Source organism: Molothrus aeneus, chromosome 5, assembly GCF_037042795.1.
Source record: "Molothrus aeneus isolate 106 chromosome 5, BPBGC_Maene_1.0, whole genome shotgun sequence".
In the NCBI taxonomy this organism is placed as follows: domain Eukaryota; kingdom Metazoa; phylum Chordata; class Aves; order Passeriformes; family Icteridae; genus Molothrus; species Molothrus aeneus.
Genome location: NC_089650.1, coordinates 22,613,294 through 22,884,702, shown reverse-complemented (window position 1 = coordinate 22,884,702; position 271,409 = coordinate 22,613,294). Strand labels below are relative to the sequence as shown.

General features: G+C 46.2%; 51 protein-coding genes and 1 long non-coding RNA gene across 54 annotated transcripts in view; 29 read left to right on the top strand and 23 right to left on the bottom strand.

The window, feature by feature from the left end:
- Window positions 1–16,453: 16,453 nt before the first annotated feature.
- Window positions 16,454–17,808, bottom strand: PDE6H (phosphodiesterase 6H). The gene is made up of 3 exons (XM_066550627.1): window positions 17,669–17,808; window positions 17,398–17,438; window positions 16,454–16,530 (listed from the first exon to the last, which is right to left on the bottom strand). Exons 1-3 carry the CDS (start codon window positions 17,806–17,808, stop codon window positions 16,454–16,456), a joined length of 258 nt encoding a protein of 85 aa, XP_066406724.1.
- Window positions 17,809–34,065: 16,257 nt separating this feature from the next.
- On the top strand, window positions 34,066–42,414 carry ARHGDIB (Rho GDP dissociation inhibitor beta). Its single transcript, XM_066550280.1, has 6 exons — window positions 34,066–34,199; window positions 37,363–37,550; window positions 38,118–38,201; window positions 39,061–39,137; window positions 40,740–40,803; window positions 41,752–42,414. Exons 2-6 carry the CDS (start codon window positions 37,373–37,375, stop codon window positions 41,949–41,951), a joined length of 603 nt encoding a protein of 200 aa, XP_066406377.1. The 5' UTR covers window positions 34,066–34,199; window positions 37,363–37,372; the 3' UTR covers window positions 41,952–42,414.
- A 695-nt stretch (window positions 42,415–43,109) lies between these two features.
- On the top strand, window positions 43,110–60,424 carry ERP27 (endoplasmic reticulum protein 27). The gene is made up of 7 exons (XM_066550934.1): window positions 43,110–43,230; window positions 43,441–43,541; window positions 46,056–46,193; window positions 49,529–49,642; window positions 52,575–52,700; window positions 59,399–59,596; window positions 60,285–60,424. The coding sequence occupies exons 1-7, from the start codon at window positions 43,110–43,112 to the stop codon at window positions 60,327–60,329; spliced, it is 843 nt and encodes a 280-aa protein (XP_066407031.1). The 3' UTR covers window positions 60,330–60,424.
- Window positions 60,425–75,659: 15,235 nt separating this feature from the next.
- On the top strand, window positions 75,660–82,255 carry MGP (matrix Gla protein). The gene is made up of 5 exons (XM_066550356.1): window positions 75,660–75,743; window positions 78,381–78,531; window positions 79,309–79,344; window positions 80,507–80,582; window positions 81,877–82,255. The coding sequence occupies exons 2-5, from the start codon at window positions 78,471–78,473 to the stop codon at window positions 82,016–82,018; spliced, it is 315 nt and encodes a 104-aa protein (XP_066406453.1). The 5' UTR covers window positions 75,660–75,743; window positions 78,381–78,470; the 3' UTR covers window positions 82,019–82,255.
- A 3,295-nt stretch (window positions 82,256–85,550) lies between these two features.
- On the top strand, window positions 85,551–89,286 carry LOC136557320 (osteocalcin-like). Its single transcript, XM_066551051.1, has 4 exons — window positions 85,551–85,617; window positions 86,095–86,130; window positions 87,841–87,910; window positions 89,157–89,286. Exons 1-4 carry the CDS (start codon window positions 85,551–85,553, stop codon window positions 89,284–89,286), a joined length of 303 nt encoding a protein of 100 aa, XP_066407148.1.
- Window positions 89,287–92,925: 3,639 nt separating this feature from the next.
- Window positions 92,926–95,208, top strand: ART4 (ADP-ribosyltransferase 4 (inactive) (Dombrock blood group)). The gene is made up of 3 exons (XM_066550900.1): window positions 92,926–93,018; window positions 93,542–94,259; window positions 95,114–95,208. The coding sequence occupies exons 1-3, from the start codon at window positions 92,926–92,928 to the stop codon at window positions 95,206–95,208; spliced, it is 906 nt and encodes a 301-aa protein (XP_066406997.1).
- A 2,870-nt stretch (window positions 95,209–98,078) lies between these two features.
- On the top strand, window positions 98,079–101,677 carry SMCO3 (single-pass membrane protein with coiled-coil domains 3). Of its 2 annotated transcripts, none has more exons than XM_066550482.1 (3): window positions 98,079–98,138; window positions 98,725–98,775; window positions 100,097–101,677. In XM_066550482.1, exon 3 carries the CDS (start codon window positions 100,114–100,116, stop codon window positions 100,789–100,791), a length of 678 nt encoding a protein of 225 aa, XP_066406579.1. In that variant the 5' UTR covers window positions 98,079–98,138; window positions 98,725–98,775; window positions 100,097–100,113; the 3' UTR covers window positions 100,792–101,677. The 2 variants fall into 2 exon arrangements, with proteins under 2 accessions (XP_066406579.1, XP_066406580.1); XM_066550483.1 differs by having other exon boundaries at window positions 98,086–98,138; window positions 100,100–101,677.
- Window positions 101,678–104,593: 2,916 nt separating this feature from the next.
- On the top strand, window positions 104,594–115,270 carry WBP11 (WW domain binding protein 11). Its single transcript, XM_066550378.1, has 12 exons — window positions 104,594–104,691; window positions 105,707–105,824; window positions 106,640–106,671; window positions 107,284–107,377; window positions 107,774–107,970; window positions 108,794–108,927; window positions 109,681–109,880; window positions 110,691–110,885; window positions 111,370–111,471; window positions 112,373–112,687; window positions 113,300–113,482; window positions 114,179–115,270. The coding sequence occupies exons 2-12, from the start codon at window positions 105,761–105,763 to the stop codon at window positions 114,610–114,612; spliced, it is 1,950 nt and encodes a 649-aa protein (XP_066406475.1). The 5' UTR covers window positions 104,594–104,691; window positions 105,707–105,760; the 3' UTR covers window positions 114,613–115,270.
- Window positions 115,271–116,635: 1,365 nt separating this feature from the next.
- LOC136556895 (histone H2A) lies at window positions 116,636–117,150 on the top strand. Its single transcript, XM_066550323.1, has one exon. The coding sequence runs from the start codon at window positions 116,638–116,640 to the stop codon at window positions 117,025–117,027; it is 390 nt and encodes a 129-aa protein (XP_066406420.1). The 5' UTR covers window positions 116,636–116,637; the 3' UTR covers window positions 117,028–117,150.
- A 2,038-nt stretch (window positions 117,151–119,188) lies between these two features.
- Window positions 119,189–119,877, top strand: LOC136556893 (histone H1). The gene has a single exon (XM_066550321.1). It carries the CDS (start codon window positions 119,189–119,191, stop codon window positions 119,843–119,845), a length of 657 nt encoding a protein of 218 aa, XP_066406418.1. The 3' UTR covers window positions 119,846–119,877.
- Window positions 119,878–120,908: 1,031 nt separating this feature from the next.
- On the bottom strand, window positions 120,909–121,561 carry LOC136556695 (histone H2B 1/2/3/4/6). Its single transcript, XM_066550057.1, has one exon. It carries the CDS (start codon window positions 121,473–121,475, stop codon window positions 121,095–121,097), a length of 381 nt encoding a protein of 126 aa, XP_066406154.1. The 5' UTR covers window positions 121,476–121,561; the 3' UTR covers window positions 120,909–121,094.
- Window positions 121,562–124,187: 2,626 nt separating this feature from the next.
- Window positions 124,188–124,559, top strand: LOC136557176 (histone H4). The gene has a single exon (XM_066550782.1). The coding sequence runs from the start codon at window positions 124,191–124,193 to the stop codon at window positions 124,500–124,502; it is 312 nt and encodes a 103-aa protein (XP_066406879.1). The 5' UTR covers window positions 124,188–124,190; the 3' UTR covers window positions 124,503–124,559.
- Window positions 124,560–124,945: 386 nt separating this feature from the next.
- LOC136556894 (histone H2B 7) lies at window positions 124,946–125,363 on the top strand. The gene has a single exon (XM_066550322.1). The coding sequence runs from the start codon at window positions 124,983–124,985 to the stop codon at window positions 125,361–125,363; it is 381 nt and encodes a 126-aa protein (XP_066406419.1). The 5' UTR covers window positions 124,946–124,982.
- A 93-nt stretch (window positions 125,364–125,456) lies between these two features.
- Window positions 125,457–126,030, bottom strand: LOC136556914 (histone H4). Its single transcript, XM_066550351.1, has one exon. The coding sequence runs from the start codon at window positions 125,946–125,948 to the stop codon at window positions 125,637–125,639; it is 312 nt and encodes a 103-aa protein (XP_066406448.1). The 5' UTR covers window positions 125,949–126,030; the 3' UTR covers window positions 125,457–125,636.
- Window positions 126,031–133,985: 7,955 nt separating this feature from the next.
- On the bottom strand, window positions 133,986–134,424 carry LOC136556841 (histone H3). Its single transcript, XM_066550243.1, has one exon. It carries the CDS (start codon window positions 134,422–134,424, stop codon window positions 134,014–134,016), a length of 411 nt encoding a protein of 136 aa, XP_066406340.1. The 3' UTR covers window positions 133,986–134,013.
- A 318-nt stretch (window positions 134,425–134,742) lies between these two features.
- On the top strand, window positions 134,743–137,046 carry LOC136556842 (histone H2A-IV). Its single transcript, XM_066550244.1, has 2 exons — window positions 134,743–134,879; window positions 136,336–137,046. Exon 2 carries the CDS (start codon window positions 136,347–136,349, stop codon window positions 136,734–136,736), a length of 390 nt encoding a protein of 129 aa, XP_066406341.1. The 5' UTR covers window positions 134,743–134,879; window positions 136,336–136,346; the 3' UTR covers window positions 136,737–137,046.
- LOC136556843 (histone H2B 8) lies at window positions 135,288–135,998 on the bottom strand. Its single transcript, XM_066550246.1, has one exon. It carries the CDS (start codon window positions 135,972–135,974, stop codon window positions 135,594–135,596), a length of 381 nt encoding a protein of 126 aa, XP_066406343.1. The 5' UTR covers window positions 135,975–135,998; the 3' UTR covers window positions 135,288–135,593.
- Window positions 137,047–149,200: 12,154 nt separating the features above from the next.
- LOC136556960 (histone H4) lies at window positions 149,201–149,566 on the top strand. The gene has a single exon (XM_066550413.1). It carries the CDS (start codon window positions 149,205–149,207, stop codon window positions 149,514–149,516), a length of 312 nt encoding a protein of 103 aa, XP_066406510.1. The 5' UTR covers window positions 149,201–149,204; the 3' UTR covers window positions 149,517–149,566.
- A 912-nt stretch (window positions 149,567–150,478) lies between these two features.
- On the bottom strand, window positions 150,479–150,938 carry LOC136556905 (histone H3). Its single transcript, XM_066550338.1, has one exon. The coding sequence runs from the start codon at window positions 150,936–150,938 to the stop codon at window positions 150,528–150,530; it is 411 nt and encodes a 136-aa protein (XP_066406435.1). The 3' UTR covers window positions 150,479–150,527.
- Window positions 150,939–151,882: 944 nt separating this feature from the next.
- LOC136556908 (histone H3) lies at window positions 151,883–152,342 on the top strand. Its single transcript, XM_066550342.1, has one exon. It carries the CDS (start codon window positions 151,883–151,885, stop codon window positions 152,291–152,293), a length of 411 nt encoding a protein of 136 aa, XP_066406439.1. The 3' UTR covers window positions 152,294–152,342.
- An 864-nt stretch (window positions 152,343–153,206) lies between these two features.
- LOC136556983 (histone H4) lies at window positions 153,207–153,619 on the bottom strand. The gene has a single exon (XM_066550480.1). It carries the CDS (start codon window positions 153,614–153,616, stop codon window positions 153,305–153,307), a length of 312 nt encoding a protein of 103 aa, XP_066406577.1. The 5' UTR covers window positions 153,617–153,619; the 3' UTR covers window positions 153,207–153,304.
- A 4,281-nt stretch (window positions 153,620–157,900) lies between these two features.
- LOC136557012 (histone H2A.J) lies at window positions 157,901–159,823 on the bottom strand. The gene has a single exon (XM_066550517.1). The coding sequence runs from the start codon at window positions 159,666–159,668 to the stop codon at window positions 159,279–159,281; it is 390 nt and encodes a 129-aa protein (XP_066406614.1). The 5' UTR covers window positions 159,669–159,823; the 3' UTR covers window positions 157,901–159,278.
- A 161-nt stretch (window positions 159,824–159,984) lies between these two features.
- LOC136556735 (histone H2B 1/2/3/4/6) lies at window positions 159,985–160,646 on the top strand. The gene has a single exon (XM_066550106.1). It carries the CDS (start codon window positions 159,993–159,995, stop codon window positions 160,371–160,373), a length of 381 nt encoding a protein of 126 aa, XP_066406203.1. The 5' UTR covers window positions 159,985–159,992; the 3' UTR covers window positions 160,374–160,646.
- A 981-nt stretch (window positions 160,647–161,627) lies between these two features.
- LOC136556483 (histone H1.10) lies at window positions 161,628–162,570 on the bottom strand. The gene has a single exon (XM_066549723.1). The coding sequence runs from the start codon at window positions 162,522–162,524 to the stop codon at window positions 161,859–161,861; it is 666 nt and encodes a 221-aa protein (XP_066405820.1). The 5' UTR covers window positions 162,525–162,570; the 3' UTR covers window positions 161,628–161,858.
- A 12,175-nt stretch (window positions 162,571–174,745) lies between these two features.
- On the top strand, window positions 174,746–175,138 carry LOC136556988 (histone H4). Its single transcript, XM_066550486.1, has one exon. The coding sequence runs from the start codon at window positions 174,771–174,773 to the stop codon at window positions 175,080–175,082; it is 312 nt and encodes a 103-aa protein (XP_066406583.1). The 5' UTR covers window positions 174,746–174,770; the 3' UTR covers window positions 175,083–175,138.
- A 1,301-nt stretch (window positions 175,139–176,439) lies between these two features.
- On the top strand, window positions 176,440–176,855 carry LOC136556900 (histone H3). The gene has a single exon (XM_066550325.1). The coding sequence runs from the start codon at window positions 176,440–176,442 to the stop codon at window positions 176,848–176,850; it is 411 nt and encodes a 136-aa protein (XP_066406422.1). The 3' UTR covers window positions 176,851–176,855.
- A 4,052-nt stretch (window positions 176,856–180,907) lies between these two features.
- On the bottom strand, window positions 180,908–181,318 carry LOC136556973 (histone H3). Its single transcript, XM_066550450.1, has one exon. The coding sequence runs from the start codon at window positions 181,316–181,318 to the stop codon at window positions 180,908–180,910; it is 411 nt and encodes a 136-aa protein (XP_066406547.1).
- Window positions 181,319–182,400: 1,082 nt separating this feature from the next.
- Window positions 182,401–183,187, bottom strand: LOC136556974 (histone H4). The gene has a single exon (XM_066550451.1). It carries the CDS (start codon window positions 183,162–183,164, stop codon window positions 182,853–182,855), a length of 312 nt encoding a protein of 103 aa, XP_066406548.1. The 5' UTR covers window positions 183,165–183,187; the 3' UTR covers window positions 182,401–182,852.
- A 118-nt stretch (window positions 183,188–183,305) lies between these two features.
- LOC136556975 (uncharacterized) lies at window positions 183,306–186,754 on the top strand. 2 transcript variants are annotated; one of them, XR_010783723.1, is made up of 4 exons: window positions 183,306–183,405; window positions 184,571–184,697; window positions 186,194–186,276; window positions 186,533–186,754. It is a non-coding gene; the product is annotated as an uncharacterized lncRNA (long non-coding RNA). The 2 variants fall into 2 exon arrangements; XR_010783722.1 differs by having other exon boundaries at window positions 186,460–186,754.
- Window positions 186,755–190,897: 4,143 nt separating this feature from the next.
- LOC136556972 (histone H1.03) lies at window positions 190,898–191,578 on the bottom strand. The gene has a single exon (XM_066550449.1). The coding sequence runs from the start codon at window positions 191,576–191,578 to the stop codon at window positions 190,898–190,900; it is 681 nt and encodes a 226-aa protein (XP_066406546.1).
- A 6,193-nt stretch (window positions 191,579–197,771) lies between these two features.
- Window positions 197,772–198,278, top strand: LOC136556941 (histone H4). The gene has a single exon (XM_066550390.1). The coding sequence runs from the start codon at window positions 197,796–197,798 to the stop codon at window positions 198,105–198,107; it is 312 nt and encodes a 103-aa protein (XP_066406487.1). The 5' UTR covers window positions 197,772–197,795; the 3' UTR covers window positions 198,108–198,278.
- A 645-nt stretch (window positions 198,279–198,923) lies between these two features.
- LOC136556725 (histone H2A type 2-C) lies at window positions 198,924–199,326 on the bottom strand. Its single transcript, XM_066550093.1, has one exon. It carries the CDS (start codon window positions 199,324–199,326, stop codon window positions 198,937–198,939), a length of 390 nt encoding a protein of 129 aa, XP_066406190.1. The 3' UTR covers window positions 198,924–198,936.
- A 1,287-nt stretch (window positions 199,327–200,613) lies between these two features.
- On the top strand, window positions 200,614–201,024 carry LOC136556916 (histone H3). The gene has a single exon (XM_066550353.1). The coding sequence runs from the start codon at window positions 200,614–200,616 to the stop codon at window positions 201,022–201,024; it is 411 nt and encodes a 136-aa protein (XP_066406450.1).
- An 874-nt stretch (window positions 201,025–201,898) lies between these two features.
- LOC136556723 (histone H2A type 2-C) lies at window positions 201,899–202,301 on the top strand. Its single transcript, XM_066550092.1, has one exon. The coding sequence runs from the start codon at window positions 201,899–201,901 to the stop codon at window positions 202,286–202,288; it is 390 nt and encodes a 129-aa protein (XP_066406189.1). The 3' UTR covers window positions 202,289–202,301.
- Window positions 202,302–202,948: 647 nt separating this feature from the next.
- Window positions 202,949–203,449, bottom strand: LOC136556909 (histone H4). The gene has a single exon (XM_066550343.1). It carries the CDS (start codon window positions 203,427–203,429, stop codon window positions 203,118–203,120), a length of 312 nt encoding a protein of 103 aa, XP_066406440.1. The 5' UTR covers window positions 203,430–203,449; the 3' UTR covers window positions 202,949–203,117.
- Window positions 203,450–211,934: 8,485 nt separating this feature from the next.
- On the top strand, window positions 211,935–213,468 carry LOC136556602 (histone H1.01). Its single transcript, XM_066549913.1, has one exon. The coding sequence runs from the start codon at window positions 211,954–211,956 to the stop codon at window positions 212,611–212,613; it is 660 nt and encodes a 219-aa protein (XP_066406010.1). The 5' UTR covers window positions 211,935–211,953; the 3' UTR covers window positions 212,614–213,468.
- On the bottom strand, window positions 213,392–213,982 carry LOC136556603 (histone H2A-IV). Its single transcript, XM_066549914.1, has one exon. The coding sequence runs from the start codon at window positions 213,962–213,964 to the stop codon at window positions 213,575–213,577; it is 390 nt and encodes a 129-aa protein (XP_066406011.1). The 5' UTR covers window positions 213,965–213,982; the 3' UTR covers window positions 213,392–213,574.
- On the top strand, window positions 213,539–214,775 carry LOC136556604 (histone H2B 1/2/3/4/6). The gene has a single exon (XM_066549916.1). It carries the CDS (start codon window positions 214,305–214,307, stop codon window positions 214,683–214,685), a length of 381 nt encoding a protein of 126 aa, XP_066406013.1. The 5' UTR covers window positions 213,539–214,304; the 3' UTR covers window positions 214,686–214,775.
- An 8,133-nt stretch (window positions 214,776–222,908) lies between these two features.
- LOC136556702 (histone H2A-IV) lies at window positions 222,909–223,298 on the bottom strand. The gene has a single exon (XM_066550068.1). The coding sequence runs from the start codon at window positions 223,296–223,298 to the stop codon at window positions 222,909–222,911; it is 390 nt and encodes a 129-aa protein (XP_066406165.1).
- Window positions 223,299–223,600: 302 nt separating this feature from the next.
- Window positions 223,601–224,094, top strand: LOC136556746 (histone H2B 1/2/3/4/6). Its single transcript, XM_066550122.1, has one exon. It carries the CDS (start codon window positions 223,629–223,631, stop codon window positions 224,007–224,009), a length of 381 nt encoding a protein of 126 aa, XP_066406219.1. The 5' UTR covers window positions 223,601–223,628; the 3' UTR covers window positions 224,010–224,094.
- Window positions 224,095–225,720: 1,626 nt separating this feature from the next.
- LOC136556617 (histone H3) lies at window positions 225,721–226,163 on the bottom strand. The gene has a single exon (XM_066549935.1). It carries the CDS (start codon window positions 226,161–226,163, stop codon window positions 225,753–225,755), a length of 411 nt encoding a protein of 136 aa, XP_066406032.1. The 3' UTR covers window positions 225,721–225,752.
- A 1,183-nt stretch (window positions 226,164–227,346) lies between these two features.
- On the bottom strand, window positions 227,347–227,935 carry LOC136556618 (histone H2B 1/2/3/4/6). The gene has a single exon (XM_066549937.1). The coding sequence runs from the start codon at window positions 227,904–227,906 to the stop codon at window positions 227,526–227,528; it is 381 nt and encodes a 126-aa protein (XP_066406034.1). The 5' UTR covers window positions 227,907–227,935; the 3' UTR covers window positions 227,347–227,525.
- Window positions 227,936–228,236: 301 nt separating this feature from the next.
- On the top strand, window positions 228,237–228,626 carry LOC136556707 (histone H2A-IV). The gene has a single exon (XM_066550072.1). The coding sequence runs from the start codon at window positions 228,237–228,239 to the stop codon at window positions 228,624–228,626; it is 390 nt and encodes a 129-aa protein (XP_066406169.1).
- Window positions 228,627–236,860: 8,234 nt separating this feature from the next.
- LOC136556752 (histone H2B 1/2/3/4/6) lies at window positions 236,861–237,290 on the bottom strand. Its single transcript, XM_066550130.1, has one exon. It carries the CDS (start codon window positions 237,253–237,255, stop codon window positions 236,875–236,877), a length of 381 nt encoding a protein of 126 aa, XP_066406227.1. The 5' UTR covers window positions 237,256–237,290; the 3' UTR covers window positions 236,861–236,874.
- A 295-nt stretch (window positions 237,291–237,585) lies between these two features.
- LOC136556696 (histone H2A-IV) lies at window positions 237,586–237,975 on the top strand. Its single transcript, XM_066550058.1, has one exon. It carries the CDS (start codon window positions 237,586–237,588, stop codon window positions 237,973–237,975), a length of 390 nt encoding a protein of 129 aa, XP_066406155.1.
- A 402-nt stretch (window positions 237,976–238,377) lies between these two features.
- LOC136556764 (histone H1.11L-like) lies at window positions 238,378–239,144 on the bottom strand. Its single transcript, XM_066550142.1, has one exon. It carries the CDS (start codon window positions 239,142–239,144, stop codon window positions 238,470–238,472), a length of 675 nt encoding a protein of 224 aa, XP_066406239.1. The 3' UTR covers window positions 238,378–238,469.
- Window positions 239,145–251,388: 12,244 nt separating this feature from the next.
- On the top strand, window positions 251,389–251,827 carry LOC136556907 (histone H3). The gene has a single exon (XM_066550341.1). It carries the CDS (start codon window positions 251,389–251,391, stop codon window positions 251,797–251,799), a length of 411 nt encoding a protein of 136 aa, XP_066406438.1. The 3' UTR covers window positions 251,800–251,827.
- A 294-nt stretch (window positions 251,828–252,121) lies between these two features.
- LOC136556899 (histone H3) lies at window positions 252,122–252,678 on the bottom strand. The gene has a single exon (XM_066550324.1). The coding sequence runs from the start codon at window positions 252,676–252,678 to the stop codon at window positions 252,268–252,270; it is 411 nt and encodes a 136-aa protein (XP_066406421.1). The 3' UTR covers window positions 252,122–252,267.
- A 1,447-nt stretch (window positions 252,679–254,125) lies between these two features.
- Window positions 254,126–254,590, bottom strand: LOC136556772 (histone H2B 5). Its single transcript, XM_066550154.1, has one exon. The coding sequence runs from the start codon at window positions 254,560–254,562 to the stop codon at window positions 254,182–254,184; it is 381 nt and encodes a 126-aa protein (XP_066406251.1). The 5' UTR covers window positions 254,563–254,590; the 3' UTR covers window positions 254,126–254,181.
- A 305-nt stretch (window positions 254,591–254,895) lies between these two features.
- On the top strand, window positions 254,896–255,285 carry LOC136556732 (histone H2A-IV). Its single transcript, XM_066550104.1, has one exon. The coding sequence runs from the start codon at window positions 254,896–254,898 to the stop codon at window positions 255,283–255,285; it is 390 nt and encodes a 129-aa protein (XP_066406201.1).
- Window positions 255,286–255,601: 316 nt separating this feature from the next.
- Window positions 255,602–257,516, bottom strand: LOC136557101 (histone H1.10-like). Its single transcript, XM_066550698.1, is given in 3 exon segments — window positions 255,602–256,031; window positions 256,033–256,378; window positions 257,498–257,516. Coding segments are annotated over 3 exon segments (795 nt in total).
- Window positions 257,517–267,553: 10,037 nt separating this feature from the next.
- Window positions 267,554–271,409, top strand: part of APOLD1 (apolipoprotein L domain containing 1) — a 4,648-nt gene continuing 792 nt past the window's right edge. Inside the window, exons 1-2 of the mRNA XM_066550210.1 lie at window positions 267,554–267,597; window positions 269,769–271,409. The exon at window positions 269,769–271,409 is cut by the window's right edge and continues 792 nt beyond it. Coding sequence (XP_066406307.1) covers window positions 269,774–270,514 — 741 coding nt within the window. The 5' untranslated portion in view covers window positions 267,554–267,597; window positions 269,769–269,773 and the 3' untranslated portion in view covers window positions 270,515–271,409. The remainder of the gene's footprint in view (window positions 267,598–269,768) is intronic.

Genomic DNA, 271,409 nt, shown 5'->3' with positions numbered 1-271,409 from the left:
GCAGTTTAAATATTTCAAAGCCAGCAAAACGGTATCAGTGTTTGCATTGAACCAACTTTCATGACCATTTGCTTCCTGAGAGCTGTAACCAACACTCTGAGCAGCCTTTTCCTCTGGGAAGTCCAAGTTTTGTGTAAGTTTTTCTCCTCAGTGCTAATGATTTAAATACCTACTCATTACTCAGTAAGACTCTGTCCCTGGAGGCAAAGGAGGAGCCTAAATGTCACTTCATGTCCCAAAAATGAAGACTTGGTTTGCCTGAGGTGCCTTAACCCAGTGCAAACATGCACACATGCTTTAGATTTCTCCCAGTCTCCATAGCACTATTCTTAGCAGCACAGTGAAATGTGGTTGTGTTAAGCATGCTACAGAGAAGGTTCAAAATAAATCATGTCTCAAATTGACCTGATTCTCTTCTTTGCTGCTTTCTTTTGGCTATAATGTAGCTCACAAAAGGATAAAATGCTGTACTGAAAGTAACAGTTTAGTTTGTTTCTCTCTGATGCAACTGTTGACACATTTTTCTATTTCTGACTTAATTTCCATGCTTTCCTTTGATTGCACAATTCTCAAAGGTGCATCCTCCATTTTACAGAAAGCAAATGGTTTTAAGAATATATATATATATTCCAGAAACTTCTAGCTAAATAAAAATAATCTACTCTCTGGATACATACACAACTGGCTCACTTATGGGATTTGGTAAATATCTATGAATTTCTACAGGTATTTGAGAAGCTCCAAGTCAAGCAAGCTCCTTTAAATCCAGTTATTTCTGCCTTGTTCTTTTCTGTTCTTCACAGACATTTTGTTCTCTCAGGCCATGTCACAGCATCACATCCCTAGCAGCCAATACTGATTCTTGTGTCCATGCTTAGGTTTTTTTTTTTTTTTTTTTTTTTTTTTTCCAGTTCCATCTTTAATAAGCCTCCTGGGCTTTCTTTGAACATTTCATTTGCAACTGCAAAGAAACCCTTGTGTATTCCAAGTCTTCTATGTGGATTAAAAATGTTTTAAAAGACTTTATTTCAAAGACTGGACATAAGAGTTCTTGAAGATACATGTAGATGGGTACTTGACACACACCTGAACTCAAGCCTGGTACACAGAAAAAGTAAAAATGTGTAAAGTATTTTTGTGCTTTCTTTAACACATTGCTTTGAGCCTGTAGTAATGTTTAAATTCCTTCCTGTGTTTACTGAGATATAAAGGAGGTCTGTAAATATGTTTCTTTCCTATTTTCCTCCAAATGTTCTGGTTCTTGTATATAAACAGAAGTTTCTTCACATACTTGGGGAATAATTTGAATATTTTTCTTTGTAACTTCAATCTGTTTTAAAGTCTTGGCTGAAGTTTTTGAGACCTGTGGAAACAACCTGAGATCACCCAAAAGGAAATCTGAAATGTCATGGTACAAACCTGGCCTTGCAATGTCAGAAAGTTTGAAAGCAACAGTATATCCCTTTTTCTGAGGCAGAGCTGTTTTAACACAAGTGCTTGCCCAAATCATGTTACTGTGTTCCAGCACAATCCCTTGAGAGAAATGGGCAATGCTGAGAAACTTTTGGAAATGGTTGGGGAAAAAAAGAGTCACAGCAAATGCGTGATGACCACACATGGATCTTCCTGCTCCTGTGATGATCTCAAGAGGTCAGGAGGGTCTTTTAATTATATGGTTGAGCAGTGCTTGGCACATCAAAGCTTTGAACCCTGCTAAAGGTTTTTGGATGTTATGGGAATGCCAGTAAATACTGTGCTATTTAACCAACGGTTATTGTAGTGCTTTCAAAATTTGTTTTGTTCCCACAGGTTTTATTTTTATCCACATTCCTCAGCTATGTGTTGGTGTGACTATGACTGCCATTGTTTTGCCAGGAATGGCCCTCACTGCATTCTAGTCTACTTTATTTTTGGGTTCTGAGTATGGCACTGACCTCTAACCAAATGCAATGTCCCTGTCTGAGCTTGGCACCTTAGGGTTTTCCCTTGCTTGTGAAGAGTTAATCCTGTAGCTGAGACTGGAGCACAGCTCATGCCATGCTGGAGCAGATGCTGTGCTTGGTTAGGTGAATCCATCCTTCAGCTCCAGCACTTTTATTGACTCGATCCCCCTTGGCAGTCCTGCCATAGATGCCTAAAGCCAGGAGAGGTGAAACCATCCTTGGGGACCTGCACCATGCTGCCTGTGTAACCAAGCATGGGAACTGCTGTGTGGAGGGGGCTTAACCCAATCCCCACCAGAGGGCTGGGGGCTGCAGGGGCTGTGCCCCTGCCCACAAAAGGGCTCCTCTCAATTTTCCCTGTTCTGTGAATCTGTCATAGCCATGTCCACAGAGCTGGCCACATCTAGGGCAGAACACGAGCTCCAGATAACAGTTTCTCTCCCTTTCTCCCTCTGTCACACCTTCCCTCCCTGCTGCTGTTCCCAGTGCTATCCTGGTGCCCAGAGCCACCTGGGGTGATTAGGGCTGGTGGCAGACCAGGGGTAGCAGGGCTGATGAATTTCAGTGTTGGTACAGAGTCTGAGTTTGTGACTTGCAGTAAAGATTGCCTCTGATTTGCCTCTGACGGGGATGCCCTGAGATAACCAGGCTTGTGTCTTAGAAAGACCTCTATAAGATACAGTGCAGCCAGAAGTCCTCTTTAGGTCAGAGATTACACCCCAAAATTGTAGAATGCAGGCTGATTGTGAGCAGCAATATGACACCAGTGCTGGGAGGAGCAGTGGCCAGCTTTCTAGAATGGCACAGAAATGAGGGGGATGTGAGAAAGCTGATGGGGAAGATGCTTTAGGGTGTGAAAAGTTTTGTTTCACAAAAGGGAAGGTGAGCAGAGAGTATGTTGTATGCTACTGATAGCAGCTCTGATCCTGTGGCACTGTATCAATAAGCAGAAGCATTTGGAGACCAGGTGTCCTACTTGTGTAGCCTGTTAAACACCATGAACCTGGATTAACATTCCCACAGCACAAGAGATGGAAGAATGTTTTGTTATTTTCTCATTTACTTCTTTGTGGAAAGATGTTGTCTAGAGCTGAAGTGATCTGTGTGAAATACTCCACGTGCCTTCAGTGATTTTGGGGCCAGCCCATGGGGGTCCTGTCTGCATTTCATGGCTCAGAGGTCCTGGGCTAGCTCCAGTTAGAGCTGCCATACCTGAGCAGTGCTGTGCTGAGACAGCAGCCTGAACCCAGAGAGCAGCACAGCAGTTCCACTGGTGATCCATTTCCCTGCAGGAGAATTAGCTGACCAGGCTGCTGTGCTGAGGTGTCAGGCTGCTTCCCAAGGCAGAACTATTTTGCTGGGCAGTAACTCTGCAACCTTTGCAGCAGGCTCTGCTGCCTGTTTCTGCACCACACAGAGCTGTGATGTAAGAGACAACATGACAAATACTAACACAGCTGAGCTTATTTTAGTCTCTCTTGCAAGAGAGCTGTACCCAGATTAGGACAATATGGAGTAGATCTGGTGATGCTTAATAAGTCAAAAAGATCTGGGGCTGGTTGTGTAAATCAGCATAGCAGATCTATAATGCAAAAAAACTCCAAAAATTCAATAATGTTCCTACTTTTAAGATAAGAGCAAAGCCTCTTGGCTCACTGAAATGACAACAGCTCAAATAAAGTAGCACTGAAAAGGTAATGAAACCACTGCACTAACTTTAAGCTGGCATGGATGCTGCTGAGAAAATTGGTGCAGCAGCAAGAATTCTGCATGGACTGCAAAATGCTGCTGAGAAGCTATAAAAAAACACCATAGCTTCACGTTTCAGCCAGTTGAAACTCTTACAATCCAGAAACTAGTATGTATGAAACAAGCTCCTGCTCTTCTTGGACTTTTCTAGACTGCCTCCAACCTTGGATGATTTCTTCTATCTTTTCCCTAAACATTTAAAAATATTTTTTCTAATGGACTGACCATGAAATCAAAGCATAGTGGCAAGCATCTTGCTTGCTTTGATTGTTTGTCCTGGATTCTTCAGAAATAGCTCACGAAGTCCCTGCAGACTGTAGACCACAGACTGAAAATCATTTAATAATTCTCTTTGCATGTGCCTTGCAGATTCCTGGGACACAGCCTGCCCTTCTGCAGAAAAATCAGGGTGATGCCTCACAAATGCTTTAATAGGTTATTTGAGACAGAAGGTGTGTTTTTTAGGTCAAGACAGAGGAGTATGTATGGCAAAAAGAACCTGATAGACAGCAAAGGGCTAAGCAACATTTAGGGTATGATAATGAATGATGTTCTTAATTTCTTTTTGCATTCAAATATTTTCTTTATGAGGTGAGAGGTAAGTGAGTTTGTGGAGTAGAAAACGCTGGTTAGAGTTCCTCTGCTGTGGCTAGGCTGGGGTTTTTAATGTTAAATTTGGGTTAGGAACAGTGTGTGGCTGTTACTTTCTTCTTCAGTTATATTTTTAACTTTTGGCAAAGTTCCATAGTCTTGAAGATGTTTATTTTTATGGATTTCAAAAAACAAAATAAATAAAAACAAGCCATTTGGATCTCTGTGCTTGTATAATTCAATGTCACGACTACGACTTTTTCTGGTCAAAACCAGGACCCAGCAGCTGTTTTCTTCTGCAGCTGTGGAGAACTCAAATAATATCTGATAGTGTTAAAGGTACAAAATATTTTTTAAAAAAAACCCCAACCATTGTCTTTGCTTCCAGTAAGAGAAAGTTATTTATGCAACAGCTGCCAAAAGATGAAACTCATGTTATAACACTGCGTTTTTCCAAGCAAGGCCATCCCAGCAGCTGGGGAGGGGCTTACCACTGATTTTTCTACTCTAGGAAATATTTCCATGTAGGGAGAATTTATCCTGAGACACAAAGACATCGTTGAGGATGAGCATCTTGGACACCCCTGTGCTGCTCCTGGCCCCAGTACTATGGAACTGCTCCCCTCCTGCATGACAGGGTGGTTGTGGGAGGCAGCTGGACCCCTAATGCTCTGCAGGTGCTACTGATCCTAAGGTTCCTCCTCCATCAGCTTTGGAAAAGCTTATAAATGTTTCTATGGATGGGGAACTTCCATGTGTTTCACAGTCAGAAATGGGAAGCTCAGAAGGGTCTTCACTTGGCACAGCCTCACTCAGAATGATTTTGCCTCAAGGCCTGAGAAGCATGAGCTAGTAGGGCAGAGGTTTTAGGGCTCAGTTTTTGCAGAGACTCTTAAAGAATGCCATTGTCATTAAAGGAGCTGTCTGATATTTCTGGCTCTAAAAAGTCCAATAAAAATTTAAGTGGGAAAACATACCAAAGTCACCCTTATTTTCTGTATTTATAGCTCCAGTTCTCACAATACACCACAGACTTTACTAACCATACAAGGCTGCATCCTCAATAAGGACAATCTGTGCTGGCATCTCCTGAAGTCTGGCATGGCCAGGAGCTGAGTGCCCAGCACTGTGCAGAAGGGAAGGCAGGCACAGGAACCCTTGGAGGAGCAGCAGGCAGAGCCAGTACAAGCACACCATGAGAGCAGGACATGCTTGGCAGCCACTGCCACCATCCTCCAAAGGGAGCTTAAAGGAGGCAGCTGAGTACAGGGCATGGGGAGGAGGACTGGGGAGGGTGCCCCCTCCCACACCTGCAGCCTTGCCAACTCTAGCACTGGAACAGGAGCTCTTGCCACAGTCTGTGCATGCTACTACTGACTGCAAATCCAAAACATGGCCTTCCTTCTGCAGATGGACTTTGCTCTGAGGCAACAGGGGTGTCCTGGATACCCTCTTGTTAGGGAAACCTTATTTACTATGAATAAATTAGCAACATCTCTCTGTTTTGAATCCCTTGGGAATCTATAGTATTCCCTCTGCTTCTGCTATATCAAGTGTGGACCCTACCTGCTGGGTGATCACCCAGTTTCTGTCCTAGGTGTGTCCTGCCAGCTTTCCTGAGGCAACAATTCCCCACCTTAACTTTGCTATGAGTAACCCAAAAGACGCAATATGCTCAGTTGAGGTATTAGTGAGCACGAGGCAGTCTCCTCTGGTTTGCCATAGATAGCTAAAATATTAAACCAACAACTACCTCATCTTCTCTAAAATATTCCTTCTTGCTAATTATTTAATGAAGGCTAAGAACTTTATGTCTCTTTTCACAGTAAAGCCCTCATCCCCATTGCTTCAATGAGCCTAGATGAATTTTACTGCTGGGATCAGCTGCCAACCCTCTGGAGAAGCAGGAGGTTGACACTTGGAATGGTGATACCTCAAAAACAAAATGTTTTTTTGTGGAAAGAGGTACTTGCTGGAAGAAAACACAGTTCCTTGAAACAGTGCACACAAGACCACCTGAGCTTCTCCCAAGGACCCAGAAAGCTGGCCTTGTGACCAGCTGCAGTAAATGTGTGGTGGCTTATGGGAACAAGGTCAATTTTCAGCAGCTATGGTTCTGACACTGTGTGTAGACAATGGCTGTGAAGTATATTTTTTTAATCTTGAAACTTCTGCTAGAACACAGCAATTGTAAAGATTATTTTATCTGCCCAACAGGAAATTTACTTAACCAACTTCCAGTAGCTTCCACTTTTCTTCACCGTGTCCTATCTTAATTCTTTAAATGGTGCTCCTAAGTAACACTGACTTAAAAGAAAAAAACTGTCTTTAAATACAGGTGGTGTCCTAACCTCTCTAGGTAAGAAATAACATGGACTTTTAATAGTTTTCAAGTAACAATATTCTAAATTGGAACCCAGCAATTGCAGTTGATTACCACTGGCCAAAAAATGAATGACCACAACACCCTCTTCCTGGGAGCACCAAAATTAATAAGGAATAGGTTACTTTTGTCAATATAGTACTCTTGTCTCTTCCAGGGGAAGCACTGAGGAAACTTGCAGGTAGCATCAAGTAAAACAAGTTGGGGGTTTTTATGCATTCTGAGAGAAAAAGGCCACAGATCTATTAATTTATTTTCTTAGGTATGAGAGTTTATTGTGTGAACTCCTTAACTAAGGGTACCATAGATAGTAAAAGTTTCTATAGGTTCAGAAAGTGTCTCTACTGCATCATGAAGTGCTATTTACCAAGTGCTATTGTACACAAAGACATCATCTCTGGCGCAGGATGTCCTTGAGTGCAAATCACTGGAAGCTACTAGATATGTTAGTGACATCCTGTTATATATGTAATTTGTATCTTGTCCTTTGCTACAGCTGGAGACAAAGTAATGGTCTGAAGGACTTTTTTTCTGATTTGGTAGAGACTTTTGATTCTTGTGCTTTTCTGCACATTTCTTATTTAAATTAGACACACAGCAGGCAGCAATGAAGACCTATCTGCCTGCTCTATAGCAATAGGCTAGAAAATTTGCAGTGCCTGTGCCAGGCTCGGTGGCATTGGTTTAACATACATGCCAATCTCCATTCTTCCAATACAGGTTATTGCATTCAAACCCAGTTCTTGCTCATGGAATCCCACCTGTGCACCAGTGGGTAAGCATGGGTATTAGCCTGTCAAACACAGCTGGCATCATCCTAGTGACATCCTGTACAGTTCTGCCTTGAAAGCTTCTCCAGTGGTTCTGCACAAGAGCTCTGAAATGCTTGAGCCACAGATGTTACCCTCAGCATATCTATCTCCCTTCCTGTCACACACTCTTGGTTTGAAGATCTACAGGGCACAGATCATGTGGAAAATTGTTTCTGAGTTTCATTATTGCCTCTGTGAGAAATTAGCAATGGGTTCTTATCTGAATTTGCCAAACCAGCCACCAGATATGATTTTACTTTTCTGCTGCATATAAGAAAGACTCATCTCCTATCAGAAGCAGTTCCCATGAAGACATTTCTGGGTCTGATCAAATGGCCTTTTGACCATCTCTTTAGTAAACTAAAGAGGGTTTAAGGACCTTTGATGAAAAATAACGGAACTGTTTTGGTTACTGAGTACTGCTCAGCAGCTGAGCTGCAGCAATGAGTTGCTCTTGTGCTCTGAGCTTGCTGCATGCAGAGATATGTGCAAGCCTAAGTCACTGTGAACTGTATGTTATTTGACAATTGGAGCAGCCAAAGAGGTCACCTTCTCAAACCCAGTCAGTGAGCAGCAACCCCCTTGGACTTGGATTTGTGTCCAAGCTTTGGACTGATTTATCCTCTCTGTGTACATTCAGTGCCTTGCCACAAAGCTCAAGGGACTGAAGTGCCTATGATACAGATTTTTAAGTAAAGTCAAACTGAAGACATGGGAAGGGCAGAGAATGGATTTTGCACTGTTATGTAGCTCCCAGCCACAATTACAGTTTGAAAACAAGCCAGAGGATTTGTACTATTGGGAATACTTGGGACATTTATTTGAGACTCAGAGAGAAATTCCAGGTGGCTCCCACAGTATGATTTTTCTCAGACCTTTGAAAGAGATGATTTAAAATTTCCTCTGTAACTAAATAATTATAACTAGCAACAGCTTCCTCCTGTTTGCAATTTAGTTAATATTAAATTTGTCTCTATCATTTTTGTCTGAAGGAACTTGGGAATCCAGTTCTTTTAGAGAGATCAAGAAATAATGTTCTTCTGAGAGTAGGCACCCAAAGGCTTCAAGACTCTCATGTTCTATCACCCTATCAGCCCAGGGCTGGGATATGAGGGTAAGGAAATATTTCTTCCTGAAGAGTTTATCAATAGCATCTTGTCAACAGGGTAGCTAATTATTCTGGTTAAATGCTGCTGAAGTTCTAGAGTTCTTATGAGTGCAGATTTTATACACATACAAAAGCTACTGTAAGAGAATATAAGATCACAAAGCCTTTTCAATTAGGCAGTTCACTGGTTTGCAGCAGGTTGGAGGATTTTTTTGCAGGTTGATCTGATCCAAAGCTTATGGAAGTCAGTGCAAAAACTCCAAAGAGAATCCTGGCTTTAATTCAAGGAATTAAGTTGTATGCCTTAATGCCATAGGATATTATTGCACTAAAGAGCTTATTAAGATTAAAATGGGATTAGGCATTACCATGAATGAATGCAAAAAGTTTACATGGCTGGGATAAAGATTTAAAGCTTTATTCCACATTTCAGGGAAATGGTTCTAGACTGAAGCAAAGACAAATATATTGCATATCATAGCACTACACACAGCACAGTGCATGTTGTGCTTTCCAAAGTGAGAAACCTGGCACTGATGGTAGGATGGAGAATGAAAATCTTACTGAATTTTCCAAAGAAGCAGTTCTCACTGAAGAGTGAAATGAAAATGTCTCGTGTGCTTCCATGTTCTCTGTTTTGAGCTCGAGATTTTCGCTGTTTTTTTTTTTATTTTTCAGCAGCTGAAAACGCAACATCTCACTTTGTCTTGTTATCAGAAGCTTACAGATGGCTGCTAAACAGAGCTTCCTATGTATTTAGCTTTGATATTATAACGGCTGAGCAAGAGTTTCATATGAAAAGCAAACTTTCTATACATCACTAGAGTACAGTTTGAGAGACAGCAGCAATGGAGATGGCCTGGTGTGACTGCCCTGGCTCCTGCAGGAACTATGCCTGTTCTGTACCAGATGTTCTCTGCAGGGGATTCTTGGATGCTTTCTACAACACAGTCACAAATGTACTGACTATCAGAGCCCTCCCAGTTCCCATGGGGCCCATGTTTTCCCAAGGAAGGTATTTGTCAGGATTTCTTGATAACAGCTACTTAATATTTTGATGTTATTTTCAGACAGTTCTTCCTTGTTTCATCCTCGCTAATATTTATCCTGCTTTGTTATCTATACCCTACAGCTACCTCCAGGTGGGAATCATAACTCCATTTGACTCTTTCAGGAGGCTGTGCATGCTGGAGCAACTTCCCTGATGCCTGTGGAGTCCCTACTCCTCCTTTCTTCATTTTTGTTTACTCTTCATTCCCCTTCTACATGAGTTCAAAATACAGAACAGTTTATCGGCTTCTGTCCTCAAAATCCTAGAACAGAATGGAGCTTTGTGGGTGGGGATGCAATGGTGTTAAGATCCTCTCAGATTTATCATAATATAGCTTCTTGTGGTACTCTTTCTGTACAGGCAGCTTTAGTTCAAAATTGCCTCCTTTGCTGACAATATTTCATTCCAATGTAATTGATGACTTGCTTTCCCTTTGCTCTTGTCTGAGACTGGTGCTTACCAGATCATCCAGCCTCAGGTTTGTGTTTGAAAGGACTTTCCCCAGTGCCTCCATCTGCGTGTTCCTCATCCCAGCTGTCTGTAGGTGACCTGGCCAGGTACTGGCATTTTCAAGACTGACTGTGCTGCATCTTTGCAGTGGCCCCCTATTAGTGAAGTTCAGCATCCTCAGGCTGGAGTAATGCCCTTGCTTGGAGACCAGGGTTATAACTAATTCATTAGTTCACAGTGATGTACTTACAAAGTGCCTAGCATGGAAAGACCTTGGTCCCAGGGAATGTTTCTGGTAAAACTGCAGTTCCTAAAGCCAGATCTAACACAACTTGTTGTTTTCCACATGTTTGGCCTTCTGTTATTTTTCTTCCCTTACTTTCAGAACTGCAGCCAGTTCCCTGGTGCAGACAGATGCAGGATTGCTATGCCCATGCCAGCAGCTGTCTGGGTGATAAAGATTTGAGCTGGCTTGAATCCAGATAGCTCTTGTGAGATGAGCAAATGCATTTGCCTTCTCCCTGTGCCTAGAAAAACCAATGTGGTGTTTTGATTGAGCAACAGGAGTTTGTGCCTCAGGTCACTGGTGGGGCAGAAACCTATGTATGGCTGAGGAATTGGCCTTGCCTTCCATGTGCCTATAGCCTGTTTGCCCCTCTACAGCCCTGTAAACCTGCCTAGGTCATACTTCCAGCCCCTGTAAACCTGTCTAGGTCTCATACTTCCAAGAGATGTGTTCCAGCAGCCCTCAGTGGTGGGGGTTTTAATGATCCTGGGATTTCTATCTGTTGCTCCTTTTGGTGTCCTGTCCAGAGATGAGGAGAGGTAAAACATGGGTTTATCAAGTTCTCCTAAGAGCACAAGACATAGATTTTCCCACTGATGTTATTCCTGCTCCCCTACTCTGTCACCCACGATCACAGGGTCACTGTGGTGGTAGTCTTGAGCTCCCAGGCTTTGATGTGTTTTTCTCCAAGCCCTCTTCCTTCCTGGGTGGTTGTGCAGCCACTGCCTCCCAGAGAGAGCGAGGGACCAAGTTCAGCTTGCTCAGTGCTTTATAAATTATTTGTGCCTTGTGTGGATGCTCTACTTCAGCGTTGTAACAGGCTCAGAACTCCTGCAAGTGCTCCTTGGCCAGCTGCTACACCCTCCCTGTGTGGCACAGAGCACAGGGCAAAGCCCAATGTGCAGCTGTGGCAAGCAGCTTTCTGGGGCTTCACTACATTCCTTCTCTGGGTTCTCCATGTTTTTGAAGGTATCCTTCCTTCCTGTGGACTTTTTCTGTGCTGACCACTGTCCTGACCAAGATCTCAGGGTACCAAAAGCATTCTCCATTCCCAGTGCCCCCCTGTCTAAAGTCCTACTCTTCACAGGGTAGTGTAGTTCATCTATTTCTGTCACATCCCTGGTCTGCTCTGACATCTGGGCAGTCTGTTGTGTGTGGAGTGTGTGCCGGTGGTTGCTATGCTCAGCCACTTCATTTACAGCCTCAGGAATGTGAGAGGCCCTCAGAAAAATGCCAGAGGCAAGAACGTGTTTGAAAATTCCTGAAGGCTTTGATAGAGAAGGTATTCTTTTAACCCAGCAGGAGCAGCAACACCAGAATTCTCACCATAGTTATGCTAAACTTCAAGAAGAGGAACAACATAAAATGTGACAGCACATGCTAAAAGTGAGTTGAAAGTGACAGGATTCGATCCAATTGTAATGTAGCTCCAGCACAGAGGCTTCAGCCACCCCACTCCCTCCAGGTGGATCACAGTTGGTGTGGAAAAGGCTCAGAGCCATAAATGCTCCCTGCCTTGGGCTGTCAGGACAAACTTTGGAGGTGCAGGTGCCTAACATTAGGCATTACTGAGCTGATCCTAGCTCCCTGGCAGCTCTGTGGGGACTGGGAATAAGGCTTCAAAGTTAAGCAGTCTGGTATGAGGAAATTCCAGAGTTGAGAACATTTATAAGCATGTGATATGATCTTTTATTTTAATTGCATAATCTTATGTTCTTTTTTTTTTTTTTTTTTTTTTTTTCCAAATCTATCTAGATTTGCATCACAGTGGTGTGGTGATGCTGAAACAGACTGCTGGCTGGAATAACCTGCCCACCCGATGGAGCATTACATAAATGCTCTCAAAAATAGACTTCTTGTTCCTCAGATCTCCAAGCTGAGGCCCTGGATCTTACTGTCTGAGTGAGATCTGACTCAGAGAAAATAAGACTCACTAATGAGTACTTACAGCTGCAACCACAACTAATGACAGCTGCATTTTAAACTTCAAGATAAAATGTTAAGTACTCTGGAAAATCAAGTATTGAAGGCCGAAAGGTGGTGGGTACTCTCAATTTACCTAACTCTCAAAATCCCATTTATAAAATAGAAAAGTGCCCCACAAAACACAGAGTGATATTTCCAGGGCACATTTGTTAGCCTACACCTTGTTGATGAATGCCATAGGAAAATGTGACAGTGGCTTGATACTGAGTGAGATGCTGATTTGAAAACTGTTGGAGGATGGTAATTTTGCACTAGTGCTCTTCAGGTCTCCTGAAGAATCCAACTTACACTGAGGTGTTTTTGTTTTTTTGGTTTTTTTTTACTTTTTTAAATTTTATTTTTATTTATTTTTAACTGAGACTCTTGAGGCAATTTAGATGGGGGGGTGGTGGGGGGAGGGGCAGAAGGAAGCAAGTCAAGTGCTTCTCACTTCTCCTAAGGTTCATTCTTCTTTTCTTGCAGAGATTTGGGTTTAATTCACTTTTTCACTAGTCAGAAACTGGGGTCAGTGAGGATGGGACTCAAAATTTGGTTATGGCTTTAAGTAGATATAAATACATGAGAAGATGTTTTTCTGGCTTTCAAAATGTGGTTGGGAAAGGTTTTGTAAAAAGCTCTCACAAAGGGAGTCCTGGACAACTCATATTTGTATCTCACAGGATAGAGAACATTCAAAGACAAAAGACCTTCAATTGGACACCCAGTAACGAGTTGCAAGAAAAAAATTCCAAAGATGGCATGAGAGAAAACACTTCCAAGGCTGAGATTTGACAGCATAACACAGGAAGGCAATTGCACTTGACCAACTTGAAACCCCTATGGACACCTGGAAAGTTCAGCAACAGAAAGAAACAAGAGGAGATGAGTGTTTGCAGCTCTGTCTTGCAGTCACGGCAGTGAGAAGGAACTAAGTGATATTCACACCTCAGCAATTCTTTGCTATAAGGGTAGAAAACATGCTGACATTCATTGGCACTGAGTCCTAGAAGATGTAGCTGGCCAAAAGATCTCAGCCTGAAGGAAACCATGTGCAACACTTTTGGGAGAATATACCAGTCATCACTCAGGAAAAAACTGCTTCTCAGATGATATCACAGTCAGTCTTTATTGCCTATTGTTCAGAGATAAATAGCTGTCTTTCTATTATGAGAAGTGATAAGTGACTTTCAGGGCTTTCCCCATAAGGGAAAGGATTTCAGAGGGAAAAGCTAAGTCATCTGCCTTTCCCTGGCTATATTTTGTAAGCAAGTCAGACTACATTCTTAAGATTTTTAAAACATTTTTTATTAATTTTTATTCCTTTTGACATATTTTTATAGTAAAAGAACAGAGAATAATGTATTACAATGCATATATAGAGTGAAATCCTTCAACAAGCTGCTTTAATACATTTGCTTTCTTGCACCATAGCCATCTCTCACTGAAAAATGGAAGTTTCAGGAATTATGGCTCATTAGAAAAAACTCAGAACCTCAGAAAAAGCAACCACAAGTGTGTTTTAAGACTCTTCTTCTAAGCCTCAAAATTCCTTACAAGTAAAGGAATGAATGTGATTCTTATTAATGAATAGAAATTATTTTTAAAATAACTAACAAACTGTGTTGGCTCAAAACACCCATCTTCTGATACAGCTCATCAGCTAGGTATGAGAACTGGGTTATGTGTGCACTCCTGCTGGACTCCTCTAGGAAGGAGAATGGGGAAGTTCTCTGATGGGAACTGGGGCTATGGCAATCAGATGGGGAACTACACCAGGACCATCTGATTTGCTAAAACTTCAGTGCCTGGACTAAGGAGAATTTTGCTTTTACCCCAGTATTTTCTGACAAAGTATCTCACTGTCTGTGGACTGTTTTCCAAGGTCTTGGATGAAAAGGGAGCAAAATGATGAATTAAAATTTCCTTCTCTTGTTTTTGTCACGCTTAAAAAGCTTAAAAAAGGGAAAACTCAACTAAAATAGAAGCAGCCAGCTAGAAGGATTCAAAACTGGATCTAATGGGTCTTTTCCCAGAGAGAAGAGGACACACTGAGAAGGTGGAAAAAGGATCATATGTAACAGGATGGCATAATGGGAGGGAGAGCATGAGAGTACTGCCATACGAACATTCACATTTAACTGCAGAAGGACAGGGCTAGTACATGAGCTTGAAAGAAAAAGAAATCAGTTCCCTATAGTAAAAGTTAAATAAAAGGTCATTTATATAAAGAACACTTAGGGAAAGAAGAAAAGCATTAAAAGGTGAGAAAGGCAGGAGAAGCTGGAAGTAAGTGGAAAGGACAGAGTGCCTCTGGCCAAGGAAATGGCTGAGGGCTGCAATTAGCTAAATGGTACACGGCTCCTGCGCTGCCATGGTGCTGCGGTTCTGAACCGCTCCACGGCTCACTGCTGTGTCTAATGGCAGCAGGGCTGGATAATAAAAGCTGTTCTCTGGACTGCCAACAGGAATTCATTTCCTTTAGCTTTTGGTGCCCCAGCTATATTTTAACTGAAAACTGTGAGCTTTTATTTCTGGAATAACAGTAGCAGATAACTACGGCACCGCCATGGATTTATAGCAATGCTTTTTGCGTGGGGATCAATCGTTTAGACAGGATTTGCTCTCCTCTCCACAATCACTCCTTGCTCCCATTAATATGTTCAGCCTAGGAAAGATATGATAGGGGGAGGCAGTTCTTATGCAATGAGGCTTCTTAAGCTAAAAGCAATGACTAAAAATTCCACCTCCTCTTATGAATACTATGTAGCTACAACAAACTTGCTCCTTGCCTGCAAACAAGCCAAAAGCCCTTCCCTAATGCCAGGGAATCTCGGTGCCTTCCCTGAACATTTAAGTGGTTGTGGGTGCCTCACCACTTGGCAGCACTCACTGCCAGAGAGCAGCAGACACAGATCGATGGGGTTAAGTGGATTCGCTCTGTGCTTGCCTGCATGTACACATCCCTCCCTTCCCCTGCCTCCCCGCTTGCTCTGCTCTTACTTCTCTCTGGGGACACCGTTTCCCTGCTTGTCCAAACAAGCTCCAGAGCCTGAAATTGCCAAGAGAGTGAAGAGAGAAAAGCCTTCCTACTTACGAGGGGCAGGGTGAAGGGAGACTTGTCCTATGCTAAATACAGGGAAGAGGGAGCAATTACTGCAATATCATTTTCTGCTGCATGTGGCAGGACCGCTGGCACAGTCTGGTGACAGATCATAAGGATTCTCTGTCTTAATAAGCAGCAAGCATGTCCTGCGGAGCAAATGTCTCATGTAAATATGTATTGGCATGGGGACAGGTGTCACACAGGGCTTCCCATCAAAAGAGAGGAAATGCAGCATCATTTGGAGGGCTGCTTCTTTGGAAGTGCAACCACAAAGGAATGAATAATAGGATTAATTCACTTAGCTATTGATCTCAGATGCACACATTTTCATTTAACATTATGAGAACAGCCAGACTCTCATGGTTCATAGCCTGTGGGCAGTACAGCAGAGACAGCATTTGCAAGCCCTTTTCCCCATTTGCTGATGAGGTAAATCTTAGCAGCACGTTCCTTATGGGAGCTGCTGGGGAAGGATCTCCTATGGAAAACAGCCTAATGTCTGGACTGGTGTGACTCTAATGCTGCTCTCTACAGATGTACTCTGAGCAAATAATTGGTGGCCAAATAACATGGGGACCTACCCATAGAAGTTCTATATAGAAAGCTGAAGAAAGGAGGGAAGGAAGAAAACAGAATAGGCTGATTTAATTATGTCTGGACATACATGCACACAATATCTCAGCTAATCAGGGAAGAAGTTCAGATACAGCCTCCCCATATTGCCATAAACATTGAAGATCTATGACAGTGAGAGAAGAAAGACTATGGTGCAGGGAGACATTAAGACATTTTTCAGTAGTTTCATCACATGGAACATGAGGTCTGCTCAGGGTCCCAAATAACTTCTTTGCCAAATTAATCTGCAAAGTTAAGTTTCTCATAACTAGCTCTTACAAAACCACCCTGCCCATAAGCAAGCAGATGCAAGGGCCAAAAGTAAGTGTCAAAGGTGGTAAAGACCATGCTGGGATCTGTGGAGTCACCAGGTGACACCAGCAGAGATGCTGACACCTTAGATGATCCCGAACTGGGCCAGCTCGTGCAGTTCCAGATGGCTGAAAGCTTCCCATGGGCAAATCACGGTGATATCTGCAAAAGAGGGAAAATGACAAATGTGTTCTCATAGCCCAATGCACTCCTTGGATTTATTTTTTATTAATGGAAAGGCTGATTTACTCAGGAAACATTAATAAGAATGAGATTCTGTTTGAAGGTTAAATGGGCAGATGAGCATTTCCAATCTGGTACTACCTGTCAGACCAAACCAAATCAGTGTACTTTCTCTCTGTGAACAAAAGCAAGCCAGCAGTTCCTAGTCTCTTCAGTGACTATGTAAACTGGTGTACTAGTTAATTCCAGTTATGTGGTTTCTCCTGTTCTTATAAATTACCTGTAGTCAAACTGTGATCTTCTTGAAGACGTGTGCAGATTAAGATCAGATGCTGAATAATTTGGCCTACAATATTCAGGATCTGTAACTCTCTCTTCATCAATACTTCAAAGATCTGACTGGCTACAGCTCATCCAATGCATTTTTCTCAATCCCAGATGGGTACAGAAAATTCTTAAAATTAGGATTCTGATGACAACACAAATACTTGACCATCTGGGATTTAGTTTCTGTGATTTTTTGGTATTAATAGCTTAGCATTTAGCATTTATTTGAGAATCTCATGCTGCTGAAATTCTTAGCCACAGTATTAGCAGAAAACAAACAAGCACTTCTGCAGCCCAATGTAGGTAGTCTGAAGCTGAAACATACATAAATAGTCTTTTCTTCACATAGTGTATAAGCATGAACGTGGCAGCTTGGGGAGGCAGAACTAGTCTTCTCTGGTGACCCTGAGAGCTGCAGACAGGCCAGGGGAACAGAGGCCACCCCAGAATCCTTTCCCATGGTCAAGTTTGTCTATGCTAGTGCTAAAGCAGGGCACGACAACATCCTGCAGAGCTTACCTGTGCCCAGCCCCTCCATGCCTGGGATGTCATCTCCAAACCTAGGAGAGAAAAGAGCAGGTAAGGAGTGAGTTTGGGGCAGCAGCAAGGAAAGGGGAGATGCCCTAAGCCCCAGCCAAGGAAGAAGAATTGTGGGCAGGGAGCAGAAGCTGAGAGGGGGCAGGGGGAAGCCTTCTGGATCCTTGCCCAAGGAAGATGCACAGAAGCACGACGTAGCAGTGGGGGGGCGACTCAACTAGCACGGTTTCTTTTCTTTCCACAATTTCCTTACCCTCTTACTCCTTTTTTGGGGGGCTTGCTCTTGAACTGCCTTGTCTGTCTCTGCTTGAACTTGGGGGGTCCCTTGCGCGGTGTGGTGGGGCCGGTTGGAGCATCCCCGGTGTTGAGGTTGGCGGCCGGGGTCTCGCTCATCGCTGGGCTGTGGGCAGCTGGCACGGGCCTCTCTCAGATCCCTCTGTCTGCAAGATAACAGCAAGGACTGGCACAACGCTCTGCTTATCTGTTCTAGGCATCAGTAGTCAGATGACAGAAGTATGGAAAATATAATTGTGACAGGATTAAAGATAATGGTATTATAGATAAAGAAAGATTGTAATGAGTACAAATTAAGCAGGGTAGTGCTGCCTTTCATCTGGCATGCTGGAATTAAGATGCCAAACAAAGAGCACTTGAGCTAAGGCCAAAAAGACATTTACTCTACAGTGCAATGTCTTGCCGAGTCATGGAGACTAACACCTCCTTTTGTCTCAAACACAATTGCACTCTTGGAGACAACTTGCTGCAGAAACCTGCCCCACAATTTAGATAAAACAGGAAGTTTAACACCAATGCTGGGTTTTTTTTCTAGCTAGCTTTGGAGTAGCGTTGCTGAGGTTTTTGCTTACTGCTTCAGGACCTGACTACAGGAGCCACGAAGACACATGTATGGCTTAGAGAAATATCCTGTCCTTGGGAATCACCATGATACACCACTTGTTCTCATACTTCTGCCTAAGCATTACCTTTATAACAATGATGGACATGGGACGCTGGGCTGGATGGGTCCTTTGTCTGGGTGGAGCTGCAATTAGGGCCCAATGTTTGTCAATTAGAAACTCATGGGAAATATAAGTTTTAAAATATAACTCATGGGAAATAGCACAAGATCATTGCAAGATTATGCAGAAGGCTGAGGCAACACCCTAGAGACTATCTTTTAGGCAGAAGTTTATTTCACAAATTTCTCAGGATTCACAGGAGTAAAGCCTGCAATTTTCCCCAGGGTGTGCCCACTTTGGTATTTTTGAGCATTGTATTACATGTGCTGACCCCTCCTCACCACACTGTACATGAGCCAAACTCCACAGGAGATAAATAGTTATCAGGGTGCAATTTCTGTTTGGGAGACATGTCTCCTGTCTTAGACAGCAGAACTGCTGCACTCTGAGCCTTTTGCTTCCTTCCCAGAGAGGATAGCTATAACTCTCACCAGTGCCCAAAGGGAAGCAACCAGCCCTTCATTGAAGTTTGTGCTAATTAGTATGCTTTTAGTAATATAATGGTCTGGACAAGTGCATTTATGGATAAAAATAAATGCAACTTCTTTCTTTCTTCCTTGAAGTCATGTTTTCCCCATGACTGTTATATATCTCCTATCTCCAGGTGATGTAATCGCTGATGGAATTAACTTCAGGATTTGTTTCTAAAGACTAATCTCATTAGGTCACCATAGTACTCTGGCTTAATCCCCACCATCACCTGCCGTGACACTCTGGACTTCTAATCTCAGAACTATAAATGTCATCAAAGATTTCTTTCCTTAGTCTAAAGAGAGTTCATTCCTTTATCCTGAAATAGCCAGAGCATTGGAAAGCAAATCCTTATATACAAGGAGAAAGATCATCTGAGCAATCCTCCTGTGTCACTTCCACATCCATGCAAGGTGAAGAGCCATATTTCTGTATCTGTGGCAGTCTGGAAATACTTCATCCAGAGCATCTTTCCATCTGTGGTGGCAGTAGGATGGTTCCAAATGATAGCACCTAGAGGCAGGCTAGTTCTTGTGTCGCTTGTGGTCAGGCTTCTGTCTCAGCTGTAATATCCCAAGCAGGAGACTGGACAGGTTCCAGCAGCCCCAAATGGAGGAGCAGATGGTTGTGTCTGAAGCTGCAGTATGCACAGATGCTATTCCCCCGCGTGTAACACAACGCTTCCTAAGCACACTCTGTGCCCACAAACACAAGGATCAGCTCAAACCCTGGAAGTTACTTATTTGGCTGCCATCTCTGCAGTGCCTGAACAGTTGCCCAGTATTTACAGCTTTTTCTTTTTCCTCACAGCATGGTGGCAGGACAGGCAAACACTGTCACCTTCTTCTTTTACAGAATGAGAATGGAAGTGCAGTGATAGGTATGACCTGGACTGCACTGCTGGGAGGAGAGATGAAATCTTTTGACTCACAGATTTTTAGGGCCAAACTGAGAGATGAAGGCATTTGCCTCCAAAACAAAGACAGAATTTTGTCCCTCTCTGTTACTCAGGTGGGAAGAATTCAGATGATACTGCCCTACAACAAAATGCTTTGCACCAGAAAGCTGCTCCATAGCATGTCTGCTAACGTGCCAAAGTCTATTACTATGTCTCTTTCTCAGATGCAATTCTTACCAGTAGGTCTCTGTCTCAGTGCTAGACCCCACTCCTGAACTAAGAGACATGCATCCACTTCTAAGCACCATGTTACTTGGCACCCTTCTCAAGGGCTACTCCCAAAAGTACAAAGGAAAAAACAAACCAGCTAACAGATTTCCATCCCTTAGGACTGACATCCAAAACTTGAAAGATGTATTTGTGCTCCATCTCCTGCTGAATTCCTGTTCTGCTTCAATAACCTCTGCTGTGCACTGGCATGTTACCTTAACCACAAATATGTCTTTGACAGTCAAAACCTCTTAAATCCTTGAGTCCACATTTTGTCCCCAATTTCACTCAGTAGAGGAATAGCTAATGGGAAGATTCAGCCCTTGAAGTTTCTTTTTGCCCCAACAACTGAAGTAGTTGTATCCATTTACCAGATATTCAATAACCTAGGATTTGGTAGGAAAATGCCCAAATCACACTTCATCCACTCACCCCTGCATGCATTCAATAAAGAGCACTCAACGAAACTTTTAGCTAGGGACATTTCTAACATTAGGGACAATTCTAACTTCTTCCTTACTAATCTCCCTCTACTTCTAATTCTCTCCATGCATCACTAAAAAATGACAGAGGATGGAAAGAACCTTAATGCCACATAACATCTTTCCTCTTGCCAAAGGAAAAGTTGCCTTTCCACCATGGAGCTGGTGGGACTTGCTTGCCATCATTAGAGTCAAAGAATTCTCCATTCATGCTGGAGTGGGTCCTGCCCCACAGCATGGAAACTGCCCCAGTTCCCACACCTTGGGAACAAACTGCCCCCACACACAGCCAGACAAGCAACCCAGGATCACAGGCATGATAGAAATGCCAGTAGCAGCTTCTTCCCATGGGAATTTCACAGCCTTTTGTCTTACCATACCTGGTTACTTGGATAGTCCTTGGTACCAGATCAAACAGGTGGCTTGACAAACTTTCTGAGTCTCCTCTAGATCTCTGCAAGTGCTATGCTGCCTTCTTCCAGTGTTTCCTGGTCTGCCAGAGCTCTTTTGCTCCTGCCAGCACCAGCACACAGCTCCAGGGCAAGGGCTGATGGCTGTGGATGCAAAGACTGTTGAGGCATAAGATCCTCTGCCATGCACTTCCTCTGCTCCCTCCTCTGATGAGGTGTTACCTAATTGCCCCTGACAGCATTTCTGCTCAGTCTAGGGCTTAATCCTCTAGGTAAGAGCTTTGCTTGCATCTGAATGCTAATTATACCTAATACACATTAATGGGCTTATCTCAGTTGCGTCAGAAATCCCACCTCGGGGTTGTTGGCCAGGTTAATCATCCTTCTTTTAGTTTTATTTGAATTTAAAGGGGCTTGAATACTATGACAAATGCTGACTCTTTAATCTGCTCCATCCTTAATCTCTGACTCTCTGTGGAAAATGTCCCTGGCAGATAATGTAGATGCATCACTTGATCTTCTTTTCTCTTTTCAGACTGTTTTGGTGTAGGAACTCATCTTCCCCCATCCAAAGCTTTCAAAAATACAGATTCCTCCATGTGCGCTTGTCTTACACTCCTCAGGGTGTCAGACACAGAACCCTCATGAGCCATGGCCCTCCATGCAGATACTCTTCTGTGAGCAGAGAGGAACCAGGGGGAAACATCCTTGTGCTCACGTTCTCTTTATGTGTTTCTTGCATGCTCAGGCCTTGGCCTCGGGAGAGCCACTAGCATCATCCTTTCAGGCTTTTGTCGGGGAGTATCAAATCCAGGGCCTTTGAGGAGTCTCACAGCTCCAGTCTTAATTGCTTGAGGTGGCTAATCATAGTGATGGGAAGAAGTCCATGCAGGTCCAGCCCTTTCTGCTCCTGTGTCTTACACAGGATTTCAAATCCTTCATTCTGGCAGCAGTTTTAACACCAAGAACAGGTGAAAGAGGATGCACTCTAAGAGACAGAAACTCATTTCCAGTAGAACTATATTCCCAAGTGGGGATCACTGGAAAGACTATCCCAGTTGAAAGAAGGGATTCAGTGAGAGCAGAGGTACAGCACCATGTCATGAACTCCTCATTGCTGTGCCCTGCAGGTATGGCTGGGTGCTGCGGCAGGAAACACCAGCTGCCTGTCCCAGCTGCTCCCTGGCAGCCCCCCAGTGCTGGTCTCAGCAGGCTCAGCCAGCTGAGGACACAAACCAGGGGGGTTCCAGGGAGCCCCAGCAGAGGGATGCCCACCCCAGGGGTTCCTCAGCATGAGGAACTGAGCAGCCCCTGCTTGTACAGCCAGGTTTGAGACAAACCCCTGCAGCAGCACCTGCCCTAATGATAGAGGAAACAAAGAACCCACGCAAGAATCACAACTCCCTCTCCCAGCTACTGGATCTGTTCACACTCTCCAAGCACCAACATCCAAACTTTTCCCCCATGGAGTTTTATCTGGACTTTTCTCTCCCCTGGGTTTGTTTTTCAGCCAGTTCCTTTTCCATCCCCCTGCCCCTCCTTGCTATTGCTTTGAGCTCCCAGGGAACACTTACAGTGCCAAGGGCTCCTCTTGCAAATCATTCAACTCCCGTCCTCCAGCCTGGGTAGGAAGAGTCTCGAGGTGTCCCTTGTCCTCCAGATATACCCTGCCACCAGGTGACATCAGGCCATCCCTCGTGGGCGGTGTCTGCACGGCAGGGCTGGGAGGGGGGAGCACTGTGGGACCAGAGCTGGGCGGGCAGAGCTCCAGCAAGGTCTGGGGGAGCAGCAGAGCCTCAGCACATTCCCGAGGGGTGATGTGCCCCTTTCTGCAAGAAGGTTGTGGCTTCTCTGGAGCTTCTGGGGGACATCTCTGGAGAAGCAAAGGGAAGTAAAGAAATAACCTGGCCTTTGAGGGGTGCTGCTTCTTGGAAACACACGTGTCTGCACATGCCAGGGAAGGGAGGATTCCCTATCCCTCTCCTGTGCTGGTGAATGCCTGGAGGGGTTTCCAGTGAACCTCTCAGAGGTGCTGCTGTGTGAAGACACACCTTACAGAGCCATGCATGCAGCTAGCCCAGTGCCAGCAGGGCTGAGTCCACTCAAGGGAGTCCTAGGGAATGCTGCTGAGGTGCTGCAGGGCTCTAGGGAAGCAGATGGGAAGGCAGGGGGAGAATGGGAACCTTTGTGTTCCACGTGGGTGGCCAACCAGTCACTCCTGAGACCCACGGTGTTGGGCTGAGGGAGCAGCCAAGTCTCATCTGGGTACCAGCACCATTGTCACTGGGAGGGGCCCTCAGAGGCAGAGCTCAGGCCACCCTCCAGCCCACCAAAACTCCACGTGTGGCAATGCACACTGTTTTATACCCAGTCCTTGGAATCTCCCATGTGCTCTAATAGCCTGCTGTAACTGCCTGGAAGATCAGTGTCAGAGATGGGGAAAGAGTTGGTGGAGTCTCAGGGTGAAAAGAGAAGGTCCAGAGTCCTGCACAAAGGTGCTGGGAGATCATCCTCATCCTCAGCTGCGGCAGTGCCTCAGCCATGGCCTGTAACTGTCTGGCTGGAGGTAAAACCACAAGGTTAACAATCTTCAGGGGCTCTTGGGCCTGGTGAAGCGCTTCACGCTTACCCTTGTTGAGCATCCTCCTCACTGCACAAGATCAGGCCTGGCACGACTGAAAATAATCCCAGTAAATGGAGCAGCAGCAGGGGAATCAGAGCAACATGAGGGCAGAAGGAAACCAAAGTGTGGGGTTGTTGATGATGGATGGGATTTGTCTTTGGGTGAGGCTGGAGGAGGAGATTTTGGAGCAGCCAAGCCAGCCAGGGGTGTGACTGTGCATGGCCACGAAGGGACAGTCTCTCACTGGTGTGACAGGCCCTGGCAGGGAACACCAGTGCAGCACTGCACTGGTGCTGAGCAGGAGTCCCATAGCTGGGGCCTCTGACCCTTCAGATGCTGAAGTTAGACAGGATAAATCCTTCAGCGAGACTCTTAGCTTACATTAAAACAAATCAATAAGGTCCTAGCCCTTGAGTGGGCACTGAAAAGCTGGGAAGTAAATCCTAGATGCAGCTGAGAGGCTTTCAATCTAGCAGAGAAGGAGCAAACACACGTTCCCACACATTTCAGACAATCACACAGCTTTTAGAGGATGGTGCAGTAATTTCTGGGCACAGGAAAGAGAACAGGGGTAGCATCTTGTTGGCATCTTCTCTTTCCCTGTGATGACTAGAGCTTGTATACAAATGTGTGGAGATTGATTGCACTCATCCTCTTCTGACAGCAGAAGTGATTACTGTGGGCAGGGACCTGCTTGTGTGGATATAAAGAGGTGCAGCCTGCTGGCAGCAGACTCCCTCCCATCCCTGCTGCTCATTCCCATGCCTCCATCTGCTGCAGACAGGTTTCCAGGGGCTCCCCCTCCCCTTCTGCCTTCTTCTATGTAGGTAAAGTTGCTGGGGAAATCAGCTGTACAGCCCTCTACTGCTCTTTCCTGAGGCTTCAAAATTTACATATGTTCAGGCTGTTTGTTTTCAAAATACTCCCTTTGTTTTCCTGTTTTCCCAATGAAATCTGTCTCGTTTCCCTTTAACAAGAAGTGGACTGTGGGAAAAAAAAATCCATGGTGTGACATGAAGATATTTTTTTTACCACTGACAAAACATGACAGAAACTCCCTAAAGGGCCCCACTTCTCATGTTCTTTCTTTATCTCCCAGGATTATCAGTCCTCTCTCGCCATCCATACTCTCTCTCCCTTCCTGTCACAAAGTGGGTAGCATTTACTTTGCAGAGTTGTGGGTGCACAGCTTCCTTCAAGAGCAAGAGGCACCTGCTTCGTGTTTGTGCCCGGCTGCTGCCCCAGATGGGTGACAAGTCCTGCCCAGGGACTGAGAACCCAATCCCTGTTCCTCCCTACCCAGGCTTTTCTTCCCCAGGAAGGCCAGTGCCATCTTTTCTGGCCACAACAGTTGCCATTGGATCCAGAGCAGAGGTGCACTGGAAACCATGGTGTCCAGGTGGTAACAGGAGTGCAGTCCTCGTGGCCTCAAAGGAAAACTCAGGAGCTTCATCACCTCCAGCCAGATTATATTCTGTTCCAAGGAATCACTTAAAAAAACATCTCCAAGGTTTCTGACCCTATTTATGAGCTGGTGTAGCCATGGAAACAGTAGTTATGCCAGAAATAGCAGCTCACTTGAATGACAAAGAAAACACAAGTTTACAAGACAGTGATTTTTCCAGAGGCTGACTGAGCTCATGGGACTGTGGGAGGAAATCCCAGCTGAGGCACAGACTCAGGGATGCAGCTGATAAGGGCTGTGGCTGGCGTGGGGCACAAGAACTTTTGAAATGTATCTCTACAAGCTTGTGCCACATACTTGGGAGACTTTGTGCATTATTGATAGAGATTTATCACTTGCCACAAAGATATACCCAACTGGAAGTGAGCAGGGAAATAAGCAGGCAGTAAAATGTTTGTTTCCCTCCTGAAGACAGGCAGCCTACCAAGTGCCTCTGGATCCCAGAGGTGAGGGAACCATGGTAGGACCTGGATTTAGAAAGGGACTGTCTGTTGGTCTCATAGAAGATCAGTGAGGTTGTCATGTCAACAGTGTTTTGGTGAGAAGCTCAGTGCAGTAAGGTGCCTGCAAATGAGGACTCACAGGCTGTAATCCTGCCCCTGCAGGGCTCACCATGCTCCTAAGCCTCGTGTCATTTATGCTAGTGTAGAAAAGAAGCACAGATACAGGGTACTTGGCTTTCCCTGCACAGATATTTGGTTGTTTGACTGCATGCAAATCAGTCCATTAAAAATGCAGAGAAGAAGGCATGGTCCTGGGGAGTTTTATCATTTTTCCTTCAGGAAATCTCCCACAGTTATTTTGGTGTTGGGATGAAACATCCATAACAGACTGCAATAAACAGGGTGTGCTGACTTTGGGAATCTGTGCCTGCTGCTGGATACAAAAGTTATGTTCAGTGTCCCTGAGCTCAGCTTGCAGAAGAGCCTGATCTTGATACTCCCACTCATACCCTATTCTCTGGCAATAGGGCAGAGAGGAAAGAGGCTGTTTTTCCACTGCCAGGGCTCGAGAGGGAGATTTCCATGACCAACCTATAGAAAAGGGTCCTTTGAGGAAATATGAATTAAGTGATAAGGTTTTTCTGAACCATCAGCAATGGCCCTGTCTGTGCTACAAACTGGGTATTGGGGACATAACAAGTCCTCAAGCCAAATGGCTATTGCAAAAGCTTCTGCAGGAAAAATGAAGTCCCTGCTTTTCTTATTTGGTCAAGGGTGCTCTACTTGCACATGTTAGAACATCATTAGAGGCCCCAGGCTTCCAGGCACAAATGCTTTAGGACATTCTGGGGCTTTTTATAGCAGATGATATAAAACCATGTAGTCTGTCCTACACTTCATTAGTTACCAGAGTTATATTTTCTTCTCAGCAGTGAGTCTGGCCTTTCTTGGAACAGATAGCCAAGTCTTAGCATCTCACACTCACAAGACTGCTGATAGCATGATTTTAGTAACTTACAGAAACTTTTCCTTGATTGGCATAAATAAAAGGAAAACCAAAAGAAATCCCCTCCCCCTCTTTTTTTTTTTTTTTTTTTGAGATAGCCCTTTTTACCATCAGATCTCAGGAGACAGAACTACATTTTTATCATTCTTATTTGTAAATATGGAAGAGGTGGTGGAGAGAAAGTTCATGGACCTGCAGATAAGACTCAGCCATGCAGGCATCTGCTGAGGAGACTGATGTTCTTGGCCATGCAGCACAAAAAGCTCAGTGTTTCTAACTGCTTTGTGATTCATTGTTTAAGAGCATCCCCATGCTCATTGCAAAGCTGTCCCAAGAGAAAGCAATATCATTAGTGAGCATCATTTCTGTGCACTCACTTTGCTTAATGTCTGCATCCAGGCTGTTGGTAATGACACAATAGGACTGACTTTGTTAGATTGTTTTATAAAGCATCCTTTCTTTCTCATTTTCACTCTACCCACAATTAAAATATCTGCTTTTTTCATTTATAAGATTATTTTTCTCCCGAATGACATGTACAGAACAAGCTCAACATTAATATATTGAAGAAACACTTTGCATTTTTTCCTTTTTTATCAAGCCGAGGTAGTTAATCTGGTTATCTATGTGACTGCTATAAATCAGAGCTTGTGATTGCCCTTAAAAAAATCACAGAGTTTGCATAGTATTGTCTCAAGAGCCTTTTTCAGATTTTTCTTTTCTCATAATTGATTCCTTCTGTGTGAATTACATGCCATGTACCTGTGAACAGTGATTAAATGGTACACTAGCACTCTCTAAAATCATGCATTGAACTAAACAGAGAAGTAATACTGCCTTGTTAAAAAAAAGAAGTGTGTTTTTATTTAAATAGAAATCAGAAAATCATATTGTTCCAGAGCTTTGTTCACTTTAAAACAGTGTAGCAAATGATTCAGTGTCACTGGGCTAAGAAGCAGAAACTGCACACAAGTCACCTCCAGATGTCTCCTTTCCTGACAGCTCTTTTTCTCTTTTTTTTTTTCCTTCTTCTTTTTGAATGATTGATTCTTTCTCCCTGGAAACCAGCAGCCCAATAAAGGAAGGCTTTTCCTAAACATTTTGGTAAAATGTTTCTTCCTTCTTCTTAAGGGGGCACATATCTTCCCATGGCTTTCACACCACGCAAGAGGCATTCTTCCTTCTTCCTCCTACCACATAAAAGCACTGCTGTGCAATCTCATTCAGTTCAGCCCTTTGCCACCATTATTATGATTTTCTTCATGTAGCAGTTGAGGCTTTCAGAAAGAAATGATTGCTTCTGGGGAGCATCTCACACTCTCCTTGGGAACATTTGACTAATGGGCAGAGGAGGCAGCTCTTCTGCTCCATTATCTTGTCTCTTGGGGTGCTGCTCACCTCCCAGACACATGGATGCTAAATGCTCTAGCTGCCATGTGATAGCAGATCCCTGGTGGATATAACTGTGGAAGGGGATCAAAATCTGAATAAATTAAAAAAAAATTCTTTTTATTGCTTAGGTGTACTGCTAGTACAAAGCCTTCTGTTTTCCCCCAAGGATCTTGCACAACTGTAGAGCTTAATGTTGTAATGTTTGTTTGTTCATTTTTTTTTGTTTTTGATGGCCTTCCACTGTCAGATTCCAACCTTTTTTTTTCTTAATTTAGGTCCTCTACCCTCTTGTTTCCCACTGGAGGCACACACCTACAAATTGCTTTGAAGCTTCTTACTGGGAGGCTGCTAAGGATATTTCTGTGCCAAGGACCTGGAATTGCAGCTTGCTTTCTGGTCCAGTCAAGCATCATAAACACAGCATAGAAGAAGTGAATTGTTTAGTAGCCATCATTGCATGGGGAGCATGCACATGTTGCACAAAGGATGTTCTGACAGTTTTGCATCCATGAAGATTTATTTGTGGGACACTGACAGCTGATGGTGTACTTTGACTGTAATGCTGAAAGTTATTTCTGGAAAGAAAAAGAAAATAAAGGAAAAGAAGAGAGGGAAAAAGGGGAATTTTTCCCTACTGGCCAGCTGTAAAGGGCAATGATGGGGTCCCACAGGAACATCCTCCTCTGAGGACTCTCTCTGATGCTGCAGATGATGACAGTGAAAGTGACCAGTAGCAGGATTTCTTGCCATGCTTTCCCTTGGTATGGTACAATTTTCATCAAGACCCACTTAAAACTCCTATGGATTATTTCTGGGTCTGTTTCTGTTGGATCTGGGAGGAGAACGTTCATCATGTACAAATGTTGCACATTCATTGCTTGTTAATCTTCTGTGAATATACAAAGCTGGATAATATTTACTGAGAATTTCAATAGCTACTGACTCTTCTGTTGAACACCACATTTGTTTTTCTCCTTCATACACTGAAGTCTGCAATATCAAAGAAAAAGAAGGAGTGGGAGGAACAGCAATTCTCACAGCAGTTCTTGCACGAGAATCCACAATAATAACACTGTGGGGGTTTATGGAGGCAGGACTGTGAGAACGATAATATGTGAACAGCACAAGTGCAATAAAGGAAAAACATTGCCACAGAGAGGCTGGTAATTATTGTCTCATGGCTTTGAGAGATGCTATATAGCTGCAAGCAGCATGCCCTGAGCTACAGGGTATATAAGGCACCTAAGAGCTAGCCAGAGGCTGGACACAAACTGACTAGAAGCCATAAATTCTGGCACACAATCAAGCTCCTTGTTGAGAGTACTGTTTAGCACAGGAATGTCAGGGTGCAGCTGGCAAGGCAGATTTCCCAAGGTCAGCAGAGGAGGAGAGGATGCCACAGCTTCTCCTAATTTAGTCCCAGCTTCAGCTCTGGCTGTTTCAGAAGAAAGTCACAACACAGGGAAGAATGCTTGAATAAATAACTCCTAACACCCTGCTTGGTGATCAGCTTAGAACTGAGATTTGATTACACTTGCTAAGATTTGACCTTACATAACCACCTGTTTTCTGAGAGGCCCTAAAATAATCCAGTCCCCTTTTAAATCCAGCTCTGGTGGGTGACTTCCCTCGGACACCTTCACCTGCAGAACACTGACTTCTGCCCTGGCACCAAGTAAGGGATGGAGAGCAAAAGCCGCTTTCCTGCATGCTAGGCTCTGGAGAGCAGGGGATGCAGAGAAGACACCTCTGCTCCCCCATGACAAGCACCATCATCTTCCTTCACCAACCCCTGTGCTCTCACTCACCCCCTTCCACCAACTTAGCTCTCCTTCTCTCTCCTCACTGAGCTGCTCTGTCCATCCTCAGCCTTCCTCAGGCTAGACTCTGAAGGAAAATGGCTCAGTTTTGCCCCTACACTCTCATCCCCCACAAAATCCTTTTCCTTCCTCTGTCTTCCTGTTTCCCTTGCTTCCTCAGGGGATTGTGAAGTGACATGTGAAGTCTTTGCACACCTCCAGGCTTGTGACAGGGGTTATGGGATTAGCACTTTAACAAGCCTGAAAGCTGCTTAGACAAGTATTAAATCTCCAATCTCTCCATCTTTCAAAGAAATCACTTCTGGAGGAGCTGAAGAGGTGGAACACACACTCATGTCTTCAGGGGTCAGCTCTTCATGCAGCTGAGAGCCCTCAAGTCCAGTGGCTAGGTGGTTTGAAAGGATTCTCATGGGACTTGGGGCTGGAAAACCCAGTTAAACCTTTACCAGGGGCTTTGTGTTGGCACCCCAAAGTGCCTTCTCTCTCCTTGCCCTCCATGATGCCTCCCTTGCCTGACATTTTATCTAGCCTCCATATCTTCCTTCCCTTCCCACCCCAAGGGCAGCAAAAGTCCTTTGCAGCATCTTAAAAGTGGTGAGTAGCACCAGGGAAGAAGAAATTAGGCACCACCTCTCCTAGGCCCACCAGGATCAACCTTACAATGCTGACTTCTAAAGCCAGTCCTGGGGCAATTTGTGCCTGTGTTTTATTCAGAGATGAATTCATGCTTCATTGGCGGTATCGCTCTGTTTATCCCACTTAACTGAGAGTCAGAGAAGGCAGTGCTGGGATTACCAGAGCTGGGTGGCACCTCGTGGTGCAGTGAATGCTCCCCCACAAGGCAGGGAAAGCTCCTGTCTGAGCTCCTGGACCTGTCACCTTGCCCATTCCCATCCCCTCGTGACGGCCTCAGGAGCGGATTACCTCCTCCCATCTCTGCAGGGAAGAGATCTCTGCCTGTAGAGAGGGACACCATCTGGGGACACCATCTGGGGACACCATCTAGGGGGCACCCACGGCCAGAACTGACACTTACCTTGCTGCACCTGCTGATGCGAACTTGCTGAACTGTGAGGTCGTCATCCCAGTGTGTCACCTGTAGCCTTCCTGGGACTGTAAAAAGCTTGAGGAGGAGGCAAAACTCATGACAGTGACAGCATTCAGCAATATTATTCACTAGATAGAAATCATAGTTAGTAACTGTGTACTGAGTTCAGTGAAAATACAAATTAGTAGTTCCAAAACAAATCATTTTACAAGAGCAGCATTAAAGGTATTACTCTGTTGAGACTCTTAAAATTTCAAACATGGATTCCCTACCTGGACTGAAATTTCTTTTTATTTTTCCCCTCAGAGCTTCCAGCCTGGTAAATTTCAGCTCCAAATTAGACAGTTTTTGAAATTACAAGTAGGTGAAAATAAGAGATTGTAACAGGTAAAATTTTACTGGATTAGTCACGTCTAAAGGTCATAAAGTAGTTCTGTTCCTCAAATGCAGTGAGCAACCTGTTCCACAGAAGATGGAGATGACATTTAGCAGCACAAAGCTGCAATGCACCACCACTGCAAAAAGTTCAAATCTAGAAATACTGGATACCTAATGGCAATAATCCAAATTCAAACAGGAAAAAAATGCCTAATTTTTTAAATCTTACTGTTTTTAAAAAAGTCAAGGTTTATTGTTTCCAATAGGGTGCTACAGACACATATGACTGTTGGGAGTACAGGCTGTGTAGTTGAAGGATATGCATTTAAAATTTTGCATAAACTTTTTGAAATAAACTTAAGGCACATGAGGTTGATCACACCTATTATTGTGGTCTACTAATTGTACAATCAGTTGTTATCAATGGGGTAAAACGAAATAAGACCTAATCATAATATTTTAAGTAAAAAAATATTATTTTCCAGCTAAGAACACATTTAAAATTCTACCATGTTTTTTTGCAATAAAGCAGGCACACTTTAGCTGTTGTCCCTGCCTCCTTCTGTCACAGACAAAAGAACTGGCTGGGGTTGGGCAATGTCTGCCAAGAGATGATCTTCATGGCATGGCATCAGTTTGTCACAGGTGAAATACTCAGTGGCAGAGATTTGCTGTCAATGATGTCCTGCTCCGTTGTGGTTCAAACCTTTCCTTCCTTCCAGCAGAGCAGTGACGTGGTTCCCCAGCAGGATGCTGGATATGCTGACCCAAAGGATCATGCCTGACTTCTAGGTTCCCATCTGCTTGGCATGGTGTGATTCCAATGTCTACAGCTCCTTCTCACACTGCTTATGAACAGGAAGAGGACGCACAGAGCAATTACATGATGTCCCCATGATTACATGCTGACTAATTTCTAATTTAGGAGTAAAATCTGTTTCCCCTGCATGCTAGGCAGATGAAGCCATGTAGGTTGAGTGCACATACATATGGTGGCACACAGTTACACATCGCTATACCTTTATGCATATTTGTGAATAAACTGATCTTAATTTATGCTCACATGTGTTAAGAAATAGCATGTAAATGCCTATACCTTTATGCATATTTGTGAATAAACTGATCTTAATTTATGCTCACATGTGTTAAGAAATAGCATGTAAATAGCTACACAAAGGCATGTGTGGTCTGGTGTTTAACTAAAAAGAAGCCCACAAAAGAGACCAAGCTAATCTCAACTGTTCTTCAGCAAGAATGATTGCAATAACACTACTTACAGTTGCACTGTACACAGTGGCTAAAACCAAGTGAATTTCAAACCAAGCCATGAGTGAACAGGAACCTCAACCCACACCTCCTCCCAGCTACACTGTGTTCAGTTTCTAAACTGAAATCTGAGACTTAGACAGCAGAGAAACCAAGACAAGAAGCTGTTGTACAAGACACAGGGGCTTCCTCAAATCTTTCCATAGTTAACACATCCTACTCTTCACAGCTTTCCCAGGCCAGGACTGCTTACATGAACAATATGAGCTGCCATAAAGTGGCATTGTAGTTGAAAGAATTTGCTCTGTTCTTTCCTCATTCTCATCCCCATCCCACTCAGCCACTGGTCCTGGCATAAAGGTTTAGTCCCATTTGTCCATTATAAACAAGTATAAGGAAACCTATATGGGTTGAAAATTCACCAATGTATGCTCACACATTTGCTTACATGTTTTTTCCCTGGTGCCATTTGAACTCATCTAACTACTGTATTCAAGTCAGGTCCCTTGTGTTGGCCCAAGAGAAGGGTTAGTGTAGAAGTGAAAAGCAGTGGCAGAGAATGAAATAATTTTTCTTGATGGTGAAACTAATTAATGGAAGCTTGAAATGTTTCTGAGGCTATAGCCCCTGATAAATGGGAATCCATTGTCAGACAGATACATGCTCTGTTTTTCCCTTGAAATTCATGAGACAAGGATCATTGTGCCACCCATAACCTAAATGAAACCAATATCTGGCTAGAAAAATCAATCCCCCCTCTTCTGAAATCTGTTAATCCCCAAAGAAGATCCCTTTTGCCTCAGTTGTTTGCAACCTTTAAAAATTTGTGTACAATAAACACTTTTAATGGATATGTGGATCTGGGGCAGTGAATGTAAGCCCATTGGCAATAGATATGCTTTGCTTATTTTGCTGCTGTAAATGCATTAAGAGCAGTCTATCAGTCATTGCAGGCCCAGATTTGTTGTTTGCAAACCAATGATCTAATTTGTTGTGCACTGAGGACTATGTACATGAAGGATTTATGTCACTGATGAACTAAGCGGGCACTCCATGAGGGGCAAAGAAAGAGGAAATCTGCTGATATTTCACAAAGTAAAGGATGTGAAATCTTTTTGATCGTTTAATCAACCCTGGGAAATGAGAGCTTTTTCTTCCTGAGGTAGCTGATCTTGGAAACTGCTTCTGTGAGAAGGGCTGGGAGTTGGGAACAATAAGCTGATTAAGTGCAGCAGGTAGCAGGAAAAATGAGGTTCATTTTTTTTTCATTTGCAATACTGCTTATCTTCCCACGTACGCAGGAATACACAACCCGATTCTCCGCATATTTTAATCGGTATAAATCAGCGCCACTTTTTGAAACAGACCATAATTACACCAGGAAAATAAACAAAATAAAAGCCTGGGGAGGAAAACAAAGCCATCACCCCCTCGCTCCCGGGCACAGCAGCCCGAAGCGGCGCACGGCGAGCACTCCCGCGTCCCCGGCCGGGCTCAGCTCCGCAGACAAAGCCCTGCGCACCTCTGCGCAAAAGGAGCGGGCGCAGACAAAGCGGGGCAGGCGGCGGAGCGCCGCAGCATGCGGGGCCGCCAGGGCTTCCTCTGCTGCGGGTGGGCTGCTGCTGCTGCTGCCGCTGCCGCCGCTCTTGGGTTTTTTTTTTTTTTTCGCTGCGTGTGAGGGTTATTTTTTTTTTTTCCTCTCTTCACCAACTTCCTTCCTGCTCCAACTGCCAAAGCTCGAGGCTGAGCGCTGACAGCAGAGGAGGACCCCGGCCGCAGGCGCCGCTCCGCCGGTGAGTGCGAGGGGCGGGCGGGGGCAGCGGGCACGGACGGCGCGGCCCCGGCTCGCTCCCCGCGCAGCTCCGCGCCCTCGCTCCGGGGCTGGCGCCGGTGCCCGCTCCTGCCCGGGGAGGCAGGCAGAGCCCTGCCCGACCCGAGGGGAAGCCAGGCTGCGCGCTGCCATGGGGCAGGGCAAGGAAGGGAAGGGGCCCCCGCGATCCCGGGCTGGTGCCCGGCGCTCCCTGGGCAATGGGCTCCCTTCTGCACCCCGGGGCTGGGGATGGGGAGGCCGGGGCTGGGGGCGCTGCTGAGTCCGGTGCGCTTCTCCCCCATCGCGGAAAATTACTTCCTCCCTGCTAAACCCTCTTCCTGGAGATTAGCCATCGGCCAGGGGGTGGTTTGGAGAAGTGATGAGCAGACGGAGGGCAAGTGAAATGCTGTCCCTCTGACAGCCCTTTTTGTGCCCCGTGGAGGCATGGGGGGGCCGAGGAGGTGCCCACCCTCCACCTTGTGACTGCCTCTCCTGCTGCAGGTGCGAGGGCAGCTCTCTGTCCACGGCACAGGCAGAGCCCAGCTGCGAGACTCTCGCACCTCTCGCCAAGGCGTGATTCCGCCTTTGCCTCCTGCAGCCATCTCTCTCTAACAGGGATCCCTAACCTTGCCCTTGCCTCCTCCCTGCTGTTTCACGGGTGCTGCCAGGGGTGCAGGTGATGCAGGACTGTGGGCTGGAGCTGCAGAAAGGCAAGAAAAATGTGGCAGGGCAAGACACCAAGCACACAGATTTCTCCTTGCATATAACAGTGTAGGGTTAATTTTCTCAATTTAGTGAGGCTCTTGGTCTGAATGGGGGCTCCGTATTAGGCTGGGCAGTGGCACAGAAACTCAGGAACCCCGACAGCAACATGATGTCTCTGGTGCCTGAGCTCAGGAATGTGTCTCAGCTTGCAGAGGGCACCAGCAAGTAGGGGCAGGAGCTGCTGGGATGGGAGCTTTCCTCTTGGTCACTGCCTGCCTTGGAGTTTGGCAGGAAGGCAGCATCAGGTCCATGGCTTGGGGAAAAATGCCAGAACTTGGTCTGATCGGTGCCATCCTGAGGCGCCTGTGAGCCAGAGGTTGTTCATCCCAGACAGTCTGGCTGGTCCTGTTCCCTGCAGGATCTTGCTCTTGGCATGGCAGATTGTCTGTGCACCTTTCTGGGAGGTTCAGAACCTAAAAGCATTCCCCCTCAAGTGAGCCACCCCTGGGGGCTAGCAGGGACAGTCTCTGTGGCATGTGTGGTGCAAAGGGAAGGTCTGAGCGATGAGGAGCAGCCAGTCCAGTCTGACTCTGGTGCAGTCCTGACTCTGCCTTTTCTCTGCATGAGGGCAGAGATGCCTCTTTCCATCCCCTGTGATAAACTACAGGAGGTGGACATGGGAGGATGGGGGCAGGCAGGCACCCATGCTCTGTGCTTGTGTTGGTGGCAGATGCAGCCTGGTATTGTGGAGAGCTTGGGTCAGTGCTCAGACCTGCAGCTGGAGCCCAAGTGGAAGGCAAGGCTTGGCACTGGCTGTCATGACTAACCACAGCCTCCTCCTGTGCTGAACGTGGAATGGCACTGAGGGGATTGTGAGGCTTTCTAAGGTGACTCTGCTGGGGCCACAGAGTGCTGGGGCATGTGTAATTGCTGCTTTAGGGAGGGAGCTTTTGGTTTCCTTTCTCATGAGGACAAGCTCAGGGGCCTTTCCTATGGTATTTGGGTATTTCACACTCCTAGGTCTGGGCATGAACTGAACCAGGGTTATGCAGCTGCTGGGACCTGTTTTTTTTTTCCTGTTTGTTTGGGTTGAGATTCCCTTTTATTTCCCATGTGCCCATTCTGTACTAGTTCCTCATTCACCACAAAATTGCAAAGTCGTCTTGCAATGGCCATTTCCAATTAAAATACCTGACTGAATCTTCTTGTTTGTGTGCTGGTCAGTTCTTTTCTGTCCCTTTGCAACATGCCAATGTACCAGTCCTTGATTATTTTTCTTCCCTGCACTGGAATTGCTCTGAGAGGTCTGCATACTACTCAGAGTTGCCTGGCACCACTTGATGATTCACCTTAAACAGTTGTTTTTCCCTTTTTTTTGTTCTTTTGTGTGTGTGTTTCTTTTCTATTTTAATAAATGAAAAAACTATCGCATTAGCTCCCAGTTTAACTTTTGGGAGCAGGGGCAAATATTAAGGCTGCAGCTGCAGAGAAGGACAAATGATTTGTTTGGAAAATTGCAAATAAGGAAGCAAAAGGGGACTTTTTAGGAGGGACAGTCTCAAAGAAGCCTAAGTGGAAGTGAACTGAATGATCTGTGTAGCTTGACCAAATCCTCTTGCTGCCAAAGAACAAGGAATGGCTTGGTCATGTGTGAAAACTGTACCAGGGCACTGCTTTGTTTTTCAGCCTTTCTCCCAAGAGTGGGAAGTGACTGCGGCTCAGCTCTCCTGCCTCTCACTGCCAGGGCACCGCTGGAGCAGCACGGCTGTGCCTGGCTCCTCTGGGCTTCCCACCGTGCTTCCCTGCTCAGTGGGAAGGACTCCCGGTGGGTGCCTGGAGCGAGCTGTTAGTGGGAGCACAGGCAATGCCAGCAGATAGACTTCGCTGCCCGCTTCCTTGAGAGCTTCAGCTGACTTGCTAATCTAAAAAGTGGCTGTCAGATATCCGACCTTTCTGTGAAATGTGGGTTTTAACCCGGTATGGGAGGGTGAACGAAACATCAGTCCTTGGCTTTATTCGTGTTTCTCTGTGTTCCAGTGTGTGGCAGTGGCTCTTTGTGCGAGCCCTGTACTAGGGCTTGTAATTGCAGGGTTGCCGGCCACAACTGTGCTGCAGAGTGGCTGTAAATCACTCTGGTTTCAGCCTCTGCTCCCGCACCTCCTCCCTGGGAGCGAATAATGGTGTAGGTCTGCGTGTGCGCGTGGTGCCTGCAGGGAGAGGAGCGGGGGTAGGGGGGAATTGTGTTTGAGCCAGAATATCAGCACAGCAGTGTCTGGATTGCAGCCGATCGCCGTCGCCATTTGCCTGTAGGAATCCCGCTGCCTTCAGCACTGGGTGGGTGCCTGCCTGTCAGGGACTGAGCCACACTGTGCCCACAGTGAGTGCCCCCATACTCCCAAGCCACAGCAATCTCACTGACTGACCCCTCCTCTGTCACCCAGCCAAGTCACCATGACTGAGAAGACACAAGAGCCTCATGTGGAGGATGATGATGATGAGCTGGATGGGAAACTCAATTACAAACCTCCTCCCCAGAAAACACTGCAGGAGCTGCAGGAGTTGGACAAGGATGATGAAAGCCTCGCTAAGTACAAGAAGTCCCTGCTGGGAGATGGACCTGTGGTAGTAGGTAGGCTGGGGCACACTGACAGGGAGGGAATGGGGAGATGTACTGCAGCAGTGTGCTGTTGCTTCAAAGAAGAGGGATCTTGTTTGCCCAGGGACATGCACTGCTTGTGCTGGAGGACTGGGGATGGGCAGGTGGAAAGTTGCACATAAAGGAAGCACGGAGGATGCTCAGAGTGTTAGGAGTTAGGAGGATTACTGGGGAGTGCTGGCATCAGAAAAGGACTTGTGGTGGGAGATGTGTGGGTCTCAGAGGACTTTTGGGGGTTTTGAAGGGGTCAGCCTATGCTGAAATGTGGTCTTGTTGCTCAGAATGATCCTAAGAAGGAAATTTTCTGTGGTGGAAAGACCACCTCTAGGTATTGTGATGGAGGCCAGAGGGATCCATGTGGAAGGACTGGGTAGACATGTGGTCCTATTGTGCTAAGGAAGCCTGGCATTACTGGGCGTTTCATGAAATGCAGTTTCTGTGTAGCAAGGCATCCCTGTTTCTTCAGTGTCATTCCCCTCCCCTCTGATTGCATCTAATTTTGCAAGCTGACAGCTTCCCCCTGACTTTTCCTACCTGCAGACCCAACAGCTCCCAATGTGGTGGTCACCCGACTCACTCTGGTTTGTGACTCTGCTCCAGGACCCATCACCATGGACCTTACAGGTAGGCACAGGCTCTGCCCTTGGTCACAGAGGGGAACAACCAAAGGCCCTGGCATGCTGCAAGTTAAAAGAGCGTTTGTCCTTGGGATGCCACAGTGGGTTTTAGAGGAGCTCTGAAGTCATCTTAGCCCTTGTTTCTTATTTTAAGGTATACACATATAAATAAAAAAGAAGCTGATGTAACAGAGGAAAATATTGAGGTATTTTCCTTCATCTAGACTGCTGTAGGAGCTCCTGGGTTTCTCTTGCCATCTCTGCTTGCTTCCTTTCAATGACACTTCATGAGCACAAGGGATGTGCATGCATTTGGGTAGCAGGCTGTATTGAAACTTTAGAATCGAGCAATACTGCAGTTCCGGCTCCTGGGGGCATGGGGAGAGAGCCTTATATGGGCTTTTCTGCAGAGAGAGGAAGCTGGGCCTGGAGAGGCAGAGAGGCTTCCTGTTCACCCAAAACCACCCAAAACCCCTGTGGGGCCCAGGCAGCCTTCCAAGCTGGGCAGGAGCTGTGGAACACGCTCCTCTCACCAAGCCAGGCTGGGCATGGATGGAGCATACACACCCTGCTGCATCTGCTCTGCAACAAGTCTGTGCATAAACATCTTTGTGTACATGTGCTCAGACCTGTGTGTGTTCAGACATTATCTTCTGTGGGCACAGATACATACGAGCACCCAGGAATTTCTGTGTATTTGGTCACACAACACAATCTCACAAGGATGTCTGCATGCTCATTTTACAGGTGTCATCCTTTGAAGGGATGCTCACCTCTGACAGCAACCCTATGCCCATCTTCCCCCCTGTGCCTGGTCTCTCCTTGCTGTGACATCTCTAGCTGACAGCTTGATTCTCTTCTTGCAGGTGACCTCGAAGCACTCAAGAAAGAGACCTTCGTATTAAAGGAAGGGGTGGAATACAGAGTTAAGATCCACTTCAGAGTGAGTTGTTTTCCTTCCAGTTGCTTCTTCTCAGTTGCTAAGGCCAGTCAGTGGCAGTCTATCAGATAACTAGAGCCAGGCAGAATGCCTGCCCAAAAGCTCCCCTAGCTTCAGGTGCTGTTCTACCCAACAAGGGATGAGGTATTTCCAGGAAATCACTTCTGCTTGCTCACCCCTTGGAGGAAGTTGGTTTCTGTTTGCTCACACTGATAAATGAGTGGGTTAAAAGCCAGATGGGTAGTTTTGGCTGAGTTTGGTTTTGCTTTTTAGCCACTAGAAAATCTTTACTCCACACTAAGTGGAAATGAACAGGGAGGAGAGAGAAGAGAAGAGAAGAGAAGAGAAGAGAAGAGAAGAGAAGAGAAGAGAAGAGAAGAGAAGAGAAGAGAAGAGAAGAGAAGAGAAGAGAAGAGAAGAGAAGAGAAGAGAAGAGAAGAGAAGAGAAGAGAAGAGAAGAGAAGAGAGAATGGCTGTTCATGAAGTACTGATTCAGTCAGTAATACTGGACTTCATGTACACATTTAGAAGATGTAATATTGTAGCATTTGGCTGAAGATACCTGAATTCTTCAGGTTGTGATATACCTAAATGGTCTTATTTCACCCTCACTCCCATTAATCAGTGTATCAGCCATTTCTTCTGTTTACAGCTGAAAATTAAACTTGGCCACGCTGCAGTGTGGCATCCAGCACTGAACTGATCATCTCTGCAAGTGCTTGCTTCAAAGATGGGCTTGGAAGAGAATGCAAAAATAGAAGAAAGATAATTATCCTGAGACAGATGAGGGAAGGTGTTAATACTGTGGCTTCTGTAGGGCAGATTTCCCTTTTTCTCTGAGGTTTGCTGTCTCAGAGATGAATGTCCCTCAATGCTCTCCTCTGAGACACCTCCAGCTCTCTTTTGTGCTGTGAAATATTTCCATCTGTATCTGTGCCTTGTTGACTGGAGACACCTGAAGCCAGACAGGTTATTCTAATTCCCTCCCTCAGTTCCATGGCTGGTAAGGGCTGGTACTGTGGGAATTCTGCCCTGGAATGTAAAAGGATCTTTCCATCTCGTTTTCAGACTGAGTAGTGTACACTGTGGGAAGGCAGTACATGCTGGAGGGGAGGAGCAGCACTGGATACACCCAAGCTATCCGTGGGAGATTTGAGAAAAGATTTATGAAAACTGTCCCTCTCTCTTTTGAGAAGAAACTTGCCAGCTCCCCATGGAGCTTAGAGGGCCCCTGGTAGCTGCCCACCCATTGGGGCTGAAGGGATGACTCTAGTTACCCATGGATGGCTTCCAATATGAAAATTATTAAACAGGAACTCCCTGCTTCACTTTTCTTTGTCCTCATCAGCATGTCTTGAGAACCTTACTGATGTGCTCCAGTCAGCTTCAAAGTTGGGCCAAGGATAGGGAAGTACAGAGTTGCACAGAGGATGCTAAAGGTCTCCAGGTACCTATGGAGAAGTTGTTTTAGGGACCTGTACAATGTGCCCTGTGCTGAGGCTCCCTTGTGTAGGGAGCCAAGATGGGTATGTCCTTCAGGAGGGGAAAAATCATCAGGTACAGAACCAAAACTCCTCTCCTGACACTTCTGGTTACTTCCTGCAGGTAAACAGGGACATTGTGTCGGGACTGAAATATGTGCAGCACACCTACCGGACAGGGGTGAAGGGTGAGTAAGAGCCCTGCATGCCCTGCACGGCACTGCTCCTGCCTCTGTGTTCCCTCTTCTGGAACAAGGTTCTGCAGCTCTGGGCTGGGACAGAGGCCCCCTTGGTCCCAAGTCCCACCCTGTGCTAACACTCAGGAGGTGACTTCTCAGCAGAGTGCATAAGCCTGCTTCACCCAGGACAGCAGTTCCTTGTTTTGTGCACACTCAGTGTGAGCCAGCTCTGGGGTCTGTATGCTACACCCCTGTCTGCAGCAGCAAAGTCCACAGACACTCTGCTTGGACAGTGCTTGCCACACGTTGCCTTTCCATACAGAGCTCTTCTCGTCCCCTCCGCTCCCTGTGCAGTGGTTCAGCCTGTGTAGAGCTTCCCACCCTCTGAAAGCTCTTCAGAAGCCCTTGGTAAAATTCAGACCTGCTCTGTGAAACTTCCCATTGTGTGCAGGGCCCTGTATTTGCCGTGGGTTCTCCTCAGTGCTGCTCTGCTTGGACAAGGCAGAGGAAAGCCCCATTTTGCACACAGAGCCCCCACGTGCATTTTTGTGCAACCACCTCTAAGGCTTCAGCATCCTGTTCAGCGCACATAACTGGTGTCTTCTCACCAGTAGAGAGAAGTAGTGGGAAATCAAGGTAGATCTTGAGCCATATGCTGGGTGTACTCACAGTCAGAATATTCAGCTTTCTCCCAAATTAGTCTCAAATGAGGACAAGTACATCCATGTGAGAGTGCACAAACTGAGTTGCCTGTTCACCTGCCCATCCATCCGTGTTCTCCTTCCAGCTGTCCTTATGCTTCACTAACCCACTTTTCCCACTGATTTTGCTCTCCTTTGCTGCCATGGGCTGTTCCTTTCTCCCCCATCTCCTTCCTGCTCTTTTGCTCATGGCTTCCTCTCTCCCTCATCATTCCCCATGTGAGAGGCTTATTCCCTGTGGATTGTTTTCTCCTAGTGGACAAAGCCACGTTCATGGTTGGCAGCTACGGGCCACGGCCAGAGGAGTACGAGTTCCTGACGCCCGTTGAGGAGGCTCCTAAGGGTATGCTGGCTCGAGGCACCTACCACAACAAATCCTTCTTCACGGATGATGACAAGCACGACCATCTCACCTGGGAGTGGAACCTGTCCATCAAGAAGGAATGGACAGAATGAGTTCACCCAGTTTGCCTTCCCCCTTCCCATCCCCTTGCCTCCTGCACCAGTCTCCAGGCCTTTGCTGCTTCTTCTGATACACTGAGAACAACCCAGCCACCACCCCATCATGACCATAATGGGTTAAATTGGGAAGCACCTCCCTCCCTCTCCCCCAGTACTTCCTCCTGTTGTCTCCATCTCTCCCATACCAACTCCAGTCCTGGAAGTGCCTTTTCGAGGAAACAAGATCACCTGGCAGGGGTGGACTGGTCCCTGGAAAATCCCTATCTTGAGTTACACTTGCCATGTGCTCTGACTCATTGTAAAGGGTCACTTACCTCCCGTGATGGTCTCCTGGTCTGTATCTGGTGCCCTACCCTGTTAAAATCCATCCTTGTGCAGGCAAAGCCAGTCAGGGGGAATGCAGCTAGATGCCGTAACAAGACTTCAGTGTCTGAGAATAAAACCAGTTTCTTTCTTCTTTTCTGCATGAGTGTCACATTCTTTTCTAGAGCATGTTTCTCAGTGATGTGTGTGTGGAGAATGCAGTATAGGAAGGCTTAAGAGCATATTTCAGCAGGGAAATAGCCCTCCTCCTTCAAAGCAGCAGCCTTACTCTATAAGCAAATTATTTCAGAACAGTTTCCTTCAGGGATTTCATTAATTCTTTGAAGCCAAAGTCTGGGCTGTGATGGGGGTAGACTCCAGGGGTGGACAGCCCCCACCTCTCATCCCAGATGGCTGCTGAATGAGCCAGGGAGCTGTAACATACCCTTCTCATGTTTAGCACTTACCGTAGCAGCTGTTCCCCGGAGCTAATGCAAGAGTTGCACATCCTCGTGGCCAGCCTGCTGGCCAAGCACAAGGGAACATCAGCCTCTGGGATCCAGCACCTGGAGAGGGCTGTTCTTGACCCAGCTGGGGTGTCTGCTCACAAGGGTGCAGGGCAGCTGCCAAGTGCAGTGCCGTGGGTGAGGTGACACTGCAGTGTTGGTGCAGCTCTCCAAGGCTGATTCCTGCACTGCAGGGAGGGGCTTTCTCCAGCCAGGTACTTATCTCAGAAGCTGGAGGCTTTGCCCTGGGCCAGCTGCTCCTTTCCCACCGCCCCAGGGGGGTTGTGGGTCCCCAGGGCAGCTGACGTGTCTCTCACTGAGGAGAGCACCGGAGCAGGGTGGCATGGCGAGGAGAAGGCGAGCTGGTGCCATGGGCACATCCATCTTCCCGTGCCTCTTTGGCATCCTGCTTACCAGGTGCTTCCCAGCAGGGTGTGCTGGGGGGAGTGACTCTGCATCCCACAGTAAGTGAGCTTTCTTCCTGCCTTGGGGAAAGTCTGGGTCTGCTTCAGGGAGTCCTCCTTGTCCAAGGTATGCTGCACAAACGTGTTGAGCTTGCAAGAGAGGTGTGTGGGTGGGCTTGTAAGGTTGGGATGCTTGTGTGTGTGTTGGGGGGATCCTCTTTGAGCTGCTCCTTGTGTACACTCTGCCCAACCCTGACTTTTGCTCTGCAGGCACAGCCACCACCACAGACAAACCCATCCTGTTAGACAACGTCCCAGATGCCGAAGCCTTCATCAGTGGTGCAGAGGTGGCAGTCATTGGATTCTTCCAGGTGTGTTCACAGCACCTCCCCTCTGCCAGTTGTGAGCTCTATCCCACCCTGATGAGGGCGTGAAGGTGGATGTGGTGTAAACACCTGCCAAAGCAGCTGTTGTCCCAAGAAGTGCCCACAGTGCTGGGGCTGTGACAGGCATGTGGAGGGATTAGGTGATGGGTGACAGAGAGAGCACAGGGAATTTGGTCTGTGCATGGAAAAGGAGATGGAGCAAGGGAGGAAGATGAAGGAGGTTGAGGAGTCCTGAAGCAGGAGAGAGGTAAATGCTGCAGGGGAAGGAACAAAGAAATGTACATGGTAGAGAAACAGTGTTGGTGAGGGGTGCATGGGAATGTCAGTTATTTGCTGTAGTCAGCAAAGGCAGAGGCACACACTGCCTGTGTGATGGGAATGAGGAAGCCAAATCTCAGGGAGAAGTGATAGTGCAGGCCCACTGAAGTCTGAGAGAGTTTGGGCTCAGGCTGAAGCCTCCTCGTGGGGAGGATGCAGGCATGGTCTCTGTTTCACTTCTTTGTTCCCCAGAGTAGGAATAGATACCCTTGAGACCTGTCTCTTTTTATCTAAATTCCACTGAATTCAAAGGTGAGTGACAGCTATGAGCCCCTTGCCCCCTCAAATGGCATGAGTATTTTTCCTCAGAAAATAAAAGGAAAGCATTTATTGAGCTACAGCACTGTAAAACAGAGACCCCTTTAATCGGATCCTTATCACTTTCAAGTCCCCAAGTTGCACCTTTTTCCAGGTTTTCTTTGAGCTCTGTTGTGCTCTTCTGCTGTCCACACACTGCCTCATGTCAGAGAAGGCTTCAGACTTTCGAAACCAGATCCTTTTGCAAGCACCTTCCTCCTCCTGCCCTGTGCCTGGGGCTGGAGGGCAGTCGAGGGAGGGCATCGTGCTCTTGCTACAGGGCAGTGGCATCTCCCAGCCCAGCACAGAGTGAGTGAGGACCGATGTGGAGGAGCGATGGTGCTGCCTGTGCAGTGCGGCAGCCGCAAGTCCGTGAGCTGTGAGTGCAGGAGGCTTATGCCCCAGGGCCTTGTAAGCACTGATCACAGAGCACCAGCCGCCTCCACTTCGGTGCCTGCAGGCCATTGGAGCTCCTTGGGGGTTGCTCTTGCAGCTCTAAAGCTGCAGTGCAAAGCAGCCAGGCAATCTGCACACGCAGAACGAAAGTGCCGAGCCCGTCCTTCCCCGAGGGCAGCTGCTGGGCTTGCGGCAGAGCTGTACCCAGAGCCTCCTCCTGAGCTGCAGCAGGGACACGGCTCCTTCTGTCCTGTGCCACAGTGGCCTCCCTCTGCAGGACTGCATTCTTCAGAGGCAGACGGGAGCTGCAGCCCCAGTGCCAGGAGCACGGGGCAGCCACATGTCGGGCATTCGGTGCCTGAAGCACGGCCGGGCTGCATTTGAGCAGCAGATAAAGATGTATGTGTGCCATGAAGGCCTGGCTCTCGGCCTGAAAGTATATTCATCCAAATAAAGCCCATGTTCTCCACTCACCATGAATTACTTCTCTGCTGCAGCCTTTCAGTTCACTGCAGTGTGTGGCTCGGCAAGCTTCCCGTATAATGAGCACGGCCTCCCTGACTGGGAACAGCATGCCGTGATGGAAACACAGCACACTGCTCCAGAAACCCCGCGTGTCTCTGAGAAAGGGCCGTGCTCAGCCTGATTAAACCCAAGGTTTCCCAGGAATGCTGAAAACTCAGCGAGATTATACCCACCCTCGGCTTTAGCACTCTCACCAGAGCAGTTGATGCATTGGCATTTCCAAAACAGGTCATGACAGATGTTTTTCTTTGGAACGAACAAAGAATTTTGTTTTCCTTTTTCTCTGGGCTCACAAACAGCTGAGCTGACAGTTCAAACTAAAAAGAAAAACAAACCAATTTCCAAGCAGAGACCATGTCTTGAGAATTTATATCCAATAAATAGAAGTATCAAAAATACATCATTAAAAAGTTGGGAATGGGAACAGCAAGGAAGGCTTTAATACAGGCAAAGGAGAGCTGTAGTTAATGGTGTCTGCAAGAAAGAGAAGGGACCTCAAAATACTGAGAAATCGCACATTTCTATCCTTTGATGTACCTGAATTAGCTACTTTTACAGGATGTATCTCAGATGTCCTTTTAAAAGGAACCATGATACTGATAAGGCAAAGTGTTCAAAATTGACTCTGGAATCAAGGTTAGCATAAAAATGGCGATGTTTTTATATATGTATATATTTTGGAAACGCACACTTATATACACATGCACATATATATTTTTCGGTTTTATTTTTTTTTTAACGAGCTACACCTATGTTCTGACGAGTTCCCAAGGACTCAGCACCATCCTGGCGGGCTCCTGCATCCCGGAGCATCCCGCCCGCGCAGGAGGTGGCGGCGGCGGCCGCTCCCGCGGGGACCGAGCGGCCGGCAGGTGTCGCGCTCGGTCCGCCCGCGGCCGGTGCCGGTGCCGGTGCCGGTGCCGGTTCTGGCTCGGCCCCTCACCGTCCCTGCTGTGCCCGCAGGACCCGCAGAGCCCCGGAGCGGAGCAGTTTCGCCGGGCGGCCGGACAGATCGCGGAGGTGCCGTTCGGGCTCAGCAGCAGCGCGGCCGTGCTGTCGCACTACGGCGCCGCGGAGAACACCGTGGTGCTGTTCCGCACGGTGCGTGGGACCGCGGCGGGGCCGGGGGGCATCACGGGCCGCTCCCTCCCTGAACACTCTGCCAGGCAAAAACCTGCATCTCCAGCATAAGGGTCTGGCTCCGGGTCCCCCAGCGCGCTGGTGTGGGTGGGACGAGCGCATAGAGCGGTAAAAAGCACAAAACTCATCTCTCCTTAGGGCAAGCCAAAAATAGGGTTGTCATTGGCAGTCAGGCTGCCTGCCCACCTCAAAGTACATCCCTCTTCTTGCCCAAAAGAGGGCTTTTGCTTTTCAACTGCAGAGTGCCTGTCACTGAGACATGGAGAGTTAATTACACCTGGTAAGACTCTCCTATTTAGGTGTTTCCCTACGGATCTGGGTCAGCACCCAGAGCTCTGCAAAGAGCAATGCCTGTGTTTCTACATGACCTGCCCAGAGCTTGGTATTAACTTGGATGGGGTTTCTGTGGTTTTGGAAGGGGTCCTGAGACACATGAAAAGTGTCTAGAGTCATGTCACAATGGATCAACACAGCAGGCTTGATACCAAAACTTGGCAAGTGTCACTTCAGGCAGGCAAAGCTGTCTCCTAGGGTACAAAACTTTTCCAATGAGACAGAAAACACATCCAGACGAGGTCTCTGCAGTTAAGAGATGCTGTACCACCCTACACTGTGGTTTGCAGACTCATTTCCTAAACAAATTTAGGCATTAGAAATCTTGCTTTGGAGTTTCTTAGGGATGGATGCTGTGCTAGATCATATCTCTGTTGACTCCAGCTCTAAGTGCAGGTAGCTCAGTGTAGCCTCAATATAGCTATATTTGCTGAAATTTAAGGAGATGATACTGGGAAGAGCCATGTACTTGCTGCAAAAGTACCAAGAAGAGCTAAGAGCAAGTATTCTACTGGTTACATCAATTTCCCCACATTGCTCCTTCTTGCACAAGCATGGCAATTGAAAACTGCAGAAGTGGGTGTGTCTGAAGAGAAATGGGGCCCCAGGCAGCACAAGATGTCCTAAAAGCCAGTGAAGTGTTGTGAGACACCAGACCTCTAAGTGCTTGAGGTGGGGAGAAATGGGTACACATCACATGTTCTAGGGAAACTAAATATGGCAGCTTGGCCAAGTTCTAGATGCAGCTTGTACAAAGACTGGACAGTTTGTTCTCTTTTTCCCCCTCATCATTTCCTGCACCATGTTTACCACTGATATTATCCAAATAATTAAAAAAGAATGATCTAAGAGTGAGCAATAGTTAGGCAGATCCTTTTATTTAACCTTTTATTTGCTAGATGTTGCAATTTTCAACAACACCCATTTCAATTTTGGTTCTTAGTCATTGTGGTGTTCTTCCAAAAATGTTGAAAAGATCCTTTGTTTTTGCACTGTGCAGATAGTGATGATGGCTGCCCTGGGAGAGAGTTTGATAAAATAAATTGTTTGGATTGTTGGAATTTCTATCATATTGAATATTCTTTGTTCAGAGTCAAGTTTTTGCAACTGAACTCTTCTTTAATATGGAAAAAAAAACAGCCAAGAAAATAATGCACTAGTCAGGTTCAAATATGGTTGACAATTCACTTGTCTGATTGTCAGTTTTTCTTAAATTATCAGACACATTATTTTTTCTTTTATCCTGTGATGAATAATGTGTAGGAGTAAGAGGTCAGAGATAAAAAGGAATTTTAAAAGAACGGATACAGGAATTTGGAATCAAATACTCATTTGAAGGATACAAGGATGCGTCACCAGGATAGAAGTGAATCAGAGGCATAAATTAATTTTTTTCTTTGCCTTTGCAGTGTATGAAACACTTACAATGCTTAGAAGTTTAAACCATAATTACAGTAGTAGGAGGGACTGTGTCAAATGGTGAGACTTCTTTGTAAATAGGGGAAAGAAACAGATTTATTCTAGTAAGAAATCCTGATAGACCTAAAAAGAACATAGTTAACAGATGCTAACCACCTAATTATATGGAGTGATAAAGACATTTTGACTAGAGCTTCAACTATTAAATGCAGGCTATTTTCCAGCCTTATTTTCTTAAAAACATAAATGTTGAGTGCTGATTCAAGATGTTATTATCCCCAAATGGAAGTCAGAGGTTTCCAGAAGCCCATAGAAGCCAAGAGAAGACTTTCTGTAGAGTCCAAGCTGCTTTAGATTGGTTCTCAAGGCCTGTTTGATCTCACCCGCCCAGGTGTTGCACTGTCCTGATCTTATTTACTTGAGCAGAGCTGCCCTTTCATGTTATGCAGGAGGAAAACCTGTGAGAGGAATCAGACCACACTGTCTGAAAATCACCAGCTTGTGTTGTCAGACAGGGCGGGTGACTGGTATCAAAGACCTTGCCAATGACCACAGAACAGCAAAAATTACTTTAGATGTCTGCACACCACTGGAAAAACTAACACAACAACTTTCAGAGGTTGTCCACATGCAGAGAATAAAATCTGAGGTGTGCATGTAGACTGCTTCTCAGCCCCAAGAACCTCATTCAGCATGTATCAATGGCTTTCAAATCCCAACCTTTGGGATGACTCTACTTCATGTCAGACTCTACTTCATGTCAGAGACCACTGCTCCCATGGCTTAGCTCCATCACATCCTGTGGTGGTACTACACAGGAACCCTGCCCTTAAACTCTAGTGTATTGCTATCGGTCAGTGGTTGCCTGCTTTTTTCTGTTTATCAGCTCATGAAAATCTCAATAAAATCACATCATTTTGAGAGGATGAAGTGTGGGGAGATGTGTGGCAGAATGAATTTTCCTCTAAAGCTGAAATATGTTTGGCTTAATATTTTTTTTTCTTTCCTTCTGTACTGGAAGAAAAATCCTCTTTTTATTGGAGAGATTTCCTGCTTGCACAATGTTTCCAGGAATTCCATACCGGGCGATGCCAATGTTTATTACTTGTAGAAGAAACAGAATAAGCAGATGAAGATGTTTAAAGGGACATAAAGCCAGTATTAATGTGAGGAGTTAGACTATTTAATGTCCTCTCTCCACAATGCCTAGAATAGTTTGTAGCTAATTCTCCCTGTCTCCAGCACATTGAGAGCTGGTGGTGTAGGTCTGTCTGGAGCCCTCAGAGATTTCTATTATACCATGAGCTTGTCCTTGGGAGGCTGGAGAAGGCTGGGAGACCCTTATCTCAAAGAGCAGGCTCGTTCCTGTAGGTTCTAGACCTCCAGAATGGTGATGGGAAGAGGTGGGGATTGTGCAGTGGGGGAGAGAGGATGGTGGTGTCCCAGGGGTGGGTGTCTCTGTGAGTGAGTGCAATCAGTGCCTCTGGAGGAGGTGCTGGGAGGAGAGGACAGCTGTGACTGTAGGTGTCTTTGCCTGACTCCAGGTAGACAATGACCGTCGGGATCTGGACATGAGCAGCGGAGAGGTCGATGCCAAGAAGCTGACCCGCTTCGTTCGCATGAACGAGCTCCGCCTGGTGACAGAGTACAACCCTGTGGTAAACACCAGCTCCCTGCATCCTCACCCTCTGCTTGGCCTTCCTCTCATGGTACCCTCTGGCCCCAGTTTGCATATCCAGATGGATGTGAGGGTTGGAGTGATGGTGTAGATGGGACTGGGGAAGCCACACAGCTCTTCACTGCTGCTCCACGTGTGGACTGGAAGCAGATTTGCTGGGGCATGAGTGTGGTGGGAGAGAAAGGGACTCATCACAGTTCCTTTGGCTTCCCAGTAAATTTGGGATGTTGAGGGGCAGAGAACTCCATTTCTTACTACTCTGCAGGCAGTGCTGCTTTCTCCCATGGACATTTGTCATGTTGTGCCATGCCTGCAGAGCCAGCTCAGCCAGAATGCCCTCTCTTTGACAAGCCTTGAGAAACATGGAAGCTCAAATGACCTGCTCTCAGAAGGCAGGATTTATGCATCACTCAGCACATAGGGCTTAATGTAAGCCCAGATATTTGAATGCATATTCAAGAATGGGTTGGGAACTTCCCAAGCAAAATCTTTCCCATCCTTTCCATTGTTCCTCCAGAATTCATCAGTTCAACAACCACTACCACCACCAAAACAAACAAACAAACAAACAAACCAGACACAAAATCAGGCTTAGAATGCTTCCATGTTGGCCATCTTCACTAGCTCACCCATCTGACTGGCAGTGGCAGGGTCCCAGCACCCCTCCCTGTTGCAGAGGTTGACCAAGGATTTAGGTTCTCCTGAAATCTTAGCGGTTCCTTGGTCTCATTGCTGTGGAGTCAATAGGTATTAGAAGCCCCAGTTGCTGCAAGCCTGAGATTTTATCTTTGCTGATGGGGTGTTTTGTGGCCTTCTGGATAGCTATAACAGTGCTGACCAGGCTCAGCTTGTATTAGAGAAGAATGCCCCAACCTATTGCAGAGCTATACCTTTTCAAGATAAACTCAAGGATCATTTCAGAGAACCCAATGCATTCAGTCAGTTCAGTTGCAACCCACCAGTAGGAGAGTATTTTGTTTTGAAATGTAACATTTTTTACATTTTTACCCAGTGAAATACGGTAGGAGTTTGGTTTTTTTCTGTAGTAAAAAAAACCCCTGTTTTTTCATCTTCAAAAGGGAAAATTACATTTTGAAATCACAAAATATTTCTGGGGACTGCTATATCCTGCTCCACTGGCCTAACAGCCTTTTTAGAATACCCAAGTCACATCAACAGGGATGATGTTCTCATCTTTGTAATTTCCCAGACCTTCTGAAACCTTGAAGCCCCTATTAGATCCTTTTGCAATTCATGGGACAATGTCTCTTTCTTGATGCATTTCTATTGATGCTTTGGGCTCTCACTGCATGGTGTCCTCTTTGGCACCAGGCTGTCTCCCTGACTGAGAATTCATCAGCTGTTCAGCTGGTCCCCTCCACCCTGATGTCAATACAGATGTTATTGCAGTTTCTTTCCCAGATGCTCTGGAGCTCTATCAAGGTGTTGCAATTAACAGTGCCTCTGGCAGTCCCTGGCCCAAAGCCCTCCCAGCTTCCCTAAGGTAGCTTGGTTTTTCATAAATATTTATTCCCAGTGCATATGCTGTTTGCATCCAAAAATGCTGCAGGTCAGCAGATAATGGGGTCATATGGCTCATACCAAGTGCTGCCAAGAGTTCCTCTCCCCATCCTGGGGCCCTTACTGTTTCTCCTACACACTTTAAGAATTTTTAGGCATAGTTTACCCTGTGGGCTTTTCAGGAGAGTCAGATGTGATGCAGCCCTGCTGATGAGCTCTGCTGATTGCTCTCGCACAAGGTTGTGTGGACAAGCACACCTTTGTGTGGAGCTGCTGGAGGAACTGCTGCTCCCTCCTTGTCTGCTCTCACCCCAGCCTTGTCAAGGGGCTTGCTGCTGGCTGGCTTTATCCTCACCTTCAGCCTCATCCTCTCCCATGAGGTCCTCTAACGCTTCCCAGCTTAGCTTGCAACCCCTCCACTGTTCCCCACCTCAGCTGCACGCTATCAAGAGAGTGAAGGGATACAAAATATCTGATAAATATTAAGCAAACAGCAGAGTCCCGTCTGACAAAGTCTAGAAGCTCTGTTATTCATGGCTCTTGCCAGCATGCACTCCCTGACCCTTTCCTTGTTACTCCTGGAGCGTGTGGAAACTTTCTGCTGCCACTGGCGGGGAGCTGCACAGGCTGTGCCTCTGTGGTTTCGGTGGCACTAGGGAGGCAGCAGGTCTGGCCCCACTCCTGTTTAATTTGAGGGAGAGGCTGCAGGCCAGCAGGAAGCAGACAGAAGTGAGATGAGGAGTGAGAGAGTTCATGGAGATGGTGCCGTGGCTTCTTGGGCAGTGCCAGCCCTGGCTCCTCACAGAGGGCCAATGTGCAGTGCCCACCTGGCCCTTGCCCAGGGTCTTCTCTCACTGTGGGACAGCAGAGACAATTTTAACCCTCAGCACTCAGGAATGTCCAGGCCCTCAGGCTGCTGAAACTGTGAACTCATCCCCATCCTACATACAGTGTAACACCAAAGAAAGAAAATAAGGACAAACATCAACCTTGACACAACAAATCCTTCCCACTTGCTATATTTCAGACAAGTGCTGGACCTCAGTGATTTAGGACACCCTTATATTCAGTGTTTGCTGGCCTTGCTCTTCACATCTTTAGTCTTCAGCTTCCTGTATTCTGCCCTACTCCTACTCCTCTTGCCTAGTCACTAACTAGTGATGGACCTTTGGGGTCTTCAGACTCTTGTCTGGAGAATAAGCAAAGCCAGGGGGCTAAGAGCTTCTGCAAAGAACCCAATCTGGATCCCCCCCTGCTTTACAGAAATCTGTCCTGCTTTTGATGCTGATTTGCAAAGAAGCCACAGCTGAGCCATGTCCCACAGACACTGCATCCAATGCCAACTGAGTGTTCTCAGTGTCCTTGCCTGTGTTTCTCTCTGTGCTGGGCAGACAGCAATAGGTGTGATGCAGAGCTCTCTGCAGTTTAACCTCCTCCTGATCACGGACAAGATGTCTCCAAAGCACCCCGAGCGAATGCGCAAGTTCCGGGCGGCAGCAGAGCTCTACAAGGGCAAGGTGAGTCCAAACAGAGAGAAACAGGAGCTGTTGGGAGGAAAAAAACCAGTGATTTCTGCCATGAATGGGGAGGGCATAATCTCCTCTGTGAATTATGAGAGCAAAGGTCAAGTAGCAGGAGAAGAGGATTATCTGGATAATTAAATGGACGGGCTGGTTCTGTTCACCTTTTCCAAATTTGCCACCTCATGGGGTAAATCCCCTTTGTATCCTGCTCTCTGCTCTCCTGGTGAAACATCGGGGGCTTTGTGGCTTTTAGCCCAGTTTTGTTCCCTTGTACTGGGAGAGGACACACAGCTGCTGCTCTTCAGTCTGGCAACAGTTGTGCTCTACTGATGTGAGAGGTGAATTTCTATCTACAGCCTGCAGGACGCCAAGGCAGCTTATATAAGTAACCAGATAGCAAATAATGTCAGTGCTTCTTAACCCTTTCACTTCTGGAAATGGCTATTTTAAAGGAGCTGCAAATGTTTGATTTCCCACACTAAGGTGATGAGATAGACGAGGTGTTTCAGAGAAATTTTGCCTGAATCTCATCCCTCTGGGAACAGAGCTCCCCAAACAGTAAATCATCCGATGTCTGCATCTCAGCCAGCAGCTGGATTACAGTGGAATTTGTGTACAAGGAACAGAGGAATGAACTTGCAAGGAAAGGAGGTTTGGGAGAAACAGGAGGCGTTTGTGGCAAGGGAGAACAGCAGATGGAAGGGGGCAGAATGTCAGAGAAGTGGGGAAGGATGAGCTGAGAGGCACCAAGAGGTCTTCCTCTGGGAAGTGTGAAGCTGGAAAGATTTGGGATCTGAGAACTAGAATGTCTGTATGCATCTGGTTTTGGTATTGAAGGAACAGATTATAAATCAAGCATACCCTCACCTTTGAATTCAGGGACCACCTCAGATCCATGCAGTCTCAGAAGTCTTGAGACTGGCTTATGGCAGGACTGCTTTGGAACCTTTACATCTTTCCTAGCCATTGCAAGAGACTAGGCAGAAACTACGCATTAAAATCAAAAGGTCTCTTCAAAAATGTTTTACTTTGATGAATATGTAGCTATAAAAGAAAACTAATTTATCTGTAAAGTTCCATTGTGAGATGGGTGTTAAAGTGACACAGTTAACACTGTTCTCCATGAGAAGCAGAGTCTAATACAGGTCTCCACCTAGCAGCTATTTCTTCCAACACAATGCTGTTTAGCATCCTTTGCTATCCTTTGCTGATGCAGCTGCATCTAGTTTTCATATGACTTGCCTAGATCTGAGTAAATAGCTATAATTTTCCTAGAAATACTTCACAAAACATTGGATAAAATGTTGAACTGAGGTTCAGACAATTTATGAATTCTCAGCAAGCCAAATCTAGGGGTTTTTTTATTTGTTCAGGCACATTTCCAACTGAATCAGTCAATAAGTTTGCCAGAGTAAAGTACAAACATTAAAGATGTGGGGATTTGACTAATTATTTCCACTTTATTGCTGTGGTACTTGAGGACACAGAAATGAAGTGACCTAGAGTCTAATAAGTTATTTTTCCCAAAGGAGTGGCACTCTGAGGAGCAAACTGTGTTTTGGACTGCCCTCCTAGAAAGGAGTGAGAGAGAGCTAAGATCCCTCTGCTTGGGTTTTAGGTCTGGATAGTAAGCAGAGTGAAATGCCTACTTAGGTTTGTCCCCATTGCTCTGTCATATAGAAAGACCTGACACCTAGTTTGGGTGTCAGTGGCAGCCACTGCACAATGCCATGAAGATCCCTGCTGGCTAATTTTCCTTGGAGAAGTTATGTGTTGTTGGAGCTACCAAGTTAATTGAGGTTTGCTTCAAAAAAAGTATTGATTAGATTTTGCCTTTCAGTGGCTTGGAGATTGTCTGAGAACAAATGCAAGATTCTTGACTTGAATTTTGCTCAGGATTTCCAGTGAATAATTCCTGTCCTGTGGGATAGTGGTGAAAGGTTTGTTTGTGCTGAGGGGTCAGTGCTACCAGTGGTTTGAGCAAGGAATCATTGCTGTGCAGTGGAGAGATGTTCAGGCTCCTGTGAGCACGTTCCACTGCATCCAGCACTGCTCTAAGTGGCTGCAGAGTGCCAGAACAGACTGGGGGTACTTGGTGTGTGTTGCAGCATTTCTACAAGGCAGAGCAGAACACAAACAGAGCCTCAAAAGGGATCCCAAGCAGGAGAAGGGGTACTGATCCTGTCATACATCTCTGCTGCACACTGATGGAAGAGCAGTCCTTGTCACTGTTATCATCAGGGGGAGGGAAAAGAGAAACTTGTCGCATGGACAGAGAGATGAAGAGGAGCTGCTGCTGAGGGACTGACCCCAAAGAGTGAAGAAAAGCCATTGTGAAATAACTGAGGTTGTAAAACATCTCTAAGATTGAGTCCAACTGTTAATGGATCATGAGGAGGTCATTCACCTGCCAATTTCTGGATTATGGTCCTTTCACCTCTGGTTTATGATATTTTCACTTCTGCTTGAGGGACAGCTGAAATTTTCAGCTGGAGGATCCATGAGACAGGATGGTGAGGACTTTCATTTGAAAACAGTCTGAACTGCACCTGCAGCAACAGTGAGGGCCTGGAGGCAGTCTAAATTTTCTAGATTTTTTTATGGAACCTGAGCCCTGTAAAATGTTGGAGATGAAAATGCAAATGATAGGTGATGTTAAACCAGCAGAAACTGACCACAATAAGAAGAAATATGGTAGTTTTCTAGCACTTCTGAAGAAACAATTGTGGGTGGATAACAGCTAACAGAGTTGGGAACACTGCAGCTGCGGGAATAAATCCACCAACCTTCTGTATCTTCAGTCAAATATGTGCTTATTTGAGAAAGTACTGCCAAGAGTCCAGGCAAGGAAAGGAAATGCACTGGAAAGGAGATGTCAGGGTTTGCATTGCTGAGCCCAATTAGAATACTTATATTCAGTTTTCTTTCCACAGTATCAGAGTATAACATGGTAATTACAGCTGGTGTAACTCATGGGCGTTTGCAGAAGTCTCAACAAGGTGATGTTGGGAATAACAAAAGCAGCTTTTGTTGCAGCTGACACAATTGGTTTCCAATGTCAAAATGATTTGGGTAGGGATGTTTGCAAACTCCCTTTTAATTTAGATGTAGGTCCATTTAGAAATGCATTTTGAGAAACTCCTGGTGTCCTTCAGGAATTCTTCCATGGAAATGAAAAGATGATCCCCTTTCTCTTGCAGACAGTTATTCATACAACTTTTATTCTTCTTGTCAGACACTGATGGATCCAGAACTGAGAGAGATAATATTTAGAGATGCCTTTTTTAGCCATAAACAGAGAAGTCTGTAAATACAGACTTTTAATCTCACTTAATAGATATCTGCAGTAAAGATGTTTTTATAGCTGTCTTTTTTTTTAATTCATGACTGATGTTTTTGTTTTGCATTGATGCACTATGATGTAAGAAATTACTCGGACATCAGAATTTGATCTTTTTGCTTATACAAAACAGTGAACTTCAGCTCTCTCTCTGAAGTTCAAAGTCAAACACTAGATATAAGATTTGACCATCCTTTCTGTTTGTCTTTGTTGGAGAAAAACTAAGCAATGGCAAATTGGTTTCTATCATTGTCATGCTATTTTCAATTATCTTTAATTCCCTGGGCAATAACATCATTCCATATCTTAGTATCTACCGCCAACTTGATGTTCTAAAAGCACTGGGCTAGGAATCAAGCTGTTAAGACACCAAGACAGCACCAGAGTACAAAATTTATGAAAGGTGGTTTATTGCAAGTGACAATGCTCAGAAAATACCATGTGTGAAGGGGACATTTTGTGTCAGGGGTTTCTCATTAATGCAGGATATCCTTCACTGCCTGAAGCACCAGATCTCTGAACACAGGCAGGAAGATTGCTACAAAATGAAAAAAATCATGGAAATAATCTCAGAATTTAATCCTGTTCAACCAGCTGTTGTACAGGATGGCATGAAATGGAAAGTGAACTTTCTGTTTGGGATGGAACTAACATCTCTAGCAGTGACACTAAAGTTGTCATTATAAGAGGGATTTGTTTTTGGTGAATTCTAGCTTTGGTAATTCTAGCTTTACTCATTTGAGTAAATGTTTTAGGCTCTTTTCAGCACTGAGAGAGAAGGACAGGCATATGCTTCCTTCCCCTCTAAAATGGGTGGAATAAAGTGCCTGTCACTGTTTATTGTAGAGGTTATGCAGATGACTGGCTGAGACAAGACTAGGATCTGGATGGCAGAGGTCAGGCCATGTGAATCCTGCCTCATGGTCAATGTAATTTTACATGGTTACTGTGTTCATTCTTTATGATTGGAGCTGACGGGAAATCTCAGGACAAAATTCCTCATGAGAAAATGCCAGTTCCATGAGATGGCATCTTGTCATGGAAATGTGACAACTGAGAAATTTTCTTGGTTTTCAGCTGCTGTGGAGCTCAGGCTTCCAGTGCTTGTGGCCTCTGGGCCAGCACATCCTCCCTTCTGCCCCACAGGTGTGACCCTGGGACCAGTCTAGCAGGACTCCTGGAGCACAACCAGCAGAGGTGGGCCCTTCTCCTGAAGGAGGACCCATCCCACATCACAGACCTCCCAGGAATGCACCATTCTCTTAGGCATTAAGGCGTCTTCTTCTGAGCTACAGACAGTGGCCAAATGCAATTGCTCTCTTTCCTGTATTTTTGAAGGTAGGCCGAGAAGGAAACTTTGCTGCACTTTGGCACACTGTAGCTCTGTGAGCCAAATGGGAGTCATTAGAGAGACCCAAGTCAGTGACTCTGAATGACAATGATATCTCAGCCTCTCTAGCTGAGGGGCCAGTTTGTGTGTTTCTGTTTGCTCCTGTGAGGAAGAAGGCATTCGGAGTTCTAAACCTCAACCTTTTTGCTCTTTTATTCTTACTCTATTCTTGGTATTCATGGATAAAGTATGCACATATATTTAGTTTTGGGTGTTTTAGCAAATTCTGGAAGCTTGCAAATTCTGGAAGCTTGATGAAGTGAAGAATATTGACTAACATTTATTCATGTTATTATTTTAAAATACTATTCATCTGTTTAAAGGTGGTGGAGATTTTGTATAGAAAGTGAGGTAACAATATTTTTTTTTAATTTTAATGACTTCTTTAACATTTGATTAAAAAAATATTGTTGTCTAGTCAATGTCTTTTAGAGAAACCCAAAAGCTGTTGAATGCACCATGAAAACGGAGTACCATTTACTGTACTGACACTCTGAAAGTGCTTGCCTCCAACACTGGCCTCTGTTTCCAGCTTTCTAGTTGAAAAGAGAGCCCTAAAACATTGCATTCTGCTGTTCCATCTGAAAGCCCCTTAGATCATATCCCTAGACCTGTGGACCTTAAATATGTGAGCCTTTTCTAGCTTGGTGTTTTATCCTGCAAAAAGATGAATTAAGTGAAGAAATACCCCACCACCTGTCTGCTCACCAGCTTTTTGCTCTTGGGGCACAGTTGACTTTTGGAAGAAAAATTACAAATGGTGAATATCACATATCCAGTGAAAGTGCTGTTCCTGTTTCTGTATTTCACTAAAAAACCAAAGCAGCCTGAATATTCCTCCTTCCCAATAGGCTGTTGCCTAGGAAAGTTTTCAGATATATTTGTTTTTTATAGAACATAAATTTGATAAGTAAAGAATTTAGTATTTATGAAGTTTATTTTTAGGGAAGAAAACAAGTTTGGAACTAACTTGGGTGTTCTTCATTGAAAAGAAAGAAAAACATGAGTCACAGCCTGGGAACTGGGCACATAATCTTCACATTACATTGCTTCTTTTTTTTTTAAGCTCTTATTTTCTTGTGTAAGTGAAGCCACAGCCTTGTCCATAGGTACACTAAGTATGCTAGGCCTGGTAGACTGCACAGGGTAAAAGGAAGATAAAATTACACACGCTACTGGATGTTTTTTTCATTGAGGTGGATCTCATCTGCTTAGGGATTCTATTTAATCAGGTCACTGATTAAACTCTTTAACTGCTATGTTTATTTTCTTTTATAAATTTTATGATAATTACTGTAGGTCATTCTCATGCTGGTTTATTCATGTTGAGCTTCTCTCCTCAGGTCTGAATGCTCTGCTGAGCTGGGCTGTATGGACATCAGTGTCTTGCAAAAACTTCTGTTTCCCAAATCCTTGCATCCTCATTTCTGCTCACTTCAATATGTCCTTTACTTCTCTCATGTTCTTATCCTTGCAGGTTCCTGATGCCCTGTACTTCATTCTCACATTCTTGCAATTGAATTTGATTCTTCCCACACCAAAACCCCTTTTTACACTGGGTCTGGCAAGGATGTGAGCATCTTATCCAAATAACATGCAAGTAAAGGATTCAGCTTCTTTGACATTTGCTGTTAAGATAAAACACATTTTGTTTCCTTATCTATTAAGAGAATACAAGTGGAGACTGCCTTCCTGTTGTTCTGTAGATATATTTTTAAAGAAGGTGAAAGAAGACATTTTGTTTTGTAGTGTAAGTCTGGACTTGATAAAATACAGACAAATGTACTGCATGGAGCTGGTAGATAGTGGCCAAGGAAAGCATTGTCCTAACAGAGTATGGATGGTTTTCTCAAAATCTTTCTAAAAATATCACTGTTAATCTTCATATGATCACTGTTTGGGGATCTGTTCTCTGTCTCAGCTTCTGTTTTTCTCACGTTTTCTTTCCTATTTCCATCACAGATCCTCTTTATCCTGTTGGACAGCAATTTGCAGAGCAATGAACGAGTACTGTCGTACTTCCAGCTGAAGAAGTCCCAGCTGCCAGCTCTGGCTATATTCCACACCCCGGATGATGAGCACGAAGTGGTGGCTGTGGATGACATCTCCATTGAGCGTGTACAGGACTTCTGTAACCGTTTCCTACAAAGAATGCCAAAGGTAAAGGGGGTCCTGATGCTGTTGTTTACCAGGCTCTTGGAGAAGATTACTTCAGTTCCTTGAACTCCTCCCCGTCCCTGTCACTTTCTCTTTCATCACTTTCTCGTTTCCACCTGAATATCGGAGAAACATTAGATTTCAGGCAGAGCAGAGGTGGATGTCTTTGCAGAGTCTCTTTCTTCATTGACCTCTGCCTTCCAGTCTACAGCAAGAAGAATTCACTGATCTCTGCAGCTGTATGAAGGTCTCTGTGAAGCATCTATCATCTATCTTTTGGGAACAGTTAGGGAGACAAAGTGAAGGGTGCTTTTGGATGCTGAGAGGGGAGGTGGTGGATGGCAGCATATGAGAGCAGCTGGACAAAATTCCAGACCAGTGGCATGGATAGCAATTAAATCTACCAAGAAGACTACAGAACAGAGTGTACAGATAGGGCTTTAGGACTCTACCAGTGGTCTCTGCTGGGAGAGGCACAATTAAATCTTCATGTTCATGCAGTGTTATAAGTTCTCTCTCTGTCAAAATTCATCCTCCTGTAGCACAGGGTCTTTGTGTTGTGTGACAGAAATGAGATAGGGCAGTGGCACAGACAACAGAGGGAGGCATTTGAGTTATTTTGTTTTCTTTATCCCTATGCTGAGAAACCAAGTAATGTCAAATCTGATTTCATCCCTCTAATGTGTTTTAGAAAGAAGACAAATCTGAGGAGAAGCCCCTCAATGAAGAACTCTGATTGTTTCTCAGCCAAGAGGATGACTGTAGCCAGAGTCTGCTTCTGGTCTGTGAAGAGTTCACTCAGCCCTACAGCTCAGCAATTCCTCAGCCAAGTCAGTCATGGATTCCCATCATCATTCCATATACATACATGCTGTCTGTCCTCTCCAGGAATCTCTTCTCTTTTATCTCTTCTCATTTGTTGGCTCCAGAGCTCTTTTTTTCAGTACTTCAGGACCTCTGGTATTGTCCTACAACACGTCTTTCTGTGTCACTGTTGAAGCAGAGGATGGCACAGTGAAATGACAGTATCAGAAGTAAAGCTAATATTTCCAGGGATCTGTTTCCCTCATTCTTTTGGGTTTTGGTGCCATGCTGGGATCCACTGTCAGCCTTGCCTGATATTACAAACAGGTTTGTTGCTTGGTATCACATGAAATTTTCCATTTATTTTACTAAATAAAGCAATAAGTGAATGGCCTGAATTTTTATGCAAATGTTATTTCCCACTCCCCTTGTCTTTCACTTAAGGACAAAGTCTCTATTTATGAGTGGATATTTATGAGTGGATAAAAAACTTCCTTTGTCTGAGTTTAACCAATGCAACGCCTACCCAGTCAGGTTGGTTGCTAAGAGTAATCCCCTATGGAAATGGACCCATTGTCAATAGATATTTCTACCAGGACAGGAGATATCTGAAGTTTTGGGACCAGAACAGCACTAGGTAAGCAGGTCTGAGATGGTGCAGCAAAAATGAATGAGCCTAAGACATTGCAGTCAGTAATCTTACCCAGGAGAGGCTGTTGTGGATCAGAGCAAGGCATGCTCTCACCATCTGTATGGCCAGGGAAGAAAACTGTCTGCACCAGGTGACCTTTTGAATGACTGTGTGTACAGGGGTAAAATATAAAAAAAATATGTCTGAATTCTGCTGGATGCCCTTGTGGCTTTTTGTGCATTGAAAAAAGACTATAAAAGTACAGTATAGATGTTAAGAGTTGAAGGCTGTGCCCCAGAGAGAGGGGAAGGGTCTAAGGTGTCAGAATACCTTGCTGCTTTTGCCCTGGGAATGGGCAGAGCTGTATCTCCTGCCAAGAGCCTGCTCACTTTCCCTCAATTGGAAAACTGCTCCTTTTTACAGCAATAGCTTGCTCCTCCCTAGGAAGGGTTTATTCCTTCTGCAGTCTGACAGAGAGGGAGAGGTCTTCTGGGGAGACATCTGTGAGCAGTCTTAGCATTGTAGGTGTTTCCAGCACCATGCACATCTGTCTGTGGTCCAGATCAAAGAGTGTGGGGGCCCTGACCTGCTGCATGAGCACCTGAAGTCTGTCTTGGCCAGCTGCAGAAACTGGGCACAGCGACGTGACTCTTTCTCAGTGCTGCAGGGAAACAAAATAGGACATGAATGAAGTTCTGGTTCTGCAAACAAGCCTGAGAGTAGAAGCAGTGTCCCCAGTGACTGTGCTCACTGTGTACACAGCTAATTATAGGGATAACTTTTCAGGAGCTTATGTACACTGGGGAGTTTAATTCCCCCTGCACCTTACAGGGCTCTGCCTCTAACCAACAAACTTGGGAGCCGCAAGCAAGGCACAGGAAAAGCCTCCTCCTCCTCCTTCTCCTCCTCCAGCAGCTCTGCAGTACTTTTCAGGACTTACACAGCACAGACAGCCCTGGGGTGCTGTACACAGGATGCCCTGTGCACAGATGTGGTGGCAGTGGAATAAGGGGGTCTGCCTTAATCCCTGTGCTCAAAGGCTTCTGCAGTGCAGCTTTGGTGGGCTTAGCCACTGCCATAGGGCTTTGGAGGCAGAAACCAGGGCCAGAATCATGTGCATGGGTCTTGTGCCTTGTTGTGTGACCTCTGACCTGAACTTGTGATGGATGTGGCCCAGATGTTTTGAGCTGTCTGGGGAGGCTGGTTTGGTTTGCAAATGGAGGAAGTGCTAGATGCAAATTGACAGAGGGCAGGATGAAGGGGCTCCCTTTCACCTCAGCACTGCAGACATACTGTGGTATGAGAACCCCTGCTCTGCAGCAGCATCTGAACTCAAAGGACATTCAAAATATCTTAGATGAAAGCTCAGTTTGCCTAACAGGAAAGTGGGGCTGCAGAGGCATGTCAGAGCTGCTGTCTTTACCCCAGGGAAGAGGGAATTGGGTTGTGTTGTGTAAGATGCAATTTCATATCCATCTTTGGTGGGAAAGGATTTGAACATCTCCAGAAGCACAATATTACAGGAGGTTCAGCAAGGGGACTAACATTTTTTTATTTTATTCCCCTCAACCATTGTGTGTGACATTTAACGATGAAGTGTTGTTTAGAGATGAACTATCCCCCATCTGCTGCAGGTTGAACCAAGATTTTGCATATGAAAATCTGTGCCTCAGCTTTGTCACTTCAGTCCCACTGCACACAGAGTTATGGGTCTGGCTGTGGGGGTCTGCTGAGCTGCAGAGAATCTGCCTGCAGAAGGACTGAACAACCTTTGCACCTACCCTGAAGAAGAGGAGCAGGCACTGCATGGGAATCTGCCTTGTCTCCATTGCTCCTGCTCTTGGCAGTGCCTGGGAGGTGCTGAGAGGACTCTGACAGCCAGCACAAAGGGAAGAGGCATCTCCCAGGCCATGCAGCCCTGGTGCCTTATGCATGGAGAGGTCAACCACCAGCACAGCAAGGCAGGACTGAACTTCTTCCTTCTAGGGATCCTGCAGGCTTTGAATAATTTTTTTTTTAATCTTTCAGCTATTTCCCAGAATAGGTTTCACAGGATGAACTTTATGGTGCCTAAGTCAGATCCCATCTCATGCACAGAAGTCCAGCACTGAGCTGGGCCTGAGTTCCCAGCACAAGGAGAAGACAGTGATGATTTAGAACAACATACGGCAGGAACAATTGTCCTCCTTATCATAAACAAACGAAGGGCATGGCTGTCTGACACCTCTGTTGACAGAATCACAGAATGGGTCTGGTGGAAGGGACCACAGTGGGGTCATCTGGTCCAAGCTCCCTGTTCTAGCAGGCTCATCCCAGAGCACATGGCACAGGACTGTGTCCAGATGGTTCTTGAATATCTCCAGTGAGGGAGAGTCCACAGCCTGTCTGGGCAATCTGCTCCAGTGCTCAGTCACCCACACCATAAAGAACTTCTTCCTTATCTTCAGATAAAACTTCCTGTGCATGAGTTTCTGCCCATTGCCTCTTGTTCTGTTGCTTGGCACCACTGAGAAGAACCCCTCCTCCTGACACACCCCTTTCAGATTACAAACATTGATGAGGTCCTCTTTCAGTCATCTCTGCTGGAGCCTGAACAGGCCCTGCTCCCTCAGCCTTTCCTCATAAGTGAGATACTCCAGCCCCTTCATCATCTTTGTTGTCCTCTGCTGGACTCACTCCAGGAACTCCATGTCTCTCTTGTGCTGAGGGGCCAAGGGGAGTTCATCTGAAAGGAGGCTAAACTAACACATCTGGGCAGAAATATTAGAAGCAAACCCTCTCTTGCTGGTGGACAGCTCACAGGACTCAGTCACTCTTAATCACCTCCACACAGGATGGCTTCCTCTCAGTACCACAAGTGGCAGCCCACAGGACGGCACAGACGTGGGGACAGTTGACACAGGAGGGGAAATATTGTCTGAAGGATACAGCTGGGACAGTGGCTGCAGGACCATGAAAGAGGAGGGCAAAGAAGAGCCAAAGGCTGTTTTGAGAGGAGAGAACTTGCCCAAGGAGTGATGTGGCCAGCAGTGGGTAAGGGTCAGTGAGGGAAGGTGCTGGGTGGATACCACAGAGAGCTGATAATGGTGGAGAAGTGAACACACAAGTGTTTTTTCTAAGGCTGTGAATCAAATACTTCTTTGACCCATTTTGGCTTACTCACTAAGGAAACTTCAGAGGAATATTTTCAGTGGAAAAACCTGAAAAACCACAAGATGCACATTGAATAAGAGCGTACTTGTTCTCTCATTTGAATTTCTCCTTTCTCTGCTGAAGTGCCTGCAAATCCATACAGGCAGGCAGGCTAGTTGCATGATCTGTAAAGCAGCAATTCTGTCTGGGTTAGAGGAAAGGCCCATGGATAACTGCATCCCTGCCTGCACCAGGCCTCCATGTATGGCAGCTACGCAGAGCGGCCCTCTGCATCCCAGCTGCAAACAGTGCTGTGTCCTCCTCCCCTTGAGCTCACCAGGGCTCATTGGATATCCATGGATCACAACAGCCCCTGGAGAGCCCCACAGGGTGTCCACATACAGGCTGAAATGCCAGCCCCATCAGTCTCCAGCCTGAGCACATGGACTGTGTGAGCACTCCAGGTTTCTCCCTGTCCCTGTGTTATGAGTATCAGATATTCTTTGTGTCTTCCACCTTCCTCTCTTCCTAGGCCAGAGCCCACATCTCATCATCTTGTTAGGGACTAGTGTAATTCTATGCCAGCCATGTCATGTGTTCTGTCTGTCTACATCACCAGCATTATTTCTTGCCTTTTACCTCGTAGATGAGGCATTGCTACCTGTAGCTTTCTCAGTCCAGCTTAGTACAGCACATCATTACTTCCACAGGCCCCAGAAGACATGGCATGGGTGCAGTCCAATTCTAGTTCCTTTATTTGTGTGGGCAACTGCAGACAAATATCAAGTCTTTGGGTATTCTAATCAGGTGTCAGAAGAGCAGGATGGGAACTTGCAGTTTTCCTGCTTTCTTGCTCTGTTAGTTGCTGGAAGGAATAGAATAATCACCTCAAGAAAAAATGTTCAGCTGTTTTCTTCTCCACTAAAGGAGAGGGAGATAGAGGAAGAAGAGAGGGCTGTATGCCTGAAAGATTGCATTTTAAAATACAGAGGTGATGTTTTCAACATAAATCTGTTGTGCTCAGAGTATTCTTTGGCATCTTGGAATTCAATGTGGGTGTTGATCCTGGATATATCATGACTTCCCATCGCAATCAAGACTTTATTTTCCTTGGCCAATTTTTTCTGTTCTTTGGCTGAGAAACAGAAAAGACAGACAGTAACTTACCCCAGGCTGTTGATGAAGCCTGTAGGCAGAGCTGGAGACAGAGCCCAGATCTTCTGCATGCAGATCTGAATGTAAGCCATATGGCCACACTTTCTCTTCACCTTCCCTCTCCCTGTGACTCCCAATGGCTATTTGCTGAAGTTGAAATGGCAGTATTTCACCATGAGTAAAAGGCTGTCTTGTTTGGTTGCTTGTTTGGCACAGCTGAAGCTGAACAGATCTGGATCGTTGTTTTCCCTCCATCTCTCACTCCTTGCCAGTGAGACCTTTCCTCCTGGATGGACTTCTTTATTCTTTTGGGGTCTGATGGTGAATGGGCTTCCTTGCTGCATTGCTTTCTCCAAGCAGTTGCCATGCTTTCTTGGATCCCTGGGCATCCTGGGTTTCAGACCCCATCTCGTGGCGATGTTTTCAGATTTTTTGCTCTGTTGAGATGCCAGCAGTAGAGAAAATATTATGTTAAGCAGATATTGAGAAGATATTTGTGTCATCAATGTTTTAATGTTATTTTGTATAATTAGCAAATATTTGAATATTATTGTGTTTAAAATATTTTATTACAAAGATATTAAGAAGATATATTTGCATAATCAAGAAGTACAGGTGGCAGGTGAGAAGAAAATGTGAATGAATCCTGGCTTGCTACATTTTAGTCATGGCAATACAGCAGCAGAAAGGAAGGTATTGATAAAGTGAAAGGCAGTTTCTCATGCTTTTACTGAGGTAGTAATGCTTATATCAAATGATCAACAGTCTTTAAATGTTCATCAATCTTCTTTCCACAGACCTGTTCTGTCATCCAGGAGTCTGGATACTGCCATGCTTAATGGGGCTTTCAGGTGCTTCCATCTTGCAGGTCTCTAGCATGGGAACAGCACATCTTTGGTGTCTCTGCTGTGACCAGGTTGCTCACAGAGACATGAACCACTCTGGAGAGATGCACTGCTCCCACAGAGCAGCAGGCAGAGGCAGGGTGTCCTGAGAATCACCTTGGTAAGGTTGTTCTCAGGATCCCAAACCAGGGTCTCTTTCTCTTCTTTCTGCCTTGTTATCTGCAAGCAGCATGGAGACTTGAGCATACAAGGCACTCCACAGGTTCCCTCTCAGTCTCCAGGACAGGGCTGGCTCTCGCTGCACCCTCCTCCTCCCTGCTGGCTCCCTTCTCTGTGTGAGTGACAGGTCCTCTGACCCTGGTACGATTTTATTTCTCCTTTTGCCCATACCCATGCCCTTGAGGCAGCTCTGCCTCAAGCATAACACTGCTGCTCCCAGGGAAAAGTGCCTGTCTTATCGCTTGTGCCCCAGGCACTCCCTTTAAAAAAGAACAAATATCCTATGCAAAAGGAGAACACTGAGAACCCACCAGGCACCCCCTGTCAGAGTGCTGATGAAGAAAGACTTAAGCAACACAAGCTAATGGATTAGCACTTTGCCTGGGGCCCTGTTCAAAGGTTTCTGAGAGTGGTATTTCAGTGGACTCCTTCTTGGCAAGTCTGGCTTTGTGATTTAGGACAATAAAACCCTTCTTCTTTTAACAATAAAGATAACTGCACCCAGAACATTTCAAACTCAAGAAACTGCTTTACCAGCATTTTACAAATAGGGTGGGATTCTTTCTTCGGCTATTCCTATGGAAATGACGTGATCTGTGTGTCTGCTTGTCCTGTCCCCACTTTCAATGATCAGACACACCTGAGAGTAGGGCAGTGGTCCCTGAGGTATTACAGTGCTACTGGTTTAGTGAGACTATGTGTCGGGCAGAAGTGGAAAGTCTCAGAACTGCATGATTAGGTTTTTCTTGTCAGGGGCACTGTAGTCTTGCTCATAACATACCCTCACATCCTTGCTGGGACCCTCAAGTCCCCCAGGATGAGCTGCCTGGGAGCTGCTCCTTGCCCATTGCCTTCAATGGTACCAATGTTCTCCAACTCACTCAGTGCCACCTTCCTGAACATTCATGCAGGATTGTTTACTTCAGTTTGGGCTGGGTTTATGTGAATGTCTGTCCTTATGCTGGGAATCCATCAAACATGCAAACCCAAAGCTCCTGAAGTAGTTGGCTTCTATTTCTAGCCATGACAATCAGCCAAAGACTTGGCACTGCTTTACTTCTGTTTGTTATATTAAATCTGTCTGTGAATTTCTCTGTGAGAGACAGAGATGTCACAGATGGGCAACATATGTGGGAGGGCACTCTGTTTCTGGACAAGCACCATCCTTCTCTGCTTCTCACCAAACTCCACCACCCACTTAGAGAAATCCCAGGGAGCCCATTCCCCAGATCACTGACAAAAGCAGCACAAGCTCCCACTAAGAGCAAGGACAATGGATGTTCCTGGGGCCCAGGAGCTTTTCAGGGAGCTCACACAATTTGGCAGAATGAAGCCACCAGGCAGGCAGGGATAGGTAGGAAAAAGCTTCAGCAGAAAGACATCAGGAATCTTTTTCTCTAGAGCAGCTTAAGGTAAACTTTGTGCCTCAGTGCTAAGTTTTGCATGGAGGAGGCAGAAACCTGATCTGAGATTTCAGGTGCTTGCTGACAGGCAGGAGAACAGGAGCTAAGCCAAGCTCTTAGCTGTCATGCCAGCCTTGCAGATCTCTCTTCAGTGGCAGCACAGAGCTCCTCATAGCACTCCTGCTGCGGTTTCACTGATGGTGTCCCCTTCAGGAAGTGCAAACTCAGTGTGATAAATTATTTTCTTATGTCCTACTTACTCAAGATCTTCCCAGATAAGGTAATGACAGAGATTTCTATTTAGCAATCAATCCAGTGCCTGCAATAGAGGATTGGGGCAGTAACAGATCATTCTTAGAGTGATAGCACAGAGAGCCCAGAGAGATCAGACAATGCAGAAGAGCTCCAGGGGCTGAAGAAGAGAGGGAACTTGGGATGCCTGTGTGTCATTTGTCACCACCAAGCCCCATGCTTGGGAAGGCCAGGCAGTGATAAAAGGGCCCTTGGCTGAGGGAGGTGCTCCTGCCAGACCTCTGCTCCTGTGGAGGGCTGAGGACAGGCACATACCCACAGGTCTCTCCCTCCTGCAGCTTGTGCAGCACTTGGCACAAACAGGACCTTAATCCTAATGAGATCCCTGGGCAGCTCTAATGAAATGCCTGTCCTGACTGCAGTCCTTACTGCTTATTTCAGTTCCACACTCAGGTCTCAAAATAGACAAGGATCTTCTTAGGAGTCAGTGAGTACATCTTATTTATTGTGTAGTGCTGCCATTCTATTTAATGGCTCCTCCAGTAGGTTTGTTGGTTCCTCCTCCAGTTCACGAGTGAAATGACCATCAAGGAAGACAATCACCTGCCTCAGAGAGATGAAGTGACAGACAGATGCTTGGCCAAGTAACACGGGGGAAGGTGTGTTCTACAGATGTGTACAGATGTTTGGTATATATGCACAGCAGAGATTCTCATTCAGTGTCTGCTGTATGAAAATGTATGGTAGCAAACAACATTGTCACTAGTCTTAGCCAGCCAGCAGGGTTGTAACTGCTTGTGTACCCAATATGTGACTCATCAAGTGTATTTTCCTGATAAATGTACAGTAATATTTTCCAGTGGCTGTAGGTGGGAGACAGTGGAAAGAAATCCCAAATAATACAATCCAGTTGGTGCCAGGAAGTATTGTAAGCAGATTCTATTACTGGAACAGAGGGGAAGAAAACATTGGTTAAAGACCAAGAAGGACAAAAGTGTCTTTGTTGGCAAAAGTCTTTAAAGGAAGATTCTGCTGTGGAAAATAGCAGAATGCAACTTCTATGAATGACACATGTTGTAAGTCATATGTGTGTTTTTATGTGATTTTTGACATCTGTATTGAATCTTAAAATTACATCCTTCATCAGGTAGGTAGACAAAAAAAGGACAGACAATTTCAGCAGAAGAGACCCTAGTCACCTTTTTCTGGGGAAATGAGGAAGAATGTTGAATCCAGAACTGTCACCTCATGCCTGCAGCACTGGAGTCTTGCTCTTTTTCTTGTACACCTGTCCTGGTTTTCCTCACAGTGCCTGGCTAAAAGGATTATGAGACAAAATGGAAAGAGCTCTGTAAGAAACCTATTACTGAGCATATGACATCCAAAACTGCAGAACCACTTGAGATGGGTTTGGATAAAGAATTTTCCATACTGAGGACATCATAAGAGGTCTTTATACTGCCTTCTGATACTTCATTTTGTAGTGATTATTGTTCCAATATTGAAGTAATAGAGGGCAATGCAAGACACTATAGAAAGCAAAGGTTATTTTGTTTCAAACCACACTGATTTCACTCACTCAGAGTAACATCCTAATAACCACATATTCATAGGCAACAGAAGGCATTTGTTCATGCTATTCCATTTTCTTGCAATCACATAGAAGGTTTAATTCATGGGCTGTGGAGTTTTATTAGGTCTCTGGTGTTTCTCTTAGCTTGGCCACCATATGCTCATTTTAGATGCATCCTGCAGGAGTTGGCAGTAACTGTTGTCTATTTTGTCTCATCCTTTCCCACCTCTGAGTATCATTAGAACTCATCCTCCTTTGTCTCCTCATCTATAGATACCTTAGAGCTCAATCTTGTTCTTCATCCAAGCACCATCATCTCCAGGCATCTGATTTTTTTTCTTTTAAAATCTTAGGTGTACTCTGCCTTTTGTTTTAGGACTTACCTGGTTTTAAACTGTGATTTATTTTTTCCTCCCCATCTGGATATCCAGAGGATCTGTGTTAATATGCTGGGATTTTAATGATCTGGTAATCCAGCTTCCATCAATATGGGCTGTTCTTGTAGCCCTTCTTATGCCTTTCTTCCCAGTGCTTCTGCACCCAGACCTCTTCTTTGTTCTCCATTTCTATTATTTTATTGTTTCTTTTTTAATTTGAAGAAAATTTGGACCACTAATGACAAAGACACCTCTCACAGAGTGGTGGGTTTTTGGAGTCCAGTGCCATTTTAGGAAGAAGGAAAAACTAATCTAAAAGATCTGATTTATCACAGAATCAATGAATATACTTAGTCAGAAGGGACCCATCAGGATCATTGAGTCCAACTCATGGCCCTGAGCAGAAAACCCCGGGAATCACACCCTAAGCCTGAGAACATTGTCCAAATCTTTCTTGCATTCCTTTTATCTTTCCTTCTCCTTTTAAAATTCTTTCCTGCTTTATGTGAACACAACATTTCTTAATAAAAATACCCAGCTGCCAAGTTTAATGCAAATAAAATAAATATGTATCAAAGAAGCATACAAACAGTACGAAATTAATATTAAGGAAGGTCATCAAGTCAAATGATTTGACTACCATGTGATGTTAGGAACATTAATATAATTTGTAGTTATGCACAAGAAGATAAGAGTAATCAGATTTCATGCTTCAATAAATAAGAATGCCTTTCTTCTTTTCACAAACAGCATTTCACAATTAGCTGTGTATTGTGTATTTCCCTCCACTCCCTAGCATTCCTTTGTACTCTATCTGATATTAACAACAGAGGCCAAGACCAGGGGCTTGATGTGCCATAGAAAAAGTTATTTGCTTATTTGCAAGTTGTTGCTCAAGACAACATTTATGATCCTTTAGATACTGAACTGAGATAGAACAAAGAAATGGATATAATACTACAGGGATGCTTGTAAATACTTCAGTGGCCTCCTGCATTCAAGACAGACAGAACATAAATGTTTCAATCCAGTCTTGGCTTCACAAGGGCTGGCAGATTTGGGATCCAAGATGCTATCCTAAGTATGTTGTTAAAAAAAAAAAGAAGAAGCATTATTGTTTGTTTTTTTTTTTTATTTACCAGATGGATGAGAAGAGTGAAACCACAGCTGCTCTTATCTCTTCCCATGTCTGTACAGGAAATAAGGCAGCTAAATCTCATCTGATCCCAAAGAATTAAGCAGGTCAGGACATTTTTGTGTTCATGTGGTGAAGCAAGGGGGATGGGTGTGGAAAAAGAAGAGAGATTTCTGTTCCCTTTTCCCATAAGTGAAACCCAGAAGCATGCCTTGTTTATATAGACAAAGTTTGAACATTTTGCTTGCCCTGTTTTTCATAGGATTCTTCAAGTACAAGAAATGCAATTTTCTTATATGGGTTATTTAATCTCTGTGCAAGAACGTCTGCCAACTTTTTCAACATCCAAGTAATATTAATATTATCCTGTCTCTTCCTTCTTTCCCGGATTGAAGGAGAAATATGCTGATCAGTGGATGTGGACATGTGTGGGTGGGTGGGGGTGAAGCCAAAGGAAGCAACAGAGTTAGCTCTTAGCCCTGAAATGTTTTGGTTGCTTTATTCAGTGAACTGAATAACCTTGGTCTGACTTCTGTGAAATTTTAGTCTTCTCTGCTCATGAACTTCCTATTACCAGCCAAACACAGCTGTTCTGGCAAGTCCTGGCCAAACAGAGATAGTCAGTCTTTGAGGTAACTCAGTGATATCCCATGGAGGGTACTGAGCTTTGAACTTGAAGACTTGAGCCAGGCTCACTTTTTTCCAACAAGCAGAACTGGAGAGCAGTGAGTTCCCAACAGGCTGTACTGCTGACTCCAAATGCTCCTGTATTCATAGCCAGACTGAGATTTTTCTAGGACACTGGGCTTTGTTTTGAAGCTTGATGGATTACAGGGAGTAACTTTGAGGATCACAGCTGCATAGAGGTTGTGTCTGGACACTAGTCTCTGAATTTCAGTAGAGTACATGAAATTTAATTTTCCACTAACTAATTTGCCACCACTAACATATTGCAGTGTTATAAGCCTCCCCAGTTTACCAACCAACCAACCAACCAACCAACCAACCAACCAACCAACCAACCAGCCAACCAACCAGCTAACCTCCACAGCTCACCAACTTTAAACTTCTCCTTGTGGTCATGATTAATGTGGAGACAAGCCTGAATTCTCTAAGTCAGAGCAAGTGGAAGAAGTGTTATCCTCTCACCCTCTGAATTTGTTCAGGGATCTGGGCCTTTAAATGGTGTTTATTTTCAGTCCTGGTCCTCAGCCCTGGGATACTGAGCAATCATTTGTCCCAGAGCCCAGAGTGACATCCTTCAGGTTGGACTTGCAGGTGTGCTCCACATCCATGGGCAGGAGAAAGTTACTGGAGTTATTATGTAAGATGGAAAGGGAAGCTTCTAAACTGCCCAAAATGTTGGAAGAAGCATGAAAGAAAAGAACTGTAAGATGATGTGGGAACCTTCCCACTCACAGAAGACTGACACTGTCTGTGAGCTTCAGACAGTGGTTTTTAGAACAGTCCTAAGACTACACATAGATCCACATTGTTAGAATCAATATGTATTTTCACACTGGAAACTTTTATTTTTGCAGAAAGTTGTAATGCTGGGGGAAAAAAATTCCACAGGGAAAAACTCAAGACAGGTCAAAGATATGTGTTTAAATATTTTTGAAGAAAAAAACCCCATCACTTACTTGTTATGAAATTACTCTTTTTTCCCCATTCCATCATGGAAGTGGAAATTAGTCATGCAGTTTTTTTGAAAAAAAAAGTTTGATTGATATGAAACTAGATTTTCCTGTTTATGTCCTCCCCCATTCTTTTAATCTTTTCAAATTTTTAAATTTATTTTTTAAATTTTTTTCCCAGGTTTAACTAGCATTTGAAGTAGTTTTTAATGTTGAGTAGCTGAATGAGTTTGCTGCCAGAGCTAACACACATTCAGATATGTATGTCAAGTTCTTTAAATATCTGAAATGTGTTCTATTTATTTTTATTTCATAGTTTTTTGACTAGCTTCTGTGTTTAAAAAACATCTCCCTTTCTAAAGCTTAGTGTCAGTATGCTAGTTTTCAGCACGATTTATTCCATGAGGTTGTTGACTTTAATTATATTGTGGATAGTCAAACACTCTTACTTAGTGGCTCAATTATTCTTGCTTCTTGGACCAGTTCCTAGGTATTACTTAGGACTAAATGGAAAAGTAAAAATAAAGTCTTGTTTTCTCATGTGCTGTAGAACTAGTTGTTCTAAGAAGCACTTGTTTATCAGGTTGAGAAATCTCTCAGTAAGCCATAGACCATGTGGTGGCTGACTAACTTACATCCTGGAACACAGAAGCAAATTTGGAAAGGACTGTCCAGATTGGTAAGTCCAGTTACTGGACACTCAGGGTAACCTGGGTTGGAAACCTTGCTCAGCTGCAGAGCTGATAGGGTTTATTCCCTTACTGGAGTGCTCAGCAACTCTGCTGAAGCCTTCCTAGCATCAGCTGGGCACTCAGTGAGGGAGACATTGATGTGGATCGTGGCTAAAGACAGAGGCTGGAGATGGGACTTCTTTTAATCACAAGAGCTGTGGGCTGTGACACAGCCCCTGGGGGGTACTGGAAACAAGACCTGACTGCTCATCCATTGTCCTGCTGGAAAAGTCTTGAGGTCAATGCAGGGATGGAGAGGCTTAGCAACTCCCACAGGCTATGGTGAAAAGGTCTGTCATTTTGGGTGTGAGTGCAAATCATATTTTAGTCCTCATCTATAGCACTTCCCACCACAATTACTCCATGAAGGGGGTGACCTGGGCCATGCAGAGGAATCCTGCTGAGATCTCCCTGGTAACTTATCCAGCAGCACCGACAGATGCCCATATCTGCTGGCACATTCTCAGTAGACATCTCAGAATCAGTGTTCTGTCCTTGCCTTTATGGTTGTTGGTTCATAGCTCTTCTTGGGTATTAGGAAAAAATTTTTCACCAAAAGAATAATAAAGTACTGGAATGCTCTTCCCAGGGAGGTGGTAGAATCACCATCTCTGTATGTGTTTAAAAAAAGACTGGACATGGCACTTGGTGCTATAGTCCAGTTGAGGTGTTAGGGCATAGGTTGGACTTGATGATCTTAGAGGTCTCTTCCAATCTCATTATTCTGTGAGTCTGTGTGATTTTTGTTACCCAATTACTTCTAGTTCATGAGCTTTTAATTTACAGCAGGATTCTTACTGCTAATGCCGACGGCAGACATTGCCCTTGCCCTATTGCAAATTATTCTGTTCCTGTTAATGAAGATTTAAAGGTCATATTTTTCATCCTGTAGGAGGTCTCAGACTTCCTTTTCACTGCTGTTGCCCTCTTGCTTTGTGTTATTGACAAAATTCCTCAACAAGCATTCATTTTTAAAGCCCGTCATTAAGAAAAGTAGTGTAAATCTAGTCCTAAGAGAAATTAAATTTGCAATTTCTCATAATTTCTCCTTTTCACTGCCTAAATTTTTGCCCCATTTGTCCAGTTCCCTACTATCTTGCCATTTTGGATTTAATGCCCATTTTCTTCCACTTAACTAAGAGTTTGCCAGGTGGCACTGAGGCCAATGATTTACCAGTGTCTAGGCAGATGAGGGTGACCAGATCTTCTGAGTCCTGACTTCTTTCAGGGTTCAGCATGTTATAGGGTTGAAACTTAGATGACCCCAAAGGGTGGTAGACAAGGGCAAGAAATGTCCTCCTGTTTGCACTACTTTCCAAAGGTGGTTCCTGATCATGTGCCCTTTGCCTTGAGGACAGTTAAAGATTGCTGTTCTCAGGCTCTGAGGACCAGCAGCTGCCTGTACAAGGACAAAAATAACATGGTATCTCATTGCCACAGTGAAGTCTGAACCTTCCCCAAACTGATAGAGGACTGTAGGAGCTAAAGATAAATCCCTTGGACAGGAGCTGCTCACTGTTCTCTGTCCAAACAGTGGTGGTTCTTTATCTCCGTGGATGAGCTATCATTCTCCTGTTGGCCAGAAGCCCAAAGCCCAGCCCAGCAGTCAGAGGTCCTGGGCTGCCCAGCACTGCTGTGAGTCCCATGTGAGCAGAGGATGCACCTCAGGGGTTTGGGTTTGTGTGGAGCTCTGTCACTTTTGGGGGTTTTGGAGCTTACACCTTTGCCATGTGAATTTTCAGTCTGATATTAGCCTGCCATTAAGAGGGGGATCAGTTTTAAAAGCAGCATGAAATGAGATGGGAGAAGGCTCCTGGCCTACTGTTCCCTGTGGAAGAGCAGGTGCCCTGGCTGGCACTGTAGCTTGAGACAGAGCACAGCCAGAAAAGGAGGGGGTGAAAGGCAGGGGGTTTCTTGCAACAAAGAAGGAGACTGGAGCTTGTTCTCATATCTCTGTCCACTCACTGCTCCCAGGCACAGAAAAGCAGCCTGGACGTGGCTGTGTCCCCTCTAGCCGCTGCGTGTGCTCTGGCTCCGTCCCCTCCGGCTCAGCTGTTGGATGTCGCTGGCTTCCCGGCTGTGGGCAGAAGGTGGTTCTGATGGTAGCCTGGGGGTGGATCGAGAGTGGGAGAGGGGAGGAGTCACTGATCGATGCTAATGAATAAAAGGTCCCTCTTCTTCGGTCCAGGGTGCAAGACGCCAGGAGAGCTGCCCCCTGAGACAAGAGCTGCAGACTAGCAGGGAAGCAACAGCTTAGTGAGTATTCAGGGACTGCCTTGCTTTTCCTGGACAGCTGCTTATTATCATTGCCTTGCTGGTGCTTCACCGCTGTAAAGTGCTAGGAGTGATTGCTACAGCGTGTGTAGTGTTGTGATTTTCCACTCCAGCAGCAGACACATCAGGGCTGCTTTTCTGATCCCTCCTTTATTTGTGAGTCTACAGAGATTTCCCTGGCATGTGCAGATTTGTCTTAGCTCCTTTCTGTATTTCTAACCAGTGGATGCTGAAAGAAAGCAGAGGGATTGGGTTCACTGTGCTGCATGGTATGTTACCCCCAGGGCAGCCCACTGCTGCTGAGTAGGGGGAGATGTGTGCTGGGAAAGTATGGAGTGCAGGGAGAGCAGAAAGGAGTTCTTTTGCAAGAGGAAGAATTCCCCGAAGGAGATTTGTTGGAATAGGGCTGTGAAGCTGGCATGTTCATTCATCCCTTGAAAAATGTATTGCTTCTGTGGTAACAAATGAAACATTGGGGTTAAAGTAGTGTTTGTGGCTGTTCTCCTGTGGTTGATGGCAGGGTATGCTCCAGGCATTCTGGGATCAGAGTCCTCTGAAATGGGAGCAGAGTCTCCTAGGGAGCAGAAAGCTCTGCCCTGAGTGAGGACAAATAAAGAGGGTTTGGCTCAAAAGTGTGTTGGAGTTTCTCACTGGGCAGCTTCACTTTCTTTCCAAAGTACACCCAGCATCTTCCTCTCTGTGCCCCACTGCTTTCCCACTGGAGTCTGTCCTCCAGCCTCTCCCTTGTGGTTTCCTTTCTTAGCAGCTACTGTACAAGGCATTTGGGAAACCTATAAAATTCTCATTCAACAATAATTTGTCCAAAATTTCTAAGTTCTAAGAAATGAAAAGGATCCCAGAGCAGAGAATTTCCTTAAAGAGACTGGAGTGGCAGGGCACAAAGCAGCAGCAGCAAAGTCTCAGTTCCTGTTTCACCTTGTGTCTATAGCAAACTTATGGCTTTTTCCCAAGTTTTCCTCCTCATTTCAGGCTAAGCTCTGAACAGGCAAGAAGTGGATGTGTATGGGGGGGGCTTGATGGTGTAGGACTGAGCTGCTCTCCACATGGGGTGGGATAACATGCATAAAGAGCAATTCTTTCTCTTTGGGCTGAAGTTGAATTCCCTGGTCAGTTTTTCTTCCTGAGACAGGGGGCTTCAGTTAAGGATCATGAGTTAGACATTGAAAGAGTAAATTGCAAAGCCCCGAGAAATCTTTTTTCAATGGATTTCACTCCTCACTGATTAAGTGTTAGGCTCTGGCTAAGTGCTCCTGTAGTTCTTGCCTGTGTTACCTTCAGTGTGGCTTCATGGATTGGCCTCTGAAGGTGACAGCAGTGACAACAGCACAGCGGTTTGGGAAAAATAGTCTGCAGCCAGGGTGCCTTCACTTTGCATCCTGTCAGTCAGGAATCCTGATACCTGCATATACACAAAGACAAAACAGGCAGTAGTCACAGCTTGGGTGAGACATAAGAATGGTTCCTGTGGCTTAGGTTCATCCCCAGGCAGTGTCTGGGGTCCCAGCCCCATCAGTGCCACTGGGAGGGCTGGCAGGCAGTGGGTGCCCACCCCTCTCCCTACCTTGCCTATAGCAAACTCCTTCCTTCTCACCCAGCAGGGATAGCCATCTCTGTAACTCCTTTTCTCTTCCACTGCTTTCTGCTGTTCCAAGAGTTGGAGAGTGGAACATCCCATGTTTTGTCCATCTCTGCTGCCCATGATATCGGATCTGGTCAAATTCTTTTAGGTGTTAAAGGCAAGGTAATTCTCCCCGAGAGTGCTGGCCTTGAAGATTCATCCCACATGAAAAGCCTTATGTTGGCTTGTGACTTCAGTACCCATGAGGCAAGGACTGCTAGTGCTAGACCAGAGAGGGAAATGTTTGCCTCTGACTCCACCAAGATGTTGTCCTTTGGGCTGCGAGAGGAGTCTGGGGTCAGCCCCACAGTGAGAGCCTTCAAAGATAGAGTTCTGGGTGCTGCTGTCATCTCAATGCAAAAATCATGATAACACCAGCAGAGGGATTCTTTCAGGTTGCTTCTTGTCACTCCTGAAGCAATAAAGTAGGAGATGAAAAGGGGCAGCAGGGTTGTATTCCTCCTCTGATAGCTGGCAGGCTGACATTGCAGCAGAGGGCAGCTGGAGAGAGGGGACTGAGTGGGACAGGAATGTTTGAAGCCTCATGCTCCATGTCTCCATCAGCAAAGCTGACAGAAGAGTTGGGCTGGTTGTATCCAGACAGAGTATGGTGAGGGCAAAGAGAGCAGATCAGAGGAAAAATCAGAAAAACAAACATTTATATTTGGGATCAACACACACCTCTGCCTTCGGGGCCCTGGCAGCCTGTGAAATTCCTTCCACTTGCCTAGGCCAGCTTTTCTGAGTGTGGAGTGCCAGTGACATGTTTGCCTCTGGATCATGTCCTCCAGCCCTAAGCTATGAGAGGAAGGGGGCATGCCCCTTCCTTCCCAAAACCTAATCCAGTCTGTTAATAGAGGATGTTTTGTAACAGCTCCAAGAAGAGTGTGTACCAGCTAGCTGTTACCTTGCCCAGGATCTTTCATGGGCTCCCTCCTCACTCTGTTTTCATAATAAACATTCCACTGCTAATTTTGCAGTCAGCCCAGGATCTCCAGCTACCCTCAGTGAGAAGAGAGCAGAGCCCAGTGAGAAGGACAGAGTGAGAGATTGGTCCCTGCCCTGGCACAATGCGCGCTCTCATTGTCCTTGCGCTCCTGGCTGTCCTGGTGCTGGCTGCCACTTCCTATGGTAGGTGACCTTCATTACTGGGTAGAATGAAAACTCCAAACCTGCAGATGTTTATGGGTCTGTTCAGATGTTTGTTATTTAACTTTGTGACTTGTTTGCCCTTAACTTGATCTCTTGCCTGCTTTCCTGCCCTTGTGTCAGATCCTCCTAGCCCTGATCCAGAGCTGTTACCTCCAGCCACTGGAATTCACAGTCCAGGATGCTTCAACCTCTTCCTCTCTGTTCCAGCTCACCTCACAGACTGCTCCTCTTTTTGCCCCTTTGTTGTCTGAACTATGATAAGAGTGCTAATTCTTAATTATTCCTTGCTAATTGGAAGATTTTCCTTTTTTCTTTTGTAATATCATCCCCTTTTCCTGGTGAGGCACACAGTTCCATATTGGTGGAATTAAGATGCTGCTTCATGCAGCAAGAATCAAGTGCATTTCACTGTGCTAATCCATCCTCTAAGAACACATGCAAGCTTTGAAGGCAAACTGGTATCCTATCACTGTAGTGTCAGGAGCAGAAGGTGAGGAACTATGCTGGACAATCAGGCTGGATGACTGAATGTGAGTCTGGAAGCACCAGGTAGCTCTGTATTAAACTCCTGAGCACTTTAAACTCCTCATATAAATTCGAGGTCCCACCACTGATCCCTTTCTCTTCCTTTTAAACACATGCCTTAAAGCCTGGCTTCTCTGATTTCTGTGTGTGTTGTATTGATTTGTGGTATGTGGAATACTGAATCCCATCAATACAGTGTCATAATACATGTTTCATTCTTTCTTTCCACAGAGTCCCATGAGAGCATGGAGTCCCATGAGTATCTCAGTAAGAGACTGCTTTACTATTTTATTGAATTTGAAAAGTGCTACAGACATGTCCAAGATAATTTACTTGTACTCCTACTAGGGATAAAATAGATAGAACAACTGAGCCCAGGGAAATTGAATTTACTGAGTGATGGAGTTTCAGAATGAAAAGGGAGAGAGTTAAAAGAAGACTTCACATGTTTTGGCACACACCAATACCACTATTTTGCACAGAATATAATGAGAATTGGAAAAAAAAAATTGAGAACAGAGCTCAGGTCTCTGTTACATGTACCAAAACCAGGTTAACTGACACTAAAAAAGGGCATTGCTCAAAAAGCTCTGGGATGAGCATGGAAAGAGCCACTCTAGAAGCCACACACAGAATTTGTTCTCCCCCAAGGACAAGAAGAACCTTACTCTAAGCACCTTGGAAGCAGGCAGGGTGTGTGAATAGGGGGGGATCCTCTGGCTGGAAGAGGGAGAGGAGAGTGTCACAGAAAAAGCATGAAAAGGGTGAAGAGTCTCACTTTGGAACAAGCAATATCCTGGAGAGGTTAGAGAACAGAAACTAAAAAGAAATTAGGACATTAGGGCATCTGGAAGAAGGACTTCACAAAGCAGATAGTCAGCAATACAAAGGCACATGTGGAAGCCAAATGACATCCACAGACTCCTGAACTCTGCAACAGGACTGCGATGTTTCTCAAAAACGTCAGAAGGAACTTTCAGGCCCCCCAGTCCAAAACTGCCACACAAACTTCTCAATGACTGTCTAACTTGGAGGCAGAGAGATTTACTCAGGCCCTTCCTGTGCACAATTTCACAGTTCTTGTAGTTCTTCTGAGGGTGCTCAGATGTCCCATGGTCTGTGTAGCGTGGTGCCTAACTCTTCTGGGCCAAGCTCCACTCAATCAGAGGGGCTGTGGCAGCAGAATCACTGTAACATTCCTCTGGGTGGTCTGAATAAGAGCAGCATGGGCACTTCTGTACAAGCTGCACTGGCTGCTGACAGAGCCTATACATGAACCAGCCAGGGGACAGGAGGGAATATTAAAAGGTCCTGGATTTAATTGTATACAGGAGGGCAGACAAGGAGGCTGTTCTAAAGGAGGAAGCCAGCTTTTGTTGAAATCTGGCATTGACAAAGTGCCAGTCTGAATAACCCCTTGCTTTTTCAGATCCCTTCCTCAACAGGAGAAGGGCCAGTGACTTCATACAGTCTGACTCCAGACTCAGAGGCATCAATCAGGAGAGGTATGTCATGGCCTCAGGAGGCTGTGCTTGGGAGTGGGAAGAGATTCCTCCTAGCCAAGACAGGCTGTTAGCAGGGGTGGCAGCCATGGTGACTGGTGAGAAGCCTCAGTCCCTCTTTTAATGTGAGGTACTGTTTAAGTCCCCAAGCCCAGGAAAAGCAAGAATTCAGATAACAGAGAGCAGGTCCTTTGATTTGGAGACATGTCACAGTGTGCTGAGAAGACTGATGAATTTTTTTGAAGGAAGCACCAACAGAAGGAGAGAGAATGAATGTGTGATGGTCCAAAAGAAAGCTCAGATTGAGATCTTTTTCTAGTCCTCAGATCTCATGCAGAACTTGCATGACCTTTTCTAAATCAAAGGGCCATCTGAGGGCCTCCTTGCCTCATTTATAAAAGACAGGTATAACCAATTACATGCCTTATTCAAGGCTTGTGAAAATAAAGATTGAAGCACAGAAATCATCTCTTAGCAATGCATAAGGCAAACCTTCTCCTCAGTACTAGGTGATCCCTTTGCAGAATATTTCAGGTCTTTTTTCTATGTATATGTTTGGGAAAGAGCTGAAGAGATCAGGCTGGGGAAGGCTGCAAAGGGAGGACCTTTCCTCAACTTGAGGCAGGAGCCATTCCCCTCTCCCCACCATCTCACTTTGCCCCTAAATAAAAGGTTGCCTGAGGAGGCAGAACATTCCTGCTATAGTCCCTGGGTGTGGTGAACACAGAAGCTGGTGTGCTAAGAGCTCTGTGGCTGGATGATGGACTCTGATGGTGGATCCTTGTGGAATTTTTTGTCACTCGGGGTCACCAGTTGTGGTGGTGTTCACAGGGGTCCCAGGATGAGGGAAGAGATGAGAATCTTGACTCCACGTTTCAGAAGGCTGATTTATTATTTTTTGATATATATTATATTAAAACTATACTAAAAGAATAGAAGAAAGGATTTCATCAGAAGGCTAGCAAGGAATAGAAAAGAAACGGAATGATAATAAAGTCTTGTGACTGACCAGAGAGTCTGAGACAGCTGGACTGTGATTGGACATTAATTAAAAGCAACCGCATGAGACCAATCAAAGATGCACCTGTTGCATTCCACAGCAGCAGATAATCATTGCTTACATTTCATTTCTGAGGCCTCTCAGCTTCTCAGGAGAAAAGATCCTAACAAAAGGATTATTCATAAAATGTGTCTGTGACAGATCCTTAATCCAAGTGGGGAGTTTCAGGACAGGAAAGCGCTGTAAAGAGATATTTAAGATGACAGCACTTACCCCTCTTCTCTCCTACCTTTCCAGGATGAGGGAGCGTAGTAAGGCACACTACGAGCACCAGAGGGAGCTCTGCGAGGACTACTCCCCGTGTGAAATGTACGCTTTCCGCCACGGCTACCCTGCTGCCTACAAGCACTACTTTGGGGGCAGGAGGAGGACTAAGTAAAGGATGACCTGTCCCCACCCTGGGGCCTGGAGTCCAGGGTACCCTCCCCAAAATTGCAATGGCTCTGAAACATACTCAGTTGCTTGTATCCCTGTATGTTATCCTGCCTGCTGCTTGTCTCCCATGTAGCCATGGATTCCTACACTGTGTTAATTAGCGCTGAGCTGATGTAGCAGAGATCACAGAGAGTTCAGGATGTGGGTGTTTACTACAAAATAAACCGCTGGTTTGATAGTATCTTCTCATGACTCACAGTATTTTGGAAGGGGGGGTATGCAATTTTCCATGAAGGAGCTGAATTTGTGTATCATACATACTGTTGCAGATTATGGGGAAAAACATCATTACCTTGCAAGCATATGGCTTTGGAATAACCTATAATGTTCTGGTTCCCAGTTCTACAAATAACTTCTTTCAGAGGTCACTAGACAGTTTCAGCTCCCAGTCTTAGTCTAAAAACAGTAGGGTGTTCAGTATGCAGATGCACTTTTTGAAAATCAAATCTTTCTTGAGTTGGGGAAACAAAATCCAGAAGGCACCTATTTAATCTTAAAACTAAGTGAGGGTGAGAGTTGGTGACAGAAAAATCCTGTAAATTGCCTCTTGTTTATCCAGCTACCATCGGGTCTTGATGTTAGGTGCTCTTTCAGAAAGGAGTGTGTTGTCCAGACTTAACTTGTATTTCCTTTAGCAATCCCCTTTCAAAACCTTTCCATTTGAAACTACTCTGGTAGCACTTGAAAGCTGCAGCAATCAAAGCTGGAGAAGGTCTCCTGGTGATTGGAGAAAGAAGAAAAAAATAAAGAAATAATAAATAATAAGAAAATAAATAAATAATAATAAATAGAAAGAAAAAAGAATCCATTGTTTGGGGTCAGGCCCAACTTTGTTCACATAGAACAATTTCATTTGACTGTTCACAAATGATTTGAAATCATGATGTGGCTTGACCCTGTGCACAAGTTACTGAGCCCCTCCTGCACCTCTGAGAAGTGAGCATGGCTGCATTCTGCTCAGCATCACCAGGGCCTGTCCTCAGGCCAAAAGGCACCAGTGCTGGCATGTCCAAGAATTCCATGCTGCTCTGGGCTTGACAGCAGCCACAACAGCTGGGACACGCCTTGGTGAGATTTGTGTAGGAAACATAACCTCCATCTCAGCTCAACACAGATGGTTTCAGCATTCACATCTCCAGGCTTACACAGGCACCTGCAAATTATAGAAGCTGGAAAGATTCATGGCATGCAATCAAAGTCTGTGGTGTATAAAGTATCCCATTGTTGACTAATCTGTGAAATTAAGTCTGGAGCCAAATCTACCTGGCTCATTAGAAACATGCATCTCCTTCCAAAACATGCTTCAAGGCTTGCCAGCTTTGAAACTGAATTTGGGAAAGAAATGTGATTTATTTATTGAAAACACTTCTGATAGGAAACTCCACCCCAACAGTTGCTAGAGTTTTGTCCAGAGGAAAAAGTGAGAGAGAAATAATTTTAAGGAAAAAAAAAACTGTACAGATTAGGTATATTCACACACACTTGCTCTCTATGTGCTCAAGTAGGTGAATCTTGTCATCACCAACTGGAGCAATCTCACATATGCTAAAATCAACAAGTCTGCAGTGTCTGGGTTTGACTTGACACTGCAGTGACACCACCACAACAGAAAGCACAAGGTCTAGTGCTGTCTGGGTCTGTGTCCAGAAATATCCAGTGATTCCAATCCCCAGTTAACCAGTATAAATAATGAATAACACCAGAGATTTCTGTGGGATTTCATTAGCATAGGCAACAACCAAACAGATTTAAGAGACTACATGCTGGTTAGAAAGCTTGGGAAAAGATGGGAGGATAAATAAAGCTGTTTGGATTACTAGAATTTTACATTTATATATTTATATTATTTCAAGTATTCATCTGGAAGCATAACTTTCCTAGAATACCTATTATTTTTAGATGTTTATTTACTTTTTAACTGTTGCTCTTTTGCTGGAATAATATATATACATGACCTTTTGCTGGACATCATTACTATATATATTCAGCTTTCCTGGACTGTAGAAAAGTTAACAGGGACAAAAGTTAGGGTTTATTTTAATCCTGAAAATTCTCTAAGCTAAAAGACAGTGTTTCTAAGAATTGGAAAAATCCCTAATGGCTCTGATTTTCCTTGGGAGCCTCCTAAACTTTACTTCTATAACCCTGCACATGGATCTGAAGAGAACTGGATATGAAGTGGAGGAAGATTATATCTCTGCTACCAGAAAGAATGAGCACACTTGATTTAAAAAAAAACACAAACCAACAACCCAAACTTGGTCACCTGGTCTGTTCAGCCATGAGGAGACCTCATTGCAGTGTTCAACATCCTCCTAAGGGGCAGCGGAGGGGCAGCACGGATCTCTGCTCTCTGGTGAGCAGTGATAGAACCCAAGGGAACAGCTGGAACTGTGTCAGGGGAGGTTTAGTTTGGATATCAAGAAAAGGTTCTTCACCCAGAGGGTGTTTGGGCTCTGGAACAGGCTCTCCAGGGAAGTGGTCACAGCACCAGCCTGACAGAGCTCAAGAAGAGTTTGAACAATGCCCTCAGGCATAGGGTGTGACTCTTGGGTGTCCTGTGCAGGGCCAGGAGCTGGACTTGATGATCCTTGTGAGTCTCTTCCAACTCAGCTTATTCTGTGATTCTGTGGTTCTCATCCTGTTTGGGGGATATGGCTTTGGTAACTTCGGTGGTGAGTTTGGGGAGTGTGGGGTTATTGACACATAGCCCATGCAAAGCTCTTGTTGCACCAAGTAACTTTAGCACTCAGGTTCTGAAGAATAAAACACTTTTGGAGTCTAAATGTCTATTTGACTATTAGACAAGAGAAGCCAGGATAAAGCTTCTAAATTATGAAGATTTCCAGGAGAAAAATAGAAAGACCTTCCCTCAAACTAACTTCTGGATTTCCTAAAAGTAAAAAAATCTCATCTCTCTGAAGTGATTTGGTGAAATCCTGAAACTGTCTGAAAAACTACTGTGTTAGCCCTATGCAAACTGATTTACAGGTTTCTTTACCCTCAGGGTAATGAGTCAAGGTAGGGTGGAGGAAAAAGTCACGATTGTGTTCAGACTCATTTGAGAAACTCCACATGAGAGAGCCCCATCACGTGAAAAGAATTGCTTTACTTCAGTGTATGCTGGTCTCTCCCTTGGCTTTCCAGCATGACAGAATGACTTTCAAGTTTGTAAGAAAAATGATTTTTTAAAATCCAGTTGTTTTTCTTCAACAGCCCCATTCAAAACCTCAGATAAAATCTTCTGGAAATGCCCCGAGTCATGAGATGGATGCCAAAATGACTGCCAGGACCCAGTATCTCCCAGCCCAAAGGACAGGCTTTGTTTTGGAGCACACACAGGAACAAAAGCCAGATCCCTGATCTCTCCAAGAAATCACAGCATATAAACTGCCGCCCAAAAGCAAGCCTCGGAGAACTTCAATAATCTCCAGGAAAGCTCTGAGGTTAGGGAGACTAGCACAGCCAAAGAAGACATGAGGAGTCTGCTGGCATTGCTGATCCTGACTGTGGCCCTGGCAGCACTCTGCTGTTGTGAGAAAGGTAAGGGGACATCTTCCCAGGAAGGCTCTCAGAGCTGCTGAGCCCTGCAGCTTGCTGTCAGCCTCCCTCCAGTCTGGGAGAGACACAGAGCTCTGGGGGGGAGGAGATCACCACCAGTCATTGCACAGCTTCAGGTCTCTGCTGGAGAGTCACGGATGGCAGAGGGCTTGGGAACAGAGACCCCCATCTTTTGCTGGGCTTTTTCTTCCACTGGTCAACACCCACTCACTCCCACCTCAGCTGCATATTGAATTGCAGCAGAGAATTTGAACATTTTAAGATTTCAACGGGTTTATCATTTAGTCTCTGTCTAAATGATGGGTGTTAATAAAACCATTTTAGGAGAAACAGAGCTTCTGTGTAAGGGTGGGGGGAGCTGGATCAGGAGTGGTGGGATTCAGTTACAGACGAGGATGACTCACAAGCATAGAAGGATTCACGAGCAGACTCCTTTCTGTCTGTCTGTCTGTCTTCCAGATCCCAAAGAACCCTCAGGATCTCTCAGTGCTGACAGTGAGTATATCATTCTGCCTGATGCTCAGCTCCATTCTCCTGCATCTGCCTTCTTTCTTCCCTTTGACAGGTTCAAGGGCAGGACAAGAACCATGCTGAGTCCCTCTCTAACTCCTCCCTTTTTGCTCCCTAACTCAGCAGTCCCTGAGGGACAGGAGCATGGGCAGCAAAAGGAGCCCCTCCCGTGTGGGCAGGTGACAGGAGGGCAGCCAGTGTCCCTGCAGCAGCAAGGCCAGCACTGCTCGTGGTGTGGAGGTGGTTGGCAGAGCCTCCCTGCTCTGACCTGCCTTCAGAGACCTGCCCAGAGTGACTGCTCATCCCCAGGCTGCTCTGAGAGCAGAAGCTGCCCACATCAATGGGCTCTGACATCCCTGCCAAATCCTGCAACAAGGAAACCCTGAAAGAGGGGGGCTTTCTTGGCTGCTCCTGAGTCCCTCCTGTCAGGTCACCTGGGATGCTGGGAATTGCATGCCTTGGGTTGTTCACAACTTTTGCAGCAAGCTGATCCTGGCAGAAATCTGTATGGAAAATCCTTTTGTTCTCTCATGTCTCTCCTTTCTCACACTTTAAAGGATAACATTGCTGCTGAGAAGCATGAAAGCTGGTATTTTTCCAGTGAGCCAATACAAACACAGATTGGGAAAGAGAAAAAAAGATGTAAAGACTATTCAGGGAAAGGTGGTAGTTTCTGACAATTCATTAACTGGCAGTTTCTGTGTAGTCAGTATTTGGATCCAGACTAAACCTCAGTTTGCTAGAGATGGGATGCCTCTCACCTCCAAAGAGAAACACAGCCAAATACTCCATGATGATGAGGGAAGGGACAAACCCCACCATCTCCCCACAGGCAGAGATCTTAGAATCTTTTTTCCCCCAGAGACAGCAACAATTTGGCAGTTTCCATGCTGAAATGTGTATTGGTGTGCTGCTGCCTTTGTTGCTGCTGTGGCAGCACCTGTGCCCACCTCTGCTGTTGTGGGACCATCCCATGGAGCGAGGCTGGGCTGTGCTGAGTCCTGGCTGGGGCTGGGAAGTGGCTGTGCCTGGTGTTTGTGGGATCCTTCCATGGTGTTGGCACAATGACAAATCAAGGCAGCAAAGAAAAAATTTGCAGACATGGCGTGCTAGTGGAGAGCAGGGACAAATGCTCTCATGGGTGAAACACCTCTCATGTTCTCCAAGTCCTGAATGCTGGGATCTTTGCACATCTTGGGTGAATTTCTCGCTGGGTGATGTTTACTGTCACTATTTTATACTCTTCACCTTTCATGGAACTCTGTACATGTGAGCACTGGTATTTCTGTGCGCTGCCTGCTGCTCATTGAAGGTGCTTTAAGGTCTTCTTGTTGGTATCCCACATCATTCTCAGTCCGAGTCCAGACACAGAAAGGAAGCCAAGACTCTAAAATTAACTAGGCCAGGGAGAGAGGGTGCCATTCTCCTAATTTTCTTCTTATTCATATTTTATGCCTTCTGCACATTTGCTGCAGACTCGGATTATGCTGTGTGATAAGGAAGTGGAGTTTATGACAGAAAAAGCCCTTGCTTCATGGAGATGTGAAGGCTGCAGTGAGGAGGGAGCTTTGAGAGGACAGTGGGATGGTTTGTGGCAGTCATTCGTTGTGTACAAAGTAGATTCTGCTTTTCAGAGGTTGGACTGGTCTGTGTTTCAGTGCTGCATCTCTAACCTGCTGTGCTCTCTCTTGGCAGGCATCAAGATTAAAAAAGAAGTTGCCAATGCCTTTGTGAAGAGGAAGAAGAGAGCCAGCCCTTATGAATGGTAACAGCTCAGGAGCTGGGCTGAGAGCTGGACTCTGGACCTGCTCTGAAGAGGGGGTGGGAAGGCCATAGGGTGTGACAAGGCATTATTTTGTTGTACATCTATATTATTACCTTCATGTGTTGAAGGAAAAAGACTATAGGAGACATTCAGTAATGGAAAAATTGTTCTTTTTTCATTAAAACCCATTTGAAGGTTCATAGCTGGACTCTAGTATTCCTCCCAGGGAGAATGACAGCACTACTGTGCTAGCCATGGAGACAGTGGGATACAAGTTAGAAGCTGCTCCAACCTACAGGGTCATCAGAACCAATTTTTAGGATAATGAGAATCACAGAGCCTTGGTCCTTGCCTCTGGTTTCCCACAAAGGAACAGCTTTTCCCACAACAGCTTTGTTGCAGGAATAAGGCTAGATCAGATTGGCTGTTCTTTCTGAAGCTGTAGAACATATATTTACTTGTGCCAAAAAGTAGGCACAAAGATTTGGAGAATCCCAGCTATTTGAGAAATTTCAGGTAATGCAAGGAAGTTCTTCATACATTTCTTGGAAGAGGTTGTTAAGCTACTCTTTCAATACAGAAATAAAGTAAAAATTCATGAGGTACTGGTGGGATTTCTGTGGTGGTGTATACAGTCCTCAGGAAAGATTAACCAAACATAGAAGAGGAATTGAGAATGACATCCAAAGTGTACAGCTGAGACTGTACACTATGGATGTACAGTAAAAAAAATTTGGACTTTCTTAACCTGGCAAAAAAGAAAAGAAAAAAACTACATGGAGATAATGCTCCTGTCTAAAACAGAAGTGAGGATTGCTAGAGAGAAGTGTTTAAGCTAAAAGAAAATAATGGCTGTGGGCAAAAATGGTAAGCAGGAAATAATAAAATAAATATATAATTAAATAAATAACAAAAGAAAAAAAATTCCTGCGTAGGTGGGGAATGAGATTGAAGACAAAAAAAAAAGCCAAATCCTTACAGCTTCTGTGGTATCCTTTGCTGATAAAACCTCAAGAGCAATTGATTTAAGTTGGGTTCAATCCCACATTTTCCAGCATCGATCAAGCAGCCTAACCTTGTGTAAGCAGATGTTTAACTCAGCATGACCAGTCCTCTGCTGGGTCTGCCTGGAGGACTGCAAGGAGCATTGCTCCAGAGGATCACGTCTTTCCTGTCAGTGTCAGGTGTATGAACAGTCCCCAGTGCCTGGGCTGAACCTGCAGAGTGGTGTCTGTGTCTCCTGCAGGTACTTGGAGTACTACAAAAGCCCGATGGAGCAGATGCACGAGCGCTGTGAGAACTACCCCCCCTGTGACTATCTCTCTGACCAAGTGGGGTTTGCCCTGGCCTACAACCGCTTCTTTGGCAGGTACTGACCATGGGAAGGTCCCTCTGCTCATTTGCCTTGGAACACTCCAAACCCCGCAGGAGAAAGAAGCTGTGCTTGGGAAGGAGGGAAGGAAAGCATCTGGACTGGCATCTTCTTCTGTTGTGTCCCAACCAGCTGGAATACCAAGGCAGGGATTATCCCACTTGTTGAGCTTCCATTAGCTTTCTTCCTTTCATCAATAAAGTCTCTCTTCAGACATCTTTTGTGGTATTTTGAGCTTCACCAGAGGACTCGGTCTTATTTCCTTCCACCTGAATCCCCAGCACACAGCATGTGGAAAATAGGGATTAATTTCAAGAAAACCACTGCATGCCTTAGAAACATCACTAGATCTCTTGTCCACTTCTGCAAAATACAGCAGGATTATGGAAGAAGAATGTCACAGTGTGTGTAAATGTGATGGATCTGATCCTGGGATGCTCGCTCTGAAGAAGGAAGAACACCTGCCTCCTGTTCCAATTAGTGGGAAAGTTCAGTATTTTCATGTAGTATAATCACATTAAATATGCATCACAGTAGGATCATTTGTAAAGATAGAAGTGTGCAAATACTCTTGCATAGATAGCAATCAGCTTCTGGTACACTCTTCTGATTACTCTGTCATAAAATTTGCTGTATAGCAACAATAAATAAATCCCAAAAGGTGTGTTTAAGGAGTCCTTTTAGATGATCCCAGCATTTGTGTACTGCTTTTCATGACTGTAAAAAAAAGACCTCGAATTCTCTTGGTTTTTCTGGTTTTTTTTTGTTTTGGTTTTGTTTCTTTTTTCCCAACCAGCTCCTAGTGAAACTAAAAATACCCAGCAGAACAAAAAAAACCCCAAAAAACCAAACGCTCTTCTCCTCTGTTGCTCTTGCATTTATGCTTGAAGTACCTAGACAGCTAAAAAAAATTAAAAAAAAAGAAAAAAGAAAAGAAGGCTATAAACATTATTAAATTTAAAAAAAAGAAAATTTGTTCAAGGATGGATTGAAATTGGGGCAGTATTTTGTTTATTCAAGACAATTGGTAGCTAAATATATATATATATATATATAATGTACATGTATTTTTTATCCACATATTGTCTTCCATCTGTACTACTTCATTCTGTCCTCTGGCATTAATATTATACCTTAGCAACTTTCTGCATAACCTTCCTAATATACTCTGTCAGCTTTCCTCCCCTGAGGGGTGGACAGCAGATCACACCTCCAAGGACAGGGACTGCAGATGCTCAGGAAACTGGCAGAGACCAAATCTCTGGTTACATGCGAGCTGGTGCAACCATCCTCAGCTGCTCACTGCAACAAATACTGCTATGTAAAGCAGGTTGGTGTGCTGCTTCTTTCTGTTCCCCTGTACAACCTCTACCTGAGGTAAAAGAGATGCCTGGAAGACACAGCCTGTTTTTGTGAACCCGAGGAGCAGGAACCCAGTGCATGAGGCTTCCTTCTCCTCTCCCATGCCCCAGAGTGAATTAGAAATGATGACATTGAAATTTAGGTCATAGGTTCAGCACTCTGTGACACCGAGGGAGAGGAGGGCCAGGCTTTGCCTGACTCACCGTGTACCCAGATCAGCATTTCTCTGAGAAGCCTTGTCCTGCAGTAAGGACACAGGAGAAGTCTGCAGAGGTGGCTGCCAGTGTGAGCCTTGCTTGGCAAGCTGCTGTGGCTTGCACTGCTGACACTGATCTTGGCCAGGGAGAAGACAATAAATGTCTTCTCCACATGTCTTGGTCCAAGGCCTGTGACTGGTTCCTCTATTGACATAAACTAATGGGGCTTCTCTGCTCACAGTAAAATTCTCCTCTGAACGCCATCTAGTAAAAATTAACAGAGTGCTTCATTGAAAACAGTGAAATTTTTGCTTGGAAAAATACCAGAGAGATTAGCAAAATCCTAATATCGAGTGTACTAATGCAATAGGGGTGTTTTGGTTGTTGTATGGTTTTGTCAGCACAAAAAGTTTCCTGTCTCTATTTGCATCTTTCTGTTAGTTTTATATTTTTTCTCTCCCTTTCAGTAAATATTTTTTTTCAGGCAAAAAGAATTACACCCGGAGGCCTCCATTATGTCATCTGCTCTGTGTCATCAGATCTCTTCATGGGCTGAAGTCATTATGACCTTTGGGGATCTGAGCACTCAGATCACGTTACAAATTTACTGCTGAAATGGAGGAATTCGATTGTCGCTCGGTCAATGCAGCGCTAAGCACCGCCACAAATCCTCTGCTGCCATCTTTCGGCCTTTGTATTTGTTGTCGTTGATAATAACTTGCATTGCTTCTGAAGCGTTTGGAAATGCTAATTCCTGTCCTCCTGATTCCCTTCATATGAAACATTCACTTACAGGTCAGAGGGGAAAACCAGGGACATAATTTACAAATGGATTATATGCAGCTGAACTGACATTTTAGTGGGGGTGTTTATCATGACTGCCAAGCTCCCAAGGGAGCCTGTCCCAGTTTAGGTCTGTTTTATCTCTACACAAACAGAGGTGGAGTTGCCTCTGAATAAATTCGTGAGCCCTCCTGTGGACTCACTTTTAGCAGTCAAACAACCACTTTCTGAAATACAGCCCAAGACAACAGAGACATTCCAGGATGGAGAACTAGGTAGTCTGCATCCATCACTTCATGGCACTTCATGGTATCACCTCATGTCACCAGCAGCAACTGCTTTGAAAGGAGCCCAGTATGAGACCTTTATGTCACCCCCCACCCTATCTCAGCAATATTTTGCAGATGCTCTGTCCACAGAATCCTAGCAGCTTCACAAACCTCCCTTATCTCAGGGAATCACTCCATGTCTGGAGGTGCTCCCCTCACCCAAGCTATCATTATCAGGCCATGGAAAATGGGCTTCACTTTTCTGTAGTCAGAACAAAAGCCTTGACACTTTTCTTGGCCCTTTTTCCATACAGAAGAGTTGTAAGAGGCCATGGGGCTCTGTGGGTGAATAACTCACTGCCAGTATTTGGAAGGGTGTCCAGAAAGCAGCTGCTAGAGAAAGGTTTGTCTCAGCACGGGATCTGCATTTACACACTCATTTTGCCTGTGCCAGTGCAAACAGTCCAGCAAAGTGCCACTCTGCAGTGCTGTAGGAGGAGGATTGGCAACCCAGGAGTAGAAAGCAGGGGGTGATAAGGAGGAGGAGGAGGAGAGTTAGGTTATCACTGCTACCAGATGGGACCCCAACCTACCATGCATTTCTGTGTTGGCTTTATCAGAGTCAACTTCTTTAAAAGGGCTTTTAAACTCTTAACCAGGGAGCAGTCACCCTGACACATCACTCCTCAGGAGAAGTGCCTTATACTTCTCCAAGCCATAGTTTTCTTCCTTTTTGCAAGAACAACACCAAATACCTTGGAATCAAAAGAACTGTCAAGGTGATGGACACTCGTGCCAGCTGAAGTTGGTGCAACCAGACACTTCCCTATGGATTTTGGGCACATTTCTACCAGTAAATGGTCTGCTTGGATGGATTAATGACTTCTGAATTGCAGTGAGAATTTGGCAAATGATCTATCTCTGGTTGAAGAATAGCCACCAAAACCTGAGCGCAAATTACAAACTGCAGACTTTTCCAGTTCAAAGAAAAACAGAAAGAAACAGGTGCAAATTACATTTCCTTTAAAAAAAATGTTCTTTACAGAGTCTTGGGTGGACTCTGGGAAACTGGTGACACTGGGCAGCCTCCTGTTGCTGATCTTCTCACAAATACTGGTAAAAGAGGTAAATATTGCTCTTTATTTGAAATAATGAAATTGCTTATACCACAGAAATATTTTTTCCATTTGAAATATGTTCTTTGAGGAGTTTTGGGTTCAACTTTAACTTTTCTGCTTTCAGTTCCTCTGTTCCATTTCTTACCTGTCTTAATTTGTTTTAGTTACTTGGTTGGAATTTTCCTCTTGTTTGCAGCCAGATGATTTCATTGAGTGTTTGTGAGTAAATCTCATGGAATCTTTCCTCTCCTTTTCCAGCCTGTCTAAATTGACCAATGCTCCTGGGAGATTCTAACATAGCACATCCACATCAAATAAGAACTCTGTCATCCTGACCTGTGGTGGTGTATAGACAACAACCTGAGGTTGCTCAGGAGGGTTTTGCTAAAGATTTGTTACCTGCCTTGCTTGTTCTGCCAATAATGTCAAAGAGGCAATGAAAGGGTAGAGAAAAACTTGGCTTGCATCCACAAAGATAAACAAGAAATTCACACTTCTGATGCTTATCTTCATTTGCTTTTGTTTTGCAGGCTGTGTCCCCCATCCTGATGGATATGGCTCCACAATCCTTTGATGACCAGTATCTGGGGTGCAGAGAGGAGATGATGGAAGAACTGGAGCAAGGAGACTATTTCCAAAAGGAAATAGCTGCTAACAAGGACTACCTGCGTCTCTGGAAGAAGGCTCAGGAGGCTTTGCTGAAGAGCCCTGTAGGTCTGCTGAGGGAAATGCGTGACAGCCATGCCACAGCTCTCATGGCTTACACCATGAACTCCTCCCTGCACTCCCAGCTGAACTGGGCCACATCCACAGCAGGAATCTCTCCAGAGCACTACAGACACAACTTCAGCTTTAAATATTTTCACTTCTATCTAACAACTGCTATCCAGATATTGAAGGAATGGCAGAGCAGCATGGGGAAACATAAGTGCTATCAGGTGCACAGGGGTGTAAAGGATTTATATATCGAGGCCAAGGAAGGCAGCAGGGTGCGATTTGGCCGTTTCACTTCTACCTCTCACCTCAGGAGTGAAGCTCAGAAGTTTGGGAATGAAACTTTGCTCACAGTGACCACTTGCCTGGGAGCAGCTATGCAAGGCTTTTCTTACCACACATCTGAGAAGGAAGTCCTCATTCCCCCTTATGAGATATTTCTTGTCAAAAGCTTCCTTCAAACCCAGCAGGGTAACCGGCTGCATCTGCATTCTGTGGGGAACTACAGCAAGTACCAGTGCCAGCTGGTGGAAGGTATTGTACACAGGCTCTCATGCAAGGGGGCACAGGACGGGCTGCTCTCCACTGCCCCAGGCAGCCCTCACCAGCTGCACCCACATGGGGCCACACTCGAGGCCAAACCTGTAGCTCACCTCTGTGTTTGCCTACGAGAGCCACAAGACCCAGCTTTTACCCTGTTTCACAGTTTGCTGTGAAACCTGGGACAATCCCAGAGCTCACTAAAGATGAATCAACAGCAGGTCTCAAGGTTCTTTGCAGCCCCCATTTATCCCAAGTGTCACTGCAAGGATGTTGTAGGACTCATGGCTTTGGGTCCCCAGCATTGTTATTGCAAGAGTGGGTGAGATTTGCTTGAACCAAGTAATCTATGCTGGTGTCTTGCAATGCTGCTACACTTCATGTTTCAGGACTATTCTAGGCTTTGGTCCACTACTACTCTCGCAAGCTAATACTTCCACACTTATCTCTGGCAAGCTGAGAGAAGTGTAAACAAAGCTACTGTCATTTTAGCAGTGACCTGTCTCCTAGCAGGGAGAAAAGGTATCCTTTGACAAAGAACACACTGAGTTTCCTGGTTATAGAGAGACCTCTATGCTGGAATACCTCATGGGGCCTGTTTCACATCCCTACCTTTCTGTGAGTCTACCACCAGTCCAGGACTCTTGCTTTTGTCTCTTTGTTCAGCAGTGTGTCAATGCGATCTTTGAGCTCAAAACAATCATTTAGGAATGAGGGTTTGTGCCTCCAAAGCCAAAATAATAGAGTTGAGAAAATGGCCTTTGTGGGCAAAGGTTGTGTTAGCAAAACCAAAAAGCTTTAGGCAGTGAATAGAGGTCTAAATGACTGCTCTCTTTATTTTCTTTCAGCTTCAAGAAGCAAGAACAGTGGTTATACTGCACTTGCCTCTGCCATTCTCCCTAGTGTGCTTGGAGTTTCCCTGTGCTTGGCCCACAGTCTCTGATTCTCTGGCTACATCCAGATATGTACAAGAAGCCTCTGGAGTTCCTGCTGCTACAGAAGGTTCAATCTTCCCTTTGCTTTCAGCTGCAACTTTGCAGTCGAGACTGGAACATTCAGCCTGGTTCATCAAAACAGACATTCCCTGGACCATTCAGGTAGGAGGAAGGTTATCTATGGCCTTTCTGAAGACTAAATCAGGGATAACCTTCACTGGAGACAGCTTTTTCTTGAGGCATTCAGGAAAGACACACAGGGACTTTGGACTCCTTACAGATCTCTTAATAGCTTTATTTTTAGTGAGAAAGAATCAGTCTGTGGAATGTGGAAGGCACAATGGCAGTAAATTCAAGTGGTTAACTGGGCAGCTGTGCACATCTCCTTTGAGAGCAGGGAAAGGCGGTGCCAAGATGTGCTTGAGGAGTTGGATTATTGTGTTGGCTGAAGAGACAGAGAAGTGCATTAAGTTGTGCAGATTCTGGCAGACCCTGAACAGCTTTTCTTTGCCACTCTTAAAAAAAAGATGAACTAACATTTCTGGAGTGGTGTCTGACTCTGAAAAGCAAACAGAGGAAATCCAGAAGGTGTTATTACAGGGGAATTACAGAGGAATAAAGGTGGATATATTTTTGGCTAGATTGTTACACTTCTGAAATCAATTATCCAAACTGCTAACCCAGCTGATCCATTCTTCCCCAAGATATTAGTTGGAAGAAAACATAGGAAAAGTTCTTGACAGCCTTTTCTGGGACCTTACCAAGCAGCCAGCAAAATATGGTGTAAACAGCTGCAAGTATTGTTACTCTGCTGACTGCAGGAAGTATGACTTTGACTTGCATTCTCCAAAGTAAGGGAAGTGCAGTAAATGAATTATTCTTACATTTTGGTGTTTTTTGGTAGATTTGTATAAGTCATAGAAAACAACTACTTTGCATCATCCTCAGAACTATAATCCTTCAGTTTGTAAGTACTAGTGGGTCTATACAGAACTGAACAGTCATTTTTGGGTGGGGGGAATAGACACAGCAAAATCAAACTCATGGCATCTACATTTAAGGAACAAAGCAATTGAAGACTGAGTAATGCCACATTTTGTCAGGCTACAGTTCCCTTAAAAGTGATTTCTATTTGTCAGTTAATACACTGACTAGATGGTGCAAGCATCCCTTGGTAAGTGGAAGCACAAAATATTGTCCTTGCTTGGGTGCTCATCATGATACCATTTTGACTGCTAAGAAAGTTATGTCCTTCTGCTTGCACCTCTGAGTTCTCCCGAGGCCAACTAGAGATACAGTCCTGGGATAGTGTGCAGCTCAGAGACTGCTCCTGATGTTGCCTTTGCTTGTGCCAGAGCCCTGTAAAGCTGGGCTGGTTGCAGCAGACATTTCATCAGCTATTGCTGTGGTTAGATGTGTAGTCAGAAGTGTTCAAGCAATTGCAACTTCCTGTCCCACTGTATACTTTCAAAATCTTATTTTCAGAACTCAGTTCAACCATCTGCCTTTTCCTCCATTTCTTTCCCATGGCAAAAGGGGTCTGAAATTGCATGAAATGGCAAAATTGATTTTAGTCTTCACTGCTGTTCAGAGCTGAGTCTGGGCCTCCACAGCACCTCTACTCTCATGGCATCAGAGACCTGGCAAACTGCAGCAAGGAAGGATGACTGACACCCCAAATCAAGTACTTTCCTCCAACTTTATAGGCCTGCAATAATAGCTATTAATCCTCCCAAAAGATCCAGAGTAAAGCAGGAACAAAACTGTCTTCATATTGTTCAAATTATTTTCTGTCTTGTTCCAAATGATGAGGGCTCTAAAAGAAAAGAATTTGTATCCACTGCAAGCACAGAAGACCTGAAATCAGTTTCCAGAATGTGACACACAGGCAGTTGCCAGCCTGATCAATTCAATTCAGTTCAATATTGCACCAAGTATTTCAGGACTACATGGCATTCTCAGTGGAAAATACTCAGCAGTCACAACTAATTGATATTTCCAGAACTATAGCAGTTAAATCATTTAGTGTTCTCTTGCAGCTTATGTTCTCATGCCCACAGCTCTGACAACAAGAGAGTTTGGCACTCTGTGTTCATTAGAGTTGAACACAGCAGCTCAGCTTTCAGATGAAAACACATTAACAATTGCAAAGTGCACATTTTATGCTTCATCTTGTATTTTCATCTGAGAACTCAGCCTTCCTCTAGAGTGGAAGCAGTGTTCCTAGTGAGAACCCTGTGGGCTGCAGGTCCACCTTTCTAAGGACAAGAGCATGAAAGATGTCTATCTTGATTGAAGGCATATGTACAAGCTTGTCTTAGTGGAACAGACAAAGCCTGTTTCCACTCTCTGTGGTGTCTATTCTTCTGTTTATGTGGGACTACTAAATTTTTCTTCTGTAATTTGCAGGTGTACAAAAGCAGTCATTGCAAAAATTCATTATTTCAAGGCATAGGTGCAAGCATTAGTGTTTATATTTATAAACAATGGAAACCAGTAAAAAACATAATCTTGTGCTGTCCTACACCTTTTATGTTTTGAGGACAGCAAGTAACACCATCCCCTTTCAGCCATGGCTGCAGCTGCCTGTGATGGCACCTCTGCTGCAGGCAGGAGGGATTTGTGCTGTACCCATTCTCTCCAGGAACAGAAGGCCTTTGGATGATCTAGTAATTGGGAACTAGCATTGAGTTAATAATTAATTAAACTGAATTCTCTTACAATTGGAGGGAAGGGGAGACGAGGAAGAAAATGAGATGGATCTGGGTAAACATCACACAATAGAATTAATGACAGGCACATTAGGATGCAGCAGAAGCCCAGCCTCCAGATCCCTAATTCATCACATGCTGCTGGAAAACACCAGGCGAGCAGAGGGGAAAGAGGCTGAAGTTACTATCCCATACACATTTCAACAGGAGCATTCAGACCAAATCAGGTAGGCAGTGTAAATGTTTAATTAGAAAAGTTTCTGTGGTAAATCTCCACAGAGAAATCTCTGGAGAAATAGAAATACAGAAATATATAAGGCCTGTATAATTCTAAAAGGAAAATATAAAACCTAATGAAAGTGCTAAGAAATAGAAATACAGAAATATATGTGGCTTGCCTAATTCTAAAAGGAAAATGTAAAAGCTAATGAAAGTGCTAATGTGAAAAGTAAGAAGTAATTTTAGCATTAGGAGATATAAAATCTAGAGCAGCTGTAAGAAGCTGAAGTAATCATATGTAATGAACAGATTCTAAAAGACTTTTCCACACCTGTCAAGTATGTAAAATGTTTGTTGAAGTGCTATTCCATCTAAAACAATTTGTCTTCTCAGTTTCTACCAATAAGGGAAAACAAATGACCTTACAATAAAACAGCACTGGAGTGGAAAGGTTTTAGTATCACATTGAGTCAGAAAGCAAGCCAGCAACATCCCTGAGGCAGGACTGATATGAAACCATAGCCTGCATTATCATGGCTTTATGTTTCCAGAAAATCACAAACCTTTACTGTATATGTATTTGGCTCCCTGCAGCTTGTATAAGAAGATGTGTTAAGCAGTTTATTCTCTTGGCAGAGATTCAAGGTAAGTGGCAGAAAGAAATATACAGTACTGTGCAAAATATTGGGGGAGAAAACCTCTTTTCAGACTGGCTTGTGTTTCAGCACTGAGATTAAAAGTTGGCAGGGGATTGTGGAAATCATTCTGGTTTTCAATGATGACCTTGTGGGGGAGGGTGTGTTTAGTAAAATACAGCTGGGTCAGTGTCAGATGATTTGCAGCTAACAGATAGTGCAAGAACTACAAAGGACCAAAATGGCACAAAGGTATCTTTTTCAGAAGAAAAATCTGGGTAGTCCCCTACATATAACTATTTGTAGCTGTAACTGTGATATGTAGGCACTCACAGCAAGAAGAGAAACATCTTAGAAAAATGCAAAGCACTGCACAAAAGTGGCCCAGATTTGCAATAAGAGGGCTGAGACCATGAAAAGTACCAACAAAGAAATGAGTCATCCTACTCATTCATAGTTTTCCCCTGTAGCAAAGATGCTTGCATTTAAGATGAAATCATGTTAAAGCATTTTCACTTTGCAGCTGGTGAAAGGTTAAAGGAAGTGACAGTGTTGATTACAGAATCTTAGTGATGAGGAATTACTCCATGATCACTGTTGACTCAGTCTCTTTGGACTCTATGTTGGCATGCAGTTTATGAAGAAATCAGAGAAGGAAATACAGTGAGAGATGTATGTAAGGTGATATAGGTTAGGATGGGGTTATTGTAGACAATTTTACTATTCATTATGAATTCAGAGGGTAAGCTTCTTAGTATAAGCACAGAAGGCTTATATAGTATCATTTTCTCTTGAATGTTAGAAGAAAAAGGCTATACTGGCATAAAATACCTTTATTGTGGCACAAACCATATCCACCAATCATCATGGTTGCTGAAAAATTGAATGCCACTAAATGGATAAAATAGGCTGATACAAAAGAGTGCCTGGAACAAAAAGCCACATCTTTAATTTTGCTGCTTAGATGAGATTGTTCCATTTTTTAGTGAACTGGTTTAGCTTCTACCATCTTCAGTTTCCAAGGCTGAGTTTCAATCTCAATCTTCAATTGCCAATGGCACACATCTATTTTCCAATCTGCTTGTTACATATTTGTTAGCTATTTTTGTTGCTCTGAGCATACCCAGTGTGTTAGAAGGTCCTTTTCCATTCACTTGGCAAAGATCCAGAACAAGAATTAAGATTTCTACATTTACAAGCTATGCCTTGCGATTGGACCTGCTCAGTATGAAAAGAACCAATGGGGCAGAGACAAAGCAGATTTCACTGCTCTTTAGGGGCTATGGTTATGGGTGTTAAACAGAGTAAGACATTTCTTTTCTCTCTTGAAGTAGCTTATTTCTGAAGAATGGCATTGAGTGACCTCCTTTACCCAGATAATCCCAAGAGAAAGCAAGAACTGATCCATCTACACCAGGAATTGCTTGACTGTATGTCCACAAATTTCCATGCAACAAACGAGCTGGCTGGAGTGCTGAATGAGCACCTGGGCTGCACTATTACCCCCATTGAGATGAGAGAGAGCAGTACAGTCAAGGAAAACTGTGAGATTATCATCCAAGTGATGAGTGAGATTCAGCACCAGGTGCAGAAGATTGACAGTGACATGAAGGACAAGCTCGAGCCAGTGCTGTACCAGAAGCTATATGATATCAAAGAGCCCGAGCTAGAGAAAATTGCAATAGCCCAGAGAGTTTTTTCCATTATTTTTGGAGAAGCAACTTCAACAGCTGCAATGGTAGCCATCAAACTTCTTGGCTCCGATCATTTAACTCTCACTGTGAGCAAGCTCATCGGTGTCCTTGCGCAGATTGGGGCCTCTGTTCTTGGGGGAGTTAGCATTACCATCATTGGGCTGGGCCTGGAGATGATTCTCCATGCCATCCTGGGAGCTGTGGAGAGAAGCCAGCTTCTGACAGCTGTGAGGAGCTATGAGAAGCACCTGGCTGAGTTTAAAGCAGCCTCAGAAAAGTACCAGCATGCCATACATGAAGTGACTTCTTTGGTGAGACAGCAAGTTCAGTAAATGAAGGTGGAGTTCTCTCTTCTGCTGTCACAGCAGCTACAGCAGCTTATGCCTGCAGAAACCTTTTTGATTTATTATGACAAACAAACTACTAATCGCTTTTTATTTTCTTGTTTGTGGCAGCAGAAGAAGAAAAGTGACAGTTCAGGGAACTGGCACTGAAATACATTAATAGAGAACTGGTTTACAGGTGTTTTGGGGGGCAGTGTTTCAAATACTTTGCACCTTTCCTTAAGCTTATTTTCTGGGAAGAACTGTAGGTAACCTTGAACTGTAATTCATACTGGAGACAATAATACAGACTGCTGGACTGGTAGTGGTGAGAAGGTGTGTTTCTGTATCAAAGATGACAGCACAATGGGAGAAAACAATTTCAACAAGGCAAAGCATCTGGAAGCTTTATGAAGACATCTGTGGTTGCTAAACCCTTACTGTGGTTTAGTGCTTAATCTGATAGACTGAATTCAATTACAAGGACTAGCTGAAGCATATTTAACTGCTATTTTCTGCCCTCCTAAGGAGACAGCAAGAGATCTTCTTTAAATAAACCCTAATCCCAGTAGATTGGCAAGTAAGAGAAGCCTGGGCCTACATGCAAACAGAGACAACCTTGCTGCACCACTGAGAGAAACCAGCTGCTGCCTTCTGGGTATGCCTGGCCATGAATAACCTCTTGTGCTTGTAATGCTCTGCTCCTGCCAACCCACATGTAAAAGTTTCTGTGCAAAGTTGCTCTTTTGTTGATTGGGGTGGGATTACACACATGTACAAGTGCTGTAGGATTGCAGCCCTATTAAACGAAAGTTATTTTCAAGTGCTTTACCTGATCCCACCAATGTGGGACTGCCAAGAATGTGCTCAGATTCTGCATTTCACAATATGCCACCAACTGTCCTTATTTTTCAGATTTTAAAACCAAAGCTGGAAGCAAGAACATTATTTGTAGTGTCTTGCTCTGATTTGCTGTGAATTGTTTTTTCTTGATCTTAGAAAAAAAGGTAATTTAAGAATTAATAAAAATGTACATGAGTATTGGAAGACTTTGCTTTTCTGTACTTGTTTTTGGGTTTTTTTTTGTCTGAGAACCAATCTTAAACCAACTAATAAAGAAGTACTAAAAGCTTAATTATACAAGCAATTAATTTTTTTTTAAATCTGTGATAGACAAACCTAGTACGGTTGTGCATAGGTTCCTCTTTTTAGTACCCACTTTCCCCATACTAAAACCATGTCCCAATTCATACATGTTTGCTAATATTCAATATTAGCAATCTTAATTTATTAATAACTAGATAGTGCCTATGAAATAAAGGAATAGGTGAGATTCACAACCCTTCCAGTCTGGGGTTGGGGGGGTTTATTTGTTTGTTTTGTTGGGTTTTTACTCTCTTCTCTATAATATTTTCTGACTTCTCTTCCCTTTTATGCACAAAAGCCACTAGATGGCAATGAAACTGCTGGTTCCCAACAGCTCTGCTGAGTCATCAGGGAGAAAGCCCAGGGTTCAGGAGCATAGTTTCTCAGCCCAGGGCCTGAGAAACTGGGACCAGCTGCAGACTGGGCTATGTGAGTCCGGAAAGGCACTTCAGTGGTGGCAAAAAGCACTGCCTTGCCTGCACGAGTTATTGTGGTGGATGACGTGCTGACCTGAGGCTTCACTTCTCCAAGATGAAACATCTCTTGTCTCCTGACACAGATGGCGCTCAGTTTAGAGGTACTTCTGCAGAGGCAAGAGACTGTCAGTCAGTAGAACAGCAATATCTGTGTGTTGGAGAGGCAGTTCCCGGCTCCTGTTTTCTATGTGCAAATGCACACTCTAAACTAGGAATTAAAATCAGCTCTTTGAGAGATTGCCCGTCACTGCTGCATGAGAATAGTGGAGTCAAAGAAAAACAAATCTGTTGTATTTTTCAAGTAATTTGCCCACATGTTCTTAAATGCAAATGCAAAGCAGTGTCAGGGGAAGTGAGGTACACAATGAGGAACACAGAGGAATAAAACTGCTCCTCGCCTCTAGGCATATCCTTGTTCCTGGTGGACTTAAAGGAAAGTGGGTTTCCCCTAAACAGATTTAGTTCCTGTTCTCTCTAATGCTCTGGCTAGTCTTATGTTTGGTGCTCCAAAGATGTCATAACCAGTCTGCTGATGTTTCCCCTCCAGACTACTTCAAGCTGCCTCTCAGTGTGACAGAAGTATCAAGTGAAAAACATGAGAGGACTATTGTCCTCCAAATGAGCAGACACTGCTGAGAGAAAGCAGTCAGGGCTGAGGAAGCGCCACTGTCCCCACTGAGCCCAGGACTGCCAGGACAGAAGACCCCAAGCCTTGTGAGGTGCAGTTAACCTTTGAAGACTCAGCCATCCCCCTCTACAGTGGCATGGCACCTGACTGGGATGTCAGGATGGCCACAGCTTTCCATCATATCCTCTTGAGTGTTCTGCTTTCACTCAAGCTGTTCTGGAAAAAGGATTAAGAATTAAAATTGTGATATGTGTTTCAAATAAGAACAGCCTCAAAAAACTGTAAACCAGCCCAAACCAGTGTAAGCTGCTTCCAAACCTACGTGGAAAAACAGTACAGTTGCAACCAAAATCTGCCTGGCTGAACATTTTTTCTGGTGACAAGAATAATACAAAGAGAACATGCCAAAGAGGCACAAGGTGGGGGTGACCACGCTGGGCATGTGGTTAGCAAGACTCTGTAGGCACTGAGAGCCCCTGAAGCCTTGGCTCTGAGGACACTCCTTGATTTTGACTTTGTGCACCTTGTGACTAAATGCTGGCATTAATGGGATGTATAGCTTATAGCCCTTTACCCATCCGGCAATGATCCTTACAAATTAGTCAACTGAGTCTCCATTACTTGAAAAATTATAGCAACATTATGTTGCAGGAGCAGGGAGCCTAGAAATCTTGCTCAGGGATCTGACCACCTCTGCTCCCAGATGCCACCTCTGCAGAGAAGAATTTCCTCCCTACATCTCCTCCCTAACATGCTAGTTCTTTAAGTCTGCACCCGTACTTTATTGCTTGCACATTGATGTTTCGTGCATCTTCATCCTGGTTCTTCACGTGCTGTGGACTTTTGCTGGAAACTGTGCTTCGGGCGATGACACAAAACAGCTCCCACCAGCTGTTCGCCAGTTCACCACAGCGGGGGCTGTAGGAAGAGACAAATAACAGAGTAGCTTGTGTGGTGCCCGACGGCATCAGATTATCTCTGCCGTTCTCTTTGTACAGAGGGGTCCCAGCCCCGTTCGCAGGGGAGCAGCGCTGCTGGGCCGCGAGGCGAAGCTCTCAATAAACCATGGAAGGGCCTGAGGCTGTGAGCAGCCCCTGCCCCCGCAGCGCTCTGCACTTATGGACAGCGTTCTGCACACACGGACAGCAGCTCCCCACAGGTCCCTCGGCTCTGCCTTGTTTCAGGGCACGGGGGCACTTTGAGGGATCCTCCTGGAGAGCGTGAGGGGGCAGAGGCCGCGCTGGCCGCGTTCGCTGCCCTGTTTCCAGCGCTGGCCGTACGGGAGCATCTCTCCCGCACCGCGTGTGTCCACCCGCTCCCAGAGCCCGCCGGGGCCGCCTGGGCGCTGGTCTCTATCGCTACTTCTGTCCCTGTCCCTTTCTCTATCTCTATCCCTGTCTCTGTCCCCACCTGCTCACGTCCCCACTCCCGCCCCGCCTTCCCGCCTCTCCCCAGGTCCAACCATAGAGTTGAGGCCTCCGAGGGGGAGCGAGCGGCGGCGGAACCATCGAGCCGCGGCCGCCGCTTCCGGAGCGCGGCTCCGCGCCGCCACTCGGTGCCGGTGCAAGATGGCGGCGGGGCCGCGGCGGCGGCGGGCGCGGGGCTGAGCGAGGCCGCGGCGGCCCGAGGGAGCCGGAGCCGGGCCCGGCCGGCCCGGGGGTGAGAGGGGCGCGGCGGGGCTGGGCTGCGGGGAGAGGAGAGGCGAGGAGGAGGAGGCGGCAGTTCGCGCTCTCTCATTTTCTTCCTCCTGCCATCGGGCGGGAGTAGGAGGGGGGGCTTTCTGCCCCGTTCCCCTGTGGCCAAAAGAATAATGAATTTAGTGCTTGATTATATATATATTTTTTTTCATCTTCAGCCGTTAACTTGTCGCGTTGGAACTCTTTAGTCTGGGTCCTTAGAAGATGTGAAGTCGAGGTTTCAGAAGTTTGTTCTCTTTCCCTGTAGCCTTTAAATATTAGAAAGATGGGAAATAGAGGGTGTAAGTGTAACTCCTACCTGTGTTTGGTGAGCTTCCCACCTAAGGAAGCGATAGTGTCTTGCAAAAGAGTAAAACAAACCCACCCTAGTGCTTTGGCAGGGAAGTAGTTCTGGAGGAGGAGGGAGAGAAGAAACATCCCTGACTGTAGTTTGGACACTTATGTAGTCATCTGTAAGCTGGAGAAATATCTAAAGACAGGAAATAATTTTTTGCAGAATAATCCTACATTTGCTGATACAGTGGGGGCTGGGGAGAGATACCAGGGGCAGTTAGAAGTCTGAGGAAAGGAGAAGATTTTTGGGGAAACATTTGAAACGGAGGAAGGTGAAAACTGGAGAGCACTTACAAGAGCGAAAGAGAAGATAAACTCTGATACGCTCTTGGAAAAATAAAATACTTGTTTTTCCCTACCCTGCAGCCCTCAGTACTGTAAGCACAAAGCTTATTGGTTTGAGTTGTAATGTGAATAATAACAAACTCATCAATTAGCTTAAAATTATAACCTACTAAAGTAGCAATAAGTAGGTACTTAGTTAAGTAGTAGTACTTTGTTGGAGTAAGGGAGTTTTGATACAGGTTTGAGAACCTTAAAGGTATTTGGCCTCTTTGAGGGAGTAACTTGCTGATAGACAGAAGAGAAACAAGCATCCTCAAGCTACCAGTGTGTAGGACCTGAAACCATGTAATCTTTTCCAGGTCTCTCCCTCCTTTTTAAGTTTCATTTTTTGAGGCAGAAGAAAAAAGATCAAAATGGGGCGGAGATCTACATCGTCCACCAAGAGTGGGAAGTTTATGAATCCCACAGATCAGGCCCGTAAGTATCCATGAAAGCTGAGCAGGGGGGAATGGGGAGTGCCCAGAGGAGAAGGTAAAAAGCTTTCTCTGAGAATAGAATCCTCAGGATAGAACTGAGTTTCTCTAATTTGAAAAGTATTATCTCGGTTTTGTCTGGGAAGGCTGCTTGCTTTCATGCTCTTGCTTCTCTTAAGTATTTACCTCTTGGTTTTCCACTGGTTATCAGTGTTGGAAGGCCTTTGTACTTAGCTGTTGGATAAACTGCAGGCTGCTTCCTGGGACAGAGTTAATCTGTCCCAGGCAGGAATCTGAGGAGCATGTCAAATTTTGCAGATGCTCTGCTTAGATGGGGGAGTTGTCTTACTGTTTTTTTCTATTTTTGGTAACATGCCAGGTGCTATCAATGCTCCCTGAATAAAGAAAATCCGGACTCCCACAGTGAATATGCTTTATTTCAGAGGCATTCTCAAAGCCTACATATTTTTAAAGTGTGTTGTCTGATGACTCTATTTCAGCTTCTGTGCAGCAATCTTTCCATGACTGCACCTATCACTATGACTTCGGTTGCCTATTGTTCTTTTCTGTATGGAAAAAGCCTTGCTTCTGGAGACATGAAGACTGCAGCATCTTTTTTTTTTTTTTCCTTTATAAAAGACAGGAAATATAAATCAATCTCATGCTATATTTCTCTTTCACTGGGAAGCTGAGTTGCAGTAAGTCCTTGTAAAATGAGTGAGCTGTTGAGAAACAGCCCTAGTCTTGATGAAGGAAAGGTTATTCATTAATTTGATTTTATCTTTCAAGTTGTTACTTTCTTTTTCTTTTCCCCTGTAGGGAAGGAAGCTCGGAAAAGGGAACTAAAGAAGGTAAATAAAGAGATTAGGGAATATGTAGTTGTCATTTCCTATACTATGTATTGTGTATGTGATTGTAAAGGGCCATGAATAGACTGTGGATATTTTAATTGATATCCTAAGACTGACTTTGGAAATCCTATCCAAACATGTAGTTCAAAAAAACATAAAAGTCTTGTTTGGAGTAAACATCTCCAGACATTCTTTAACTTGTATTTATTTTTGAAACGTTGCTGGAAGTACTTAGTAATTAAAACCCCCCAAAATGACAAAGCAAAGAAGCAAGCAACAAACCAAATAAAAAAAAAAAAATCCAAGCATCCAAGAGTCACACACTTCTTAGTGTGTCTAATGTATTTTGTCAGTTGGTTATTGTGTTGATTGCATGAGTCTTAGTTGGAGTGAAGGAATGATAGTAGCATTTGCAATTACCAAGACAGTGGAATTAAAATTACTGGAAGTTTTAACTACATTTGCTGCTGATTTGTGCCATGGTGAATGTTTTCAGGGCATTCTGAGGTGTGATTTTTTTTTCTTCAGAGTGGAAATACTGAGAAAGGGGTAACAGATGTTTTGTGTCTTTCTATTGTGAAACTTTTCTGTCTGCTTGATCTCTGATCTTAGAACAAAAAACAACGGATGATGGTCCGAGCAGCTGTATTGAAGATGAAAGATCCAAAGCAGATTATCCGGGACATGGAAAAGTTGGATGAGATGGGTGAGTGAGAGGTACCAGGTGCTGGACTTGAGCCATGCTTTACGTAGATGCACAGTGTAGTTTTGACTGCCAGTGGGGGAGACTGAAATAGAGTAGTTTTTTTTCCTTTCCTGTAAGAAGGGGGGATTCTGTGAATATCTGGGGGTTGATTATTATTTGAGATGTCGTGGTGCCATCAAAGAGGACTTTTTTCCCAGAAGATGATTGATAAGAAAATCAAGTAGTGTGTGTGAGTGCTGCTAATGTAGAATTCAAGAAGGGGATTGTCATAAGGCTGCAGACTTCCTGAAAACAGGGATTGGAACTTGCTTTGAAATAGTTTCATTCATCACAGCTGTGCAGTAGAGTAATTTGCAAATTTTTTTGTCTTTTTTTTTTTTTGCTGTCTTGAATCAGAGTTTAACCCGGTACAGCAGCCACAACTTAATGAAAAAGTGCTGAAGGACAAACGCAAAAAGCTCCGTGAGACTTTTGAGCGTATCTTGCGGCTCTACGAGAAGGAGAATCCTGACATCTACAAAGAGCTGCGCAAGCTGGAAGTGGAGTATGAGCAGAAGAGAGCACAACTCAGCCAGTACTTTGATGCTGTCAAGGTAATGCTTTCTGTATGTCAGTCTTGTAACTGTGGTAGTGTATTCTGTTTGCTCATTAGGTGTGACTGTTACAGAGGAAGGGAGATTTGTATGAGTTCAGCATCATGTGGCCCATATGAAATATTAATTTGCATGGTCAAATTAGAGCATTTTAGTGAGGGCAGTGTGGTGATTGTCAGGTCACTGTTTGTCTCTGATATGCTGATCTCATTCAAAATGAAAGGAGGAAAGGGAAATTTGTGTTGCAAATCAACAATATCAGCCTTTTGTTTTCTGTATTAAAGAGAGAGCATGAGTGTGCAATTGGTATTTCTGTGAATTTCTGCTAAATCTCTTGCTGGAAATAATGAGAATCCTTTGGCATTCCTTTAAAGATCTTTCTCTAATACTCCTCCCTGCTGTGCTGGGAAACATTGTGTTTTGTAAGTGCAAGGATCTGTAAGATTTCTTTTTTTTCCTTTCCTTTGGAACATGCAGCAGTCTGTGACTTGAATACTTAAAAAACACAAAAGCACAGTCTGCAGTCTCTTCATTTTGTAGACTGAAGGTCTAAAAGAAGGTGAAAACCTGACTGAGTTTTGACTGAAATACTAAAGCTTTTCATGGGTGCATTGCAAGTGCTTTACATTGAAAGCTTTTGCTGTTAACACTTTCCCAAATTTCTTTCATGGACTGCTGCAAGGTAACACACCCTAGGAACAGGCACGTTTGACAAGTGGCGCCAGGTTCCATATGTTCTGTACTTTAAAAAGTAATGAGATTGTGCAGTAGCTTCTGTGGAAGTAACTCACTCTCTTTTTCTTTTTTTTCCCCTCCCTTCCAGAATGCTCAGCACGTTGAAGTGGAGAGTATCCCCTTACCAGATATGCCTCATGCTCCCTCCAACATCCTCATACAGGACATTCCCCTTCCAGGGGCTCAACCACCTTCTATCCTCAAGAAGACATCAGCCTATGGGTAAGTGGAAAAATAAACGTACAGGCGAAGTAAAAAGGAAGCATTCATATTATGGGGGAGGAGCTAGGGGTAGAAGTAGAGGAAATATTGACTTGTAGAAGTTGGGAATTCTGTGCAAGTGAATTGTTCTTTCTTTTAACCATAGCCCTTCTTAATCTTTCCCCACAATTAGAGCTTTTTGTTAAAATTTATTTGAGTAATACATTATTCCTTCTAGTTTTTGTCTTTTTCATATCAGGAATGTAGATCAGTAGTAGTAGTATCAGTTCGTAGTAGAGCCCTACTGTTATGAATATAAATGCCCCTTAAATTGCCCTATGTGTGTTCTGTTGTCCTGCTGCCAAATTCAGTGTATATGGATAGTTCATATAAACTCCTAGTTTGCTTGGTTTTGTTTTGGTTGTTTTTTTTTTTTTTCATTCTAGTGCTAATTTTTTTCTATTTCTTTCTGAATAGCCTTCTGTTTTTACCAACTCTGTGATTATTTCATTATTCTTCTGTGGTAGGATTCAGTAGCTGATTTTTTTCAGTATTGTCTTCAGTTGGTTTCTGAGCAGCTTTTGTCTGATCTTCTTCAGTCATGTCTTTGTTTGATGTTGTAAACTCCTTGTGTCAAATACGTACTTTTTAAATGTTCATGTTTCTTTTTAGAAGTCTGCATAAGCAGTGGTGAGAGAAGGCTAAATAATTCTACTAAAGGCATGTTTGCTTTAATTGTGTTCCTACATTTCTCATTTCCTTTCATATTTCCAGGCCACCAGTTCGATCCATTTCTGTGCTCCCTCCTCCGGGGCTCGGTGTTCCGCGTTTACCTCCGGGCAGGAAGCCCCCAGGCCCTCCACCGGGGCCACCCCCTCCTCAGGTCCTGCAGATGTATGGCCGGAAGGTGGGCTTCAACTTGGACGTGGCTCCTCGAAGGCGAGAGGAGGAGATTTCTTACAGTTCTGAAGCAGGTAAGGCCTTCCCTATTCCTCTCTCCGGTTTTCCTTGACCTCTGTTCCACTATGGATGGTCCTGCTGTGAATGCAGTGTGCCCTGGACAAAATGTTCCCTGGCAATATGAATGTTAGCACTATTTGAAGGACTTGTGCTAAGTGATTGCTCTCTGAGGTAATTTAGATATATTCATAATATCTGCAGTTTTGCTACCAGCTGTATTTTTGAATGTTGAGACTTTAAATTACATGTCTCAGATACTTTTTGTTGTTAGGTTTCACAGATTGGATTTTTTTGGATGAACCCTTAACAGTGCCGAAACATTGTTCATATTATCCCTTAAAAAACCTAATCACTCTCAGAGAAACTGTCTCTTTGAAAAACCCATCAAATAAACACCCCCAAACCAAAACTACAACAAAACCCACAATGAGCCCTGGATGTGCATTTGCTAGGAGAACATAGCTCCTATTTTTCATACAGTTGCTGTATCATCCTTATAAACTTTTGTTTCTAAGCTTTAGCTTTATTTCATGCCAGAAGACATCAAAATATGTCAGTGGTGGGCAATTGCTGAATAGAAGTTGATGAATCAGTTGCAGTAGCAGTTGCCTTCACTTTTTTGCTGTGTAAATTAATAAGCAGGTTAATATGAAATCTTACAGATTTTCCAAAATATCCTTTAAAAATATGTGCTAAAAAGTAATGGGATGACAGTTTGTCAGTGCTTTTGCTAAGGGGAATGTTGTGACTGTAAACATACACTGGTGTGAAAGAATATTTTATATTTGGAGTTGATGCATTTCCCAATACTTTGCTTTCTGCAGGACAGCGAGGCCACGATGATGACATGTCCAGCACCAGTGAAGATGAAGGTTATCCTGAGGATATGGATCAAGACAAGCATGATGAGAGCAGCGATGACAGTGACAGCGATAGGTCAGATGCAGACAGTGAAGGAGAGGACTTCCTGCATCGTGATAATGACAAGGAGAGGGAAGGTGGTGAAGAAAAGAAATCAGGTGTGAAGGGGAAATGAGAGACTGGGGGTTGATATTTCAAAAGAAAAATACTACTTGATAGAGCTGAGGGTGTGTGTGCAATTTATTTAGTCAACTAACAATGTTCTAACTCACCTAAATTCCAGCTAAAGGATTTTTATTAATAAATGGGTCAGAAAGAGGCTATCTAGAAGTGAAGCAACTTTCAGATAAACCTGTTTTCTTAAAAGTTGAGTTAGCTTATAGCTCACATGCCATTTTTCATCTGAATCATTGCAAAATTAAGCCTCAATGTAAAATATGCTCACTTGCTTGGGAGAGACCAATTGGTAGAGAATACTAGGTTAGCAAAACTTGAAACAATCAGAAACACCAGTGCAAACTCTTACCTAAGAAGCATCATTATGTTAGACTGATAGGCTGTCCATACCAGGTATCAACATAGCTATCTGATTTTTGTTGTTTTCTCCCCACCTCCTGTCACCCTTACCCTGCTTTTCCCCAGGTCACAGTGTCCGGTTTGCAGACATGCCTGGGAAGTCACGAAAGAAGAAAAAGAACATGAAAGAACTGACTCCACTCCAGGCCATGATGCTACGAATGGCAGGTGAGTAAGGTGGAAATGTGGTGAGATGCCTTTAGGCTTCCAGTTAAGGTTTCACAGTTTTTCTGTGGGCAGCTTACTTTGCACAAGTTTTATTTTACAGAGTAAATATTTTACTGTCATAATGTAGGCTCTGCTGAGAGTAGCAGCTCTCGTTAGATATTTGAGTTATAGTTTGGTTTTTGCTCTTTTTTTCTTTTGTTTGTTTTTTTTTTTTTTTTTTTTTTGTTTTGTATGTTTTTTTTACATTTATTTTTAAGTAATGTGTGTGTTTTGCATAGCAGAGTTGAAGAGTAGCAATTTACTTTTTTTTTCTTCTAAGCCTTTTCTTGCTTAACTTTTAAACAGTTGTTGAAATGAAGTATAAATCTCTTGGTGAAAGAGAAAGGGTAACATTGTCTGTGTGCTCAGCATGTAACCTGTAAAGATTTGTACCTCCTAAAAATACCCTTCTGCTGAGATAAGTTAACCAATAAAACAAACTTTGTTTTAAAAAGAAACTCCAGTATCTTTCAAAGGTGCAGGAGTTTCTTGGACATGGGGATTTTGTTTATTGTGGCATTGTGTCCCCAACCCCCTGTTGCCTTGCCTTCCCACAAACTCCTTTAAGGTAGAGATTAAAAAGCAGAAGTTTGGGCTGGTAGTACAAGTTTCAGATCCCAGAGGAGCACATAACTCTTGTTGTCAGAGCTCTCTCTAGAACAGCAGTGATTTTTCTGTTATTATTTTTATTTGTTTTCATTTTATGTTTACCAGTAAAAAGTGGTCAGATTTCTTCCCTTTGAAGTAAGGTTTATCTTTCTCTTGCTTCTTTTTATTTAGTTCTGTGTACTCCGTTTTCTCTGATGTTCACAAAGATGTTATGCATAGACAGATTTTATAAGGGTATCATCTCCATATCCAGGCCAGGAAATTCCAGAAGAAGGGAGGGAAGTGGAGGAATATTCAGAAGAAGAGGAGGAGGAGGAAGAGGACTCAGAATCTGAAGAGACATCACAGCAACAGCAGCAGCAACAACTCAGTGAGGAGGCGCTTGCAGAGACCGGGTCATCTACTGCAACTTCCCAGGCGCAGCAGCAGCAGCAGAATGCCCAGGCTGTGCCTCCAGCTCAGATACAGGCACCTCCCATGCCTGGGCCTCCTCCTCTGGGACCACCTCCAGCCCCTCCACTGAGGCCCCCAGGCCCACCCACCGGCCTTCCTCCCGGCCCTCCACCTGGTGAGTGCTTGGTTTACCCTGCTCAGAGGGATGCAGGCTCTCAGGTAGTGGTGTCAGTGTGGGACTCTGGAAGCTGCACAGTGTGTTGTAGATGGAGTATATGTACCCACTTGGTGAGACCTGGCTGTCATCAGTCTGCATCATTGTTGCTGTACCTTGCTTTTGAGGCATCAGCCTCCTGTAGCTGTAGCCTTCCTGATGGTTGTCTTTGTTAGAGCCAACACTGGCAGACAGCAGCAGAGACAGTGTATGAAGTGGAGTAAAAGAGCAAAAGTTCTTATTTTTAGTCCAAAAGAAAAATCAAATGCCACAGAGAAAGGTTTTTAGCTGTTTAAATTCTGACAAACTGAGCTTAGAAGCTGTTACCAGTTACAACTTAATTATATGGGGAGGAACCCTTTTTCCATTATACACTTTACCTTCAGAAGGATGCTTTAACAGATTAACTGCTGCCTCTGCTTGAGATTTTTAGAAATTCTATTTAATTGGCACCTGGGTAATACAGCTTTCATTGGTATGTTGAAGATCTTTATCCTTAGCTGATGAGAAAGTTGCTGGGACATGTTTTTAACTGTGAATTAAATTTCTTGTTTGTTACATGAACGCTTTCAGGAGCTCCTCCGTTCCTGAGACCTCCAGGGTTACCAGGGTTGCGTGGGCCTTTGCCTCGACTGCTGCCCCCTGGTCCTCCCCCGGGGAGACCGCCTGGTCCTCCCCCAGGCCCTCCACCAGGCCTGCCCCCGGGTCCTCCTCCACGTGGTCCTCCTCCTCGTCTGCCCCCTCCTGCCCCCCCAGGTAAGGGGTTCTCTTTGTCTCAGTGCCAAATCCTTTCTTGCTTTTCTTTTCGCAGTCTTGGCTGTGGTGATAAAGCCAGTGAGACATAATTGGCTGCCAGTTTGCCTTTGTTCCTGGCGGTGGCTGCATTGTACCGTGTGCTATTACATTATTCTGTGCAGTAATAAGGAAATTCTGTGCATGGTTTGGTAGCAAGAAATCTGCCCTGAAAAAAAGGGAATTTCAGAGTTTAAATTTTTACTCTGCTGGACTCTTTCTGAAGCATTCTTTGGGTGCTGTAATGGTGCTCCACTAAATGAGTTGGAGATCTGAGTATTTATGTTTTGTGCCTGGGTCAGACATTTCTGATGACTCTGAAATTCCAGTGGGATGGATTGTCAAGAAACTTTATTCTCAGATTATAACTTTAAATTTAAAAGGGAGTGATAAAAAGAAAATAATTTTTTAAATTTAAAAGGGAATGATAAAAAGCTCCTGTGGCTTTCAGAGCCCAAAGAACAGCATTTTCAACCCAGCATTTAATGCAGATTTGAAAACCTTTCTTTTTTTTTTAAAGCCAGTGCTGCTGCATCTTGTTGGGGGTTGCTTCGTTTTGCTTTTTGTTCTTGGCATTCTGAGCCTGTGCACATTTTTCCTCAAATATTTTGAAATTTCCAGATGTGGAGACAGCTCACGCTTTCTTTTTTCTTCTTCCAGGTATCCCTCCTCCTCGCCCAGGCATGTTACGGCCGCCTCTGGTGCCTCCCTTAGGACCTGCCCCACCTGGGCTCTTCCCACCAGCTCCCATTCCAAATCCTGGGGTGCTGAGCGCCCCGCCCAGCCTGATCCAGCGGCCCAAGGCGGATGACACCAGCGCGGCCACCATCGAGAAGAAGGCCACGGCCACCATCAGCGCCAAGCCGCAGATCACCAACCCCAAGGCGGAGATCACGCGCTTCGTGCCCACCGCGCTGCGCGTGCGCCGCGAGAACAAAGGGGCCGCCGCCGCCTCCCAGAGGAAGCAGGAGGATGAGCCTGCTCTGCCCTTAACCAAAGCTGCCCCTAAGGCTGGCTCATCTGCCCCTATCTCTGTACAGACAAAGGATGATGTGTATGAAGCCTTCATGAAAGAAATGGAAGGTCTCCTGTGACCTGTTGTAGTCCTGGTCAGCTTTCCTGCCCCTCTGAACACTGTGGAGGGAGAAGAAGGGAAAGTCCTCCTGCAAGCAACGAAAGGGCATGACTGGAAATAGTTCCCTACCCACAGGTTAACTTGCCAGTGTGCTGTGAGCAGAGACCACTGCAGCTGAGGTGTGCCTGGGCACCTCCTTTCAGAGCCACCACGTCCACCTGGGGAAAGGAGATTGCAGTAAAGGAGGCGATGCTGCTCCCCTCAAGTCCTCCCCCTTCCTTAGAGGGAGATAATGGTACTCTGGGGATGGGGGTGACTATTCCCTGCTAAAATCCCCAAAATCCTTACACACCATGAGTGCTCTGGTGAGGGTAGTGGAACAGGTTTTTAACGAGCCAGAAAAGTGTTAGCAGCGTTTCATACACAAATGGTTGTCCAGTTTTTATTTTCTGTACTGTTTTTTTTTTTTCTGTAAATATTTTATAATCATGTTTTTAGTTGCAGTGAGGTTGATCAATCATCTTTCTTCCAGGGTAGTCAGGGAGGTAATTTGTTGTGTATACTGTACACTGGAGTTTTGCATCCTATCCCCTTTATGGTCATCTTGATGGGATTTTGTTGGCTGGGGAAACTTCATTTTTTCTTGTGAAAGACAATAAATGTTCAGTGTATCAAAATACCACTTTCCCTGTGATTTGTGAGAAACTAACAGGCAGGTGGAGAGGGGCGAGGGTTCTTCGCTTGCCTTGGAAGATGATAGAGGCATTCAGAACCTCAGAAAAGAAAAGTAATAATCACATTATAAATAACATATACTTACTTTTTCCCCACTAAGCTTCTGCTATGTTCTTGTTTTTAAGTTCCTAAACATCCCTTGTAGTTTTTATTGGTAGTTAGTATAAACTTAAGTCCTGATATACTAGTAATAATTAAAAAACAATTTATTTTGTATACTCTTGATTGGGAGGCTTGCTTCATATCAAGCCTCAGATAACTACTGGGTGGATCATGGACAGGCTACCTTAAGTAAAAATTAGTAAACAATTTTAATGTTAGAAGATTGACTGACATAATTTTAGTAGTGGCTGATATTAGGATAGCAGACTAACAGATACCTCAAACAATACATTTAGCTGGCTGTAAGTTTCAGGCTTAGCTGAATGTGCCATGTTTTGAGGTAAAATCTGCTTTAAGGAGACAAAGTTATTAGTTGATCAAACTTACACTTGAAAACTTTGAATCTGTTTTCACAAATTCTGGAGACAATCAAAAATGTTTGCACAGCGGTTCTCTATACTGGGAATGTGTAAAATTTACATGAGCCCGCCCACCTAATGCATATTGTGTGATGTAACTTTACACAATTCTTGAAACACGAAATTCTTTCTTTATTAAAAAACTTCTGTTGTGGAATTTAGCTGACAACATCAGTTATGTTTACCAAAGTTGAGAAGATTCAGCCTGGAGGCAGATAATTCAGCTTAAAAACACCAATGTGAGTGATTGCAGCAATACTGAAGTAATTTATCTCTAGAATAAGAGAAACGTCTTGTGTTATGTCTTCCTGCCTAGTTTATACACCTATCAGTAGTGCTGGGGTGTAAATGCTCCCACTGAAAGTAAAGCTTCTCTTTTATCATAACAGTAACACATTTTTAAAGTAGCCCTTTAAAATACAGGATTATTTCTGAACCGACAGCCATGGCACGGAGCGGGGTTCCGGGGAGGCGGCTGGCTGTGCTCCCGTGCTCTCCTGGGCCGGGCGGACGGGAGGCGTTTCCCCGGCGCTGCCCTCGCTCCCGGAGCGGGGCCGGGGCCGGCAGCGGGGGCGGCTCCGCGGGCGCGGCCGCCGGCGGCTCCCATTGGCCGAATTTGGATCCGCGGCGCCATTGGTCGGGGCGAGCCGGAGCGCGCCGCAGCCAATCAGCGAGCCGGCGGGGCGCGCGCAGGAGCTATAAAAGCGGCCGCGCACGGGGCGCGGGGGCACGTGACCGCGTCAGGCGGCTCGGGCGGTGTCCGTGTCGGAGCGGCGGCAGCGGGAGCCATGTCCGGGCGCGGGAAGCAGGGCGGCAAGGCGCGGGCCAAGGCCAAGTCGCGCTCGTCGCGGGCCGGGCTGCAGTTCCCCGTGGGCCGCGTGCACCGGCTGCTGCGCAAGGGCAACTACGCGGAGCGCGTGGGCGCCGGCGCGCCGGTGTACCTGGCGGCCGTGCTGGAGTACCTGACGGCCGAGATCCTGGAGCTGGCGGGCAACGCGGCCCGCGACAACAAGAAGACGCGCATCATCCCCCGCCACCTGCAGCTCGCCATCCGCAACGACGAGGAGCTCAACAAGCTGCTGGGCAAGGTGACGATCGCGCAGGGCGGCGTGCTGCCCAACATCCAGGCCGTGCTGCTGCCCAAGAAGACCGACAGCCACAAGGCGAAAAGCAAGTGAAACAAGTCCGAGGAGCGATCCCAACCTCAAAAGTAACCCAAAGGCTCTTTTCAGAGCCACCCACTTCCTCATAAAAGGAGCTGTACATCCTAGCAAAAAAAAAAAAAAAAAAAAAAAACTAAACATTTCTCCTCCCCCCCCTTCTCAAAACCTAAAATGTAACTGAAACGAGCAATTCCCCCCCCCTCCCCCTTAAACGCCCCAAACCCTTTTAATTCTAGCTCTTGGAAAAAAGTCCCCAACCAAACCGCCCCGAATACTTTGTATCTGAGCTCTTAAATTAATATTAAAACTTTGAAAAATCTACTGTGTAGTAAAATAAATCATTTTGTGCTGATGGGGGTTAGAAAGTTTGTTAAGACTGTAGGAAAGAACCCCCACCCGTATCGTGCCTCTCCTTTTGCAGCTCGACCCTCTGTGAAGTTCAGATAATTCAATGATGTCTTTAAAAACAGCCCTGTCCCCTCCAAACAACTTTTAGACCTACAGATGTTGTTGGAAGTTTTTTGTTATGTTTCGGTTTTTTTTTTTAATTTGGTTTTGCTGTTGTTATTTTGTATTAAAAGGCATTCTGAGTTACTAATCCTTACTTCTTATTAAAAATCTTTGAGCTGCTGACCCCATTTTCTGCTTCAAATCTGAAGGAGTTTGAGAATAATTGTTCATCACAAGACCCAGGCAATCTGAGGTGGAAAGGACTGTTGCCAGTTTTGAGTCTATCTTCTACATAGTGCTAAATATAAACCATAAGTATGTTGAAATAGAAACCAAAAATATGCTATTATTAATCAAAAAACATATTTTAATAATTATCCATTTGAAAGCATAAATTACTTGAAATCGTAACACTGTCCAGAATTTTAGTATCACCAACAGTTACAATATCATGAGGTAAAAAGGAGTTTACAGGCCTCTGTCAAAACAATGGGTTATAGGCATTAATAAACATGTCAGAGAATACTTCTTTTAATGCTTTGTACTCTGAAAAACAATGTGTATTTATTTTTAATTGAAACTTGGTCTTGGAAAAGTGCTTCTGAAGACTGTCCTCCCTCTTGCTTAGCAGCCAGCTGTTCCAGTGTAGCAGATACATCAAGACATGCCATTTTTAGTATTAATTCCAATGTAGGGATCAGACATTGAACAGTAAGAAAATGGAATATTTAGGAAATTGCTGTGAAAGAGGAATCCTAACTGATCACTTGAGCAAGTTTTAATTTGTTCAAGTAATAGGGAAATCAGCTGCAGCAGTGTCTCCTTAAACAATGATGACTCAGATTTTTGCCAATCCAGCTGTATCAAAATATAAAACGGATATACTATGAAATGATAGGGCACTGGTTATTATTATTAACAAAAATTGGCCGTGTTAAGTTTTTATGCCACCTAATTTATTAAGAAAGTGAGTATTTCTGTAGCAGAGGACGAGGGAACCATGTCTGCATTGTGTACACTGAGCAACACAGCACAAACTGCTGTGCTGTAAAAAGTCACCTCCTTCGGTGGGACAAAGAGCCCTTCACGGGACTTTAACCTGCTCCTGGTCTTGCTGCATAACGCACTAATTTAATTTCTCTTAATTATTTTGAAAGAGGTAAATGATTTTGGACAAAGGAGCTAATTTCTAATCCATATTCAGTGCTCAGGATGAGCCTGTGTTACTTACTCCTCTTTGAAATCAAATTGCGACTAAAATATCGATCTAAATCCCTCCTTTTCAGTTCAGATTAAGAGAAGACCCTTTAAAGAACATTAATTAATTACTTTGGAAATCTAGTTCCCGACATCGCGGATTTTATTTAGAAGGAAAAACAAAAGTTTCTGTCTCCGGAGGTCTGTTCAGGTCCAGGACTCAGTGTTTATCGCCTCTTTTTTAGCTCACCCGTTGCCTCTTCGAAAGGAAACTCGGCCGAGGGGAACAAGAGTCTTTCTTCTCCACGCCGCTGCGAACTGGGGGGGGGTCGGTGGCGGAAATTCCTCTAAAAAGGGCCCTTTTTGGCTCCTAAGAAACACAAACCGAGCGGGGCGAAGGCACCTTCCAGCCGGGCGGCGGGGCGGGCCCTGCAGCGCGCCAATCAGCGCGCGGCTCGCTCTATAAAAGCCAGGCCGCCGACTCGCTGCAGGCCCAGTGCTCTGCCCGGCTCCGGACCCGGCCGGCACCATGTCCGAGACCGCGCCCGTCGCCGCTCCCGCCGTCTCCGCTCCCGGCGCCAAGGCCGCCGCCAAGAAGCCGAAGAAGGCGGCGAGCGGCTCCAAAGCCCGCAAGCCCGCGGGGCCCAGCGTCACCGAGCTGATCACCAAGGCCGTGTCCGCCTCCAAGGAGCGCAAGGGGCTCTCGCTCGCCGCGCTCAAGAAGGCGCTGGCCGCCGGCGGCTACGATGTGGAGAAGAACAACAGCCGCATCAAGCTGGGGCTCAAGAGTCTCGTCAGCAAAGGCACCCTGGTGCAGACCAAGGGCACCGGCGCCTCCGGCTCTTTCAAGCTGAACAAGAAGCCAGGGGAGACAAAAGAAAAGGCGACTAAGAAGAAGCCCGCAGCCAAGCCCAAGAAGCCGGCGGCCAAGAAGCCCGCCAGCGCTGCCAAGAAGCCCAAGAAAGCGGCGGCGGTGAAAAAGAGCCCCAAGAAGGCCAAGAAGCCGGCGGCCGCCGCGGCCAAGAAAGCAGCGAAGAGCCCCAAGAAAGCCGCCAAGGCTGGGCGCCCCAAGAAGGCGGCCAAGAGCCCGGCTAAGGCAAAGGCCGTGAAGCCCAAAGCGGCCAAGCCCAAGGCAGCCAAACCCAAAGCGGCCAAGGCGAAGAAGGCGGCGCCCAAAAAGAAGTAAGGTGCCTGAGAGAAATTTGAGAGTCTACTCATCTAAATAAACCCAAAGGCTCTTTTAAGAGCCACCCACTTACTCTTAAAAAGAACTGAAACACTACGGTCTTACACCAGCAACCCCAAATCACTTAAAGATTTTGGTGGGAGTTTACAGGGCGTTAATAAAATTCAGATTTTGGGTACGAGGGCGCTCGGTAGCGCCTGCGTGGGAGATTAGGGCTCCCTTTAAAAGGAAGCGTGTCCCTGGGTGCAGTTTGGGAGCGCTGCGATAACAGCTGTGCCCGCCCCGCCCCTGCTCACTGACCAGCGCCGCCCGGAGCGAAGGGAGGCGGTGTCGGCGGAGCGGCGAGCGCCCTTTGCTCCGGTGCCCGGGGCAGTTTGAAAGTGCCGCGTTGGGCCGCGATTGGGCCCGCGCCGCCTTCCCGCCGCTCCGCCCTCCGGGGCCCTGACCCCCCCGCGGCCGAGCCCCAGCCCGGCCGGACGGTGACGCACGGAGCCGCATCGGCCCTCGCTCCCTCCCTCTTTCCCTCCCAGCCGGGGGAGCTGCGAAAGGCGGGCAGGGGATCGGAGCAAGGACGGGGAACGTGAGGGCCGTGCCACGGCCCCGCCCGGCGACAGCTGCAGCGGAGCTCCGGTGCCGCGGCGGGGCAGGAAGGGCTGCGCCCCACGCTCCGGTTCTCCCCGGCTCCCTTTAAATCCTGCAGTAAATCACTGAGAGCCCTTTTCTCGGCAGTTATCTCCTGCGTGACTCTGGAACATGGGTGTTTTAAGCCCGAAACGCTGCCGTTGAGAAAATCTAATCCTACTACGTAGACAGACCCGCCTCTGAATTAAGCCGCCAAGACAGAAAAACCTTTTTTTTTTTTGTTTTACTGCTTTAGTGCATTTAAAGTATGTGCTACATGTTTTGAGTAAAAGGCATTTAACCCTTAGAAAATTTAAACAATTTCACCTTCCCCACGGGACTTGGAATTGGACAAGTTGTTGCTGCTTCAAAGTCCCTTTTTAGAAGGAACCGGATTAGGAGTTTTGAAAAAGGGAGTTTATAATAACGCGCATAGACAAAGTAAGCTTCTTAAAAATTTAGTAGGTATAATAAAACTTGCTAGAGAACCACATGATCTAGAAATTAACGTGCAAATGTTAAGCTATTTACATACCTCCCCACTAAAAGCACTGATTCAGCCCTTTTATTGAAAATATTGGTGGCTCTGAAAAGAGCCTTTGGGTTGAGAGTGACGGTCCGAGGCGCCCTACTTGGAGCTGGTGTACTTGGTGACAGCCTTGGTGCCCTCGGACACGGCGTGCTTGGCCAGCTCGCCGGGCAGCAGCAGGCGCACGGCCGTCTGGATCTCCCGCGAGGTGATGGTGGAGCGCTTGTTGTAGTGCGCCAGGCGCGAGGCCTCGCCCGCGATGCGCTCGAAGATGTCGTTGACGAAGGAGTTCATGATGCCCATGGCCTTGGACGAGATGCCCGTGTCGGGGTGCACCTGCTTCAGCACCTTGTACACGTAGATGGAGTAGCTCTCCTTGCGGCTCTTCTTGCGCTTCTTGTCGCCCTTCTTCTGCGTCTTGGTGACGGCTTTCTTGGAGCCCTTCTTGGGCGCGGGGGCGGACTTGGCCGGCTCGGGCATGGCTGCTCTCCCAAGGCTGCGCGGTCACAGCGGAGTGCTGGTTAATGCGATTACTGCCGTATTTATAGGGCCCTTATGCAAATCGCTGGTATCAGAAAGCAGCGCTTCCATTGGACAAATGAGATAGTGACGTCAGTCGCAGAACGAAGTGCTCTACCATTGGTCCTTTTTAAACACCACGCTAGGACTGGTCGATGTTTCGAATGCTATCAGCCAATCAGGATGAGCCCTTTCAATCCCAGTCCTGGTGCCGAAGCTCCGCTGCGGCGCGGCCTCTCCCCGGCCCGGGGCCCCCCCAGCAGTCAGCGGGTTCGGAGCAGCAAAACCTCCTTAAGGGCATTTCTAAGGAAGGAAAAAAGCAAAACCAGAAACAAACAACTTGTGAGGGGTTCTGCTACTGTTTTTTTTTTTCCTTTTTTTTCTTTTTTTTTCCTACAAGAAGGAGCATACCTTCATAGAACGATCTGCATTTGTAACAGCCACGAGATAAATGTAAATGAGAAAAAGATGCAACCAGGAAAGATATGGAGTCTGGAATACGAATGCTGTTAATCGTATTTAGAACTAATCCTTTTGGCCCATAGAGTGTGGTTTCTTTTTCTTCAATTTAAATGAGATGGAACCTGTGATTTAATTTGTAACATTAAGTGATTGGATTTCTTCTCAGATGGAATAAATATTGGAAGTATATGTTTAAGCCAAAACCATGATAATCCTAAAAATTAGATGTGGATTTTATTCTGCAGTTTGAAATTATCACAAACCAGAAAGTCAAGCTGTTTTCCTGTTAATATGAATTCATTGTGCAAAAGGAAAACATGATTTTATTTCCTTTTGGAAACTTTAAGGACTGTTCTAAGACTAGACTTACCTGGTATCAGAGGAGAAAGGTTTCTTGTGTAGGCTCATGCCACCTATGTGGAACAAGTGAAAAAAGAGATCTTAGCAAGCTGGTCTTGGTTCTGCTCTTTTTTCCTTTTTACTGTGCTGAGCAGAAGCATAGATCCACAAAGATCTCTGGTCTGTTTGCAAAGTAGTGGAGTCTGAAGGGAAGCAGACAAAGAAAGGGTGGGATATTTTTCCTTCCCATGAGAAAGGCTTGCTTGAAAGTGCTTCTGCTATACCTTTCTCCTAAACTGTGGAGGCAAAGCAGTGTTGAAAAGTGCAGCTCAATGCTACCTTGGTTATCCTGCTGCTCTGCTTTAATACCTGCCCTCTCTCCACAGCCCTGCTGCCTCTCATCCACAACAGGGATATTTGTTGGAGATTTAGATTAATTTCTGAACATAACTTTATTTTAGTGTGGTGTAATTTTCTATGGGGAACACAGAGAAAGGAACCAAGCAGTCCCAGGAAAAGGTAAAGAACAACTTGGCCATCAAGAGGAGACAGCACATAGCAATAAGGAAAATTGAAAATTTACTGATGATGAGACACATCTGTCTTGTGGTTGGGATTATTTGGGAAAATTTTTAAAGTGCATGAGGAATCTTAGAATCACATTTGAGAAGCTGGGTTGCAAGGCTGTGGGCAGCTATTATAGATCTTTCAGTTGTTGAGACTGAAATTTTAGGCATAATTGTATTATTTGCTCCATACTTTGTCACCTGTAGCTGCAAGTTTTCTATTCTAGTTTTGTAAATTGTTGAGTGCTGTTATCATCTGAAGACCCTGTATCTCCCTGGAGAAACATTAAATATATATGTCATTTCAACAGCAATATTTAAGTGTACTAAAAAAGACCAAGGTGAAAAAAAAAAAAAAAGAACCAAGAGGGGAAGGAAGTAAACTATGCATTTTCAAAAAAGAACACCCAAATATATGAACACTTAAAACTACTAAAGGTAACTAAGGTGGTGGAATTCATTAAAAGGAATGCAGCTGTAGGAAAGCAGTAAGGAAAAAATACCGGTTTATGATCAAAAAGTAACATTAAATGAAGAAAAAAAAATACAGTGAAAGGAATGGTTCAATAGCTTCAGTAAAGAGTGAGAGCATGAAAATTACCACCACATGCCACTTTTTAAAAGCACATTAAGTGGTATAGGTTTTTGTCACAGGTATAGCAGAAAGAGGCATAAATCAGTTCCTTCATCAACACATCAGACCAACAAACAAAACAAAGCTATGTGATCATCAAGTCTAGGACATGGGACACAAAAAATAATTCCAACCACGGTGAAATTTTAAAGGGTTGTCCTGACAGGGAATAAAGCAAGCAAACAAATGCGTAGCACATTACTCCCGTTTCTGACCTCTCGGCAGAAAAGGGTTCATTTACCGTAGAAGCGGTACCGCAGCGCCCACTCTCTCCCCTGCCCAGCCGGGCCCTTTTTCGGGCACAGCTCGCTGGCGGCGGCGCAGCGCGGGCGGGACGCGGCTCTGCCGCCATTGGCCGGGCTGAGCTGCAGTCCCGCGGCCGGCGGGGCCCCGCTCCGTACCGGCACCGAGAGCCCTCGGGCGGAGCGCGGCGGGCACGGGGAGAGCCCGGCAGGGATCCGCCCCGGGCCCCGCCGGGTTCGGGCTCCGGGGGCGGGGCCGGGCCCGAGCCGGGAGCGATGGCGGCAAAGGCCCGGCCCGCGGGGGGAGGGGCGCGCACGGAGCCCGGCCCGGCTCGGCCCCTCTGCAGTCCTCAACCAGGTCGGACCGCCGCCCATATAGAGCCGCGCGGGGCCTTCCCCAGCTCATTGGTCTCGCTGTTGTGAGCTTGTGACCATGTCTGGCCGGGGTAAGGGCGGCAAGGGGCTCGGCAAGGGCGGCGCCAAGCGCCACCGTAAGGTGCTGCGCGACAACATCCAGGGCATCACCAAGCCGGCCATCCGCCGCCTGGCTCGGCGCGGCGGCGTCAAGCGCATCTCGGGGCTCATCTACGAGGAGACGCGCGGCGTGCTCAAGGTCTTCCTGGAGAACGTCATCCGCGACGCCGTCACCTACACGGAGCACGCCAAGAGGAAGACGGTCACGGCCATGGACGTGGTCTACGCCCTCAAGCGCCAGGGTCGCACTCTCTACGGCTTTGGCGGCTAAACTTAACGTAGTCCTAACTCACATTGTTTTAAAACACCTAAGGCTCTTTTCAGAGCCACACACAAATTCACGATAAGAGCTGTTAATTACTAATTCGTATACTCGTGTTGATAAGGTTATTCAAAGGTTTAAAAAAGCTAAGAAGGGTAAGAACCTGAAATACAGTTAAATTCTCGGAGGGCTAAAGTCATTGGTGGTGAACACGCTAGTAAATGTCCACCCAGTGCAGTTTGCATCACGCGCTGAATTTTTGTTTTTAGATCCAGGACCTTAACTGCGGAAGGATTGTATAAATGCAGCGCCTGAGCTCTGGCGGTTACAGGACGGAAGTGCCTGACATTACGTTGGTGCTTTCTACTCCAATAGGAATGGAACAATTACGATCCTCTAATTTGCATAACGCCGTTATAAATAGGGGGGGCAGGCGCCATTTTCGATGTTGTTGTGCTACGTGGAAGATCGTGAAAGAAAACATTAAGGATGCCTGAGCCGGCGAAATCTGCTCCAGCACCGAAGAAGGGCTCCAAGAAGGCGGTGACCAAGACACAGAAGAAGGGCGACAAGAAGCGCAAGAGGGCAAGGAAAGAGAGCTACTCCATCTACGTGTACAAGGTGCTGAAGCAGGTGCACCCCGACACGGGCATCTCGTCCAAGGCCATGAGTATCATGAATTCTTTCGTCAACGACATCTTCGAGCGCATCGCGGGCGAGGCCTCGCGCCTGGCGCACTACAACAAGCGCTCCACCATCACCTCGCGGGAGATCCAGACGGCCGTGCGCCTGCTGCTGCCCGGCGAGCTGGCCAAGCACGCCGTGTCCGAGGGCACCAAGGCTGTCACCAAGTACACCAGCTCCAAGTAAAAGGATAGCAAATTATAAACCAAACGGCTCTTTTAAGAGCCACCACACGTTCCTAATAAGAGCTGGGATTGCAAATGCATTTTTTTGTATTGTGGATTATGTACTACGAAATTAAGAACAAACACTACAGATACGAGGCATTACGCAACTTTGCAGGACTCCTTTCTTCTGTATTAGTAACTTAAGTAATTACAAGCTCTATTTGTGAATTTGTGTGTGGCTCTGAAAAGAGCCTTAGGTGTTTTAAAACATTGAGTTAGGACTACGTTAAGTTTAGCCGCCAAAGCCGTAGAGAGTGCGACCCTGGCGCTTGAGGGCGTAGACCACGTCCATGGCCGTGACCGTCTTCCTCTTGGCGTGCTCCGTGTAGGTGACGGCGTCGCGGATGACGTTCTCCAGGAAGACCTTGAGCACGCCGCGCGTCTCCTCGTAGATGAGCCCCGAGATGCGCTTGACGCCGCCGCGCCGAGCCAGGCGGCGGATGGCCGGCTTGGTGATGCCCTGGATGTTGTCGCGCAGCACCTTGCGGTGGCGCTTGGCGCCGCCCTTGCCGAGCCCCTTGCCGCCCTTGCCTCGACCAGACATGGTCACACACTCGTTTCAGTAGCTCACTACACTGTCATCCTTCCCTAGCGCCCCTTTATTACGCGAGAGCCGACCTGGTTGAGGACTGCAGAAAGAGGCGGGTTCTTTCTCCCGGCCCCGCCTCCCCCGCTCGGCGCTGCCGCGGCGCTTTCCCGGCCCCGCTCCCGCTCCCAGCGCTCGCCTCCCTTGGCTGCTCTCCCGTCCCCCCCGGCCGTGCTCCCTTGCGCGGTCGCAGCTCCCCAGAGCTCCGAGTCTCCGCCGGAGCAGGAGCCGGGATTGCCGCACCCTCTTCCGGCGCCCCCTTCGCCTCCCTTCCCCGCTGCCCGCGGGTCTGCGGCAAAATCCTGCCAATGCGGGCCCTCGCCCTGCGCTCCCGCCCCGCCTCTCCGCTGCTCTCGGCCCGCTCATCCCGGCTTCTGCTTCAAGTGTTCCTTTTTGATTTTTTGGTTGTTAGCATTTTCCTGCATAGACACCTTCCTCGGGAGAATTTATATAATCTCTGCCAACCTTGTCCTCTGCGATCTACAGCTTCTTCGTACGTTCTTTTTGTTTAAAACAGCAGGGGAAGGAAATGCTCAAGCCGTGTCATGGCTAGAAGATTTTTCCTTTTTTCCTTTTTTTTTTTAATGTAATGTCGAATTTCCTCAGTGAGGATAAAAACGTGAACAGTTCTGTGGCCTGTGTTTGTTTTACTGGGCTTTGTTTGTTTGTTTCCCTGGAAAAACAAGTGCACACATGCGCTAACACATACATCTTGTCTGCCATACCTTTATCTATCCAGTGTATTTTTCACCATTTCTAGGAAAGCTGAGAGCATAGAGAATTATAAAATAAGAGACCATAAAGAAGAAGCCATTTCTTGCAACATCATTTTCTGGGAATGCTTCTTACTAGGGAAGTAGGAGACCTGTTCTTGTACCACACAATAATGGAAATGAAAGACAATTTCAAGTTTCTCTCACTAATGTTTGGGTTATCCCCTTGCTAAACATGCACTATTTAAAATAGGAATGCTACTCATATTTTTACAGTCAACACTAAAATACAGATGAATGTTCCAGTACTACTAAGTTTCCTGGATTAAGGCAGGATTGCATAAACAAATAAATTTTTCTTTCCTGACATAGATACTATTAAACTAATTTCTATTGAGATTAAAGTCATTTTCACAATTAAAAAACATTTGGGGCTACTTGGCATTTTACTTTTCTAATTTTAACAGCAAAAAATTTTCAGAAATTTCTATTGATTTTGGATAATAATAAATAATCTTTACAGTTACCAGAGGAATATTGACATAGAAAAAAATCTTTAAAAAGTATGAAAATAAGAATTTACCAAAGAACCTTTAGGGATTTTGTTTTGGTGTGATTTCTGTTTTAATTTGCACTTAGTCTTCATATTCTGAGAACTCTTATCATTATAAAACATTTTCACTGGCACGATTTTGTGTAACTTTGAAATAGAGAAGGAAAAAAATGTTCTGCTGTAACAATAATTCTCATTCCCTAGCATCATTCTTTCTAATTAATTACTCACACATTTTAGGGTAAGAAATTTCTTTCTTTACCTGCTCTCATCCCCTCAAAAGTGTAGTAGACACACATTCAAAAAGGAATCTGCTGTCTTTTTATAAGATAGATTTATCCAAACTACTTTTTCCAAACACAGGAACATGATGAAGCAATTCTGGGTTTGGTTGGTTTTGCTGGAGTTCATTTGTTTGCTTGCTTGTTTTAATAGCTGTGGTTATCTTTTAGCCTTTTCTATTTCCCTCTGCAGCAGACAACTTTGTTCAAAACTCTTCAGCCTTCTTTTATGAAACCATAAACTTACTGAGAGAATCTATTCTATAACTCAGGCAACAGCCTGGTTTGGAATTGTGACCCCAGCATTTAGGGATGTATCGTAGTGCATTTGATTTTTATTCTTCCCTAACATGAGGCCCTCTTGGCTTTCCTGCTTGGTCACCTTCTGATAAGCACCACCAGCCAACCTTCTATTTGATTCCTACATTTCAGCTGGAGTCTTCCAGTCACAGGACAGTGATCCATCCATTAGCACCTGTGTGACACCCCCCGTCACATCAGCCTGTTACACTTAAAAAAAACCCCATGAAAAACCCAAAAAACCCCCTCAAAACAACAACAAACCCCCCAAAAACAAAACTAAAAAACCAACAAACCTCACCCTCTAAACTCCTGAGGATAAAGTTTTATTACTTGAAAGTGTTCTTAAAATACAACATACACAGCTGCTTGCAAAATACTGTGTATTATGAAATACCTCTCTGATAAAGTCTTGCTGCCAGGCATTTCAGAGCCTTTAAACTAGATGAATTTTATAAGGATGGTAAGAAACTCCTATTCTTCCCATTTAAAAATCCCAGTTACAGACCTTTGAAAACATATAATGACTGCATGCACGTACGCATACACACACATAACAATTGTAATTCAGTCCTCACAACATGGAATCAGTATTGAATTCACTTTTCATTTTATTTCTGTGTAGAGTGCACTCGTGCTGCTGCTGCTGCTGCTGTGAGGTGAACTCAAACTCTGCATGCACCTGCCTAAACAACCACAAAAAACAGCAAGGACTGGCCTGGAATTGCTGCAGTATCTGTTACAGCTTTCAAGCACTGGATGCAGAGCTGAGGTGATACTTCTGTTCTGGAAATATTTCTGTGTTATATTGGCCTACACTGAGAATACCAAAGGAGCCTGAGAGTGACAGATGTTGGCAACTCCTCCATTTTCCTTTGGTGTCTGTATATTTACTACTCTTAGACTCTTAAATGCATCCCTCCTGGAAGTGAACTAGTCCATATCCATGTAGTGATCTTAATTTTTTCCAAACATGTTCTTTTTCCCTAAAAACAAAACCACAACAACCTGTCAGGTGAGTCTGCCTGGGAGAACTGATGGGAAGTTCAAAACTGGCTGAAATAAAGAGAATAACGTTCAATTTCAGCATCCAACAGAGTAATTCATTTAGAAAAAAGGAGGGGAAGATAACCTTCCTTAATGTTCTGTTTCACAACATAACTAACTTGAATTGCAGCTGGCCCTGTCTGTTGCTTAGAAGTATTTCAATCTCTGTGTGTGTGACAAAGATTTTGACAGAGATAGCTGACTGCAGCAAAGCATTCAGAAATTCTGAAGTGCTACTTATCATTGCATTGGTGCAGTGGAGATCTTAACTGTTTTCCATATATTATCAGTAGTTGGAATTAATTCAGGAAATGTTCAGACCTCAGCACGCTGAATTGGCATCTAAAACACACAGAGATTTCTATTTGACTTTTGGTTGTTCCTGAAAAGCTGTGTCTCAGAAACACTTTTTTGTTTTGTTCATGTGTTTTTTGTGTGTGCTTTTTTTGGTCATGCCTCTCACATCATGCCTTCAGCTCTAGAGCCTTATGTTCATTACAGCATTGGCACACTGTCCTAAAATCCATGGGACCATATGGAACACTTACAGAAAAGTATATCATGTGCCCTCTGGATCAATTACTTTCCTATTGATGGCATCACAAGTGGAAGCTCTTATAGGCCAGAATTTTGTATAGCTTCACAGACCCATCCTGATGGATCAGTGCTGTGCTTGGAATAGCATAATAAATGAAAATCCGTATGCAGAGAGAAAGGGGATACCCATAAATACATCAAATACTCCTGGCACTAGATCTTCAGAAATAGAGAGTGATGAGCAAGAATAAAGTGTTGAGAGAGAAGCAATAAGGACACAGAGGATATATAATCAGTTTTTTTTAACACCTTAACTACAATTAACCTCCACATGAGAACAGATGACAGCACAGCAGGGCACAGACTTGGCTGACGTGTAAAGACAAAAGTGATGAAGCCCATTAAAAAAGCATCTTTATGTTAACAAACTAAAACTTCGCAGTGCTTAAGGGTAAAAGAACATAAAGGATGGGGGAATTGAACATTGTCCATACATGTAAACTGGATAAAGCACCAGAGGTGACCCAGATGAGAGAGATGAGAAGGGAGCAGTGTTGGAGCAGGGCCATGCTGCCCTTATCATGTCCTTTGCCACCCCAGTGTGCCTGCAGGTGTGGGTTTTGTGACTCTGACACGTCACTCTCAGAGCAGGCTTGAGCTGAGGCTGAAGTGCCCAGCACCATGGATGGCCTGGAAGAGAAAGGGGTGGGGAAAGCAGGGCTGGGGCAGTGCCAGGCTCACCCTGGCCTGGTTTGTGTGGCACCAGTGCCCCTGGGGCTCTGGACTTAGGGGATCTTTGAACCTGGAGCCAAACCAAAAAGAACCTTTAGACTGAGATGCAGGGCACCATGGGTGGGACAGATGACAGCAGTATGGAGTGAGCAAGGTTGGGGCATGTCCTTTGCCACTTCAGTATCCCTGGAGCTGCAGGATTTGTTTCTCTGATCCCTATCAGTCATTACAGACTGGGGCTGAGTCCCCCAGCCAGATGGGCTTACCCTGTGTTATGTACAAACAGGTTTAATTCAAACTCAGTTTGCATTGGTTTGATACATTAATGTTCCTTTAGTTTGTTTTCTTTTTATTACTAAACCTTGGTATTGCCATAGCAGCTTCACTGAGAACAGAGCTTTTCATCTTGTATTGCTTCATAGTCTTTTACAGGAAACTTCCATTAACTGCATTCTGCATCCTCTCATGATGTATTAAGTAGTTTAGCAATAGTGGCTGGAGTGGTTGTAGCATTAGGCCACAAGAGCTGACCAAAAGAAAAGGTTTTGTTAAAAGCTCATGCTGCAACAGTACCCAAAGCAGAATGAAAAAGGTAAGGAAGGACCAAGGAAACAACTCCAAGAATTGAGGTAATGTCAGAAGAAAAAAAAAAAAAACCACCCCAAAAACAAAACAACAACAAAAAAAACCCCCACCAAACAACAAAAAAAACAAAAACAAAAAACAACAACAAAAAAAAAAAAACAAAAAAACCCCAAACAAACAAAAAAACAACCAAACCCAAAACCAAACCAAAAAACACCCCAAAAAACCAAAGAAAGAGAACAGACAACTGACCAGAAGCAACTGATGGGCTTGGGAATTGAGTGCTGGGTGCCCTGTGTGGGATTAAAGGTAAATTTTTGGTGTAGTGGTCACTCTTCAGAGCTACCCAATTCAAGCTGTAACCTGAGAACTAATCAAAGACAAATTGGAAACCTTCCCTAACGAGTGCATTAGTCAGCAGGATCCTGGGGTCAGACCCAGTGTAATTAATTCCATAATAGGAGTAGCTGACAAAGTACTTTCTAATATATAATATGAAATTTTTATAAATGTCCATAGTGTTGTGACCATGTTGCTTGCACATCCGCAGTCTGACCCAGGCTGGTGCCCAGGCTGAAGGTAGAATGTGACCTGGAAGTGGGAGAGGAGAGAAAGGCAGTGATGCAGCAGGGCAGTGCTGGCCAGGCCTGTAGAGCTGTGGTTGGCCAAGTTCAAACTTGACTTTGGTGGAATCAACAGGTGATTCAGATTGTGAAGAAGCCCACAAGAGGGACTTGCAGCTTGAAAACATTGCATGTTTAGGACCTGTCTTGCTCACATCCAGCTTTGCCTGGGCAGCATTCTTTTATCTCAGGCTCCCCTGCAAAAAGCAAAGAAATGCAGCTGAACCTTGCTGGCACCAGAAGAACCTCCACTTTTATTCCCACTTGGACTTAGGGAATCTTGCACTACATCACCTGTCTAGATGCCACCCATTTGTTGTGTATTACACCCCAAAACTACTTCAGGCTCAGGCATTATAATTTAGAGTTTATATGAACCCTGAGAAAATAAAGAGCACGGCACATCTTTCTGTCTCAGCTGATGAAGTGTTTAGTGGTTTTTTTACCATTAGAGCATGCAACTCTCTCTGAATGAATCCAAATAATACTTAATTTAGTAAAACAGTTTGAGGTCTTCAAAAGACAAGAGGAAAAAAGAGAAAAGATGAAGGCAAATAAAACCTGTTCTCACTGCTCAAAAATAATTTGTTTCTTGAACATGAAAAAAAAAACCAAAACCAAAAACCCAAAACCCCCATCATTTCTGATGCTACATTTTGTTGAAATGCAATTACTCTGACCAATGGCTTGTGTAAGACATCAAATATCTTCTAAATAAACTGTTAGAAAAAGCAATTTTACTTGATTTATTTTTTTTTCTTATAAGCATATGCAAACAGGTCCAGTTAAACATATCATTGGCCATAGCAGAAAATGAAATGAGTTAACTTACACTACATCTCATTTCTGCAGTCCCAGCGGTAATCTACTGGAATAAAAAAATCTATTTGGAAAAACACAAGTCATATGTCAATGAACAAATCTGGGGGGATGGATGAATAAATCATAGCAGAGACGTCTGAATTCCCAAAGCACTGCTCCCGATGCCTTCCCCCCTCCCTTTTAACCCTCCGAGGTTCAGAAACAGAAAATGGCTGAAAGTGAGAAAAACAGAGGAAAGAAAATGGTGTCGAGGCTCTTGATTGGTCAGATTTTGCTGCAGAGTCCAAGTTTCTCACACAGAGAAGGAAATATTCCTAAAATGAAGTTTTTATCAGCAGTTAAGACTAAACTGAGCCTTGCAATCTTAGGCTTTCTGGGAGAAATGTTTCCTCTAAGCATTTCTCAGTGGCTCCTTATTTCCTGGTTTAAACGAAGGCTGTGTCTAACTCAATCCAGCAGCTTCGTAAAGCCACCGGTACTCATTTGTAGCATCAAAACACCAAAGGGACATAATTTCCAATAATTCAATGGAACAGCAGGCTCCCCAGATTACCTAAATCTACCTGTAGCATTAATATAGATAAAGGTGCCGTAAAGTCTGAAATAATTTCAGAAATGTACATTTTTCAGGCAACTACACATCTATTGACTAGGAGAGCAGGGGTGTGTGTGTGACTGAATTTACAGTCAGGGAGAAATCCGTGTTCTAGGTAGGTTCACAAATATCACTGAACACGACAAATAGGGAAGAGCCTCCGTTTAGAAATTATTCTAGACTTGCTAAGTTTTCAAGCACAGATGTTTCTTGGAAAACACTTGGTCTGCGGTAACTTCAAGAAACCTTTTTGGGAGCCGCAATAAGGACAGAAAAGATGGATGCAGCCAAAAATCTCCAACCATTAAAGATGTCACACGTGTGGTCCTAGACAAGACATTAGCAAGGAGCACGCACACGACTTGGGAAAAGGACTCTGAAAACATCCTCGCATCCACCTTGTATCCCACCCACCTCCCCACTCTTGGAAATATTGTATCTCGGGAATAAACTGTAGCGCTTGAACTGGGCTGAAAATGCCCGCGGGACGTCGCTCACGACCAGGAGTGATTGAGCACTGAGGAAAGCACTGATGGAGAGTCCTTCCAGGGAAGGCGGGAAATGAGTTTTTGCTCTTTCAGAAACAAAGCGAGTCCCACAGGCCCTCCCAACAACAAAACAAAAATAAGCGCGGGGGTGGGGGGGGCGAGATACAATATTGCTGCTGAAAAACGGTGAGGGTAAATGGGGGACATAAAAGCAGCACATTTACAATAGACAGGACACGTATAGAGTGCATTTAACCTCCCCAGTCGGGAAAGCAGGATTCTATAAAAGTTCCCCTCTTTGCAAATTCGAAATGATTTCAAGACATGCTAAAAGATAAAATCCACTTATCTTCTATGCGGGTATCTTCCCATTACGAACAGTAAAGACTGCTTTCTATGTGCTGAAATGACCCTCAAAAAACCACATAGAGAGCAGTTTTTAACCCCAAACGAAAAATTTGGTTTAGCAAAATCTCTTTAGAAGAACTAACTGCATAACAGTTTTGCAGAACTCAGTATCTGACTCCTACCAGTTACGATTTATGCATTGTTTTGTACTTACTTGACAAGCAAGATCCTCTTGCAAGATCCTCTCGACTATAACCCACCCAAAAAACATCACTTAACCCACCCAAAAAACATCACTTCTTACGCAAAATTAGGATTTTACAGCTCCTTAATGACGTTGTGGTGGCTCTTAAAAGAGCCTTTGGGTTTTCGATGGTCTGAATCCCGTCTGCCGGCAGCTCAGGCGCGCTCTCCGCGGATGCGTCGGGCCAGCTGGATGTCCTTGGGCATGATGGTGACGCGCTTGGCGTGGATGGCGCACAGGTTGGTGTCCTCGAAGAGCCCCACCAGGTAGGCCTCGCTGGCCTCCTGCAGCGCCATGACGGCCGAGCTCTGGAAGCGCAGGTCGGTCTTGAAGTCCTGCGCGATCTCGCGCACCAGCCGCTGGAAGGGCAGCTTGCGGATCAGCAGCTCCGTGGACTTCTGGTAGCGCCGGATCTCGCGCAGCGCCACCGTGCCGGGCCGGTAGCGGTGCGGCTTCTTGACGCCGCCCGTGGCCGGCGCGCTCTTGCGGGCAGCCTTGGTGGCCAGCTGCTTACGGGGCGCCTTGCCGCCCGTCGACTTCCGCGCCGTCTGCTTCGTACGCGCCATCGCTGCACGCCGAGGATCCCGAACCGCGCAGGGAGCGGACACTGAGCGGGCAGCAGCCACTGGGGCCACTATTTATGGACAGCAGCGCTCTGTGATTGGTCAGCGCGCAGAGCCGGGCTGCCATTGGACAAACGCCGAGTTTGAAAATCCCGCGCGGGGCGGGCGGTGGGGGGGGTAGGCGGGAGCCGCCATCGCCGCCGCTCCCCGTCCCCCCCCTCCCTGCCCCGGAGCAGCCGCGCTCCCTTCTCTCTTCTCCCTCAGCTCCGCCCTGCCGAGCGGGACTGGCGGCGGCCCGGAGTGCTCGCGCAGCTGCAGCCCGCAGCAGACGTGGAGTTTTTACTCTGTCTCTGCGGTGGGTTTCTCGCAGCCTCTGCCCGGGACCTTCTGGATTTAAGCCCCTTCTAAAAGGCGTTTACCCAAATACAGCCTTCCTTGCGCATCCCGAGCTACCTAAGGTTCGTTAAAGCGCTCATCCTCGGTTTTCTATTTTTTTCCTTTTTTTTTTTTTTTCTTTCCCTCAGGTCTCTTATATTTCCTTCTTATTTCCTACTGTCTTGTCACTTACGGATTTCTTAATTCTGCCGCGTTTCCACTGCACGGTGGCGTATTTTACTAATGTCTCAGACTTTAATAAAGTACACCACTTCCTTGTGAAATCTCTAGGACTAGTAAAGTTATGCTGTTCTCTATACCTTTATGCACCTGCTGTGCCTGTCGCTATTGGTTTCAGTAAACACCGTCTTTAAATCATTACAGGCTAATCCCTAGTTTCCCGGTAAACAAGCCACTTTGGCTTATGGCCAAGTCACTCCAAAATGACATATTTAAAGGGGACAACAAACTGTCTTTGTGAATAACTAGTATGAATAAATAATCTGAAATTAAGAAAGAAACCTTTAATAGCTTTAAAACTCTTTAGGGGCTTAACATGCTTTTTATAGACCTGTGGGACCAACTGACAGAACAGAACAGACAAGACGACCTAAATCTTTTTAGATACCTAAACAGGATAAACATTTTTCCCTCATCTTCCGACAGCATGTTCTAACCCAGCGACTAAAACAGTACAAACACCACTCACCGATAAAAAACTGTGACCGACTCTTTTACTGATTATATGGGTGGCTCTGAAAAGAGCCTTTGGGTTAAAATTGACGGTCCGAGGCGCCCTACTTGGAGCTGGTGTACTTGGTGACAGCCTTGGTGCCCTCGGACACGGCGTGCTTGGCCAGCTCGCCGGGCAGCAGCAGGCGCACGGCCGTCTGGATCTCCCGCGAGGTGATGGTGGAGCGCTTGTTGTAGTGCGCCAGGCGCGAGGCCTCGCCCGCGATGCGCTCGAAGATGTCGTTGACGAAGGAGTTCATGATGCCCATGGCCTTGGACGAGATGCCCGTGTCGGGGTGCACCTGCTTCAGCACCTTGTACACGTAGATGGAGTAGCTCTCTTTCCTAGTCTTTCTACGCTTCTTGTCACCTTTCTTTTGAGTCTTGGTGACAGCTTTCTTAGAGCCTTTCTTGGGAGCGGGAGCAGATTTAGCTGGTTCCGGCATTTTACGGGTCTGTCTACACCTGGCAACCGCAGGAACGACGTAGGTACAAAAGCGGAGCCCCCCCCGTATTTATAGAAACGGTATGCAAATGAGATGACTCAACACTGTCCTTCGCTATTGGACAACTCGGCTCCGTGACGTCAAATACATTGCATCTTCCATTGGTCGACTTTCTCATCTGCATTCCCATTGGCTAAATTCACAATCCCTGTCTCCTCCAATCAGAAGTCCAAGCGACCCTCAGAAGGAAGGTATAAAAAGGCAGCGTTTAAGCTCTCTATGCATTTACTCATTTTCGCGGCGTTTTTTTCCTCTGTTACGCAGCTTTTCCGCGAACTCGGCTCTTTTTTTTTTTATCCAGCTCCGTGAGCCATGTCCGGGCGCGGGAAGCAGGGCGGCAAGGCGCGGGCCAAGGCCAAGTCGCGCTCGTCGCGGGCCGGGCTGCAGTTCCCCGTGGGCCGCGTGCACCGGCTGCTGCGCAAGGGCAACTACGCGGAGCGCGTGGGCGCCGGCGCGCCGGTGTACCTGGCGGCCGTGCTGGAGTACCTGACGGCCGAGATCCTGGAGCTGGCGGGCAACGCGGCCCGCGACAACAAGAAGACGCGCATCATCCCCCGCCACCTGCAGCTCGCCATCCGCAACGACGAGGAGCTCAACAAGCTGCTGGGCAAGGTGACGATCGCGCAGGGCGGCGTGCTGCCCAACATCCAGGCCGTGCTGCTGCCCAAGAAGACCGACAGCCACAAGGCGAAAGCCAAGTAAATCTCATCTGACTAACAACCCAAAGGCTCTTTTCAGAGCCACCCACATCTTCCTCGAAAGAGCAGGAACGCTTGACCCCTGGAATACATGCTGTGTTAATATACCTGAAAACTTGGAATTTTAAGGGGTGGCGTCTAAATGTTATGTATCTGGGCTCTGCCTTCGTATTCTGTAGCTTTCTCCCTTTTTTCTTTATCCTAGAAGTTACTTATGTAAGCGTGAGTCAGTTAACCTTTTTGAAAAGAGTCAATAAAAGGTAGCGGTTGCCACGGATGAAATCGGTCACCGCTGTATGGTTTGAGAAGAGATACGGACTCTGCAAGGCTGCGCTCGCTGCCTCCCAGCCGGTGGGTTCCGTGGGGGTGCAGCGCCGCTCCCCCGGGGCAGGAAGGGCGGGGCGGGTCCGGGGCCGCCGCGGCCAATGCGGGCGGAGCGCGGGGCTTTCAAACCGCGGGGAGCGGGGCCCTCCCCTGCCCTGGGCCGGGCTGGAAGGGGGGCTCCAGCGCCTCCTACGTAGGGGTATCTGCCCCTTGCTGCTTTCTGTGCTTCTCTTTTCTCTTATTTGCAGCTTAAACCTTTCAGGCTTTAAGATAACCGTAAGTACTTTCCTGGGGCGCAGTCCAGGAGGGTTTCCAAAAGGTGGCATCAGGTATTTGGAATTAAGAATTCGTTATTCTGATGATTGATGGTGACAGCTGCAAATTAGGCTTGCGTGTCATTTCGGGTAGGAAAGTCACATATGCCCAGGAAGGGAGTCATGATGTGCTAGTCTGGCCCTGAACTGCTGTTTTAATTCTTTCTCCTTCATCCTGACAGCATGAGTGGTGTTTAAAAGTGCTCTTGGCATTTTTCTGCAAAAGTTTCCTTTACTTCTAAATTATGTTCTCCTGGCTCCTGCTGCCTTTGCCTTCTCTGAGCTCTTAAGTACCACTTTTGGGGATTTGGTAGCCTTCGTTGTCTTTTTTGGGGCCCTTGGTTGCTGCGGCTGCCTGGGCCTGCTTGGCTGTGGGAGCCCCTGGCACCCCGAGAAGAGGGCACGGCCTTGGCGATGTGAAAGCTGTGGTCCTTGGAGCTGCCAGCCTCTGCCTCGCTCTTCTCGGGGTGCCAGGGGCTGCTAAATCCCGGTAAGAGGCGAGGAGGGATCGGGATTCGCAGGGAGGAGCTTCCGCGCCATTGGTGCCTCCGGGTGGCCGCGCTGCTGGGGTCGGCGGCAGCTCCTCTCTCCTCTGAACAGGGTAATTTTGGGGGTTTTACCTTTGTTTGGTTTTTTATAATTATTTTTAACTTTGTCCCCACTGTAAAGAACAAGGTGTTCCCTCTTTTGTTAGAAAAGGTGTAGATAAATGACGCTTTAGTTTGTTTTTTATTATGTTTTATGCAGCCCAAAGGGAGGGCAGGAATGCCGCGCCGGGAGCCTCTGAATGAGGCTGCTCAGGGCCTGGGGAGGGGGTTTTCTTTGTTCTTTGTTCTTTAAATCGTCCCTTGAGAAGTAGGGCGAGGAAAACTCTGCTTTTTTTTTTTTTTTTTTTTTTTTTTTTTTTTTTTTTTCCCTCGGTGTTGTGCCTCAGGAGGCGGAGGAGTGAGTCACTGGGGCGTTGTGTTAATGGAAAATGTTTTTCAGGCAGAGGGAGATAACGTGGGAGTGCCCGGCTGAAATCTTGCTTAGAAACAAGATAAGAATCGTGGGTCTGTTTCTAAGCGGTATATGATTCTTAAACAATTTTCAAAGGTTGAGTTATTTTCCTTTGTTTGGTGTTTTTTTTTGTTGTTGTTGTTGTTGTTGTTCTTGTTTTGGTTGTTTTTTTTCTTTTTTAAAATTTTTTTTGGTGTTTTTTTCCATGTTTGTTATTTTGGATTTTTTTTTTTTCCCAAAATAGACAGAAGACTTTTTTTTCCCCTCCTCTTTTTTAAAATCATCTTTGTTCTGCTGGAAGAAATTGCATTAGATATTAATAATCTACCATTCAGAGCTGGACTTTGACACAGCAGGAACTGCAGGACTTTATTGGTAACCATTCTGAAATTTGAGGCTAGAATTAGGCTAGAATTAAGTTTAAAACGTTTCAGGATTTTTTTTTTGCTTGTTTCACAATTGCAATTCTGCTCTATTTTGCATATTTGGCAAAATAAGCTTCCATTGGTGTACATTTAGTAGAGAAGGAAGAGATTACGTGGGCCTAGAGAAGGGAATTGATTTGTACAAGGTTCTGATTGGGCCATTTGAAAATCCTGAAACAGAGGCCTCCCGGGTTTCATTTTTGCCCTTGAACACAGGGTGTGAGGAGGGAGCATTTCTTTTCAAGAGCAATATTCATATTTCCTTCTCAGACACTTCAGTATTTATGTTTTGCTTCTCTTGGAAATTGCATGTTTTGGTTTTGTTTGGTTTATTTCTTATTTCCTCTCTCCCTCCCCCCCGCTGATGTTTTCAAAATAATTAGAAAAATGTATTTTAATAGTTTTCAAATAAGATATGGGTAGGTTGTATTCTAGCATGAAGTGTTTGTTTTGTTTTTTTTTATCATGTTCCTCACTAGACAATTGTTAAGTCAGTATTGTAACCCATTAAGTTCACAATTTTCTAGCCATGTTTCCTCCTTGAGACAGCTCATGTAATGGGCTGGCTTTCCTTGTACAGAGATTTTAAAATATCATGGCATTCTCTATGCCACCAACAGGATTTTCATGATGGGTTTAAGTATACTTTTGTTAGTAGAGGAGATTTGATGAGTTCTGTATGCTAACTCCTCCTTTTCTTCAGCTAAATTATGCCTGGAATGTTTTCATACAATTGCTGCATATTTGAGTTTCTCCTGATCAATAATTCACAACTAATGTAGAAGGGCAATATGTTCTTCTGCCTCGGGTAACTGCTTGTTATAAATGCACACAATTTCTGTCTGCATACCACAGTTAAATGAAAGGCTATTTCAATATATAAAAGGTTTTTATATATTGAAGTAGAGGAGAGAAATGTATTATATGACCTCTTTGAGTATGGGACAAATGGGAGTTAAAAGTAGTGGTTTTTTTAAAAGCACAATATTTTATTTTATTGCAGATGTGGAATTTCCCTTCACAAATATCGTTTCATCTATCCAGCCAACCTAAATTCTCAAAAAGGAGGAAGGCTTTGGATTTAAGAACAGTGCATCACAGATGCTTTTGATCATGAAATAAACAATTAATATCATATGACCCTAATTTACTTTTGAACTTTAGGTCCACACAATATATCCTTATGCTGTAAAGTGCTAACCATAACATAGGTAGGGCAATCTCTCTGATTGCTTGCTCCCACGTAAATGTTACTTAACTTGTAGTTATCCAATAGTTTCTTGTTTTTCCATAAAGCAGGGAGAGATAATGTGCAGGACAATACTAAAAAGAAATTAAAAAACCCCAACAAAATGAAACTATGCTCAGTTGCATAAACATTTAAAAGGATGCTGAGAATAATATTTTAAAAATGTGATGCTATAAAAGAACATTTACTTTTTGGCTTTGTCTTAGTAACCATAGAGTGCCAGAAAAAGTCCTTGGATATTAATTTCCTTCCAAAAATCTTATCCACATTGTTTTGGTCTTGTTTTTTGGTTTGGTTTTGAGGCTTTTTGTTTGGGTTTTTTAATTTGTTTTATAAAAAGACTGTCAATGCTTGATTTTTGTATAGAGACCTGATTGAGGACAGGGTAGGAATAGTGTTCCAACTCCCTTGATAGTAAGCAGTCTTCCAAAGTCTTAGTGGATGATCTGATTTTAATTTTTTGTTTGTTTGTTTGTTTCATGAGAATTTGCTTTAGGTGAGAAATTTTATCAATAATGTAGGCAAGCTAGAGTGTTTATCTAGACCAAACGTGAATGGACTGGAATTAATTATCTGATACCAAGGCTATCCCCACGATGCTCTGGGCTCTTCCTTGTGAAACTTAAATGAACATTTGCATCACATAGTCTATGCAATGGTTAAGCTTTTATAAGGTTTTATTAAATTGCTCTCAAATTCCTTCACTGAAATTTTTAGTTTCTTTAGTATCTTTCTGCAATCTTATATAGCAAACCAAATTAAAATACAGTTGGAACATCTTACAAATCTGGTGGTATTCTGTATAAATAATTTGAATAATACCATTAGTAATTTACTTTTCTTAAACTCAGACCTGCTTAGACACCAAAAGTATTTTTTAAAGAATAAGTTACTGTTTATTTCTCTAAAATGCATAGTACAAGATCAGTCTAGACTTTGGAAAACATGTAAGAAATTCGCATTTCTCCATACACACATTTTGGAAGTCATTGATGCTGACGGTCAGGACGTTTGTGTGGAAGTGGAAGCCACCTGCAGCTTCTACTGCTGTAGACACGCAGTGGCAGCAAACTGCGTCTGCAGGTCACAGAAATGCTTCGAGTCTGTATGTGTGTCTGGGTATATATATAAATATATATATATAGTATATATTTTAGATATGTATATATAATATATATATAAAATATAGATGTCAGATACAATATATCTGATACCAACAGGAAAGCGGATTGCCGTGAGGCTGACCCATGTGCGCCTTTCCCTTTGCCTCAGTGACATGCCCGTCGTTCCCGTGGCACGGCTCAGGGAAGGGGAGGCTCCATGGCTCTGGGGCGCTCCCCCGGGGCCGTGTCCCGGCTCGGCTCGGCTGGGCCCGGCTGGGTTGAGCTGAGCTCGGCCCGGCTCGGCAGCCTGGCGGGAGCGGGGGCCGCAGGCACCACCCGCCTGGGCTGCAGCAATTTCCAGCCAATCCTGCCCGGGAAGAAGCTTCCCTCCCTCCCTCCCTCCCTCCCTCCCTCGCTCCTCCTCCCCTCCCTCCGCCATCCCTCCCCTCCATTCCCTGCGCTGCCTTCCCTGCCCCCGCCGCGCCCCCGAGTCCTTTTCCTTTCCTTAATCCGCAGCCAGTGACGATGGATCCGCCAGAGGACACCGCGATGAGTGACGAGCATCTCGCCCTGCCTGCTGGTAAAACCAGCCTGTGTTTTGAATGCTTCTAGGGCTCCTTTTGTCAACCTGTACTCTGCGGTTTTTGACTGCCGTTTATTTATACCGTGGCTGCTGCCCGGCCTAAGGGGGGAAAAAAACCCAACAAACAAACAGAAACAAACAAATAAAACCCTAAACAACCCACCACAAAACCAAAACAACCCAAGGAGCAGGTGGGATGTTCCAGCTTGCTGTGTTAGAAAATATTATTTTGGCTCTGCAGGCTTCAAAGCTGAGAGCAATGGACCATCCTACATGATAAAATACTTCTATCAGGAGCTCCTGATCATTGCATCCTTCCCCTTGCTCATTCTGTCCTAGAACACTCAATGCATGGCTGCAGGTACAGAAACAACCCTGCCGTGGTAACAGGGCTGATGCAAACAAACCTTTTTTCCTCTCCAGGAGGCACCTCTGCGTATCACATCTTGGAGAGGTTGATTGTTTCAGGCCTCTGCACTCTGCATGCAAATGATCCCTCTTTTCTCTTTTCAAATAGAAAGCAAGTCCTCTTCCTGTAGAAGCTACAGGTTTTTCCTGTCATGGGATTCCTCTACTGCCTTCACAAGTATTTTCTGAGGGACTCATGGGAATACCAGCACAAACCAGGGTGCTAGCAGCCTGGAAGCCCAAGGAAAAGCAGTAGTTAAGCACTCAAATAGGAGCTTTTTGGAGGGTGAGTTTTTTGTTTGTTGGTTTGGTTTTGTGTTTTGGCCAGGGTTGGGGAGGGAGCAGGAAAGGGTAGAATCAGTTTTTTGTTTGGGACTGGTATTTTTTGGGGGAGGGGATTTGTTTTTGGTTTTGGTTTTTTACCTTATGGAAAAATAAAACTTGATCCTAAGGACATGCATGTAATTAAATGGATCAGTTTATGAGCTATTTACCACCAGTGTTAAGGCTTGTGCAAGCAGCTGTGTAATGCAGAATTGATTTCTGTAAGGAGAGAGATGGTACCAATTTCTTCTTTCCACACATCATCTTTCTCTCTTCTCTCTGATTTGAAAAAAGCCTATAGAGTAAGGATCTATTTACTTTTAAGAAAAAAACCCTCCTATGAAATTTAGACAGCATTTCTGATATCAGTAACCCTTTGGTTGTAACTAAGTTTATTATTAGATTAGACTTCACTAAGTTTGATAGATTTAACCATTGACCTCCTAGGTAGTAAACATAAGCAAGAACATCTTCAGTCAGTGGTGATTGTTCTGAAGGTGTCCTAGTATGCTTAGTAGAAAAGCCATTTTAAGCATTGAATCAGCTTTATCACTTTTCTCAGAAATTTCTTTACCTCTTACAATAGTTTATTTATTTAGAGGCCAGAAATGTGCACACTGTGCTGGGTGAAACTATTTCACACAATGCTACAATGGTACAAAGATTAAAAATTCTGTTTTATTCTCTTTTCCTTTTCTGCTGATTCTAGACATTCAGGTAACTTTCATTGTAGTGCTTCTGAGCATTGAACACATTTGTTTAATTTATTTGTGGTTCTCAAATATGGGAGGATTTTTTTTATTAGGATCAAACTGGAAGGTGCAGTAAAGGTGGAAAATGGTGGTGAGACAGCTCTGAAGAGTGAGTTAGGAATCAGGCACAAGGGGAGGACAGGCCGTGAAATTGGAAACTATAGTTGGAAAAAAGTAAATAAATGAAAATTCTGAAGTCTATTGTTATTTAATGACACCCAAAACACCTGGAGAGCCCAAGATATTAATGCTATACAGGTCATGGCAAGTTCCCTGTTGCACATCAGGAAAACAAAGGTTTATTTTGTTCTTCACTAAAAGAATGGTTGGATTTGCCATTTGATCACCCAAACCATTATGATCCAGAAGTCCAAGTCCCTGTCTATAGGCAGTGAAGCTCCCATTAGTTTCTAATCCCCATGTGTGTGTAGACTGCTGATTGCCAAAGGACCTTGTAGCCACAAGGAGTTCATACAGAATAGAATGAGCAGTGGATAGTGTTAATAAGATCAATATTTAATTACTATACCGACATAGAAAAATGAACAAGAGTAAAAAATGTTATTGCCTTGTAATATGTAAAACCCACATGTATTATTTAAATGTAAATTTTAATGCTCTGTCAGAGATGGACTCCACTGTGGGTGGACAGGAGCTGCCATGATCCATGCTGGTGTCCAGCTTCCAGCTGGAGGAGTGCAGCTCTGGGTGTATCAGCTCTGGCCTTGGGCACACACCTGCAGGTAACCGGGGTAGCCTGAGGCACAGCCAGGAGGAAATCCTCTGTGCCCCCAGCAGACAGACAGACAGACCCACAGGGGCACTCAGTCCCTTCTCAGGGCGGCTGTCTGTCTCTGCCCGAGATGCGTGGGATGGTTCTGAGGCAGCCCGTGCTCCGAAGAATGAGTCTGGACTCTTCACTTTTCAGTCTTCAGGTTGTTTATTATTTCTTATCTACAAAATTTTCTTTCTGCCCAGCCGAGATCTGAACAGCAAGGCAGCCAAAGGCACTCTGACTGCCCCTGAGGTGGTGTCATCTTTATATACTACAAACTACATATATCATATTTACTTTTAATTCCCAATTCCCATCACCTGTGTTAGACAGTGCACTTTTACTCTAAACCAATCCCCAAGTGCCAACATCACAGCAGAAAATGGATGACAAGAAGAAGAAAGAAGGACGAGACACGCCCTGATTCCTCCATCTTGTCTCCATAGCCCCTATACCAAAAACCCCAAAATCTATATTTTCACCCTGTAAATACATCATTCCTGCACCATTCAAACTCGTGTGGCTCTCATGTCCTCATACACAGGTGGAAAATCTCTAGAAAGATCAAAGTCAAGCCGCCAGGCACTCCTGGCAACATTCCAGGACTTCCGAGCCCCCCAAGAGGGTTCTCAGCAACTCTGGACATCCGGAGGGATGTGTCCCTGACCCAGGCTCATCAGATTAGCCCAGGTGAATGAGAAGGAAAATTAGGATGGAGCTGACCAAGCTTCAGAGAGTCTGGCAGTAATTCAGGCACACTGAGGTGTAAAAGGTGTGATTCCCCTTTATTGTGTGGGGTTAACCACAGGGGCTGTGCAGGGATTGCCAGCTTGGAGTCTCCATGGCAGTAGAGTGCACAAAGCCTTAATTTTGCTTGTGCTGCAGCTTTCAAAATTATTTTCTTTTCTTCTCAGTGGAATTAGACAAGTTCTGTAATATCCAGTCCTGTTGATCATCACTCTCAGCAAAAAAATCCATCTCTATTTTTAGCTGGGCTTGTACATTTCATATGATAGTGCTTTGGGATGCTCATCTCCCTAGGAAGATGATGCAAAAAAAGATTATTCCTTTCCCTCAGAAATGTTTCATCTAAATAAAGTATTACTATCGTAAGCTTTTGCTTTAGGGGATGAACCAAATCTGTATCTCTGATTTTCAGTATTTCCATCAGGATACTTTTAGCTGATTTAAAAAACATAGCACAGAGACTTTCTAAGTTAATATTAATTCTCCTAAGGACGTGAAACTACATGTGCTGGCTGATCCACTCAGAGATCAGTAACTCCTTCAGCTCAGCTAACAGCTTTCCTGAAAAGAAAAGCAGATCATTAAAGAGAAAACAAATTTGAAAATCACATTGTTTCAACAGCCTCCTCAAGGGGATGGTTGTCTTTTGGGATGGACAGGAGTGTTGGGAGGAATGTCAGGATGAGAGATTGAAAGCAGATGCAGAGGGGAAGAGAAGTGCTGAATTGCTGACACTCCTAGAGTGAGCAAAGAAGTGGAGTCACTCTCTCAGTAATTCCTGCCATCCCCAACCTGTCCTGCACTGCAGCGTGCCCTGCCTGCCTGCCCATACCACGGGACACAACTCAGGCTCTTCCACCTCGCTCTGCCTGATCAGGAAAAGATTTTGCCTGTGCTCTTCTCCTATTGTCCTGATTAACAAGAAAAGAGATAGATAGATAGATAGATAGATAGATAGATAGATAGATAGATAGATAGATAGATAGATAGATAGAAATTCGTAGTGCATATACTCACCTGTTGGTTTTGACTAAAAAAATAATCCATGTTGATGGACCACCAGGAGTGAAGGATGAACACTGGCCATTAAACATGAGACTGGCCATAAAGTAAAAGATGTCATATAGGAAATGAAGTGATATTTCAGAATTCAGTGAATTCAGATTGCTTAGAACTCCTTTTTTCTTTTTCATAACATTAAAATAAACAGGTTATTTGCTCCTCCTTTCAGTTTAATTTGGCTATCTTCGGAAGTGTCCTAATACTTCAATACTTCAATACTTCACAGACTTACTTTATACCCACAGATGCTGGCATGAAGTTTAGAAAAGTAACACACAAATAAAGTATGTTAAAATAAAAACAAGAAAATTAAGCTACATGGTGTGGAAAAGATAAATTTGGGTAAGCATTGCATGGACAACCTTGAAATATAGAATATTTCCTCAAATAACCCAAGCACACTGTAATGCATGAATCTATTCTATGTACTTTTATATTGCTGTCACATCCACAAGGACTATATGTAAAATTTGCCATAATAAAAAATTACTCAATAATCTGTGGAGTTTATTCATTTGAAACTAAGGTATTGCTTAGGAACAAATTACACTGATAGCTGTTGTAGTTCTTCAGAGTTTTTCTTAAGAATGCTTAGAAAGTAATGGTCCCTGGATAACGATAAAAAGTTGATTATTTAAGGTGGTCTAGTACAGAGAAGATCAAGAAAATATTACTTCAAAGTAAGCAAAGGCTTATTAATATTAATATAAATATTAACTGCACAATAAGCACCACACAAAGAGATCTAGTGAACTAAAAAGCATAAAGAAATGGATTCTAAAAGAGATTGCAACTTTAAACAAAATGCCAATTAACACTGGGCAACGGAGGTGAACTGGGCATTTTGCAAGGCAGAATAACTATGCTCATTAAACCACATAAATAAAATTAAATTTTTATTTGAATAATTTGCAAGAATATCAGCACCTATACATTTGAAATGAAATTAAAGAAAAGCTACAGAGAAGATGTACCAAAAAAAACCTGATTAAAAACCAAATGTGCCACATGAAAAGGGAAAAGTAATTCTTACAGGAGTCCTGAAGAGACCAAAATAGGTCATCTGAATATAGATAAATAGAGAGAAAGGCACACTCACCACTGCCAAGGAAAAGGTATGTGATATCAAATACTGAGAGCAGGAATAGCCAGGGAAGAGTATGTTTTATAGTTATGGAGAAGTTTTACTGAGTTCTATCTATGTTGTAGCCCATAAATGCAGTGACAGCAGGAGAAAATGCGTATAAATAATTGGGTTTTTTTCCTTGAGTAAGTGTAATGATAAATACTGTGCAAAGACAGTGATTCTAAATGTGTTGGTTTTGGCTGGGTTGGAGTTAATTTTCTTTGCAGTGGTTTGTATGGGGCTATGTTTAGCATTTGTGCTGAGCACCAGGTTGATAATATAGTGATGATTCTGTTGTTGCTGAGCAGGGCTCACACAGAGCCAAGGCCTTTTGTGCTTTTCATGCTGCCACAACGGGTGAGGAGTTGGGGATGCCTGGGAGATTGTAACAAGATACAGCCAGGACAGGTAATGCCAGCTGCCCAAAGGGATGTTCCAGACCTTATCATTTGATGCTCAGAATGTAAAGCTGGGGGAGGAAGAAGGAAGGGCAAGGCATTTGAAGTGATGGCATTTATCTTCTCAAATAAGCATTTCAGTGATCAGTGCTCTCCCAGAGATGGCTGAACACCTCCCTGCCCATGGGAAGGGTCAATTAATTCTTTGGTTTGGTTTGGTTTTCTTGTGTGTGAATGCAGCTTTTGCTTTCCCTATTAAACTGTCAACCCATGAGTTTTCTTGCTTTTACTCTTTTGATTCTCTCCCCAGTCCCGCTGGTGGAGGAATGAGCGAGCGCCTGCATTGCTCTTGCTTGCTTCCACGACAACTGGAAGAGTTTCATCTGTCCTACAAGCATCATCAATGTTGATATTCAAGGATAAATATGTATTTCCTATATCTGTAGAACAAATAATTTTACATTAATAGGTATAAACAGATGTAAACACTGTCTGGCTATCTGTAAATGAAAATACATATCAGGGTGGTGGCCAAGCATAATCTGTATTAAATAACATACATACAAAAGGTCTACAGAGAGAGAAAAGTCCCCATTGTCATCTCTCCTGAGAAAGAGAATTTTTGAGAAAAGGTGGTGAAAAAGGACAAACAAAACCAACAAAATAGTGATGGCTCAAATGCAAAAATGTGCAAAATTACCAAGCAAAACCTTTTCACATTCAAGAAGCATTGTTTAGTAATAGGCACCCATTGGAAATAGGGAGAAGAGGGTGAGGATTAAACAAGTTGAGAAATAGCTGACCAGTGAAAAACCCACAAACCTGTGCACTGCACACAGGTATAATTCCCACAGGATAACTCCTGCCAAGAAAGATGGTATATAGACACTGAATGGGATAGCATTTATTTGACAATCCTTCCAGAACAAAGTAAAAATACCTCAAATATATATGCATAGTAAATTTAAATAATATTTTAGAAAAAGTAAAAGTAGGTGTGTACATGCAAAGCTTGAAGCCTTTTAAGAGTCACTTCAGCAGAATGGACTCGTGCAGCCAACAGACAAACCAGCAAAGAATAACACCTCCAGACCGCTTTTTGTGTTCAAAAAGTAATAAATTGTGATGAAGGAAATTAAAAAAGTAATGCTTTATTATGTTTCAATTAAGAATAGGACCATGACAATTATCCAACACTTAAGACATCTTTAAAAGCACAGACATAATGCAGATTTTTTTCATGGGTACCTCAGTAAGAGACAAAAATCAGTTCCTTCATTAGCTCGTCAGTCCCATAAACACAACAAAGCCATGCGATTATTAAGTCAGAGCTGTGGGACACGCAAGGCTTCCTTACAAGGCACCAAAAACAAAAGTCTCACTCAAAGGGGGAAAAAAAGAAAAATTGCAGCAAATTACCCAGTCTTCGGCAGAAAAGGGTTCATTTACCGTAGAAGCGGTACCGCAGCGCCCACTCTCTCCCCTGCCTGGCCGGGCCCTTTTTCGGGCACGGCTCGCTGGCGGCGGCGCAGCGCGGGCGGGACGCGGCTCTGCCGCCATTGGCCGGGCTGAGCTGCAGTCCCGCGGCCGGCGGGGCCCCGCTCCGTACCGGCACCGAGAGCCCTCGGGCGGAGCGCGGCGGGCACGGGGAGAGCCCGGCAGGGATCCGCCCCGGGCCCCGCCGGGTTCGGGCTCCGGGGGCGGGGCCGGGCCCGAGCCGGGAGCGATGGCGGCAAAGGCCCGGCCCGCGGGGGGAGGGGCGCGCACGGAGCCCGGCCCGGCTCGGCCCCTCTGCAGTCCTCAACCAGGTCGGACCGCCGCCCATATAGAGCCGCGCGGGGCCGTCCCCAGCTCATTGCTTTCGCTGTTGTGAGCGTGTGACCATGTCTGGTCGAGGCAAGGGCGGCAAGGGGCTCGGCAAGGGCGGCGCTAAGCGCCACCGCAAGGTGCTGCGCGACAACATCCAGGGCATCACCAAGCCGGCCATCCGCCGCCTGGCTCGGCGCGGCGGCGTCAAGCGCATCTCGGGGCTCATCTACGAGGAGACGCGCGGTGTGCTCAAGGTGTTCCTGGAGAACGTCATCCGCGACGCCGTCACCTACACGGAGCACGCCAAGAGGAAGACGGTCACGGCCATGGACGTGGTCTACGCTCTCAAGCGCCAGGGTCGCACTCTCTACGGCTTCGGCGGCTAAACTCGCTTCCTGTAATAGCTTAGCGCTTCTACAACACAAAGGCTCTTTTCAGAGCCACCCACAAATCTCAGAAAAAGAGCTTTAAATCGCTTCTTCAATAGCGTTACGTTAGTTGTGGGGTTGGAGGGAACGGGGGAATGGGGTTTTGTTTTTCTCGGCTTCTCCACTTCCCACAATTGCTTAGCTTACTTTTCTGCTGTCTTGGGGGCAAAGTCTCGTAGTCGAGTAGGCGGGAATATCCTGATCGTTACTCGGGGAACGAAACGAGCGCCCAATGGGTCTTAGTACTTGGCTGAGGGCGCTCACTGCTGTAAGAAAATAACCTTCTGCAACTTGCATCCTTTTATTTCCCCCATTCTCTTACACGCCGACCACCACCCGCTCAACCCGCTCCCTCTTTCCAAAGGACAAGGGAAGCGACACACAGCCGAGAAAAAACAAAGTCGGGGGAAGGTCGGGGCCGGCCGCTGTTCCCATAGCCGCTGGCGCGGCACCGCTTTTATCGCCACCGCCTGCAAGGGCAAGGGAGGGAGCTCCTGAAATGGCGGCGCTCCTCTCTCTGCCATTCGGTGGGCGGGACGGAGCGGGAAGAAGAAACAGCCAAGAGCACCCCTTAGCGCCCTCCGGACTGCGCACCAAAGACGGGGCTGCGAGCCCCGTGCTCTAAAGCCCCCCCGCCCCGCTCCTGAGGCTGCCCCTTCTCTGGGCACCGCTCTCGCCTACACCCAGCACAGCACAGCCCCTCACAGCCCTCTCAGCCCCGCCGGCTTTAGACGGTCAACCCCACCATGACCGAAACACACGGGGCACAAGGGGAGGGCAGGGATGGACACTACGGAATGCTCCCACTCCCCCAGTTACCCCTTAATTGCCACTACACCCTGAGCAATAAAAAGCGCTTGGCACGGGCTGCCCCTGCCTGCACCGTAACACAGAGACAACAGCTCTCTCCAGTGGCCTTGTGGTGGCTCTTAAAAGAGCCTTTCGGTTTGAGGGAGAAGGGCAGGGAGCTCAGGCGCGCTCTCCGCGGATGCGGCGGGCCAGCTGGATGTCCTTGGGCATGATGGTGACGCGCTTGGCGTGGATGGCGCACAGGTTGGTGTCCTCGAAGAGACCCACCAGGTAGGCCTCGCTGGCCTCCTGCAGCGCCATGACGGCCGAGCTCTGGAAGCGCAGGTCGGTCTTGAAGTCCTGCGCGATCTCGCGCACCAGCCGCTGGAAGGGCAGCTTGCGGATCAGCAGCTCCGTGGACTTCTGGTAGCGCCGGATCTCGCGCAGCGCCACCGTGCCGGGCCGGTAGCGGTGCGGCTTCTTGACGCCGCCCGTGGCCGGCGCGCTCTTGCGGGCAGCCTTGGTGGCCAGCTGCTTGCGGGGCGCCTTGCCGCCCGTCGACTTCCGCGCCGTCTGCTTCGTGCGCGCCATCGCAGCAACGCTCAGAGATCAATCTGAAACGGTCACAAATCGCTCTCCTGTCTCTTTTATAGTGCACGACGGCCCCGCCTCCCCGCCTTGATTGGTCAAATAGCGGGGAATTTAATTGGGTTACAACAGAAGCCGCTCCGAGCCTCAGAAGTTCCTAACAAATCTTCTATTGTTTCCTTTTTGCTAGAAAAGCATTAACATCTATCGATGTTATACTTGCTTTATGTCTATTTCTAATATTTTTCCCGAAATTTTTTTCCGAATAGTACTTACGGCTTTGCGTTTTATAAAATGTAGGTATTTGTAAAGCTTTACCTGAAGAGAACTACAATCCCCCCAAACCACACACCAAACAAAACAAACTTATAAGCAAGTAAACGAAACAGAAAAAACCTCCCAAAACAAAAATTAAAAAACCCAAGCAAACAAACAAATAAATAAAAAATAATCAGAACGAAAAAAAATCCACCAGGAGAGTATTAGATTCAGAATACATGCAAAGCACCTGATACCTTTGTTACTACTTGCAAAGGAATATGGGATGACAAAATGTAAGCAATCAGTTTAAATAGAGAATAAAATATGAGTAAGGAAACCTGATCACAAACAAGGTTTTGGCAATTGTTGGGAAAGAGGTATTTTATCTTTACCCACTTGAGGTGGCAGAATAATTTAATTAATTAAAGGAAGTGGTTAAAAAGCACCATGCCGTCTCGGAAGAAAGGGAAGACTACGGAAAAAGGCAGTTTTGGGTTTGGTATTTGAGAGCAAGGCTCAGCACAGGAAGGGGTTAACGCGGGATTTTCAAACCTTCCCCCTGAGCGCGGCTGTTTCCATCGCCCAATCAACAGGCAGCGCTCGTATATAAATACGAGCTGGGAGCGCTCTTTCATGCATTGTTCGATTATCTGCCGCTCTTGCTGCACAGTGTCGAGTCGGTAGCGATGGCGCGCACGAAGCAGACGGCGCGGAAGTCGACGGGCGGCAAGGCGCCCCGCAAGCAGCTGGCCACCAAGGCTGCCCGCAAGAGCGCGCCGGCCACGGGCGGCGTCAAGAAGCCGCACCGCTACCGGCCCGGCACGGTGGCGCTGCGCGAGATCCGGCGCTACCAGAAGTCCACGGAGCTGCTGATCCGCAAGCTGCCCTTCCAGCGGCTGGTGCGCGAGATCGCGCAGGACTTCAAGACCGACCTGCGCTTCCAGAGCTCGGCCGTCATGGCGCTGCAGGAGGCCAGCGAGGCCTACCTGGTGGGTCTCTTCGAGGACACCAACCTGTGCGCCATCCACGCCAAGCGCGTCACCATCATGCCCAAGGACATCCAGCTGGCCCGCCGCATCCGCGGAGAGCGCGCCTGAGCTCCCTGCCCTTCTCCCTCAAACCGAAAGGCTCTTTTAAGAGCCACCACAAGGTCACTGGAGAGAGCTGTTGTCTCTGTGTTACGGTGCAGGCAGGGGCAGCCCGTGCCAAGCGCTTTTTATTGCTCAGGGTGTAGTGGCAATTAAGGGGTAACTGGGGGAGTGGGAGCATTCCGTAGTGTCCATCCCTGCCCTCCCCTTGTGCCCCGTGTGTTTCGGTCATGGTGGGGTTGACCGTCTAAAGCCGGCGGGGCTGAGAGGGCTGTGAGGGGCTGTGCTGTGCTGGGTGTAGGCGAGAGCGGTGCCCAGAGAAGGGGCAGCCTCAGGAGCGGGGCGGGGGGGCTTTAGAGCACGGGGCTCGCAGCCCCGTCTTTGGTGCGCAGTCCGGAGGGCGCTAAGGGGTGCTCTTGGCTGTTTCTTCTTCCCGCTCCGTCCCGCCCACCGAATGGCAGAGAGAGGAGCGCCGCCATTTCAGGAGCTCCCTCCCTTGCCCTTGCAGGCGGTGGCGATAAAAGCGGTGCCGCGCCAGCGGCTATGGGAACAGCGGCCGGCCCCGACCTTCCCCCGACTTTGTTTTTTCTCGGCTGTGTGTCGCTTCCCTTGTCCTTTGGAAAGAGGGAGCGGGTTGAGCGGGTGGTGGTCGGCGTGTAAGAGAATGGGGGAAATAAAAGGATGCAAGTTGCAGAAGGTTATTTTTCTATCAGTAGTGAGCGCCCTCAGTCAAGCACTAGACCCATTGGGCGCTCGTTTCGTTCCTCGAGTAACGATCAGGATATTCCCGCCTACTCGACTACGAGACTTTGCCCCCAAGACAGCAGAAAAGTAAGCTAAGCAATTGTAGGAATTGGAGAAGCCGAGAAAAACAAAACCCCATTCCCCCGTTCCCTCCAACCCCACAACTAACGTAACGCTATTGAAGAAGCGATTTAAAGCTCTTTTTCTGAGATTTGTGGGTGGCTCTGAAAAGAGCCTTTGTGTTGTAGAAGCGCTAGGCTATTACAGGAAGCGAGTTTAGCCGCCGAAGCCGTAGAGAGTACGACCCTGGCGCTTGAGGGCGTAGACCACATCCATGGCCGTGACCGTCTTCCTCTTGGCGTGCTCCGTGTAGGTGACGGCGTCGCGGATGACGTTCTCCAGGAACACCTTGAGCACACCGCGCGTCTCCTCGTAGATGAGCCCCGAGATGCGCTTGACGCCGCCGCGCCGAGCCAGGCGGCGGATGGCCGGCTTGGTGATGCCCTGGATGTTGTCGCGCAGCACCTTGCGGTGGCGCTTGGCGCCGCCCTTGCCGAGCCCCTTACCGCCCTTGCCCCGGCCAGACATGGTCACAAGCTCACAACAGCGAGAGCAATGAGCTGGGGAAGGCCCCGCGCGGCTCTATATGGGCGGCGGTCCGACCTGGTTGAGGACTGCAGAGAGGGAGGCGTGGTCTGCTGCCCAGTCCCCGCCCCACGCCTCTCTTCTCCCCCCTCCCCGCGCGGCTCCGCTCGGGCCCGCCGCGCGACGCGGCCGCAGCGCTTTGGGGGCCGCGTCCCTCGGCTGCGCGCGGCTCCGCCTCTCCTGAGCGGGCCCGGCCTCGTCCCGTGCTTTCAGCAGCCCGGGAATCACGGAATACTCTGAGAGGGGAAGGGACCCACAAAGATCATCCAGCCCGACTCTTAAGCCGGTGGCTCATACAGGGATTGAACGTACAATATTCCCCTTTTTAGCACGGAGTTCTAACGAGCCGAGTCAATGTCGGGCCGCACTTCATTGTCTCTGCCCACCGGCAGCCCCCGCGTCCCTCTGCTGCTCTCCCGTCCCGCCGCGCTGCCCCCTGAGCTGCTGGCAGTTCCACGGCACCTCTGCCTCTCCCTCAGCAGCAGGAGCGGGGCCTGCCACCCCCGGCCCGCATTTCGGGCTGCGGCGCCCCTTCCCCGTCCGTCCCCGCGGGTCTGCGGCAAAATCCGACCAATGCGGGGCCTCGCCCGGCGCTCCCGCCTCCCCCCGCCGCTCCTCCGCCTCCCGCTCGCGGGGAGCCCCACGGAGCCGCCTTCCCGGGCCGCGCTGTCTTTGTTCGGCTCGGCCATGGCGGCTTCCCGGTTGTTTTGTCTCCCCGGACACTCCCACAGCCGCCCCCTGCTCCGTGCGGGGCTGGGCGCGGAGCCACCGCCAGTCGGTGCGAGGGGAGCCGGGAGCGAGCCCCTGGCCGGCCTCGGGAGGAAGGGTCAGCGAGGGACTGCAGCGGGAGCGTTTAGAGCAGGGACTCCCCGGAGGCAGCTCGGAGGGGCTGTTTGAGGGAGGGACCGTCCTTCCTGCCCGGCCCAGCCCCCGCAGCGCTGGCCGCAGGCTCCGCGCTCGCCCCCGGCAGCCGCTGGCCTCGGGAAGGAGCATTCTCTGCCGTACACCGAGACCTCGCAAGCGAAAGAGAGCATTACGGACATCACAAACAACTGTCTGTATGACATCTGCAGGATGAACACTAGCCAAGCAATTTTAATTTCAATGTGGAATCCGGATTTTTTTTCCCATGTGTTTCACGCTTTTGCAGAAAACAGGTCATACATGCTGCTGACTGTATGTTGGACTGTATTTGTGAAGTGAATGAATAAATACCGAGAGAGTTATGAGACTGTATTTCTAAATTAAATCTTAAGATTTAAAATATTACAGTCATGAGACTGTATTTCTAAATTAAGTCTGTAAAGATTTTAAATATTACTCGCACAGAACTGATATGCCCAAGGTGCTTGCCAATTCTTACATCTTTAGTATTTTATGTCCTTTAAACATGCCTACTGCTATAAAAATTTTCATATCTTTAGAAATGGTGCAGTTATTTATTTACGTTTATTCCTTAACATAATGTAGAGAACCTCAGCAACGTCTCCAAAATATTTCTGGGAATCAAATATTCCCTAAATTCAGGGGGAAATGCAATTGAGATAGTCATGCATTCAGTTACAGGTGACAAAAAGGTACAAATCTTTTTATAAGTATCACCATGAGTTCCTTTTTCTTTCAAATTTAAAGATTTGCTACTGATATATACAGTATAAGGAGGAAAATATATCTTTAATTGGGATTAGGTTTGCTTTTTTGGCTCAACAGAATGAAGTTAGACCCTTTATAGACTAACTGGGAGATTTGTCAGTAGTGGCCCTGCCAGGCTGGTGCCCAACATTCCCGTTTGGCTCCACAAAGTCTGCGTTGTTCTTTATATCTGAAAATCTGTGCCTAGCTATGTTTCCTGAGGCAATTAGAAACAGCTTTCTGACTACTTAAGAAACCTGAAAGAAATTATGCAAAATCTTTTGGTATGTCAAAATAATAATTTATTCCTAAAGCTTCCTAAATGCAGAGTAAGGATCCCAGCATAACTTTTCCTTCCAGCAATATAACCATTGCAAGACTTGGAAAATCCCCTTTCATCTCTGCCAGAGATGGGTGGTGGAGAGGCTGAGACCAGCAGTCTAAAGTAAATAAAACAGCTGCAAACCCCTTTCCTCAGTAAGTGTAGCACATTAGATACAATTTAACACCATACCTTCTGGAAGGCTGCCTTGCCTATGCGTTGCTGCAAGTGTGCACAGACTCATTTCACAGGTGTGTCTGTTAGGGATATATTCAGTTCTTTTATGGATCAGAGCATTTTCTCAGGCAAAAATAATTTTGAAAGAGAAAAAAGACATTTTTGCTGCTCGATAAAATTTCTAATAAAGTTATTTCTACTGTTTATTTGAGATAATTTTTTTTAAAATCAAAGTTTAGTGTCCAATCCGCATGTTATAGATACAATATTTTCCTCATGAATTTGGGCACATGGCACCAGGGGTTAAATGAGAAGGGAAACCTTTGCAAAACTCAGCCTGGTTAAAAAAAAATTAAAAATCTTTAGCTTTTCAAGTGTGCATTAATTAGGACAGTTGCCCTAGCTCCTCATTAAAATATAATGAGGAAATTGCATTTGTTTATTACAATAAGGCAACATCTCACCATGACTGCACAAGAGGGTACATAGTTATTAAAAAAAGTCATTGCATCAGTGGATTATAACCAACTTCAAAGCTGCTAATAATTTTCTAGAGAGCTTTAGTGGCAATTTAATTCCATATCTGTATCTGCTGCAACTGCCATAATAGGTGCAATAATATGCACCCTAAAGAAATGTAAGAGCTGCTTAATAGGTACCTTTTTCCTAGCATTGCAAGCAATATAGATGAAAAGGGCTAGAAAAGCTCTTTGAATATTTCACCATGCAGTTTTAAGTCTTTTGATCCAGACTGACATCACTGAGTTATCCCCAAACATAACTGTGATCCATAGCATTTAAGTAACCTTGGTTGGGCTTCAGATTTTTATTTTTTTACCAGGCTCTTTAGAATGTGAAGGTGCATTGCAACCCAATGATGCAGCTAAGGTACCATGTGATACGGATGTCCTCTTTCCTACTGCTTATTGCATATGCAAATGAGATAAATTCATTTATTTAAACTTGCTTAGCTGCATTCCTTCATCCACTGGAATTTGCCTGAAAGCTGTCTTTAACACTAAGAGATTTTCCAGCCCTCCTACCATTTAACCCATCTGATTTACTGGATTTTTACACTGGAGACCTCATCACTGGTGGAGCCGCTGCTGGCAAAGACAAACCCAGGGAGTGTTCAGGGGTGGATCTGAGCATCACAGAGGATAAAACTCCAGGTACTGAGCTGAGAAGACAAATGAGTGTAAATAAGTGTTTGGAATGAAATTCTGAAGCAAATAATGAATTCCTGGTCAGACAACAGGAAGAATTTGGAGGGATACACTGGGCTTAGCTCCACACTGAGAGGATGGGGCCCTCTCTTGTGCTGCCAGCTCTGACCTCCACATACAGGAGTTTGTCCACAGAGAAAGCCAATTCATATCTCTACCCTACAGCCTTTTTTTTCCCTGTAATCCCAGTGCTTTGACTTAGAGATACACACTTGAGGCCCAAAAGCCCAGCCTAACGAGGGCTGCAACAAAAGCAGCCCGAACTGAAGGTGGAGGCAGGTGATTCTCCTGTTCTACTCAGCTCTCCTGAGCCCCCACCTGGAGTGCTGCATGCAGCTCTGTGATCCTCTGGCAGAAGAAAAGATAGGAATTTGTCAGAGCATGTCCAGAGAGGGCCACAGAAATTATCAGAGGGCTAAGTCATGTCTCCCATGAAGAAAAGCTGAGAGCTGTGGTTGTCTGGCCAGGGGAAAATCAGGTTCTGAGGAAACCCTATACCAGTCTTTCAATACAGAAAGGCTTCTTTTCAGGCCTGTAGGGACAGGAAGAATGACAATGATTTTAAACTGAAAGAGGCCACATTTAGAGTGCACATAAGTAAGGATTTTTTGCAAGGAGGCTTGTGGGACACTGAACAAGGCTGTCCAAGGAAAATGGGGATGCCCTGTCCCTAGAGGATGCCATCCCCAGAGTCAGGCAGGATGGGGCTTTGAATAGCCTGGGCTGGTGAAAGGTGACCCTGCCCACGAGCAGGGGTTTGGATGAGATAACCTTTAATGGTCCCTTCCAACCCAAACCATTCTGGGATTGGAATTTTCTGACAAACGTGTGTGCAGAAGTCTCCTCTGGAAACTAAGTGTAGAAGGCTCATGCGTGTTAAAATGAAATTTTAATTACCATTGCAGTTTTTAAAGAAGAGAAGTGTAAGGGCCAGGAGATATTTAGCTGTAGCAAATGATCAATAAAACAGCATACTAAAACCACTTGAACCCTAAACATGTCCACTTAAAAACAAAATCTTTAGACACAGATACCATCTGTGGATACCAGATTAGTCTGGTGCTCCAGCAGCTCTCTTTATGTTTCTCTCCACGAATGATCCCTGATGCCCTGCTTTGGCCATGGAACAATGCTGCCTAAAAAACCTCTCAGCTGCAGCTTGGGGACAACGAGGAGGCACAGTGGGAGAATCGCCTTCCCCCAAGCCCAGTGCACTCCTCCTCCTCCTCTCCAGGGGATGGAAGTAGCAGAGGTGCAGCAAAGATGAGAGCAATCACCTCAGTGCAGTGTGCTACAGACCATCAGATGAGGCTTCTGGGAATGTCCTGGCAAGAAGAATCAGCCATACGGTTTTCCTCATAATTTATAATAATGAATATGAAGAGATTTAAGATTGTGCTCTGGGGTGATATTTGTGCCAACAATATAGAAAACTCAATATTGCCCACTGTTAATTGATGCAACAAGAGTAGCAGCAATAAACAGTGAAAGAATTTATGAGTGGAAAGTTTGAAAATGCCCCTTAAAATGGAAGTATACTACCATTATAAGGTTCTCCTGAATGGAAGTGTTACACTGTTTCTTTAGAGGGCAGGTCTGACAAGGTAGAGGTGTAGATCAAATACCATTTTTGCTAAGGCATTCCTCATTTTATATTATAGACATTTAACATATATGTTACAATATAATACATATATTTAACATATATGTAATATATTTATAGATAGGAATTACATTTAACACATAGGGAACTTAGCATCTTTTAAAGAACAAAGGCCTTCAAAGGGAATGAAGAAAGCCTTTTTTCATGGTTAGATGTAGCTATATCTGGGCTTTACGACAGTCTATTTATCTTCATGCTGCACAGCATTTGCCACTCCCACCCGTGCTGTAGTCACCATGCTGCGTTCTACACCCTAGTAAGCTGTGGAACCGTGAAAGGTGAGCAGAATCCTGAAGTTCTTTACTGAATGTAACAATAAACAAATGAAACAATTACAAAATATTAACATTGATTTAGAAACGTGGGTTAGAAAGCGAACGTATCAGCCCTCTTCTGTAGAAACAAATTTTTAAAAAGACTGAAAACAAGTTTGAGTTAAATTGAGTACTATTGAAGACTCAGCGCCAGAGCACCTTTTTAAAGAAAGCAAAACAACTCTTTTCTGACTACGTGGGTGGCTCTGAAAAGAGCCTTTTGTTTAAAATGTTATGTCGTGCAAAGTCTGAGTGGCTTTGCTCGCCAAATTTACTTGCTCTTGGCTTTGTGACTCTCCGTCTTCTTGGGCAGCAGCACGGCCTGGATGTTGGGCAGCACGCCGCCCTGCGCGATCGTCACCTTGCCCAGCAGCTTGTTGAGCTCCTCGTCGTTGCGGATGGCGAGCTGCAGGTGGCGGGGGATGATGCGCGTCTTCTTGTTGTCGCGGGCCGCGTTGCCCGCCAGCTCCAGGATCTCGGCCGTCAGGTACTCCAGCACGGCCGCCATGTAGACGGGAGCTCCAGCGCCCACCCGCTCCGCGTAGTTACCTTTCCGGAGAAGCCGATGGACACGGCCGACAGGGAACTGCAGCCCAGCCCGCGACGAGCGCGACTTGGCCTTGGCTCGGACCTTACCCCCCTGTTTTCCGCGGCCGGACATGGTGGCTGGAAGGGCTGACGGAGCGAGGCCGGGTAAGGAGTGAACCGGAACAATCCTCCTGACGCAACCGGCGCGGCCCTTTTATCCTCTCCCTGGGCGGGACGCGATCGCGGCCATTGGCTGTAACCGGGCTCTGCCGAAAGAACCAATCAGCGGACGGATCCTGTTGAGACCAATCGCCGGCAGGGACACGCTCGGCACGGTAAGGGCCAATCGCATTGCGCAGTGCTGATACCGGATATTTGCATACACGTCTGTATAAATAGCGGGCGCTGCGGCCATTTTGTATGCTGAGCTTCCTCTGAGTAGAGCAGCGCTGCCAAAATGCCCGAGCCGGCCAAGTCCGCCCCCGCGCCCAAGAAGGGCTCCAAGAAAGCCGTCACCAAGACGCAGAAGAAGGGCGACAAGAAGCGTAAGAAGAGCCGCAAGGAGAGCTACTCCATCTACGTGTACAAGGTGCTGAAGCAGGTGCACCCCGACACGGGCATCTCGTCCAAGGCCATGGGCATCATGAACTCCTTCGTCAACGACATCTTCGAGCGCATCGCGGGCGAGGCCTCGCGCCTGGCGCACTACAACAAGCGCTCCACCATCACCTCGCGGGAGATCCAGACGGCCGTGCGCCTGCTGCTGCCCGGCGAGCTGGCCAAGCACGCCGTGTCCGAGGGCACCAAGGCTGTCACCAAGTACACCAGCTCCAAGTAGGGCGCCTCGGACCGTCACTCTCAACCCAAAGGCTCTTTTAAGAGCCACCCACATACTCCATAAAAGAGCTTTAATACACTAGTGCCTCGATCTTAGTTGGTATAGAAATCTAACTAAAAAAAGTAGATAAAATTTTAAGCAAAAGTTTAGTCAGTAACTTAATCTTGCAATAGTAATTACGAAGTTCTTGAATATTTTTTCTAATTGGAAGTAATTTAAATGTACTCTTCTTAAATGTAAACCTTTAAACAGCTTTTCAATAAATGGAAACTATTTTTTTACAGTAAAAATAAGAGACAATACTTTATAATTTGTTGTATCCAAATTAAAGTTTCACAGTTAAATTAGCAAACATGCTTCACGAAGATAGAAACAATGTTTAATAACTGCTATGAAAAGGCGGAGGGACAAATACTCGATCGTCTTTACCTTTAGTATTGATGTTTCATAATTTTCTTAGGCTGAAACATTTTGCCTTGTGTATGAGACGACAAGGACTACAGGACTGGGGGAAGGGAGAGCAACCCTGAAACGGGGCATATGCTTTAGAGGGCTGAGATCTCCTTGAACGCGGGCCCCGGGAGCACGGGTGGGCTCTAGACAGGGAGGGGGGCACGGAGCGCTGCCCGCGCTTTCTCCCTTTTCCCCCCCATCCCCTCCCCCTTCTCCAGCAGCGCGGGCTTTTCCAAATTTCCCCGCGGCCCAATGAGCGGCTGCGGCTCCTCCCAGCAGCCAATCACAGGCGGCCCCGGTGTTGCGCCGAGCCGCGCGCAGCCGCTCCGCCCCCGCCCGCGGCGCTGCTGTCCGGCCCGGCCCGGCCCGGCCGAGCTGAGCCAAGCCGAGCCGAGCCGAGCCGAGCCGAGCCGAGCCGAGTCCCGCCGCCGGCCCGGCAGGGAGCGGGACAGGAACGCTGCCGGCTCCAACCCGCCTCCCGCCCCGACAGGCGCCTCCTCGGGAAAGTAGGTCGGTGAAATCACGCAGAAATCGAGACCTGCCCCAGGCCGGCGCTGGCAAGCGGAAAGGTCACTGCCACGGAAGCGGAGGAACCGTGCTGACAGCAGTTCCCTGCTGCGGTCACTAAGAGGTGTGGCGGTCGCATCCGTGCTGTTAGGAATCGCGCTGATTTAGAGCAACGAAAGGAACCTCCACGCCCCAGAAAGGTACCCGCCCTTAGCAGTCCCTTTAACATAAACACCCACTTGCGGTGCTCCGAAAAAAAAAAAAAAAAAAAGAAAAAGCAACCTTTAGAAAGCGTTTTCGCCGGGAATGTAAACTTTTATTTTTCCAAGTCTTAGTGTAAAACCAGGACCGGAAGTTTAGCGTCCCATCCACTCCACAGATGAACGTCCCACACGGATAGTGGCGAATAGTTGGCTCTGCTGCAGGCACGGAGCTCAGTGACGGAGTGTATCAGCCCTTTTGGGGACAATAGTGGGTGGCTCTTAAAAGAGCCGTTGGGTTTAAAAGTATTTCCACTTCAACACTTCATTTCTTCGGCGCTGCCTTCTTCGCCTTGGCCGCTTTCGGCTTGGCCGCCTTGGGCTTGGCTGCTTTGGGCTTCACCGCTTTCGCTTTAGCCGGGCTCTTGGCTGCTGCCGCCGCTTTTTTAGGCTTGGCAGCCTTTGTCGCCTTCTTGGGGCTCTTCGCTGCTTTCTTGGCCGCGGCGGCCGCCGGCTTCTTGGCTTTCTTGGGGCTCTTTTTCACCGCCGCCGCTTTCTTGGGCTTCTTGGCGGCGCTGGCGGGCTTTTTCGCCGCCGGCTTCTTGGGCTTGGCCGCAGCTGCTCTCTTCTTCGGGGCTTTCTCCTTCACTTCCCCGGGTTTCTTGCTGAGGCGGAAGGAGCCGGAGGCGCCGGTGCCCTTGGTCTGCACCAGGGTGCCCTTGCTGACGAGGCTCTTGAGCCCCAGCTTGATGCGGCTGTTGTTCTTCTCCACATCGTAGCCGCCGGCGGCCAGCGCCTTCTTGAGCGCGGCGAGCGAGAGCCCCTTGCGCTCCTTGGAGGCGGACACGGCCTTGGTGATCAGCTCGGTGACGCTGGGCCCCGCGGGCTTGCGGGCTTTGGAGCCGCTCGCCGCCTTCTTCGGCTTCTTGGCGGCGGCCTTGGCGGCGGGGGCCGCGACGGCGGGAGCGGCGGCGGGAGCGGTCTCCGACATCGCTGCAGAGACTTCTTCCTAATCAAAAGAAAGTAATTGGGCTACAGTAACCCCGATGCCTGAATTTATAGCGAAGCGGTGATCTGTGATTGGTGCTTTGCAGAGCCCGCCTAACTGTTAGCCAGGAAGAGCTTTTCCTCCTCCGAGTCTGTGTTTCTTCGGAGTTATAAATTCATATTTTTCGTAAAACGAGTGCTGCCAAATCACCCCAGTTTCTTCGGAGAGTGAAGAGAAGACGGTGGACTTTCATTCGGGCAAGTTTCTTGCCGTTTGGACCTCAGATGGGAGAGAAAAGCTGTTTTAAACCCCGCGTAGTGAAGCCAGAAAGACCCCGGGAACGGCAAACTTTTGTTTTTCCTTCTAAATTAAAATAAAACACGTAGATAAAAAGTCTCCCCCGTAATGCAGGCTTACTCTTTGGGGGGTTTTCTTCAGATTAGGGCAGAAACCGAGCGAGCAGCTTGAGTATTTTCGTCGTAAATTGATTTCAAAGACAAGGAAGTAACACAATTTCATGGCTAAGCTTTGAATATGGATAAAGATTCGGCTCTCTTAACCATATCTTTAACTATTAAGGATACGGTATTTCAACATATTTTCTTGTTTGGGGAAAGGAAGAGACCTTCAGAGGAATATATTTACTGTTGAAAAGTATTTGGAACTTGCCAGGGCTATGCGTTTTGTTGTTGGGGTTTTTTTTTTGTGTTGTTTTGTTTTGTTTTTTGTCTGGTGCTTTATAAGTGGATAGAAAGATTTTGATATTTTTACAAATAGTCTGTTAGTAAAATGAAGCTGTTAATGCCTAGTTGATGGCTAGAAATCCCAGAAAAACGGCTAGTTTACCATTTTCTCTGTTACAATAGTGGATGCTATTCTTTATGACTTACAAACATCTTGGAGAGGAAAAATGTCTAACAAGTATAGATACACTAATATGCATTATATGCTACTTAAACTATTGTGGAGCCAGATGAAGCATCAGTTATCACCCAATAAATTAAATACTGTGGAAATCTGGCCTTCATGAATCAAATGCTTCAGTTTCAGTATAACTTACAAATATTTGGACACTGCCTGTTGTGGTTTTGTGAGGGTTTTTTTGTTTGTTTTGTTGTTTTTTTTTTCTACATAGGTTTCATATTCCTACAATTCTTTTCTTTAAAGGAAAAGGAAAAATCTCACTATTGAGGTTTCCATCCCAAGCCTAAGAATACTGAAATAACCTTCAGACATTCCTCATAAATCAGAATCAGTTTTAATTATCATAATCCTTCTTAATTATCGAGTTTCATAAAATGACCATAGAAATTAATTAAAACTTTTAAGGATAGCAATGAATTGTTTAGGCTAATTTTTTTATTAAGTAAGAAGACAAAAACCTCAACTGGTTTCTAATTAAAAAACAGCCAGAATTTTTTTCCCTTGGTTTAAATGAACAAGTTAAGATCAAACTTAATATTTTACCACATTGTACTTACTAAAAAATTGTCATGCAAAATGTCAGTGGGCTATTTCAATAAAGGAACATCTTTTCTAGCCTGGATAAATTGAGATTCAAGATGAAATGAGGTATGTTACAAAGGGGCCTGACATGCATTTTGATACATTGAATGCTGAAGACACAAAGTAATACTTGATAGCAAGAAGTTTTAATTTAAATGAGACAGATTAAAAGGATAATGATGCAGTAGATACATAAAAATTACAAGTCAAAACAATAAACTGTGGCGCTTCCATATTCTCTTTTATTTCTATTTTTATTCTGTTGTGCTTGCATGCAGGTGAGGTAATAAATACTCTGAAGGAGGGGAATGGTAAGTGGACATTGTCAAAAATTAAGCTTGTCAGTACAAGTTTGCACGGACTGAAAGGGATTTTGAGGTGGGCTCTGAGATCTGCTATGCCTCTCGTGAACGTGACATTGGTCCCACATCAACAACCAGACTGACTCCACAGGAGCCATAGATTTTGAAAATCCAGTGTGGCAAGTCGTGTGAGCAGTATGAACACGTTTGAGAGGTAAAAAAGTGTTTGGTTAGGTAGGATGAGGGCATTGTGCATATTTTCCAGTCTAGATGAACAAAGATAAAGCAGAATCTGACTGTAAGTGATACAAAGGGAGCGGGGACTGTTGTCATCTCTCCGGGCCTGTTGAATGTGATGTACATTCTTCAGAGAATAAAGGCTGCAGGACGATTAATGTGCTTTAATCCCTGCAGCTTTGACAGCTGGGTGTTAGAGCTCCCTGACTGCTTTATTACACTTGAAACTAGTCAGGAACCTGGGAGGGACAGGGAGTTGACAATAGCTGCTCCTACAAGAATGCAGCTGCAGCCCCAGGGGTGCATCCTCCTTGCACCTCCCTCACATTCTCACCTTTGAGATTCAGGCTTGCTTTTGGTAAACCTGTTCCCAGCCCACCAGGAGAGGAGAGGTTTCCTTCCCTTGCTCCGTAAACAGACTGGAGGTTAGAGATAAAGACAAGATAGAAAGTGGTGGGAGATCTCAGATCTTCCTTGATGAGCAGCGCAGGCATTAGAATTCCACGTGCACCAGGTAAGGATTGCTCTGATAAATTTATCTACTCTTTAAAATTTCTCTACTCTGTGATGAATTTTAAAGGCACAGGAACGTTTCTGGGTGGTTTAGCAGTTTCTTTGTTTGGTTCCTTCTGTTTTGTTTTTGTAAGGAAAGCATATGAAGAGGATTGTAAGGGTTGCATGTAAGGTATTTCAAGGGTAGAATGTAGGACTTCTCTCACTTTTGGTTCTGGGCGTATCCCTGTAAATCCCTCGTGTTCCCTGCTCCCTATTTGGAGTTGCACTTCTGAAGTCCTTTGCTTTTTCCTAGTAGCCTGAGACACTGGAAGTCTTGGCAGCTGGCCTCCGGCATTGTGTGTCAGCATCCTTTATTGTATCTTCTCCTTAACCATCGCACTGGCTCTTATCTGCAGAGAATTATCCCTGGCCTACTTCTGAGAAGACAAAATGTTCCTGGTCTCACCATCCATTGCTGGGGAAGGCGATTTTATTTTCTCTTTTTTCTCTCTCTCTCTTTTTTTTTTTTTTTTTTTTTTTGTGTGTGTGTGTGTTAATAAAGAGAGGGGATTTAGAGAGGGGATTTAGAAATGAGAGGTGGTGTGAGAAGGGGAAGCTTTTTTTTTTAGGGGTTATTCCTGCACTCTGCCCAAGCAACGACATTTTCTACTTAATTGTGTTAAAAAAACTTGTCAATTGATTTGAGCAATTTTCAGGTTTGCACTGCTGGATATAGCTGTTAAATGAAACACTGAACCACAATGAAAATTCTCATATTTTTGAGACTGATCTTTACAAATAGCATTGACATTGCCTTGGGTGTTTTACTGATAAGAGAAAAAACACAAAGCAAAGCAAGCATCTCAGCACATAATTTATCAAATCAGTGGTAGATTAGGGAACAGTTTTTTAACCAGACAGAGAATTTTTCTTTGTGTCGAACAAAATTACTTGAAAATAAAAAAAGTTTTGAGAGTGAGCTGGTAATAAAAATTGTTTGCAGCTTCCATGTGAAGACATGATATTTAAATGTGACTCATTTAATAAGTCACAGCAACATTTTAATTAATTAAACAGCAAACATTTTTCAGTATTCTCCCTGGTTTCCTTTCCAAGCACCCTGTACAATTGTTGTCTCTTTGTCTCTTACCGAGGAAATCAAACAGATTTTTTTCCCTCTTTAAACGTGCACCCAAAACACGACCTCACTCCCTTGCACCATCACACTCATGCCTGGATTTTCTTGCTCAGCTGTGTAGGTGCTAGTGCAGGTTACAGAGGAACCTACAAAATGACAAAGTATTTTCTAATGCAGGGATCTTCAAAACAAAAATAATTCATATATATTGTAAGAATTCCCGAGACTGTATAGTAGACAAAAAACTTCTTTTCAAGAGAGAAGCTTCTCAAGGAAGAAAAACATTAGACAAATAAAGGCAAATAAGACATTCAGACTGCAGGAGGAGAGCAATCCAGGTAAGCTGATTAGACAAATTTAGCTGAAAGCCTACACTCACTTAATTACAATTACTATAGTTAGGACAGTGAAGATACAGAGAAATTGACAACTTTATACTGAAGCATGATGTCTTCTTTATAAATAGTAATTTTGCAGTTGCTCAAGTAATCACCCTCAATATTATTAATAAAAACACCATAACAAGATCAAAAGACATTAGTCAGGTTTCTGCCATGCTGAAAATATATTGACAATACTGATTCAGCAACTGCCAAGTTTATATGTAGGGAAGATTAAGATTCAAGTTGTCAAAGGTTTTCCACAGTAAAGAAGCCTACATCCTTTTAGTTATATTTCACCCAAACTAATAAAAATATATGGATGGTTATTTCAGTGTTAGGACAATCACATCTCCTAAAAAAAGTATCTCATCTTTTAATCTAACACCTGATGCAGTAGGGCCTGGCCACACTCAAAGAAGGATCAGCTAGAGCAGGGGGACACTAAATCCTCTATGGGGAGCATGCTCCAAAAAATTATTTCTTGCATTTAAATAGAATTTCCTGTGTTTCAGTTTGTGGTCATTGCCTCCTTTCCTGGGCAGCACTAAGAAGACTGGACTTTTGTCCTCTGTTCCCCCCACAGGATATCTGAACACATTGGTAAGGCACTCCTCACCTGAGAGATGCTCCAGTCCCTTGATCCCTTTGTGGCCCTTCACTGGTCCCACTCCAGTTCTGTTCTTGTTTCTGTTGAGCTGGGAAGGCCAGAGCTGGACACAGCTCTCTGGTTTCTCTCACCAGTGCTGAGTAGAGGGAAACAATTTTTTCCCTCAGTACCATTTTCCACATTGTCCTTCTCCATGTTGATTTGTGAAGGCCAAGTATAGATTAACCCTGAATGACACTCCCACAACATTTTAAATTTTGGTAGTTCAATTCAAAAATTAGAATTTACAGTACTCAAAACAGATATAAAGGAAGAAATGAAAACCATGTTTAATAGGCTTTTTCCAAAAACCACTTCAACCTCTCACACAGTCCTTAGTTTCAAGGCTTGTCAAGATGAGTTTGGGCAACTCTGATTTGACTTGGTGCTCACACAGTATGTGACTGAAGGATTTGTTAAGGCCAGTTAGAGTCCCAGCAAAACTTAAATTCCTTCAGTCTGGAGTGATCAAAAGGTGACTGACTGATCAAAGAAGTGACTCTTCTGCCATAACTGCTAAATGTTTGCCAGTCAGCAAAAAAGGGCTGTGCATTTTAATGAATGACCTCCTGAATCTTCTCTTTTCCCCCATATAATGAGAGCTTAAAGCAGCAAAATATTCCTCCTGAAAGCTTCTGAAAGCCTTTGGTTTAGAGATCCTTTTCTAACCAAATTTTACTTCATCCATCCATGGGACTGAGAATTATTGCTCGTAGTAGTAACATTGTTGTTAAGCTTAGGAACCTCAGTAACGAGCAGGATTCTGTGTTACCCTGCTCCACAGACCAACTAATATTGTATGGATTTCAGCTGAAGAAAAGAAGAAGAAGGTAAGTACAGAAAGATGAAGAAATATTGGGATCTACATGCAAAAATATGGAAATGTAACCCCACCTTTAACTTTTACAGAGTGCCCTGGAAAGAACTGGAATGTGGTATTTGAAACTGTGACATGCTGTCTATCCTCCCAGGGGTCCACAACAGAGTAAATTTTAAATTTTTTTGTGATGGATATTGTGAATCCTGATTCAGCCAGAAGTGCAAATAGAAAGTGCACCATCCATATAGAATAGCTTTGTCCCAGCCCTTCAGTGAGGCCCAGGATGTGCTCGTTGTCAGATGCCATTTTCTAAAATATCAAAGGTAATTCCAGCCATTATTTCTGAGGGGAGGGAAAGAGGATGATGAAAGTTTTCCTGGGATAATATGCTGCAGGCCCAGCTATGCACCCAGACTGTGCAGCCTCTCTTACTCTTTAGGAATCTGAAGAGTATGGCCAAAACCTAAGTACAAATCAGTCATTTTGGGTTACAGATTAATGCATTTCTCAGGTTACAGACTCCGCACACACCGAGGAAGGGATAACTCATTGGTGTTGAGTTGTAGTAATTACAAGGTCAAAGAGTTTCTAATTTTTATTCATTTTATATGAATAAAAATTAGAATTTACAGTACTCAAAACAGATATAAAGGAAGAAATGAAAACCATGTTTAATAGGCTTTTGCCAAAATTTACTTTAGGAAGAGTATCGGTACAAGGTGCAATGTTTCTCTAGAACTTGCTGATGCACTACAGATTTGTTTCTCTGTTTCATTTTGTTTCATTTTAGAAAAGTATTAGAAATGAAATTAATAACCAGGAAACAGCAACACTTCTAGGGCAGAAATTTATATTTAAATGTTTATGTTTGTCAACTATGAAATTAAACTGCAGTCTCAAACAGCCTAGGACTGCAGGGATCAGTCCTTGTTCTGGTATAATTTTATTTATGATTTGAATTAAAGTCTGCAGAGCTTGTATATAAATACTGTGAGTATCAACTAGGAAAAATAATTAAAATGGTTGAGGACATTTTATGTATTGAAAAATGCTGGATAAGAGACACTGCCTTCAAAGATATGTTAGATTCTTCATCTGGAATAAACTGTATCAGCTTTACAAATACTAGGAAATATTGCAGAACTTTTGCAGAAATATTGCAGAAATATTGCAGAATATTGTCAGCAGGAGCTGACAGACACCTCAGTAAATCTGGATCTTCAGATTGTAGTTCTGTGCTGATAATGAATCAAGAGCAGTATGTTGGTAGAAAAGGATCACATTGACTGCTTCCCTGAGACAGGTGAAGAAGATCTTCATCTATAGACAGGAATGGTATACTCCTATTTGTAGTTTTAGGCCTAGTTTTTAGTTCCAAATTTCAGGCGATGAGAAGTGAACAATAGGTCAGTACACAGAAGGGAGAAATAGCAAATGTCAGATGTCCAAAAATTCTCCCCTGATGAAAAGACAAGTGTTATTGAAGTACCCTGACTGAAGGAAAATGCCGAAAAACTAAAGTTTCTTCTTAAAACATGATGAGAAAGGAAGTGATTTTTCTTTAATATACATTGTTGAAAGTAAAGGAACTGATGTTCTTTGCAACAAGTTAGCAATATGGTTTCTAATATGGAGTAGAAAATGTAGCAGGGAATGCCAGCAGTGTCCAAGAAGCAGAGTGTCAAAGTCTCAGAAATAAAACGGGTTCTGTTGACTTGATAGTGGGTAGAGTGCAACAAAAACTGCTCATATCTAGGTATGGGTAATTATCACAGAGCTGTTGATTAAAGAGCATCTGTGTGGACAAAGGAGGAATGTTGTATGCAATATACTTGACATTTCATGATTTTTTTGGAGCCATCTCCCAGGTGTTGTTGTTTGGGTTCAGAGGGACTACAGGCAGGATCAGCAGGCTCTTAGATATTTGAAAATTGTCTGTAGCACAGGGCCAAGGGGCTGTAGTCAACAACTTAGTGTCTGCAGACAACTGGTAATGAAAACAATTCTCTAGGGTTGGTATTATTTAGTGTTTTCTGGAACAACCTGGGTGCTGCCACAGAATGTACGCTGGGCTAGTGTGGATAGCACAAAGTGAAGAAGGCTAGACAGGGCCAAAAGCAATATTATCAGACATAAGAGATGTTAATAAACCTGAGGTATGGGCTGACAGAAATTTTGTGCAGTTTGTTGAAGAGAAGTGCCAAGTTGAGCACATGAAGGCACTTGGATGCCATTGCCTCAGCATATCCAGGTGATGGCTGGTCTGACCTGGGCAGGACCTGGACAATGTGGTGGATTCTTTAACTGCTGTATCCTCCAGGACAAGCTGCTTTGTCCAGTGTGGAAACCCAGAGCACTGGGAATATTTCTCTGTCTTCTCTGGGGTGCCCTGACCCCCAGGGGAGCACTGACCTTGACCCTCATCCATGGAGAAAGCTTCCTAGACTTCAAGACAGACTAGAATCCACAAAAGTGTGGAATAGATTATAGAGAGCAGTGTAAGTATATCACTGGTGAGAAACTTAGGTTTTGGGATTTTTAGTATGTTGTGGATGGAAGCAAGATGGAGGGTACAGGGTGTCATCCTGGGTTTCTCCTTCATGCTTCTTCTTCATCCTTCTTCATGGGTTTGGGTGGCATTTTGTAATTGGGCAGAAAAGTCCCCATTGCAGCTCTTTGGGATCAGTTATTGGGTTTAAAGGGAAAATAATCTGGGTGTCAGTTCTCAATTGGATAGTTTAGTTTTAATAGACCTTGTAACAAGAGATAGCCATTTTGTGCCTTTTAATGAAAAGCTGCCAAACTCACAGTGGTGAGCCTGTTTTACTGATAAAAAAATAATAAAAACCCGAGTCCAAACATGAACTGCTGTCTCAAGTGCCTTCAGTCCAGCCCCAGAGAAACCAACAACTGGTACTGCCACGGTCCAGAGCATGACCATGAATAAATCCCTGTAAGTGCGTGGGGTTCCCAACTGGAATTTTTCTGTTTTCCAACCAAATATTGCTGTAACAAGAACAGAGCACAGCAGCAGTGTCTGGAGTCCCTAACAAAAGGCAGATAGCCATTTTTCAGAGCTGGCTTCCTCCAGAAACACATAGCCCAAGACAATATTCAATAAATTCCTACAAGGATGCTCACACTAGGTTTGCACTTGGAAAATTATGCCCCAGAGAGACAATTTGGACAAGGCAGCGCTTCAGCTGCTTTTAAGTACTAGCAGCCCTGTAAGGGTTGGCAGAGTTCAGATGAAAACCTAGTGCCCAGCCCAGCCCTGCACGAGCCCAGGCAACCAGAGGAGCTCCTCAGCCTCAGCTGTGCAAAAAATGTGGGGCTCACAATTCTTCCTGGATTCCTCTTTCTAGCTTAATCAAGGGACAGTGCATCATGAGATCTGCGCTGCTTCAATCAAATGCCAGTTTAGAAAGAGGAGAAAGGATTTGAGAGTAGCAAAGCTCCTGAGCATCCTGCAGGCTGGGGGTGCTGAGTAGCTGGTTTGCTGTTTACTGTGTCTCTACCAGAATGCAGGAGCAGATTTGCATGGAGTGCTGCTGAGCTCAGAGCTCCACAGGCCACCCTGGAACACTTGTTTGTTAGAGCACTCTTTTGTGTTTTCCTCAGAGAAGCCAGAAATGCTGCAGCCATGGCCAGAATGCTCAACATGGTTGCCCTTGCCCCCCTTACAGGTTATCGACCCTGTCCCTTTTCTCCCATATCCTATAAAAGCTTCATGTGAAGAACTTGGTTATTTCATTAGCTTCCCAACACCCCAAACCTGATCTAGGAGTTCCTCCAGCCTTTTTTTCCTGAACCTATTCAGCTATACCAGCTGTCCCAGCTGTGCAGCAAGCCTGCAAGACTTCAGCTCGTGCATGGAGTGATGGGGATGAGGCCAGGTGAGCCTTCCTCCCAGCAGAGACTCGGACAACATACCTACAAGACAATTTTTGGAAGATTTTGCCTCTCCATGGATCATCTGATGTGTAAGCCACTCTGTGTGAGTGGCAAACTGCATCCTCAAAGGGCAGCCTAAGATGCTGGACCATGACAGAGGTCTTTTCTTGATTTATCAGTCCCTGTGTATTTTCCAAATTTGGCAGCAAGAAGGAAGCTGGAAACAGCCCAAGCCAGGGCAACAGCCCAAACTCTTATCTCTGACCAGCTGCAGTGGTTAAATCAAAAGATGAGAATGGGTCTCTCCACCTCTAACTCTCTGAATTAGCAGGGAAAGGCAGGGAAAATACTAAATTAGTTATCAGTGCATCAGTCATTAAACAAAATTTGTGGTATTTACTAATTTTCCTTGGAGAGCATAAAGCATTTCTGCACTTATGCTACTGCCAGAAGATTCCGTCCAAATGGTAAATCCACACATGCAAATATTGATTTTTGTGCCTCAGTCTCAAAACCAGAGCTTTCTGTGATTAAAACATTTCTTACCAAAATGGTGTGTGCTATTTTACTATAATGGTGTGGTCTATTTCAGTAAGCACAGCTTCCTAGCATGGCCTAGGTGCTGAACTGAAGGTGTGGTGTGTGGGCATGGGGGGACAGGGAACAAAGACCACTGGGGTGGATTTAGCAGCTCAAGGCCTGCCAAAGAAGTCAGATCTTGTGCAGTTTACAGTCCTAGCTGGAGGCAGGTCCCAGCTGATCCCATCTCCATGCTGTGGGAGTTGAGTACTCTCCATCCAGGTTCTTTCAGATATTACATGAGGAGGGTTTAATGTTTAATTTCAAATTTTCCTAATGAGCGTATTTGATGTTAGATTGTGGTTTTAATTAGCAGAAGGATACTGTACTGAAATTTCAGCCAAGCATAATAAAGCATTTGCAACAGACAGTTGAATCACTATAGAAACAAAATTCTCAGTACTGGTGTTTATATGCTCAATAGCAATGCTGCTGCCCCTGCCCAGTCCTTGGGAGGGAATAGGTTGGTTGAAATCATCTCTAGCCTGTTACTATCTCCAAACTTTTCCATTTATTTTCCAGTTTTCACAAGTTATATTGGGCTGGTTCACGTGTACATGGCCCATCCTCCCCACCCCTCATTTTCATCTAGCTTGCTCAGGAAGAAGTCAGTTTTTGCTGATCCTCTGAGGAAATCTGATGACCCACTGCAGCTCTCTTGTCTGAAGCCATGGTAACGCCTCCATCTCCCTGATGTTGAAATAAGCACAGTTTTCTTTTCAGTGCCTTATTCCTCCAGCTCCTGATGGTTCTGCCCTTCTCCTCCGAGCTCTCCTCTCCTGTGGGAATATGCTGCTCCATCAAAAGTGCTCAGGTTTTCAGTGCAAGGGAAGATTTTATTTCTTTCCTCCAGATGAGATCAGTGTTTTCAGCATGGCAGATGACCAGGGCATGAATACAGAGCAAAGCAGGATCTGTACACCCTGCCTCATCCGCAGAGGGCTTGGGGAGTTTCCATTCTGCCCTGGAGAGTGACACAGAACATTTTGAAGGGGGGAAGAAGCACCAGCTGCCAGTGGGTGGAAAATAAGGAAAACGAAAACTTGTACAATACTTAAATTCAAAATTATTAGTTTGAAAGTACAAACATACTTCCAGAATTTTATTCGTGTATATCCTTAAAATATGATGTCTGGCAATATATTTTTTTGACTAATATAGACCTAAATTCAAAGTAGCATATAATGAATGATTTTTTTAAATTTTAACACTTTAAGGAGTACACAGAAATTATGTTTTCCTTTAATACATAAAAGGATAAGAGAAGAACAACATTATTTCGAGATCAATATTTCAGCTGTGCCAGCTCAGGATGTTATTACATGATGACATTTGGAATGTCCTAAGACCACCCCTGACATCCACAGAAGATGATCCAGAATATCTTTTGTTTCCAATATTGATATACATATACACACACACACACACACAAAAGAAGGAAGAAAGCAGAAAGCCTAATCTATAGTAAAAAGCAGAGTGATTTTTCTTTTTTTGCTAATCAAGGGGCAGAAATTTCAGTCTATAGTTATACTAAAGGTCATTTTGCAAAAAATTAAAACCCAAAAATTACCCCACTGCAGTAGCTCAAAATGAGCAAAATTAGCAGAAGTCACATACTAATATAACATTAATAATATTTTAAAAATTCTATTCCACCTTCTGGTTAATATGTGATTACAGGCAAAAGGTTGCTGATGTAAAACTGGAATATTTAAGGAATGGGAGGTGAAGATCAAAATAAAGAAACCAATAAAATTAATATTATTATGAAAAATTATTTAAAGTTGGTAAGAGATCTGAAATCGTTAAAAATCGTGAAACAAAGTTTATAGCACTTTGAATACAAATTAACCAAGAGTATTAATAAAAGACATAATGAAAATAGTGAGAATTTGAAGTAATTCACACCAACCCCTGCCAGTGCTACAAAATATAACACGCGCAGATATGCAAATGGTTTATACAAATCTGAGGGGGGGAAGCTTTCCGACTGTATGAACACGTACATCGATGGAATTTTTTTCCTGGAGGAGGTTTATTCCTTGCTTTGCTTGCCGGACTTTACAGCGCCCTAAACGGGTAACAGCGAGCGATGCTCCAGCATCGGTGACGCAGCGGGGAAAAGGGGCGGGAACCCCACCCCTCCCTCTGCAGTCCTCAACCAGGTCGGACCAAACCCCATAAAAGCCGCGGCGCGGGCGGTGCCGGCCCATACCGGCGGTGTCGGCAGCAGCAGCGGGACTCTCGTCATGTCTGGCCGGGGCAAGGGCGGCAAGGGGCTCGGCAAGGGCGGCGCTAAGCGCCACCGCAAGGTGCTGCGCGACAACATCCAGGGCATCACCAAGCCGGCCATCCGCCGCCTGGCTCGGCGCGGCGGCGTCAAGCGCATCTCGGGGCTCATCTACGAGGAGACGCGTGGCGTGCTCAAGGTCTTCCTGGAGAACGTCATCCGCGACGCCGTCACCTACACGGAGCACGCCAAGAGGAAGACAGTCACGGCCATGGACGTGGTCTACGCCCTCAAGCGCCAGGGTCGCACTCTCTACGGCTTCGGCGGCTAAAGCCTCGCCTTTCTGTCTGACCGCTACCAAAAAAATCAAAAAGGCTCTTTTAAGAGCCGCACACCTGAACAGAAAAAGAGCTGTGTTGCTTTAGAAGTGGCGTGTTAAAGTCTTCCAAATTTTTAAGATTTTTAACTCATTAGTATGTTATAAGATCGTGTGACTTTTAACCCCTTATCAAGAGAGTATTCTCGCTGCTAATAGACAGAAAGCCGTCTTAGTGATTTAAACGTCCTATATTTAGGGCAATGTACTTGAAAAGAAAGCTAAAAAATTCGCAAAGCAACCTAAGCGCGTAGCCCCCTGTTTTGTGCAGACGGCTGTAGGGTACCTATGGAGGCGTCTCATCTGAGAGACGATTTTCCCCCTCATTGTGTAAACAGTAGAAGTGGATACCTATTTATATTTAAATAACGTCGATTGTAATGCAACATTAGAGGTATCACCTCCCTAAGTCCCCTCTCAATGTTCAAAAAAGGGCCCCTTTGTTCTCAGAATGACGTGTGTAGGAAATTACCATTCATTTTTTGTGCTTTCGCTGTGTTTACGGTTAGGAATACACTTTTAATTCAGGGTGCCAGAGGTGTGACAGTTTCTGCCTTTCACCTGGGAGCTCTTCTGCGATCGGGCTCCAACGACAGCGCACCCGAGTAGGGAAATATTGCACATATGTACAGTGAGGAAAAAGGAAAATCACCTGACAGCACATTGTGATTCAGCAGCAACCTAAGGATGCTTTGCATGCTGAAAGATCCGGTCATTTGAAACCACTCTCCTTTGGATTAGAAAACTTACATTTGCAATTCATGTTGATCTCCAAAACATTTACCCTGCCAGATGAAAGTTACACAAAGTGGAACCCAACCTCTCCCACCAAAACTCCCTCACAATACACAACTCCACGCACCCCATAGTAACGAAAATCCAAGGCCCAAAAATACTGGTAGGATTCCTATTTAAGAAAAAAAAAATCAATTAGAGAAAAAAAAAACATGAATTTTTTATGCATTAAGATCAGCATAATTTGCGATTTCTCTTTTCCCGTTAGAACATTTCTCGGAAAAGGGCTCATTTTTGAGGGAGTCCGTACAAACTGCGATAGCGAACCGCCCACCCTTGGAACAGGAGCGGCGGGGCCGAGACCCGGGGGGGGTTGGGGGGGTTTGAGCGCGGGCAGCCGTTGGTGAAGGCGCGCTCGCGGCGGGCTTTTCGAAATTGAAAGCACCCAATGGCAGCGCCGCATTCCTGGCAGCCAATCAGGGAGCGGTGCAGGCTATAAAAGCGGCTGCGGCAGCGCCCTGAGTTCATTCAATTTCTTCCTTTCAGCTCCCGCGGGTCTTGTTGTGTCCCGGCAGCCATGGCGCGCACGAAGCAGACGGCGCGGAAGTCGACGGGCGGCAAGGCGCCCCGCAAGCAGCTGGCCACCAAGGCTGCCCGCAAGAGCGCGCCGGCCACGGGCGGCGTCAAGAAGCCGCACCGCTACCGGCCCGGCACGGTGGCGCTGCGCGAGATCCGGCGCTACCAGAAGTCCACGGAGCTGCTGATCCGCAAGCTGCCCTTCCAGCGGCTGGTGCGCGAGATCGCGCAGGACTTCAAGACCGACCTGCGCTTCCAGAGCTCGGCCGTCATGGCGCTGCAGGAGGCCAGCGAGGCCTACCTGGTGGGGCTCTTCGAGGACACCAACCTGTGCGCCATCCACGCCAAGCGCGTCACCATCATGCCCAAGGACATCCAGCTGGCCCGCCGCATCCGCGGAGAGCGCGCCTGAGCTCCCTGCCCCGGCTGCACTCGCTGTGGTCCTGAATTATTCCTCCCACGCCCTAAAGGCTCTTTTAAGAGCCACTACATTGCACAAGAGAGTTGAAGCACTGCCTTCCTTATACTTAAGAGACAGCGTTTCGGAAGTTTTCAAAAGTTATTGCAATTCCAATGTAAGCATCCCAGTAATTTTAAGTACTTAAGCTGCTTTCCTGTTTTTGTAGGGTTGCATGCTGTTCTAGTGAGGTGCTTCCTAAGCCCATTCAACTGCACAGAATAAGGAAATTGCACAAAGCAAATGACTGTTAAATTCAACAAATGGAAAATATACTAGGTCAGACAGCTGGCACCTATTTTTCCCTGCCCCTTTTCCCTCTCCCCCCACTCCCAACTTGATACTTTCTGTAAAAACTATTTGGAATAATTTAGCTTTACTTTAAACCATACTGGAAGGTATAACCTGTGTTAGCATTGGAAGAAAGACATTATCAAGTTTCAAACAGCTTTTTATTAAGTATTATGGTATTTATTAAGTATATATATATATTTTTACATAGTTTATATATAAATATGTATAGTTTTATAAAGTTTATATATAGTTTTATTAAGTATTATACACAGATACGCTTTTACTGTGATTGTACTTGTGAAATTTTAACTGGATATCTCAACTCTCCCTCTATCATGCGACTAAAAGAGGAGTGCTAAGATTATAAACTCAATGATAGGATTAAAAATTGAGAAATTCAATAATTTAGTCTAATTGCTTTTTTTCTTTTGGGTGGGGGGCGTGGGTGAGTTTATGTGTGTTAAGTCTGAAGATAGGCTGGAGAAGATGACAATGAGTATCTGGAAAGGCAAAGAGAATCTGGTGGCTGGTTGTTTCTGATGTCTCCTCTCCTATTTTCCCAACACATGGAGACCAGTGGTGCAGAGAAAGTTTTGTGGCTTCTGCTTGGGGCCCCATCAGCTGAGGAAAAGAAAGCAGCTGTCAGGCTTGGCAGATTCAGCCAAGGGGAGGCCTGTGGGAAATAGGCTCATGCAGCTCTGAGCGTGGTTAAAGACAAGGGGTTTGTATTTGATGACAAGAAAACTGAGTCAGAAGAGGAACGTGCACAGGGACATCAAAGGCCAACACTTAGCAGAATTCAGTTGATTCAATAAAACTTTGTAGTCAGGAAGTTACAGTTGGCCTTTAGTTCAATTTCTGGTTGTGCCAAGTCTTACAGACTGTCACTCTTTTAGTATTTTAGAGAGGTCAACTTTTCTACAAATTCACAAATAAAGCACTGAGATTTCTATTGATTTTGCTTCTTTGCTGTCACATCTTTTTCCTCTGTCCTTGACAATGGACTCCAGCCTCTCCAAAACCCTTCTGTAAATGTTACCAGCCAAATTATTCTGAAATTAAAATTCAAGTATTTGAGTATGGCATGTGGGGAACCCTGTAAGTGGATTCATATGGTATTTTTCTGAAACAATACCCACGAGGCAACCAAGGTATATACAAGAAATACTCATAGCATAGTGATGTAGGTATGAAAGTAAATATAAATGAATTTTTGTAAATGTTATATAACTGTATGAACACCTTCATATTTTCTTTTTCCATTCATAAATTTCAGATCCATCCATCTCTTTCTCATCCCCCTCTGCCTCAGCACCATCTGGAATGTTTCCCTGCAGTTCCAATATTATATGGTGTATTAAATAATAGAAACTGTTTCACAGCTGGTACTAAATGATCACTCTGAGTCTCCTTTAGTTGAAATGGTTTTATTATCTTTTATTCTTTTGTTTGTGTGTCACCACTTGGAGAGTTGGGTGAGAATTTACATATGGCAGTGCTCCTACTGGAAAAGTACAGAGACTGTCCCTAAGTGTAGCTTAAAAGGAATTCTATTATTGTAATATTAAAATTAACAATTTATCTGCCTACTCTCTAAGACTTCAGTAGCCTCCATCCTGATACTAGTTGTTGCTACAAACTTGCAATTCATAACTGACTCAAACTTCGTGACCTGGCCCAACTTCGAGGGTAGCACAGGTTAAAAAGGCTAAAACCTTAGAAGTGTTACAACTGTAAATAAAGAGGCAGGGGTCACTGGTGCCTGCTTATAGTGCACACCCAGGCTCTATAAAGAGCCTTCCCTGATTCCAGTCTATGGAAACTGCTCCCAGAAGTGAATGAGGAAATTATTCATTATGACTGGGATGTTGTTAATATGTTCTCAGTGACCTCCAGTAAAATTGCTAAAAGGGACTGGTAGGATCTTAGAGCATTAACATGGTGCTGCTTGTTGGAAATAATAGAGTTCATTGATTTATTTATTTTTCCTAGTTAGTGTTAACATGCTCTGTTTCAACTGAAGCAGAAGGAAGAAAGAAAGGCTGAGGTTATCCTTTCGTATATTCTTTTCTCTGACTTTTAAAAGAACATGGAACTTTTATGGCCTACTGAAACATTTCCTTCTCTCTCCAGGTTTTTAGTTACAATTTTCTCATCACTTCATGTGGTTTAATCAAGATAAGGAGAAGTCTTCATCATGCTTCACGATACAACTCTCCTTCCATTCCAACCTTGTTCCAAAACCAGGCCATGATGATCAATAAATTCATTCAGGGGGCTTTATGTGGGAGGAAGAAAAAAGAAGGGAGAAAATTAAAAAGGCATAAGAGGCAGAGCCCCCCAAACAAATCTTTATCCTATCTGACTGACAAACTCAGCAAGTCTTTCTGCTTTCTTTTCCCAGCCACCCAAGTGCTGTCTGTGGCAGACAGGGTCTGTAGCTCAGCATCTCTGAGCAGGCAAACGGGGCCCAGAAGCCTCTAAAGAGAGCAGGTGGCCACTCTGGCTTCTAACAGCTGCCTTCAAGTGCTCCCCAGTCCTCAGGACTGTGGCATCCCAAGTACCAGATGTGATTTTTTTGCAGATGGAGAGAAGAAAGGGAGATTATTCCAAAAATAACTGGAGAAGCATCAGCTATTAATGAATCTGAAGTTTAATTTTAAACTCCTCCTTTTGATTTTCAGACTCTTCTTAGACTGACTTTGCCTCATAGTAAGAATTTGAACAGAGATGGGTCCTTAGAAGGCAGAAAAGTGCAGGTGTATATATCTGTCCTTCCAGAAACTCATGAAGAATGCTGAAGGACTGGCTGCAGAAATGACAACTCAGCACACATCATATATGGTGATCACTACTGGAGAAATGCAAGTTAAAAGACAAATACATTAACTCTCATAAGGGCAAGAATATATGAATTTTCACACCATGATTTTTATAAAACTTATTAAAAAACACCCTCCACAAAAAACAAACAAACAAACAAACAAACAAAAACCCAAACCAAACCAAACGAAACCCCACAACCTTCCTCTCCCCCCCCCGTCCACCAGTTCTGTATTATTATGGTAGCAAATCTGGAAATGTTTGGTAAGTTATTCCTGTCTACAGTACTTTTTTATCAGTTTCTTGGCCTTTTCACTTTTCTGTCCTCATGAATCCTGGGCCATCAGTATGGTGATCAATTATTTAACACCTGTAAAACGATATTTATCAAATATGACATAATCAAAACAGACTAATTGTGATGGATACTCTTGTTCCCGGTTTTAAGAATTGCTGGAGCAAGGTGGCAGCCCCCTTAAGGCAATCTGTTAAGTTTGACAGCGACACAGGACAGTAACACAGGATGTTTCTGCCCTTGCCTTGAACCAGCCAGGCAGGGTTCAGGGTGCAATTTCCTTAGCACGGGTCGACTCCAGACACAGGGGTGTCCCTGTCAGGCCCCTCCATCCCCCCTTTTCTCTTTAAAGCTGTGTCACATCACTCACTCACATGAATGTAAACCCCTCCATCCTGAGGCTCCCGAATCGCCCTCCTTGAACTGACATTTCTCACACTTCCCCTAACAAGTGTTCTTAAAGCACTTGCTAGTTTGCTGTTTCGCATAGTATCCCGGGTGACTTTCAAGGGAATTTTTAGGCAGCGCTACAGCTCTTTTAATTGTGCATGTAGTGGCTCTTAAAAGAGCCTTTGGGTCTGCGTGGGTTACGGCAGCGAATTACGCGCGCTCTCCGCGGATGCGTCGGGCCAGCTGGATGTCCTTGGGCATGATGGTGACGCGCTTGGCGTGGATGGCGCACAGGTTGGTGTCCTCGAAGAGCCCCACCAGGTAGGCCTCGCTGGCCTCCTGCAGCGCCATGACGGCCGAGCTCTGGAAGCGCAGGTCGGTCTTGAAGTCCTGCGCGATCTCGCGCACCAGCCGCTGGAAGGGCAGCTTGCGGATCAGCAGCTCCGTGGACTTCTGGTAGCGCCGGATCTCGCGCAGCGCCACCGTGCCGGGCCGGTAGCGGTGCGGCTTCTTGACGCCGCCCGTGGCCGGCGCGCTCTTGCGGGCAGCCTTGGTGGCCAGCTGCTTGCGGGGCGCCTTGCCGCCCGTCGACTTCCGCGCCGTCTGCTTCGTACGCGCCATGGCTCCAGGAACAAATCCTCTGAGGCAGAGAGAGAAATGTACACAGCAGCGCTTCCAACGCCGCAATTTATAGCGCGGCCCCGTCTGTGATTGGTCGCAAGAGGCGCGCTCCCATTGGATGCCGTGCGATCCCAGCCCGGCGCTGAAGCTCGGCCGGAGCTCCCCGGCCCCGCTCCCTCCGCAACGCGCTCGGTGCGGGCCAGGGGCGGGCCGTGAGTATCAGACACTGTGCTCGTATCCCTGCTGCTACTCCCGCTCTGCATCTCTGCCGATCCTCCTGACAGATGGGAAAGAGCGGAGAGGCCAAAACTCTGCACGTTACTTGCACTTGTATCTTTTCTTTCTTTGTGTCTTTGTTTTGGTTTGCTATTTTTAATGATGGGCTGGTTACAAAAGAAGGAAAATGTTCTTTCAGTGTGGTACACAGCTCCTTACGTGAATAGGCACGTTATTCCCTAAGACACAAAGCACAGATAGGCTGGTACCTGAAAACAGAGGCACTAAAAAAAATCCAGTAACACACGTTTGTAGCTATGACATGTAACAACCTGCAGTGATGGAGATGATTTTTAAGCTACTATTTTTATGTTTTTCATGTTTTAATTTCACTGGGCAATTCTGAAGGAAAAGCTTTACATATCATCAGACAACATTGTGATAATGATAATACTTAGGCCATTGACTTTTTTTTTTTCTGACATTAATTGAAAAGAAAGATGGTGTTGGTCTCCCACTTAATTTTCCGCTAATCATGAAGGTGTGAGAAAACCAGAATAGACCACAAATCCACAAATCCATATTGATATCATTGTTTGCAGGTGCCAAATAATTTTCAAAGGTTTCATATAAAATTAAAATGTTTTTTATTTTTATTTTTTTTTTCCTTTTGGTCGTGATTTTGGGATTCTTTTTTGTGTTTTTTAAATGTTGTTTGTGTTGACAAAATATCAACACCAAGTTTCTTATGATACATTAAAAAGAAAATATTTCTAGGTTCATCATTTGCATTTACTGTCCATTCCCCTCCCATCCCTTCCCTCTCTCCTCCCAATTATGCCCCAAATGATCACGAGAAAACAGTATTGGATTTACTCTTTTATTTTAAAAGTAAATGTATCATAGACAAGAACTAAAGGAGGGGGAGGAGGGAAATAGAAATACTAGAGAGAAAACATTCACCTCAGGGCAACTTTCCGATTCTTCCGAAGTCGAAGCATTCATTTTAATTGCTTAATACTTAGTCCAATACAAAATTTAAAAACAAGACATTGAATAACATTTTACATAATTGTTTAAATCGGTGGACATTGCGAAAATACACATTCAAATTTTATCAAAGAGCAAACTGACACATTTGAGAGCTCTCATAAACATTAGTAGCATTACGTTAACAGCTTTGGAGAGATTTAATAGCATCCTTTTTGTATTTAGAACTTGCAACATCGTAATACAGCTCTTTTCAAGGAATAGGTGGGTGGCTCTTAAAAGAGCCTTTGGGGTTTTTGTGGCGGCGGTCCGGCAAGTAAGCAAGGATTTAGCCGCCGAAGCCGTAGAGAGTGCGACCCTGGCGCTTGAGGGCGTAGACCACGTCCATGGCCGTGACCGTCTTCCTCTTGGCGTGCTCCGTGTAGGTGACGGCGTCGCGGATGACGTTCTCCAGGAAGACCTTGAGCACGCCGCGCGTCTCCTCGTAGATGAGCCCCGAGATGCGCTTGACGCCGCCGCGCCGAGCCAGGCGGCGGATGGCCGGCTTGGTGATGCCCTGGATGTTGTCGCGCAGCACCTTGCGGTGGCGCTTGGCGCCGCCCTTGCCGAGCCCCTTGCCGCCCTTGCCTCGGCCAGACATGACGAGAGTCCCGCTGCTGCTGCCGACACTGCCGGTGTGGGCCAGCACCGCCCGCGCCGCGGCTTTTATGGGGTTTGGTCCGACCTGGTTGAGGACTGCAGAGAAGGGGGCGGGGCTTGCTCCTGGCTCCCGCCACCTCCCCGCTTTCTCTGCGGCGCGGCCCGCGAGCGGAAAATTTCGGGATTTGTGTGAATTTCCCTTCCCCGAGGCACAACGGGTTTGGTGTTACTGTCGCTTTTCGGTGCGTTTCTTGTGTTTCAGGTAGCAAGGACAGCGTGTCTGGTTTTTTATGATGATTCATGTATTTTTTAAAGCTTTGATATGAGTGATAGCTTAGAAGAAAAAGCTCGTTCATAGAAAGTTGCCCCACTTATTGATTCACTTTAATTATGCTCCAATTTGTTATTTTCAAAGATTCATGTCTTATGTATTTCGGCTTCACCTGCTTGTACGGATTCTCCTGAGCGGCTTCTTGGTTTATACAGTTACTTCGCTTTTTTATTAATGGATAATCTTGCAGCAAATTCTGTCCAATCGTGTTCCTAAGAAATTCTACCCATCCTCATTTTTTTTTTCACATCTTCATTTCCCACCATCTCTGAATGTTATCTCAAGGTGAATTTACCAGTACTGGTATGCTAACCAAGATTTTACAGGTTTCAGATTAATATTTTAAGGTAAAAGTATTCTTTTGGATGACTATTTTTACAGTATTTTCCAGTGTGGTGGTGTCATAAACAGGAGCATATCTATTTTTAGAGCAATTGAAAATCAAATACTCAAAAGAAAGGTAGTTTTGCATTTTTCAGGTATTTATTAATTCTGGGTTTGGTCTCATTAGTGGAGGAAAATGTTCTGAGATTTTGCTGCTGAAATCAAGCTGTATTTAGCAAAAGTTATTCAGTAAATCATTTTTGACCTGAAAATTTTCTGGAAGGATAAAAGAAGTTTCCTGTATTGGGTGTTTGCTGCCCTCCCATGGATGTTTTTTGATTGCTTGATAGTGTTTTTCTTCTTACTGGCCGGGCAGCTTTACATAATGTGTCCTTTCATGAAGATCCAAAGAAAGATTGAACAATCATCAATCCATCTTCCCACAGACCACAGACAGAGAAGTTGCACCCGTTAGCAGAGAAATCACTGTTCAGTGGCCCCTCCTGCTTTGGGAAATTAAAATAACAGGATCTGTCACACATTCATGCACCATCTTTTCAGCACGGGCCCAGAGGAAACCCAAATGGGGCAAGGCAAATATCAAAACTTTGAAAGAGACATGCTGAAATTTCAAACCTCTGACAAAGTCTCTGTTCCACAAGGAACTTGACAGTATTCTCATCTGGGCTGTGGAGATACTTCTGGAATGCAGGGGGAATGCCACAGCTCAGGTCATGGTGCTGTCTTTCCAGTTTGCTCCTTTCAGGGAGGAAATTTCAGGGACCATGCCTGGACTGCTGAGGGAGATCAGGACATCAGGAGAAACTGGGCACTCTGCAGTCAGCTCTTCTGTCACTTCCAGGAGATTGTGGGAGTAAGGTAGGTGTGTCCTGCCCTGGTAAGGATACACTTGGTGTCATGCTTGCAGCAGGTGTTTCACTGTCTGAGTTCCCAGGGTGTCACCAACAGGGCAGTTTAGCACTACCTGCTGCAGAACTCCCTGAACTACTCTGCTCTGAAAATCCAGACCTTCAGGCTGTTCAAGCAGACTTCAGGGACTCTGACTCCATCACAGGTCCTTGCTAGGAATTCTTGGCACTTTCTTTTTCTTTTTCTTTTTCTTTTTCTTTTTCTTTTTCTTTTTCTTTTTCTTTTTCTTTTTCTTTTTCTTTTTCTTTTTCTTTTTCTTTCCAATGGAATAAAATGAATGTACAGCCTCATAACGTAAATCCTGCTCCATAATGAGCTGCTTCTGCCCAAGGATCTGTGACTACCTATAACATTTTCCTCTGTCTCTTGCTGTCTGTTTGCTTTGCAAAAGGTCAGAAACCATTTGGAAAAGGAGGTTTTTATTTAAAAAAAGAGATACATGCTTGTTCATAGCCTTAGTCTTTTAACTCATGACAGAAATTCACAACTAATAAAAGGGAGCAAGTTTTGAGCTGAGTTCCTGCTCTTCTTCACTCACAGCTGATTCTAAATTATACATCAAATATCATCTGTTCTGTGAGGTATCTTTGATAAAATTAAACAGTAACTTAGGATCCATTGAATCATTTCCTATGGAAGAGACATTCAAAGATCATAAAACTGACCTCTGTGCGGCATTAGGAGTACAGAAACTTGGCAGAAAATGAACACTTGCATTCCAGCTGGTCCTCACACATCAGAGGCGCTGGGTGCAGCTGGCCTTAATTTCTGATTCCTGAAAATTCAGCCTGGTAAGCCTGGTAGTGTCAAATAAGAAGCATGAGCACAGATTCACAAATAGTGCAGTTTCACAATTCAGCTCTATAGATGTGGTTGCATTCAATAAGAACTGCTGCAATCACAGACTGGAGAACAGAGTAGTTTCCTGAAGAAACAGAACTAAAACCTCAGAATTGCCAGGGTTAAATGCACTATAATAGACCTTCAACAAGAACAATAATGTCGTGTGAACCCAGACATTACTACTACTACTATTATTATTATTATTATTATTATTATTATTATTATTATTACTATTACTATTGCTATTATTATGTGATCAAGCTTACCAGGAAGGCCTGCCCAGCTGTGAGTAGAGAGAGGAGAGTAGCTTGGGTACTGGCTCCAAGGTCTTTTTGTCTTCCCCCCAAACAGGTTAAATTTCTACCCTCCTTATCTAAAACATAATCTTATCCCACTCTCCCTCTTACGTGTGGCATGATCTAGGTGAAGAACTGAGTAATACAGTCACATATGTGGTAGCACATACTTTGTACAAGTTATTAGCATATGCAGTAGCATGCAATTTAACATATAAGTTACTTTATCAGGCAAAAGTTACTTTTTTGGCCATGTGTCCTTCAAAGTTCAGATCATGACTTTGCTCCATTTTTTCTGTTCCTCAGAGCCAAATTGTGACCATCCTATCTTCACCTCCAGCCCAATCATTCTCCCTTGGGATCAAGGATGCATCTCCCAATGTGCACAGGTAACAGGAGGTGAGGTGCAGGCATGGGCAGTGAGCTACAGCCCTTGCCTTGGCCCTTGGTTGTCATCCCACACCTCTGTGCTGTAGGCAAGGACTTCTTTTATTAGATCAAATTTCAATGTTTGATGTAGGCTATAATCCTATTATTATTTTTTTTTTTTTTACATTTCAATTCTTCCATAGCTGCTTGCAGCCCAATTCTTAAATCATTGAAAAAAGGATCCTGCAGTCACTTGAGTTTTTCATGATGTCTCAGCAGTTCATGCAGGACTGATGAACAAAACTCATGTGGGAATGGAAGTGCAAAGAGATCGACAAAACACTGTGTGCAAAATCAAAGTCAGAATGCAACATAACTCCAAATCTGGAAATAATTGTCCAAAATTCAGTATGGAGAGTGAATGGGGATCCCAGGAGGAGTCACACTGGTGACTTCATTATGCTTTGACAACGTGTTATGTAGAGGAGAGATCTCAAATTACCACAGAAAAAAGTGCTTGATGACCCTGTGTCCAGCAGAACACTGGGTGCATTGTTATCTAGATGGTAAAAAATAAACTTGTGGAAGGAAAACTCAGTTGTGTAATCTTACTATGTCAAAGGTGTCTAAGTTGAAAAGTGGTTCCATGCCCAAATTCAAGCTGGTTCAAATCTGTACTGACATGCAAGCAGCAGAGACCAGGTCTGGTATTAATGCTATTTATGTTGCCCTCTTCCAGACTCCACATCTGGCTGTCCCCACCTTTGTGCCCATACACATTGTAGGTGTTTCACAACTGAAAACAGCTCCTTCCTTTTGAGAACCTGTAAACTTAGTCTTGAAATGTACATAACTTACATTTTACAACTTATTTAGCCGAGGTTAATAGGAAGAACTTTTTCCCTTCTTTATTCAGCTGTCATGGTTTAACCCCAGCCAACAACTCAGCACTGTGCAGCTGCTCCCTCACTCATTCCCAGAGATGGGGGAGAAAATCAGAAAAGTGAAAAAACTTTGTGGCTTGAGATAAAGACAGTTTAATTGGTGAAGCAAAAGCCATGCATGCAAACAAAGGAAAACAAGGAATTAATTCATCACTTCCCATGGGCGGGCAGGTGTTCAGCCACCTCCAGGAGAGCAGGGCTCTGTCAGGCCTAATGGTGATTTGGGAAGAGGAAAGCCATCACTGGAATACTCCTCTCCCTTCTTCTTCCCCACAACTTTACCTGCTGTGCATGAACCTGTATGATTTGGAACATCCCTTTGGTCAGTTGGGATCAGCTATCCTGGCTGTGTCCCCCCCACCTCCCTGTGCACCCCCAGACTCCTCATGGGTGAGGGGAGAAGCAGAAAAGGCCTTGGATCTGTGTAAGCACTGCTCAGCAGTAACTAAAACATCCCTGCCTTATCAACACTATTCCCAGGACAAATTTTAAACAACTTTGTGCCTGAACTAACACAGTTTGCTTTTTATGGAAGTCTAGCTTCTAATTTTCTTTACCAAACATTTCTTAATAAATTAGTAGAATAGTTTCACTAGCAATAAAACTGCACTTTTGATGTTTTTCAGAATAAAGCCCTTAAAGGAGACTTTTTAATTGTTTTTCAAAGACATGATGAGGCCAGGCAGAATAAACTCTTTCACCTGACAACAGCTGCCATTAAATATATAGACATACACAAGCAGTACAGGAATAACATAACCCACTAAGAGAGAATGAAAACATAGAGAAACATATGTTTGAAAATTACCTGTTTTTGTGGTAATCTGACAGGCCATTTGGCTTTGTGGTGACTAATGCTGATGAAAAACTCTGTAGCCCCATCACAAAAAAGGGCATCAGTAGAAAATTATTTGTTATTCTTGGGGGGAGGGGGAGGGGGGGTACCTTAAACAGAATTCTTGATTTGGCACTTTTGGAACATCACAGACTTTTGATATTACATTTATTAAGTACATCTGTGAAATAAACAGCTGACCCTATGGAAGATAAAATGTGGAAACCCAGAGCACTGGGAATATTTCTCTGTCTGCTCTGGGGTGCCCTGACCCCCAGGGGAGCACTGACCTTGACCCTCATTCATGGAGAAAGTTTCCTAGACTTCAAGATAGCCTAGAATCCACAGAAGTGTGAAAGAGATTATAGAGAGCAGTGTAGATGCATCACTTGGTGAGAAATTTAGGTTTTTGGATTTTTAGTATGTTGTGGATGGAAGCAAGATGGAGGGCACAGGGTGTTGTCCTGGGTTTCTCCTTCATGCTTCTTCTTCATCCTTCTTCATGGGTTTGGGTGGCATTTTGTGATTGGGCAGAAAAGTCCCCATTGCAGCTCTTTGGGATCAGTTATTGGATTAAAAGGGAAAATAATTTAGGTGTCAGTTCTCAATTGGATAGTTTAGTTTTAATAGACCTTGTAACAAGAGGTTGTTAGCCATTTTGTGCCTTCCAATGAAAAGCTGCTGAACTCAGCTTTTCAGCAAACAGTGGTGAAAAGTGGTGAGCCTGTTTTACTGATAAGAAATAATAAACACTTGAGTCCAAACACGAACTACTGTCTCAAGTGCCTTCAATGCAGACCCAGAGAAACCAACAGCTGGTACTGCCACAAGAAAACAAATCAAACCAGGTCTTCCTTGTAATAAACTGCAATACTGAACGCTTGGTTTTTGGCTTTTTTTTTTTTTTTACCTTTATTCTAATTTTGGGGCAGTTTAACATTTAATCATAAGGTATATCCTTTTGGTTTTTGTTGAAGTTATGACCAGACACTAGACACCAGCATGCAGCACACCTTAGAAAATACTGAGCAGAGCTCATATATTTTCTTTCTTTTGGCAGTATCATAAAGTAATCTTAACATTTTAATGAAAAAAATTAATGACCATATGTCAAAAAAAGTGTCAGAAGAGTGAGATGTGTTCCCCCTCTTCACTGCAATAATGAATCACACAACTGAACCTCAGTCCAGTAGGTTAGCAAGAAATTTGAGCCATGACAGCAAAACAGTAACCCCTGAGTTTTTCTTAGGATATCAGCTTTTCTTATGTCCAGAATAGGAATCTGCTTATTAGCTAGAGGAACCTGCTGAGGGTGGTGTGGGGTCCTGAGGGAGAGACAGTGATCAGACACCGTGTTAGTGACTTGGTGATTTTAAAAAAGCTATTTCTGAGGGAGAATCAGTCTGGAGCTGTGCACAGCTCTCCCAGCTGGGCTCAGATGGCATCTACAGGGCCTGTAGTGCCCAAGCTGAGGGGAAAGTGGCTAAGAAATGATTAATTTGGGTTACTGACTGATATGCCAGTGGTGCAACTGGCATAAAAATGACATTGCACTTATCCCTGCAGGATGAGTTTTCCCAGGCCACTCTTGCTCTTTGCCACTGCAGTCCCTTTTCCCAGTAGGTGTCTGTGCTGTGCTGCCCAACTCAGCTTCACAAATTTAACAGGAATTTTTGGTTTGATGGTTATTTTGCTCCTGTAATTGACAGTATAACCACTGGAGCTTATATAAACAGTGCATTCCATGTTCCTGCACACATACACCCCTTCTTGTTGTGTGGAACGATTTCTCACAATATTTGAGTCATCTCTCAAGTGAAGGATCAGCTTTGCTCGATCTTTGTGCTCATTAACAAAGTAAATCCCCACCCGTAGGCTATGATCACCTCGTACTCCCTGCAAGCCGCTTCCTCGCAGAGCAGTCGCAGTGAAAGGAGGCGTGCACCGCGTCTTTAAACCGAGACAGGAGAATCGCCAGTGACCACAGCCATAGGCCGGTTTGTGTGCAGAAAATATCTAGTTTGTATGGTTCGATTTGTGCAAAAATGAACACCCGGGAAAGAACTGAGCGCGGCAGCACCCATGAGTGGATTTCGAGCTCCGAAGCGGAGGACTGCGCTGAGGCAGCTCAAAACTTGGAGCTCCCGGGATCGCCGGGACCCTACGGCTCCCAAAGCAGGCACGGGACTGGACGGGAATGAAAAAGGCCGAGGGGATGAGGGAGGTGGGAGAGGCGGTACCAACCTAGCAGGGAACTCGTAAGCCTCTTCCGCCAAGTGTATGCAGGGAGAAAGGGGGAGCGCCTTTTTAACCCGAAAATTGCCGGGCACTAGAAAAGCCCAAGAGCGAGGGCCAATGTTTGCGTAGCGCGGGCTTTTCGAAAAGTTCCGGGCTCGGGGGGCGGTGCGAGCGGCGCTTCCCTGCCCAGCTCGGCGCCTCCCGCCTGAGGAGAGATAAACCATGGGGAGCCGCAGCATTCCCATCCCGATCCCCATCCCCGGAGCGCACCGAGCGGTGTCCTCGCTCCTACCTCGAGGAACTCTGCTTAACCCGATTTCCTGCACCGAACGGGAAGGTGTTTGCTCAAGGATTATTTATTTAAATGAGATGTGCCGCCGTGAGCTCCGCTCCGGTGCCGCTCTGCACCGGCAAAGAACAAGAGCGCAAGGAAGTTATCGGGTCCACCCAAAAGCGACAGCAACGGAGAAAACAACAAAAGAGCTTTTAATTGCGCACGGATAACACGAAAAGAAACTTTAAAAAATTATTTAAGAGTTCCAGCTCTTTCTGTGAAAACTTGGGTGGCTCTTAAAAGAGCCGTTGGGTTTATCTGCAAGGCAGATGGGGTTTTTACAGCACCATTTATTTTTTCTTAGGTGCCGCCTTCTTCGCCTTGGCCGCTTTCGGCTTGGCCGCCTTAGGCTTGGCTGCTTTGGGCTTCACCGCTTTCGCTTTAGCCGGGCTCTTGGCTGCTGCCGCCGCTTTTTTGGGCTTGGCAGCCTTTGTCACCTTCTTGGGGCTCTTCGCTGCTTTCTTGGCCGCGGCGGCCGCAGGCTTCTTGGCTTTCTTGGGGCTCTTTTTGGCCGTCACCGGCTTCTTGGGCTTCTTGGCGGCACTGGCAGGCTTCTTGGCCGCCGGCTTCTTGGGCTTGGCTGCGGCACTTTTTTTCTTCGGGGCTTTCTCCTTCCCTTCTCCGGGTTTCTTGTTGAGGCGGAAGGAGCCGGAGGCGCCGGTGCCCTTGGTCTGCACCAGGACACCCTTGCTGACGAGGCTCTTGATACCTAGTTTAATGCGGCTGTTACTTTTCTCCACATCGTAGCCGCCGGCGGCCAGCGCCTTCTTGAGCGCGGCGAGCGAGAGCCCCTTGCGCTCCTTGGAGGCGGACACGGCCTTGGTGATCAGCTCGGTGACGCTGGGCCCCGCGGGCTTGCGGGCTTTGGAGCCGCTCGCCGCCTTCTTCGGCTTCTTGGCGGCGGGGGCTTTGGCCGGTGCCGGGGCGGCGGCGGCGACGTCGGGCGCGGCGACGGGAGCGGTCTCGGCCATGTCGGCTCGGGGCGATCCGGGCGAACAATGGAGGCGCCGCCGCCGCCGCCCCTTTTATAGCAGCGCCGCGCGCGCTGATTGGTGCGCGGCCCCGCGCCCCGCCGCCCGCCGCCGCGCCCGCTGTGTTTCTTCAAGGTCCAAAAATGACTTTTTCTGCACGAAATTTGCCGCCTGTGCGCCCCGTTTTTTGCCGGGAGGGAAGGGGGGAGTCCGTCCTACAGGCTAGTGGAGTTTCCCCCCAGAAGGAGAAGAAATGAGGGAAACGCGACCGCTGAAACTCAGCGGCGGGCAGCTGCAGAGACCTCGGCAGAGAGAAACCTTCGGTTTATATTTTAAAATTAAAATTTACCGTGAGCTAAATGGGCACAACTGGCACAAAATGTTGTTCTTTAGAAGGTTCTCTACAGAGCAGAGAAAAAACAGAGTGGTTTGAGCGGTTGGTGTCAGAGTAAATGGATATTTAATCCGAGGAAGTAACACAGTTTGCCCCATGGTCCCAGGCGCTGATGCAGAGCTGGCTCCCTCGGCTGAGCCGCTTCCCTCCGAAATCACCGCGCTCAGCCTCTTCAGAGATCACGGTCTCACAGCCAGTGCCTTTTGGGGAGATGTTCGTGCTTTAGCAGCGTGTGTGAAAGTCCATGTTCCTTTCCTTGTGCTTGGGCATTACAGTGGAACAAAGCACCGACTGTGTGCACCCTCTGTACACTGATGCTCCTGTCGCTGCATTTTCCGTATAACCTTAACGAAGCAGCTTTCCTTTATTAAATTCAGAAATCAGGATTACTGCAACTACAGTTTATCTGCTTTTAGTGTTAATACAGTCAGAGTAATAAGAGTAGATTTGAAGAGTAATTATTCTTCTCTGCCTCATAATTAATTAAAATTGATTAAGAAACAGAATCTGGAGTATACTGAATTTTGAATTGTACGGGGAGTTAAACCTGAAAACTCATCTTTTGAGGGTATGTTGAGTAGCCAGGAGACTTAAAGCAAAACTGATTTCTCGGCTTTAATGAAAGAATGTAGATTGTGTAAGCTTGTATCTTTGATAACACCATCTGGTGATTCGGGACTTTACTTTCAGAAGAAAAGAACCCACACCTTAGCAAGAGGATTCCTGCCCTGGGAAGTGGCAGCTCCATATTACAAACAATGGATGGATTCTCTTTTCTTCCCCCTTCGTTTTCAGTGCAATGTTGCTTTCTTTCAAACACCGACCAGTTAACAGTCTGCCGGCAGCAGTATTGTCTTCTGTACCCTCCATATCCGGGGCTATCATCAGCTCCTAAAGCCCTGCGAGCAGCTAAATTCAGTGCTGAAAGGAGGTGAGAAAGGATGAAATGTCGGTAAAACCTGGAGTCCCTGCTGTTTGAGAGTGTGAAAATAAAGAAACACAGCGACTTCAGTAATTTGAGAAACGTCAAGTTCTTTTCTTATTACCCACGTTTAATTGAAAAATCTAAACTGTTACAATCAGAGCAAACACTGGATTTATTCTAGTAATTTGAAATACCCTTTTTCCCTGCTTGAAGATAAATGTTGAAAAAATACAGCTTACTGAGGTGTCCCTTAGTAAACCTATAAAACAAAGGTAAATGCACGTTTTGAATGATAATAACAAGCATAACAAACCGTGGTGTGACCCTGTAGAATGTTGCACTCTTTCTTGATTAATCACAGAAATGGGAAAATAAATTTAATGCCCACTTAATCTGATACTATTTCCTATAGTGGGGGAGGATTAAGGCCTTCTGTGACACTACTGAACACTACCAGAATGCTGAAAATATTTTTTTTTATAAACTAGTAATAGTAACCCCATAGCCAAGAACAGTTCAAAACCTCCCAGAGGCACTAGTGCTAAGATCTGGAGTTCTTTAGTCCCTTAATATTTGTATATAAATGGTTATTTGTGTCAAAATAGTCACATTTATTGGCAGCTTTCTGTCCACTTTCTGGGCTTGTATAGGAACTGTTGTAATGTTGATCTACCCCTGAAAGACTCAGTAATCCTTTTATTTCTTCCTACTTCATTGTGGCAGAAAGGAATTCTGAAATTCCTGGAAATAGAAACAGAACAATTAGTATTTTTCATTATTTTCATTGTCATGATTGTATATTGATTTACTTAGAAATTAAAAAGTGTTTCGAGTTGTGATTCTACTCTCTCAAGCTCATCTTTCCTTCATGAGAGACATTACTGAGCCTTGGAGATAACCCCTACCCACTGTGAGAGACCAAGAAATGACAGATTGGTGGGGTGGATGCTCGTGGGAAATGAACCATTAGGAACTCCTACTCAGTGCAGACCAAAACAAAGGTGAGCATAAGGCAGGAAGGGCAGACCTGAGTGTTGATGCAAGTCAGAGATCACTTGCCTGACTTTTTTCTTCAGCTGTGTTTTGCTTTTGGGTATTCAAGCATAATACCTTAGAATCATCCAAGTATTTGTACTGTAATCCAGTAAGTGGGTTTTAATTTCTCAGCCACTGTAGACTAAAATTTATTTTTTCATCCCCTATAGAAAAACCCAAAAAAGGGAATATGTGCTCAACACAGCAGGTTGGTGCACTTGCATGTGTATACCAAGGAGTCTTCCCAAGGCTTTGATGCTCCATCTTTTCTTCACATTGAAGTTGTGTTTGGGTATCATCACTCCATTCACCATCCCCATATTTTTAAAATCAGCAAATATCAATAGAAACATCAAAATATTTTAGTAAAATATTGTTGCTTTCTTTCCAGGGAATAAACATGTTTATGAATTAGCACAGGCCTGTACAGAGATTCTGCCCAGAATTTTTTTAGAAGGTTAATAGAGGGGAAAAGGGAAAAAAAAGAGAGCCATTGCCAAGTGTGTTCATGTTCTGCATCAAAATCCTACACATGCTGTAAATTAATTACACTTTATGCATATTGCTTACAAAAATTGGACATCTACCCCTGCCCCTGTTCCAAAGACAAATAGGGTAGGTAGTAAGAAATTATTGTTTTTCTGTGCTTTAATGCCAAATTCAAAGCTGATGCCTAGCATGGGTGTTCTAATGTAAAATAAACAATGAATCTTTGCTATTCCTGTTTAAATAAATGAAAGGCTGTCATTATTTTCCTCTGCGCCCACTGACATTTATTTTTCTGAATGACTAGTAAAGTGAAAATGTCCTATAACAAAAGTTGATTTAGTATTTTCATGGCCCCTTTCCTCAATGAGCAGCACCCAAATTTTTCATCAAGTGTGACTTCCACAATGGTGAGTCTCCTGGCTTCGTTGTACAGTAATCTTATTTTATATATCTAATAATTTCTGGGTAGAGACCAGGGCCTAAGGTGAGATATGCACTTCAGGATGTTAAAAAAGTCTGTATTCCACATTTGAAAGACATATAAATTTTATTTCTTTTTTTTTTTTCCTTATGCAATAGAGCATGCCTCATTTTCAGGAAATGAAACAATTCTTAAAACACAGAAATGAAGGTTCACACTATTCAAACACAGATGGAAACTGTATCTCTGTCTTTCAATCTTTGTCCACTAATACCATTGAGAGGACAGAAATCCTCTTGCTCAGCATGCAGAAACACAAATGGACTGTAATTTTTTTTCCTTCTTAAGTGGAACATAAGGAGTTTCTGACACAGCATAGGACCTAAATCTGCTGCTGGAGCTGGCAAAAAAGTGGATTGTGAGACGGGACATTTTATGTTTAGTCAACAGTACAGATCTGGTAATAAGCATGGAATACAAAGAGCCACTTTCAGGTCAGATTCCCAAAGCTGAGTGAAGAATGCTGTGACCTAGAGTGGTTTTCTGGGAAGGATGTTAGAGTTTTCCAGAATTGTAGTAGCAGGAGGTGAGTGAGGCCTTCTTGTCTACAACCAATGAACAGGAATTGCACTTTGGAAACTCCAGGTATGGCACAAGCAGATAAAGGTTTTATACAGTGTAGTGAGTGAAGTCAAGGATGTTTGCAAAATTTCTAAACAGTGTGGATTTTTTTTCTTTTCCCTCACAGGGCAAAATCAGTTCATGGAGTTCCCCACCTCCATTGATACCAGGTAACTGAATTCCTGTTACTGTGTAGCAGACCAGACTCTGGGGGTTACTTTAGACCACTCCAGGTCTTTCTGCATTGAATGGAATGTCTGCATGCCTGCTTCAAAGCTTATTAAGTCAATGTTGTAGTTTTAACAAAATACATCTTTTGTTGTAACATTAAAACATGTTTTTTTTCCCCTTTCAGTTTCTATTAAACTATCTTAAAATATAAATTGTTTCTTCTAAAAAAAGCTACTTAATTCCTCCTTCCTTTTTAATGTTTCTTTTATCTTAATACTGCTGCATTAAAATCTCTTTACTGAGGACTCACAAAAGAGGGAGATTTATTTTTAACCTAATGGTGTAAATTGCAGATGAATGAAGCAAAGCTTCCAAGAGAACTTTAATCTAGTCTTTGGCGCTTGGAATTTCGAGTAAATAACCAAAATTCAAGGAAAAGTGTGTCCCTGCTCTTTGCAGTTTTGTGAAGGTTTTGTCTGTTGCATATAAAAGGAGATTATCTGGTGGATTCTTCAGCATGCAATGTGGTAGATAAAAGAGGGGAATATAACCAGATGGCTCATAAGTGAGTGAAAATATTATTCAAAAAAGTGCTAAATAAAAATACAGTGATTGAGAAACCTTGGTTTCCAAGGCTCTGCATATCTGTAAACATCTGGAGGCATATAAAGCCCAGGGCAGCCATTTCACAGCAATTTCTGCTGTTTCCTGTGGCTGGAAGTCATTTTGAGATTCAGTTCACAGCTGATAAACTCACATTCAGTGCTGGTCCTCACTAGTGAAATATAAAGAAGTCAACTTGTGTGTTTGTAACATACAAATCAAAATATCTTCCACAAAAAATGATAGTTCCCTACTGATTTTGTGAAAGAAAAAAACAAACCAAGCCAAAACCAAATCAAGCAGAAAACCAAACACCACCACATCCCTCAAAAAACAACAATTCCCCCCCAAAAAACCCATCTAGGAAAACTTAAATGGGACAAATAAATTAAGAAAAACTGTTGGAAATTCTTTCAGAATTTTTATGATTAATTAACACAATACTTGCCATGGTTAGCCAGTGCTTTTATACATTATTAAGCTATTCATTATTTTCTAGTATTTATAGATATATATATTCACATGAAGTAGTGCTTAAAAGGGTTCCATAGTACATGTAGGCCCAAAATACATCTCTAAAAAAGGAGAAAGACTAATGAAGTGGACATACACTTTTCTGGCAATTATTTTCACTGCAAGCTGTACTTGGTTAAGTTTCTTTATAAAGTACTGTCACATAAGTTCCTAGTAGACAGTACACAGCATAAGAACAACAAGAGATTAAGAGGATATAGTGCTACTCACTAAAGGAAATAAAAGGAAATTAAACTAGAAGTTCTGCACCCAGTCTTGGAAAAAATTAGTACGCCCAAAATATGGGTTATTTATACTCAAATTTGACAGGTAAAAAAAATATGTTGTGCTGTAGGTAAAACAACATAGTAAGGTAGAAAATACGTGTTGTAAATCTGAAAGAGCAACAACAATAGGAAGAAAAAAATGCGTTTCTGTTATGTCATCGGGTAGAAAAAGTGATGTGGCAAAGTTAGAAAAAAAATTACATGCTGTGCAGCAGGGGAGAAGAGAGCGAAGTTCGGGAAAAAGGCTCCCAATGCTTTTTGCTTTTCAGGAGCCCGCCACTGGGAGAGCGGAACGCACGCACACGCTGAGGATTCGCGGAGACGGCGGGGGCAGCCGAGCCCCGGAGCAAGAGTGCAGAGCCTGCATCCGTCCCGGGAACCTGAGCCGTGACACAGCGAGCCCGGACAGGCAGCACCGCGAGGCCCCGCTGGAATAACAGACACAGCTCTGGGGCCGCCACTGCCCGGAGGGGACGAAGCCGAAAAAAGGGGCTCGGGGGAGCCGAGGGGCTGGGGAGGGCGAGCGGGGCGGGGCAGGCGGGCAGAGCGGGAGGCGGGGAAAGCAGCCGGGCCCGGGGCGGAGCCGAAGGGGCGGAGCCGAAGGGGCGGAGCCGAAGGGGCGGAGGCTCAGCCCGGGCCCCGCCCGCCGAGCCCGCCCCTGCTCCCAACCAGGTCGGACCAAACCCCATAAAGGCGCGGAGCGGGCGGCGCTAGGTCACACTGGCGGTGTCGGTATCGGCAGCAGCGAGCGTGTGACCATGTCTGGCCGGGGCAAGGGCGGCAAGGGGCTCGGCAAGGGCGGCGCCAAGCGCCACCGCAAGGTGCTGCGCGACAACATCCAGGGCATCACCAAGCCGGCCATCCGCCGCCTGGCTCGGCGCGGCGGCGTCAAGCGCATCTCGGGGCTCATCTACGAGGAGACGCGCGGCGTGCTGAAGGTGTTCCTGGAGAACGTCATCCGCGACGCCGTCACCTACACGGAGCACGCCAAGAGGAAGACGGTCACGGCCATGGACGTGGTCTACGCCCTCAAGCGCCAGGGTCGCACTCTCTACGGTTTCGGCGGCTAAAGCCTTGCTTACTTGCCGGACCGCCGCCACAAAAACCCCAAAGGCTCTTTTAAGAGCCACCCACCTATTCCTTGAAAAGAGCTGTATCGCTGTATTTTGATATTCGTTTAGTGCTGTATTTGTCTCTGATTTCTTCCCTTTCACGCAGTACCCTTCTTCCTTCTCTTTTCCGTCCCCCATCGGGTAAGTCGGGCTGCTGTTCAAGGGCCTTTCATAGAGGAAAAAAACACAAACCGAGGACAAAAGAATTAATTGCCCTTTCCTAGGAAAGTTTGAGCGAACTGCTATAAGCTTAAGTTCTGCACAACAAGGTGCCGCAGCATTCATTCTTTTCCTTATTCCCCCTCGCCCGTAACCCAAAGGCAGCAGGAGAACCAACTACGGCGCCCACAGCAGTGAGCCTCTGGAGGAGCTTCTCCCGCCCGCCGCTGCCGCCCGCGGGAGCCCCGGGCCGTGGCCAGGGCGGGTTTGGCGCCCGCGCCATTTCCTAAAGCCCGCGCGGGACGCGATTGGCTCCGGGACATTCCGCGCTCCCTCCGCCCGCGATCGGCCCGGGACAGCGGCTCTCTGTGCGCCGGGAACAGAGAGATCACACCTATCCCATCCGTACCAACAACGAACACGCAACCCCGCCAGAACCGGCCCGGGTTAAATACAGCGAACGCACGCCAAACCACACACAAACTGAGACAAACACAGCCGGCCCTTTCTTTCCCTTCCCCGCGGCACCCGGGCCGCAGCATTTCAAGCTCTTCCTCGAGACTGTGGGTGGCTCTGAAAAGAGCCTTTGGGGTTCGCTTCTGGGCTCCGGACGCTTCCGCCGCCCGCTTTACTTGCTCTTAGCTTTGTGACTCTCCGTCTTCTTGGGCAGCAGCACGGCCTGGATGTTGGGCAGCACGCCGCCCTGCGCGATCGTCACCTTGCCCAGCAGCTTGTTGAGCTCCTCGTCGTTGCGGATGGCGAGCTGCAGGTGGCGGGGGATGATGCGCGTCTTCTTGTTGTCGCGGGCTGCGTTGCCCGCCAGCTCCAGGATCTCGGCCGTCAGGTACTCCAGCACGGCCGCCAGGTACACCGGCGCGCCGGCGCCCACGCGCTCCGCGTAGTTGCCCTTGCGCAGCAGCCGGTGCACGCGGCCCACGGGGAACTGCAGCCCGGCCCGCGACGAGCGCGACTTGGCCTTGGCCCGCGCCTTGCCACCCTGCTTCCCACGCCCGGACATCTTCCCGCGCTCCTCGCTCGCTCCGCACACAAAGTCCCGCCGACACTGACACGCAGTGACACCGACACTGCCGCCCTCAGCCCTCCGCCTTTATATCCCCTCCCTGCACGCGACCGCCGCCTCCTGATAGGCCGAGCCCTCCTCTCGGGGCACGCGCTGCCCAATGGCGCAGCGAATCTCACGCTGACCAATCGCGACGGCCGCAGCGCCCAGAGGTCCCGCCCGCACCCTTCGTCTGACCAATGATGAGCCGCGGAGGGCGGGCTTCGGCTCGCGGCCCCTCCCACGGGAACCGCCGCTCCCGCCCGGACCGGCGGGGCCGCGCTGCCCCGTCCCGCGCTGTGATCGCTCTCTGCCCTGTGCTAGGGTTCTTCTAAAGCCGCCGGGCTGCACTGTGCCGGTTGGAGGTGCCGGGTCGAGGACACAAAGAGGAAAAGAGAGACAGTGGGGCGGTGTCCGTGAGGGGGAAAGGGGGGACGCAGGGGACACGCACGCACTGACAAGGGAGCAATGCCCTCCTACATTTTTAGCGGGACCGATTTTAAAAAAGGGGCTCTAAACTTAAAACTTAAAATGAATGTAAACCTTCCTTTACAAGCCTTGATTCCTAGCCATGCCTTCTTGTTCATAACTGCTTGTTAAATTTTACGTATCAGTCTATTACCAGCAAGAACTGAAAGCTCTGTTTTTTATTCTGGGGCTGAAAAGACTTGCTTCAATATACTTTTAAATTTTTATTTTCACGTAGACATTTTCATCTACTATTTTCACCCACTTAATTTTGCATACTCATGTAACAGCTTAAGGTATGTAAATAAAACTACAAGTACTTTCAAGTGAATTTTTGTCCTTGTCAATTCTGCACAAATATACCCACGAAAATAGAAGGGAAACTTTCATACTTAAAGGATGATTAAGTGAAGTAGGAAGCAAAATGCAATTATAAAATTGCATAATATAAATAGAAGCTTGAAGGCTTCCGTGGTTTAGTATTCAAGTTAAATTTCGTCAGCTAATAAAAATACCAAGTCTTAAAAATACCACAAACAGAAATAGGACACGTTATAGCTTTTTACAAAAACACTGAGTATTCAGTAGGAATAGAGTCTGTAAAGGGTAGGCGGTATCGGCTAAGGGCGGGAATTTTAAAATTTGAGTCAACCAATCAAATGTAGCATTCATCCATCTGCCTATCAGAGAAGGCACCAGTGCTATAAATACTCCCCAAACACGGGCAGCTGTTCATAGCCGCTGTTGGTCGGCACTTAGTCGCTGGTAGCGGGAGTTATGGCGCGTACGAAGCAGACGGCGCGGAAGTCGACGGGCGGCAAGGCGCCCCGCAAGCAGCTGGCCACCAAGGCTGCCCGCAAGAGCGCGCCGGCCACGGGCGGCGTCAAGAAGCCGCACCGCTACCGGCCCGGCACGGTGGCGCTGCGCGAGATCCGGCGCTACCAGAAGTCCACGGAGCTGCTGATCCGCAAGCTGCCCTTCCAGCGGCTGGTGCGCGAGATCGCGCAGGACTTCAAGACCGACCTGCGCTTCCAGAGCTCGGCCGTCATGGCGCTGCAGGAGGCCAGCGAGGCCTACCTGGTGGGGCTCTTCGAGGACACCAACCTGTGTGCCATCCATGCCAAGCGCGTCACTATCATGCCCAAGGACATCCAGCTGGCCCGCCGCATCCGCGGAGAGCGCGCGTAAGCCGTGTCAGAACTTTACTACCTGTATTTAAAGTATCTAAATCAACACAAAGGCTCTTTTAAGAGCCACCACAAACACAGTAAAAGGAGCTGTTACACAAAGTGTTGCATTACGCTCATACGTGCACTTACCAAAACCCACCTTATACAATTATGTATACAGCTTGAACAATTCTGGAGAGAGCAAAGGTAGTGTTGTGCTGCACTTTATATATTTCAATTTCGGGATACAGAGGAGAGAGTTATTTTCAGATGCGGAGAAGTGTATGAGGTTTTATAAGCTCGAAATAAGGATCGAAACGGTTTTAAACGTCCCCGCGTCCGAAACCGCGGGGAAAAAACCCACCGTAGAACAAGGGGAAATTCACTGCTCTCTCAGAGCGTGCGTGTCCCCTGCGTCCCCCCTTTCCCCCTCACGGACACCGCCCCACTGTCTCTCTTTTCCTCTTTGTGTCCTCGACCCGGCACCTCCAACCGGCACAGTGCAGCCCGGCGGCTTTAGAAGAACCCTAGCACAGGGCAGAGAGCGATCACAGCGCGGGACGGGGCAGCGCGGCCCCGCCGGTCCGGGCGGGAGCGGCGGTTCCCGTGGGAGGGGCCGCGAGCCGAGGCCCGCCCTCCGCGGCTCGTCATTGGCCAGTCGGAGGGCGCGGGCGTAGCCTCTGGGCGCTGCGGCCGTCGCGATTGGTCAGCGTGAGATTCGCTGCGCCATTGGGCAGCGCGTGCCCCGAGAGGAGGGCTCGGCCTATCAGGAGGCGGCGGTCGCGTGCAGGGAGGGGATATAAAGGCGGAGGGCTGAGGGCGGCAGTGTCGGTGTCGCTGCGTGTCGGTGTCGGCGGGACTTTGTGTGCGGAGCGAGCGAGGAGCGCGGGAAGATGTCCGGGCGTGGGAAGCAGGGTGGCAAGGCGCGGGCCAAGGCCAAGTCGCGCTCGTCGCGGGCCGGGCTGCAGTTCCCCGTGGGCCGCGTGCACCGGCTGCTGCGCAAGGGCAACTACGCGGAGCGCGTGGGCGCCGGCGCGCCGGTGTACCTGGCGGCCGTGCTGGAGTACCTGACGGCCGAGATCCTGGAGCTGGCGGGCAACGCAGCCCGCGACAACAAGAAGACGCGCATCATCCCCCGCCACCTGCAGCTCGCCATCCGCAACGACGAGGAGCTCAACAAGCTGCTGGGCAAGGTGACGATCGCGCAGGGCGGCGTGCTGCCCAACATCCAGGCCGTGCTGCTGCCCAAGAAGACGGAGAGTCACAAAGCTAAGAGCAAGTAAAGCGGGCGGCGGAAGCGTCCGGAGCCCAGAAGCGAACCCCAAAGGCTCTTTTCAGAGCCACCCACAGTCTCGAGGAAGAGCTTGAAATGCTGCGGCCCGGGTGCCGCGGGGAAGGGAAAGAAAGGGCCGGCTGTGTTTGTCTCAGTTTGTGTGTGGTTTGGCGTGCGTTCGCTGTATTTAACCCGGGCCGGTTCTGGCGGGGTTGCGTGTTCGTTGTTGGTACGGATGGGATAGGTGTGATCTCTCTGTTCCCGGCGCACAGAGAGCCGCTGTCCCGGGCCGATCGCGGGCGGAGGGAGCGCGGAATGTCCCGGAGCCAATCGCGTCCCGCGCGGGCTTTAGGAAATGGCGCGGGCGCCAAACCCGCCCTGGCCACGGCCCGGGGCTCCCGCGGGCGGCAGCGGCGGGCGGGAGAAGCTCCTCCAGAGGCTCACTGCTGTGGGCGCCGTAGTTGGTTCTCCTGCTGCCTTTGGGTTACGGGCGAGGGGGAATAAGGAAAAGAATGAATGCTGCGGCACCTTGTTGTGCAGAACTTAAGCTTATAGCAGTTCGCTCAAACTTTCCTAGGAAAGGGCAATTAATTCTTTTGTCCTCGGTTTGTGTTTTTTTCCTCTATGAAAGGCCCTTGAACAGCAGCCCGACTTACCCGATGGGGGACGGAAAAGAGAAGGAAGAAGGGTACTGCGTGAAAGGGAAGAAATCAGAGACAAATACAGCACTAAACGAATATCAAAATACAGCGATACAGCTCTTTTCAAGGAATAGGTGGGTGGCTCTTAAAAGAGCCTTTGGGGTTTTTGTGGCGGCGGTCCGGCAAGTAAGCAAGGCTTTAGCCGCCGAAGCCGTAGAGAGTGCGACCCTGGCGCTTGAGGGCGTAGACCACGTCCATGGCCGTGACCGTCTTCCTCTTGGCGTGCTCCGTGTAGGTGACGGCGTCGCGGATGACGTTCTCCAGGAAGACCTTGAGCACACCGCGCGTCTCCTCGTAGATGAGCCCCGAGATGCGCTTGACGCCGCCGCGCCGAGCCAGGCGGCGGATGGCCGGCTTGGTGATGCCCTGGATGTTGTCGCGCAGCACCTTGCGGTGGCGCTTGGCGCCGCCCTTGCCGAGCCCCTTGCCGCCCTTGCCCCGGCCAGACATGGTCACACGCTCGCTGCTGCCGATACCGACACCGCCAGTGTGACCTAGCGCCGCCCGCTCCGCGCCTTTATGGGGTTTGGTCCGACCTGGTTGGGAGCAGGGGCGGGCTCGGCGGGCGGGGCCCGGGCTGAGCCTCCGCCCCTTCGGCTCCGCCCCTTCGGCTCCGCCCCTTCGGCTCCGCCCCTTCGGCTCCGCCCCGGGCCCGGCTGCTTTCCCCGCCTCCCGCTCTGCCCGCCTGCCCCGCCCCGCTCGCCCTCCCCAGCCCCTCGTCTCCCCCGAGCCCCTTTTCCCTGGTTTCCCCCCTCCAGGCGTGCCGAGAACGCAGAACCTCGGTTTTTTTCCCCGGCGCAGGGACGTGGCGGGCTTTCGGCCGCCGCACACGTTTTTTATGGCCCTGCTGTGACCTCATTTCACTGCTGGGGTTCCATTCAGGCATTCGATATACTGATAAACGTAAGAACTCTTCGGTCAGTTTCAGGCGCTTAGTTTAGTATTTGTCCTCTAAACCATGAAGCATGAGGGAAATCATGCCTAATTTTTCACGTTAGACCAGAACTAAACGGTTTTTGTTTTTTTTCTCAAAGCTGCCTATGTCTGATTCTCAGAGTATTGTATCAGTGGTGAATCTGCACAGGACTTTTTCAGCAATGAACTGAACACCCTTTATTTTCTATCCTAGTGTCTCCAGTGTTTCCTTCCCATTCACCCTTTATTTTCTCTCTTTATTGTTTTCTTCACATTACATTCCAAACATATTGGTGATATACAAAATGCAATATATGTCCATTAGGTAATTAACTAGATTCAAATTATTAACATATGTCAAATGCACAACAAAAATGGCTGTGCCAACTGTGTTCCTGTGTACCCCCATGTTTTCAAAGGTCTGGCACAATTCTGAGTGGGTACTCATTCCTTCATGTAATACGTTTTCCTTTCAGAAGGGAATGTTACAAATTACGACATTTTTCTTTGTTATTTTGGTATAACTGCATGACTCTGAAAATCAGTCATTATGACTTTTCAATCCATGCCTCATTTCTGTTAGCTATGCCTGCAGTCCTCCATTTGCAGTTCAGGACCCACTGGCTCTATGCAATTAACATCATTCAATATGGAGAATTTGCCTGAGCTCATCATGGCCAAATATACACATTATTACTCACACAGAGACAGAGGAAAGTCCTTGAAAGTGAAGGGCTTGGAAAGATCTCTGAACTCTGGCAACCCTTTTTCTCATTGACTCTGTCTTTTTTTTTTTCTGCCTTAATCACAGTGAATCCAGCAGGGTAAAAAATTATGGGGCCTAAAAATATAATGGTGAAGTAATTCTTTCACAGCACCTTTCAGCTCAGTTATTTTATATAAGAATGTCCCAGCCTGGCCCTGAAGACCTATGCTTCCTTTTAATCTCTCCTTTTATATGACTTGCCATTCTCTCTGTTTCACATGCATTATCTTCATCTTGGAGCTACAGGGAAGGGTATGCAGTTCACTCTCTTTGCTGATAGGCATTTTGTTCATTTCATGCATGTTTTCCAGCAGCCTTTGATAACACACGCAGACACTGAGGACAGCTAACCATGTGTTAATGGAATTCTCCACAATGACAGGGATACAGTCCATGTAATATACCTGCCCATCACTCATCTGTCCATCAACCACTCCCACTCACCTGTTCCTCAACCTTTTGATTTGTAATGCTAAAGCAAATCCCAAAACATGAAAAACGTTTTGTCTAGAGAAAGCAAGTGCTATACACCAAGAAGAAAACTCCGTTTGCTGCTCCCTAATTCACCTCTGTCTTAAGACATCCCCTCTGACTCAATGAGTCTCCAGCCTACAAAGCACTAAAATCTAAAGGACCACTTTGATGAGATTATCACCTATTGCTCTTACCCTCTTTATTTACTAGCCTCTGTCACAGTTGGGATATTGGTCCAGAAAGAAGTTTCTTGTTAATTTCTCATTTCTTCAAGCATAATAATTATGTCTCCAGCATGCAATTCAAAGAGAGCAGAATCTCAAGGCTGTCCTGCTCATAACACCCATTAATTTCTCCCCACTCTTGGATCCCTGCTGATATTACTAACTTAAGAAACAAGTTCTACTACTGCACTGTGTATTCTTCTGACCTCTCCCAGACTTACAGCTTTTGTGTTGCCAATACTAGCCTAACAGAGCTTGTGTGTCCCTCAAGTTTGAAGGGACCATAACCAGATAATCCTACTACCCAAGGGGAAGGTAAAAAAAAAAACAAAACAATCCAAAAGACCCAAACAAAACCACAAACTAAAGCTAAGACCATTCACCATGTAGGGACAGTAAGCATATGTTGTAAAATGAAAATAATAAAACTCTAAACCCAAACAGACTTGAAGATTAAGAACCCATCTTTACTTTCATTAGTGTTAAATGCAAACAAAAATTCCTGTCTTCCTCCACTGGTGTAGCTGACAGTGATAGCCCTTGAAAGCCTTTCTATGTACTCAAGCACACAAAGGCCTAAAGAATTGATAAAACCAGAACAGATTGCAATTTTCCTCCACTTTGGTTTTGGTTATATTTATTTTCTTTCTTCCTTTTTTTTTTCCTAGCAAATTTTTTAATAAAAAGACCATGCCTTAGATTTGGCAATTAACATTGGAATTACTCAGAAGTTCACCTTACTGATACCAGGCCCCTTCCTCAACAGCTTTGAGTAATTTCAGCTATTAAGTTTCCTTGTACATGTCTCACTGCAGTCTGAGCAAACCCAAGCCCCAGCAGGTTTCTCTTTACTCACCACTTCCATACAGCTGCATGTCTGCTGCTCCCTGCTCCTGGCTGTTCAGTGCTGCCCTCCTGTGCAAGTCTTGCTAACCACACAACTAAATGACAGATGTTACAAACTACTAACCTCAAACAGAACACAAAAGTTAAAGTTGTTACTCTATTCCCTATTTCAAAACCAAGTCAACAAAATCTTGATGGCATTTTCAGTTCCAAAGCAAAAAAAAAAACAAACCAAAAACCAAAAAACAAAAACTGACAGAAAGAACAAGATTTAGTTTTAATACAGTCATTATGGAAGCCAATCTTTTCTGGGACCAAGGTAATTTGCAGGCAAAACAGATGAAATATATTCTTCCTGAATGTGCCCAAACCATACATATATAGTCTCATAAGCCTCTGAAGCCAGATTCCCAACTACCTAACTGTATGACAGCAGAGGTGACAAGTTGCTGACATCATTGATATATCAGGGGGAAATTCAGGCCCCAGCCAGCCCTTCCAGTGCCCCTGGCAATCTGCACAACATACTGACCTGAGATAGTGCTACTCTGGCACTAGACCACAGGCTGCAAAGCATGTACTGCAAAAACACGAACTGCAGCACAACACTTACACAGTGAACAACCCTGCAAAACCTTTTTGTTCCCTTCTGTGGGAAAACAGCCTAAAAAACAGCGAGCTCCCTCATGCTAACTGGCAGTACTCCTGTTCTAGAGAGATGGCACAAAGAGCCTTGTCTAGAGCCAGTACCTGCTTCACCTTCATACCTCTGGAGAATAACAGGAAGGCAGCACCATTTAAGGAGAGCACCTTTGCACGGTGAGTTACAGAGGGCTCTGGCTCTTAGCCTACATTGTGCCTGGGTGCCACTGTCAGTGCCTGTGAGGCAAAAAATGAGTTGCCTGCCAATCCAAATTTACCTGGAAGCGTGTCACATCAGTGTCTGGGGTGTCAGCAGCCAGGAAGATGGCAGATTGCAGAACAGCTGTGCATGCATGATGTGTCCAGGACACTTGGTCCCTCCATAGGTTCCAAACACATTTCTGGCTGGAGTGGGAAGTGACATTTAGATTAATCACATTCCTCCCTCCCGTGCACCAGAAGTCACAGACAGCATTGTCACACAAGCAGGAAAGTGTGGAGGGCAGAAAATCCACAGCAGTGCTGCAGTGCTGCAGGGAGGAAGAGTGTGCAGCCCAGCATCCCTCAGTGTGAGCCGCTGACTAGTCTGAGCAGCCAGGATTCCGTGCTATGGAGAGGCTGCTGTGGAAAGGCAGCATGGTGTCACCCTTCCTTGGGGGACTTCACCACTAAATGCAGTCAAAGTGAAGCACTCTCCATTCAGGAGGACAAAATTTCCTTGGGGAGCCATAGCTGATGCAGCTGCTGTTAATGCTGTTCACCTCTCAGGAACAGTTTGTCTAAGGGCCTGAGGTGTTCTCAGTCTCCCATTGATGATGACATTCAAACCATGCCAAGGTGGTCCAGAACACAATTTTTCAAGTGGCTTGGATTAGTTTTAGAAGACCAAATTATTTAGATAGAAATAATTCTATTATTTGATATCTGACTGAGGACCTTTTTTTTCATTGTGTGTGAATAAAAGTAAATATGCCTTAAACTAATAAACAAAGAGTAAAGAACAAAGTCCATTTTTTTCATCATTATCTGTTCTCAGATAGATTTTGACCCCCTGCATTTTTTGCTGACTTTTTTTTTTTTGTTTTGCTTTCCCAGGAAGGTTTTCCTTCCCAGTGCCTCCTAACTATGGACATATCCAGGTTTCAGACTATAGATTTTAACTTGCCAAATTACATGCCATGCAATGAAGAAGGGAGGACACCACAGGTGCCCCAACCCTTAACCACCAAGGGTACAGGGAGGAGTGTACAACATTCCAGGAAGATGAATCTGTGTGGACAGTCATCCCTTGCCCTACCCTATTTGTTCTGCTCCCTACAGGTGCTCACTCATACCCTGAGTTTAAAAGGCCTTATGTGACCTCAGTACACTTTAGGAGCTTTAACAGCAGTAGCAGCAGACACATTAGTATTATGTAGGCAGAGACTTGTTCTGCTGAGCTGCAACAAGTTTGTAGTTTGGTAGGTCTTGCTTTAAAATTCCTTAGCTAAGTGTTAAAAGTTGCTAAACTGTGCTGGCTGGTTGGATCACACAAGTGTTATTACATTTGAAACTCAGATGAAAGATGATGTCACTGAGGGCAAGTCAGGCATGGGTGTAACACTGTAATGGGAGTGTAATCATGGTTGCAGGCAGCATTTACACCTCTTTCCTGTGGAACATGTATGTGGGAATGCAGCACATCATGTAAAGGCCCTCACCTAAATCTCTCTGGAAATGGCCACCAGAGAGAGGCTCTGGTGTGTAAGAGCAGCTGTGCTTCCTTCAGCTGCTGGGAATGACTGAACAGAGCCCTCAGCTGCGGCAGGCAGAGCAGCCCAGCAGCCACATTTGTGTGGCTGGCTCTCATGCTAATGCCTCCTCACAAAATTGCTTGGGAACAACTACTGTGCTACCTCTCCTTAATGCAGACATACCTAAATATAACCCACAGCTTATTTTCGTAGGAACAAGTATTGGCAGGTCCTAAACTGCAGATGGGAACGTTTGATAGCTCTCAGGTGTGCTGCCAGCCCTTGGCTGCGCTTCCTGTGTCTCCTTGCTCATGCCAAGAGGTCTTAATGATAACTGCGAAAGTTGGACAGATTTGAGTGTCTGAAGGGAAGCAATTTGCAGGGAGGGCTCAGGTTGCAGGTTTGTGATGCAGTGTGGGCTGCTGGGGTGCCCATAAGGTGAAAAGGATTGAAGTCGTTCATGTGAAATAGACCTTACAGTGGTGTCTTCAGAAGTATCTCCGGAGATCCTGATATTACTTTCCTTCTCTTACTGAATGATGAATTCTACCTCACTCCAGTCTCACTGGGAAAACCAAACTGCATGTAGCAGTCTATGTAATGTCTTCCCAATGATATTTTTCCACAATATCCTATATCTAAAACAGGATTATTTCCCTTCTTCATTTGCTCAGCTAGAGATAAACCACTCAGCTAGAGATAAACCACTACCACTTCTGCCTTTTAGGTAATCTTTCACCACATTTTTTCTTTTCCTGAGTACATTTGTTTATTCTTTTTTAACTATCTGGTCTGACTCCGGAGCAGCTCTTTTTAAAATTGCCAAATACACCTTAACTTTCCAAAATATTGTTCTTGTATGTATTTCTTTCACATAAAGAAGAACATGTGCTCCGAGCAGCATTTCTGCATCAGTAAAGTAGGTTTCTCTCTTTGCTTCGACACCATTTAAAAAATAGCTTCTTTTTTTGTTTTTTTTTGGTTTTTTTTGTTTGTTTGTTTGTTTTTTTTAATGAAATTTCTGAAGTTACTTCAGTTTAAATGACTAAAAAGTAGCTGAAGACCAGAAGCTGACACATATATACTTAGTAGGCTTTTTGGGATATGAGGAAAGAGTAGCAACTGCTGGGAGAAAAGCCAGGCAGAAAACTGGGATAGTGACCAATATAGGCACCTCAATTTTGCCACCAACAAATGTGAATGAAGACTCTGTGAAGACATAAATGAGAGCTGGAATATTTACAATTCCTTCAGTGAAGCTTACTGAAAAAAATGTGTTCAAAGCACCAAGAATAAGCAAAAAGGAATTTTTCATTTTGCTGACATGTCACTCATGGCCTATGCTTTTCCTCTGTCTATATGCAATGAAGTCTCTAGGCAACTGCTAAATTTCATATCTTCCCAGCAATTGCTACCTTATTACATTAAGCAGCCAAATCAATGGAAAGGTTAATTCATAGTTTTACATACACAGGATAAAGGCTTCAAAACATTTTACCTTCATTTGCAATTTCTGAAGGTTTCTTCGTGTTACATAGTATTGCCAAACAAGACCTTGAAAATCACAATTTGATTAGCTCTTCTCTCAGTTAATTTCCTCTTAAAGCATTACAGAGCTCAGGTGCATTTTTACTGCAACCTTTTTTATGGTATTTTATCATTATGGGGTGGAGGTCACATTTTTCCCCTTCGTTGCATTTATTCATAATTTCACATTCCCTGAAACACTATTTTACAGCAAGCTAAATCTCTCATCTTAGACACATTTTAGTATTTATAAAACAGCCATTGTAAATAAAACCATGACACAGAAATAGAATTGCATTTTCCCAAAACTATCTACTCATACACTCTGAATTTCTGGTTGCTAATATGTACTTAAATACTGTATTCACATTCCATGTTATATCAAGTAATACCAAAGGGCTGGCTGTAGTGCAGTTGTTGTGATTCTTAAACAACTACAAAAGACAATGGATAATACACTTTTTTCACAGTCAGTTACAGATTAATGAAACATTAAGCCAGAGCTCTGTTCTGCTCAGCATATTTCACCATCTTCCACCAGATACCAGTGTTGGTTTGCTCCTTCCTGGTTCTTTAGGAATGACCTATGGCCTACCTCTCCCCTTGTTAAAACTCAGGTTATCACAAATTGCTCTAGTTTCTGTCATAAAAGTATTTCCTTATTTCAGTGATTGCTGTAAAATGCACAAGTAATAATTAGGTGGGTTTTATTTAGAGTGAGAAGGGGATTCAGCATTCAGAGGCTTTAGCTAAACCTTTGTGTAGCCATATTCTGTGAGACACATTAAAAATCCAAACAGCAATAAGATTTACAATTCTACTACTTTTAGAGAAAATATAAAACAAGATAATATTCTTTGGGAATGAAGAGCATGCTTACTAAACTGCAATGATACTCCTTGCAAATCTTAAATTACCAGAGACAAAGATAATTTCCATAAACAACACAAGTGCTGGACATTGCTTTATTTTACAAAACTGCAGTTTTGTAACATAAGGTTTTAAATTACTATATACTTCAAAATAATATGGAACACGACAGGCAAATAGATTGATTTAATTAATATTTGGTAGAAAAATTCGTAGCAAAAACAAACAAAAACACCCCACGTAGGGCAGCAGAGTAACTTTGCCTCCCTTGTACTGAAATCCCAGTAAGACAAAATAAACCAACTCTGTTCATCAGTCTCCAGATAATGAGAAATTGCTTATGTTTCTATAAAAAGTGGAATAGGTGGCTGTACGAGACACTATTTCACTAGACTTTAGCGTTTTAGTAGGTAAAACACATGGTCAAAGGAACCGGTTCTTAATCCATATTCAGAGCTGAAAAAGGAGTTTGTGTTACTTCCTCCTCTTCAAAATCAATTTAAACTGTCAAAATAGCTTCAAATCGTAAGCTTTCAACTTTGACCCCAAGAAAACCCTCTAAAGAATAAGACTGAGTCGTTGCCGTAACATTTATATCAAAAGGAAATTTTTAATTTGCAAGGAAAAACAAAAGTTTCTCCCTTCAGAGGTCTCTCCAGCAGCAGCACACGGGATTTATCGCCTCTCCTTTAACTCAAATCGCGTGTTTGCCGCAGGAAACTCTCCCGAACGCAAGTACCTGCTCTTCTCCCCCCTCACCGGGGAAACCGGCCGATTTGGTGGCAGAAATTCCGAGGAAAACACACTTTTGTTAGTCCAAAGAAACACAAATCGAGCACACCGAAGGGCTCCCCGGCCGTGCGGCGGGGCGGGCTCTGCAGCGCACCAATCACGGCGCGGCTCCGCTCTAAAAATACGAGCATCTGACCCGGGCCAGCCCAATTGTGTTCGCCCGCTCCGCCGAGGCAGCCGCCGCGATGTCCGAGACCGCTCCCAGCGCCGCCCCCGATGCGCCCGCTCCCGGCGCCAAGGCCGCCGCCAAGAAGCCGAAGAAGGCGGCGAGCGGCTCCAAAGCCCGCAAGCCCGCGGGGCCCAGCGTCACCGAGCTGATCACCAAGGCCGTGTCCGCCTCCAAGGAGCGCAAGGGGCTCTCGCTCGCCGCGCTCAAGAAGGCGCTGGCCGCCGGCGGCTACGATGTGGAGAAGAACAACAGCCGCATCAAGCTGGGGCTCAAGAGCCTCGTCAGCAAGGGCACCCTGGTGCAGACCAAGGGCACCGGCGCCTCCGGCTCCTTCCGCCTCAACAAGAAACCCGGGGAAGTGAAGGAGAAAGCCCCGAAGAAGAGAGCAGCTGCGGCCAAGCCCAAGAAGCCGGCGGCCAAGAAGCCCGCCAGCGCCGCCAAGAAGCCCAAGAAAGCGGCGGCGGTGAAAAAGAGCCCCAAGAAAGCCAAGAAGCCGGCGGCTGCAGCGGCCAAGAAAGCAGCGAAGAGCCCCAAGAAAGCCGCCAAGGCCGGGCGCCCCAAGAAGGCGGCCAAGAGCCCGGCTAAGGCAAAGGCCGTGAAGCCCAAAGCGGCCAAGCCCAAGGCAGCCAAACCCAAAGCGGCCAAGGCGAAGAAGGCGGCGCCCAAAAAGAAGTAAATTGTACCAGGAGAGTTCTGTTCTATATATTTTGTTATCCAACGGCTCTTTTAAGAGCCACCCACACTTTCCCTAAAGGAGCTGATGCACCGAGGTCGTCCGTAACCTGCAGCAGGGGTCCAGCAATTCGTAAGTCGTCAAGAGGTCAATTGTGTCTTGTGTTTTTTGTTTCCTAGGGATTACCGAAAGAAATAGTTAAGAACGCGGTAGAGCGCGGCGACTTTAGGGAAGTGTAGACTTTTGTTTTTTCCCCAAGTGATTACTTTGACTACCAAGAAGCAATGTTTTATAATGATTTGATAAAAGATCGGCTGTACGTTTTTTTAAAGATATGTTTTGTAACAAAATAATGCAATTGTTAGGCACGCTACTACTGAGCCATGTCTAATCTAGTGAATTATTTCTTCTTAACTATTTCCGTAAATACCTTTGTCTGTTTGGGGGGTAAGAGGGGAGGGTTTCTTTACGGACACAAAAATAGCCCTGATCTCTCCCAATCCTTTTGTTCCTGATGAGAAAGAAAGCTTTAAGTATTGAAAAAGCCCGCCCTGCCCAAGGATTGGCCAGCGGAAATCCCGGCCGGCTGCCCTTCCCCCTCCCTTCCCCGAAGACGATTACGCCTCCTATCTCTGGAACTGCGTCAGCCGCTTTAAGAGGCGGAAAGGGGAGGTGGGACGGGAACTCTAAGCGAATAGTGTCCGTATGTTCTGAGACGTAAGAACTAAACGGAAAATAGCCCGTACCAGGAAGAACTTGCACGGAGAGGAGAACGTTTTGGCAAGACTTTGTTATCACAAACATGGAAAACGTTGCTACTTTATCCAACCAAAAATAAAAAATAAGTTAAAACAAGAATTGAGTAGTTAATGCAAAACGGCATTCGTTGTTGCGGTAACTCAGCTCTCTTAGGATCTTGTGGGTGGCTCTGAAAAGAGCCTTTGGGTTGTTAGTCAGATGAGATTTACTTGGCTTTCGCCTTGTGGCTGTCAGTCTTCTTGGGCAGCAGCACGGCCTGGATGTTGGGCAGCACGCCGCCCTGCGCGATCGTCACCTTGCCCAGCAGCTTGTTGAGCTCCTCGTCGTTGCGGATGGCGAGCTGCAGGTGGCGGGGGATGATGCGCGTCTTCTTGTTGTCGCGGGCCGCGTTGCCCGCCAGCTCCAGGATCTCGGCCGTCAGGTACTCCAGCACGGCCGCCAGGTACACCGGCGCGCCGGCGCCCACGCGCTCCGCGTAGTTGCCCTTGCGCAGCAGCCGGTGCACGCGGCCCACGGGGAACTGCAGCCCGGCCCGCGACGAGCGCGACTTGGCCTTGGCCCGCGCCTTGCCGCCCTGCTTCCCACGCCCGGACATCTTCCCGCACTCACTCGCTCCTCCGGCACAAGAACAGCAACACTCAGCACTGCCTCGCTCCGCGCTCGCTTTACTGCCTCAACCCTGCGCTGATAGGCTGAGAAGTAGGTCTTGGGCAGGCAGCCAATGAGAAGAAGGATCCAATTCTGACCAATCAGACGCGAATACAGAGGAGTACTGACATCATTTCGTGGTCTGGCCAATGAACGTGTGCAGAGCAGGAGCCGCTCATTTGCATAGGCGCGCTATAAATGTGTCGCACGCAGCCGTGCTTCTCACTTCCCTCCGGGGTTGAATCCGCAGCCGATTCGTGGGTGCAGGAAGAGACACCGCTGTCGAAATGCCTGAGCCGGCCAAGTCTGCCCCCGCGCCCAAGAAGGGCTCCAAGAAGGCGGTGACCAAGACGCAGAAGAAGGGCGACAAGAAGCGCAAGAAGAGCCGCAAGGAGAGCTACTCCATCTACGTGTACAAGGTGCTGAAGCAGGTGCACCCCGACACGGGCATCTCGTCCAAGGCCATGGGCATCATGAACTCCTTCGTCAACGACATCTTCGAGCGCATCGCGGGCGAGGCCTCGCGCCTGGCGCACTACAACAAGCGCTCCACCATCACCTCGCGGGAGATCCAGACGGCCGTGCGCCTGCTGCTGCCCGGCGAGCTGGCCAAGCACGCCGTGTCCGAGGGCACCAAGGCTGTCACCAAGTACACCAGCTCCAAGTAAATACTCAGCTGAAATATTGCTTCACCCAAAGGCTCTTTTAAGAGCCACCCACTTTTTCAATAAAAGAGCTGAACAGTCAAGTAAGAAACACTTTATTGTTTCGTAGTGTGGAATCTTTGTGTCCAAAGGTTTGCGGGTTTTGTTTTTTTGTTTTTGTTTTTTTTTTTTTTTTAGTATATTTTAAAGATTTTTGTGTTCTGCATACTAAAGGGTTGCTCTGATAATATGCTCTCCAGTTTACTGTTAATGAACGTTCAGTAACTAGGAAATGTCTGTAAAGGTGGTTTTAAATCGCTGGGGGTGTTGGTTTTTGGTTTGCTTGTTTTTTTGGTTTTTTTTTTTTTTTTTTTGTTTGGTTTTTTTTAGGTGATGTTTTCACAAATTTAAATATCACCTTACTGTTGCAAGCTTCCATGTTATGTCTGTTGTAAACTGAAGGATAGGGATCTAACTGGGTTTTTCTAGGCAGCAGGGAATCGAAATTATTCATGGATACTCATCCCTGTACAGCATTGCTATTGTCGGATCGGCCACTCGATGGTGCTCAGTCTCTGCAGTTTTTGCCGGTCGCGGTTATTTCTGTCACAGCAGTGAGAGATGAGTACAGCGCACTGTGCTACAAAGGAATTTGTGCGGCGGCGGTAAGTGGCATTTACCTTCAACTCTTGCAAATAGCCCAGTGACCAATATAACACAGAAGCACTTTCTAAACTCCTTTATCTTCACCATTTGTCTTTATAATCTTTCTGTTCATGGTTTTTTTCTTTTTTACAGTAACTGCCTGGCTTCTCCCCACGTCTGCTTTGGCTTCTCCTTTCAAGGAGGAAAACACGGGAAGACTCGTGTTCTAACCTATCTGTCCTTTTCTGCATGAATCTGTCACTGATTGTTTTAAAAGTACGAAATACGAAGAAACTCGACACTCTAGGCTTTGTCAGCTCCCAGGTCTCATCACACAGCTACTAATGAGGCTCAAAGTGCAGGCTTTCTCAGTCACCCCCTCCCATATCTGGATAATAACATGCCACCGTGGATGCAGATCAAAGCCATTATCACTTCCAAACTGGATCTGAATAATCCTATATTTCAACTATATATTGTGAACTTCTGAACATAATTCACGCAGGGACCACAGAACGACAAAATGAATTTTCTAGTACTGACTTGCATATCCTTTGGTAGGACAGGTAATGAGACAGGTACCAGGTCTCTCATAAATCTGTCACCTATTACCTAATAAATGTTAATTTCATTTTGAAGGGTTATGGGCACTTCTCAGACTGGATTTCAGATATCCAGTGGGAAGAGGCGTTCTCCGAACTCTTCTTTATCAGCTTGAAATGGGGTTTTGCAATCTCTCCATGTGCTTTAGTGCAAACTCTCAAACACAGGTTGCTTTTTCTGAGTGCCTGTATATGTCTAATACCTGAAAAGATTAATAAACCATTGTATATCCCACTCTAGGCTTTTCCAAGCCTTCCTGGATCACCAGAAAAGCACAAAGAAGTGCTCATGTTTTCACAGTTGAAGATGGCCACCAGAAGAATTTGTCAGTGGCCATTCTGCACATAATCAGCCATGTGAAAAACCCCAGTTCAAACCTCAGCTGCCATGGGACAGCGCTGCTGCCTGGTTCAAAGCAGGAGCTCAGGGATGCCTTTGGCTGCCCAGCTCAGAAGTGTTCCTTTTCCTTTTGCTGTGTTTGTGTGCTCCATGTAGGACCCTTCACTGGGAGCCATCACAGAAATTCAGGGGATTTTTTAGTAGATTGTTTCAGTGTGTGAAATTATTTCTAGGTCTAGTAAAATCCTTGCTAAACAGAAAGTAAAATGTTGCTCACTTCTTCTTTCAATTTCATTAAGAATGACAAGGCAATATTAGGGGGCTGTGATGTGAACATAGCATTTAACATCAGATCTGATTGTAACATAACTCTAATTATTCTAACAGTGCTGAGAAGAAAGTCTCTGAGCTCTCTCCATGGAAAATTTATTTAACTTGTTCTTGCCACCCAAGGTAAAAGTAGTAGGCTTTAAGCTCAGCAAAAATAACAAATCTTAAAAAAATTCATGTCACAAGAGGATGAACACTCAAAGGCACTAATGCAAATAGTGTGAGTATAAAATCACATGGCAGCTTGTTCTTCCATAATTCACATTCTTTGCTGTCCTTTCCTGTTTCTTTCAGAGCAGTTCCCTTTGTACTCCCAGGGACCGTACCCAGGTGAGATCACCCAGCAGAGCCAGAGGGCAGTGCTCAAATGCATCCCCTGGTGGAGCAGGTGCCGCTGCTGCTGCCACCAACCATGAAGGAACAAAGCAGAAGCCCCCTCAAACAATTCTCCTGCCCTGGGCTCCTCTTTGAAGAGGAGTTTCCAGTTCACTGAGTGAAAAGTTTCTTTATGCAGTGTGCAGAGCAGATAGACCCGGGTGTCTCCAAAGAGGAGCCCCCTACAGCAGATTGCAACCCAAATTGTATCGGTGCCACCCACCATCCAATCCCCAAATACAATAATTTAATTCCTGGTGCTGGTCCCTGGGTGTCTCCTTGATATTTTTGGTCACTGGGCTGAACTCCTTTGGAAGTTATCTCATTCCTGGGATTGGTCCCTTGGTCCATCTTCATTCTGCTCCTGTCTTGCCACTTTCAGCTTGGTCAGTGTTTGTGACACCATTTTTATAAAAAGTTTACACTCATCAGCTCATGTGCCCTAGGGCTGCAGCTTGCTGACCTTCCAGTGCAAAGCAAAGTCATTACTCCCAACAATTCTCAATATTGGAAGTGTTTGAATGTGTCATCTATAAACAGGCCCTGCATGTTGTCTTTTAATCTACCCGCCATGTTTACCATCAAAATGTGTCCTGATTCAAGCATCTGAAATATGGGGGAATATTTCCACTTTGTAACACAAACATTTTTGTCAAAATATGTTTTTATACCAGCAATTCTTTATATCTCAGATGATCAGAGTGAAATTACAGCTTAGTAAGTAAGCAGCAAAAAAAGAACACTGAAGAACAATACAAGCAGTTACAAAAATTTCCCCAATTTTATTTTTATTAGAATAATAAAATTATTATCACTCCTGGAAGAATATATATTTTCTCCAGATGACCATTCCTGCAGTAAAATTTATGGTTTTTCATCATCATGTTTCAAAAAGAAAACACTCTCTCTCTCTTAATTTCTGCAAATTGAAATAGAGCAGCTGGGCAAACAAATACCTGCATTCTCTAGTGAACTGACTGAGCAGTGAATCAGAAATGAGAAATAGATGCCATACACCTGGACCAAAACCTGAACAAATCACTGACAATCTGTAGGAACTTTTTGCTACTTCCTGGGGATTTGGGGTGTTTTTGGAGGGTTTTTGTTTTGGTGGGTTTTTTTTTTTGTGTGTTTCTTTGGGGTTTTTTAATATTTGTTTCATTTTTATTAATGAAGTAAACCAATATCTGCTCTCAAACCTGAATTTCTTTTTTTTCTTTAACGGCCACAGAATAGAATTACCTGACACCCAAGACAAATTATCCCAATGTTACTTTCCCAGAGGCTTTTCTTTCCATTCTAAACAGAAAATATTACATTTTAAAATAATTACACTTGCAGGAGAAAGTATTCACTGCAGCTAGGGAAAAATATTTGGTTTTGCACCCACCTTGCTGTAATGTTTTCTGGCAGTGATGAAAATCTGCCCAGGTCAGATGGTAAATGAAAAAACAATGAGACTCCAGGTTGCAAATACCTGGTCTAAGGGCTGTGCCATTCAGAGAACAGCACAGCCAAGACATGGCAGAAATCTCCCAGGAGGAGAGGCTGAAAGTAGGTGGGAATGCAGCCGGGAACTTCTCCCTTCCCAACCCACACACCTGTGAGGAAGGATGGAGCATTCAAGGAGCAGAGGCAGCTTTTCCCCCAGGACTGGGGTCACAGAACCAGGGGCCTGTGTAGGTGGAAAGGGGGTTTCCAGGTTAGATTTCTTTCGTGCCTACAAAGAACCAAATTATCTGACTGCAGACCTATCAAAATGCTTTTTTCAAAAGAATTCCTTGTCAAAAATGATAGAAGGTATTAATCAAAAAAGTTCATCCTTTATTTTTAGCACTGAAAACCTCAGGAGGCAATTATGAGCATAATTCATTTTACAACTGGAAAACAAGTAGATTGAAAAGAGTTACAGAACAGATGGGAATTTTAATCCCACATAAAATCCATAACCTTTTTGTACTTGCACTCCTGCTCATAGTGCACGTAGATATTTTTACTTGCAAAGGTCGTAGGAAAATGGAAGAAATAATTCCTGAAATAAGAAGAGTGCACAGAGTGCTACATCTGAAATCTGAACTTGTAACAGATGAAGGGGTATTGACCTCCTTTTGTGCAGTATCAGAGCTGTGAAGAAATGCACACGTCTCAGGTATGCATCCTCTTTTCCTTTTGTAGCAAAGAGCAGCCACCTCAACAAGAAACAATCTGGACACTCCACATGACCAAGTTTTGGGGTCCTTTTTCCCCTTAAGCTCTTGGGACACAGCCAGGTCAGTGCCTTCAGCCATTCCACTTAGAAAAGAAGACACAAATCACCACAGGAATGGCATAGGCCCAATCTTTCAACATACCAAAACCATCTTTACCCAGAGCTGCCTCCCCCTGTGCTCTCAGCATCACCAGGCTGCACTGACTGCCCCACAGGAAGCCAAATTTATCTGAGTCTGTTCTGCTCTCTGCATGTGGGGGCTTTGCAATCCCTGCTCCCAGCCCCATGGGAGAAGTGAAATGGTCACATTCCACAGGCAGCTGGAGCTCCTGGGGCTTCAGCCTGAACTGACGCTTACATGTCCTGCAGAACCTCACAGGATGTGTGTGTCCTACTTCAGAGTTACCACAGAAGCTCACATTTCTCAGCAGGAAATTGTTAGGACAATTAATCAACAAACACCACAGGTTTATGTCCAAAAATGAGACAGAGGAGTCCTGTAACTTTTTTCAAATAAAGGGAGAGAGCATGGGGCATTCCCCTGAGATCTCTCAAATTTTTGGAGGACTCAGCCTCCCTTTTATCCTAATTTCCTGACTGCATTTCCCTTCTCTCTTTCCCCATTGGCTCAGGTACATGAGAGCTATAGACTTCCTAATGCACCTGATACCAAAGATTTCCCTCTAATGTATAACCCTCCCTTTTAATTTTTAATTCTTATGGAATTTAGGGGTTTTTCTTCTCCATTATTTCTTTCATCTCTCAATGTCTAATTTTATTTATCAGTAAACCTAAAGTTTATTTGTAAAAGCAAATATCTTTTTCCATTCATCAATCAGTGGAATCCTTCCCATTGTTTCTTTTCTCTCCCAGTGCTGGTTTTATCTACCAGCAGACCCACAGCTTGTTTGTAAAGACAAATCCTCTATTCCTCTCAAAATGACATGGTACAAAGAACAGGGGGAAACACCAGGAAACTGCAAAAGAACTGGGACTATTTTACAGCATTTACCTGAAACTGAACAATGTCTTCTTTTCTTCTTCACCCTACAGGTTTGTTTCTTGACAATGGTAAAGCAAAAAAATCCTTTAACTGGGGGGGCTGGAGTGAAACTGAAGAGGAAATTCCTTGTTTCTGGATGTTAAGCTCCAGGGCCCCGCTCTGCCCTTCCAGGAGATATCCCAGCCTTTCCTTTGCCTTCTCCTTCTGTTCCCAGGGGCCTCTTGCAGCACGAGGTGCTGGTGGCAGCCACAGAGCAGCATGAGAGGATGAGCTGATGATCCCAAAACACCCCATTCCCACTGTGAAGTGCTGCTCCATCCTGTGTCACCCTGCATTTCCCCGCTCCCAGAGGCGGATTAGCTCTTAAATCCCCGTCCCTGGCCCCAGTGCGGGGAGCAGGAAAATGCCTGCTTGTCACGGCCTGACCAACCAACCCAAAGGATTTTGTTGTCGCGGGGGAAACGAGGGTTCCCGGTGGGAACCATCCCCTCTGTCACTCCCTCCCCGCTGTATTTATGCCGGAACGGGATCGCGCAGCTTCAGCCCAGCTCTCCTCCCCAACGCCCCCAAATTCAACTCCTGGGATTGAATCACAAAGCGCACAACAAAGGAGAAAGCAAAGCAAGCACCAATTCAAATATGATTCCGTGTTTTACCGCACGGGCAGCCGGTCAGTCCCAGTTGCGCACGGAATCCTTGCCTGGAGCACGGCCGGGGCATGGACAGGGAGGGGATGCGGCACCAGCGGGGCGCGGGGGCTGCTGCTGCCCTGCCCGGAGATCTGTCCCGGCAGGGCTGATAATGCTCCCATCGCCACCTTCCGCTCCCATTCTGCTGCTCCAAAAACAAGTTATCGTCAAAGTCCATCTGCGCCCATCCAAGGAGGCTGCCGGCGTTCACTGTTGGGAAATACATTTATTTTCAAAGCGCTTCTGCTCGCTTATCCCGCTTTTGGTAAACCTCGTCTATGAAGCATTTTCACAAGAGTGTCTGGCTGGACAATATACATTCCAGGTCCTGCAACCCTTCACAGTTTAGACCTCGTGTAGCCCTATCTTTAATTTATGGCTTGATTTCCCATGGATGTAACTCGAAACTACAACTACAAAGTAACCGAGCACATTCTCTAGCAGAAAAAAAATGAGAGGAGATACTGCAATAATAGTTATTAATTACATACCTTCTTGACCACTACCACTGTACCCTTAATATCAGAGCATTCTTTTGAAAGGGAAAGAAATCCATAAAACTGTTCTGTTGGAAGTTTCTACAGTCTACAAACTAGAATTCTACTCTAGCGTTCACACAACATCGAGATGATGCTCACAGGGTTTTTCTGAGCAGTCTTTCCCGTTGTTCCCTACAATTCAATATGCAGGGCGGTCTCATTATGTGGAACAAGGTGGCACAGAGGGGAGTGGGAAATTCCTTCCCCTGTGGAAGAGTGGATTCATCACCCGCTCACTTTGAGGAAAGTGAAATTCAGCCAGCACACACACACACCAGGTCACAGGTGTTCAGTCACTGCTCTTTTTTCCTGTACTGGAGGGCAGAGATGGGCAAAGACGTGACCATGTTACAAACTGCTCCCGTCGCTGCGGTGCCACCAGCTGCAGGACACACAGAGGCTCCTGAGGCCCAGAAGCCGCTGCTGCTGCAGCCGAGAGCCTGCAGGAGAGGCACAGGGAAAAACGAGCCAGGAGGAGCCGCACAAAAGCCAGGAGGAAATCGGAATCCAGCAGGGCAGCACCAGAGAATTTAACTTTAAAGCAACACTGTGACCTGCTGTAAGAGCAGCAGCTTTTCCAAGAACGACTCGCTTTCCCCTAAAACCGAGTGCTGGCTCGAAACTCCCCCTACCACAGGGAGAAGAGGGCGTGGATCCAGCGATCAGTGCCAGAAAAACGAAATTAAAAGCGATCGTGCTCTTTCCAGTGTAACGCAGTGAGCACTAAATCACATCAGAGCTCCTTGGGAGCACTGGCAACTCCTCCCTGCCTGAAACCTTTCCCTGGTGTTCCACAATTCCGCCAAGGAAAGCCAGCGGGACTCACGCAGCAGTGTGCTAAGAGGCAGCAAAAGTGGATCAGTCGGGGCCCGAGGCGAGGAACGCCCCTCCTGTTGAGAAACCCATTTGTTCCACTCGCTGTCAGGACTGCGTAACACTATTCAGGGCTTTTTTTTTTTTTTTTTTTTTTTTTTTTTGCCTGCAGGTTGCTTTTCTTCCCACTCCCCTTTCTCTGAAACACGAAAGTGCAACAGAGGCCGGCTCCTATTTAGTACTCGCAAGGGAAACAATCCAGACTGCTAAGACTTTATTGTTGTCCTCTAATAGGTACTGAACAGAGCACTTAACAGCAAAAACGGAGCTGCGAAGTCGGGACACGGGATATTTACGCAATTGTAAAACCCCCACTTGCCCCACTATTAACACACGGAAACAGTCAATACGATTATAAATTAAGACATTCTAGAGAAGCAGAAACAACGAAAAATCACCTCGGTAATTAAAGTAGAGGTCCTCTGAGAAAAAAAGAAAACTGCCTTAAGACAACCTCCGTACAGGAACAGGGAAACGGAAACGAAGACAAGCATAAATAACATAAAGACTTGAAGAAAAGGCAACTTACGCATTCCTGACTTCTCTTACTGGAATACCAAAACTGCAGTGAATCAGCCCTTTTAAGAGGAATGTGGGCGGCTCTAAAAAGAGCCTTTGTTTGGTGATGAGCCTCACCGAGCTTTACTTGGCTTTCGCCTTGTGGCTGTCGGTCTTCTTGGGCAGCAGCACGGCCTGGATGTTGGGCAGCACGCCACCCTGCGCGATCGTCACCTTGCCCAGCAGCTTGTTGAGCTCCTCGTCGTTGCGGATGGCGAGCTGCAGGTGGCGGGGGATGATGCGCGTCTTCTTGTTGTCGCGGGCCGCGTTGCCCGCCAGCTCCAGGATCTCGGCCGTCAGGTACTCCAGCACGGCCGCCAGGTACACCGGCGCGCCGGCGCCCACGCGCTCCGCGTAGTTGCCCTTGCGCAGCAGCCGGTGCACGCGGCCCACGGGGAACTGCAGCCCGGCCCGCGACGAGCGCGACTTGGCCTTGGCCCGCGCCTTGCCGCCCTGCTTCCCGCGCCCGGACATCGCAGCGACTCCGCAGCAGCGGCAGCGACACAACCGGGAGAGCCGGAGCAACTCCGAGCCCACCTCACCGCCTGCCTTATCTACAACCCGGGCGGATCGGCAGCGCCTCCTGTGATTGGCTGCGAGAGAGGACTTGCTTCCGCAGCCAATGGAAAAGCGAATCCTGACCTGGCCAATGGCGGCTCCCGGCGCCGGGCTCGGAGCTGACAGAGAGCCAATGGCGCGGCAGCGGTGTCGGCGGAGCCGCTATAAAGCCGGCTGCCGAGGCGGTGCCGCCGCTGAGCGCTGTGTGAGTTGTTGGCGTGAGGAGCTGCGGTTGCTGCTGCCAAAATGCCCGAGCCGGCCAAGTCTGCCCCCGCGCCCAAGAAGGGCTCCAAGAAGGCGGTGACCAAGACGCAGAAGAAGGGCGACAAGAAGCGCAAGAAGAGCCGCAAGGAGAGCTACTCCATCTACGTGTACAAGGTGCTGAAGCAGGTGCACCCCGACACGGGCATCTCGTCCAAGGCCATGGGCATCATGAACTCCTTCGTCAACGACATCTTCGAGCGCATCGCGGGCGAGGCCTCGCGCCTGGCGCACTACAACAAGCGCTCCACCATCACCTCGCGGGAGATCCAGACGGCCGTGCGCCTGCTGCTGCCCGGCGAGCTGGCCAAGCACGCCGTGTCCGAGGGCACCAAGGCTGTCACCAAGTACACCAGCTCCAAGTAGGGCGCCTCGGACCGTCAATTTTAACCCAAAGGCTCTTTTAAGAGCCACCCACTTTTTCAATAAAAGAGCTTTGATTTCTTCTGCACTTTTTTCTTAGCATGTTCTCTACCTTCCTTCAGTGTTTAACCCCGAATATCAAAACCAAGTTTTTATAGTTTAGTAATACAAACAGAAATCATATTTTACCCTATTTGTGTTTTTTGAGCTTGCATCTTTTTTTCCCTACTGAGCCCAGATATTTACTGAAAAGCCTTCATTTTAGCTGGTATGTACAATTTTCTTCAATTGCCAGGTGGTTTAAGGGCAGCTTCCCTCTGCCGTCCATTTTCTGTGTGCTTCTACATAAACTCCTTTCTGAGAATTTGGAATCCTAAAGGTTAAAATTATTTCCCCCCCCGCCCCCACAGTTTCAGCTGTGGTCTGCCCCATAATATCCATGTCACAGAGAAGTGCCATATATTTGAGAGGTGTCTTCAAGAATTTATTTATAGGGAAGTACTATTTTCTACTTCTACACTTCATTGGCCTTCCCGATCTGAAAAATAAAATTTGTTTAAGAGAAATGCTTTAAGTTATTGAGCACTTACTCATTAATTAGGTTTATTATTGTAAGATTCCAAAAAATAGCTTATAAAGGCTTCAGAACTAAGTAGCATTCATTTACACCATTCATTTAAAGTGTTTTTTAGTCCCTGCTGCCCCCTTATGGGTGTTTCTGAATTTTCTGTCATTTTTTGTTTTACTACATGGGTTTAAGACCTCAGATTTAGCTTTGTATGAAAAACTGCAGATACTGATGGAAAACGGGTCCCGGTGGACGATATTCAAGTGGGACATGAAAAACAAATCTTACTGGACGGAAAAGTTAAATAATGTGTACAAAATGAAGGGGAGCAAATTCTTCAAATGAAAGAATTGGTAGCTCTTGAAAGTCACAGTCTGCCCGACAGAGAAGGGAGGCAGCCACCATAGACCCAAAGGCTCTTTGTTTACGAGTCACTACATGCATAATAAAAGGGCTGCAGCAGCGCTTTGAAACGAGCAGTTTCTAATTTTAAATATTTTTAAGATTTTTACGTTAAATTTTTAAAGTCCCAGCTTCTCTTTTTTTTTTTTTGAGTCTCATTTTAATGAGCTCCTGCATATTAAAAAAATTCCTTTATAAAACTCCATACCGTTCTAAAGTTCTTTTAGAATTCATACCAGAGTCTTTGCAGCGTAACGCGTGTTTTATGAACAGCGGCTAAGGGCAACAAAAACAGAGCGAGTAAATGTGAAAATACGTTAGTTTAAAGGGGGTGAGCAGAGTCTAAAGTAGAGCAGAGTCTAAAGAAGAGTCCTAAGTAGTTTACATCCCTGCGACTGTGCCTGATAACACATTAAGAGAAGAAGGGCAAATGTATAAACGATTGTGACTGCAGTTGCCCAGGGCTAAAAACCATGCTATTAGAAAACCTGGCTCCAGAAGAGGTTAAAATTTCCCGGGGCTCAGTGGAAGCTTTACTATTAGACTCTAAAGCAATAAGGAAACTTGGAACAGCCTGATCTGTGTATCATGAAGCAGCTGTTTGAAAAGCTCAAATCTCTTTGTATAAATCGAACCATGAAGGTTCCCTCCTTCCCCCCCCGCCAAAAGCATTTTCTATGAAAACAGTGCAACAGCTCTTTTGGTCGTACATGTAGTGGCTCTTAAAAGAGCCTTTGGGTCTGTGTGGGTTGCCTCAGTGCCCAGCCGGGAGCGAATTACGCGCGCTCTCCGCGGATGCGGCGGGCCAGCTGGATGTCCTTGGGCATGATAGTGACGCGCTTGGCGTGGATGGCGCACAGGTTGGTGTCCTCGAAGAGCCCCACCAGATAGGCCTCGCTGGCCTCCTGCAGCGCCATGACGGCCGAGCTCTGGAAGCGCAGGTCGGTCTTGAAGTCCTGCGCGATCTCGCGCACCAGCCGCTGGAAGGGCAGCTTGCGGATCAGCAGCTCCGTGGACTTCTGGTAGCGCCGGATCTCGCGCAGCGCCACCGTGCCGGGCCGGTAGCGGTGCGGCTTCTTGACGCCGCCCGTGGCCGGCGCGCTCTTGCGGGCAGCCTTGGTGGCCAGCTGCTTGCGGGGCGCCTTGCCGCCCGTCGACTTCCGCGCCGTCTGCTTCGTGCGCGCCATCACCCCGCCGCTCACAGCGCTCCGCGCTTACTGCGCCCCCGGCTCACAGCCGCCGCTATTTATAACCCCGCTGCCCGCGCCCATTGGCCGCCCGCGCGGCAGCGGCCGGCTGCCATTGGGCGTTTGTCGCGAGCCCGGGAAAAGCCCCCGCCTTCGGGGCGGGAAACGCACCCTGGTCTCGCCCCGCCCCTTTCCCCCTTCCAGCAGCGGCTTGCGGGGCTCGGCGGCGGCACCGCCGGAGAGCGGGCCCGGGCGGGCTCGCCGCCCGAGCCTCGGGCTCGCCCTGTTTTTACTAAAGCCGCTTCGCTCGCGTCCATTCCCGGCCTCGGGACCGCTGGCTAAAGCTATCGCCGGCAGCCGCCTCCTTCCCCGAGAGCTCGCGGTATCTTGCCGCTCATTATCCGCCTTCGGTTCAGGGCCGCGGCAGCAAGACCGAAGGCGCAGGCGGCAGCCGCCTTGCCCGGCCCCGCCGAGCTCTCCCGGCCGCTGCCCCGGCCCGCTGGAAGCGCCGCGTCCCTTGCGGGCAGCGCGCCCCGGGGCAGCGCGCGCTCGGGCCGCGAGCCGCGAGCGGCACCAATCAGCGCCGGGCGGGAGGGGCAGGAGGCGGCCGGGCCCGCCCGCGGGGAGGCTCCGCGCAGTCCTCACTCAGGTCGGACCGAACGCGGCAGTGGCGCGGCCCCGTCCGCGCTCGGCGGCGGAGAGTGCGGGGCGCGGGGACACGGCGGGGAGAGAGAGGGGGGCGCACGAAAGCCGGGAAAGAGCCGCACTGGGGAGCCTTAGATAGGTGATAGTGCCTATGTAGACTGTGCAGTTTGGGGGCGAAAAGGCAGAGCATCGTCCCACTTCTCTTTTCCCGGTCACCCGCGAAAACCCATTTTGGGGGTAGTAAAGAAGAGTGGGCAATTTTTTCGAATCCTTTTGCTCAGAAACAACTAAAAAACAAGAGCACAAGGCCGTCTGGAACCACCTGTGCTTTTAATGCGTCCAATTCCGGCACTAAACGAACATGCCTGCCTTTTTTTTCCCGTTACCGTGGCTAGACCGTAACACTACCAGCAATCAGAGGATTTGTTTTGGCCGTCTTGAGACCGACAACGGTAAATTTTATAGCCGCCACTCGGGAACTAAACATGCAAGAGAAGCGGCCTCCAAAGACACACAGAATATAGCCAGTTTAATACAGTATAAACCCTGCATACTTAAAATTACCCTTTATTACACAGAAAATGCCTTTTACCTCCCCTTCACAAAAATAAACATATGGAGAAGGAAGTGACAGCATCAGCTCTTTTACTGAGAATGTGGGTGGCTCTTAAAAGAGCCTTTGGGTTGAAAATATCGAAGAAAGAACACAGAAGCCGTCTACTTGGAGCTGGTGTACTTGGTGACAGCCTTGGTGCCCTCGGACACGGCGTGCTTGGCCAGCTCGCCGGGCAGCAGCAGGCGCACGGCCGTCTGGATCTCCCGCGAGGTGATGGTGGAGCGCTTGTTGTAGTGCGCCAGGCGCGAGGCCTCGCCCGCGATGCGCTCGAAGATGTCGTTGACGAAGGAGTTCATGATGCCCATGGCCTTGGACGAGATGCCCGTGTCGGGGTGCACCTGCTTCAGCACCTTGTACACGTAGATGGAGTAGCTCTCCTTGCGGCTCTTCTTGCGCTTCTTGTCGCCCTTCTTCTGCGTCTTGGTCACCGCCTTCTTGGAGCCCTTCTTGGGCGCGGGGGCAGACTTGGCCGGCTCGGGCATTTTGGCAGCAGCAACCGCAGCTCCTCACGCCAACAACTCACACAGCGCTCAGCGGCGGCACCGCCTCGGCAGCCGGCTTTATAGCGGCTCCGCCGACACCGCTGCCGCGCCATTGGCTCTCTGTCAGCTCCGAGCCCGGCGCCGGGAGCCGCCATTGGCCAGGTCAGGATTCGCTTTTCCATTGGCTGCGGAAGCAAGTCCTCTCTCGCAGCCAATCACAGGAGGCGCTGCCGATCCGCCCGGGTTGTAGATAAGGCAGGCGGTGAGGTGGGCTCGGAGTTGCTCCGGCTCTCCCGGTTGTGTCGCTGCCGCTGCTGCGGAGTCGCTGCGATGTCCGGGCGCGGGAAGCAGGGCGGCAAGGCGCGGGCCAAGGCCAAGTCGCGCTCGTCGCGGGCCGGGCTGCAGTTCCCCGTGGGCCGCGTGCACCGGCTGCTGCGCAAGGGCAACTACGCGGAGCGCGTGGGCGCCGGCGCGCCGGTGTACCTGGCGGCCGTGCTGGAGTACCTGACGGCCGAGATCCTGGAGCTGGCGGGCAACGCGGCCCGCGACAACAAGAAGACGCGCATCATCCCCCGCCACCTGCAGCTCGCCATCCGCAACGACGAGGAGCTCAACAAGCTGCTGGGCAAGGTGACGATCGCGCAGGGTGGCGTGCTGCCCAACATCCAGGCCGTGCTGCTGCCCAAGAAGACCGACAGCCACAAGGCGAAAGCCAAGTAAAGCTCGGTGAGGCTCATCACCAAACAAAGGCTCTTTTTAGAGCCGCCCACATTCCTCTTAAAAGGGCTGATTCACTGCAGTTTTGGTATTCCAGTAAGAGAAGACAGGAATGAGTAAGTTGCCTTTTCTTCAAGTCTTTATGTTATTTATGCTTGTCTTCGTTTCCGTTTCCCTGTTCCTGTACGGCGGTTGTCTTAAGGCAGTTTTCTTTTTTTTCTCAAAGGACCTCTACTTTAATTACCGAGGTGATTTTTCGTTGTTTCTGCTTCTCTAGAATGTCTTAATTTATAATCGTATTGACTGCTTCCGTGTGTTGATAGTGGGGCAAGTGGGGGTTTTACAATTGCGTAAATATCCCGTGTCCCGACTTCGCAGCTCCGTTTTTGCTGTTAAGTGCTCTGTTCAGTACCTATTAGAGGACAACAATAAAGTCTTAGCAGTCTGGATTGTTTCCCTTGCGAGTACTAAATAGGAGCCGGCCTCTGTTGCACTTTCGTGTTTCAGAGAAAGGGGAGTGGGAAGGAAAGCAACCTGCAGGCAAAAAAAAAAAAAAAAAAAGCCCTGAATAGTGTTACGCAGTCCTGACAGCGAGTGGAACAAATGGGTTTCTCAACAGGAGGGGCGATCCTCGCCTCGGGCCCCGACTGATCCACTTTTGCTGCCTCTTAGCACACTGCTGCGTGAGTCCCGCTGGCTTTCCTTGGCGGAATTGTGGAACACCAGGGAAAGGTTTCAGGCAGGGAGGAGTTGCCGGTGCTCCCAAGGAGCTCTGATGTGATTTAGTGCTCACTGCGTTACACTGGAAAGAGCACGATCGCTTTTAATTTCGTTTTTCTGGCACTGATCGCTGGATCCACGCCCTCTTCTCCCTGTGGTAGGGGGAGTTTCGAGCCAGCACTCGGTTTTAGGGGAAAGCGAGTCGTTCTTGGAAAAGCTGCTGCTCTTACAGCAGGTCACAGTGTTGCTTTAAAGTTAAATTCTCTGGTGCTGCCCTGCTGGATTCCGATTTCCTCCTGGCTTTTGTGCGGCTCCTCCTGGCTCGTTTTTCCCTGTGCCTCTCCTGCAGGCTCTCGGCTGCAGCAGCAGCGGCTTCTGGGCCTCAGGAGCCTCTGTGTGTCCTGCAGCTGGTGGCACCGCAGCGACGGGAGCAGTTTGTAACATGGTCACGTCTTTGCCCATCTCTGCCCTCCAGTACAGGAAAAAAGAGCAGTGACTGAACACCTGTGACCTGGTGTGTGTGTGTGCTGGCTGAATTTCACTTTCCTCAAAGTGAGCGGGTGATGAATCCACTCTTCCACAGGGGAAGGAATTTCCCACTCCCCTCTGTGCCACCTTGTTCCACATAATGAGACCGCCCTGCATATTGAATTGTAGGGAACAACGGGAAAGACTGCTCAGAAAAACCCTGTGAGCATCATCTCGATGTTGTGTGAACGCTAGAGTAGAATTCTAGTTTGTAGACTGTAGAAACTTCCAACAGAACAGTTTTATGGATTTCTTTCCCTTTCAAAAGAATGCTCTGATATTAAGGGTACAGTGGTAGTGGTCAAGAAGGTATGTAATTAATAACTATTATTGCAGTATCTCCTCTCATTTTTTTTCTGCTAGAGAATGTGCTCGGTTACTTTGTAGTTGTAGTTTCGAGTTACATCCATGGGAAATCAAGCCATAAATTAAAGATAGGGCTACACGAGGTCTAAACTGTGAAGGGTTGCAGGACCTGGAATGTATATTGTCCAGCCAGACACTCTTGTGAAAATGCTTCATAGACGAGGTTTACCAAAAGCGGGATAAGCGAGCAGAAGCGCTTTGAAAATAAATGTATTTCCCAACAGTGAACGCCGGCAGCCTCCTTGGATGGGCGCAGATGGACTTTGACGATAACTTGTTTTTGGAGCAGCAGAATGGGAGCGGAAGGTGGCGATGGGAGCATTATCAGCCCTGCCGGGACAGATCTCCGGGCAGGGCAGCAGCAGCCCCCGCGCCCCGCTGGTGCCGCATCCCCTCCCTGTCCATGCCCCGGCCGTGCTCCAGGCAAGGATTCCGTGCGCAACTGGGACTGACCGGCTGCCCGTGCGGTAAAACACGGAATCATATTTGAATTGGTGCTTGCTTTGCTTTCTCCTTTGTTGTGCGCTTTGTGATTCAATCCCAGGAGTTGAATTTGGGGGCGTTGGGGAGGAGAGCTGGGCTGAAGCTGCGCGATCCCGTTCCGGCATAAATACAGCGGGGAGGGAGTGACAGAGGGGATGGTTCCCACCGGGAACCCTCGTTTCCCCCCGCGACAACAAAATCCTTTGGGTTGGTTGGTCAGGCCGTGACAAGCAGGCATTTTCCTGCTCCCCGCACTGGGGCCAGGGACGGGGATTTAAGAGCTAATCCGCCTCTGGGAGCGGGGAAATGCAGGGTGACACAGGATGGAGCAGCACTTCACAGTGGGAATGGGGTGTTTTGGGATCATCAGCTCATCCTCTCATGCTGCTCTGTGGCTGCCACCAGCACCTCGTGCTGCAAGAGGCCCCTGGGAACAGAAGGAGAAGGCAAAGGAAAGGCTGGGATATCTCCTGGAAGGGCAGAGCGGGGCCCTGGAGCTTAACATCCAGAAACAAGGAATTTCCTCTTCAGTTTCACTCCAGCCCCCCCCCAGTTAAAGGATTTTTTTGCTTTACCATTGTCAAGAAACAAACCTGTAGGGTGAAGAAGAAAAGAAAACATTGTTCAGTTTCAGGTAAATGCTGTAAAATAGTCCCAGTTCTTTTGCAGTTTCCTGGTGTTTCCCCCTGTTCTTTGTACCATGTCATTTTGAGAGGAATAGAGGATTTGTCTTTACAAACAAGCTGTGGGTCTGCTGGTAGATAAAACCAGCACTGGGAGAGAAAAGAAACAATGGGAAGGATTCCACTGATTGATGAATGGAAAAAGATATTTGCTTTTACAAATAAACTTTAGGTTTGCTGATAAATAAAATTAGACATTGAGAGATGAAAGAAATAATGGAGAAGAAAAACCCCTAAATTCCATAAGAATTAAAAATTAAAAGGGAGGGTTATACATTAGAGGGAAATCTTTGGTATCAGGTGCATTAGGAAGTCTATAGCTCTCATGTACCTGAGCCAATGGGGAAAGAGAGAAGGGAAATGCAGTCAGGAAATTAGGATAAAAGGGAGGCTGAGTCCTCCAAAAATTTGAGAGATCTCAGGGGAATGCCCCATGCTCTCTCCCTTTATTTGAAAAAAGTTACAGGACTCCTCTGTCTCATTTTTGGACATAAACCTGTGGTGTTTGTTGATTAATTGTCCTAACAATTTCCTGCTGAGAAATGTGAGCTTCTGTGGTAACTCTGAAGTAGGACACACACATCCTGTGAGGTTCTGCAGGACATGTAAGCGTCAGTTCAGGCTGAAGCCCCAGGAGCTCCAGCTGCCTGTGGAATGTGACCATTTCACTTCTCCCATGGGGCTGGGAGCAGGGATTGCAAAGCCCCCACATGCAGAGAGCAGAACAGACTCAGATAAATTTGGCTTCCTGTGGGGCAGTCAGTGCAGCCTGGTGATGCTGAGAGCACAGGGGGAGGCAGCTCTGGGTAAAGATGGTTTTGGTATGTTGAAAGATTGGGCCTATGCCATTCCTGTGGTGATTTGTGTCTTCTTTTCTAAGTGGAATGGCTGAAGGCACTGACCTGGCTGTGTCCCAAGAGTTTAAAGGGAAAAAGGACCCCAAAACTTGGTCATGTGGAGTGTCCAGATTGTTTCTTGTTGAGGTGGCTGCTCTTTGCTACAAAAGGAAAAGAGGATGCATACCTGAGACGTGTGCATTTCTTCACAGCTCTGATACTGCACAAAAGGAGGTCAATACCCCTTCATCTGTTGCAAGTTCAGATTTCAGATGTAGCACTCTGTGTACTCTTCTTATTTCAGGAATTATTTCTTCCATTTTCCTACGACCTTTGCAAGTAAAAATATCTACGTGCAATATCAGCAGGAGTGCAAGTACAAAAAGGTTATGGATTTTATGTGGGATTAAAATTCCCATCTGTTCTGTAACTCTTTTCAATCTACTTGTTTTCCAGTTGTAAAATGAATTATGCTCATAATTGCCTCCTGAGGTTTTCAGTGCTAAAAATAAAGGATGAACTTTTTTGATTAATACCTTCTATCATTTTTGACAAGGAATGCTTTTGAAAAAAGCATTTTGATAGGTCTGCAGTCAGATAATTTGGTTCTTTGTAGGCACGAAAGAAATCTAACCTGGAAACCCCCTTTCCACCTACACAGGCCCCTGGTTCTGTGACCCCAGTCCTGAGGGAAAAGCTGCCTCTGCTCCTTGAATGCTCCATCCTTCCTCACAGGTGTGTGGGTTGGGAAGGGAGAAGTTCCCGGCTGCATTCCCACCTACTTTCAGCCTCTCCTCCTGGGAGACTTCTGCCATGTCTTGGCTGTGCTGTTCTCTGAATGGCACAGCCCTTAGACCAGGTATTTGCAACCTGCAGTCTCATTGTTTTTTCATTTACCATCTGACCTGGGCAGATTTTCATCACTGCCAGAAAACATTACAGCAAGGTGGGTGCAAAACCAAATATTTTTCCCTAGCTGCAGTGAATACTTTCTCCTGCAAGTGTAATTATTTTAAAATGTAATATTTTCTGTTTAGAATGGAAAGAAAAGCCTCTGGGAAAGTAACATTGGGATAATTTGTCTTGGGTGTCAGGTAATTCTATTCTGTGGCCGTTAAAGAAAAAAAAGAAATTCAGGTTTGAGAGCAGATATTGGTTTACTTCATTAATAAAAATGAAACAAATATTAAAAAACCCCAAAGAAACACACAAAAAGAAACCAAAACCCACCAAAACAAAAACCCTCCAAAAACACCCCAAATCCCCAGGAAGTAGCAAAAAGTTGCTGCAGACTGTCAGTGATTTGTTCAGGTTTTGGTCCAGGTGTATGGCATATATTTCTCATTTCTGATTCACTGCTCAGTCAGTTCACTAGAGAAAGCAGGTATTTGTTTGCCCAGCTGCTCTATTTCAATTTGCAGAAATTAAGAGAGAGAGAGTGTTTTCTTTTTGAAACATGATGATGAAAAACCATAAATTTTACTGCAGGAATGGTCATCTGGAGAAGATATATGTTCTTCCAGGAGTGATAATAATTTTATTATTCTAATAAGAATAAAATTGGGGAAATTTTTGTAACTGCTTGTATTGTTCTTCAGTGCTCTTTTTTTGCTGCTTACTTACTAAGCTGTAGTTTCACTCTGACCATCTGAGACATAAAGAATTGCTGGTATAAAAACATATTTTGACAAAAATGTTTGTGTTACAAAGTGGAAATATTCCCCCATATTTCAGATGCTTGAATCAGGACACATTTTGATGGTAAACATGGCGGGTAGATTAAAAGACAACATGCAGGGCCTGTTTATAGATGACACATTCAAACACTTCCAATATTGAGAATTGTTGGGAGTAATGACTTTGCTTTGCACTGGAAGGTCAGCAAGCTGCAGCCCTAGGGCACATGAGCTGATGAGTGTAAACTTTTTATAAAAATGGTGTCACAAACACTGACCAAGCTGAAAGTGGCAAGACAGGAGCAGAATGAAGATGGACCAAGGGACCAATCCCAGGAATGAGATAACTTCCAAAGGAGTTCAGCCCAGTGACCAAAAATATCAAGGAGACACCCAGGGACCAGCACCAGGAATTAAATTATTGTATTTGGGGATTGGATGGTGGGTGGCACCGATACAATTTGGGTTGCAATCTGCTGTAGGGGGCTCCTCTTTGGAGACACCCGGGTCTATCTGCTCTGCACACTGCATAAAGAAACTTTGCACTCAGTGAACTGGAAACTCCTCTTCAAGGAGGAGCCCAGGGCAGGAGAATTGTTTGAGGGGGCTTCTGCTTTGTTCCTTCATGGTTGGTGGCAGCAGCAGCGGCACCTGCTCCACCAGGGGATGCATTTGAGCACTGCCCTCTGGCTCTGCTGGGTGATCTCACCTGGGTACGGTCCCTGGGAGTACAAAGGGAACTGCTCTGAAAGAAACAGGAAAGGACAGCAAAGAATGTGAATTATGGAAGAACAAGCTGCCATGTGATTTTATACTCACACTATTTGCATTAGTGCCTTTGAGTGTTCATCCTCTTGTGACATGAATTTTTTCAAGATTTGTTATTTTTGCTGAGCTTAAAGCCTACTACTTTTACCTTGGGTGGCAAGAACAAGTTAAATAAATTTTCCATGGAGGGAGCTCAGAGACTTTCTTCTCAGCACTGTTAGAATAATTAGAGTTATGTTACAATCAGATCTGATGTTAAATGCTATGTTCACATCACAGCCCCCTAATATTGCCTTGTCATTCTTAATGAAATTGAAAGAAGAAATCAGGAACATTTTGCTTTCTGTTTAGCAAGGATTTTACTAGACCTAGAAATAATTTCACACACTGAAACAATCTACTGAAAAATCCCCTGAATTTCTGTGATGGCTCCCAGTGAAGGGTCCTACATGGAGCACACAAACACAGCAAAAGGAAAAGGAACACTTCTGAGCTGGGCAGCCAAAGGCATCCCTGAGCTCCTGCTTTGAACCAGGCAGCAGCGCTGTCCCATGGCAGCTGAGGTTTGAACTGGGGTTTTTCACATGGCTGATTATGTGCAGAATGGCCACTGACAAATTCTTCTGGTGGCCATCTTCAACTGTGAAAACATGAGCACTTCTTTGTGCTTTTCTGGTGATCCAGGAAGGCTTGGAAAAGCCTAGAGTGGGATATACAATGGTTTATTAATCTTTTCAGGTATTAGACATATACAGCCACTCAGAATAAGCAACCTGTGTTTGAGAGTTTGCACTAAAGCACATGGAGAGATTGCAAAACCCCATTTCAAGCTGATAAAGAAGAGTTCAGAGAATGCCTCTTCCCACTGGATATCTGAAATCCAGTCTGAGAAGTGCCCATAACCCTTCAAAATGAAATTAACATTTATTAGGTAATAGGTGACAGATTTATGAGAGACCTGGTACCTGTCTCATTACCTGTCCTACCAAAGGATATGCAAGTCAGTACTAGAAAGTTCATTTTGTCGTTCTGTGGTCCCTGCGTGAATTATGTTCAGAAGTTCACAATATATAGTTGAAATATAGGATTATTCAGATCCAGTTTGGAAGTGATAATGGCTTTGATCTGCATCCACGGTGGCATGTAATTATCCAGATATGGGAGGGGGTGACTGAGAAAGCCTGCACTTTGAGCCTCATTAGTAGCTGTGTGATGAGACCTGGGAGCTGACAAAGCCTAGAGTGTCGAGTTTCTTCGTATTTCGTACTTTTAAAACAATCAGTGACAGATTAATGCAGAAAAGGACAGATAGGTTAGAACACAAGTCTTCCCGTGTTTTCCTCCTTGAAAGAAGCCAAAGGAGACGTGGGGAGAAGCCAGGCAAGTTACTGTAGAAAGAAAAAAACCCCCATGAACAGAAAGATTATAAAGACAAATGGTGAAGATAAAGGAGTTTAGAAAGTGCTTCTGTGTTATATTGGTCACTGGGCTATTTGCAAGAGTTGAAGGTAAATGCCACTTACCGCCGCCGCACAAATTCCTTTGTAGCACAGTGCGCTGTACTCATCTCTCACTGCTGTGACAGAAATAACCGCGACCGGCAAAAACTGCAGAGACTGAGCACCATCGAGTGGCCGATCCGACAATAGCAATACTGTACAGGGATGAGTATCCATGAATAATTTCGATTCCCTACTGCCTAGAAAAACCCAGTTAGATCCCTATCTTTCAGTTTACAACAGACATAACATGGAAACTTGCAACAGTAAGGTGATATTTAAATTTGTGAAAGCCATAGGTTAATGAAAACATCACCTAAAAAAAAAGGCAGCAAAAAAAAAAACCCAAATACAAATCAGGATAAAAAAGCAACATAAAAAAACCCACAAAAAAGAAAAAAATACCAGCGATTTAAAACCGCCTTTACAGACATATCAGAGCTTTGGGAAGTTCTTTAACAGTGCACTCGAAAGAAGTAATTATCAAGACAACCCTTTAGTATGCAAAACCCAAAAACCGTAAAAAAAAACCAAATCAAAGAATAAAAAAATCCCCAAACCTTTAAACACAGATTCCACACAAAGAAACAAAGTGCTTCTTACTTGACTGTTCAGCTCTTTTACTGAGAATGTGGGTGGCTCTTAAAAGAGCCTTTGGGTTAAAAATACCGAAGAAAGAACACAGAAGCCGTCTACTTGGAGCTGGTGTACTTGGTGACAGCCTTGGTGCCCTCGGACACGGCGTGCTTGGCCAGCTCGCCGGGCAGCAGCAGGCGCACGGCCGTCTGGATCTCCCGCGAGGTGATGGTGGAGCGCTTGTTGTAGTGCGCCAGGCGCGAGGCCTCGCCCGCGATGCGCTCGAAGATGTCGTTGACGAAGGAGTTCATGATGCCCATGGCCTTGGACGAGATGCCCGTGTCGGGGTGCACCTGCTTCAGCACCTTGTACACGTAGATGGAGTAGCTCTCCTTGCGGCTCTTCTTGCGCTTCTTGTCGCCCTTCTTCTGCGTCTTGGTCACCGCCTTCTTGGAGCCCTTCTTGGGCGCGGGGGCAGACTTGGCCGGCTCGGGCATTTTGGCAGCAGCAACCGCAGCTCCTCACGCCAACAACTCACACAGCGCTCAGCAGCGGCACCGCCTCGGCAGCCGGCTTTATAGCGGCTCCGCCGACACCGCTGCCGCGCCATTGGCTCTCTGTCAGCTCCGAGCCCGGCGCCGGGAGCCGCCATTGGCCAGGTCAGGATTCGCTTTTCCATTGGCTGCGGAAGCAAGTCCTCTCTCGCAGCCAATCACAGGAGGCGCTGCCGATCCGCCCGGGTTGTAGATAAGGCAGGCGGTGAGGTGGGCTCGGAGTTGCTCCGGCTCTCCCGGTTGTGTCGCTGCCGCTGCTGCGGAGTCGCTGCGATGTCCGGGCGCGGGAAGCAGGGCGGCAAGGCGCGGGCCAAGGCCAAGTCGCGCTCGTCGCGGGCCGGGCTGCAGTTCCCCGTGGGCCGCGTGCACCGGCTGCTGCGCAAGGGCAACTACGCGGAGCGCGTGGGCGCCGGCGCGCCGGTGTACCTGGCGGCCGTGCTGGAGTACCTGACGGCCGAGATCCTGGAGCTGGCGGGCAACGCGGCCCGCGACAACAAGAAGACGCGCATCATCCCCCGCCACCTGCAGCTCGCCATCCGCAACGACGAGGAGCTCAACAAGCTGCTGGGCAAGGTGACGATCGCGCAGGGCGGCGTGCTGCCCAACATCCAGGCCGTGCTGCTGCCCAAGAAGACCGACAGCCACAAGGCGAAAGCCAAGTGAGCGCTGATCAAAGACTGCCACGTTTAACCAAGGGAAACCCAAAGGCTCTTTTAAGAGCCACCCACTTTCTCATAAAAGGGCTAAATTGCTTTTAAGTATTGAAAAACTGACCAAGTGTAACTGAGTTAATTAGCGCCCCTTCCTTGATCAGCCCTCTGTTGTATACGGGTTTAAACAGAAACTCCACCCCCACTTGGCATTGAAATTGCTCTCTAAATGCCAGCAAAATCCCGGGAGTATCACCAAGGCTTTTCTAAGCTGCCAGGTTCATCAACTCCACTGTCTCAATATTAAATTGCTTTAACACTGTTTCAACCCTTTATGGTTTTCATTTGCATAACTATCACAAGGGCTTTTTCTCTAAAGCTACCAAGTAAAAAAAATTTACAATAACGCAAATAATTTTGTAATTTCAGCTCCTTTAAGAGAGTGTGGGTGGCTCTTAAAAGAGCCGTTGGGTTTAAATGTGGAGCAAGACTTCTTCAGTGAAGGGCTTACTTCTTCTTCGGTGCTGCCTTCTTTGCCTTGGCCACTTTTGCCTTTGCAGCTTTTGGCTTGGCTGCTTTGGGCTTCACCGCCTTTGCCTTAGCTGGGCTCTTGGCTGCCGCCGCCGCTTTTTTGGGCTTGGCAGCCTTTGTCGCCTTCTTGGGGCTCTTAGCCACTTTTTTTGCTGCCGGCTTCTTGGCCTTTTTGGGGCTCTTGGCTGTCACCACTTTCTTGGGCTTCTTGGCGGCGCTGGCGGGCTTCTTCGCCGCCGGCTTCTTGGGCTTGGCTGCCGAAGTTTTCTTTTTCGGAGCTTTTTCCTTCACCTCGCCCGGCTTCTTGTTGAGGCGGAAGGAGCCGGAGGCGCCGGTGCCCTTGGTCTGCACCAGGGTGCCTTTGCTGACGAGGCTCTTGAGCCCCAGCTTGATGCGGCTGTTGTTCTTCTCCACATCGTAGCCGCCGGCGGCCAGCGCCTTCTTGAGCGCGGCGAGCGAGAGCCCCTTGCGCTCCTTGGAGGCGGACACGGCCTTGGTGATCAGCTCGGTGACGCTGGGCCCCGCGGGCTTGCGGGCTTTGGAGCCGCTCGCCGCCTTCTTCGGCTTCTTGGCGGCGGCCTTGGCGCCGGGGGCCTTGGCCGGGGCTGCGGGCGCGGTCTCTGCGGCGGGGGCAGGTGCGCTCTCGGCCATGGCGGCGCTGCAGACGCGGCGGCTCCAGCGGCGCCTCCTTTTATAGAGGCGCGGCGGGCGCTGATTGGTGGATTGCCGAGCCGGCCCCGCTCCCGCCCCGCCCCCAGGCGCTCCCGCCGCCCGCGCTGTGTTTCTCGCTTCCCAAAAAAATGCTTTTTCCTAAAAAAAAATGGACCGCGGCACCCCGTTTCTAGGCGTTCTTGATGAGGAGAGAGAGTATTTTTGTCTTGCGAAGTTTCCTTCAACCGGAACATGAGGTGACTTTTAGGCAGCTCAGTAATCCCCGAGTTTGGGGATTGCACTCTGGGCTGGAGCATAAGATTTTTATTTCTCCTTTTGAATTAAAACTTTGTTTCTGGCACCACTGCCTCAGTGACATCGGATACTTGTTTCTGAGAGGGCTGTTCATCGAGGTGCTGCAAAAAGGGAGTAATGTCGGTCCTTTATCTTAGCGTAAATTAGCTTTGAAACGATGCAAGTAACACAAGGTGGTCACGGCTCTGTGTCTGGGTTATGAGTTGTTTTCCATAACACGACTGCATCTCTTCAAAATAATGAAACCTTTGGACACAGTTCCCTATTTAGCTCTAGTAGGACTTGGTAAAAAGTACAAGAAAGACAATTTTCACCAGAAGCATTAACCTGAAAAGCAGCTCTCTTAAATAATAATCTATCTTTAAAATCCTAGAATACTTATACATACATGTATATACATACATATAGTAGCTTCTCTGTCCCCTGAGTTTTCTGCACCTTTGCATTATTATTTTAATGAACTATATTCCCATTTTTTTATCCAAAATGCTTATTTTTATGATGCACAGTAGGTAAACCTATTCATTTGTATGTTCTTATTTTAAGTGGTGTTTATTTTTCTGCTTACTTTTACATTATAATTCAGGAATTTTGTCAGCCACAATCACTAGTTTTACAAAAAGAAAAACAAAATTAAATCAAAATACAACATACATGTTTTCATAATGAAAAACAGATGTAAAGCTGCAGGCATTTCTGTAACAAAATAATGTAATTCAAGAGGCTTAAGCAAACAATTTTCTTCTCACAACTGCTGAGAGAAGCAATATTGTGGCTTTTTCCAATGTATGACTATTGTGATGTGGAATAAATTGAATATACATAAAAATGATTTTTTTTCTTGAGACGAGTTGGATAGCAACTGGATAACCATGTTTGAACATTTGTAATGCACTATGGGAACAAACTGGAAATCCAGGTGATTGATTCAAATGATTGTAAATGCAGTTATTTCGCTTCTTTTACTTTATCTTTTGGTAATAAAATATCACACCATGTCTTCTAAAGTTCTGATGATGGTGGGGTCAGTTTTATGAATTTGTCAGTGGTGCTTGGTTGTCATGGCTGGGGTACACTTAAGGACTGTCAGGAGATATGGCAACATTTCAGAGAGGCTTTTTTCTAGGGCCAACAGCCAGCAGAAAAACATCGTGTGAGAGAGGATAAAAACAAGATTATGTGCGTTTGGTTTTGTCCTGATGTATTTTTCATGGTAGTTTCACCTGCTGAACCCACTGTAAATTTTGGCTTTGAACTACATTGGCATGGAAGTGAATCTCTTGGGAAGGATCCACACCACTGGGGGGAAATTTCTGGGTGATAATTCTCTAGCATACAAATTTCCTTCAAATTCTGTGTCTTAATCCATTCTAATAACTCAGAGTGACTAGCTCCTTTATATTATTTTGATCCTTTGCAAATGCATTTTCCTGGGTGTAGGCTAGGCCTCTATCCTACTTCCAAACACCTGATGTAGCAGCACATTCCTGGAACATTCTATGTGCTTTCCTGAATGTTACTTCTCCTGGCCCTACAAAATTTTGACCACCTATGTGGACTTTTAAAATTTTGTTTTTCACAATAATAGACAGTTTTAGGCTAAGCAAAGAAGGAAATGGAAAGAGGTCTTGCAAAGGTTTTCAGTTGGAGGAGGGAAGGAGAAATAAGTTTAATTCCTTTAATTAATGGGTGTACTTACTTTAAAAAAATAATTGCTTCAAATATTATGATGTACTCAGTAAAACAAAATGACATCTGTCTTCTGTTTTCCCCTTAAAATAAACTGTCAAGCTAACAGACCATTTATTAAATGCCAGTTGGCCTTGGGCTGGTTGGTTGAAAGATCAGGAGCACAGGCAGTGATTTCCTTGATCCTTCTGGTCACAGAACACTTTTTAAATACAGTGGACAAAGATATTTGGAAGTGGTGGACCAGGAGGAAGCTTCCTCCTCCTTTTGAACAAAAAAGAAGTAGGACTGGCACCTTCTACAACAGGTGTGAGGCCCTGGAGGTAGAGGGTCGGACAAATGACGAGGTGAGCCCTTCTGGGGCAGAGGGGCCCCTAAAACAGCACCATCTGTACCCCACATCAAGGCCTCCTCTGTTCTGAGGAAAGGAAAGGTAATTTTAATAAGACACTCCCTTCTGCAGGGAGTCAGGGCCTGATGTGTTGGCGAGGCTGGCACTCATGTGTCAGGCACAAAGGGTTACAGTGACTGGGGAACATCAGGCTGTCACTACTGGGGTTCTGCAGGGCTCCATCCTCATCCAGTTCTCTTCAACATCTTCCTTAGCAGCTTGGGTGCAGGGCTCAAGGAATTCTAGGTTTGGCATTGACACTAAACTGGGAGGAGCTGTCAGCTCCCTCCAGTGCAGAGAGGCCCTGCAGAGGGACCTTGACAAATTAGAGAAGGGCAGTCATGAGCAATATGGAGTTTAACAAGGGCAAGTGCTGGAACCTGCACCTGAGACAGGGAAACCCTGGTTGTGTGTACAGACTGGGGAACAAGGCACTGGAAAGCAGTGCCAAGGAAATGCACCTGAGGGTGCTGGTTGATGGCAAGCTGAACATGAGCCAGCAGTGCCCTGGCAGCCAGGAGGGCCAACTCTGTCCTGGGGAGCATCAGGGACAGCATCACCAGCTGGGCAAGGGAGGGGATTGTCCCCTCTGCTGTGCACTGGGGCAGACTCACCTCTAGTGCTGTGTGCAGTCTGGGCACCACAACAAAAAAGACATGAAGTGATTAGAGAGCACCTGAAGAAGGGCCACAGGGATGGTGAAGGGTCTGGAGGGGAATCATATAAGGAGCAGCTGAGGTCACTTGGCCTGTTCAGCCTGTGGGGGAGGCTGAGGGGAGACCTCACTGCAGTCTGCAACTTCCACATGAGGGGAAGAGGAGGGGCAAGCACTGATTTTTTCTCTCCTGTGACCAGTGACAGGACTCAAGGAAATGGCATGGAGCTGAGTCAGGGGAGGTTTAGGTTGGATGTCAGGAAAAAGTTTTTTACCCAGAGCGTGTTTGGGCACTGGAACAGGCTCCCCAGGGAAGTGGCCACAGCACCAGCCTGACAGAGCTCAGGAAGCTTTTGGACAACACTCTCAGGCACAAGGTGTGACTCCTGGGGTGTCCTGCACATGGCCAGCAGTTGGGCTCGATGGTGCTGATGGATCCCATTCAACTCAGTTTGTTTTGTGATCCCATGATTCTATGATTTTTTTTCCAAAGTTCAGTCAGAAATTCAAGAACTCCCTTTTCTCCTATTCTGGTATGGATAAGTGCTTTCAGGAAGGTCCTTCCTATGAGCCCATGTGATTTGGTGCACTACAGAATCATAGCATGATTTGTGTTGGAAGGGTCCTTCCAAGATTTTCTAGACCAACATCGTTGTCATGGGCAAGGACATCTCTCACTAGACCACGTTGCTCAAAGATTTATCCTACATGGCTTGGAAATCTTCCAATGAAGGCATCAACAACTTCTCTTGTCCCACCACCTTCATAATGAAAAATTTCTTCCTTGGAACCTACTTAAATCTAACTCCTTTCACTTTTAAATCCTTGCCCCTTGCCCTGCCACTACAGGCCCAGGTGAAAAGTCTTACTCTGTCTTTCTTATAAATGCTCTTCATATGTCAAAAGGCCACATTGAGGTCTGTGGGGTTCACATTCTCTGAGCCTGAGAGAAGCAGAGAAAAGAATAATTGAAACAATTCTTATCTCATTTGCTGCACCTGTGTTGTACCAAAGTAGAATGCAATATGGAGATTGTTTACTCAAAGTAATGGGGTTTTGTTTCCTTGGCCTGTCAGGGCCAAACACGTGTGCAGACTGCTGGTCAGCAGTCAGTCACAAGATTCTGGGCAGTGGTGGGCAGTTGGGTGCTTGTGCAGGTTCAGTTTAGATGTAATGTGATATAGTGTAATATAATGTAGAATAATATAGTATAATAAATGAATGAATTAGCCTTCTGATATCAATGGAGTCAGATGCATCATTTCTCCTCATTGTCAGGGTTGCCCTGTTTTCTGATAAAGATCTGCCCAGAGCCTTGTCTTCTCCGGGCCTAAAAACCACTGCTCTCCCAGCCTTTCTTCATGGGAGAGGTGTTTTAGCTCCCTAATCATTATCATCGTCCTCCTGTGGAACTCCTCCAAGTCCTTCTCGTTCTGGGGACCCCGGAGGCAGATGCAGTGCTCCACGTGAGGTCTCATTAGAGTGGACTGAATGAAGAGAATCACCTCCCTCAACCTCCTAGTTGTGCTTTCTTTTTTATGCAGCCCAGTGTACCACTGGCTTTCTGAGCAGCAAATGCACATTGCTACCTCAAATTTTCACCCACCCATATCTCTGAGTCTTTCCGTGCAGGGTGCTTGCGTTCAGTTCACCCTGCAGTCTGTACTGATGTTTGGAATGGCCCTGGCCTGGGTGCAGGGCCATGCATTTGACATTGTTGAGCTTCATGAGGTTCACGTGGGTGCACTCCTCGAGCCTGCCAAGGTCCCTGTGCATGGTGTCCCTTCCCTCCAGTGAATCAGTGGCCCCACTGAGCAGGGTGGCACCCACAAACTTGCTGAGGGTGCACTCCATCCCACTCTGTTGTTGATGAAAATATTACACAGTATCTGAATTGCAACTATATCTGCTAATTCCCTGAAGACCCTAGGATGAATCCCCTTAGGGGCCATGGATTTCTGCTTATTCACGTTCCTCAGACTGTCTTGAACCTGATATTTTCTTACAGTAGGGGAGGGACTTTGTCCCCCTGGTCTATGCCTGGAGTTTCACAGACTTAGGAGATTGGAAAGAGAGACTGCCAGTGAAAACTAAGGCAAAAAAATTGTGGGGTACCTCAGTATTCTCTATGACAGCAGTCACTAAATCTCCTTTCTTTTTTATTGGGGGGCCCATTTTATTTAGTCCTCCTTTTCTGGCCAGTGTATCAACAGAAGCCCTCATTATTCTTCATGTCCCTTGTCACACTTAGTTACAGATGTACTTTAGTTTTTCTGATTCCATTCCTACACATCTGGACAGGCCCCAGGCACTCTATATCCTTCCCAAGATATGTCCCTGCTTCCACCACCTGTGCATTTATTCTTGCACTTCACTTTGACCAGAAGGTTTTTACTCAGCCATATTGGTCTTTTACCTTCCTAGCCTGCTTTCTTGCATGTGGGAATCAGTGCACCTGCTCCATGGTACAAATGTCCTTAAATAACTTTCAGGCTTGATTAACCTTCTCCTTGATCCCTGAGGGCAGCTTTCAAGGGGTTTCCATATCCTATTTTCTTAAGCAACTGAATTTAGTTTGCTAAATTAAATGTCTTGTCTCTGTGCTTTGCCTGGCTCATATCCCCCAAATTTGTGACAGGTCTGGGCTCAGGCAGCAGCCCAGGCTGCAGCTGCTCCTGACCTCTTCAATTAGTTAATGTTTGCTGGCAAGAACAGGTCGAGTACTGCTTCTCCTCTGGTTGGACTTTCTTTCACCTGATAAAAATTCATCTTCAACATGCTCTAGGAGTCTCCTGGATAGTTACCCAGGCTTTCTGTGCCACGTTTCCAGCAGATGTCAGGTTGGCTGATGTGCCCCAACAGGAGCCTGTGGATATGATGGCACCCGCAGTTGAAGAAAGAAGCTTCATCAGCATCCTCCTTCCTTTGTTTGGGTGGTAAATACTGACAGTGAGGTTTCCTTTTTTGGCTTGGCCTCTAGTTTTGTACCCAGAAGCTCTCAGGTGTTTGTCCTGGTTTTCTAACACAGTTCTTTGCAATTAATCCACTTCTTTGTTTTCACATAGAAGACAGCCTGCCCGGCCCTTTTTTCCTGACCCCTCTCAACAGCATTGCCGTGTTTTTCACCTGGGGCTGCCTAAGTCTGCACAGTAACTTCAGTGTTTTCTCAAACCCTTCCTGGTGCTTGTGCTACTTCACATATGTTGTGCAGATAAGTTCATTCTGACTTTTGGGTGCTTCTGGTACAAGAATACCCCCCATAACTAAAATCACAGAGTTACTCATGGCAACTCAAACCTGCCCTTGATGTGACTGTACACTTTGTGTGATTTGAAAGACATCTTTTGTCCATGCATGATGGTTTTATTTAAAAACTGATTTATCATGATATTCTAAACCATAATGCATTGTTACATGAGTAAGAAAACTTCATGTCTCAATAGGGAAGAACTTATCATTACATACTGTTCAGTTTACAAAAGGACTCCTGCCCATGACAAAAGTTTTTTGTATTCATAGAGATTTAAAGGCCCCAGACAGAACACCAATCTCTTAAAATAAGAAATCCATGGGCAGAGTTTTGGTTGGCATTAGGCAGCAAATTTAGGTACTACACAGATACAGCTTGCTTTTTTTTTTTTTATAATTACCTTCTTACAAAAATACTCAGATTTTTTCAATGGTTTTATTTTTGTTCAAAGTAAGAGAAAAATAGTTCCTTGATCATTCCACACCACAAAGTTTTTGATAACTTCTGAGCTCAGTTAAAGGAGAATTTCAAGAATCAGTTCAGATCAATCAATCAATCAGTTGAATTGCTATGATTCTTTTACAGTTTTAGTGCACATGGTGAATGGAGCAGGGACTGTGACAGTGGCTGGGCACAGCCACACCATCCTGGGTCACTGAGCAAGTCTGCTGGGGTGGGGTTGGTGTGAGGTGGAGCCAGGGAAGTGGAGCCAGTGGAGTCAGAGACCCACAGGGACCCCGTGGAAGGTAAAACCTGAGACTGAATGCAGCCCCAAAGTCAAAGGGTTAAAACCAGCAGGTAGAGTGCAGAGTTTCAAGTTTGAGAAGACTTGAAAAACAAATCACCTTCAAGTCTGGCAAAGGAAAAGGGAGAAAGAATGTCCAGCCAACAAGAAGTATGTTTTCCTTGTGGGAACAAAGTCCTCTTGGATGCAGAAGTACAAGCAGAACTGCAATGGAATCTGCCTGTACACTGTTACTGTGATGAATAAATCATTTTTGCTTTGCACTTCTGGCCCAAGGTCGGATTTTCCATCATGTGGAACTGGCAATGGAGACCAACTTTCCTTCCAAATGTCATTCTGTGTTCAGGGAATCTGTAGTTCCATAAATCTGAAAGCACAGAAAAAGCTGTGAGAGGAACAGACTGGTCAAATATCTCTGCCGGCAGCTTCTGCAGGAAAGAAAGTATTTTACAAGAACAAAAGGGTGTTAAAATCCCTGTCTGAAATGTGCAAATGTTTCTCTTTGTTTCCTATTTCCTTGATATCATGTGGGTACATCCACCCTGAGCAATGAGTTCAGCTTACTCATTCACAGCTCTTCATAGAAATTTTTCTAGAAAGACATCAAACTAACTGTGGGGACTCTTATGGTTTTGTTCATTACAGACACAGTTTGATAAGCAACTCCCAAAGAAAAACTGATTTATGCTGCCTGGGTCAATTTTGAATTGATTTTTTAGGGTGTGATTTTTTTATTGTTGTGGTGATGAGGTTTTGTTTGTTTCTGGGTTTTTTTTTGGGGGGGGGGATTGTTTGTTTGTTGTTTTTTTTGGGGGGCTTCTTTGTTTGTAGGGGTTCTTTTTGGGGGGGGGTTGTTTGTTTGTAGGGTTTTTTGTTGTTTGTGGGTATTTGTATGTTGAGGGTTTCTTTGTTAGTGGTGTTTTTTGGTTTTTTACTTTTGTTTTTAACTGTGCCTTCTAGTGGTGATCCCAGCTGTAAAACTATCTTTTTCAATGGCACATAGCTTTATTCTCCATGCAAAATATCATATCCATCAGTGCCTATTAGGGAGAAGACTGTAACAGGCAATCAGTGGCAGAAAGATGACCCATCTGCAAAAATCCTTCAAGAATTCTCTTAATCTCATAAAAACAAAAACAAAAACAAAAATCCTGGGGCCATGAGACTTTTTGAGATCATATGCAAGCAAAGTGTGAAACTGTTTGGTAAAATATTTGTTTATGTCGGTGATGGTTGCCATAGTTTTGAGAAGAGAAAGCACTTCGTACCATCACTGAGAAGAGGAATTTCCTCCCCAGCCCGTGCCAAGATATTTTCACCTTAAGAAATTGTATGAAAGCTTGGAAAGCTCAGGGATAACACAGAAGATCAAATAGCGATCACTGATGTGTTGACAAGGCGAAGTGTGGCTCCACGGCCAAGTCTGCGCGCAGGTGCGGCGCTGACAGAAGGGATGGAGTGTGCTCCTGGGCGACACTCTGCCCCTTGTGAGGGCTGGCAGGAGGCTTTGGAATGCTGAAAGAACAGTGCCTGGATGCCTGCGCAGGCCCCTCCGTGCCTCAAGGAGGGACAGGAACCACTGCGCGCTGTCCCTTCCCTCCGGGCCGTGCCCGAGGTTCCCTCCCTCCCTCCCAGGGCCGTGCGGGTGCTCGGGGCCCGGAGCGGCGGAGAGGAGATGGAGTGTGCCGGACCAGCGTGGGGAAATGTACACGGCAAAGGCAGGTGGTGAGCAAGCAGACTGACAGCCAGAGTCCTGCTGCGATTCGGCCCTGAGCCTGACCGTCCAGGTTTCCCTAAACGATTTCTGTATTTGTGGCTATTTCCCGTATATATTGTACTCCGCAGATTTCGGCAGCCACAAAGGGAGAGACAGGGAGGATCTGAGGAGGAGTCCAATACTTCCACACACGGCATCTATTTCAGCATTTCCCACACTTAGAAAAGTTCCACGTACAATCACTTTTCACTCAACATCCAGGTAAGACAGACTTCGTACCAAGAGGAAAAGCAAGGTCAGGTTTGCTGTCAGCCCCGCGGCGGTCCCAGCTGGACAGGACGGGCTACCAGGGGGGCAGTGGCTGGGGAAAGGAGCTGCTCTGGGATGCGAGTAGAGCTGTGGGACGGTGTACAGCTCCTCTGTTTCCACACAGACCTCGGAAGCCCTTTGAGTGTTAATTTGGGGTCAATAAATGTGCCAGTTCAAGGGCTGCCTGCAGAGATTCAAGAAACAGAAAATAATTAAAACCAATGTTTCTAGAAGGCAATAGCCACATGAGGCACACACAAATCCGTCAAGGGAACGTGTGTGTGATTAACACATCAGTGGCAAAGACGGGCGCGGAGAGGAGCCGGGACGCGGCGCCGGGGCGGAGCGGAACGAGCCGCGGCTTTGGGCACAGCGCTGCCAAAGAGCTCCTGATCCTGGGCACCTCCCTGAGCAGCTCCTCTTCCCTTGGCTGAGCCGGGGAGGGTCGCACCGCCGAGCGAGCTTCGGACAAGGAGGGCAGCGCCGTGCTCGGCAAACGCGAACACGGAAAAGAGGAAAGTTTTCACCTCTCGTTGTGCTGTCGCAGCTTGTGCAAGTTCGACCGAAGAAACGCGGAGTTAAACTGGTAAATTATGACCTCTTCTCTCCACAGCGCATTTCAGTACTCTGCTTTGTTCAGGGTACACATCCTTCACTTTCTAAACGTTCCATAATAAGTTTACCATCAAACGACGTGCAAACATACGCACAGTGTGTATCTAGCTCTATGATCCCGAAAAATACAGCGCACCCCTAAAAACAAATTAGATTTACGTTCCCCGGCGCCAGCATCACAAATGTGCACCCCCGGACACACACAAATTGGATTTACGCTTTTTTTCAATCACACATTGATTGCCCCGCGTACAGTTCTGCCATCGCTCTGCGCCTCCCAAAGCACGCCCCACTCTCCTCCCTATGACACGGGCATCGTCCCGCTCCTCCCGCACACTCACAACGCTGTCCGCGGATTTACACACGTATCGCCTCGTTCCTGAAGGAAAGCACATCGCTCTGCGCTGTTTTGCAGACAAATCACTGCGCCCGACGATGCACGCAGTGCTCAGCAGCCCCGTATCTGTGAGTCGCCCTGCGCCGCCGTTCCCGCACTCCCCACCCTCTGCCAAAACCACATCGCTCCGCGCCCTCAATCCACGTGAGCCTTACATCCCGACACTCAGAGCCCTCCGCACCCTGACACACACATCGCTCTGCTCCCTACGACATACGGCACCTCCTGCGCCCAGCAAACACACAGATCCTTCTGCACCAGCTGACAAATATTGTTCAGCGCCTGCTAGGGCATCCTTTCGATCCTCCCCGACGGAAGAATCATTCTGATCCCCGACGGGCGGACACGGCCTCTGCTGCTTCCCTCTACAGCCATTGCTGCGCGCCCCCCGACACACCCCTCAGTCAGCGCCCGGCGAGGCGCGGATGCCTCCTCTGCCGGTGACACAGGGATCGCTGTGCGCTCCAAACGGCGAACACTCCGCTTTGCTCTTCCCAGGCACACGCGCGTCCCTCGGCGCCCGCGGAGAGCGCGCACATCGCCTCACTGCGCCCGCGGTGTCCCCGCCCCGCTGTGCCGCGCGAATAACTCTGCATTTTGATAGCCAGGGAACGGGAATATCCACGTGCATGGATCTGGGGCGACGGCGACGACATCTTTCTACAATCCGCGAGAAGTCACAGTGCTCGGCAACCCCGTCTCGGAAACCGCCCCGCACACCAACGGAGCGTGCAGCTCGCAGGGGAAAACAGCAGCCGTCCCCATGGACACCGAGGCTCTCAGCAAATACAACAGATCCAAGTAAGCTGCTTCTGTGCCAGACCTCCTGGACTATCTTTTTAATAAGAGAGCTGATGCTATGGCGATCTGCACTTTGCTGTCCCGTTCGGTTTTTTGTTTTTTTTTTGGAAAACAGAGGTAACGGTGTGGAATCATTGTAAATTGTAAGGAAAGTGGGACGTGTATTGTTTGAGGTAAAAGGATGGGCTCTACATCTGCTTCGGAGAAGGGAACGTTCATAATTCGCTTGAAAAACCCTGTGAGCTCGCTTTTGGTACATGCACGGATAGGGGGTGGCGGGTTAGACAAACAAGTGCAGTCTGTGGTCCCAAAACTGCCGAAACACATCTGTTCCTGACTGCTAGTACGAGGTGCTTCCCTCTTGAGCTACGCGGATGGTTGACGGTGTGAATGGGGAGCATTTAAAGCACAGGCGGTTGCAGATGACGGCCCTGTGCCCTTGTTTTTCAGTTAGTTTGTTTTTGAGCAAAAGGCTCCGAGATGAATGCTCTCCCTCCTTCCCTCCCATCAGTAAGCGTTCTCGCCCCGAAATGCACAGTCCGGCACAGGCAGTAGCCCCGAGCAAAGGTTCCCCAGTGCGGCTCTTTCCCGACTTTCGTGCGCCCCCCGCTCTGTCCCCGCCGTGTCCCCGCGCCCCGCACTCTCCGCCGCCGAGCGCAGACGGGGCTGCAGCGCGCGGGCAGAGCCGGGGCCGCGCCGCTGCCGCGTTCGGTCCGACCTGAGTGAGGACTGCGCGGAGCCTCCCCGCGGGCGGGCCCGGCCGCCTCCTGCCCCTCCCGCCCGGCGCTGATTGGTGCCGCTCGCGGCCCGAGCGCGCGCTGCCCCGGGCCGCGCAGCCCGCAAGGGACGCGGCGCTTCCAGCGGGCCGGGACAGTGGCCGGGAGAGCTCGGCGGGGCCGGGCAAGGCGGCTGCCGCCTGCGCCTTCGGTCTTGCTGCCGCGGCCCTGAACCGAAGGCGGATAATGAGCGGCAAGATACCGCGAGCTCTCGGGGAAGGAGGCGGCTGCCGGCGATAGCTTTAGCCAGCGGTCCCGAGGCCGGGAATGGACGCGAGCGAAGCGGCTTTAGTAAAAACAGGGCGAGCCCGAGGCTCGGGCGGCGAGCCCGCCCGGGCCCGCTCTCCGGCGGTGCCGCCGCCGAGCCCCGCAAGCCGCTGCTGGAAGGGGGAAAGGGGCGGGGCGAGACCAGGGTGCGTTTCCCGCCCCGAAGGCGGGGGCTTTTCCCGGGCTCGCGACAAACGCCCAATGGCAGCCGGCCGCTGCCGCGCGGGCGGCCAATGGGCGCGGGCAGCGGGGTTATAAATAGCGGCGGCTGTGAGCCGGGGGCGCAGTAAGCGCGGAGCGCTGTGAGCGGCGGGGTGATGGCGCGCACGAAGCAGACGGCGCGGAAGTCGACGGGCGGCAAGGCGCCCCGCAAGCAGCTGGCCACCAAGGCTGCCCGCAAGAGCGCGCCGGCCACGGGCGGCGTCAAGAAGCCGCACCGCTACCGGCCCGGCACGGTGGCGCTGCGCGAGATCCGGCGCTACCAGAAGTCCACGGAGCTGCTGATCCGCAAGCTGCCCTTCCAGCGGCTGGTGCGCGAGATCGCGCAGGACTTCAAGACCGACCTGCGCTTCCAGAGCTCGGCCGTCATGGCGCTGCAGGAGGCCAGCGAGGCCTATCTGGTGGGGCTCTTCGAGGACACCAACCTGTGCGCCATCCACGCCAAGCGCGTCACTATCATGCCCAAGGACATCCAGCTGGCCCGCCGCATCCGCGGAGAGCGCGCGTAATTCGCTCCCGGCTGGGCACTGAGGCAACCCACACAGACCCAAAGGCTCTTTTAAGAGCCACTACATGCACAATAAAAGAGCCGTAACACTATTTCAGAACACACTGTAAAGATACAGATACATGGGCAGCGTCCCTCATTGAAGCACATTTCTCGTAATAGAATAGTACTCACAATGGCTGTCTGGGAGGCACGACACGTGCACTAAACTAAGCTATAGAGGTGCTTAGAAACTTGTTAATACCAGGACCATGTTTATAGTGTACATCTCATGCTCTAGCAACTGACTGACGTATTAGCAAAAACTAGTAAGGCTCACTATTATTAAAGAAATTGAAAGGGTTTTTTTTACGCGCCCCACGGCCCCAAAACGATAACCAGTGTAACAACTCTTTTATTGTGCATGTAGTGGCTCTTAAAAGAGCCTTTGGGTCTGTGTGGGTTGCCTCAGTGCCCAGCCGGGAGCGAATTACGCGCGCTCTCCGCGGATGCGGCGGGCCAGCTGGATGTCCTTGGGCATGATAGTGACGCGCTTGGCGTGGATGGCGCACAGGTTGGTGTCCTCGAAGAGCCCCACCAGGTAGGCCTCGCTGGCCTCCTGCAGCGCCATGACGGCCGAGCTCTGGAAGCGCAGGTCGGTCTTGAAGTCCTGCGCGATCTCGCGCACCAGCCGCTGGAAGGGCAGCTTGCGGATCAGCAGCTCCGTGGACTTCTGGTAGCGCCGGATCTCGCGCAGCGCCACCGTGCCGGGCCGGTAGCGGTGCGGCTTCTTGACGCCGCCCGTAGCCGGCGCGCTCTTGCGGGCAGCCTTGGTGGCCAGCTGCTTGCGGGGCGCCTTGCCGCCCGTCGACTTCCGCGCCGTCTGCTTCGTGCGCGCCATCACCCCGCCGCTCACAGCGCTCCGCGCTTACTGCGCCCCCGGCTCACAGCCGCCGCTATTTATAACCCCGCTGCCCGCGCCCATTGGCCGCCCGCGCGGCAGCGGCCGGCTGCCATTGGGCGTTTGTCGCGAGCCCGGGAAAAGCCCCCGCCTTCGGGGCGGGAAACGCACCCTGGTCTCGCCCCGCCCCTTTCCCCCTTCCAGCAGCGGCTTGCGGGGCTCGGCGGCGGCACCGCCGGAGAGCGGGCCCGGGCGGGCTTGCCGCCCGAGCCTCGGGCTCGCCCTGTTTTTACTAAAGCCGCTTCGCTCGCGTCCATTCCCGGCCTCGGGACCGCTGGCTAAAGCTATCGCCGGCAGCCGCCTCCTTCCCCGAGAGCTCGCGGTATCTTGCCGCTCATTATCCGCCTTCGGTTCAGGGCCGCGGCAGCAAGACCGAAGGCGCAGGCGGCAGCCGCCTTGCCCGGCCCCGCCGAGCTCTCCCGGCCACTGTCCCGGCCCGCTGGAAGCGCCGCGTCCCTTGCGGGCTGCGCGGCCCGGGGCAGCGCGCGCTCGGGCCGCGAGCGGCACCAATCAGCGCCGGGCGGGAGGGGCAGGAGGCGGCCGGGCCCGCCCGCGGGGAGGCTCCGCGCAGTCCTCACTCAGGTCGGACCGAACGCGGCAGCGGCGCGGCCCCGGCTCTGCCCGCGCGCTGCAGCCCCGTCTGCGCTCGGCGGCGGAGAGTGCGGGGCGCGGGGACACGGCGGGGACAGAGCGGGGGGCGCACGAAAGCCGGGAAAGAGCCGCACTGGGGAGCCTTTGCTCGGCGCTACCTGCGCCGGGACTGCGTAGGTCGGGGCGAGAACGCGTTCACCTTTGCTTCCCCTCGTCACCCGTGACAATACACATTGCGGGGCAGGGGAGGGGGCATCCACCTCAGAGTCCGTTTTCTAAATCAAAACAACAAGGCACAAGAGCACCGGATGGTCTGAAAGCACCTCTGCAGTCAATGCTCCCGGTTCACACCATGTTACGTTAACGTAGGTCAGCCGAGAAATTACCATGTACCAACTGTCAGGAACATGCTTCGGCTGTTTTAATTGAGAGACCACCGACAGTATTTGTTCTTTTTTCTAACTCGCCTCCCCTACAGTGTACATACACCAAAACGGATTCCCAGGGCTTTTAATAAGAATTATGAACGTCTTTGTGTCCGTTGAATCAGATGTGGGACATACCCTAAGTTTACCACAAACTCTGTAAATCCTGCCTTCTTTATTAGATGCTTTTACACCGTAAATGCACATTCCCCCCAGCCCACCGCCGCAAAAAACAAAAACAAAAACAAACAAACAAACCAAAAAAAACAAAAAACAAAAAAAAACAAAACCAAAAAAAAAAACCAAAAAAAAGAAAAACCGGGATAGGTAGGAAGTCGCCACAGGATCAGCTCTTTTACTGAGAAGGTGGGTGGCTCTTAAAAGAGCCTTTGGGTTGAAAATACCGAAGAAAGAACACAGAAGCCGTCTACTTGGAGCTGGTGTACTTGGTGACAGCCTTGGTGCCCTCGGACACGGCGTGCTTGGCCAGCTCGCCGGGCAGCAGCAGGCGCACGGCCGTCTGGATCTCCCGCGAGGTGATGGTGGAGCGCTTGTTGTAGTGCGCCAGGCGCGAGGCCTCGCCCGCGATGCGCTCGAAGATGTCGTTGACGAAGGAGTTCATGATGCCCATGGCCTTGGACGAGATGCCCGTGTCGGGGTGCACCTGCTTCAGCACCTTGTACACGTAGATGGAGTAGCTCTCCTTGCGGCTCTTACGCCGTTTCTTGTCACCTTTTTTCTGCGTCTTGGTGACGGCTTTCTTGGAGCCCTTCTTGGGCGCGGGGGCAGACTTGGCCGGCTCGGGCATGGTAACGATTCCTCTCGGTACAGCAGCACTGACGATTTCTCGGACAGAGAACGACGCGCACCTCCGAGAGCGCCGCTTTTATAGAGCGGTTATGCAAATTAGGGATTCCCGTAGACTAAACTGTTATTGGCTGAGGCAAGTGTTGCAGCGATAGCGCTCCGTCCTTCATCGCCATTGGTCAAATCTGGATCCGCGTTCCTATTGGCTGTTTTAGGCACATCCCTGTCTTAGCCAATTGGAAGTCGCGCCGTCCGCTAAGGAGGTATATAAGGCCGAGCTCTGAACTTGTAATTATTGCAGTTTGTCACCGAGTTCCTTTGTTCAGCTGCAGTCATGTCTGGGCGTGGGAAGCAGGGCGGCAAGGCGCGGGCCAAGGCCAAGTCGCGCTCGTCGCGGGCCGGGCTGCAGTTCCCCGTGGGCCGCGTGCACCGGCTGCTGCGCAAGGGCAACTACGCGGAGCGCGTGGGCGCCGGCGCGCCGGTGTACCTGGCGGCCGTGCTGGAGTACCTGACGGCCGAGATCCTGGAGCTGGCGGGCAACGCAGCCCGCGACAACAAGAAGACGCGCATCATCCCCCGCCACCTGCAGCTCGCCATCCGCAACGACGAGGAGCTCAACAAGCTGCTGGGCAAGGTGACGATCGCGCAGGGCGGCGTGCTGCCCAACATCCAGGCCGTGCTGCTGCCCAAGAAGACTGACAGCCACAAGGCGAAAGCCAAGTGAGCTGAAAGGCTGCGGACTTGAACTACGAGAAACCCAAAGGCTCTTTTAAGAGCCACCCACAAATTCAGAGAAAGAGCTTGAATTTCATTGCGGTGGTAAAAGCCCGCGGGAGTTTTGAATAACCCGCGCGGGGGGGGGGGGGGGGGGGGGGTCATCCAGTTATCTCTGATATTTTGACTATCGGTGCTGGACGCGGTTCCGCGTACACAGCACCAGCCGCGCTCTGGGGCGGGGCTGACACCAGTTCCAGGAAGCAGCTCAGCCCTTCCGCAGCCAATCCCTGTGCCTTATGGGCATTTTGAAAGCTACCAAGGCGCTAATACCCTCCCCGTACCAATTCAAGTGCCCCTCGAGCTGTTCCGCACTCAAACAGCACATTCACCAGCAGATTGCTGTTCCCCCACACCCCTCCCCAAAACGGCGGCAGCCACAGCATTCCAGCCCAAATGTTGGTGGCTCTTAAAAGAGACGTTGGTTTTAAATACGAAGTTAGCGTATTTCCAGGTGGGGGCTTACTTCTTCTTGTGTGTTGCTTTTTTGCCTTGGCCGCTTTGGGCTTCACCGCTTTCGCCTTAGCCGGGCTCTTCTCTGCTGCCACCGCCTTCTTGGGCCTGACAGCCTTTGTCGCCTTGGGACTCTTGGCTGCTTTCTTGGCTGCAGGCTTAACTTTCTTGGGGCTGTTCTTTGCTGTCACCGCCTTCTTGGCGGCGCTGGCGGGCTTCTTAGCCGCCGTCTTCTTGGGCTTGATTACTGTATTTTTTTTTTTTCTTAGGAGCTTTTTCCTTCACTTCCCCGGGTTTCTTGCTGAGGCGGAAGGAGCCGGAGGCGCCGGTGCCCTTGGTCTGCACCAGGGTGCCTTTGCTGACGAGGCTCTTGAGCCCCAGCTTGATGCGGCTGTTGTTCTTCTCCACATCGTAGCCGCCGGCGGCCAGCGCCTTCTTGAGCGCGGCGAGCGAGAGCCCCTTGCGCTCCTTGGAGGCGGACACGGCCTTGGTGATCAGCTCGGTGACGCTGGGCCCCGCGGGCTTGCGGGCTTTGGAGCCGCTCGCCGCCTTCTTCGGCTTCTTGGCGGCGGCCTTGGCGGCGGGGGACACTGGGGTGTAACCGGGAGCACCGGGCAGGGCCGGCCCGAGCCCCCCCGGTTATTGCAGCGCGGCGGGCGCTGGTTGGCCCCGCCCGGTGTCCGGCCGCCGCCCGGTGCTCCGCGCTCCGCCTAGTGCTTCCTCGGGTGAAATAGAATGGCTTTTTTCTATTTTATCTGTCACGAAATCGTCCTTTTTCTACATCTGTGAGGCCGTGGGAGCGGCTGGTTTTTGCCTGTTGATGTCTTGTCGCGAAAAGAGTTGGATTTGAGTAGCTAGGGGACAAGAAATCCCGAGTCCAGGAAACGGATCTCAAGAACGCGAAAGTTTTGTTTTTCTTTGTAAATTAGAAATTCTTCTTTAAAGTTAACGTGAGTCAGAAAACTCAGTATTAATCTTCAGAGTGTCCTTTTTACCTTAGATAAGAAAGCAAACAGTTAGAGTCTCATTCTTCAAAATAAAAGGTTTTCAAAGAGAGTGAGGTAGCACAAAGCTATGCTGCCGCTTCTCCTACTGAGGTTTATACCTCTGGCTATTGTGAAACACTAAGGTACAATTTTTTTCCTTTACTTCTAAAGTTTCCAGACGTTCCACACTTCTATGCATGAAGTACGAGACAGAGTCTTTATCCCCCTCTTTGAAACACTTTCCTTTTTAACGTAGCAAAAGGCTCTGCAATATCAGTAGAATAATTTGGGAACTGAACACCAAAGATTAAAAAGTTTGTGTTAGACCACAGAGCTTCATGTAAGTCTCTGGTGCACAGAAATAGATCACACTCTAAATGGAGCACACAGTGCTAAGTCTGTAAAATTTGTTCACGTGATTCATTAACATGGAAAAAGAAATGGACAGATCTTGAGTCTACAAAAGATGTCAGAGCAACATTCTATTCATATTTTGGTCTGAAGCTGGAAAGAAAAGCCACAGTTTTTGCTCACTGCCCTTTTTCTGTGTTACAGATCATGTCACAGCTGTTTCTGTGCATAAGAGCTTTGGCTGCAGCACAAAGTGAGGCAAAGCTCTATATGCAGGTTGTGGTGGCTCCCCCATTAGCATGCATACATTCTTACCAGCTACAGCTTTGGGTATAGTTTTGTGTCTCTGTCAGGAGTTCCCAGTTCCTTTACCTTGAAATTTAATGGCCATCAATAGTTTAGCAGGGCCAGATTGCTGCATTTATTTATACCTCACATAAACAAAATGCACTTGAATGGTTTAGGTATGATGCTGACCAGTTATGACCAACTTCCCTTTTTCTTTTTGAACAAGATGAAAAATCTGCGTGTGGAAAAATACCACCTCACTTCTCTATTTCATTCCACTAAAGAACAGTAAAATGAACCTCTTGAAGACTTTGGAAGACTCTTGATTTTCAATTAATTCACAAAGTCTGATTCAAAAAACCCTAAAATAGGCACTTTGACATTTTCTTACATAATTATGGTAAAAAGGACTTTAAGAAAATAAACACATTTTTTGCATTTATGTTTTCTTTCTAACTCCTCCTTGCCATCGAGGTCCCCTAGGTGAGGAATTATGATGTTATGATGAGGCAGAGAGTGCAGTAAGATGGAAAATTCAGCAAATCTGGATCTGGGTTTTTAAACCATGTTGGAAGTGGGATGGCCTATAGAGTAAGGTTCACTGGAAATTTTACAAAGCCAAGAGAACTTGATGTATGACATTTACTCCATGTCATAGTAGGGGGCATAAAGAATTGAATAGTGAAATTGTTGGCATCCCCTAAAGTTTCCTGCAATCAGGTGGAGGACTGTGTGTCTGCTCTGTCCCATCCAGGTCTGGTAGAATCCCTGATGTCCTTTAAAAACTAAATGTGTTACGGTGCCTAAGCAGGTTTGTGTACTCACCAACCCTGCAATCACCAATGCCAATACCTGTGTTGGGACAGAAGCCTTTCTACCTCCCCCATTCTCTGCAAACCTTATTTTACAAGAGTAATAATGCATCACAATAGCACACTTCCCTCCAGCCTGTAATGTAATATTCCCAAGACTGTTTTCCTTTACACACACAGCTGGCACACAGCTGTATGCCTAAATCCTGTATAGTGGTGCCAACCACAACACCAACCATCTCCAGAGGAAAAGCTTCTCAGTATGTGCCACTGCAACACTGCCACACATTGTGGTAGTCCTCATCTGACTCCACTTTTGTCTCCACCATTCTCTATCAAACGTTAAATTGAGCAACTTGAGGCTAAATTTTGTAATTATTTTAGAGGCTCCTGCTTATTTGATTTTCCTCTTCTGTTTTTATTCCAATATTCCCTTTCCTTATTTGTACAAAGATTATATAATCTCATGACCATTTTATATACAAGCACTCAAGTCATTTTTATTAGGAGAAGGATGCAGAAGTATAAGAGAATAATCAAGCCCTACAAGGAGATAGGAATACAGCATCACATCATAGAGTAGTAAATACACAAAGACTGTGGCTCATGGCTCACCCTCCTCCCCCAAAACCTGCTGTTTCTTGTGTGATTAGCAGCACAAAAAGTTGTGAAGTTGTGCACCAGAGATCATTACTCCAGTCGTGGTCAAACTTAATTAAGATAGGTGTAGCAGCACATATTGCCCTGCAATGCAGACATGAAGAATAACAGCTAGGAAGGATCCTTACTGGGAGAGAGTCTCCCTCCCTCTTGTGCATTTAGCATCACAATTACAGCCAGCCTTGCTACCTCACCCTAGAAGAGGTGAAATTAAGAACAGCAGGATCTCAGTGGCATTCCAGGCTGTCGGTCTCTGCATGCACTGTCAGTATGGACAGAGATCTCTGCTAGAGCAGCAAGAATTTGCCAGAAAATCCTACAGAACGATTTTTTTTTTTTTTTTTTTGCAGGTGCTATCAATGTGAGCCAGCTTGGACTGCAAGAGATGAGATCTGAAAGCCCCTTAGGCCCCTTCCCAGACAGCATGGAAAGTATAGATTATTGTAACCAGTAAGAAATACCTATTAACTTGCAAAAATATATAGTAATCCAAACCAGACTTAGTGCCTGCTAGCCAACTAAAAAAATGGCAAAATCAGGGTAGCTTTCCAACTATTGCATGTTCTTATCAATCATTGCATGTCCCTTTTGTGATATTTGGCTCTGGGACACAAAGCCAAGCGGCCACCATAGATGACATTAAAATTCCTAGGAAAAGGACTTTACAAAGGTCCAGTGTTCAGCTGTTTGTACTGATACTGAGGATAATTCTTCTTCAACTCTTTCTCCTATTCCTCCCGTTCCTTATGACTTTTCCACATGAACACCTAACTGCACTGCATTTCACATTGCCGTGGCTTTCCCAAACATGTAAAGCCCATCTCTGTTTTGGAGATAGAAGAACTGAGAGTCATTCTCAATTCTCAAAAATACAGTTGCTCAGATCCTCCCATTTTAGTCTGATTCACATTTTCTACCCTTCTCCTGCTGAGACCCAGCTATAGATGTTAATTCTCAACATTTCCTGTCAGCAAAAAAAAAAAAAGGTTCAGAGATGATAAATCTAATTTCATAAAGGAAAAAAAAAAAAAACAACAAAACAAAACAAAACCAAAAAACCAAAACCTGTTCAAAATGCAATGAATTTGTCTGCTCATTTTAACTTTTAATTTGCCACAAACCTGAGCTCGCTGCCATGCACACACACAGGCAAGGCCAAGAAGTCAGCTGCAGGTGGGATCAGGATGAGGCCTGGAGAGGGGCTCTGGGCTCAGCCCCAGCTCCGTGCATTGCGTGCTCCCTGGGGCAGTGGGACCATGGCCAGGCAGGGCTGTGGGGAACTTGAGACTGGCCCTATTTCTGTGTTGCTGGGATAGGGGCTGATGGCTTCAGCGGGGCTGGAATGGCCTCCTGGGACCAGAACAGGGCTGGGGGAGCCCCAGGAAATGCTGGGCAGGGATGGCAGGGCTGGTGGTGCCCTGACAGTCCCCTCCTTGGGGCAGCAGGGACTGTAAAAGGCTCTCAAAGCTACTGGTTCAGCAGCTCTCTAGATCCAGACAACAGGGAGCACTTTTGGCCAAGTTGAATGGTGTTTGATTTCAGCCTAGTGTAGACAGAAGCAGATTTCAGTTATAACAAAACTCTACTGCCACTTGCACTTATTGACACTGGATGTACTCACCAGGTTTAGGTTCAGGATGGCCTGGAGCAACAGCTCCTGCACCTCAGTTTGGTAATTCCCAACTCTTCCGCCATCAAGCACATAAAAATGTGGGAAGGCTTGACTCACCTTTTGTAGGGCCCAGAGCAGCCAGTTGCATCTGAAACAGCCTTTCACCTTTATTTCAGCACACTCACAAGGAAACGTCTCAAGAGCAGCCAGCTTCAGTTTCCAAAATTTCCATCTAAAATAATAGTATTTCTATCCCATGCAGCAGTCACAAAACCCAAAGGGGACAGCAGGGAGAGCAGCTTGTTCCACCTTTCAGCTGCTGTCTGGAGAAAATCCTGACCCACGGTTTTGGTTTGGGTGGCAATGCACACGTTCTCCCCACCAGCTCCTGGTGGGGACTTGCATCTTTTCCCATCCCACTCTGAACCACGACATTCACATCACTTAGGCACTTTTATTTCCTCTGAGGCAGCTGGTCTTAAACTGCTGGCTGACTGCAGCTCTTGGCTCCCCTTTGGTGCCCACCCTGGTCAGGTAGAGAACAACCACCTGCAACTCCACTTCCCGCAGAGAAGCCGGGAAGATGAGCTACCACCTCTTAAAAACAAGCTCATAATGGCTCAGAAGAGGTGGACAAGAACACTAGAGGGAGAAGAGGTTGTCCCTCTCCTACCTCTGTGTTGCTGGAGGATCGAAGATGATGTTCCCAGCACTTTTCTAGAGGACACTGGGATGCAGAGCCACCAAAAGAAAGGAGCAGTTTGGCACAGATGTCCAGCAGCTGAAATGCTGCTCTGAGCCAAGAGCAAAAATAGCTGCTGGTATCACTGCACCTGTGAAGACAGGGGAAATGCATGAATTTGGGCAAGCAGGCAAATTCAGAGAAGAGCTAGAGGAGGAGGAATGCTTCTGGTGGGCTGTTTCGCCGCCTTATTTTTCAGCATGTGTAAGGTCTGTTATATAAAGTGCTTAGTTGTGGGATCTTGAATACATCCTTGTGTCTCTTGTTCCTTTTCCACTAACTCTTCTGGCAGTTTTGATGAACTGATGGACAGATTCTAAGACTTTTTTTAAAATTACCAGCATGAAGCAATATTCTTTCCTTCTTGCTTACACCTATTCAAACAAGGACTCCTATCACAGCTGTCCAATCACTTCCATATTAATAATCTAAAAAAAAAGACATTTTGTTCCAGAAGCCTTACAAGGGAAATATTCTTGTTGGCTTTACAGAAACCTTTTCTTTTCCAAGAAATATAAAGAGAAGAATGCAGTATAATATATCCTTAAACATGGGAAAGTCTCAACCATCAAAGGCCCAGAACAAGGGAATTTAAAATCTTGACCTGATCAGTATTATAAAAGCTGTGCCAGGTCAGAAGGTAGCTTCAGGGAGCAAACATTCATCTGAAACTAAGGCCACCTCCATTCACCATTTGTTCTGCTCTGGGGGTAATGAGCAAACCATTGGCTTCCTCCCTGCCTCTGTTTCCCTACATATAAAGTGAGAACAGGAACCTCCAAAGTTCATTGAAAATGCTGCAGAACAGCAAGGAAATGAATTGTCTGTAGCTCCATGTTGATAATCAGAGCTTCCAAACTGATGTGATTTTTGAGTTTACATCAGGAAATGCGTCAGCCACCATATGCTTCCCCAAATATAAAAAGTGGTGAGAAGTAGGTGGCCTGATTATCAATGCCTACTTGCAATCCACCATGCTATGGAGGAAAAGATCCCTCCTGAGGAGCAGATTTTAGGGAAGGAGGCTGCTGTTTCCTAGGCTCCCTCATGACCACTGGCTGTGGGAAGACCTGCCTACAGAATGGCTGAAGAAGGAAGAGTTCCAGGTGCAATGATTGCTGTGTGCTGAAGCTAAAGGAAGATGATGCTCATCTTCAGATATCACTATAAAGAGGCACAAAGTACAGCAACATTTTTGCTTTTAGAGATCCAACACAGCTCCCTGACTGAACCAGGTTCAAGGCAGGGCTGACAGGAAGAGAACATATTCACCCCTTCTGCCCAGTTCCAGGTCTACAAGTCTGCAGAGCTGCTTCAAGTGTGAAAACATTTTTTTCTAGAGCTATACCAGCTCACTACAAAATGTCATCTGCTCTGAAAACAATCACTAGATGTCTGATGTGCTGCAAATATAAAATAATACGCAGCCTAGAGGGGAGCCCTAGGATACTACAAGAGATATTTGTCAAAATCTGATTTTGGTATCAAGAATGGAATTTTTCTTTAAAGGCAGAGTCCACAAACACTTTTCAAAGCAGGTTTGTCAAATACAGAGACTTGATTAATGATGGGCATGAAGGCCATCCCAACAGCCATATATCTCCTGCTGAATACTGAGTTAAGTATGGATGCAAGCAGTGGTACCTGTATGATAAACATTTGGGAGGTACAGAGGGTCACACTGCAAGCTCATAGCCAGATGCCCATTTCTCTTTGGATCTAGAGAGATCCATCCCTCTTGTGCAAGTGTTCTGTGGTTCAGAAGTGTTCCCAAGTCTTGCTGGTGTCAGCAGGGTCGAAAGGTACCTGAAAAATCCATAAGGAAGATGCACCACTGCCACACACAGTCTTCCTTCCACAACAGCATCTCCTGCTCACTGCAGGACAGCAAGGGCTGGTTAAGGGACCTTCTCTGGCCCAGAGCAGCAACTGTGGGACAGGATATTTGAAACTGGAACATAAACCTAGCCAACCTGTGGGACATCGAATGAGGCAGGAAAGGGATAAAGGGATAAAGGGATAAAGAATTGCTGTCTATAATTTGTCACATATTATAGAGCAGGTGCCTGGAAGAGATGGACTGGAGGAACTTTTGGGGATGACTCTTCCTTCTCCTGGCTCTAGAGGGAGCTTCGGCGTGTGAATAAACTGCGTGTGAACCTCTAAAGAGGGCTGAAATGAGGTGACATGCATCTCTAGCTGAAGTTCAAGGTAACAGTTTTTAACTTTTCCTGGACTTCCTTAGGCCTCTGTGTCTCCATCATGTTTCTATAGTGCCAGATGGGAAGGTTAGTCAATGTAACACAGCAGCTTTTGAGGCTCCTAGGCAATCTCAGCCAGAATTTGACAAAGCAGTCAAGATTTCAAAGACCCTGACTTCTTCAAAGTTTTACTTTACTTTACTGAAAAATAAATAAATTTTGTAGGTGAGAAGAATCCAGACTTCCTTCTTTCAAGAGAAATGTTGCCTTGTGAACTCAGCCATCAAGAATCCATCGGAAAAGAGACACAAGAAACCAGGTTACCTGGTTTCTACCTTATACCAACATAATAGGTTTCTTTGCAGCTCTGGAAATATGCTAACAATTTTCTATTTTCTGTAGTCCTGGAGAGGATGGGTAGCCACACTTGCTCTGGAGTGCTGCTGCCCCTGCTGGGAGGGTGAACAGAGGAAAGGCCCCCAGCAGTGCTGATGCTGCACTAAATGATAGCCCCAGCTGTGCCATGGCCAGTGCCAGGCTCAGGGGCAGCGTGAGGAGCTGCTCCTCTGTGCACCAGAGCCTTGTGCCACACAGCCTGCACTGAACATGGAACTAAAGCTGGAAAATGGACGATAAGCTGCTCTCTTTAAATGCATTGCAGGAATTCATTCTCCACGTCCAAATAAATACTCGATCTCTGCAAACGCTGCTGACAGTGTTTTGACAAGGCAATGTAGGATGGTGTTTTTGTTACATGAATGCTTGCTCTCAAAGCAGGCACAGTCTGTGTGCTTGGCTAATTTTCTGCTTAAATGGAACTAACAAGAGGTGTTCTCACCTCACAGGCTCCCCCCACCCTGCTCTGCTCTGTGCAGCTTTCCTCAAACCCAGCTGAGGACCCACATACGCGGGTGACCAGAGCCCAGAGCAGCCTGTCACATTCTGGAATGCTTTCAAAAAATCAATTTGGATCTACTGGTAAAGTTAATAAAAGCTGACATAGCCCTTTTGTTCCAATTTGCTTTCTTTGTTTTAGTTTTGGCCTATTCTAGTTTCTGCTGATTCTGAATTAATGTCTTGCTGTGAAAAGTTAAGATTTGTCTTTGATACAATTGAAAAAGAAAATAAAAGAAAAAAAACAGCTTGTAGATCAAGGGTCCACTAGTTAAGGTTGGAAGTACCAAGCATGGCAGAAATCTGTTAGAAAGATGGTATGTAAGTGTAAATTTACTCAAGTTTTCTCAGTTATTTGATCAAAACAATGTTAGTAAAGAAAGTGTTTATTTGAAACTCCAGCTTCAAATTTTACACATTTGTGTTCAAATGTTACATCACAGTAGCTGCAAACAGCTTTAGATCAGACATATATCCCATCTGCTGGAGAGAGCAGGAGTGAAAAACCAGTCCTTTCTGCCAAACACCCCTGAAAGGAAGAGAGCTGAGGCAATAAAACATCCTTCCTTCCCTTTTCTGGTCACCTGCTCCCACAGAGTGCCCTCAGGCATTTCAAGAGGATGTGGCTGGATGGGAAAGGGTGGAGCAGAGGTACCACTTTTGGCCAGGGTCATTGTGAGACACCTGCTGTGCCCCTTCCACCATCAAGCCCAAGCACTTTGCAGGTCACCAGCAGAGAGGCAGCAGTGCCCAGCAGGCAGCGTGGCCAGGCCTCCCCAGCTTGCAGAACCACCCAGTGAAGGTCTGACCTACTCCACACATCTGGAGATCCCTGGTAAGCTAAGATTCACTCCAAGCAGGCTCCTGGAACCTACTTAGTGACCAGCAGATGTACTTACATCTGGGCAAGTGCACTAATGGCACTAGAAGCCTTTCAGTCCTTGGCAGGTACTGAGAGAAGACACTTTTCTCCCATCCAGCTCTCATTCCCAGCTGCTCACCTTTGCTGGAGCTGGTCTTTCTAATTATCAGTGGGAGAGAAGACCAGCAGTCTCACCAGAGGGATATTTGTGAGTGTCAGCAGATAGCAAATAGCAACATTCCGTGGTATGGCCACTTCCTAGGAAATAATGTTTCTTTTTATCATATATGTCTCCTCTCTAAAATCATATTGACACCTGTAGCTCCTCATGTGAAGTGCATCCTTTCTGGGTATGCACCTTATTATAGGGGTGGAATATGGGGAAACACTCTCTTTAAATGGTGGAGGAGCCCAGGGATGATTCCTATGAGAAACCATCCTTGGCCAAGACCAACATCTGATCTTGGTGAAGTGCAGATCTGTCAGTGGGCATGAAAGTCTGGGAGGGAATAGTCTAAGAAAAATGAGTTGTTTCTCCTGCACCTTCATCAGGTCCTTGCCCACAGAGTGAGCATTGCAGGAATTTCTGACAATGTTTTGCAGCTGAGTATAGTGCAAGAAGAGAACTGGGAAAGGAAGGAGAGCATCCAAAACTTTTTCATCATCTTAGGCTCATTCTAGACCCCTTTTTTTCCTTTTCTTTGTTATTTCACTTTTACCAAAACTCGCTGTCCTAACAAGGACATATCTGCAGGCACAAATTCTAACACAGATGCAGTCACACAAAAAAAAAAAAGTGCCCTATTCTACTTGGGAATGTGAGAAAAGAACACTCCATCAACTGCAAACCCTTGCCAAGGCAGATGGGCTTCAATTCAAGCACATGCTTGCTAAAACAAAGGGAAGGGCTGCAGCACAGTTTCCTTCAGTGTCAAAGCTCACCTTCCTGTTAACGTGCAGTATGTACAGACTGTAACAGACCAGAACTGCACATTCAGGCATCTTTAAAATGGTGCTTTCTCTTTTCATGTCTGTGACAGGTTGAAATAACTCTTCCATGCTATTTATTTTTTCATTCATGTTTCCTCTCCTGCAGGTCCACCCTACATTTGACATACTATTTCACACCCATTTTAACATAATTGAAAACTAAGTTGCTGTTGAAATGAATAGTCCTAGCCTTCTCCTCTCCCTGCCTGCTGCTTCTCAGTCTCAGCCCTTTTTAAGATCAGCTCCAGTGATTGTGTGGCTACACATCCCACAAATTCAACAGGAAAGCCTCATCATTCAGTGGCAGCTAGATAGATTTCAGATTAGATAGGTCAGGGGCAAAATCAGAGCTTCCCTGTCAACAAATAGTTCTGAAGAGGAAGAATCCACCAAACAAGAAAGCAGATGCCCCATCTTCAAGGACAGCTGCTCAAAAGAAGTGTCCCCAGGACCACAGGCCCTGTGTCAATTAAGACACACATCACTTTGGACTACCACTGGGTGCTGTCAAAAAAGTTATTTTTCCTGACCCCATCAAAAGAATCTTTGATTGAAACTGGCCCTGGTTCAGCACGGAAGGCAGTGCCAGGAGTGGCACTTAGGCTGTTCCTCCCCAGCACCTTCATCACTTCTTCCCTCTGGCCACATCTGTCTGGCACAACTGCCAGGCAACAGCAGGCAGCAGAACAGGGGCTCCAAATGATCCTTTCTTTCTCATTACTGATTGCTGGGCAGGCACTTCAGGAAAACAGGAGGGCTGCTTCTCAACCATTGTGGTGCCTATGGTTAATAAACTGAGTAAAACTACAGGGTGATCACTCCTTTTGCAGCATGTTTTTATGTACTGAGATGGAGAAGAGATAGGAATTCAGGGCAATGATCTTGCTGTGGGGCTGCTTCCCTTTTATGGATTTTCCCAAAGAGCTGGGATTTTAAAAATACACTGGCCTTGAATGGAGTAGTTGGCTGGCTGATAGCTCCCCTGGCTCTAGATGTGTAGTGCAGGGAAACTTCAGTCATCAAACAATTGGCAGCTCCAGCACAGAGTAAAGTCAGTTGCTATTTCAGGGAAAGGAAAGGCAACTGTTCCCTGCAGGGAATGTCTGCACTAGCTCAGAGCCAGGAATAGGCTGCGATTTTTAAACTTTTTTTCCACCCTACACTTCAGGAAAAGTGAACACACAATGTTCATTCGCAGGGATCGTTTCCTGAGCATGGTGTGTGCTCACTGTCCCACAGGTCACTTTCCAGTGTGTCACATCCTTCTGCACAAGGGAGAACAGGAAATGGCAAACTCCCAGTATGAGGCAAAGCATTCCCATTGCAGCAATTGGTCTGCAGGAGCTATAAATTGGTCTCCTCCAGAAACAGATCAAAATTTGTCTTCTGGGAGGGTGGCTGGAAACTGAAGGTAAGTTTGGACCAGTAATTTTTTTGGGTGTCTCTATTAGGAAAGTGTTTGCAGGCTTTGGACTAATGTATACCTTTAGTGCTGGGGAGATTTTTCTCTAAGAGCAGGAGGTTTTTTATCCTTTCTGCTGGCATTAATCAATGTCAAAAGATTTGCATCTCTACATGGCCTATGCTATATTTGGAATGATTGTTCTAATAGTTCAGTGTCATAGTAGCTGTTATTACCTGAGACAGTTCTCAGCAACTAAATCTTTGGAACAAACTGTTAAAGAGGCTACAGGAATTGACATATTTAATGATCATCATATTGATCTGTTGTTAAGTTATTGGTGATATGCTTATTGTTCATTTCAATGCTGGTATCCATTTAGATTAGTGATAGTCCTTGTGTTTCCAGCTTTATTTCTAATTATAGTGTAAAAATAATAGGATACAGCTTCCAGTTGAGAGAAGCACAATGTACTAAGTGATTCAAATGACCCAATGACACCAAGAGAGACTGGGGGCATTTTCTGAAGAGTATGGGGGGGCATCTTAAAGGATCTGTGTGAGATGGATTAGGACAAGCCAGCAGAAGGGGGAAAGATTGCAGTGAGAATTATTTAGGAATACTCTTCCGGATGGAGAGACTATGGTACAAAGTTTTCTCCTTCTGAAACAGGAGGATTCTGCAGAATGAAGCTCCAAGGATCCTAGCTATATAGTGTGACTTTATGAGGGACCAGGCACCTTCAGTTCCCACAGTACAGAAGATTTAGAAGTAAAAACGTGCCTGCAGCAATGAATAGTTTTGCTCATTTGGGTTAGTGACAGGGTTTTTCTGCTACAGAGATGCCTTTTGGCTGTGAGGGCATTATGGGCTCCAAAAAGCTTCTCAGCTCTATGGTTGGACCTTGCTAGGTGCAGAGGCAGCACAGCTGTGTGCACAATGCAGTGTGGTAAAGCACAGAAACTCTGCTTCCACCAGACAATCAGCTATACCACTCCTGTTGGCTCTGTTGCTTCAGGTTCCCTGTAAGCAGGATTGAAGCTGCTGGCTTCCTTTGTAGAGCATTTTGCAGCCCTAGAGCAACCTGAAAATGTTTATTGGACCATTTCTTTCTGCACTTGTGGCAATGAACAGAGACAGCAAACAGAGATTGTCTAGCAAAGAAACACTGTAGATTCATCTCCTAGAAGTGAAGCCTCTCCTGCTATCTTACCAGGGGAGGTTTTCCAGACCCAGCAGTTTTCAAGCTTTTTTTATTCACTCTGTATTTCCCTTTTTTTATTCACTCTGTATTTCCCCTGTTTCCCCATCTGCCAGGGAGTGCACAGTAAAAATGGGCCTGCTTTTCTGATGTGCTCTTCATGACTCTTACTAACAAGGTTCAGAGGCCTCCCTGCCACTGTAACTGGGTGTTTATGACCACAGGTTGGACTAAGCACCACAGAACAATAGTTCCCATCTTTGTTCATACACTGGCACCAGGTTACAATAGGAAAAAAAAAAAAAAAACAAATATGCTGCAGGGGGCCTTGAGTTGCTGAAGCTTAAAGAAGGATGTTCACAATAACCATCCAAGGCATTAATAAATTCCTCACCTCCTATATGGAAAATCCAGACATAGATTCCACTCAGCAGCTTCTCTCTGTCCTCCTTTAATAGGAAATCATCCCTAAACAAAAACCTGGGATGGTGGCTTTCACCTCCTTGCAGTCTGACCTTTCTTGTGAAAGACGTCCTTCTATATTGCAGATCCTCTGAATCCCATCAGAGGGGCAACAGATTAGTTCTAGCAGCATTACTCCTCTGGGCACTGAGTCACCTAATCTCAGGGGAATTTCTGTCCCCAGGGTTTCAAAAGACCTTTTGTGTCTTCACAGAGATAATGGTAACAGCACCTCTGACCCCAGTCCTTAGGATATTTCAGTGTTTGCAGGGATTAAGGAAAACATTTTAAAGTTTTGCTGTCTGAAAGTTACAATGGAATAGTAATTAAATGCATATGGGTATGTGTGTGTATGTGAGCGTGCACGTGTGTGCAGATGGAAAACCTTTCTTGTAGCTGGGCTGAAGCAACAAAAATTTGGCTGGATGCCATTCCTGAAATGGTGGTCCAGGATGAGCATATCTCATGGGGCTTTTTTGACACAAATCCCACCCCAGACTTTTCTTTCTCTGGACAGAAGCCATGGAGAGGGACGGTGCTGCCTCCGTGCCGACAGCAGACCCCACGCAGCACTTCCACGCGGCCCTGCTGGAGCAGAGGCGGAGGCTGCGCGGCCAAATCGCGCACCTGCACCGGGCAGCTCGGAAACTCAGCCGGCTCCGCCGCAGCTCCCTGATCGCCAACGTCAGCGGGAGCACCCTGACGGCCGCCGGGGCACTCACAGCCATCCTGGGGCTGTCCCTGAGCCCCGCCACGCTCGGAGCCTCTCTGCTGGCCTCGGCCGTGGGCCTGGGCCTGGCCACGGCCGGCGGGGCCGTCAGCATCACTTCTGACCTCTCCTTGGTGCTCTGCAATTCCCGGGAGGTGAGGAAGGTGCAGGAAATTGCGGTGACTTGTCGGAAACAGATGAGGGAAATACTGGGCTGCCTGGAGTTCCTCCGCCGGGGGCAGGGCCCGGGCGACCCTGCGCTGCGGCAGTCAGAGAAGAGGGCGTCCATGTCGCTCTACAACTCCGTCTGCTTCATGGTCCTCTGCGGCTCCCACAGCTTCCTCGTGCCAGAATACACAAAGGAGGCCACTAAAGTAAGCCAGGCTGTGCTGAAGGCCAAAATCCAGAAACTGGCTGACAACCTCGAGACCTGCACCAGGGCAATGGATGAAGTCTGTGATCTTCTGGAGTCCAGAACAGAGCTTTCGCCACACACAAGGAGATTCAGCTTGGGTGCTAAAACCACTGTCGAGATCCTGAGACCCTCCAGCTGAAGCAGTGTTTGGCTCATATAAAAACTGAGTTTGGATGAATTACATTATTTGCTGTGACCATTCTCATTGCTACCTGTTGTTTTACAGTTCACAGTGCTGGTGCTGTGAGGTGGACATTCTGCAAACCCCTTTTTCCCCAGCCATCTCCACTGCTCTGCTTCCCCAAGGCAGCAAAAAGAAGTAGGTCAGGAGGCAGATGAAATACCTGATGCTGACTGAACCTGGTTTGTAAACAACTTATGAATCTGTGTGTGGTACAAGGGCTGGAGTACCCTAAAAAAGCCAGCAGCTGCCGATTTCCAGTAGAGTACAATCCCATTACCAAGGTACATCTGGAAAGGCTGTAGAAAGAAGCAGCTCCAGATATGTCATACTGTATGGATAGTTCACCATCCCAGGGTGAAATAGCAGGGCCAGAATATATCTGTTTTGGAGAAACCTCTCCAGACTGAGAACTGTGATGTTTGTATTCTATTTATTTGCATAGAATGATTTTAAGCTTATGATATTGTATTTAATAGTGTGTGTGTATATATATATATTTTTTTTTAAAGGAGGCCTCTGTTCCAAAGGAAAGCTGTTGTTTTTTAGAGTAAAAGCAAGTCTGTAGCATGTGAGAGCAAGTTACCTGTTATTTTGCTGTGAGGGAGGGCAAGTCCCTGTAGGAAAAGGAAAGCATGACCTGAATGCTGATAGTAATAAAATAGGGGAAACACAGTTCAAACAGTGACAATAGATTTTAGGAGCCAAAACAGAGAGAAGAGTGGCCCTGGGACCAGAGTCTGCCTCAGGGCATTGGTGGAAGGACACAGTTATATATCTCCTGCAGCAGGAAGGGAAGGTTAGTAAGACAGAGTAGAACAAAACCAGAAAGTTGGTGCTACGTGATGGGAGC

Coding starts and splice junctions, on each gene's coding strand:
- LOC136556905 (XM_066550338.1), bottom strand. CDS start 150,938: ATGGCGCGCACGAAGCAGACGGCGCGGAAGTCGACGGGCGGCAAGGCG.
- LOC136557012 (XM_066550517.1), bottom strand. CDS start 159,668: ATGTCCGGCCGCGGAAAACAGGGGGGTAAGGTCCGAGCCAAGGCCAAG.
- LOC136556974 (XM_066550451.1), bottom strand. CDS start 183,164: ATGTCTGGCCGAGGCAAGGGCGGCAAGGGGCTCGGCAAGGGCGGCGCC.
- LOC136556941 (XM_066550390.1), top strand. CDS start 197,796: ATGTCTGGCCGGGGCAAGGGCGGCAAGGGGCTCGGCAAGGGCGGCGCC.
- LOC136556725 (XM_066550093.1), bottom strand. CDS start 199,326: ATGTCCGGGCGTGGGAAGCAGGGTGGCAAGGCGCGGGCCAAGGCCAAG.
- LOC136556983 (XM_066550480.1), bottom strand. CDS start 153,616: ATGTCTGGCCGGGGCAAGGGCGGTAAGGGGCTCGGCAAGGGCGGCGCC.
- LOC136556895 (XM_066550323.1), top strand. CDS start 116,638: ATGTCCGGGCGCGGGAAGCAGGGCGGCAAGGCGCGGGCCAAGGCCAAG.
- LOC136556603 (XM_066549914.1), bottom strand. CDS start 213,964: ATGTCCGGGCGTGGGAAGCAGGGCGGCAAGGCGCGGGCCAAGGCCAAG.
- LOC136556973 (XM_066550450.1), bottom strand. CDS start 181,318: ATGGCGCGTACGAAGCAGACGGCGCGGAAGTCGACGGGCGGCAAGGCG.
- LOC136556908 (XM_066550342.1), top strand. CDS start 151,883: ATGGCGCGCACGAAGCAGACGGCGCGGAAGTCGACGGGCGGCAAGGCG.
- LOC136556483 (XM_066549723.1), bottom strand. CDS start 162,524: ATGTCGGAGACCGCTCCCGCCGCCGCTCCCGCCGTCGCGGCCCCCGCC.
- LOC136556914 (XM_066550351.1), bottom strand. CDS start 125,948: ATGTCTGGTCGAGGCAAGGGCGGCAAGGGGCTCGGCAAGGGCGGCGCC.
- LOC136556617 (XM_066549935.1), bottom strand. CDS start 226,163: ATGGCGCGCACGAAGCAGACGGCGCGGAAGTCGACGGGCGGCAAGGCG.
- LOC136556841 (XM_066550243.1), bottom strand. CDS start 134,424: ATGGCGCGTACGAAGCAGACGGCGCGGAAGTCGACGGGCGGCAAGGCG.
- LOC136556988 (XM_066550486.1), top strand. CDS start 174,771: ATGTCTGGCCGGGGCAAGGGCGGCAAGGGGCTCGGCAAGGGCGGCGCT.
- LOC136556972 (XM_066550449.1), bottom strand. CDS start 191,578: ATGGCCGAGACCGCTCCCGTCGCCGCGCCCGACGTCGCCGCCGCCGCC.
- LOC136556909 (XM_066550343.1), bottom strand. CDS start 203,429: ATGTCTGGCCGGGGCAAGGGCGGCAAGGGGCTCGGCAAGGGCGGCGCC.
- LOC136556752 (XM_066550130.1), bottom strand. CDS start 237,255: ATGCCCGAGCCGGCCAAGTCTGCCCCCGCGCCCAAGAAGGGCTCCAAG.
- LOC136556696 (XM_066550058.1), top strand. CDS start 237,586: ATGTCCGGGCGCGGGAAGCAGGGCGGCAAGGCGCGGGCCAAGGCCAAG.
- WBP11 (XM_066550378.1), top strand. CDS start 105,761: ATGGGGCGGAGATCTACATCGTCCACCAAGAGTGGGAAGTTTATGAAT. Junction 105,825..106,639: donor GAATCCCACAGATCAGGCCC/GTAAGTATCCAT, acceptor TTTCCCCTGTAG/GGAAGGAAGCTCGGAAAAGG. Junction 107,971..108,793: donor AGTACTTTGATGCTGTCAAG/GTAATGCTTTCT, acceptor CCTCCCTTCCAG/AATGCTCAGCACGTTGAAGT.
- LOC136556618 (XM_066549937.1), bottom strand. CDS start 227,906: ATGCCCGAGCCGGCCAAGTCTGCCCCCGCGCCCAAGAAGGGCTCCAAG.
- LOC136556772 (XM_066550154.1), bottom strand. CDS start 254,562: ATGCCCGAGCCGGCCAAGTCTGCCCCCGCGCCCAAGAAGGGCTCCAAG.
- LOC136556707 (XM_066550072.1), top strand. CDS start 228,237: ATGTCCGGGCGCGGGAAGCAGGGCGGCAAGGCGCGGGCCAAGGCCAAG.
- LOC136556604 (XM_066549916.1), top strand. CDS start 214,305: ATGCCTGAGCCGGCCAAGTCTGCCCCCGCGCCCAAGAAGGGCTCCAAG.
- LOC136556702 (XM_066550068.1), bottom strand. CDS start 223,298: ATGTCCGGGCGCGGGAAGCAGGGCGGCAAGGCGCGGGCCAAGGCCAAG.
- LOC136557320 (XM_066551051.1), top strand. CDS start 85,551: ATGAGGAGTCTGCTGGCATTGCTGATCCTGACTGTGGCCCTGGCAGCA. Junction 86,131..87,840: donor AGGATCTCTCAGTGCTGACA/GTGAGTATATCA, acceptor CTCTCTTGGCAG/GCATCAAGATTAAAAAAGAA. Junction 87,911..89,156: donor AGAGCCAGCCCTTATGAATG/GTAACAGCTCAG, acceptor TGTCTCCTGCAG/GTACTTGGAGTACTACAAAA.
- ARHGDIB (XM_066550280.1), top strand. CDS start 37,373: ATGACTGAGAAGACACAAGAGCCTCATGTGGAGGATGATGATGATGAG. Junction 38,202..39,060: donor CATCACCATGGACCTTACAG/GTAGGCACAGGC, acceptor CTCTTCTTGCAG/GTGACCTCGAAGCACTCAAG. Junction 40,804..41,751: donor CTACCGGACAGGGGTGAAGG/GTGAGTAAGAGC, acceptor GTTTTCTCCTAG/TGGACAAAGCCACGTTCATG.
- LOC136556723 (XM_066550092.1), top strand. CDS start 201,899: ATGTCCGGGCGTGGGAAGCAGGGTGGCAAGGCGCGGGCCAAGGCCAAG.
- LOC136556900 (XM_066550325.1), top strand. CDS start 176,440: ATGGCGCGCACGAAGCAGACGGCGCGGAAGTCGACGGGCGGCAAGGCG.
- LOC136556899 (XM_066550324.1), bottom strand. CDS start 252,678: ATGGCGCGCACGAAGCAGACGGCGCGGAAGTCGACGGGCGGCAAGGCG.
- LOC136556764 (XM_066550142.1), bottom strand. CDS start 239,144: ATGGCCGAGAGCGCACCTGCCCCCGCCGCAGAGACCGCGCCCGCAGCC.
- SMCO3 (XM_066550482.1), top strand. CDS start 100,114: ATGGCATTGAGTGACCTCCTTTACCCAGATAATCCCAAGAGAAAGCAA.
- LOC136556843 (XM_066550246.1), bottom strand. CDS start 135,974: ATGCCGGAACCAGCTAAATCTGCTCCCGCTCCCAAGAAAGGCTCTAAG.
- LOC136557176 (XM_066550782.1), top strand. CDS start 124,191: ATGTCTGGCCGGGGTAAGGGCGGCAAGGGGCTCGGCAAGGGCGGCGCC.
- PDE6H (XM_066550627.1), bottom strand. CDS start 17,808: ATGAGCGAGACCCCGGCCGCCAACCTCAACACCGGGGATGCTCCAACC. Junction 17,439..17,668: donor CCCAAAAAAGGAGTAAGAGG/GTAAGGAAATTG, acceptor TTTCTCTCCTAG/GTTTGGAGATGACATCCCAG. Junction 16,531..17,397: donor CATGGAGGGGCTGGGCACAG/GTAAGCTCTGCA, acceptor CCTCTTTTGCAG/ATATCACCGTGATTTGCCCA.
- LOC136556732 (XM_066550104.1), top strand. CDS start 254,896: ATGTCTGGGCGTGGGAAGCAGGGCGGCAAGGCGCGGGCCAAGGCCAAG.
- LOC136556746 (XM_066550122.1), top strand. CDS start 223,629: ATGCCCGAGCCGGCCAAGTCTGCCCCCGCGCCCAAGAAGGGCTCCAAG.
- LOC136556695 (XM_066550057.1), bottom strand. CDS start 121,475: ATGCCCGAGCCGGCCAAGTCCGCCCCCGCGCCCAAGAAGGGCTCCAAG.
- LOC136556916 (XM_066550353.1), top strand. CDS start 200,614: ATGGCGCGTACGAAGCAGACGGCGCGGAAGTCGACGGGCGGCAAGGCG.
- MGP (XM_066550356.1), top strand. CDS start 78,471: ATGCGCGCTCTCATTGTCCTTGCGCTCCTGGCTGTCCTGGTGCTGGCT. Junction 79,345..80,506: donor GGAGTCCCATGAGTATCTCA/GTAAGAGACTGC, acceptor TTGCTTTTTCAG/ATCCCTTCCTCAACAGGAGA. Junction 80,583..81,876: donor AGAGGCATCAATCAGGAGAG/GTATGTCATGGC, acceptor CTACCTTTCCAG/GATGAGGGAGCGTAGTAAGG.
- LOC136556960 (XM_066550413.1), top strand. CDS start 149,205: ATGTCTGGTCGAGGCAAGGGCGGCAAGGGGCTCGGCAAGGGCGGCGCT.
- LOC136556735 (XM_066550106.1), top strand. CDS start 159,993: ATGCCCGAGCCGGCCAAGTCCGCCCCCGCGCCCAAGAAGGGCTCCAAG.
- ART4 (XM_066550900.1), top strand. CDS start 92,926: ATGTTCTTTACAGAGTCTTGGGTGGACTCTGGGAAACTGGTGACACTG. Junction 93,019..93,541: donor CACAAATACTGGTAAAAGAG/GTAAATATTGCT, acceptor TTTGTTTTGCAG/GCTGTGTCCCCCATCCTGAT. Junction 94,260..95,113: donor CCAGTGCCAGCTGGTGGAAG/GTATTGTACACA, acceptor ATTTTCTTTCAG/CTTCAAGAAGCAAGAACAGT.
- LOC136556894 (XM_066550322.1), top strand. CDS start 124,983: ATGCCTGAGCCGGCGAAATCTGCTCCAGCACCGAAGAAGGGCTCCAAG.
- LOC136556602 (XM_066549913.1), top strand. CDS start 211,954: ATGTCCGAGACCGCTCCCAGCGCCGCCCCCGATGCGCCCGCTCCCGGC.
- LOC136556842 (XM_066550244.1), top strand. CDS start 136,347: ATGTCCGGGCGCGGGAAGCAGGGCGGCAAGGCGCGGGCCAAGGCCAAG.
- ERP27 (XM_066550934.1), top strand. CDS start 43,110: ATGGCGAGGAGAAGGCGAGCTGGTGCCATGGGCACATCCATCTTCCCG. Junction 46,194..49,528: donor CCGTGGTGCTGTTCCGCACG/GTGCGTGGGACC, acceptor GCCTGACTCCAG/GTAGACAATGACCGTCGGGA. Junction 49,643..52,574: donor TGACAGAGTACAACCCTGTG/GTAAACACCAGC, acceptor TGTGCTGGGCAG/ACAGCAATAGGTGTGATGCA.
- LOC136556893 (XM_066550321.1), top strand. CDS start 119,189: ATGTCCGAGACCGCGCCCGTCGCCGCTCCCGCCGTCTCCGCTCCCGGC.
- LOC136556907 (XM_066550341.1), top strand. CDS start 251,389: ATGGCGCGCACGAAGCAGACGGCGCGGAAGTCGACGGGCGGCAAGGCG.